At 37.3% G+C, this 288,358-nt stretch overlaps 7 protein-coding genes across 11 annotated transcripts; 2 read left to right on the plus strand and 5 right to left on the minus strand.

Moving 5' to 3' along the window:
- Positions 1–4,096: 4,096 nt before the first annotated feature.
- Positions 4,097–141,326, minus strand: LOC117412729 (transcription factor COE1-like). 4 transcript variants are annotated; one of them, XM_058996883.1, is made up of 17 exons: positions 140,710–141,326; positions 139,393–139,549; positions 138,235–138,298; positions 136,959–137,014; positions 130,026–130,099; positions 125,917–125,985; positions 52,125–52,206; positions 48,809–48,926; positions 40,151–40,281; positions 37,293–37,419; positions 23,670–23,758; positions 10,813–10,878; positions 10,250–10,418; positions 8,779–8,958; positions 7,349–7,543; positions 6,643–6,711; positions 4,097–4,292 (listed from the first exon to the last, which is right to left on the minus strand). In XM_058996883.1, exons 1-16 carry the CDS (start codon positions 140,841–140,843, stop codon positions 6,644–6,646), a joined length of 1,779 nt encoding a protein of 592 aa, XP_058852866.1. In that variant the 5' UTR covers positions 140,844–141,326; the 3' UTR covers positions 4,097–4,292; position 6,643. The 4 variants fall into 4 exon arrangements, with proteins under 4 accessions (XP_058852866.1, XP_058852865.1, XP_058852868.1 ...); XM_058996882.1 differs by having other exon boundaries at positions 48,785–48,926; XM_058996885.1 differs by lacking the exon at positions 6,643–6,711.
- Positions 141,327–150,336: 9,010 nt separating this feature from the next.
- On the minus strand, positions 150,337–166,647 carry rnf145a (ring finger protein 145a). Of its 2 annotated transcripts, none has more exons than XM_058996887.1 (11): positions 166,425–166,647; positions 162,984–163,195; positions 157,781–157,889; positions 157,602–157,693; positions 155,750–155,985; positions 155,419–155,594; positions 154,431–154,571; positions 153,840–154,022; positions 153,042–153,189; positions 152,426–152,782; positions 150,337–151,863 (listed from the first exon to the last, which is right to left on the minus strand). In XM_058996887.1, exons 2-11 carry the CDS (start codon positions 163,165–163,167, stop codon positions 151,489–151,491), a joined length of 2,001 nt encoding a protein of 666 aa, XP_058852870.1. In that variant the 5' UTR covers positions 163,168–163,195; positions 166,425–166,647; the 3' UTR covers positions 150,337–151,488. The 2 variants fall into 2 exon arrangements, with proteins under 2 accessions (XP_058852870.1, XP_058852869.1); XM_058996886.1 differs by having other exon boundaries at positions 166,440–166,646.
- Positions 166,648–168,938: 2,291 nt separating this feature from the next.
- Positions 168,939–175,172, plus strand: LOC117412993 (ubiquitin-like domain-containing CTD phosphatase 1). Its single transcript, XM_034051895.3, has 11 exons — positions 168,939–169,178; positions 170,052–170,228; positions 170,544–170,635; positions 171,174–171,259; positions 171,437–171,552; positions 171,832–171,930; positions 172,043–172,080; positions 172,450–172,548; positions 172,787–172,903; positions 173,319–173,446; positions 173,830–175,172. The coding sequence occupies exons 2-11, from the start codon at positions 170,075–170,077 to the stop codon at positions 173,855–173,857; spliced, it is 957 nt and encodes a 318-aa protein (XP_033907786.2). The 5' UTR covers positions 168,939–169,178; positions 170,052–170,074; the 3' UTR covers positions 173,858–175,172.
- Positions 175,173–178,152: 2,980 nt separating this feature from the next.
- On the minus strand, positions 178,153–193,035 carry LOC117412849 (matrix metalloproteinase-21-like). Its single transcript, XM_034908464.2, has 8 exons — positions 192,801–193,035; positions 186,236–186,623; positions 184,970–185,642; positions 183,483–183,622; positions 182,728–182,869; positions 181,468–181,725; positions 181,100–181,272; positions 178,153–180,385 (listed from the first exon to the last, which is right to left on the minus strand). Exons 2-8 carry the CDS (start codon positions 186,401–186,403, stop codon positions 180,077–180,079), a joined length of 1,863 nt encoding a protein of 620 aa, XP_034764355.2. The 5' UTR covers positions 186,404–186,623; positions 192,801–193,035; the 3' UTR covers positions 178,153–180,076.
- Positions 193,036–206,112: 13,077 nt separating this feature from the next.
- LOC117412916 (interleukin-12 subunit beta-like) lies at positions 206,113–211,401 on the minus strand. The gene is made up of 8 exons (XM_058996888.1): positions 211,364–211,401; positions 210,947–211,028; positions 209,355–209,636; positions 209,036–209,150; positions 208,319–208,488; positions 207,533–207,735; positions 206,917–207,041; positions 206,113–206,611 (listed from the first exon to the last, which is right to left on the minus strand). Exons 2-8 carry the CDS (start codon positions 211,026–211,028, stop codon positions 206,545–206,547), a joined length of 1,044 nt encoding a protein of 347 aa, XP_058852871.1. The 5' UTR covers positions 211,364–211,401; the 3' UTR covers positions 206,113–206,544.
- An 8,000-nt stretch (positions 211,402–219,401) lies between these two features.
- LOC131699605 (EF-hand calcium-binding domain-containing protein 9-like) lies at positions 219,402–221,816 on the plus strand. The gene is made up of 4 exons (XM_058996715.1): positions 219,402–219,537; positions 219,812–219,960; positions 220,798–220,974; positions 221,245–221,816. The coding sequence occupies exons 1-4, from the start codon at positions 219,402–219,404 to the stop codon at positions 221,347–221,349; spliced, it is 567 nt and encodes a 188-aa protein (XP_058852698.1). The 3' UTR covers positions 221,350–221,816.
- A 2,899-nt stretch (positions 221,817–224,715) lies between these two features.
- On the minus strand, positions 224,716–249,679 carry LOC117413483 (ubiquitin domain-containing protein 2). The gene is made up of 3 exons (XM_034022708.3): positions 249,432–249,679; positions 236,374–236,610; positions 224,716–227,715 (listed from the first exon to the last, which is right to left on the minus strand). Exons 1-3 carry the CDS (start codon positions 249,499–249,501, stop codon positions 227,318–227,320), a joined length of 705 nt encoding a protein of 234 aa, XP_033878599.1. The 5' UTR covers positions 249,502–249,679; the 3' UTR covers positions 224,716–227,317.
- Positions 249,680–288,358: the final 38,679 nt, after the last annotated feature.

Consider the following 288,358-nt stretch of genomic DNA (forward strand, 5'->3'; position numbering starts at 1 on the left):
GCATTGTACATGCATACATTTGCATCAACATATTACAATACTTGCTTAATTTAATACTGGCCTGAAATTAATAGGGAAGGTCAATATTCTGGTGCGATTGTAGCAATCTCCGATAATGCAGACAGGCGCATCACACAGGGCGAGGCAATCCACACACAGGCAGAGGGCACTAAAGTATAGCGCCGATACCGCTGTACAAAAGAGCCATCTCCCTTGCAAGGAGCGTATATCGGGCTTATGTTTGTGATTATATCACCTACCAGCCCTGCTGCTGCCTTCCCCCGTGCACGCCACAATATAAATGAGTATTCAAATTAGATTTCACTAACATATTAAACTGTAACAACATAACCCTACCAGCCTTGCTACTATATCTGGAGAATAAAGACCGGAATGTTTTACAGGCTAATCACACCAGAGTGTCTTGATTTCAATATGCAAAAAAGATCATTTTTTGCTGATGATCGTATATGCAAATGACGAGTCAATTACATGCAAAATGCATTTCAATTAATAACTTGGAAACCATCATTAATATCTTTAGGAAACTCAGTAGGCATATTCATTATGCCATTAAGTATAATACATTAATAAATTACCCTTATTAAAAAAATGTTTTTAGGGGATCTTCTTTGTTTATTATAAAGTGTGATGTTTAATTACAAAAGCAATGCAATGTTTTCTGTGACCTAACTGTTAATTTTATTGTGTTATCGATGTTAATTCCACTGCCTGTGATAGAGGAGGGACATTGTTACTGGATACAGTCAGGCAAGGGGAAGGCATGTGTTTGCACTTCCATACAAAGCTCAGTCAATCCACCCTCACCAGTCAGTGCTGGCTCTCCAACTGTGTTCAATTGTATTCCTTCTTGAAAATACATTACAGTACCATATATATATATATATATATATATATATATATATATATATATATATATATATATATATATATATATATATATATATCCTAGGTATCCATTAGAAAAGCAAAGTGTTTGTTCTAACTTGCGTCACTGGCTCAGCAGCAGATGCTAGATTTTGTAGCTGGTGGACTCTGTAAACAATGCCACACACACACACACACACACACACACACACATATGCAAACAAAATAAATAGATATTTACATACAAAAATAAATACATAAAAATAATACTAACATGACATCAGGATCACAGACAGGAAGTAACTTTAATTAAATATTGTGAAAGTTGAAAAGTTATTTTACAGCTCAAAGTTCTTCAAAAATGATAACAATCTATACAGTAGTTTGTATTTTTCTAACAATAGAACTGTTCAGTGTGTGTCTAAGAAAGATTCAGAAAGAAGATATGAGGATAACCAGCTTTTTTTTCTGTTTAGTTTTTTTTCCCTTTTTTTTAAACATAACATTTGATCTGCTGCCAATTATAATGATAAAGGTGAGACTTCACATACAATAAAGCAATTACAAGGTAACCTGATTTTATTTTCTAGTTTTGTTAAAAAAGTCTATGTATACTATATGCAAGAGCCCATTTACAAAGGACTGTATAGGCACCTCCCCCCCCCCCCCCCCCAAAAAAAAAGGTTTATAAATGATAATTTAGATTTAAAATAAGAAAGAGCCATATTCTGCTTTAGGGCACACACACATAGTATTGGTTAAATCACAGTCCCCAGATGAACGTAATTGAGTGTAAGGTGTTTAGTGAGTTGGACCTGGGCACTGCTCCAATTGGGATGATTCCCAAGGAGGAGGCTTTTGTGGTTTACTCAGTTGTCCTTCACTGAACCAAAAGTGGTGAAAAACAATTAACTGTGATCGCAAACATCCTCAGCACTTTCACTTGGGAAAGAGAAGAGAGGTCACCGTGAGCATGCTAACAAAATCACCAGTATCCCAAAAAAACATTTGAAGTCTAAATGTTTGGGGTACATTTAGAAACATTAAATGCACAGTAATCACTAGTTTAGTTACACAGTAACTACCATGTAACTACACGATAATCACATGTGTAATTACAAAAGTAAAAACATTCTAAAAGGGTGTAACTATTCCAATTCCCCCCCCCCCCCCCCCCACACACACACACACACCCTCCCCCTCCCCCTCCCATTCCTCTCGCCTTGATACCCCAAGTGGAGAATCACAGAACTAGAATCAAAACTGGGAGTATGCACAGTTGCAGCACTGTTGTGCATCAGCTCGAATCTTCATTCGAAAAAAAAAAAAAAAAACAGGTATTCTCAAGGTAACAGAACAGTTCATTTTGTGCTTTTTAAACAATTTTTAGTTTTTTTTTTAACAATATGCTGTGATGACAGACAGTTTTGGTGCAGATTACAATGTGCAGGTGATCTAATGAGTATGATTTGCATTGTTAAGGCATCCAATCTGCTGGTTCAGAATTCAGTGAAAGAGAAAAAAAGAGGAAATATACAAGCAGGCATTAAGAAAGAAAGTATTTTCATATATTTGTTCCACAATTGTCTTCCCATTTTCAATGCACATAATGCAACTGTCACCCCAACAGGAAGAGATCTCATGCATATTATTCATTTAAAACAGCATCAATTTCTTTAAGCCTCAAAAGCAAAACGAAAGATAGATATATATATATATATTTTTTAAAAACTCTACATAACTAAATACTATTGGAATAAGTTGCTACTTTTTGCCATACATTAAAAAAAAACATTTTCCATTAACTTACAAATAATACAAAAATAGACAATGGCTTTTTTGATGGAAATAATAAAAAAATGGAAGCATGGTTTTAAACAATACTAGAAAACTAAATACAAATGAAACATATTCAAATCACATTTAAAACAGAAAGATCAACTGTGGATGACAAAACGAGTCGGGCACTTTTTCACATAGCAAACGTACACAATAAAATAAAACTAGGGGGAAAAGCAATGTACAAACTCCAAAGATAAATACATTATTTATATGGATATTTTACACACTTTTTTCCAAACCAATTTCTATTTCTTTTACTTTAATATTTGCAGGTGTAAGCTAAAGGTAGTAAGCTCTTTCTGCAGACATATGCAATAGAAACATGTGTGATACTGTACTGAAAAGCTGCCTTAAGACATTTCAATGTATAAATACATTACAAACAATGACTTTGGCAAAAAAAAAACAAATCATATGCATTGTCCTATATTGGTTGGATCTTGACAAATACCTTTTTAAGAGCATTTCAATGCAGTGCTGGCAAAAAATTCCAAAGTCGATCTTAGGCCTCTGTCCATTCAGAAGTGCTGTGATCGTCCCTTTTTTTTAAAAAGAAAAATGCATCGATAAACTCTTGCAGATTTTCCGTTTTGTGTTTTCATTCATCCTTTAATATAAATTGTAGAAACTGCTCTAAAGTAGGGGCCAACCCAAGCTGTCAGCCACTGAGACAGAAAAGTAAGCAACCGCTACTCAAAACAATTGAATTTTCCGTTAAAAAATATAAAATGGTACCTTTCTATTATTGGAGGAAAAAACAAATGTTGCAACCACCAGCTCAATGCATGACTGATATTCTTGCATTGCATAGCAGCAAATGTTTTCTCAAAGGAAAATATTCTTTAAAATGAGTTTTCCATTTATGCTAGATTCTGTCTTAAAACTACTGGAGAGCTATCAGTAGACACAAATATATCCCTTTTAAGGTGATATTTTCAAACAGGTTAATGCAAATGGCAAACATGGTATTTATTTAACAGCGTTTACCAGTCACCTCTGGCTGGGAAAATTGTTACAGCTGACCCTTACTTTTCAATAAATAAAATTGATTTCGAGGCCCTAAGTTTTCTACCCTATGCTAATTCTTTCGCTACCCTTTCCTTCTATCGTAACTAATCAGTTGCCTTCTTCACACACGCAGTTTTGTAAACATTATAAATAAAAACACAAAACTCTGATATAGTGTCCCTTGTGTATATTACAATTTATAAAAGGCATATGATTGTTCGCTGAAATGAAAAACAAATTGGAAAAGCAGATATTTTCCACAACAAAAGAATAAATATTTCTTACAATATTCAAACAACACTTTGCCTGTTCCGTGCCTCAGCGGTGTTCACAAGTTTTAGCGATTTAAAAGCTGCTGTAATATTTTTTTTTCATTTTTTTTTTTTTTATGTGATTCCTTTTTAAAAAGGCCTGAGTTATAAGTTCTGCTCCTTGCTGGGACCTGTGGTCAACCTCCTTCTGGAGATAAAAAAAAGTAATCGTCTTCAAAGTTGTTTTCTATCCCCTTCGTTGCTTCATCTTCTACATTGGAGGAACAATCATTCCAGGTATAGCTGTTTAAAAGAGAAACAAGGAGACAATAGCGTTATTATAGTGGTAATCCATATGAAAGTGAGTTTAACTGAAGAAACAGGATAATGTACAGTTTTTAGTTGTCGTTTCTTTATTGGCTTGATTAAACCACATTTCAAGAAAACCAACTGCAAGCTTACACATTTACATATGCATACATGTGTGTACTTTAAACACTTTAGAGTATACCCTGATAAAAATCTACCCCAGTAAATTTGCACAGTATTTTTGCACTTTTCCCATGCTTTTCCCATAGTTTTCCATGGGCTTTACAATGCTTACCTATGCTTCACCATGCTTTCATTATGCTATGCTTTACTATAGCACACTTTTATAAGTTCACACTTATAGTTATGTTAAAATAAAATACCACATGAAGTCCATCTGTAGAGCTATAACATACTGTATATGGGAAAATACAGTAAACCCACAAAATAATAACCTCAGTGCAATATGAGAGGAACACCAGCTACTTTACTGGACTCCATGTGCATTTCGCTGTTGTTGTTTCAAATCTTTGAGCTATGAACCTCCTCCTTCTCTTTCATCTGTTTCTTTTGTGGCAAACAGCACAACATCTTTTAAAACTACACTTGCTGTTGCAAGCCAGATAAAGTGCTGCCAACCAGAAAACAGGTCTTCTCCTCCCTGTGTATCTGCAGGCATCATGTTTGATTATGCAAGCGAAAGCTACACCTCTGGCACTGGAGTCAACTTCTGCTATAAGAGATTCCAACTGAATACCAGTCTAGCTGTGGTTATTTCAATGGAATATATAGGACCCCCAGCTGTGCCTTCATTTAAAGTGTTAGCCATTGCGATACAGTGAGGAATTTTGTGAACGACAAGTAATAGAGTTTGTGAAGGCAACTGCCCTCCTGTATGTGTCGTATTCATAATTAAAATAGCTGAACATTTTAACCAGAAGGGTTAGGCTAATATGCACACATTTCAGGAGATTTTATTTAGGTTTTACCTGTATAAAATATTTATATGTATGGGGAGACTATATGTCGCTAACTTATTTATTTCAGACCTAAGGAAAACAAAAATAATTGAATGATGAAGTGGGAGTCCCTTTCAGCTTACAGTGTATATATCACATATATACAAATGATGCTAAACATATGGTTAGCAGTCCTACACCAGGCACACATTATATCAACAATTCATTTATTTTAATGTAATTGCTAGTAACACAGGGCTCGATGAGTATCCTTCCTGTCTATGATGTAATTGACAAGTATTTCCATTCAGCCTTGTTCTCATGCAGATCGTATTACTAACATTTGTCTGGAAGACACAATCAGTGATTCACTGTACTTCTTATTGCATACATTGGCAGCCTTTTTACTGGATTTCCAAGCTCGGATACAGAATTTTTTAATAGATACAGGATACAGGATTTTCTAGGCATATGTTGGACTGTGAACTTCAGTTGCCTCTTGGGTTTTAGGGTTTTCTAACATGAGACCTGCATAACATGTTAATTAAGGACAATGTTCTGTGGAGCAAAGTCTTCCAGTTACAAAACAACAGTCTTAAACAAGAACTATGACAATGACAGTTTATATGTGTCAATTACAAATCAGCAAGCACTAAACCTATGGGGACTAATTTTCCATTGTGCTGTAATGACAAGGCATGACCTAATATAATTCATTAAAGTATTGATGGTAAAAACAACTTAAATTACAGCTGTTTCATAGCATCCTTGTAATCTTAAATTCCCCACTGTGTTTTCATACTGCATGTCCAAGCACTGCAGCATATAAGCTAAATGAGGGACCATTTTCAACACAACTTAATAGTGGAATATGGAAAAGCCAAGCCATAGTTCCATTTCCATTCTATTGACAGAGGCCAGCATTTGTTTACTGAAGTAGAATGCCGCCAGTTTGACCAAAAACAGGATTTTCAACACCTGTTAACAACTAAATACTCCATGAAGCCGTCCAGTTAATTACAAACTGTTCTCCAAGTAGCGACAAGACACAAGAGATTTCATAAAACTTATTGGACTCTGATTGATTTTTTTCCTTCCCTTGCCATTTTTAGAAGAGCATTGTCTTAGTGGAATTAAAAGTTCCCTGCAGGTATCAGATTGATATGCTGCATGATTCCAAAACAAACCCAGTCCTTCCTCCTCTACAACACTGACAGCCTTGAATTTCCCCCATTATTTTTCACATTTCCTGCAATAGTAAAGTCTATAGTGACAGGCTCTTATCACTGTGAATGGGGATTCTCTGCATGTACTTCAAATGTGTTGCTACTGCACAGGAACACAGAAATATCACGATAAAGGAGAAAGGAAGGGAAATAACATACTTCAGGAGAAGGCCAGGCCCTGAAGTGAGCCTGCAGTGGAGTACTTGCTAGAGTCCACAAAAGACTGATCTGACAGGGGGAGAGAGAGAAGAGAGAAGAGGAGAAAAGAGAAGAAAGAACATGGTGTTATTTACCTACAGCAGGGTGGGTTAGGAACTGCACATGATGGGCTTGCTTCAATAAAACATAAGAATCTTTTGGTCTATTTTGGGGAGTCAGTTTCTCTTGAGCATATTTGTTTTATCATTAAAGGATTAAAGGATGCATAACAATAGGAAAAACAACATTGTAAAATGTTTTACACACCGTCTATGACCTTTACCTTCTTACAGTTTACTGAATATGGCCCAGTATCTTTAAGTGAGCTATATATTGGAAGGTATGGCATTTGGATCTATAGTATCTGCCCCTACTTGAAAAACAACTGTAGCTTAACTGCAATGAAACTGCATTACACTGAGTCAAAGCGTTGCAGTTTGTAGACAGTTTAACTGCGGGTTTTTATTTGATATAATTGCAGTTACCATGTGGTTCTGTAATACAATGCAATATAAAAGTACCTTTTATTACAGTTATATAGTAGCGCCCTGATAGTGTTCTAAATATATAGTCCTCAGTGTAGTGCCTAAGCAGTAGTTGTTTTTCAGTTTGGGTAACAGGGTGGTACAGCAGGTGAGGTTCTCTGCTCCTCGGTGTCGTGTCTCACCTTGCAGGCTGTTGCCGTTGGCACTGCTGCACGTGGGTGGCGGCGAGGTCTGCGGTCTCACCACTGGGGCGAAGGCGCTCTTCTGTTTCACGGCAGACACCATGTTGGCGGGTGAGAATGAGAAGATCCCGGAGGAGCTACTGCAGTTGGAGGGCAGGCTGGTTGAGGAGGCCATGGTAGGACTGGATGGCACAACTTTAGAGAAGACGAAAAAACAACCCACAACTTTAAAGCAGAGAGCCGGCTGGAATATGTCTCGTCACCTGGAGGAGAGTGTTTCTCTTCAGTAACGAATATACTGGTTGTGTCGTGTTAGTCTACTTTTCAGTTTCCAGGTTTTTTTTATTTATGTATGTATTTATTTTCTTGATCAGGTGACAAATGTCTTACTGCTGTACAGTAGAAGTTGTAAAGCTGTAAATATGAATAAGAGGGTACGGTATTTATAATCAAATATTGCTTAGTGTTAACCCAAAGATTGCTTTTCTCAGGGCTGAGGGCATTGCTTTATTGCTACTTCTTCAAGACAGCTAATATTCATGCCCTGCAGTGATATACGATGCACTATACGCCACGAGAAATCAACATTCATTGGACTCCCCCACCACTTTTAATACTCTCAGAGCATTTTCTCCTTGAATGATTTTACAATTACTGTGGCAATATATCAAGTGCCCTCTGATTTTGTCTCCTTTCTTTATTGTTGTTATTATTCTACGTTTAGATTTGCTAGCACTCTATTTTAGCACAAGATGTGTAATAATGTCATAATCCATTTATGAAGGCCTAACTAATCAATTAATGAAAATTGGAACTATAAAGCTTGGCCAGTTTGATTGAAAGTGTCTGTGTGGAGTCAGTCAGCCTCTTAAAGTACTTGTTAACATTGTGGAATCAAAGTGCTGAAATTGAATTGCTACTCCTGCAATTAGTTTATTGATTTAATTAAGAGTCTTTAATTTAGAGGCTGGGATTGAAACAGCGTGTGATGTGAGTGGTCAGGCATTACTGACGGGTATTAGAACAATGCTTTTAATTTGATACAGGGGATATGCAATGTTTTTGTTTTTTTAAAGAGAGGAGACCTCTTTCAGCTGGAAACCGAAAGGCTCACACAATAGGACAAATGCGCTATGCTTATACTTAAGCTGTGTCTCGCTTTTGTTCTCAAAGGAATACAAAAATGTTACAAAACTAGAAATAAAAACTAAGAATCTGAATTTAACACTTGTTTTTCCGTACATGTGCCATACAGGTTTAAATACACACAAGCATCTGAGGAAAAACACCATGTCCTGCAAATACAACACAGCATATTGACCTATAAAAGCTGCCACACTATACTTTTTGTATTTTATCTAGGTCCTCGATTGCAGTTTGCCCCTTGAGCAATCTTAGAAAGTGAAGAAAGGTAAAATGGCGGAACTCACTGGCATAGGGTGAGTTGGCAGCTGATCCATTGAGAAAGCTTGGCGATCCTCCCAGGTTTGACATACCAGTGTTGCCGTATCCATTCATACTTGTTGTCACTGAGTTATAGTTCGTCTGCTGAGGTGTGGGGCTTGGCACATACCCGTGAGGCGACACACTGCTCGTGTTCCGAGTGAAACCTGAGGAAGACATGTTACAGTTCAGCACACAATCAATGGAATGCATTTGTCTTTTTGTAATTATATGGTAACAACACAAGTAGTTGCAGTTTATTCATGTCTAATTATAGTTATGATAGTACTTTATATAACTGCAACGCTAGAGAGAACCATAAGCCAGTCCAGGGGTTGTAATGCAGCTGCTTCGATCAAAATGTCACTAATCTAACAGTCACAGGGCCCTGGTAAAAAGGACAGAGTGTTGCCCTTCCATCTTGGCAGCGGGAGTTCTTGAGTCTTGGAACAGAGAAATATAACAATGAAGAAGAGGATGAGGAGACAGACAGAAAGTCAATGACAAGAATCAGGCAAGAAACACACTCACTTATTGCTGACATCAATGTGATTTTTACTATAAGACCCATGGGGTGAATGCTGGAACTTCAGTTATTAATACATTTTCAGGAAGAACTGTGAGGTGGGGAGGCTGAATTTATGATATGCAATCATTCAGAGACTCCAGCCCAGACCGATACATTGGGTTATTTTAAAATTAAACACGTACAAAAAAAAAAAAAAGATTGCATAATATATACATATTACAAAATGATGCCAATATAACCAGTTTAAATGGCAGCAGAACTCAGTAGTGACCTTCTAGTGTGGTTACTCTCTGTGCCAAGATAACTTTTAATTCAGGGTTCAGTTACCCTGAAGGGGTAAAGGGGGTTGGGTTTCCATGAATGCTCTGCAACACTAACAAAACTCTTGGCTTGCATCTAAGTCTGCCAATGTTTATATATAGCATAAAAAGTGTCAATGTTATTACATGAAGATGCCTGGATGAAAAGAATGGTGTTATGATTGTGTGTTACAAATCGCTTATGCTGTCAACTACAAAAATTAGCACAGGGCCAATTTACCATATGGCATTCAAAGAAAAAAAACAAATCTGAAATCTATTAAAATAATCACTCTATTGCTCTATTGTTACTACTCTAAAAAAAGAGGCTGCTTTATTGCAATTTAAAGGGGACCAAACCCTGTGTTGTAAAAGTTTGAAATGCTTCAAACATACGGTGGGAAATAAATAATAGGTTTAGATAGAAAGCTACAGTTCTGCGTCAAAAGATAACAAAAGGAATGCCTGCTGGGATATTTCCTGCTTGTGCCTAAGAATACCATTTTGCTTACTATGTTATGCTTTTTATGACCAATAGAGCTGCCTTTATGCTAATCCGGGAGGTTAGGCGGTAGCCTGGACACTTTTGATAGATCATTGAAGATGTGATGTGCTGCTCGTTTCCCTTACCCTGGTTGGTAGACTCTGACACGTTGACGGCTAGCTGGCCGCTGAAGGAATTCACTCCCATCATTCCTGCGTGCACAGACGTGTTGCTGAGCGCTGGGAGCTGGTTGTGGTTCCGAGGGACATTGTAGAGGGCTTCTGCAATGTCTGCTGCCCGCTTCAGGATGATTTCCTGCGCCGAATAAAATACGAGCAAGTGTTGAGGGGTTTCTCCCAGGCATTAGACGTGCATTCCATGAAGCGGTTTTAGTTTTTAAAACAACAAAGAGGCAGTGTGAATTTGGCAGTTCAGCTTGCTGGTGGCATCTAAGCAGGGTCGTGCACACCTGGCTTGTTAGGACCTTTTTCTATAAGAGTATTTTTTTTTTTATTCAAATGACTATGAAGTACTTTAATATTGAAGCAGAAAGCAAGCTATACTATACCACATCTACTTCAAATGCCAAAATAATTTAGGACTTGCATTTCAGCCATTATTGGTCCAGAAAGAACATGTGTTCATTTCATATAATAATCCAGAATTTAAAACGTTTGATAAATTACAATTTAAAAAAAAAAAACCTTACCTGGTTGTTATGTGGCATGCCATACAGAGCTTCGACTAAATCTGCAGATCGTTTCAGTATAACCTCCTGTAGAAAGAAGAGCACATAATGAGTAAAGCCTCTGTCTCTGGAAGCATTGCTGATTCACACGATGGCTTTTAGAAATAAGGTTCTGTGTGTAACAAGCAGTCTTGTGTGATGCACTGCCGTTTCGGATTCTGACCCCTGTAGAAGAGATTAAAAAGGCTACAACTGCTTGTGCAAACAAACCGGACTACTTTGTATAGTGGTTAAGTCGCTCGCTTGGAGTCTTCATGCATAGCCTCTGCCTCCATACCCAGTTCTTGTTATTAGAAATGAATGACCATTCTGCCAGACCCAAGCAAAGGAAAATGCAGGAAGGAAATCCTTTTTCCAGACTCCTCAATTAGCTGTATATATTTTGTTGAAAAAAAGTTAAGCAGAGCTTTTAGACTAATTGAGGACAGTATAGTGTAAGTAAGTTCTGTCCTGTAGGCGGTAACTGTGTACTGTCAACCCTAGAACCCACTTACTATCTGTCGCATTTGGGTTTTATCCTGAAGAGTTAACAGTGTTCATAGATGAAGTGAATAATAAAAATAGTTGAAATTCATTTCAAGCAGCCTTTTAAGCTCACTTAAATTTATCAGAGAATGAACTAATACAACAGCACAACAAAACCTGTAAAGTTACTTCCCCAAAGTGCTTACAGCTATTCATACACTTACTACATATTAATTGTATTACAATGAAGAACTTCAGCAGTTATTTTCCATTTCAATGGGAAAATCAGGATATAATCACAACCATTTTGCTGTCATCATAATCTCTTCATAAATAACTCTTTTTTTTAAAACATATTTTCAAATGACAAGCTTTTAGATTCAGTATTAGCATTTTTCCAATCATAAGATCATTGCTATAGAATATAAAGCAGTTATCATACTTCAGACGGATTTGCATAAATGTATGCATTCCCAAAGTTCACAAATGTGTGCATCTGACCTCATACAAAATGTTTAGTTAGTTTATTAGCTGTGTCTTCTAACAGGCTATTAAATGGTTTCACAGAAGGTCATACACTGTATTAAAAGCATAAACAATTGCAACTTTGCATTTATATGTATTTAAAGCCCAAGCGAATACTCATTTCTATGTATTGGATTTCAATAATCGGCTTGGTCAAACTTTATAATGGCTATAACATCTTTTTCTGTTGCTGTGTCCAAGAAGTAACAAACCATATGAAAAACAATATACCACTGGTACAATATATGTATATATCACTGAAAAAGGAAAATGGATGTGTACCAAAAGGAACAAAATCCAAAAGAAAAACATAATGTAGTTACACAAAAATGTGAATATTTGATACAAAAATCTATTATATCAGGACGTTTCGGACTATCACATATGATTTTTTATTCATATAAGACAAGATTCTGGACAGAATAAATAAAACAATACATGTATACCTATACTATTATACAGTTTATCAGTAATCAGTAAACTTTTCAGAATCAGTCTCGTGTAAGCACAATTACTGTAGGTATATTTTCAGACTTGCGATTTAACTAGAGCATTTACTAGGCTACCACATACTGTGTTTACTTGATAAGGTGCATTGGTGAGGCGGCTGAAGGCTGTTCTGTCTTAGGATTCACATTCTGTTATGTTAATACACTAAGCAATAAAATGTCATTCTTCTCTTTATAGTGGGTTTACAGAGATTGTGGATGTATGATTTGATCCCGGAGCGAGATATTAAAAGAAGCTGTGAGAAGGGCTAGGAGCACCTCAAAAGGGCAGACTCTTTTAATAATGAATGAGGCTCTTCAACTAACACCCAATGCTATCGCTGCACTTTTCCTTTATTTCACTGTTAGATACTCCTAACAGAGACTGCTATGAAATCAGTGGCAACGCTGGGTGCATCTGTAACTCTATAGCTACAGTATACATTTTTATTGTATTAAAATAAATACAGAAACACATACAGTGCATCAATCAAATACATCTACTTGCATGAATAAATACCAGAACATACATACAGTACACACCTACATACATACTGCAAATACATAAAATACAATTACAATGTACTGTGATTCCAGTGGTGTGTTTCAAATGAAGAGGAAATTGCACAGCTGTTTAACATGTACCGGGCAATATATATACAGTATATATATATATATATATACAGTATATATATATATAAGCGCTTGAACAAAAAACAGGAGGGGGAAATGAGTTAAAATACAGCCGTAGTGATTCTTTTTTAAATTTTTTTATAAGCAGACACACTGAACCTATAAAGTCCTTTTTAAAAGTTAATGCACTGGGGCCTGGAAGTGTGCTTGCAGTGCGACAACCAGAAAATTGCTCTCACCTCCCTGCTGTAACCCTCGCTGTGAACAAGCCCTGGAGCGTGCGTGTGTGTTCAGCAGCGAACATATTGCCTTTCAATCAGCCCCGAGACCCACTGAACACACAGACAGAACATGACAAGAGGGTCAGGAAAGCAATAAAGATTTTACTGCGCTGTCCAAGGTGCTAAATTCACTCAATAATGGGACTGGTGCCACTGCGTTAACCTCTCATTACTCGCGGTTTGAGGGGAAAAATCAGCTATTCGGAATAGCACCAACTTCATTTTCAACTTTAAGTGTTTCATTTAGTGATACAGGAATTGCAGGAGAGGAAATGGTTTTCAGTATGTGCACAGAACACTTCTGACTTGGTGGTATCTTAACATTTTCTGAATGTATCTGTAGATTATGGTATATGTACCCATCAGAGATAAATTACTGAGGCAAATGTGACTTCCACGCACAACTGTAGCCCTGAGCCTGAACCTCCATCACTCAAACATGTTTATTTTTCTTTTATTGATTTATTTTTGTATAATAACATAGGCAATCCATTTGATGTATTTGAATTTCTAATAAACAACAAAGGTATAGAATATTCAATGGTATGGTTTGATTGAGAAATGTTTGTTTAGAGAGCAACACACACACTAACTTAATGGTATTAAAATAAATAATAATACACATACATAAAAAAAAAAAAAATTCTTTATCTATAATTCCACGTTTATCAACGTTACCACACTGCCTCCACACACCCACTGTACTGCTCAAACTACATTCACTATCAGGCAAATGATGGATAAGATAGACAGTACAGTCTAATATAACTATGAGGCCAACACTAGCTGCCCTGTACATTTTCAGGTGTGGATTTGAACACAGATGTTCCTTATTCTACATAAGATCAATGGAGATGCATGTTACCGTCTTTGAAAATAGTGCCACTATTGCACTTATTTCCCAAGCCCTATGAGCAATCCTGTTAATACCAGGATTACAGCATATACAGTGGATTCCAAGGCACCTGTGCTACCATTTTGATCAGAGTTGAGGGTGTGTATATGACTACTTCAGTCCCCTTTGACTTGTTTAATTAACTTTATTTTTTAATAATAATAATAAAATAATAATAATAATAATAATAATAATAATAATAATAATAATAATAATAATAATAATAATAATAATAATAAACATTTTAGTAAAAGCAAATTAAATCATGTTTTACAGCACTTATTTCCTTGTTTTCCTATAGTACAGAGATATCTTCTTCTAAATTGTAACAAAATATGCTGAGCAGATAAAAGCTACAGTGCACTGACAAATTGTTCATTTAAAACATGTCTCTCCCTGTCCTAAACAAGGCAGTATCCATTGTGATGAATCTCTGCAGGCACTAGAGACACCCAGAGGTCTACCTTGCCTATGGCCTAACAAGGCTTTAACTGTAGAGAGCTCTGTGGCAGTGTGGCAGAGTGGAAGCCCTGCCAGTGTGTGTTTGTGTGGGGAATATTGAGTTGGCAGGAAGGGGGGTAAATTTCTCCCTGTCAAAACACGTGGGAATGTAGCTGGAGCTGACAATTGAATACATGATTAAATGATTAATTAGGCTCCAGGTGTATAAAATAGGCGCTCACGGGTGTTAGGGGAGAGTTAGTAGGATTAATGCTGGTGATGGAGGTGAAGGCCCGAGTTGTGTGTTCGTGTTGTGGTGTCTGTTTGCTTACACTGCGTGAGTTTTTGTAAACCCTTTTGTTTTGGCCTTTGTGCCTTTTGTTTTGTCAAGGGTGTTTTTGTTCGTGTTTGTACCGTGTTATTTTTGTTTATTTGGATTAAAGAGCACATTAGCACATTTTAACTTGCAGCTTTCTGTGTCTGAGTCTGTGTTCCTGCCAATACCATCTGGGCTGTGACGCTACCGCGCCATAAGCTCATATAGACCTGATTAAACGGGGAAGGCTAAAACACCACTGATATTTCTCTATTCAAACAGCACTTCTTTTTCAAATCTTTGCAGTCTTCAAGTCATGATATTTTGAGGCCTGGTTATTTCTGAGACCCATTTATATTACTGTATAAATTATGATGCCTGGAAATAAGATATACCTTCATTAGTGAAGGAGATACTGAAAAATATAACATTTAGGTCACATCTGGATGTGAAGGCAACACACGAGACACATTTATAAGGAAGCCAAGCTAGTAAAACCCTGACAAATTTATCTCCTTGCTTGTTCATTTGCAATTTTATCATGCCCTAATGTTCTATTAGAGCTGTAATACAAGAGGGGTCAGAATCATTCATCTTACAGGAAGACAAAAATGATGATGTCATATTTCCTGGGCTGCCACCCTGACCCATGGACTCCATCTATTCCTGGGCTCTGATTTCATTAGCAAAGAGAACGTATCTTCACCACAGCAGGGCAGGTTTATAAAGGGTACATGGGTATGGTTCTTGGCTGATGGAAATTAAACACACGTGCGTTTTTTTTGCCGCCTTCTTACTGCTTTGTCTTACACAAAATATTAGACCACATAACTAACAGTTATGTTTGCTTTAAACAGTTTAGATCACACATTTAATTGACCTAATTCTTGTTCACTCTTTTTCTGTGCATGTTAACATAACCAGGCCTAACCCTCCCTTGAGAAAGTGCTGATTCATATCTCCTTGACTGAAGAACAGGATCTGAACGTCCTATACAAGCTATTTCCATTTTTTAAAATCTATGACTTAATAATCAGTGTAGTATAGTGACCAATTTACTGTGTCTGTCAATCAGTGAAAACTGGGTATTTATATTTGAATGTGCATATTTATAAAATGGCTTGGACATTTCCTGTATCCTGTATCTGCACATCTGTGTGCTATTTCTTATGTATCCTGATCTGTGTAATCAACATCTTCTTAAACAGTGCTCTACAGATATCCCTTTATCAGGGGAAGCCTGTGTATAATCTGTCTACACTGTTCTAGTCTGTTCTGTCTCTGGGCACCTGCTCAGTTTATAATGCTTTCACCTTTGGAAATCCTGAGAGCAAGATGGGTTGTGCATCATGTTTCTTTAGACACATTTCTGAAGCCAGTCATCTCTTTCTTGGGTTTCCTCTCCTGTTGATATACTGATATTCTTGTAACATTTCCACTACTCAGCCAAACATTAAAAAATATAAACTGAGCTGCAATATATTGAGATGTATCCGTTTAACACATAAGATAACTGGAGGTTCTGAAGTTTCAGCACTAAATTGACCATTGGATTAACCCATTTAAACTGCTATGAAGATATCAAATCAAAATAACAAAACCGGTTCTATACAGTGTATATAGGAAAAGGTTTCTTATTCCCTGGTTTAAAGGAGAAATGCTACTAATACAGTTTTAAAACATGCTTCCTCCCAACCTGCATAGAACAATGGCCTTGTGCATGCACGTGACTGGCACACTGATCAGCATTCCGATTACTGATTCCTACTTCCCAGCCTCCAAAGGTCAGGTGTCAGGGTAGCATATGGTGAACCACGAATGACATCATTAAAGCTATTATGAAAATGACATCATTCAAACATACCAACTGAGACAATCTTGTTATTTATTTTTCAGTGTGAGCAACACTCTGGAGAGCTGCCGTTTCCTCAATGACAGCTGTCCAGTTTAAAAGGTGTGAAGTCATATTTATTTTTGTTATACTGTATCTTATTTTACAGGTGTGTCTTGTATTCAGTACAGATCATTCTATCAGTTATTTGGAAAAATGAACACAGACAAACTGCTAGCAAAACTCTTTCTATCCACCCTAACCATGGCATATGTTCAGGCCTAATAAAGCCATATTGCAATGCCATTATGTGCATATGTTTCCCTCAACAACTCACGGAATCCTGTCTGGAGCTGGATTTCTTTGTTGGATTTTGCTTCATGGTTTTTTTTTTTTATCTAGGTACCTCTTTACTGTACACCTTCACAAGACCTTGAGCAAATGATTTAATTATGTTAACAGTAATGCAAGTGACTTCTTTTCCATTTAGTATTCAAGCAGGACAGACCCAGGTTTGGAACTAGCCAGGCGTGAATCTGCCAAGCCTGGATGAATTTTTCAAGGTGATCTCTTGACATCAGTGGCTCCCCTAGGAGCTACTGAAGGGCACAGTGGGACACCCACAAGCACAGGTAGACCTGACTTCAAAGTGCATGGGATTTTGAGAAGGTAAGTAAGCTTGGACATAAGGGACAAGTGGCACCCAAATAAGAATATTGCATTTATTCTGTGAACAGAATTCCTTATAGGGTGCAAGATGTATCAGCCTTTATAGATACCCATCATAGAATAATAATTCTTTTTCAGAATTCCTTCAAAATCTTAACAATATTGGCCATGATGTCAAATACCTCTCACTACGTTCAGCTGGAGTCACAGTTTCTGTATAGGGATTGTTTATCTTGACTTTAAATTGTAAACATAGCTCTTATCCTTCAATCAGGATACACGGTTTTAGATTCTAGGTTCACCAACATTTCACCTGCATGTTAGTCAATCACAAAACACAATCATTTCAATTTGAATGTTTCAGAACCAAAAAGAGTAATAATAATAATAATAATAATAAACAATTATTCCAGACATTTACTGAAGGATTTTTCATATAATATTCCAAAACATAATCGCTTTGACAGCGGGTATGGGAGTGTCAATTCAGCGTTATAAATAATGGTATTCCTGAGAGTAATTAGGTTACATGGTTTGATACAGGAGAGCTTGGGGAGGCTCTCAAAGCACTGGATTTTTGTACGGCTTGTAAATCCAGTCAGAGATGAAAGACTCCCGGTGAAGAAGGAACACATCTGATAAAGTCACGCGAGTGACCCAGCCATTTATCAGTGAAACCTCTCATTACTAAACAAGCAGCCTCACACACAAACCGAACACACTGGCGATCATAACAATCAGTCTGAGCGCTTTTTCACTAATGTTCTCTCCCTGCATAATTCATAAATCATCCCTGTGACTCAAAGGTTACTCTCTGCAAGTCAATATCCCTGGGCCTGCCTGCCTGTCTGCACTACCTACCAGAAACTGCCGACTTTATTAAACAACAGTGAGTCCTGTGCTCTTCTCATTAGTCTCAGTCCCTTCCTTATTCCAGGTTGTGAATCTGAGTCCCTTTTCCAAAGCCTAATTCATGATGATTTCGCTCTCATGCACTGGTGCTTAATCTAGGATGAGAAATCTAGGGCACTACCTTTTTTTTATGTGTTTTTTTTTTTTTTTTGGACCAGGTGGCTTTGAAACGCTAGGAATTTTTTTTCATAAAATCACTGACGAAAAGGCCACAGATTGAAACTGCCTAACCTGAATCAGGGCCAAGCAGATCAAGCTACTGTAAGGCAATCGGCAGTCTTCAGTGAATGCTCACTGAACAATTAGAAAATTCTGCTTTAAAATAATCTCTTCACATGCAAATTTAAAAACAGAAGCCACCTCGAACTAGAATACTTTTACAAAATATTGCTCTCTAATGAAAGCAAAGGATAGGTTTAAACCTCAAATCCACCCCACACACCCCTCTCCCCCTTCACCTGTCTATGACTGACTTCAGCAGTAGAAAGAAGTGCCTTCAACAAACTGTTATTACCTCAATAAAAAAGAAATCAATACTGCAGAAATGAACAAGAGAGGAGAGCTGTGCCTGAGACACAGCTAATATCACCAAAGAACAGCGGGTTTCTGGAACATCTGCTAATAAACAAACTCTGGAGTTATTAAAAGGGAAGATTTGGTTTAGCATTTTTATTGAGCAGAAATTGGTCTTGGCTTACCTTAAGAGGGGGGTGCGTGTGTGTTTTTTTTGTGTGACTCAATTACTGTTCCGTAAGCAATAATAAAGTGGTAGGAGCTGCACGTTTGATCGGCTGACCTCAGAGAACGCCGTCCTGGACAGCTGACTTTACTATGATGGATCACCTGGCCTGCTCTCAAAGTGGAGCCAAGTTCCTTCCTGCTGTGAGGAGAGTTTCACTAGTCTTCACTTAACCCCTTCAAGACAGTGCAAAGCTAAAACATCCTTTCCCTCATTCCAATTAACGCCACGGAGAAACACACAGATTCCTGCAATGTTTACAGCTTGTACAACTGGGGGTTGGAAGTTAGCCGATGAAGGAGGCAGATTCTCCCATATATATTTTGTCATAGATGTTTATTTGTTAAAAGATTGGATATTCATTGAGATATCTGCTCTTCGTTTTCAGTTTCTGCAATGGGAAAGGATTTCAATGTGGTACCTGTATTGGCAGTCACTGCTGAAGAGCCACGACCGCAGTTTGCAGTTCAGATTTCAAGAAACTTGGCTTCTAAAATATTGAGAGAGACACGAAATTGATTCTTCCTGTCAGCTACTTTTCTACAGTATGTTGTTTTAAACACGAGAGCTCCAATGTGCAGGTCATGTTAAAATAAGCACATTTATAAGTATCCTCAGTGGAAATCAGCAGCTTGGCCCCTTTATTGAGACAGCAGCCAAACCCTACATCATTACTCATCAATTCCAATAGCGATTACTCCTTGATATTATTCAGAGTAGTGCTGTTTATGAGAAGGAGTAGACTCAGCCCTGGTTTTCCCATTAAATATGTTTGTATAACCGAAGGCCGTTTCAAGAACTTAGTAGAAAAAGCATGACAACTTCAATTTAAATGATAACAACTAGCATCACATCTACTTCACAGCTTGATATAATCAAGCATGCTTTACTCTGAGTGACAGCATCAAGATACAGCATCCTGAATCACCATCATGAGCTAAGACATTTTTCAATTAAACTTATTCCCTGAACCGAACAAAAAACAAAACCAGCTGCGGTCCAACATATGCTTGTGATTACGGTTTTCATTGCATGTGTATATCTTCCACATGTTTCTCCTGTAAGGAAAGGTGCTGCTGATTGGCTCACTGTCAGTGGCGTTCAGTAATTGTCTGGTATGGCACAGTACAGTATGCAGTTAAATGGTTAATTGTCTGGTATGGCACAGTACAGTATGCAGTTAAATGGTTAATTGTCTGGTATGGCACAGTACAGTATGCAGTTAAATGGTTAATTGTCTGGTATGGCACAGTACAGTATGCAGTTAAATGGTTAATTGACTCCATGCTTGTTTGCCGAGCCCTCACTGTTCCAATTACAAAAGCAGCCTCGGCCCCCTGTCGCAGAGTGTTCTCGTTGTTGTAAATTTCAATTTTCAGCATGAGGCTAATGTGAACTAATGAACTGAAACCCTATCACATTCTCTTCAGATTAAGCCATTGAAACACAACTCGTTGATATTTCATGGACACTGACACTTAGCTCTGCTCACATCTCAAAAATGGCTGTCATATGGCTTGCTTTCCCACATGGCACCAGCTGGAAAATGATACTTAAATCAATTCGTGCAATTCTATAATACAGACAGTGAAGTTATTGTATAAAACATTCAACCTAATGCCTGACACTTTTATTTTCCACCCACCTATTGATTTTAAAAACAAATCTCAACAATCCTAACAAATATTAATACAGGAACTAACTTTTAAACAACATATAATACACCAGACATACTATTTTGGTTGCCTAGTGGTTTAATTGTAACTAGCAATGACTGATGATAATTAGATTATTACTTCATAACGCATGTGTTATAAATCTGACTGTTTGTCAATAACCATTTATGATATGAATCTTTGATGACATCTTATCCAAAAAGATGTGTTGCCATACCGCGTAGCAATGATTACAAACGCCTGAGCTGAACAAATCTATAAATACGTAGAAAGCGTTTATATTGTGTTATTTATTATTTAATGTAGAGTATTTCACCCAGACATTAAAAAGGTCATGATTGGTGACTAGCGATGTGTTGCCATAACAACAGTCAGCCAGCGATGATTTCTAATGATGTTGCATTGGAACAGGCTGCTCATCTGGTGGGGAACATGAATACAGGTCATGTTATGCGGCCTCAGATGGAGCCCAGGAATACAGTACTGGGGAGCCATATGGCGAGGAATGCAGGGCGAGGGAACCGTTCGGTTTCTGTGTGGCAGGACGAACTGAAAGAATGATGAGCTTATACTCCCTATTGTTCATTAACAAATGCTTCCCCCTGGCAACAACTTTTCAGGACATGAAGATTTTTTTGGAGAGAGAGGGAAAGAGAGGGAAAGAGAGAGAGAGAGAGAGAGAGAGAGAGAGAGAGAGAGAGAGAGAGAGAGAGAGAGAGAGAGAGAGAGAGAGAGAGAGAGAGAGAGAGAGAGAGAGAGAGAGGGAACACTAGACTATTCTATTCTTGTCTAGTTTATTCTTACCTAATATATATATATATATATATATATATATATATATATATATATATATATATATATATATATGTATACTTATGTGAAAAATATTAAGTACTTAATTTACTTAATTACACTGTGTTACAATAGAGTATACAGTAATTACCCTAATGCAGTAACTGGTTATAACTGGTTTATATGTGCAAAGAATCTTGCTTGCATTTGGTTAAAATTATTATTGAGTTATTCAGTTACGCATAATGTGTCACATTCTATTTGTGAAATATTTACAACCGTGCCCTTTCATTTCTATCACTAGGGTCAGTTGAAGTGGCTTGAATGATCAGTTTCCCAGGGTAATAGTTTTAGCCACAGAAACTACTTTCATTGTATTGATTAGGTGATGTCTGAAAATTGCATCAAAGTCCTTAGAACCTCTCAGAAAAACACTTCCATGAGATGAACTGCAGGGGTTGGTAATGGCTTGGGGAAGCTGTCTTTAAGACATGCCACCAGCAGAGACATTGCATATGATCAGCTGGATGTACTTCACAGGATCCTGCTTTTAACCACTTAACACTTAACCCCTAACTATTTTACACATAGCTGTCTGCTCAGAACCAGGCAAAAATACTGAATTGTCAATCTGATTGAAAACCTCCTTCATCTGCAATTTTGGTGCAAATTTATGGTGGTATGTTTTTGTCACTCCTAGGAACCACGTGCTTGTACACACATAAGTAATCCTACCATATTTTATCATATTTTTTATTATCGTATGCTGTCATAACTAAATAAAACATTTAAACAGTATTAACATTAAATAACAGCCAATGAAGAAACAAGCTGCAGTTGAAGATGCTGTTAAATAATTATAGTCATCTACAAGAATCCAGCTGTCATTTCTGATATGATTTACACTTCTCTATTTTCCAGATAGACTGGTAGCTCTCAGCAGATTGATAAGGCAATGCAGTGCAGTAACATGGCAACAACTGGTATTCTGTAGGGAATCATATGGACTATATGGTCCATATGGGTATTGCTATATACAAATAAAAATAAACAGGAGCACACATCCAGGTTCCCATTAAAAACACATCTATGTAATTAAGGAAAAAAAAAGCACATGCAAAAAATAAGAAAAACCTGTATCACCCGTAAAACAAAGGGTTACTCCACTTCTTTCAGGTTGTGAGCCAACCAGCTAAAGGTCACCCATGCTATAGTATAATACACATGATACATAAGGAATGAATAGAAATGTGTTAGTCAGGCAGGGTGAGTTAAATTAGAAGGTCAGACAGGACTGCAAGGGCTGAAAAATCACCCAGCAATGGCCGTAATTACTCTTTTTAGTCTATTAAGTGTTGTTGTTCTATCAGGGCTCTGGGGTATAGGGCATGAAGTACAAGATAAAATAATGTGTATTTATTACTCCCACAGGATCAATTTATACGGTGGTTTTCTGCTCAAGGAGCACATCGTGCACCAATAAGAAAGGGCTTTCCTTTATTCCGCTACTTTTTGATTATTTCACTTAAAAGCCGCGCTATTGCTTGTCATCGGTGTGGAATCACCCTCACAAATATAAGAGCAAAGGGGCCCTTCATACAAATGTGCTTTGCTGGTATATCACTTCAATTGTGACCATGATACAGGCCGTAGGAAACCTGACATTGACAATTTCCGTACATAAAATTCAAGGGATTTACAAGATGTCATAAAGTATGTATAAGGCCCCTGGTTATTTTTGCATTCACAACATTTACAAATTAACTTGAGTTAAACAGTGAAGCAGAGGAATGTTTTTGTGCTCAAATGTTTGCCGTCTCTCTCTTCTTTGTGTGTGTGTCTATATATATATATATATATATATGAATCCTCTTAATGAAAGCAAGATAAGTCCACTCTTTCCAGGAGTGATTAGTGAATTGAGAAAATTGAGAGCATTTATATGCCGCGTACACTGGGGACTAAATCAATTACACCCATACTTACACTTTTAACAGACAATTACAACATTAACTCTGCCATGGGTCCAATTTGAATGAAAGTGGGAAATAAAAAGAGGGCCAGTGGAGGAATTCCCTAGCCATTGCTTGCTCAGCCATTTCATAAATCTGTATTCGTGCAAATCTTTATTAGGGAAAAAATGATTGGTACTGACCTTTGGTAAACGCTCAGGGTCGCCCGGATGTCTAGGGATGACCTTTTGTAACCTCTGGAAGCCGTAGTCAATGGTTGGTTCATTCAAAGCTACAGAAAAACAAGAAGATTGAAGCACATGCTTAAAAGAAGGACGGTGTCAAACACCCCTAGTCTCGATTAGTGCAAGATCATTGATGCCCTCAGATAACCTTTCATGTGCAGGGCAGCGCCTCCTATAGCAAGGGCTGGGGAACCAGGAGCCCAACACGCCTTCACATGCTGCTGCATACCGTGATGTTCCTTAGCGGTCTCTCTTCCAAGTGCTGTCCAGGCCCAACTCTGCTTAGCCTCTAACATCTTATGAGAATCTAGAATGCTGAAGATTATACTGCACTCTTCTCCTATGCTGTCCACAGTCAGGGAAGAGGGGTACTAATGGTCTATTGGAAAAACCTATAAAGTACATGTAGAACCCACTAATAGCAGATTTTTTATGTCCATGTACTAATACAGTACAGCACAGTATGTATTTTTAACTAAGATACTGTAGAATTTTAATAGAAGTTTTATATTTTCTGCTATTGGTGTGTTTGTGTGTGCTGTTATATCTGGATGTGTGATTGAAGCAAAAAAGAGAACTAGGTAAAACAAAAATAGAAGCTGTAGTTTATTATTATTATTATTATTATTATTATTATTATTATTATTATTATTATTATTATTATTATTATTGAATGGCACCAGGCATGTCTATTTTCAAAGACAGTACTTTTTATAGATGAGATCAAACTTTTGATTAATTGTTTTTACATTGTTGAATACACATATACGTTTAATAACTGTACACCATTGTAAATTGAGCATATGTTCTTGGTGCATTGATGTCTAGCTGCATAGCTTGTAAACATCTTTGACAAACCTTTAATCCACTTAATTCACAGCACTTGTGAAAAACATATGGTAAACGGTTAGAAAAAGTATATATATATATATATATATATATATATATATATATATATATATATATATATATATATATTAACTATACATCTTAAAATGCAACTAAAGTTTTTGGATTTATATATACGGTCTTGCTAATGGAAGCCCTTCATATTCCTATGAAAGTAGATTGCCCTAATTTGCAAAGTAAGAGTAAAATAATAATAATAATAATAATAAAATGCAGATATGATAATCTGGGGATTTGAAAGGACATTTACTTTGAAACAGTAAATTTAGTGCTGCAATTACACCAATAAACTCTTTAACTTGTCAACTTTGTAAATCTAAAAGGCTGCCAGTCATTCATCAAATGAGAATCATGCTTAAAACCATTGAGTGACAGGTACCTACTTTTTAATGCAAGAAAAGTATAGTCAAATGGCCAAATATCCATTTACCAAAGTATATCGTTCAAAAGAGTTCTGTAAAAAGCCCTATTGACTCACTAGAACACTGATTTTTTTTTTTTTTTGGTCCCCATTAACGACTGTAGGTATTTTAAATAAATCCTCTTTTGGAACAGTTCTATGATTACAATAAAAAAAGTAGTCTAGTTTTAAAATAAATATATATAAAATAAATTCAATCGTGTGGAGTAAGTTGATTCCTATGCAGTTAATTCACTTATACTGCTTGTGCCATATTGCAGAAAACGTCCAGAAAAATAATATTGCTTGAATTACAATGATCTAGAATGTAGATCTTTTCCTGATGACAAAGCTGTGTGCAGGGAACACATTACAGTACAGGACATCAAAGTTGTATATGAGACAACACTAACATTCTTCAATGTACAGGTTCATTGCTTCTAAGATGTGCCCCAATTAAATCTCTGAACTTCTGCTTTATAATCAGTCCCATATGCCCTGGTACAATGCCGACGGAATTTTAAACAAAATAGATCTGAAATACTAACATCCATTTCCACTTTATTTACTTATATATTCGTATTTATTTTCCATTTGAGAAATAATTCAATGATTTCCAAAAGCTTTTTGTAAGAACACGTCTGTATGCATTAAGAGACTGAAAGTGTATTAGAAATGAATTAGCCATATATATAAGAAACTTGATAACAAAATGTAAGCAGCACATACAAAACATAATTAATACCAGGCTAGATATTTACATAAATCAAAATGGTGCATGGTTGTATTAACATTGCTTCATTGCAGTATATAAAATAACCAGAGCATGTGCCAGTTACTGGTTCTATGTGCACTGAAACTGTTTGATAAAAAATAAAAACCTACTGTTTCTTTTTTTTTTCTCTGCAAGTACATCTTTAATTAAAGATAATGAATCTATTTTGTGCCAACAATGCTTTGATTGTTAATCAAAAGATTGTCTGATGTGACTGTGAGAGGAATTTGTTTCCAAGAGTCTCACTGCCAAGTGTAGATGAATGATCGACAATTAAAAGAACTTGTTGAAGTCTCATATGGAGCTCACAGCTCAGGGCTGTTGTACAGCATGCAATACTGAAGGGAAGGCATTCAAGTGCTGCAAAAGTAATTGAATAAGGCACGTCTTAACATTATTATTTAAAGAAAAATAAACAAGCTGCAGATATGGGTGTCAGTGCTGAGACACTCGATGGGAACCGGGAAGGCAGTAATATTCATTCTCTCTTTCTTCGTTTTGTTTCCATAGTGGGTTCAGACTCATTTGCACCCAGTGTTTTAATAAATCAATCCAGCGCTTTTGACCATTTGTTTTTTTGTAAATGACATAAGTGGCTGGTAAGAATTACATCTTTTTTATGACCTATAAAAAAAATAAAAACAAAAAAAAAAAGCATTCTTCTACATTATGACTTTGCTAGTTTCAGGATTTTCCCCTTTTTAATCTGCAGACGTTAATGTTATCGTCCTAACAATTATTTAATATGATCACTATGAAGATAACAATTTGCTATGCAATTTCCATCCCTGGTTCTGTATTTCTAGAAAAAAAAAACATTCCTTCAGGAATGGATGGATGATTCCCTTACACGTGAGGCTCAAATGCTTTTAGTAATCTGAATGGTCCTAAATTGGCTGTCCTCTATGAGGTCTGGTAAATTGTTGCCAGTCAGGCTTCCCAAGGGAAGCAGTTTCTAAAAACAGATTGGTTCTGTATGTCCCCACCACATTAAAGTCACACTCAAGCACAGTATCCGCTTACAAATGAGCACATGTACCTGTACGCTATTGCGAAACCTGCCCTGGAATATTATCATACCTTCGGACAGGTTTAATAATATTTCACACCAGGAAAAAAAAAAAAAAATACCATTTTTTCCCCCCACTTTTTTCTCTCAAAATATAATAAACACACACACAAAATGTATTTCACAAAACTAATTAGAAGGAACTTTATGCTCATAGCATGACAGCTTTTACACGACCATTTAGAGTTGTTTACTTTATTGATCATTTTTGTTTCCCCTTTCAGAAATAAGTGGTATTCATTTTAAAATGCTGCAAAAGCAGGCAATCCGTGGGGCTTAGCAGCCAGCTACTCTAGAACCATCACTCTATTCACAGATAAGGATTCTAACCTGCACCTCGGCTCTGCTTACATGTTATTTGAGAATCTCCTGGAGCCAGTACCATGTTTCTACTAGTGTTGGTCAATTATGACAATAGCTTTGCTGTTCTGCAGTACAGCACCTGTAATAATGCCATCAACAATGATTCAACGTGCTGCCTGATAACTACATGACTCGCAGCCCTCACACCCCAGTGAGCACTGTGACACTGCACTTATATCATCTCGTTTGTCTGGGAATGAGCTTGTGCAGTGCTTGCCAGGAATAGGCAGGCGATAAACGGCATTGATTTAACACATCTTGTTTTCAATCATGCTCAGATTTTCCGAGCAAGCGTTTTCGCCTGTTCGCCAGCTTGTAGCTTATTTCTGTTGCGCCAACTCAGGAATGAAAAGGTCATGAAGTAAGACATGGTTTACTGGAAGACTCAAACGCAGGGGAGACAAATACTGTCAGCTGCAATCGTAACAGCACAATCTGCTCTTACCGTTGTATGTCTTGTGTTGGTTGTATTTAAATATGCATGTCGCTTGACTCCAGTAGCTCACAGTGATGCATTTTCTTGTTGTTTTAAGAACTTTTTATTTTGCTGTATTCCTTTATAAACTAAATTGTGGAGAGGACTGCAGTCCTTCAGTTTCCATATAGAAAGTTGTAATGCTGTTTTTACTTGAAAACAAATCTAGTTTCTGGACAAGCATCACGTAATAGTTTCTTCTAAATACTTTCTTGCCTATATGACTTATTAACCACATTTCTCTTCCAAATGTATCTGTTACACTTCACAAAGAACTTGGCGGAAAACAGACATGCTGCTGATTTATGCTGATTTTCTTAAAAACATCAAAATCAGATCGGATTTAGCTTTAGGCCAACAATATATCATATTCAAATGGGCTTCCTGTAATTATGGACACTACATAAACACCACTGGCCTATAATGCTTTGATGAGCTAGTGCCTGTGTAATAATGAGCCAGGTGATTGGCTGGCCCTGTACAAGCACACGTTAATGTAGTGATATGGAGATGGATTGCAGTGGTCAGTGTGTAAACGCAGGGCTGCAGTTTTAGATGTCAGGATCTGTTTACTCTCCTCATTGCTATCGATTTTTAGATTCTGCACAATCTTTTCACTAGCCGAGCAGATAATATATATTTACGAGAGCAGGAGCGGGAGAGGGGGGGAGGGAGACAGAGAGAGGTGGGAGAGAGAAGAGAGAGAGAGAGAGAGAGAGAGAGAGAGAGAGAGAGAGAGAGAGAGAGAGAGAGAGAGAGAACACCTCAGTTGAGGACGGTCTTTTGTTTTCTGAGATGATCTCAGTGCAAATAAAAGGTGACCACCTCCAGACAAAATAGAAACAGAATCCCCAAAGCTTTTTTTCCAAATCTGGTTGAGCAACAAATATTTTTTTTGTTGCATTTGGAAAGAAAGTGGTGAAAACTGCACTGGAGCATATGAGAAGTACATTTATGTTTCACTAGGTAGCAAAGCCAATCAAATTGCATGTACAGTAATGGGAAAATCCTACAGTACCACTCTGCCCGTTACACCCAAGCATGCAGTAGTACTGTATGTGGATGGACCTTGGTCCTTATTCTATCTGATGCATTAGCATAGGATTGGTAAACATATTGTGATGAGATGTACATCTAAGACCTGCTTTACTTTACAGAGATCCTACAGTACTTATCAAAGAAGAGGTACAAACTCCAGAGCCCTGGCCAAACTTCACTCAACACAGCTTGAGGGGATCGCTTTGAAAATAGGCATAAATATTCTGCAAACTGTGCTGTATAAATAACTTCAAATAAATAAGTAAACTGTGACCTGGGGTGTCATTCCTTAAGTACTGTAGTGGCCTCTTTTGAGAAAGAAAGGTCAGCTGTGCTAATCTGCACAGTATTGTGTGTGAGTTTGTGTGTGTGATGTGTGGATAGCAGTTCTGAAGCCAGCCTGAGCTGATTACTAAAACGACAGATTTTTTATGTGAAAGCTCAAATGGTAATGTATTGCACTCCTTTCAGAGACACTGGATAAGATATACCTTAAATACTATATCTTAAAGTTAAAGAAATGTTATGGACAGTAATATTGCATTATCTATAAGTTGTCTTTTTTCATATATATATATATATATATATATATATATATATATATATATATATATATATATATATATATATATATTACAAAATTTAAATACAGAATTTTGTTTTTTTTATTTTCTCAAAAGTTTTTAACAAAGTTAAATCACTAAAGCATTTTGTTTTTATTCTGTCAAGTTTATTTTTAATCTTTTTACTTTTTTCTTTTTTTATATATAACTGGCTCAAATAAAAGGGAAGTGAAACTGGTGATCTGGGCCTCGAACCTGTCGACTTCACTTTGACTCTTGTCAAATGTGGAACTGTAAACCACAGGGGGGTATTTATAGCCAACCAGATTTGTTTTTTTAACTGTTTTATTGTTGTCTTTTCTCATGAATTTCAAATCGGGGAAACTTAAGTGAAAATTGCGGTTTGTGGGCCTCTCTGGTCCTCCATTAATGGTTTTCAGATGAAAATAGCAGGAAAAAGAGGTTCTGAAGATTACGTCCTGCAGAGATTAGGACGCTGTGAAAAAGATACAATGCTGTGAAGGGATATGGAACTTCAGAGCTGCAGTATGTCCAGTTTAAGTCTACTAGCTTAATCAACACAAAGGACTTCAGAGCAATGTGGAGAGTATGTGACTGTTTACAATGTTTCCAATGTCTTTACATTCCTTTATGTGATGTGGTGGAAGTGCAGCATTGAAATATCTGGAAGGAATGATCAGTAAATGTAGTTCATTAGTAACCTTAAAAACGAAACACACACCATACAGTGTACATCTTTTATAAAGGACAATATAAGACCTGGGAAAACTGTTCACTCTAAATCAACAAAAACACCCTGCAGTCTTATTAACAGCAAACAACTGGTGCATTTCTTTTTTCTTTCAATTTGTTATTGGCAAAAGTCAATGTGTATGTAACTTACCAGCAATAATAAAGCAGATTTTTACAGAAATAACTATTTCAAGGATTCTGTGCAATCACACGGATCAATGCTCATAGAAATTTCATGAAGCAAAGATCCTCTGGGGCTCATAACTCAAAATAATGACCAAGAGGAGAAGCACAAGGCGGCAGGGCTTTTCACTATACAGTTTTTTGGAAGAACCTTATGCCAGGTCTAAGTGGATAGGATTACAGGCGTTTGTTTCTTAACACTAATAGGGTTTTTTGGCATTTCGATATTCTGAATTATGCCCTGACCTAATTGCGATTCAACCAGGAGTAAATCACAATTTTTATGGATCAGGGAATCAGAGTTTGAGAACAGAGCTGGGTCACTAGCCTTCCTTAAAGGAGGAGAGTGGAGGGACAGGGAAATATCTGTGGCAGTGGTTATGCAGCTTTAAGGACACTGCGCTAAACAGTGTGTTTTGTAATTGGTTTTGAGTCTCCTAGTTTAACAAGCACTGCTGGGCTTTGTAAAGAACCGATAGTATCAGTGAAATAATGAGCAGAGGAATGTTGTGTGAGCTTTTTTTTTTTTGTTGGTATAACCCAGGTGTGATCTCACTGTAGTGCTGAATCAATACCGGCAGCCATGGGCCGTTCAATACCCTTGAATTATTGCTTCATTTTTCTCCTTATTATAGATGAGTTGTGTTATTTTTTTTCCAACCCCCACCATCTGAGATCAATACCTTACAATCTTATTTTCATCAGATTTTCCATAAACTCCATGATTACTTTTATTTGGAAAATCTGACCGGCCAAATCGAGCACCATTTGTAAAGGAAAAATAAATGTCTCAAAATACATAAATATAACAAATTGGTTAAGTTAACCAGTGCGATTTTTCATTTTAATGTTCTTTTTAGCTTTGCATTTTTTTTCTTAAACACATTATAAGAAAAGCAAGCAAGTGAAATGAAAATGAAAGATCAATACCTTAAAAAAAGAATCCTAGAACAGATTTGAGATAAGGGTATAAAAAGGCATTATAATAATATTAGACTGCAACTAAGCCTCTCTTTTTTGGTTATATGTATGGTTGCTGCATACAGTATTTGGGCTGGCTTGATTGTGCTAGTTTTTGTTAAGAAGGATCCTATGTGAGAGGTTAATAGAAGCCTGAGGAAGCCTGGGAGGACTGTAACATTTTGCATCAAGACTTTGCTTAACAAGTGGGGAATTCCTACAATGCCAGGTACATTTCACACTGTTATTCAAGAGGAGCCATGAATAGTCTGCATTTTCTCTTATGTACGAACTTAGCATGAGCCTAGAGATGTGTCAAAATATGAACATCTTGGTTGAGTGGCAGGTTCTTAAAATTATGAAATCCCTTTTAATTGACTTTTGCTACAGTATCTTTTTTATGTACAATTTAGTTGCAGACCTTTGGTTTTTCCAATCTCTTTGCAACAGACACTTCAAGAGTAAACAATATTTCATAAATACTTAATCACCGTATGGACATAAGAAAAAAAAACAAAAAAACTATAATTTGATCCAACAGAGTATTTTAATATTGGCTGCCGACTGTATTGCTAAGAGGAGAAGGTTGAATTTAGAACAGGGGTAAATTGACTACTGAACACAGAAGCCCATTCATCATGGCCTCCAATCTATTAGAAGCACAAAGGTCTTTAAGGCTTTCATTGGCAGATTGCATTATAACTCTGGTTCATGTAAAACATGTCAGGACAGAGTGCCTAATAAATAATACGGATGGCAGTTCAGGAAGGGTAATACCAAACATCAAAATGAAGTCCCAGAATTAAAAAAAAAAATTGCAGTGAAGAATTGCAAACTAATTTATAAAGTATTGAATGTGCATTACCCATCACTGATAACTGTGTCCAAAGAGGGAAAAAAACAAACTCAACTTCCATATCAGCCTTTTCTTAACTCTCATCCTATTTTACAGAATGCATCTCTCCTTCACGTTGATTAGGGTTTAATATGACAACTGATTGATTTTCAATAGGAAATTATGTTCTAACCCCTGCATAATTATATTAGAATTACTGAACTGACACTTACTACAAAGTGTTATAGTTTCTCATATAAACTGCTGCCCCTCTCCATTACATTGTATGCTTTCCTTATGTGAGTGATGCATTTTTAAATATAGAGTATTATCCTCCCTATCTAATCAGTTGTGGCGCGCTCCTTTTAAAAGGAATCTGAATGAAATTCTCGTTTTGAGCTTGCTTTTAACATTTAGGGTCAATGTCAAATCTTGGATGTGACCTAGGACTTTCACACCACAAAAATTAATATGGGATCTACCATTTCTTCTGAACACAGACACACACGCACACACTCACACACGCACACACACACACACACACACACACACACACACGCACAGACACGCACACACAAGCTAAAGGGAAACAAAATATAATAGAACGCTACTATGTAGCATGTATAATTTCTATCTTTCATTTAAATCAGATACCAGGCAACAAACTGCAAGCTTTACGATCAATGTGCATCAATTCTATATTATTATGGGGTGAAAATGCATTTGATAAAAATGGGTCTGCGCACAGCACTTCAGCGATCCATTGCCACACATAGTTTGCATAGCTGCTAATTGGGTCTTGTTTTCGGCTGCTCTTCAGATCTAGTGGCTTTGTTCAAGGCTGCTCAGCACAAGGGTTTACAGACACTGCTACTCCCACAGGGAGGCAGACTGAAGGCTCCGCTGAGGCACCTCGATTCCTCCTGACAGCCTGCCTGTCTCTCGTCAACCACTTCCCTATTCTGAATTTATTTACAAACCCCAGACTGTGTACGTTTGATATTTTCTCTGTTGATCGTGTACTGCATCTATGTAATGTAAATAATTAATTGTGTATAAGCACTGTGCTGCGAGCAGGTTCGTTTGAAATGCAGATTTAATTGTGTACTGTGTGGAGGAAAAAAACAACAGCAGCGTAGTGTACTGTACTATGTGCTTGAACTGAAAAGAACAACAGTACAATATAATGCAGTACGACAAATGTTTAAAAATGTAACATATTAAAACTTCTTGTCAACCATTTTTTAGCACGTTGTTTACTGCACTAACATTCATTAAAAATGTACATATGCACTCTGACGTGCAGTGTCAATAAATATACATACTCTTTTTAATCCCAATCACCACAGCTGAATATAGATATCAGAGGATTTAAATTTGGTGACAAATTGAAATCACGTACTGGTAAAAACAACATTTTTAGCTTGATAACTGTATAGCAGAAACATGTATCTGAACTAGTTTGGCTTACTGTGAGTAAAAGATACAGGTATCCCATAGGCGAATCGATTGGTTTGGGACAGTGCAGCATTGGTAGCCCCTACTTGGTTTATTTAATTAGCTTTCATTGCTATTGTAGTTTCCAGTAGCAGCTGATTAGTTTCACCAGCTGTCAATGTCTAAATCCGTTGCCAGCTGCCACTGACTTATGCAAATTGTCTATGATTAGTACCCATTGGCAACTGGACCCTGGGAGATGCCAAATGGAACCTGGTTGGAAGACCAAGTAGGAAATCTCTCATCAGTTCAAATCTCAGCAGACCAATGGTCACTGTACCCAGCAGGGAGAAGCATTGCTATATTTTGCATTACAGTGCACAATCCTGCACTTTCTTCTGACTACCGAACCCACCAAGTGAGCTAACAAGATGAAACCACTCATTTCACAACCGGTTAGATCATCACAAAATACAATGCATAGTGGTACTGTTCATTATATGACGGGGCAGGAAGCTAATTTGGAAAAGGCCACCATCTGGCACCTGTTTATACCAGCACTGTGCAATTCATGGTCTCCTACTGGTCCATCTACACAGTCACCAAATGGCTGGAGGAACAAGCCAAATCTGCACAGTAAACCAGATGACCAGACTGCTTCTGCCAGCCACAGCGCTAGGGCTAGCGTGTCAAAAAATCCAAACCCAGCCCTTCATTTTATTTTTATATCATCCAGCAATACCAGGTGTGCTGCAATGAGAATTCCCTTAAACTGATACTATTTACTTTGTTGAGTTACTGTATATTGTCCAGTGTACTGCTGTTTTAAGGGGGGGGGGTACTAGTCTGGCTGATTTGAAATACGCAATATGAATATGCAATACCACCTTTCTCATGTCTCCCATAGCTATGGGAATGCCACATCAGAAGGCATTAATACTATGGTATACAGTATAATAGCATTAGAATAGAACAAGATTAGCTCTTGGTGGGGTTCGTACAGGTCAAGGGAAGAGACTCCCTGCACATACAGGACAGTCTCTTTACAATGCCTTCTGTTAATGGATCTGTTTTTTTAATACACACACTCTGATCATTTCTAATTGACAAAACATGAACTGCTCCTCTTTGCTTTAATAATATTTTTAATTAAAACATATGCAACTTTAATAAAAAAAAAAAATCATGTGTCGGATGTGGATATTTCATTATTCACGAAAAAAAAAAAAATATTGGCTGTTCAATCTCCTTTTATTTGGCAGTTAGTTTTATAAAAAGAGAGTACGTGACCTTGACTTGAATGAGGTAACTACGGCCAGGATTAAGTTTCGTAACTCACATGTTGAAGAAATTGCTAAATGAGCGTGTCAAAGGTCATCTCCCTCTGCTACAGAAAGCACTTAGCAGCCAGACAAGGCCGTTTACAGCCAGGTAGCCTGGAGGGATCTTTTGTTGAATGATGATTCAAAATAATTTCTTCTAAATGAGACCTGACCACCAAAACGTTGCCTAATTAGAGAGGGGGGCAGAAAAGGAAGCTATGCCTGACTGCTTTTAGCAGAACTGACCAACCGACCCCCCTTTCCTCCACCTCTTATACCCGCAAATAACTGCTCCAAACAATACATTGAAAAAAAGGTCTGTTTCCAACAGCAGAAGCATAAAAACACTTGCAACAAGTGATCCCTCACTGTTTCTAAGCCAACAGAATGAGACTTAATTCCTGTAAGAAAACGTTTTGGCCCTCTGTGGTTTTGTAATATGTTCCAGAACACCACATTTATCCAGTGCAGTACACAGTGAAAGTAGCCTCTTCCACACTGGAATGTTTCTGTGGAATGTAACTGTATCATAACATCTATCCGGGTCACTTCCTGCACTGGGTTGCCAGGAGCTGGTCTTGTGTTCTCTCTCCTAGAAAATTCTGGCAAAGGGTTAACATGCAAGGCTAGGCCAGCAAGTCTCACATCTACCAATACATAATATGTAAGAACCCCTCTCCACAACAGTTCACTCTGCACAATGGGAGTTCTATTTTCAGAAACAACATCTTCTAATTAGACAGGGGGACTGTTTCTACTCAAGGAAGGTGTAGAAACCAGTGTTGAATCAATAATGCATTTGGAAGGTAGACCGCACACCCAAGATCAATTCAGTAAAATAGCTTGAGTTAGACAGAAATGATTATGCTGTTTGTGTCCACTGTGTGATTTGTTTATCCACGTGAGGCTCAAAGAAAGTAAACCATCTTCACAGATGAAACTGTACGATTTTACCGGCTATCATTAAACATCTTTGTTCCTCAAGTCTAACACTGCCAGGTAAGATGTAGCAATTGCTAACACAGTAACAAGCAAAATCTCCTGGCTATTATTTCTCTGGTGTTCGCTCGCAAAAGGCTCTGGCTCATTATAGAGCTCCTTAAATTGGTCTGGGATTTCTTCCACTCAGTGTGAGACTTCTGCTAAATGGTTTGGAGCCACTTTCCTCTATTATGTAGAATCAAACTTATTACAAACAAATTTTTCCTCCAGGGCCATGCTTATAATTTTCAATTAGATGAAACAAAGTTAGTTGTAGGCGCAAAGAGGACTTGATCTTGAACTGGTATGTGGTTTGCGCTGTGTGGGAAAGGTGGGGGAGTCTTGACTAGAAGCAGAACATTTACTGAAGATTTAATGGTTTAAAATGGCTTCAAGATTGGAGGCCTGCAGGAGTTGGACTTGTTTTCCTGGTTTAAATGTGACCTACTCCTGCATTTGTAGTTAGGATACTCTAATTATGCACATGCTACAGTTATCCTGAAATAATATTTACTCCTATTTAGCTTTCTTTCTAACAGATGCTATTAAGACAATGTGGCTGAAATTACAGCACGGCTATGGCAACCTTGCATTTAACTGATTTGCATCCAGCACTTTATTTTTTAGATCACCGTTATCAGTTTTATGTACAGATATGCAGTTTAGCAATATTATTTTAAAAATAGGCCATTGCTTAATCGTGTATAACTTATGTTGCTGTTATATTTTACTATCCAACACTCTAGTGACCTGTTTGTATGCAATATTTTTACTACAGTCTACAGCTGCTTTCTTAAACATTGCAGTTACATTAACCAGCAGCACTGGTGTCCTGTTTGCGTCCTCTAAGCTGTAATGTATTATTGCTATTCTATACCAATCCTTCTGTTCACAAAGGCATATTATTCATCTTCCTTGTCCCTTCTGATAAAACCTAAATGGCACAAAAGCCCATGTCTCACAAATCTACAACCCCCCCCCCCCCACATAAAAAAGAGACATTTCGTATTACCCTTATCTTTGCAATACACAGGATGTTACTGCCTGTGAGAACCCTGTGCTTCATGTTAACCTCTGGTATAAAGGAAATGAGTGGAATTCCACAGTAGGAGCCTCAAGTACAGTGGTATATCTTTGAGTATATTATTCCTCCACTACCAGGCTTTTTCCTCTCCTGGTTTATAATTATGAGGTTACTCGCCATGAGCTCCACAGGACCCCAATGGAGACTAGATGACTTTATCTGAAGGGTATACAGGTTATATAAATAGATCAATAAATAAATAAATACATACACTTCAGTACTAACACTGCAGTACTTTGAACAGACTTGCAGGTCACCCATATTAGTCCACTTGTTTTGCATTGCACGGCAGAACCATAGCAGATTTTTTAAAAATCTTAATTGCAGTGACACAACAGCCAGCCTGGCATCTCTTCATTGGAATATAATGAAGTGTGTGTGTGTGTGTGTGCGTAGGTGCGTGCGTGCGTGCGCGTGTGTGTGTGTTTGCTCACCTGTGTAGATGAACCTCCCGGGGGTCCCCTTGCAGAACTGCTTGGACTTGTAGGACAGTGTGACTTCCACCACCCCGGGGATGTGCCTCGGTGGGGTTTGCACTCGAATTGCATGGGGAGTGATGAGCTGGAGGAGGAACAGAGAAGCCACAATAACAGCAGTCAGGAGCCTCGCAAACCTGCCAACACAGTCATCACAGCCGCTCTTCATCGGCAGGTCTCAGTAAACAAAAGCTTCATAAAGAAAACAGAATTAACTTGTCAAGTCACTAAAAAAAACAAAAAACAAAAAAAAAACACTTCTCTTGATATTATGCACTGCAGAACTCTTGACAATATTTACAAGAGCGTTCCAAGCGATTACATGTGTGTGTTCCCTCTAATAGGCTTCTTTTCCTTCTTTTTTCTCTGAATATTTGCTGGCGTGTATGTGCGAAATATCCCTGGGTTCAATTGTTGTACAGTATGTGTTATTCTTTTATTCTAACGTTATTCTGTATGCATGAGTGTTATAAGACTGCCTGCATTATATTTGAGAATGCTGTATTTCATGCATCTGCATGTTATTTGTAAACTTATACACAATGTGTGTGTCTGGATAACACTATTGTAGCAAGGTGATTTCATTCACTGCAACTAAAGGCAAATCAACATTAAAAGTACTACTTGGACTGTTTACAATGAACATTTTTATTGTATGAGACTCTACACTGCACACCCCTGCTTTACTATGATGGCTGAGAGAACACCTGTAGTCACACAGCAAATACAATACAGAATGACTCAGAAGAAAAATAACCGCACAGCAAAGTGAGCCATGCATGGATCTGTTCATTAGACTAACTGATTGTTATCTACACACCCAGTGATAAATATCAGAGCAGCCAAAACACTCCTTATCAGCGCCTCTACATCCTGTAATGCCAGATAAACATTCCTGCACCAAGAGCAACCTCCACCAGGACTGGGCTCTAATTGGAAACATGCTTTCCACTCTGTTATTTCATTCCAGCACCGTCTGCACAGAATAATGCTGTCAAATGCGTTGTTTGCTTGATTTCTTGATATTGCAATATCAAACTCTACTGCACATTTGGGAAGTGCATTTTAAATATATAAAAACAGCAACATTATTTTCTGTGGGTAAAAAATATATAGAATAGCAACAATTAACACATTTCAAAAGTCACCTGAGAGAGATTGGATTATTGAATGCCAAAGTGTTTAATTATTATTATTTTGAATATTTATTTTAAGGACATAAACTCTTATATTGCAGGAGATATATATCCTGGCATATATAGTATTATTGTTAAGGTGTTTGAAATATACATATATGGTTAACAAAGCCTTTCTCTCACATTATTAACAATGGGTATCAGGAAATCAGATCTAGTCCCTGTTGGCAATGAGGCTGGGGATATTGCCTCTGCCGGGTTCCCTTCTGTTAACACTCAGAGCTGGGTGGGCCCCTGGGAGGAACGAAGGGATGGAGGGTGAGGTGAGGCAAACTCCCCATTCAGGGGCCACAGGAACAGCTAAGGGTCCTGTTCAGATAGAAATTGTTGCCATATGTGTGGACTCCCTGTAGCCAAGTTAAAGGGATGCTGGACACAAACAATGAGGCATATATGTTTATTTTGAACAGACTTGAATTTGATTTCCAGATATTGGTTGTTAATAATCAGAGAGAAATGACAGGGTCAGCTATTGTACCAGTTTATTTCTTTCTTAAGAAAAATGTTATACCATATAGGCTTATGTATATCTCTCTGAGATCTGAGTTGCAATCAATTATACATTTCTATAGCCTACACTATGCACATAGAATTTTTCACTAAACTATTAGCTGCAGCCTGAATAGCTGAAAAAAAAAAAAATTCCCTCAAATGGTCACAAATAATTACACTGAGGTTTATATGGGAACAGTGCAAACAGTGCAAGTACTACAGAGTAGGGACCTTTGAAGTGGGAAGTGGTAGATTGAAAATACAATATTCAGCATGACGGGAAAGTCATAGTGCTGGATTTACAGTAAGAAGTGCCATGCTGTATGCTCAGATTGCAAAAATATACAGTAGTGGGATGACGATTCCCTGAGTTCCTGCTGAGCTTACTGCTATAAGTATAATATATTTAAAGAATGGAGGCCCCCGAGCAGACCTTTAACAGTATGGCTGTATCACATTAGACTGTGAGGCGCTAGCTTTTTCAAAGCACATTTGCTGTCAGTGCTTTATTTTCAGAAGAAAAACCCTTCTCTTTGTATACCATGGGTTTAGCTTTCAAGAGCAACTTGGTAGGGGCGTGAAACATCAGTTACCTTAACTTATGCATTCTTCTTGTCGTTTAGACTTTGTGTTATTTTCAGTTGTCAGAACCTCATAAGTAGAGCTTCCAAGTCCATCTAGTACAGCATCAGTGGTGTAGTCAAGCTGGAACGTGCCGGAACACTGTTCCGGGACTATTTTCTATCGGCAGCGGTGGTGCAGCCGAGCCGGAACTCGCATAACAGGCAAGCTAAGTCAATTGACACATCTCCCACACAACTCTCTGATTCAGTCAGTAGTCCTCTTCATGCAATGAAAAGAGCTTTAGGAACATTTTGGGTGCATTAGGAACTTCTTCTATTACAAACTCCTTCTTTAAGAAGAATGCTTAAGACGAAGACGACAGCAACAGTGTATCAACTACGACTGTGGGCACAAACAAAGCTGCATGACCTATTATATGTGTCACTAGAAGTTCAGTATACAAATCGAATGTGAATTTGTATAATAATTCTTGTTTAAGAAAATCTAGAGTTCTGGTACCGTCGGATTCAGGACTACACCACTGTACACCATAGTGTAACTCACCTCACTCCAGACCAGCATGGTACCGAATATGACTTGCAAGCCGTCAAAGAAATTATCTCCAATTATGATGACTGTAGCCCCTCCCGTAGTCCATCCCTCGCTGGGGCTGATGGCTTTGATGCATGGCGTGGCTGTGTCCAGCAAGAACAAGGGGAAACAGACAGACACAACATCTTTTGTCAGTACAGAGGCATAGATATTCTTAAACATATAAAAAAAAACAGAAACCTTCTATTGATACTGGGAGCTTGAGATCCCTGAAACCACTCAATTAGGTGACCTTTCCTGGTTTTTCATGCTCAGTCTGAATGAAGGAAGATATAAGAAAGCCACAGTGCTCTCTGTAAATAACCAAGGAACACAAGAGCTGGAGTTAATACCTGAAAAACTTGATCTTCTGTGAATCTCAGCCAACTGTATTTTATTGTATTTAGTAATGAAAAACACCAGCAGTGTTAATATAGAGTTTAAGTGGTGATATTAAGATCCGCCACTGTTTAGATTATTAAAATGAGCCCCTGTTTAGTTTAGGCCCCCTTACTGTGTCGCCCTTAAACCTGATTGAGGATCCCTTATAAAGTAAATAAAAAATGACTTTATTTTAAAAGACAAATACATCAAACTGGGTTCCACGTTGATTGAGCTTCACAAATGGCAGCTTATTTACATTGCAAAACCAAAAGAAAAATAACATAATTAAAAAGGTATTAAATTGTAATTATATACACACACTTTACATTACATGAACTGCAATGTAATTATATAGTAATTAGTTCAATTTTGCCCAATAACTATTTCAGTTATTAATATCCTATTCGTAAATGTTTTACTTAACGATGGAAATGGTGGTTATGGTGTTCCTGATAAAGAATACAGTTATCATTGTAGGGCAACTTAGTGTAACACACTACTACACATATTCACAGTGAAATATATGGCTGAATAATACTGCACATTTGAATATCACTGCTGAAAAACTGAAAGAGACATTTTAAAAATGAAACCTTTCTGTGCCAGATATAAAATATTAAGCAATTGTAAAAGGTGGTTGTAAACTGTTGGGCTGATCCGATTATCAATCTAACCACACAGATCAGCACTTACAATTATAATTGTTCAAAAATGAAAAGGGAAAAGTGTCAGTATTTATATCCGTGCTTTAAGTCTAACCCAGTATTCTCTGATGTGTATGTATAGTATAGAGGGTATATCTGTAGTGTACTATGTTGTACAACAAGCATTTGCCAGGAAAAAAGCATTGAGGGAAATGTTGCCTGACTTTAGTTTGCTATTAAAATGATGCTGCAAGTCAACAATAGATAGATAATAACTAAGATCAGAAAAAAGACGCACTATGTCTTTTAGGAGGCGTTCCGCTGGACCTTTGATTGTTAAGGGTAGAATTACCAGTGGCTTTGCTCGACACCTGGTATAATTAAGTAATCTGAGGGTTAAACTGAGAAACATCACTCAGCTCCCCTTTGTTATAACACTGATCACTTCACAATAAAACCCCTCTCTCCCAGGGGCCCTCTGAGGCACAGAATGCTAATGCGGGTGATTCTGCACACACTTTTATTCAATATTACGTTGCCCCGCTTGTTTGAGGGTCTCGCGGACCTGATTGTTTTACGAGAGCCGTGTAAATGTCATTCCCATCTCGCTCGCAGCAGGCAGACAATTTTGAGTCCTTACAAGAGTCGATCAAAGGGCAGGCGCTGGGGGAATTGCTGAGAAAACACGGACAAGCGATAAAAATCTAACACATTAATTGGTTTAAATTTCATTTCAGGATGTTGAACTTTGGCTCGAGATTCTAATGCCGCCTTGCAAGCTGGGGCGGACTAATTACTAGAATTCCAATTTGCTTCGGGTGAACAAAAAAAAAAAGACGAGAGTTATGAGGCAAAGCTTTCAGCTTAAATACACATTAAACAGGTAAAGTTGTCTGTTTAGTGGATGTCACAGGAGATGAGACTTAACTGCTCCATGTCTCTCCATGTCATTTACATATGTATGAGTTTGTATCTCACAAGGGGGGATAGAAAAGCTTGTACAGTGCTCTACCAGGTAAAGCCCATCGCGTATTAAAGCTAAATGAATCTGAGCTATTGACAAGCAGAGCAGCCCCAAAGCATGTCTACAGCAGATGGCACTATGGTAGTGGGTTTAGCATCTTATCATTGTTGCAATAGGTCAGGCCAGAACCTGAACCCGAAGTCTTGGTATATCATGTTTCTTTATATCAACAGCAGCAGGTATGGAGAGGACAAAGTGTCCTATTAAGGGGATTAAAGAAAAAGGCAGTCTGTATTTGAGCCTACTGACCCCAAGGGCTGCCAGTGAAAGGGACCAGCCAGGAGGAGATCACAGTCACTCCGGCCCCAGCATCACCCAGCATGACCCATGTAAAAGGACCAGGACGCCCCATGCTGGCTGATTCAAAGGAACAGAATTAAAATGTGCTTACATGCTTGCGGCAATGCCTCCATGCACAAGTGCTTTTTTTTCCATTGTCGCGCAATATATCACAGGCTTATTCACGGCAACATAAAGTAAGTTCTGTGTGCTGCAGCACAAAAACAAAAAATAAATCAATAAAGGAATGGCATCATTATCCTAAACTTTCTCTCAAAATGATGTGGAGAACTGGAAATAAATAATAAAAACGAAGTTTAAATTCAAATAAATGTAAACTCAGACTTAATTAATGTCGGTACTAGTGCTGGGAGCGCAAAGTAACCAAATAACTTTTCATACACAGTTCAAGGATAGAAGAACAATTGAGACGGCTCTCCTATGAGGGTACTGATCAATGCATGCCAGGCTTCCTTGAGGAGAAATGATTAGAATGTTTTAAATCTCTTTCTGTGTCTTCTCCTCGACACCACTACAGAAGGCAGTAATATGAAGTTAAGAAGACAAAGGCGTAAAGGTTCTCAACAGCTGCTGATCTATCTGGGGGGGGGGGCAACAAACAGAAAAATTTCAAAATCTGCTTTTAGAGCAAATCTTTTTCTGGGGCACTAACCCACAATGCTGAAGCTTACCTTTTCTAATTAAGGAACAACCAGAAGGTGGGTGGTGGATGTTTACAGTTTTTATACTCCCCTGAGAGGTCAACTGACCCACAAGGGCAAGGCCACACAAGAGTGAAATGGCTCTGTGATGAGAATGGCTTATTGGGGTTTGAGAGCTTAGAGGAAGTCTGTCTGAGCTCAGGTGCTCCAACTGCACCCTGAGAGGGGAGTGATTCTGCATATTTGAGAAACGAAGTGAAGGGATGGAAAAGGAAACAGCATAAAAAAAGCTACGCAGCTGGAATTAACTATAAATACCCCCAAATTGTTAGTGGTTTTAACAGTTTTTAAAATCCTGTGCCCCTTTACAGTAAAAGTGAATCTGTTGCTGCGTAACACTGAATACATAAACCTGCTTCACGGCTATTGAGCTCAGTATCCAACGGTGTGAATTTTACCACCGCTTCACAGTGGAGTGTGTTTGAAATTGAAAAATGAATCAACTAACAATACTTCAGTTTGTGTTTTTTTTTGGAAGTCTATAACTGTAATGTAAAATCCCCTTTAAATGGCAATGTGCTTTGATAAAATCAAAAAAGTAAATGTCTATTTTATTTCTCAAAAATGAAGTATGCTTGTCCAGTGGCTTACAAGGCTCTATAAATGGTCTGTATACAAAACAAATGCATCTCGCTGCGCCAATTTTGTTAGTCAAGCGATTGGCCAGTATTTCAGTTTTCTTATCAGCTTTCTGGGTCAGCTGGAAATGCAGGCCACCGCCATATTGGATCCTTTCTGGCGCCGCGGTTACATCATATCGTTGACAGCCCCCCACACCAGTGAACGCTGGCAGAGTGAATTATGTCAGAATGCAAAGCGTTCGGGTGCAAAAATAACAAAATGAAAAAGTATTTTTTGTGTGCTTAAGCCTTTAAACCAACAAAGGGCGGCCATAACAAAACAATGGCTACATAAGATAGGAATGGGGCATCCGCTCAATAGAATACTATGTGTGACTATAGAGCGAGTCAACGACAGGATGTCACACAAAGCGCGATCGAAGAGAGCTCAATACATTCAATGTTAATTTGTTTAAATAGTTTTTATACGATATACTGCTCAAGGAGAGGCTGAAAATGCGTCAAAAGCTTTAGTTAACATGTTTTCTATTGAAATGGTTATATATGCATTTGCATTACGTTCCCCTTTAAGTACCAGTATTATTTAAAATGCTATTGCATTAATAACCCTCTGTATCAGACAGTTTACATTATTACTAACAGAGGCATGGGATCGCAAGAAGCTGACAGTCATGATTCAGACCTACACAGTGTAGGACTGTCCAAGCTGTACTCGAGAAACTGTGACTTTAACCAAACTTGTAAAACTTGCCTATACTATGTAATGACCAGGGTATCAGTACGATATTGTGTTAATATAACTGTATTTGAATGTTTAGTGAAAAATACAGAACAGTGTGAAAAAAATAACAACTCAGAGGCCTTCATTTCTTTTCATATCTGAGAATTATTTTGTGCTTTATTTAAGCATTACAGACTTTAGCTTACTAGAAAGAAGATGAAAAAAGGACAACTGTCATTAAACAAATGAATACATACCAAATCTACTTCACTTGACATGTGACTACAGCAAGTTGAACATGCAGCAATGTGCTTAAGGGAAGCAATCCAGTCTCTCCAGGATAAATTAAGCAGTATTTATTTGTATTTTTTTTATATACCAAATCGAAGGACAAGCTGTAATGCCATTTGGAAGGGCTTTGGAAATCATAAACTCCAAAGATGAACAAGTGTACTGGAACAATCTGTGATGCTAATCTTGGCCTAAGTCGATTTTTTTACAGGCGCTGAAATTGTGCGCGGATTAACCAGATGGTCGACCGAGAATCCATCTGATAGGATTAAACTTTGGTGCCTCCCTCTGCTCCATCTGCTCCACACATTGCTTAAACATACAGTTCGGTACAACTCTGCAGACGGTGTAAGGAAACAACAGAACGACCAAATGGGATCTTTTGCCATTCTCTTCCTAGGGGCAGCTGATGGTGCTGTTTGCCTACGGATACTTCTTTTGCCATGTTTGAAAATGATTTAAGCCCCAGACTGCTGACCACATGGTAATGCTAACAACTTTATACATTGATTTTGTTTCCAAAACTTTATTCTGATGTATGCTGTATTATGGTGTCATCCTAAACAGTTACATTACTGACTAGATTTGAAATATATGGGAAGATGCTACTGTCTAAAACCCTGTAACACATGCTTTTCAGATAAGAAATAATTGGGTGTGGTTATAGAAAAAAAATGTATGATCCTTAATCTAGAGTCTAGTATGGTAACTGACTTCAAGTCATCTTTCTCAGCTGTTTCTAGGCAAAGCCTTTTCATTGAAAAAAAGATATTTTTTTTTATCTCCTTAAATTCCTTTTTTTATTACTGTAACAAATACTGTAAAAGATGTATTTAAATCCCTGGAATACCAAAAAAGAAAGTTATTGGATTTGGATTTAACTCAGTTTAGCTCTGAACATTAGTTAATGAATAATCTGTACAAGTCATTAGAGATTATTAAAGCAATTTCATCTAACCCGAGTTCAGAAACAGATTTGGTCAATTGTAAAGACGGTGGCATAATGTTAAGGCGTTTTGTCTGAGGAAATGTGTGCTATTTAAAGGAGGCCTAGCCTCATGAAGCATACGTAGTTTGAAAGACAGTCTCACAGGGGAAATGTCTTGTCTGTTTGTGGTTTTTTATCCTTCGAGCATCTGAAATGCCCTTTTTCTGAATAACAAAAACAGAGAGAAGAGGACCTGTCTGACATATTTTCCCTCTGAAACTAAATGGTTTTAGTGTTTTTTTTTTATATTATTAACTTGGCAGACTAGACAATTAACACAAAATAGATCATGGTGCCGCATTGACATGAAACTTACAAGAGGACAGTCAATCCTCGTTAATACAAATTTTAAAGGACCAGCAACACATTTTGCACTATACCACTAATTTGTTTTATCATTAGTAGCCTATAAGCCAAATGTATACTGTCCAGTTATTCAGGGGTGCAGTGCTAAATTGTACAATTACAAACCACCTGCACATTAATAGAATAGGTGTGTTTCCTATTCCTATACAGATGGAGTGCACAGTCTATTGCTCCCAACACGTTGGGGAAACCAGAAATGCCATATACATTTGTTTTCAAGGCTGTAAGTACACCCTGCTTTTAGGGAAAATTAGGTATTTGGCTGTTCACCTCAAAAATGCATTGAGCACAACTGGCAATGCATGAGAAAAAGCAGACTGGGAAATTCCCTCAATAATTGCGACTGTTTAAAATATGCTTTCAAAAACGTTCTTAACAAACGGATGCAATTGTAAGTGTCACAATTGCTTGCAGCTTTCATACATCTTGTTATAATATTTGGGAACCCTCATTTGCACTATCCCCCTTTTTTGTGAATTTATGCAGGAACGCCCATGATTACATATTCATCTAAGGTTGAAACGCAAAGAAAAACTGCTGCCGCAAAGCATTCCCTAAAAAGTCGCAAATAGCATTGCGACTGTCTAGTAAATTTCATCCAAGACTTCCGACTTGTTTGCAACTGGTTTGCGACTATTGTGACAGGCGCAACACTTTAGTAAACCTGCCCCTAGGCCTAAGATATTCTATTTAAAAAAAAAAAGAAAAATGTGCTGATTTTATTTTAAAGTGTTACAGAATGCAAATGCATGTGTAAAACGCATTTGTGTAAAAGCTGTAATAAAAGCATTTCTCGGGAAAAAAAAGAAAAAACATAAATTGGTACTGAATTGTAATTCCAAAACTGTCACTCCCAGCCCTCATGTTAAAGTGTAGCAATAGTGTTTAAAATATATCCCACTCTCTTGAAACGATGCACTCTGTTACCCTAGAAATGTGGGTCTGTCAAGTTATGACTAAAAGGTGATTAAAGGTGGTATTGAAAGTCGATCACTGTGTTTCCTGCAACTGCAAAACGACCTTAAACCAGAGAATGCCCCATGTGTATGTGCAGATAGATTTTGAGTAGATTAATGACAATTTGAGTGTTTTTAATATAATTATTAATGCACATTTTTGCTCTTAGCCAACGGTGTATTTTACTATTGTACTTTGTATTAGCATAAGAAATATAATTTTTAAAAATCCTTATGAATTCCAATGGAATAGCTGTCATTCTTAAGTGTTTATTAAAGGTCTGTAAAGAACTGGAAAGAGACAACCTCACATTTTCAATGTCACACACAGCAACTGCATGGTCATTACAGGTCACTGCCTTGTAATGTCAGACATCCTCAGTAAGTGTTAAGTACTGGTTTGAAGCTTATTAATGAATGCATTTGTCACATCCCCTTTCAAGAGCTGTGTCTGAGGCAGTTTGACCAAACAGCCCCCTAATGAGGATGGAGTGAACACCCCAAACAGGAGGCCATACATCACGACCCCACCATGCCGTCTCCAGATGTGAAGGCAGGGCATTGCTTTTCCACGGCAGGAAGATTGGTTATTTGTTACACCTTAATTAGGGGAGTAGATACTGAGGAGCAGTTGTCATAAGCATGTCTTGCATCATTGAACAGATGGTTGCAGGATGTGGGATAAGTCTCAGCATATTCTGTTTATCAGGGCCCTTTCCCACTTCTTTTCCAACATTAACCTTCCACCATCTCCAGTCTACTGCCTGACAAGCACCTTCGCTGGTGAGCCTGCAACCTGCATAAGGGCAGTATCGCCATGCAATTGGTGTAGCTGTACTGCTAGCTAGCTGTAACGCTACACAAAGTGATTTAGTCACTTCTCCTAGGCAGCCTGTCAGATCGATGTGCCTTGCTTTGCCTGGCTGCATATTAAATCATTAGATAATAAAGTGTTAGAGCATGCAAACTGACAGGGTCTTTGCACTATCGTTTTTCTCAGAGCAGAGTGTTTTGCCACAGGGAACAAGTAGACATAATTGAAGTGGCGTTTGACTCCTGCTAGTGTTTTCAGAACCTATCCAGCCATTTAAAATGGCATTATCTGCAGTAGTCTTCTTTTTTGTGTGTCACAAACATTGCTCTCTTCTCTGTTCCTGAAGGCAAAGTTGTGACTGGTAAGCCAACAGGTACAGTAAGCAGGCAAAAGAGATGAACAGCAAATGGGTCTCTTCACTGGGTTCAAGTTCATGGCATTTTAGCTTTCTTAAATTATTTAGGATGGTTGTGTTTCTTTTTCAGGTCAGTTTTGTAAAATAAATCCTGGATATATACCTTACATTAAGGTGTATATCACTCCCTCCAAACTAAAGTCTTAACCCTTGAACCCCTGGATTCATCAATACCTCTTGAGTGTGTCACCATTCACTGCCACTGATGCTGTTATTAATCGGTACAAAAACATGGTGATTGATTGCTTGCTTCAGGATAAGCAGCTACGTTAAAAAACGGTTGGAGGTTATGTAAGGGGTTACAGGACAGACGACTTCCGTCTTCAGTAATACATTCCCTCACTCACTCCTGGTAACACACGAAACAAGGTCTCAACTCACAATCACCCGACAAGGCAATCCAATGAAAAAGATCTGCCTACCATGTTCCAGATAAGAGGGCGTACCTTCAGAGGGATCGAGCCTCCGAGCCCTCCGCCCATGCTTTGAGTTGTTGTGCACAAACATGTTGTCTGAGACCGCGAGGACATGGCCGTCCACGTTTACTGTTGTGGAAACAACAACCTGCAAAGAGATAGAAAAGCACAATTTAATACTGTGTAGAGTGGGACTCATTCAAAGGGGCACCCTGATGCCTTCCAGCAAAAACTAAAAATGATAAATAGTGAGCAACTTGAGTTTAATACACGACTGCACTATGTAGTTGCAAGAACAGAGCGACCAAATTAACTGGACAAAAAACTATTTGTGGGAAAAGATAAAAACTGCAAACACATTCATTCGAATAAACTGAGAAAATAAATATTTATATCATGGGGGCCATTGATGGCAAATATAGGCACGTTGCTGTAATCCCATTGGGGTACTACATAGCACAGTAATGAAATATAATCATAATGGTGCAATTATATCTATAGCTTAAAAAGTTTCTGATTGCTTGGAAAAAACGAGAAAGGTCTTAGTCAATTACCGCCACAACTAATTAAACACTTGAGTTTGCTATCTTTGTCAACATTTGCAAGCTAACTGTGCTCCGTCTTCCCATTCCCAGCTTGGGATTGACAGCTTTGGAAGTGTTCCAAGCAGAGACCTGCTCCAACCACCAACCCCCACACCCCCCCCCCCACCCCAAGAGGCAAGAGGATAAAAACATTATAATCCATAAAGTGATGTTCTTTCACACGACCTCTGATAAACAAATATCACAATCGTTTGTTAATTGCTGTTGTAGCTCCCTCCTCACGCGCTGACAGTCTGAGCTGCAATCCACCAACTCCTTTTTAATCCACCTATTATGTCGACTAATTAACTCTGTTCGTTTATTCCCTCTGTCATTATCAGGGCCTGTCAGCTACGTGAGCGCCGCTGTGCAGAAAGGCCCTGGCCCTTGTGATTGATCACCAATAGATTGACATGCAGATTAATTTAATTAAAAATCGCCTCACTTGAGGAGCCAAAGACAATGGCGAGGCGCTAATAGATTTGCTCTTGTAATAACGCAAGCCCCCGGCACCATTACAGAAGGGGTTTTGGACTTATTTTTCTGAATTCCCCAGCCGATTGCTAAGGCTCTTATTTAAATTGCTCTGAAGCTTTGAGAGGTCTCAGCCTCTCAAGAGGAGAAGTGCTTGACAAGACTTGGCAATCGTTGCTTCAGGTCTCAGAGGGAGCTGCCTTATTTTTTGAAGACAGCTTGAATGAAGGCATTGTCAAGGTTTGTGAAATGTTGTTTGTGATTTTCCTTTGGCAGTTGTCATGTCACCTAAGTTATGGTCTCAACAGAGGGTGGAGGACTAACGGATGCTTGTGCATGTCTATTGTGTTACTGCAAGAGCTTATGAGCGTTTATAGTGATATGAAGAAATGAGCATATATGTAGAGTATGTGTGGACAATGCTACCTCTTTATACCTGTATTGCCAATTCACAAGCACTTGCCTTTCAAAATATAGTTCTCATCTACAGTACTGAATAATGGGTTGCACTGTATGCACTTTTGTGTTTATAGAATTACAAGTAATTGTTTTGTTTGTGCTAATGCATGTTTATTTCAACTTTTTTTAAAAACTTTAATTTAAAATGTGAAATTAAGTAGCACTATGCCTATTAACAATTATAGAATTGTTTTATTTTTTATTTTTATTGCAAGTATTACTGTTCAGTACTGCACCTGGAATTCCAAAAATGTGAAAATAAAGTTACAGTATGTGTTACCTTTTGCAGATGATGTAGTTAATCAACGTCAATAAACATTATGAGGGGAAAGAAATCGCTTGACTGTTGTATATCTTTAAGACTCACAGATCTTTTTGGCTGTGCTAAAATATTCATTTCTTGTTATTTATTGGTATCACTCATCTTCCTCTTTTCTCTCTGCAGTGCTTCAAAATACAAGGATTTTTTCCATACATGTACTTTTAGAGCTTTTTTAAATAGCGCTGCCTATTCCATGCCTGATACAGAACTGTGTATGCACATTGGTACATTTCTTTATAACAAATGCTAAAAGAATCCTTGAAAAAACTCAGGCATGGTTAGATGGTGAGGTGCTTCATATTGAGTTCAGGGAGGGAAAAGAAAAGATAATTTATACTTGATCACAAGCCTGTGATGCACAGAGAAGAATCCTTTGTGGCCCAATTAAGATAAAACTAAGAGTGAAGGGAAGTGACTTAATACTCAAGTCCCTTCATACATGCCACTTGCAATGCAGATCATATCCATTGTTAGTAGAAAACAATTGCGATTTTTTTAAAGTATTTTTTTATTTTAGTTCAGATGTTTTTAATAATAATAAAAAATGTTGTTGATTTATTTATAAAAATATTGGTTTGCCAACAAACACGTGTTGAAATATAACATTCCATTTCCAACAAATTTCATTTTTTAATATGACTGAATACATTAATAAATGTAGAAACAGAAAGACAATGTTAAAACAATAACTCTATGCAAAACTGTTCTCTAGTAGCTCATGATAAACATACACAGACATGGCCTACTAGGCTTCAGACTGGCAACAGTTTATTTATTTATACCTGTGAGCAATTCCTGCTCCAGGGAAAATCATTTGCTTGTTGTGAATGCAAAGGTGCAACTAATTGACACAGCCTTTTGTAATTATGCAGCGACTGTTTACATGCTTTGAGCCCGACCGCTGTGAAGCCCAGCCTCTTTGACAGAACATCTTTAAGAAGTCAACTGATTGGTAACCTTTCCCGTGCCCTAACCGATCATTTGCACCAGATACTGACGGCTCCACGGAGATAACGTGGCAATAGATTACCATATGAAAATCAGCACCCGGTCCTGGAAGTATAAATTAGGCATGTCAATGTATAATCATGGAACAGAGACGTGAGTAGGACGTTTCTACCTGTCATGTACATGTACTGTATGCAGTCTTGTTAAAGAACAACAGCAATCCATGTGTTACAATACAATGTGTATGTACGTACCATTTTCAGAATACTTCTCTGTGGAGCAGAGGGAATGTCATTTTATTTTAATCTTTCTTAGGCCGTCATTTTTCAAACTAAACACTGCTTTGTTCAGTTAAAGATCTTGAAACCAAGATTGCCTAGTCAAACCGAAGCGAATATAGACATAAAAGATATCTGAGATTCTTCAGTTCTGTTGAGTGTTGACTTGGGATTGACCATCATGCAGTTAGGGATTTTGTTGTTGTTGTTGTTGTTGTTGTTGTGTTTTGGTCCTGTACAGAGTTTTAGGAATATGCTCTTTTATAAATCTCAGGACCTACCTGGAACCTGCGCATGTCCCGAGGATTCCCAGCATTCTTTAGGCAATTCTGGTTGCATTTCAAAAAGAACTTCAAGAAGAACCTGAAACAAAAGAGAAAACAGGAATATATCAACTGTGTTACTCGAATGTCCAGGCAGACAGGAGGCTGGGTACTAACAGGCTTACACAAAGCTCCCAAGCACCGCTGCTCTCCTTGTTCCCAGTGAAAGCACTTTTAAAAGCCTTCAATTCAATAAGTTGACTAGCACACTCTTGTTTCAGCTCTGCAAAAATGACTTCTAATATGAGTGATTCACTTTGGTTTAAGATCACTTGGGATCCTTTTAGCTTTTGGCTTTGCCAGAGGCCAAAATATACAGCCTCCAAGAGAGGCTGGTCATTATAGCTATTAAGTAAAACTGGCAACATTAGATTACAGAAATCTGAAAGGATAAACAGTCAATTTCATCAATTTCAACACATTAGACAGTGTATCCATTTTTTATTTAATTTCCATCTTTTTTTAAAAAATATTATTAATAAATAAATAAATAAAACGCATGACAATGATTTTAAAAATGACATGGAAAAAAATGTTGAATTGTTTAAATAATTGTGGTGGCTAAAAGTGGATAATACAGTTATTTCATATAGTGGTACTTTAAGTAACTATAAAATAGCTCCAATATCTTTTTATTCCAAACTGTAATTACGATCTATATGAAACAACATCGCGCCCGGCAGGCTACAATGTAGCTTAGGAAATACTAAATAACTGTTCATTCAAATGCATGCAGGCATTGTTTGCTGTGCAAGCTATTGATTCTGGCACAGCCTTTTTAAACTAAGCATGAGGAGTAGATGACATATGTTTCAGTTGTTTCTTTAGCTTTATGCCAGAATCAATACATTAGTTTAAGCATCAAAAAATGTGATGACTGTATTTGTGAATGTGTTACGTGGCAAAAAAGAAATACATCCTATGGGTGGCAAATCCTTGGACAGGTCACTAATAATAATCAGAACAATAACACTTCTGAGAAACTGCTGAGAGTTGATTAAACACTCTCCTGTAAAGAGCATGCTGCAAATAAAAATAAAGGGTTTGCAAAAAGGACATCAGAAATCACTCTGTGTGCTGCCCTGCAGAGATTTCCAGGGAAATGATATGAACAAAAATGATATTGCCCTTGTTGATAGGGTACAGCAATGCTATAGTACCATTAGATAACATTTAGGGCAAGATTGCAGAACAAAGAAAAACAAAAAACAGTTTCAAAACCAGAGATAACTCCAATATGTAATTTAAGAACTTGTATTGTAAGTTATTTCTTCGTACTTTTTTGATTGGTTTTTGATAATCTAGCCCTTGCTATAATTTAACAATGGTGTTGCTATAGTTTTTATTTAATATATGCCTTTGTGAGATTACCTCCATCATAAAAATGGTTTCTACAATTTTTTTAAAACATATGGAGAGGATCAGCTATGAAATATCCCCTGACAATCCATTATGGACTCACAGGAGTGATTAAAATGGACCTGTGTTTTGCAAAATGAGAATCCCATTCCGAATAGCCTACCCCTTGAGTGTATCAGATTAAATGCTTAGGCCATCCGAGAAGAAGTGCCCTTCTATTTGAATAGTATAGTTAAGAAGGATAGACCCACTGACATGCCGCATATCATTTTTCAGAAAGGTCCTGTTCCCAAATTTAGGGGTGAGGGGGTAGCCCCATTCTTAAGGTAGAGTAAACGCAGCTCGGAGAGAATACAAACAGAAGTGGCACTCAAGCGGCAAACGAGCCCCATAGCTGGAGCTTGATCAGTTGATGGTCCGGCCCTTGTCAGCAGCTCTTCAGTTAGCACGCGAGGTATGAAGGGCATGGACACTGGATCCCCCTGGTCCTGACCTGCCCTGTTGTGCGGAATGTTGGCAGAATCCAGACACCAGGTCCAGCAGCCCAGGGCCCTCCCCCCAGCAACCCACTTCTTGTTGAAATAAAAAGCCGGGCCATCTGTTGGGAGGCAAAGACGGCCCTGTCAACCCGCGCCTGGAGCCTCAAACAGGGCCTTATGAGGCAATGTCTCTCGGAGCATGGGAGCCACTGGGGAAAACAAAGGCTGCTCTACTCCAGAGGCTTCCAAACACAGTCCTGGGGAGTTGTTTTTTTTTTTTTTTTTTTACAGAGAATGGGAGCCAGCCACCTGGTCACTAGCCTAAAGGAATAGTTTCATAATGGAGTTTGAATGTCACTGTTAAAAATACATGCACTGAAAAGACCAGGGAAAAAGGAACGCGGGAGGAGATGGGGTAAGAAGGAAATGTCAGGCTAGATTAGACATTAGAGATTTTACGAAGCATCTGGGAACATTTTGACATGTGAGTTAGATACAGTATACCAGTGTCCAACCCTTTTTAAAGACACCCTGGTGAGTTAGACAAGAAGATCACAGGATCCAGCTCCCAAATCGTTTTTCGCCAGCCTAATTAAGACAGCCTATTTGACAGGTCTGACTGTACAGTCGCATTATCTCTAGTTTTCAAGCCAAAAAAAAAGAACTACTGTACTGCACTGTACCCAGAAAGTAAGCAGAAAGGGCACCTTTGTGAAACCTACACCCAATTTGAGGTTCTTCCTTCATAAAGGTAGATTGAGTAAAAATGCTGCCCTGTCTCTTATCTAATGTTTCACTGGAATTAATTTCTACCCCAAAGGTCCAAATCTGTTTTAAATCTACATGGAAAACATAGGCACCACTATGGGTTTTATTAATCAGTCTACAGTCCATTATAGTGCCACTAAAGTAAATAACATTAAACCCCAGATATGGTTATTCTGTGTTTGGCCTGTGGTTTACATAAGTAATAAAACCAGGGATCAAAATCTGATAACGGCAGGGCAGAGTTTAGTGCTTCTAATGCGTTCACAAAGAGCATATGGTACCAAATCAGGAGAAGCGTGCTACCTTTTCAGTAACACTGTGCAATGTTTGCTCCAAATCCATTGTGCCATCTACTCATTATAATTTAGGGTGCTGAGATTTAGAGCGCTTTTTAGAATAAAAGGCAAAAGCTTAACCCTTCAGAAGTCCTCCTGCCATTTTAAAGACCTGGTGTTCACCTCCAAGCTCCTGCCAACCTAATCAAGATTTAGCTGTGCCAGCTTTGTTTCCACATGACAGAGCTTATTGCTGTCATAATACATACTAAACCGTGAACCTTTTGAAGGGGTTTTTTAAATGCCATCTTAAAATGTAGCTACATTAGTGTTAGATGATGAAGTAAGATGTACAGCACTTCTTGCTTTGTCAAATCAAAAAAAAAATACAATAGAGTACTGTAAAACAAATATAAATTTGAGTCTTTCAGTGCCAAAAACACCACACAGTTATTTTACCTTGAAAAGCAAATTCATTTTCTTCAACTTTAATTAGCATGACTGCTGACCTAAGGGACAGTAGGCCATTGCCACTGACCTGGCTCCTCTCAGCTGCCTGTCTGCTGCTCCACAGCAATTACAAAGTGAAAACGCTGAGGTCACTAGTGTGACCAGCAGTGTGACAGACCTCATTAGAATCACCAACTCTATTATTGGATTAGAACTGGGGAAAGTCGCTTAATTAACAGAACTTTTCTTCATTTGCACTCTTAAAGTGCTAATATTCAGTCACCCTGCCTCTTTTTAATGATTTTCTGTGAAGACATTTCTGTTTCTTTTTGACCTAGCATAGACCATGCATATGAAAATGTAACGCACAAAGAAGGGTTTTGATAAAATCAAGTTTCAAACACTTTTTCACCTCTTTAGATTTTAAAGTCAGCCTACATGAAACTGCACTGCTTTCCTGCATAATTTATAAGCAGAATGCATGGCATTCTTACAATTATGAATACAAAAAATAAATAAAATCTTGTTCCAATTAAAACACCTGGTGAATAATGTTAACCCCAGAACCATTAGGACCAGATGTCACATTAGTGTGGTAAAATAGCATCTGTATTTGAACATAGCTAGTAGACTGCAGGACAAGTCTGCATCATTTGACTGAGACATAGGCTACAGCTTTTCTGCACAACTAGCTGTTTGCATTAATAAAATAAGGAGTTAGCTGAAAAGTGGCTGCACTTTGTGACATCTGTCATATGACCTGGTGCATTTCACACGGTGCTTTGTCATTAACACATATGCAAGTGACACAGTCTTAGATTTCTAAAGTTAGTACTGTTGTGGTCAAGTGATGACAGATATATGTATTATGATACTAGCTAAAAGAAGACATTAAATAATAGAAAGCATAATTCATTGAGTATCCCTTTTAGAACCCTGAAAGAAAACATGTGTTGCAGTGCCATCCGTTTCTTATGGGCAATGGAACTAAATTCACATTTTTCTTTTTGTTTTAAAGCCTGTTTGGTTGCATTTAAATGTGGTATTCATTAAACTTTTCTTGACTGCATCGAAAGCAGTTTATCTAACCTTACAAAGGTTACAAACCGTCTAAAAATAAAGTGTGCGTTTATCTAAGCTCAATGGCAGTAATTAACTGGTTTACTGTAGCACCTGTTCATGCAATTTGGGTATTATAAACACAGTGCAAGTAACTGTAGGCCAAACATATCAGTGCATCTGTTAAAAAATAAATGTCAACACAAAAGAACCACTCAGTTGGTTCAGACTCTTTGGTGAACTGTATAAGTAACCAACAGAGGGCTGCAACCAATCACAAAACACAGACTGTGTAGCTGCAAGAACCAGCAAGTCTACTTCACAAATGCTCTTTTTGATGCAATATTTGATTTCGATAAGGCCTTATAGTTCCTTTAAGCCAGTGGTATTCCCCTTCCCTCTCTGTCAGTCCATTCCAAACTAGGCCCTTGTTCCAACCAGGACCTTAATTGTTTAATTCAATACCTCGGTTCAATGAATCAATTCCAGACTTGGTTGGAACAAGGCTCTCGTCTGCTCAATTCAGTAATAAATGACATGATTGGAATAAGGTCCTGAAAGAGCTACAGGTGAGTACCACTGCTTTAAGGTATTAATCTGAATGCGTTTACGCACTATAGTAAATGGAATACTAGAACCTGCTGTTTAATAATGTTTATAGGAGTGTCCAGGGGGTGTGCCACCCTGCTGATTCCCCTGAACCCTGATATCATGGGACTGTATTTCAAAGAATAATGATGGGATGGTTCCTTTTTGGGGACAATAATTTTAGGATCACACTTGCAACTGCTTTTTACACTAATTGCTGAAGCATGTGTTGTTAGCAGACTTGTACGTCTCTGCTAACTCTGCCCCTCTCTATTCCCTGAAGCATTAATCCCTCATCTCCTGCACAGTCGTGGGTGAGAAGCAAGAGATCTCAGCTGTCTTAGTGTGTCACTAACACAGTGAATGTGAGACATTCCTCCAAGCACACAGTTTAACCTCTGGGATGACACCCAGTTTCGCTTTCAGCCTCACTAAATCCTCAATGAAAACTCTTGCAGCCACGCTTGATTTATAACCCAAACTGTAAATCTCATCCACACACTGGGCTGATGGAACTGGAATGTCAAGCTACTTTTGAAAAGATGCATATCCTACACTGGAGCTCTCTGTGGGGCTTAAGAAAACAACATGCTTATGTAAAAAAGAGAAGTCGATTCACCAGAATACACTGCATGCCTTTTTTTTTTTGTCAGGGACCAACGAGTAATAAATCCATAACAAAAATGAATTAGCCATGGAACGAATTTTACAACAGCCCATGGCTCCCCAAAAAAAGGAAAAATAAAAGGCATAACCAGAATATACAATGTGGCCAGGGAAAGCTTTATAAATTAAAAGTAAAATTGTAAGATGGCATGTTATTAACAGAGACCGATTTAGTTGTAATATTAAACTCTGTTATTATTATTATTATTATTATTATTATTATTATTATTATTATTATTATTATTATTATTATTATTATTATTCAGAAAACATGAGTGACTTTTACTTCAAAGCTTAAGAATCTGTTGCTGCATACATATCCCTAAAGGGGTGCATTTCAAGTCCCTAAAACTAAAGAGGGCCTTTCTTAGTAACCACAAGAGTTGCTTTTATTTTTTCCAATTGAAAGGATCAGAAAATCTAGTTCTGTCACCGTTCCCAGCCTGATCGACAGACAAGTTTCATTATTCCTGTGAAGAGCTCATTGATATGTGAAGTACAGCTGACTGATTGGCTCTTAAAGGTATAATGTATATTAAAGTACATACTGTCCCTTTTAGGAGTCACTCTAAGTCACTGTAGTGTAGACTGTGACCTGACGCGTTTAGAATTGATTAGAGAGCCCTGTCATGCTTTCCCGAGGGTCCTCGAATTAAAACAAAATTGTAATTGTTATATGCCATGTGGAGAAGGGGTCCCATTTTTCAATTTTGTCTAACGCATCTTTTTTTACGATAGCCTTTGAGGGTTTGATATCATAACTGAGGGCCCAACCTTCAATTTGCGGGTCACTTGAGGTGGCTGTGTAGATTACGAGGTGGTCCTAGAAAATCAATCATTAAAAAAAAAAAGCAGTATGACTGCAGTATGACTGCTGCCCGTTTGACAGCTAGCGAATAATCATAAGAATTTACATACCTTCCAACTGCCAGGATCTGAAGGAAAACAAACCATGAGACAGCCACAATCAGGCGCTGGCCAAACATTTAATAAAATTAAATTAAAAATAAAAATATTAAAATGATTAATACGGGCAATTCTAGCATTACCGTCACTAATACTGACTAATGGGGAGTGGAGCTGGGGGTTTGCAAATCAGGATCCCTTCCCTTTGCTCTGGCTAACCCTCCTCTGCTGGAGAACCCAGCACTGAGCCTTGTGTTTCCCTCATCACTTTTAATAAGTCACTCAATAGCTGTAAATTAATGTAACATGTCAGCGTTTTATGAGTGCCGCTTCGCCGCTGTTAACAAATAATGTGCCAGTTTGCGGCCTGCCCTGGCTGCTGTGTGACAAATCAATGAGAAGATGATTTCTCTGCAAATTGAAAAGCGGCCTGCCTCCACTGCTGGGACTGGGATCATTTTTCTGTGATCCGACTAAAGACTCATGTGAATGGCTCTGTGATGGTTTTATCTAGTGGAAAGATTGGTGCTTACCTTGCTGTCATCGCGTATGCATGCCGTGCTGTACGGTAGTTTTGTTTCTTGTTGTTTTTTTTGTTTTTGTTTGACATAACCAGTAAGCTATTTGAAAAATTGTATGTATTTATTTATTTCTGTTCATGCAGGCTGTGAAACTAATATGTGGGTGTATATGGGGGGGGTTCTTTAATAAAGAATTTGTGGAAGTTAAAATGCGTTTTCACTACCTAAAATATTTATTGAATTAGACTCAAAGATCACAATAACTGAGCTTGGCGATTTTATAATGAAGTAGTAAAAGGAGACTGAGGCATAAGGGCTGGGCTGTGTGCATCACTTGGGTTAATGTAATAGTCTAATGCATTAGCCTTTCACCTTTCTGTCTGGGGTCAACATCTGTCTCAGTCCCTGTGATAGACTGCAGTCTAATGGCTGAGTATGAGGAGGTCTTAGGATAGCGCCAAATAGGATTTAATATATATATATATATATATATATATATATATATATATATATATATATATATATATATATATATATATATATAGGCCTTTGCATTTTTTACTTAAAAAAGATCTTCATTAAAGGGACACCTAGTTCACCCACCCAGTTTCCCACAAGAATTAAAGTACTTTGTTGAAGTCAAAATCTTGCAAATGAATGAGTGAGTGTATCACGCATCTGCAGTTAGCATACGTTAAATCTCATAACTATTTGCCTAAGCAATTATTATACTTTAAAAAGCGACTATATAATTTTAATGACACACATAATTAATTGTGGCAAAAGATTAGCTATGCATGTACAGGCGCACGATTTAAATACATTAAATACATTGAACAGGAGTATAAAGCAATGTTATTAGTTTAGAGCAAAGACCCCCTTAAATATTCCAGGCAAACATGGCTTTACAGGAATTACAGAGCCTAACAGCACCTTGCCAATTAGCATATTATAAATAGGAAAATGATGGTGGCTATGGAGGGGGACAGAGAGGGCTGCTGGTGTTCTACTCCTTGGGTAATCGAATTCCACTACTTTATGCAAAATAGCGGCATTACAGCGTTTGGGATCTACTTGTATGGTGTTACCCGCGTTATCAGTAAATGAGACGAAGTGAACGGTACAACCTATAAATAATTCAAGGGCTGAGATGGCAATTATGGAGCTGAGCACAACCGACATGAATATTTTATGAAGGCTAAAACAGCCCTCCGAATGAATCACGGAGAGATGAACACACATGCACAGGCTCAGCTGCTGGACGTGCACGCTCTCCCTTTCTCCTCCGCTTGCTCTCCACCTTACCCGGCTCATTTTATTACGCTGTAATATTAACCCCTTCCAACTTAAAGGTGAATTCCCCTCCCGCCCCAGATCTCTATGTAAGACTCTCTAGCCTCTTTCGGTACTGACTCTATTCCCTAAGCCACTAATCACAATACAACTTTCACCCTTAAAGCTAAAAAGCATGTGTGTTCTACCACATCTTTGGTTTCATAGAACAGGGTTGATGGAGCACATACACAGTGGGCATTTCCAAATGTTCTGAAAGCCAATGACTGGATGAAGAAACCTATCCACTGAATCCCTGAATCAGCAGTATAAAAGCAAGTGAAGACCGGCAAAGTATATTGTCAGTGTTAAGCATGAGTCCTGGGTGCAGCACATGACTGAAAGGACAGCTGACTGAGAGCTACAGTAAAAAGGGAGCAAGATTAAAAAGCTAGAGACCCATGCCATGTTCATAAAGACTGTAATTAATACTAAACCATTTATTAATGTGCATGTACAGGTCTCATATAAGGACTAGTGGAGCTTTCAGACTAATCCCAAGCAAAACACACACACACAGACACACACACACACACACACGCACACACGCCAACGCACATACGCACACACGCACACACACACACACACACACACACTTGACTTGAAAAGAAACAGTAATCTGGAAGTCTTTTTACAAGGTGTTGGGATTTTAGCTGTCCAGTTAAAAATAACAAAACAAAACAATCTCTAATAATGTTCTGTACGTGCAGGCGAAGACAGACATCATAGTAAGTTAAGGAGGACACTTCTGTTGGAGTGTTTATGAGCTTTCTAGATGTCTAACATAACCCTTAAACATGACAGCGTTAATCCCTCAGGCTGTTGTAAAGTTGGGAGACTGAGGGAGGCTCCCGTGGAACCAAAAAGTAACCGAGGAGCACTGCATCTGTAAAGAGCTAACCACCAAGCATTAACACACAGACCTGTCTTTGAAGCTGCCAAAATTTCTCTCATACTTTTTGCTTGCAGCACAGCCAAAAACAACAGCAGAGGCTGTTTTTCCTGGTCGATAAATGACAGCTTATTTATCTGTAAGAACGAATGCCCGCTCTCTCCCACTCTCCAAGGCATCCTTTACAACACTGGGCAGATTTTGCTGACAGTTTGAAAATTGCTTACAATACAGATATCTAAAAATCTTTATGAGGCAATATCAGTCTCTTGCTTGGCTTTCTTTTCAAACATCTTTAAAACAAAAAAAGCCTTGTTTTTGCAAAAACTGCTACTTCTCTGTCAGCTGTAACAAAGGTTATTATTATTATTATTATTATTATTATTATTATTATTATTATTATTATTATTATTATTATTAATTTTCATTTTTCTTAGTGAGACCACATGTTCACACCCCTGATCGTAAAAGCAGCAAACAACACTCAACAGTCACTGTTATATTATGAAGTAGAATATAGATGTATGCTTGTTTATCCATGCTGCAACCAACCTAACAGCCACATTTCACATTTTCTTCTTAAAAAAAAAAAAAAAATTACGCAGTCACTGGATTATTTAATGCATACATTATAAAATCAAACACTAAGTGTCATCTTTTCTTTACAATCCAAATTTAGCAAGTGTTCTCATCTCATAAACACAGAAAGCAGATAGAGTATAAATGTAACCAACACATGCTTTTTAAAGAGATCTGCACTTGTAAACAGAACACAGGCCTAATTTCAGTTCACACTAGGGACAGTATTATATCCAGGCTCGTTCTTGGTCCAAGGGCTAACACAGTCTAGATTTTTAAATGACCACCATAGTAGTTGAGACCCAAACCTACATTGTTTGTTATGCTTCATTCCATAGCCCGCACTGAGCTGCTACTTTGAAAATGTACACTTGTTCTTCCAGCATGAGCAACGAGAATGTGACCCAGCTCCAACTGTTTGTTATCCAACAGTAATATTTTAAATGACTTGGAACTGGTGTTGCCATAACCGCATGTGCCAACTCTCACAATGTATCTCTTGAGCCCAAGTGAAGTGTAGTCCCAGTTCAATAATTCTGTTATTTATTTATTTGTTTTCCAACCTCAGGATGGGAAAGAGGAATGCTGTTTCTCAAGTTGACATAATAACCTTGTTTAAAATAAGAGAGGCATTTCCTGTTTAAAGGCTGACATTGAGCATGGCAAAACTGATGATGGCGTTACATAAGGCTTTGCAAGCTAAATTCAGTATTACTGTTTTCTAGTTTAAAAAAAGAATGAGATTCTAAAAGTTTGGACCTTGGAAAACTACAAGGGATGCTAGAAATGTTTAAACACATACAATTTCATTATTAACCACTTCAACTCCAAGAATTTTTGGCATTTGCTACTATGGGACTGTTCCAGAGGTGCTGGGGTTAATAACTTAAGAGACAACAGGCTATAAAAAACGAACTAAAATGATTTGGCCTGGATTTTAATAATGAGGATTAGACAGGGAAATGCAAACCTGAGGTAAATTACAAACCTAGATGTCTGTTTATGCCTTTTAAACATCTGTTCCCTGAAAGTGGCTAGGAAAATAAAACGCGTCATTCCTTAATGTGTTGCTTTCTGGAATGAAGTACTGTCCAGCTGTCTATTCCCCCCCTTTTGTATTCGCTATCGTTCAATCAGGCGCTGATGTCACCGGCCTAACAGCTTTATTGATTGAGCAGGAATGCATGCATGCATGAGCCCTGCGCTGCCACACAAAGAAAGAGAGACGGAGAGAAAGCTCAAGAGAACCGCATCAGATAGCGAGTCTTACAGGATGCTTTCAAGCCCTGGAGATATGCAGAGGCAGAGGGCAGCATTATTTTACATAAGAAACACTTCATATTCAAAATTGTAATTGATAGCTACAAAGGAGGGAGGGAGACGGTGTGCCACGTTTGGGCAGAATGGCCTGCCAATCAACCCAGCCTCTCTCTCTCTCTCTCTCTCTCTCTCTCTCTCTCTGAATGAATGAGAAGGAAAAAAGAAAAGCATCACTGACTGCCACCGTTCTACTGTATGACTTAAAACGCAGGCAATCGTAAAGTGGCCTATTTGTCAATCTTTGTGTCTGTGCCCCAAGCTATGGGATCATGGCTCACATTTTAAAAGTCTTAGCCAGAGCTGATCTACATGCTGGTAGTCGGTACTGTATTATTGCACTTAGCATTTCATACTATGGGATTAGTGTCAGTTTGAAAAATCCACAGAACTGACTTGCATGGCTTGTGTCTACCCAATTGTATTGTACTGTGCGTTCCGGTTGTTTAAACCATGCAATCGTAGATACATTGTAGCTGTCTGCAGAATAATCTATTATTACTAAAACCTAACTGTATTATTTTCTAATTATTGTGGGATTGCAACATGCTGCTGGCTTACTACGATTAAACTCAGGGTTTCTCTAGTGAGATGATAATTGAATGGCCCTTCATTGGGGTGTTTCTTTAAGGTACAGGGTGCATGCAGCTGAACTTAATCCTGACTTGTTTTCACATGTCTATGTTAAACCCCAAAACAAAAGCATCCTTTTTGATGTCAAACTGTATCGAGCCACTAAATGATGTCAAAGGACTCTGAAACATACAGTATTTATACAGCAACACAAAACATAACAAATGCATTCCCTGAGCAGTGCTGAATGCCTACAGTGCAACTGATTCTAAACTGCAGCCCAAGTCTTACATTGGTGCTCCATCACCTTACCATAGGAACGACTTGTCTTCCCTAGCTTCCGATGACACAGGATTAACCTTTTCCAAGTCTTAACCCCAACCTATCAGACCTATGCTTCCCGTATGTGAAAAACAGTTTATCCAGTCTATGCAAATGTGCTGGTTTTTTTTGCTGTCTTTTTGTTGGCAGACAAACATAACTTTGTAGCACCTGTGTAAAATAATAAGAATGAAACGGACGATTATTTTCAAAGAAACAAGTAAGATGGGGGAAGCGAGCTACTCCTATTGCTGCTGCTACGACTACAGCAACTCTCCTGTATATTTTAGAAGCTGAAGGCAAACATCTCAATAATGCATGAAGGAGAGATTGATTTTTTTGGCTGGAAGGTCTTTTTTTTTTTGGCTTGCAGCGAGAGAAATCGTTCAGCACAGAATGTTGTTGTGTGTACGCATCACGGAATGACTCCGTGGCTTCATTCTAATATCATTTGGAGCGCTTGGCTGATTAACTGCTCCGACAGTAAAGGTTTACAGTATAAAACAGAGAGCATTTCCTTTTTTTTAGGGGGGGTAGAGGTTGTAAAGGAATGCCCCCCCCCCCCAGCCGCTCTGAATACTAGTTGCTCCTAGGTGGTGTGGCTTATAAGGCAGATTCCACAATCTCACAAGCAGAAACACAGATCTGTTTCATTCGCTAACTGACAATTATTTGCCTTGGACTTCAGCTTGCTGTGTGGTTTTTGTAGTACAACTGGACACAAGGTGGTTTAATAATGTTGACATGAACGCTAACACATTACAGTGTTACTGAATACTAAACTCGAAATGATTCACACTGCTATAGGTAGAGTTTTTAGTTATTGCAGGGATGAGGTCAGAAATATCCAAGTAAAACATAAGTGAAACATATTTAGGGTAGAGTACTAAGGAGTGCTCATTATTATGAGGGCACGGATCTAATTATTTAAATGTTGTTTATTTACACTTTTTTTCCCCAAACAGAATCAATCCCACATGAGAATTGATGCAGCGTGGTCGCAGCATGCATGTTTTAACTCTCACTGAAGCTGGGATTACAGTATTACATTAGAAAACTAACCTTAAACAAAAGAATATCCTATCACTCTAAGTGACTCGTTGCATCAAAGGAATTAAGTCAAGCACTGAACTTTCTGAATGAGTTCCCCATTCAAATACAATTTGTAGATGTCAATTGATTAAGTCCACTACTGGAGTGGTGTATCCAGGGGCAACGATATAAGAAGAGAGATGGGGGGGGGGGGTGAATAGTGTGTATGTCTCTGGGGGGTGGGGGGTGCAACGTTATTCACCCGACCCCAGCCCTTTTAAATCGAACGGAAACATCAATCGTGACTGCAGGTGATAGCTGAGTGAGAGCTACATCCTTTTGTCATCAGAAGCCTCACTAATTATTTATTTGACTGTGAAGGAGAGTGCTGTGTGCGGCAACACGTATTGACAGGTACTGCTTCTAGTTACTTTCTGTCTCTTCAAGTCATAAAGATAAAAAAAAGACAAGAGACCTTTCAAGAGGTAGTGCTCCCTTTTTCTCTGACCTAATTAACGTTATCCTTGAGATTGAGTGAGGGGGTTTAAATAATACAGAACTTGACAGGGGGCTTCATCTGTACTGGTTAGAGACCAATACTAATCTGAGAGTGTTGGTTAAATATACTGTAAGTCGCTTGAAGTGTTCAGTAAATAAACCTCTTTGTACATTCTCTGGATCTGACAGGTTGACAGGGAACATATGTGTGTTTGTGCCCTTATTCTTATCCCTTTCCCCTCATTACTGCTAATCTGAGCTGATTATATTTTCTCACAATGCAAAATGAAAAGAATTATATTTCACCATCCGCTGAAATGGAAACATAGTACAACCTTCAGCAATAGAATCTAAAATAATCTGAAGCCGTTTTAGGGCACCGGGACCAGTCACTTTGTAAAGCTGTGACAGAGCCCTGCCGCTTAAAATATTCATGTGCAGTTTTAAACATTTAACACTAGGAGGTGCTATAATTACTTTGACAGCTGACAGATGACCATCAGAGTGTGAAGCAGTACTAGCACGTATTTTATTCAGTGTTTTATTCATCTGGCCTATTTTCAGTTTCTATCCTGTACCTCCAACCATAGATGCTTAATTAGCAGCAAAATATTAGCAGATAAAAGAATAGAAAAGGGCTGATTATTTATAGGATCCTGAGACGGACTCTGACAGGTTATCTTCTGGTGGAGCAGTCATCGTTTAATTTATGCCAGATCTAATTACCTGTTTTTAAACTGATTTGAATTGAAATTTGTAAAGCGCTTATATCTTTTTTTTTTCTGTTACATGTAGTCTGGCAAATACCGGTAAGCCGAAAACAAAACTGTAGGGGGCGGGCAATATATTGGCTAATTGGAATCAAACAGAATTAACGTGAAATAAATCAATTCAATCACTGAATCGCTGATACTCCAATCCAGTCAAACATATTTGCTTCATTTTATTATACTCTAAAGAATAGATAGCTGACACGTGCTAAGAAGGCAGAGATTAGGAAACAAACTAGTTTCAGTGAGTCAGTATAATCCTTATTACAGACTACTGGCACAGTAATGAGTGGCACTCTCCGCCAGGGACCCTTTCAATTAGGAGACATGTTTTCTTTTCGTAAGGCATCCTAATACAGCACTCTTGCTTTGATAATAAGACGTGTCCCTGGGTTTAAAGAAAGAGCAATCTAAAGACTCTTGTAAGTCGTTTAGCCCACGGCACTTCTGAAACCCAAAACGCCAGGGAAATCCCTCTTCATTCCTTGGAAATGTGCTTTTGGATTTATAGCTAAAACTGCTGCCTTAATCTCTTGTCAGGAGGCTGTAGTAATAAAGTTCTTACAAGAAAAATAAAATGAAACTCAGAAAAAAAAAGATAATGTACAAACACAACTGGCGGTAAATTAAAAAAAAAATCTAATGAGATTAAAAAAAGAGCATACAAAAAACTGTACATGAGAGCTGCTTTAAAATAGGGCTTCTGTATAAATCCGACAATCTGTCTCTGGATTGCTCACTTGGACAGAGAAGGCCCGGGCGGCCTAAAGAGGCTGAGGCTCACCAAGCCTTAAGGGACCAAATTATGATAGAGGAAGACAAGGCCAGGTACTCTGTGGAAATGACAGTTTTATCGGTTAGAAAAGGACCAAATAGAAACCAGCTGGAGCAAAGATCATCTGGTCTTAATTATCTTACTCTGTATTTTGGTTGTTATTTCATACCTGCAGTGGAATGTAAACTGATTTTACGTGTGCTCAATTGCACATGTGAAAATGTAATTCAGTAATATCGTTTACCAGCAGACCATACTGTATGGTACCACTAACCTCCCCGCCCCTCCAAAAAAACAGAAAAAGGTATTTCTTAAGGAAATTTAGCAGCAGGATTGACCGCTGATATCTCGTTTGTTGTTTTTGAGGACTGACAGAGGGGAGCAGTATGACAAAAGTTCTCAACAAGCACCTGTGTGTGACTGCATTAAGAAACTTTAAACACAGAGCTTTAAAAAATCTGTTAGTGATGAGTTCCATCTGCTATGATTCCACTACAGCTGCCAAAGATGAGAGAGAGAGAGAGAGAGAGAGAGAGAGAGAGAGAGAGAGAGAGAGAGAGAGAGCGAGAGCGAGAGAGAGAGAGAGAGAGAGAGAGAGAGAGAAGGCAGATTCACCCCAGTGGCCACAATCCTCCAAGATACTCCACAGCCAGACCACATTGGTAAAACCCTCTGGACTAAATCACTATTAGTCTATAGGATTTTTGGCAGAGCGGTCACACTTTATATATCTTATGGATTCATATGTGCTATGAACAAGAAATAACGGATTGCTGTACTTCATTCCTAATTAGTGATGAATTAATGACACATTATAAAGTGTATTCGTTTCGTATACAATAGTCTCTTGTTAAATTAGTGTTGATAACGCTGCACCGTATTTCAGTGCAGTAATGCAGCATAAGCAGCGTAGCTCTTTCATATTTGTAAACTTGAGAACAAAGGGTTAAGGTTAGAAGTACATTATTTTCAGTATCAAATACCCTTCAATTAAAGAGCAGAATATTGAAATGCTATTTGACACTAAGTGGCCCTCTGCTGCTCTATTAAATAAAGAAGATTAACTGAGCACTTTGTTATACAATTTGGTCCATAGTTCCTTTTTTTATTTTATTTGACGTGGTATATAAATGGCTAAGAATTAAGTCATTCCTCACCTTCCCCTGACAGAGTCTTTTATTATTTACAATATTTACTTCGGGGGAAGTCTCGGCTCGTGTCATATTTATCTTGCTGAAAAATGGGCCTGTGAATACATATCATCTTTGGAACAAAAGCAATGCGTTGTGATACTAATTTGGTTCATGAAGTGTGTAATTCAGTCCTCTCGCACGGGGCAACATTTGTCTGCTGCTTTATTAAACTAATATAAAACCATTTTTCTTACTTGTTACCACTATACGAGGGGCACTAGCTTTAAAGGAAATCTTTGAGGGGGCCGCTAGCAGGCATCAATTACACATGCTGGAGTTTTCTCTACCATATAACAAGGAAAATCAGGTATAAAAGAAAACAGCTTCTGGTATAGGTTGGCTGGCTTTAATTCTACTGGAAAAGACAGCAAATGTTGCTTTATAGGGCAGGGAGACAGAGGGCTGATTATTATTATTTTTTTATGAAGAAAATACAGTTTAATATTTATTAAAGGAATTGTTGTTAAAGAAGCTACAGCATTAACATCGTAAATATACAATCGTATTTAATTTTCATGAAGTTTTCAGACCCAGGATCCTATTTTAGGCGTAATAGTGAACAGAATCAGAACGCATTAGTGCAACAGTACATAGACGGGTACTCTAACACTTTATCAATATAGTTTAAATTTTAATTTTGAAAAAATAGAATGAATAATAGAAATAACGAGAATGAGTAATGTAAATACCAGAAATAAGTACTGTTAATATGAAGGACCATGGGTTTGACAGTAGTTGTTGTCAGTTTCAGTTTGGGGATTGTGATCCAATTATATATATATATATTTTTTTTTTTAGGAACCGTGGACCAAGTTGTATAACAGAGTGCTCAGTTAATCTTATTTAATGGAGAAGCATAGGGTCACTTAGCATCAAACAGCATTTCAATATTCTCCTTTTTAATGGAAGGGTATTTGATTTAGAAAAACAATGTTCTTTTAACTTTAAAATGAAACCTGTGTTTTATCCTTTTCTCTTTTGTTCAATAAAACAATGTAATTGAACTGCTATAGCCTTTTTTGAAAGCGATTTCCTGAGATCTCACTCTCTGCTCTTGAGCTGGGCCCTACCTGCTCTCAAGTCTCAGCTATGCATCACTGCCACTTCTGTTCAGACTGACTGGCTTGTTTCCGTGGTGACCCTTCCCTTGCCTGCCATATTATTTAAGGAGATTTATGGTCCGATGTCTTGTGCCAAGAAACGCTAGCGTTGACCCCCAGGGGTAGGGCGCCAGCAGGGAAAGCCATTAATATTACAGTGCTGGGACTGGGGGGGGGGGGGGGGGGGAGAAGACTGCCTGAAACCTCACAGTGACTGAAAACTGAGCAACAATAGGAGAAAAAGATACTCCATGTCATAAATAAGATACTCCATGTCTGAAATAAATAAAAAGCCAGTGAGCTATAGCATTGCAAAGCTTTAAAGAGAAGCCTCTTTTTTTAACAGCTATGCTACCTCAGTTTCATTTTATTTAACATTCTATAAGACCTAAAAAGATTAAAAATAGAATAGCTATCACAATAAATTATTATTATTATTATTATTATTATTACTTTGCAAGTAAACTGTGGGATTCATGTTTAAAGACGAAGGTTGTGTGTTCTTCATAAATCCTTAAGTAAAACATCAAGAGAAAAGACTATGAAAACAGTTCATATTTGCTATTAATATCATAATTCTAAAGAATGCAAAAATTAAAAAGAGAAAAAAACACACCTACTGCTGAAGGCTATAGCTGAGTAAAAGCTCCCTCAACCTTGGTTAACGTCTGTTTAAGGTGGTATATATTTTATTTAGTCACAGCGTCTCGTCTCACTAAAATATTTATTGATGTATGCTCTCTGCCTAATCTTAGCCATGTCCTTTAAATTTCTTCCTTCTTTAAATATTTCGTAGAACAAATGGTGCTAGCTGGTAGTGACCTGCTTAGCTTGTGGCCTCCTTTATACGCATAAGAGGGCAATGTTTTAGTGGAGAGGCTCTATGGGCCTTCAAGTTTATACCGCAGCGCTATGCCAGGCTGTATCATTGACAACAGGGGAGTACGGCTGGGCTAACAAATTAGGTGTCCATTTAATGCATTTAAATCTCAAGTATGGGGATCATTTAAAATTCAAATGAGCTTCCTAATTTTGCTAATTCAGCTTCATTCTGAGGTTGGGCAGCTCAGCTTTCCAGAGAAAGAATCATCTGAACTGAAGTAGCGATCGTGCACAACGCTTAATCAACTCCTACACGTAGAGCCACGCTCTGTTTAACGAGCAATAACGTCACTACTTACACTCTCATCACAGCAAGAGACAAATACTGTAAGGAGATGAAGCACCTGTGCGGAATTGCCATGCTTCATTATACATCTACAGCAGGCGAAAACATTAAAGGAGATATCCACGTTACGGTCTTAATAATAAAAAGATTGGGGTGGTGGGGTCCATTAAATAAATGTACTGTAGATAGACAAGGCTGGCAGTAGCAGCTGATTGAAGCCTTTCTCCTTCTCAACTGGAGTTCATTAATTTCATCGGGAGGAGCTGAGACAGTCACCAGCTCTGCCCAGCTGGAGTTCTTCCGAGTGTCACTAGAATCAGCACGGGGGCTAATCGTCAGGCTTGTACCGTCGCCGGGCTACCCCCCTCGGGCGGTGTGAACCTTTCCCCTTCCCGTGAAAAATGAACCTGTCGTCGTCCAACGCGCCAAGTGTGCATATGGGAGACGCCATCATTACTCAAAGCCTGCGCTCGGGCTGCATTTAGACATCATTAAAAAGCCTGATCTTCAACATCCCTAATTATGCGAAGGAACAGCTGCAGCAGGGTAGTTATGTGCAGGGACCTCCAAAAAACACTTGGATGGGGGGGGGGGGGGGAGGTGTTAGAGGGGTGGGTGATGCATAGTGTGGCCTCCAGAAGCATCTGAAGGGTTTGTAGAACCACCTGTAAAATCGGGGGGGTTCTATATTTGGTGATAATCTGTGGTAGTCAGGTTGAGTTTTTTATAAGAGCCATCAGAGCTCTGCAAACATGCTGTAAGTGACCAGTGATCAGTCTGGGCTCAAACTGATTCCAGCTCTGCATTAATCTACCTCCCTTTCTTTGTGTAGTGGTCTAGTACTGTACCACAAGACAGACATCATTTAAGATGGGAAGTAGCTTGAAATTATGTCTGAAAAGAGCCTAATTTAATACAAGAGCTTTGAAAACATATCCCTTGTGAAATGAACCCTCGCTGTCAGTTCAAGCAGCGTACTTAGTAATACACACTTCACCAAAAAAACTGCTCTCAAAATGGCATTGACTGTACAGCCCCTAATACAGAGAGAGTATTTTATTTGCGAAAATTATAATGCTGGGCCTGCAGGGGGTGCTGTGACAGTGGTAGATTGCTTGTATTGTGGTAGTGTCCCATTATCCATCAAACCCGACCTTGAGAAATCAGTTAGCAAGCCTGTAATTACAGGATTTCAAACAGCCTATTTTCAAATTCTGTCACACAATGATTTGATCACGTCTTTAAAAAACAAAACAAAAAAAAACCCAACAGAAATAAATACAATACCACTGTCTGCTTTGAAGCAGCATACCTGTCCTAATTTGAGTAGGGGAAACAGCTGCCTAGGCCACCAAAACACTCTGCTGTTATACTATTTTTGTTCCAAAAACGTGCCAGGGCTCTTTTTTCGAAAGAAGCAAACGATAAAGAATGCAGGCGGTCTGTGCCAAAGGACATGTTGTGGCCCCCTCCATGTTTGTCAAACAAATTAAACACATTCTAGATTCTTCACCTGCTGAAGTAGCAGCCGTGCATATGGCCCAGAAGTTAAAAATAAGGAAACATGCATACATTACCATACTTAATGGCCGACCCTCTCCATTTAATATGCAAATTTCTTGAAATATTACTGAATGCCGTCTGTTCTAAATGAATAAATTTGAATTGCAATTAGAATAATCCTTTATAATTAATGAAAACTGTCAATTTTGGTTCATAAGTAATTTGATTAACGGGATGATGGGACACTTATCAAGTTCACCGGACTGTTAGTATTGAGAGAGAGCTAACTGTGAATGTAGGACGTCCCTGGCACTCAGAATCTACAGAAAAATTACCCTAAATTATTGATAACGCTGGCTAATGAACTTGGGGAAGCAGGCACTGGGTTATGCTGGCTTTACTTAACTATACAGAGCGTGTGCTTGTGGGGACATACTATAAGGGAACCGGATAAAATAATGTGTATCCCTGATCCCTGCTAACTTGCTTTAGATGTAAAATCGCTGATAAAGCTAAAACCTGTGCCAGTTAAGAGATTTGTTGATTTGGTCAAATAAAATGTATTATAGGTCAGAGATTTATATTTATATTGAATTCACATACAAAAATGTAGTGGTATTTTTGCTTGCATCATACATATTCTTCAAAAACCCAAAACATGTGTACTTTTGCATGCATTGATGTGAATTCATACAGAAACCACTTGAACATAATATAGAACTGTATGGATGACGGGTTACAGAAGTAGGGTCCCATGACTATACCAGCTCAGTAAAGCTTTATGAAAAAACCATTAATTGATTTTGAATTACTGGTATCTACTGCTGGGAGCTTTCCTACCTCTCTGTGAAAACTGTATGCATTCATGCATGAATATATGTACTGTATGTATGTATCTATTTAAAAGTTTCAGTACAACTGGATTTAACATTTATTGTTAATGGATCAGTAGTCTATGCTACTTCACATAGAGGAGGTATGAAACAGTATATAATTAATTTAAGCAACCTGTCAGGAATGTTTTAAACTTGAGAGAATTTAAACTTGAGAGAATTTTTTTCTTCATTCCGTTTTTGTTTTTAATTTTTAGAAGTCACACCAGAGACTTTCAGCCCTGGGAATTCTGGCGTGTTGAAAAGATCTTGTAATAATATGTAAAACATCAAGCTGTTATGGCCCAAGGATCATGTTGCTAACATTATATCACGTTTCTTGATAATTGCAAAAATCTGACTGAAGTGGTAATTAAGGGTTCGGATGGGGGTTTGATCATGCTTGGGTCAAGTAAAGTATTTTAAACAGGTATTTTATCAGAGGCACAGATATGTTTTTACTGGCCAGTGCTAAAAAAGTATAGAAGTGGACCTTGGACCTGTTTGCTATTGGAGGACTGAGATAGAAGGAAAGGAAATGTAGAAAGTAAAGAATGGAAAAGTATGGCAAAGGATGGTAAACTGTGTGCAGCAGCAAGTGAAAACTACAAAATGACCATTTCATTGTGACCTGAACAATTCCAAGCTTTGGAAAGGCACAACTCAGCGAAATCTAAAGATCCATTTTATAGCATTTGGAGCAATGATTAAGTGACAGCCATAAAAAGAAATCAATTCCTTGGGCTTTAGATATCTTTTAAGCACTGCTGTGAGGAATGTCTGTTTTATACCTTCAAAAGTTGCAGTTTGTGTGTGCGTTTGCCTGTGTGTGTGTGTGCGGTGCGTGTGTGTGTTTTGTTGACCTTTTTTTCTGCGTGTGAAAAAATACAGTGCTAATGGAACATTTCTGCTTTTTCTAAAAAACAAGGAATAATTTGCTCAATTAAAAGTACTGGTGATTCCTACTTTATTCAGCTGAAAATGTCCTTTTCCGTCAAACGCCGTACTGTGTCTGTATCTATTGCAGCTCCTCAAATTGTGTGCCCAAGCTGTGTGATGAGCTGCTATTTTGCATCTCCAGCTGCTGGCTAGTCCTATGGTGGGCTTTGGTGACGCTTTTAATTGGACAGTTTATGGCATTTGGAGACAATAGCAAGGTGAGACAACCTTTCTGTAATATCTTTGGAGGTCGTTAGCTACTCCTGCTAAAGGTCATCTCTGCACTCTACAAACGAGGGGGCTCCGCACTGCCTAATGTGGGAATGCTCGCTGGGAGTGAGTGCAATTTGCAGCAGGATGTGCTGCCGTGCATTAATTAGTCTCTGAGATGAATGCTGTATTCATCATTAATACCCTTGCTTTTGCACAGACACATCTGGACCTGAGTGTTGTGCAGAAGGGGGAGGGGGGCTGGGGTAAGGGATGGGGAGGTGGCTAGCTGACATCATCTTGCAAGGCATGAACATAATCACCACTTTCCAATTAGGTTGTGACCATATGTTCAAAGACAGGTCCCCACATGTCTCCTCCATGTCACGCTTGCGAATATATATATATATATATTTTTTTTTCATCGACCTTGTTCAAGTGCATATTTCAGTGAAAAAAAAAAAAGGCAATTAAATTAAGGATGGAATCCCTGATTTGAAAAGCGTCATTACTGTCTTCATGCTAAGCCTGACTAGGCTACACCTGAACATGGCCATGACATCATCAGTGTACTTTCTATACTGTGTGTTCACTCCAGCTTTAAGTAAGAAAAAAAGTCTACTCTAAAACTACTCCCTTTTGCAAAAGACCTTCTTGTTTCCATGTGTTGAGGCCACACTAACAGCCCTGAAACAAAAGGGATGTTGAGACTTGATGCACCCTTGCTCTGATCGCTGCCCCAGGTCACTTTTAGGTCTTCAAACCTAGCAGCATCCCGACGGGATTATCAATGGGTGCTTTCAGAGCACAGGGATAAGGAAGACGGGACCTGCCAGCCCGTCCATCTGTGTGGCTGACACATCTGTATTCATACGGGCGTCCCATTATTTCCGGGCACGACAGGGGCATCAGGGTCACAATCAGATCTTCAGTTCTCCTATCGCATAAAACAGACCTTTACTTCAGTCACCACCAGTGCCCTTTCCCTTTGCTTTTGTTATGGTAAACTGATAATCTTATTTGGCTGGTGGTGGGGGGTGGTGGGTCGGGTTATTGTTGTTTTGATGCAGTTCAGAGTCCATAAGAAGGGAACCATCAGGCATAATGACCACACAGGTTACTGGTGGATTGCAGGGAGATTGATCCTTGTCAATCACCACAGGCTCTGAACTGTGCAGATAATGAATAACAGATCTGTTTTTAAAAGGAGGGACAGGGGTCCTCTCAGGACTGAGTGTCCGAAGACTAATGAACTGAAAGGGAACAAACTAAAAGTCTTTCATTTTACTAAAGACTGCATGAAAAACTTCAAACGTCATGCCAAGAGAAGTTCTTTGTTAGAAAAATGATAAAATGGCATTTTTTGTTCAATGCAGCTCCTTACTGATATCCACCCTATCGAAAAATGCAAAATGAAAAACTTCTACTAAAGTTAAACTATAACAAGGTTAAGATTGATATCCTTTATACGATATGTTGGAGGTAATTACAACGAGACACAACTGTCTGACATGAGAATTATAGGACACCAGCCTCAGAGAGCCTCAGGGAAGCTGCCAAAAACACAACCACCCCAGTCTGAAAGTGAGCTCCGAGTGAAGAATATATTTTTTTAAATATGTCCCTGTAAGTGTCAGAGGCCTGTTAATTGAGCTGTAACAGTGTCAGGCCCAGCAGCTGAAAGGCACTTCCACACTTGTGAGGACAGGTAGACCATTAATTCAGATCTGGGCAGCATGGTAACTGGAGCAGGACATCATATCCCTCAATGTGATTTAGTGGGTTTGAAGCTATTAAAGAGGAACTCCCGCTATAAGCTTTAACTATTCAGCTATACAGTGTGTGAAAAAAAATCAGTCTTTAGTTTGAACAGACTTGCACACTTTATTTTGCTTTATCTTGTGAATTAAGTTTTATTCCCCCCCCCCCCCCCCCCCGCCCCACCCTCCTCCCCCCGTGCTCCTGCCAGATGGTCACTTATCCTTTTCTGGTGATTCCTATTGACCAACTGCAAGTAACAGCCAATGGGGAATTGCGAAACTGAAATCAATTGCAATAGCCCAGAGATTGGGTGGCATTGGCAATCAATGGGAAAATCCAATAAGAATGGGGCACCAGTGTAAAGGATTGCATTAGCAATTGATTCCGGCACAGAATCAATAGAATCTGATTCAGTCAAATGCGAACCAGGATTAATGGCATGAGTTGGATATTCCCAGATGAGTCAATAACCAGGAGGGGACTTGGCTTGGGAATTTCAAATACAATACTGAGTGGTCCAGAATTGTTAAGGAAAAAGCGGTGACAACATAAAACACCACTGGGTTTATTATATAAAAAAAAACAGAGCGAAGTGGTTTTATAATTAGTTATTCTGTTGTCTGTAACGTGATCCAGGTCTACTTATGGAACATGGTTGAGATATTTAGATTGTACCACACTGTAGGACATCCCCCTCTATCAGCGAATCAAGTGATCTTCCTCTTGTGAGTGTTTCAGGCTGGCATTAGATGTATACTGGCATTGTGCAAATCTTATCATTACACAGCAGTCAAAGGTCAAATGAAGCTTTATTTACTGGACACTTGCTGTAAATGAAAGCACGCTCTCTTCTACTAATACTAAGGTGAAATGGCTCCCCTTTAATCATAACTGGATCAATCTTGATGTGTTGCTATTATAGGAGAAGAATATCTATTTAAAGTGAGTAACATTAGTATACAGGCTGATAAGTCTTTTTTTCTCTTCCATCATTTAGATTTTTCTTTATATGCTCACAGATAAGATGTCCTATTTTGAAAATGCTAATTTTCTGTGGGGCTTTGTGGTCTAAAGATAAGAAGGAATTAAAGACAGTCGGCCTAAATTTAAAAATAAAAATACCAAAGATACCTAGTTGACACAACTTCGTTATAAGAGCGTTATGAAAGGCACACAAGACAACAACAACAACAACAAAAAAACAGCACTACTGTAGAACAGCGGTTGCTTTTTCAAATGAACCATGTTGCAGCAAGGAAAAGCATGTGTGTAAAAGCAAGACTAAAAGCAGTAAGTGCCCTGGCAATAACAGGAAAAGCATGGTGAGGTAAAGAGATGCATAGTTAATGCATGCAAAAAAAAGCACACTAAAAGCTCTTCACAGTGTACCAGCAAATTTACCAGTCAGAAACTTTTATAACAGAAAACAAACCCCAGCATAGACCAAAAATCGCAGGTTAGTTAACTTGCATTTCTCTTGCAGTCTAACCTGAATCGTACAAACAGAATAAAGATTCTGAAACAAAAGGTTATTCCCTCGACGAACAAGCAAGGAGCAATTAACTGTTTCTGGCGGGTCTGTCATGCAAGTGGACCCTATAATGGTGTCATTTACACTCAAGTCACAAGTGTCTGCCGCTCCAACCCTCTAATAATTAGCTAGATACACCGCACCAACTCACCAACTAATTAGCAAATTATGTTGAAAATAGCAGCCCCCTAATTAACAGTTATTATGGCATTTCAGAAGTTGCTGCTTTAATTAGCAAAGACGGAATGCATCCATTTCAATGCCACCCTACCCCCTAACAAAGCAAACACATGATCAATAAGTGCACAAGGTTATTATCAGGCATAAGCACGGGCAGCTGATGCATGTGTTCTATGCAAAGTTGCTGTGTATTTAATAATATTTTATCAGAGTTGCAAGAAACAGGTATAATTTGGTTCCATTAGCGAACGCTGCAATCCATCACCACAAGTGCTTCTTTTCGTCTGTGTGTGTGTGTGTACGCGCTGTTTGTCCAATTGCCTCCCTATTTTTGCCTGCACCAGCATCAAAGTCAAGAGCTGCGAGTTTTAATTAAGTGACACTAATGAGGTCGTTGAAACTGATACTTCAGGAATTCACCATGCCGTTAAATGTGTTTATTCTATAGTGTCATCACAGGCAATCCACAGCCCCCCCCCCCCCCCCCCCCCCCGTTTCCCCTAAGAATAAATACAATTTATTGAGGTAAATGTTCTACCTTTTGTAAATTTCACAATAAGACTTTGTATGAGGGAGAAACCCAGCTATTCACAGGATTTAACAATTAGCACTGGGGCCTGGGGTCTGACCTGGTCTTCGAAAAGAAGTATCCAGTTAAGGAACTATATAAGCTTATAGTGCTATTGCATGGCATGCCTCTGTAAACAATAACAAGACAGTAGAATGTGTACAATGTCAAAAGCCATTACCCCCGAGACATATATAGAAAGGGTATACCACACTCATCAGAGTTAGCAGTTTTAAATATCAAATATTGGGGGTTCGAAACAGGCAAGGATGGAGTTAAAAGAAACAAAAAAGCAAACAAAGACCTAATGAAGTAAAATGAGAACAAGCACAACTAGAAGCAGAACAGCTCTTTTACAAAGGCAAGTAACACGGACAGGTCTACAGTATATATACAGTACCCCTAAGTTAGATGAAAAGGTGCGCACAATATCAATGAAAATCAAGCAACCTTGTGGTAGCACCTAATGAGAAACAGCTTGCAAGCTTACCTTCTCCACACATTTGCCTTCTTGGCTGTTACCCCATATGGGCCTGAAGAATAGGAGGAGCTTGGGGCTTGGGTGGTAAAGTGTGCCACCCTTCAAAGCAGACAGCGGGGGGAAGGCTAGGGTCTTGTGACCCTTAATCCCAGCTTTGTTTTCCCACCAGGCCCTTTGACATGTGCTCCTCCCAGCCCAGCAAGACCTGGCCCTATCCCTTTCCAAAATGGCAAAAATGTGAATAAATCTCGTTAAGAGCTCATGGGGGATTGAGAATGACCACTTTGAGTCTCTATTACTTGCCTGCTGTTTATGGTTTGAAAATAAGTTATGTTTTTTGTTTAACCCTCATGAGGACACATGACATATAATGCCAGTATACATCATTGGAAAGCTCCAAATCTGTACTTTCAAACAAGCTATTACGGTGCCTGAGATATTCATGCAAGAAGGTTGGGCCCGCCGATATACTATGCCTTGGGTCCATAAGGACCCCAAACCTAAAACAATTTGGGAAATTCAACCTGGACTAGAATTATCCCTTACATAGTGTAACAGGATGGGTGCCTGACAACTACTTAAAAGGAAACAAAAATCAAGTCACTAGATCCACATAATAACTGATACTAAAGCACCATGGGGTCCGAATGGACCCCAGGTTACCTTATGAGGGTTAAATTCTCCACTCTGTCATTTGACCAGTGGGAGATATACTTGAAATCTTTCTACCCCCTGCTCTCACACTGTCTGCACTCATTGTTTGATCCTTAACAAAGTTTCACGACTGATTGCAAATCCTTTGACTCTTCTTCCCAGGAGTCAAATTCAATTGATGCTGACAAAAGATCCTTGCCTTTTTCTCTTAAGAAATAAACTTTTAGTGTTGCACACTGTTGAGACTTGTGGTAATCACAGAGTCCTAATCTTAGTTCAGTTCAAACCACTTCAGATTATTTACTTTTCCATTTTAATGACAAGTTAAAGATTTTTTTTTTTTTAATTACAAAATGTGGCCATTCATTATGAAATAAGAGTAGCCATGTTCATACTATGATAACAAACTATTCTTAAATTATCTTTTTTTTGTTTTATTGTTTTGTTCTTCTCCAACAAGAAACAAGTGTCACACACATATTGATTTTACTGACTGTAAAATTACTACCTCCAATCAGGATCACCCCAGGACTAGGATCTTTTTTTTTTAACTGCTCAGGGCTATTTAAGATTACTCACATAACGTGAGCTGCTCTCTCAATACATCTGAGCGATTGTTTCTCAATGACTGTCTCAAGTGTAGCCCTCTACCTTTAGTGATTCTTCCTTAATCGCTTCATCTTCCAGAATTAGGTTACATGGATGCAGTGATACTTAGAAGCAAAAAGCAGTACATCCCTGTCATCTTTATATCACACAAGTGCGTACAACAAAGGTTGGTGTTTTAAAGGCAAGAGAGAGAAAAGGAGACAGGGACAAAAAAAAAGTCTTTAGATGTTTAGGATACTGCTTCCTCTCCTATGCATATTAATTCATAATTACAAAAAACAAAGAAACACGACATGCTGTAGAAACCGCCAAAATACACATTATATATACAAGGACCAAACCCTCCCTCCCCTTAGCATGCTGCTCTCTTTGTTGTTGGCTTAGTAATGGCACCCCAAGGACAATCAGAAACTGATTAAAACAAATCAACTTTAAACTGTCCAATTTTAAAGAAATCATTTACTGGGGATTGCCCGACTGGGATTCAGTGGTTTATAAGAAGAGAATTCCTTTGTGTGCTGAGCTTCACGGCTGAGTGGGAACGAGGCCCAACAAGGTGAGGTGACTAGCCCCAGGGGTCAAGCAGTTCGACAGCGGCTGAACTGAGATTCACAATGAGGACCTCTCTGTCTCCTACTGCTCATCTGCTAACAACACTGCCAATACATAAGGCATAATAAATAAGTAAGCAATAGCACACGCCTCAGGTGCATTGTGGGGTACAAGGTGCAGTCAAGTGCCTCCAACCCCATGCTTGTAGGAGGAGCAACCGTGCAGCTGTACTGAGACAATCACATGAATCCTTCTCAGTCATTTTATAAATAAATGAATCACAAATTTTGCCACAGAACATTTTAAATATACCACACATTTTTTATTTTATTTTCCTCAATTTCTTTTTACTGTTCGGGTCCGGCTTGTATGTTTTATTTTTGTCTTTTATTTTTTTTTTACCTTAATGGGGACTTAGTTGTTTGAATGATTGATTTCACTGCCGGTCCTGTTGTTGATAGTACCGCTCTGTGCTTTTCAGGACCCCCAGGGGAAAAGGCCCAGGAAATGGGGGAGTAGAAGCGAAGTTTTGAAAGAAAAGAGTTTCCTTTTTAATACAGTACCTGAAACCTCAAGTCTATTCAACTGACCAAATGCGGGAAGTAAGAAGAGAACGAAGTCAATGATTCTCTTGAATACCCAGCCCGGGCGGTTTCTCTTTGTTTCCTTCTTCATCTGCCATTAGTGTGCTTTCACCAGCTCTTGTGAGCTATACAGCTTTGACTGGCAGCTGACATTCTTGCCTTCATGGATGGGAAGATAGAGTTCTTGATGGTAATCAAAGCAGGAAAATGTCAATGTCCAGACAGAATCCCCTCCCGATTTTATACCTCCTCTTGTTTTATACAATGAAAACAGATATAGAGCCCGTTTAGAGTTAACCCAATGCTGAACATCTCAGGTTCATTACAACAAAACACAGTTAAATCATAAGAAGATTATTTCCATGCAGCCTGCTTGCTAGACAAAAAGAAATGAGACAAAAAAAGCAAACCAAAGGCTGAAGCTGTAAGTGTATTAGATTTTCACCTGAAAGGGGGCCAGGATCACATCACAAGCCTTAAAGCTCGTATCTCCTGACTGCGGTGAGGTTCCCAGCAACATGAGCTCGTTTGCGAGAGGCAGAGCACTCTGAAATCCCCTTACTGGAGGTGTCGCCGTTTAAACTATTCCATTTCAAAGGCTGTGCCGCTAACTCAAAAAAAAAGAGAATCTTTTGTTAACTCAAAGAGAGCTACAGTAGACGATAATTAACCCCTTTTTATGAGGAAAAAGTGTTTTGTACAAAAAGTCCAGGGATTACCACCAGTGTCTATTGTTAGCTCCAGATAAGGACGTTTTATTCGACTCTGTGATTCAGGGACTGAAAGTAGGTGATTAGAAAGCAGGCAAAGAGTTCTTTCTTATTTTATTGTTTATTTTGTTCTCCAGAGATCTCTGTCATTGTTCTTGCAAACCATGTGGGAGATGAGCGGGTCCTCAGCGGTTCTTTCCAGCCCCCTCCTATAATGTATGAATGGGTTTCTAATTTTGTTTTTGAATATTCATAATGTTGCTGCAGTGCATCTCTCTCTCTTCTTGTTTTTGCATTTTGTTAAATATTCAAAAGTGGAGATGCAATTAACATGTCGTTAATGAATAATTAATTACAACTAAAGCAGCCACCAAATTTATGCATTTTAATTATTGATGCCGCAAATATGAAAACACAACACTTCTTACTGCTTATGCGTTCCCCTTAAATGCAGTCTAAATATATGCATATAACCTATACAACAATTTGACATAACAATTATGACAATTATGACAAAGTAGTTCTCGATCCATATTGGTAAATATTTATTTTGAATCAATACTTGAAATCATTAACCTTTCAACGAATTTAGTTTTCTGTTTTCCGTGATTAAAATCAAGACAAAATACCAGCTTAATACAGAAAAAAAATGGTTTTAGCTACAATTTGCGCTTTATTTCATATTTTAGTTCTGAGTAAAAAGTGTGCAAAAAAGATTTGTGTTTGCTGTAGTTATAAGTGTGGTCACTATCACTGAAACCTAACCAGGAATTTGAGACTCCATGGCCTCGAATGAAACTACACTTTTGATTTTCAAATTACTACATGCCACCAGGAAGAGAACAGCCTTCCAGAAGGTGCATTGTGCAGCAGTCAGCACTCGTTCACCTGCTTGAGGAGGGGATGATTTGCAGCCTATTGATCAACTACAGCTGTTACCAAAGACCACCGACACCCATTCCCACACACTGTACACACACATACACATATTACAATCAAGATATTAAAAAATGTGAAGATAAAGTAACCCCCATTAATCAAATTGTTTGGTTACCCTTATACATTACCTGAAGTTAACCGAAATGTTCACCATTGTCACAGAGGTCATTGCAATTAGCAGTCTTGGTTCAATAATGTGAACACAGTGGTATCTGAGACACAAGTGTACAGCTTAAAACAAAACAATGAAAATCATGACACAAGCCCTGTTGTTGTCTTCCTTCTGAATGAGGGCAGGGAGAGGAGGAGGAGGAGCACAGATTACCAATCTGACCGGTAGATCTTGACATGCAAATTCAAGGGAGCCTTCTCATACCCTTCAGGCCACTTTGACCAGCTAGCTTATTACAGCAGGATTTATTTACAAACGCAAGTGCAAATAAGGGGCATCTCATCTAGGGTTGAAGGGTCCAGCAAAGTTGCCTGCTGTGTTTCTGTGTCTTAATTCTGTTCTCCAGGAAAAGCAATGGGGCCACGCAGCTAACCATTCATTTCTGTACTGTAGTGGTCTTTGCTAAACGAAATGGTCGCTGTATTATTGATGGTGGAAGTAAATGTAAATAGAGACAGATAGACAGACAGACAGACACAAAAAGATGTCCTGTGTATGCTCCTTTCTTTAAGGCCGAACAACATTCAAAAATGGATAAGACAATACTCAACAGAAAGATAAGTGGCCACACCTTAAGGTTTTGTTGTTTTTTTATGTTTTTTTTTTCAAATATAAATTTCCTACATGATGAGCAACATCCGTCCCACCCTGCCTGAGCCATGTCCCCAGTGCCCTCTGATCACCCACCATTATTGAACTGATTAACATCAAGGCAGGGTTACATATGTGCTTCTCATGCTCTAGTAAATAACTCAATTATAGGCCAATTGCCTTCATTACTGCACTGTTGGGCTGGAGGTCTCCGATTGGTAACAGAGGCCTTTGGTCTGGTTGGTTCATTAAGAAAGATCTAATTATTACTGTTGCATGCAGCAGCTTGCCGAGCTAGTTCAAAGGCAAGTTGTTATTTGTTGAAATTTTGGAGTCATCATGCAAAACTCCATTTTTAAAATTCAACGACACAGAATGGCACTATCTACAGGGACTAATTGAGTTGTATTTTTAGACAGGCTAAAAACACAGAGCGATTAGGGTTGGGCGAGTCAGCTGTGATAGGGATTTGATTTCTATCAAAGAATTTAGATGCCAACTGCCCCAAACGACCAACCCCCCCCCCCCCCCCCCACAGAAACAACATCAACTACAACATTCAGCAAGATAGCCCTCCAGTAATAGAATCAATAATACAAAACATAGCTGTAGACAAATATAATAATCACACACTTCAAGTGAAGCCATCAGTGAAGTGCATGACATCTCTAGTTCCTGCAGGTCTCAAAACAGCAGGCTCTCAAGTTTCAAACTCCTTATAGCAGATACCGAGACAGGTCAATAATCTCTTAACATATATTACAGAAACAGCCCATCAGAAACTACGGATGCATTTTTTTTCTTATTTCTTTACGCACTTTGTATTGGTTCTCGGGTTTCATTTCATCCAACTCTACTGATTAAACTGTTAGGATGATCTGATTCTTCCTAATAAATGCAGCTTGAAAAATTGTTTCAGAAGTGGGTTTTATTTTTACGTACATTCTTTTTATTTACATCTAATTCGCACTGTGCTGGGGAGCTTTGAAGATGATGCACATTCATGAATGTTTCCAGAGCTACTCTGTTCTAGCTTAAAGAGACAGCAGATCAAGCCACAGTGGGTTTGGAGAGACTATCTCTTCGACCACACACACATACGCATGCGCTTAACTTGTTTTTATGCATGAAACTCGACAGCATTAATGGACATGTGTTGTTGACAACGCTGTTTACCCGTTGGTTAATGGCTACGCCTCTCAAGCTGCCTGGAGCATTATTAAATCACCTCAACAAACTCCCCAGTCGCAGTCAACACAACACTGAATCTGTCACAACTGGCAGGCCTCGGCGTCACTGCGGTTTAAAAAATAATGAGATTAATGAAACACGCACAAACAATTACTGTATTGGATACATTCTCAAATCTGTTTACTCAAATTTTGTAGTATACACCTAAAAAAGCTACCGAATCAGAAACAAACAACTCTGATATTTATTTAGGGGCTTTGAGAGTCGTCTAAAGTTGTTTCATATATTTATTTTGTTATCAGTGTTTTACTTCTTTGCAGGCAACAATTGTGTTAATGACGATTTCGAGGAGATGGTATTTCATGTAATATTACATTTGTAAATGTCACAAGCTGTAAACCAACTAACCCTGCACACACTGTAGCTGTGAAGAGAATATTGTTATTTCAAACCTAGGCAGTCTTTTGTTTTTGCCTATGATGCAGCTGAATCGCTCCCATTTCTAATGAATGACATGAATGAACTTGTTGATGCAGAGAAGTCTAGCTGACCAGATCAGTCCTAATCCCAGGGAGTTGTTCTTTCAGCACCACTCTTTTGTAACTGCCACAGTATGGTTGGGTATTATCTCCTGGTGGAACACTGTTTGTTATATGGCTATTAAACTCCACTTCAATCTCTTTCTGAAAACAATACAGAATCGGAATGAATAGGGAACGTGTAAATGCTAAACGAAAGGATGTTTGCGTCTTAGAATGAAAATCTTATTATTGTGGTTTTGTTTTTGTTTTTTTTAGAGAAACAATAATGCACACACTTTATTTGGTTTCCTTCTCGCTGAAAATAAAGTTATTACAATGGACCGGTTTCCCATTAAAATAAAATACAAATAAAACTATAAGACAGTGCTAAATTGTTTTATGATTGTAGTTTGATTTCCAGATTTTATTGTATGAGTAATATTTTGCAAAGTCGACCCAGCGTCGCCCTTAAGAAGATCCATGTAGCAATTAGACTAGCCCATCGGCATTGTTCTAATGAGCAAATTAATCATTGCGATCAGTACAATGCTGTCATCACAGCTTTTTAAATATGATAATGTACATGGTGACGGCTCTGCTGGGCTCTATCGCACGCCAAATGGAATTAATATCATTCGCAATGGCCTTCTTTCTTTCTTTCTTTCTTTCTTTCTTTCTTTCTTTCTTTCAAAAAACACTTTCGGACAACTTTGTTCATGGCTAATAAAAAGAGCCCTTTGCTCAGCTTCATAATCCAGGTTTTATAATTTAAAGGTCCTGTGTGTCCCCACAGAACACAACAACATTAAAGCATCTCCCAGTCACATGTATTGTACCATATTTATCTTATTCACTTTGACAAAACACAACAAAAATCTATCCAAAAGGAGTTGGCACAAAAAAAGTGTAAATTATATCTCACAATGGCAACATAAGATACAATCATTTAGATATTATGTTAGATCTTGTTTTGATCATACTTTTACCATTTTAAAAGCACTGAGACTATATTATACACTGATGTTGTCTGCCTGCCCTGTTGTGTTATGAAAGGTGGTTTTCTGTACCTCTTTTTAAAGGAGGATGACTCTCTAGGGACAAATCTCGCTTTATCACAGTACTCAGATTAATAAACTCTGCTTGTTTCGCAATGAGATTTAACTTTTGTTTCTGAGAAACTAATTTATGAAGTTAGCATTAATAATGAATCTGTATTAGTTTTATTCTGATCTACAACCTCTGCGTAATGCATATGTAAACAGCTGAACTCATTTAAAAAAGATGAAGGCATGATTATTATAAATTATTTTACGTTTTACCAACAGCCCCATGTGACCACTGCTGCTGCTTTTTGGGAGCCCTCCAGCTTTTGAAGTGTTAATTAAGCGAGGTTGCCTCCTAATCAAACCGGTGAACTAAAGATCCTGTCTCTGAGCCATACCGCTGTCAGTTAAAGCTCTCAAAAGGTAGTTAACATCACTTTGGTGAAGCAGCATGACAAGCAAAAAGTTCTAACAGCAAGCCATGCATCACTCATGCCCCTCTCCCCCTGACAGTTTAATGTTATCTTGTTTGATTTTGCCTGCATGATTCTGCCACCTCTGGCAAATCAAACTATGAGCTTACAAAATGGGTGGCAATAAATACAAATTATAGGAGTTCAGGGGGGCGCTCCCCAGAGGGGCAGAGGCAGAGACAAAGATGAAAACTGTCACGAGGGCTGACAGATGGAACAGAACGGAAGGAAAAAAGGACATGCCAATACACACGGCAGTGAAGCTGCTTTAGAGGTGAGCTGCTGTAAAAAGACTTCAAAGTGCAAGGTACCGTACAGTAGGAAACGCAAGGCTGCACTCACCCATGACTGCAATGGAAAGCCCAAATGTTTCCACAGCGAGAAGGGTTTTGCTTCATAAAATCAAAACCTTGCACTTTTCAGAATGAGTAGGCGAGAGGTGAGTCCTGTACTTCACCTCAAAATAAAATTTAAAAAATAAGTGGCCTTCACAGCTTGAGGAAGGACCACAAAGTACTGACTAAGGGATTCAAATAGCTGAATGAGAATCAAGAAATAAGCCTTCATGAGAAGACACTACCCCAATGGAGCCTTGCTAACAGTCCAACAAACAGTGTTGTTGTTTAGGAGCACAACGTTACTGAGTTACAGAATGAGACTCCATCATTGGGGATGGAATAACTTCCAACTACATGCTGCCTGATCTTTGTAGAACAAAAGAACAGCGATGAAATAAAATGTGTACAAGTGTATTTACTGTTTTTTTTAAAGGGGCCAGTGTAGTGCAGTATAACAGGCTGCTGCTGGGGAACACATTAGAGGTATTTGTAACAGACAATTCCAAAGGGTAAAAGGGTTAATGCATGTATAATTTGTCTTTTCTTCTGAGCACCCACTGCAGTTTCTGAATACAAACAGCATATTTTATTCCTTTTACAGTATGGTACAGTTGTTGAGCGCTGTAGAGTCAACACACAGCTGATGGTTTCTTCAGTGATAGAGAGAACACCTAGCTCAGGTTGGCCTTGATTCAGTAATGAGGCTGATTAAATATTTTCTTCTCCTGCATCCACAAACTACTACTCACAAGGGACCTCAGCATGCATATTAAAATCTTCCAGAACTTTCACATGTAATAAAGCAACATGGTATAATTTTTTTTATCCCCTTCCACTCATAAGCTGGTTTCATGGGAGCCAATTAACATCACCTGTGTTAATTACCGCCGCAAACCAATCAACAGATTCACCACTAATTGGGTTTTTCTTCATTAAGGCCGGAAGTCACCATGGCGACACACGTCACCTGAGGGGAAAAAATTATGAAGCAAAAGAGTGCTTCTGCCAAATGAATCCACAATATATGAGGAAGGCTTGTTTACAGCGAAAGGAAAAACACAACTATTAAAGGTCAACAGCTTATGATTTATCATTGTTTATACTACATACATAACCTGCTCCTTATTGCACACTTTAGGGACAGACAATTTTTTTTTTCTTAATTCCTGGAGCAGCTGCATTCAGAGCTCTTCCCAGGCGGCCCTATCAGTGGTACAGGGGGGTATCCATCATTTTAATAATTTTAAACATTATGAACATTTTCACAAGAGTGGGGTTATATCCCCCAACTACACAAAACACAGCACAAAACTTAAAAAACAGGCAGAAACTGTTTTTCTTTTGTGTGTTACCAATCTGCAGACTAGTCCACTATATCTAAGACACACCGTAATTAAAATCTTGGTTCAGGAGGGTTGAAGATTGATGACGAGATTGTATTATTGCTTCTTAATTCTGCGCTACTGTATGTCAGAATGGTTGGAGGTGAAGGAGATAACACCAACAAGGTTCTCTTAAAATTGTTATCACACAGCAGGGTGCGTACATATAGGAAGCTTGACTGGAGATTTTTTAGAAAAAAAAAATATGCCTTTATAAAAACACATTCATCCTCATTAAACATTGAAGGGGAGAAAATGACGTTGTGGGCTTTCTGTAAATGCTACGTGAGAAAAGAAAAGAAAAGTCCAGCAAATTAAGTGAAAATGCTAACCCTGACATATGTACCAGTCGGGTGGTCAGAGGACATATATGCTCATATATGCTCATATATGCACGACACTCTTGCTTCTTTTCCTCTGCTGGGTTAAGTGTCACGGGGAACGCTGTTCAACCAGGTCGACTTGACACATGCCAAAGCTTCAGCTCTTGAGCAGAGACAGGCTGAGAGGGAGCCCAGTGCTGTAGGTGGGGAGGAACATTTTTGATGCTTCCCACTTATGACATGATTGATTTTCTTTCAGCGGCCCTTCGCTTTTAGACACAGCGATGGCTGCCTGACTGAACTCCAGCATGCCCTGACCTCGACATATGGCTGCTGTGAGGCTGAAAACTGATGACGGCAAGGGCCTCTGAAAATCAATAGGGCCTGTCAGTCAGCGGGGAGGCAGGCAGCTCTTAACAAACCAATCACGACACACCACAGAGCTGTACACTGGAGAAAGCACATAGCTTCCTGAAAAACATATATTCTTCTTCTTCTTCTTCTTCTTCTTCTTCTTCTTCTTCTTCTTCTTCTTCTTCTTCTTATTATTATTATTATTATGCTGCTATTCCTCTATTGTGATTTTTTTGGAGGACTATCATTAAGAGAAACTGACTCAATCAGTAGTCAAAATATTAAAAAATGAAAAATGACCAAGATAATTACAAAGATAACTTACAATGAAATTATGCAAACTTTACTAGATCACATAATCACGATGCAATGTTTGAAACTGCATCAGTAGAGCTTCCTTGTGCACTGTGAAAATAAAACAATGAAGGCTTCGCTATTATAGTGATTTTACTGAGTCTCCAATCCAGTGAGTTTTGGGCATACAGAAATATGAATTTATATTAATTAATAATGCCAGAGTGAAAACAACACTTAATAATGTATTTTGCTCGTTAATTATAATCTGTATTGGCCCCAGGACTGGATGACTATTCTAGGGAACAGTGATTTCAAACCTTGAGGCAAACAAAACCTTATAACTAATTAAGGTGTAAAAACACATAGAACTTAAGTCCAAGACATTCAAAGAAAAAACTAATAATGTAGTGTAAAAAAATCCTCAACAGTAAATTAGCATGACTTTTATGGTCCATAAATACAATTGGTATTTTTTAATTGTTTATTAAAATAGCACTTGTTGTTTTTTTCATACCCAAGGATATTTAGGCTCTGCATCAACCTGTAAATAGCAGCCAAATATTAGAATAAAATAAAATTAAGTATTAATATGCTTTCAACTAGCTCTGTAGACTACAAGAAGCTTGGTGCAAATCCACTTTTAAATACTATATCCATCACAGGCATAAAATAGTTAAATACATAACATTGAAACAGGTAACATGGTAAAAGAAATTAAAGTAGGCTGAACATCCCAGAAATCCTATTATTTATACCGTCACAACTAGTTAGCTAGTGGGATACCATAAACTATGAATTCACAACAACAACAAAAAACTCTTAAATAGAAATGTTTGTGTCACAAAATGAGTCTAGTGGCTTTTAGCAAGTTCAAAATTGTAATCGCCCACATAAGAAAGTAACCATTTTGAAATGCTATTTACCCAAAGCATGTGAGAAATTGTATTTGAGGTTTTGCTAAACATAAATGGCCTGACACAAAACCATTATAATTATCTCTGCCTCACTCCTGCATTGTTATACTGGCCCTTTAAAAGCAATGCCTGCTGGGAAAATGTCGATGGATCGTAATCTTCTATAGCTTGTTAGAAGGAGCTCATCTTTGTTTGTTTTTTTTATTGACGTTTCTGTTCTGTTAGAACACCAAACGAATATTGCTTGCTCCAGTAAAAGGGCTTGCTTTTTCTCTTTCTACTGTTTTTTCTTTTTTTTTTACATTTCTTTGCATTTTGCTTTTCTTTTATTACCTCCAACTGGTCACACTAGCCACCCCACACCCTCATTGTCCAATGTAGTGTGCTTCTTAATGCAATATTAATGAGTCTGGATGGAGGGTCATAAAAAGTGATAGGTTTTCGCGATTGTAAATTATAAATCACTATTGATTTTTCCTTGCACTAACTCAGGCGGCTTATTGTAAGACACCACAGGCAAAGTGCACTTTATCAGATTAGGCTGGAGCCTGGTATCAAATATACATGAGAAAAGGATGCATTTATAACATAAATAGGGGGTTTCACAGTACAAAAAAAAAAAAAGAAACAAGCACACAAACAGACAACGTTCTTTTGAGAAGAGATCGGGGACACTGCCGTGTCTTATTCATGATGCACTTTTCTAACAGAAGTACCAATATGTCTCCTAATTAGCATCATCTCTGTGGAGTCTTTGGAGCTGTAGTTATGTCCAGTCTGCTAGTCCAACACCAGGTTGTGCCAGGGGAAATTAAATATTACCTTGCCATTGGACAAGCTCCCTCAAATGGCAATGAAGCCATTCTGAAAAGGTTAAGGAAGCTACTTTTTTTTGTCAGAACATTTTTTTAAATGTCATATTGACTGTGGAATCTTTTTTTTTTTTGTCCTGCGCCGACACCATTCTCATTTTAGCACTTCTATAAAATTTCATTTGCGCAATTACACCTGCTACCCGTGATTACAATTGTGTTATTTTCCATGTTACTGTTCAACAAAGTAATGTAGCACTACGCTGTGTATGGTATGTACAGGAGGCAATACCGGTGCAGCACACAATCTAAAACTACTGCACGTGTGCCTTTCTTTCTTCTGCCATTCCAGTTCCTTTTTCCCCTTTACTTTTGTTTCAAGTCCTAACAGGCTTGTTTAAAAACACTTAATAGTGCCTTCCTAATGACTATTGGCACTCTTTATGTAAACACTATGCCACTTCCCCAACACCTCCCCATTGCTTCCAGCTTTAAGTCCCTCTCCATACAAATCTCAAGTGCCACTTAACACGGGGGAGGCTGGGGCCCGAGCTAAAGACATTGTTTTGTTTTTCCAGGAGCTTCTGATGTTAGTGGAAACATCAATTTAGAAAAGGGAACGTGACAGAAAGCACCAGCTCAAAGAAGTCTTTAAGTAGAGCTCAAAGTAACTATTCAGCAACATATTTCCTTAGCGCATCAGTCCATTGTTATTCAGTATTGCTTCCATACCGAGATCAAGCTGTAGCTACAGTAAGAATACAAATGTGTTGTTCCCCCTAGATCCAGATTTCCTGGTAAAATAATCGCTGTAGCTTTTCAAGCTTTGGAGGACTAAGTCCGCCCAGAAATTGTTCTGGACCTGTCACACCTCATAGGATAGAAGCTCCTATTTCCCTATTCCCAAGCAATCTGCAGCTTTTTGTAAGTGCAAAATGATTGAATTCATAAGCTAAATTCTGCATGATTAATTTTGCATCCTACATACAGTGGAGTTGCAGGCGTATTCCCCATTGCTGGCAGCTATCTTAACACTGCATCTTGTTTGATGAAGCAAACACATCCTGATACAAACTTGTCGTTAATAGAATTGTGTTAGGCTCGCCATGAGCATAATCAAGTCGGGAATTAAATCAAAATACCCCCCCCCCAAGTAAAATATTCAGAATGCGTCACATCTTCCATTTACCATGTGTTTATTGACGGTTCATTAACTAACATCAAACCCTTTGAGCTGTTTACTAGAGACTGCCGTGAAGGGGGGGGGTGGGGGGGGGGGGGGGGGCGATGTGTCAACGTAAACAACACGCAGCTGAAGGAAGTGGCAGACATGGTGTAAAGGCCCACATTTCTTTCAATCTCCTCCCTGGAGAAATCAGTTCCAGCACTGTCCTGACGCAAATATGACTGCTAAATGCAACAGCTGGATTTATATACACTATATGGTAGGTACACCATTCCCTTGTTTTAAATAAACATGCTGTTGAATCACTCGGTTAAAATTTGAAAAGGATTTACTCTTCTGAAATTCTGATGCTTGAAAATGTTCATAATAAGTTAATGAATGCAGTTCTTTTTGATGCTGTTCTATCACCACTTTACAATCAGGTCTAGAACCCTCCTTGAAGTTTCTTATTGGTAGAATTCTCTGGCAGCAGGACTAATAACGATTCCATAAGTGAACTGTTTCAGTGATGATGATGCAAGTCTACAGCTTGCTCTTTCCCCTTGAATGAAATGTTCATGAATAATACCCACTGAGCAAATAACTTCACAGCCCAGAGAGTTTATATAAATCCACATCGAGGTATTTCCTGGTAAAGTGTTACACATAATGTATCTGAAATTAACACTTTATGGAGTGGATAACAAAAAAAAAAGAATATCTCGTCATTTAACTAAGATTTATTTATTGTGTGTTTTTGAATGTTTTAATATGTCTCTAGAAATGCTAATGGCTGGGGACTTTCTGAATCACATTTTCATTGTGTCGGGGAGTCTTTTAATAGTGGGTCTTGACATGAACTCTTCTTTGTCCTTGCAGGGAATATTTTGGGAAAACCAGAAGAATGGGGTGTTACTTCATATTTCACTTGGATCACCTCCTTTACGTTTCAATTTCTCTCATGGTGTCGGTCAAAGGAAATTCATTTGATTGCTGTTTGTGTAAGAAATATTATAGTAGACCTAAATATTAGGATTCATACAATATAAAGGAATCGCATTAAAAGAACTGTCTTTAGAATTGTATTATACTATATTACATTATATTATATTATATTATATTTGTAATATATTTAAATAAGCAGTAACTTTAAAATGTGTTAGTTCTAAATAATAAATAAACAACCAATTAGCTTATAAAATAGAAAATAAAAACCTTGCCATGCATTTTACAAATCAACAAAATAAATACATCTATTATAAAGTTGTCTTTTCCAGTATGCGTGATGTACTGTGTTTGTAATTGTATTTCCACATCCTTAATGCTGCTCAATTTAAACGCACTCCTTTTTATTTCTTGAAGCAGTTCATGCACTAATTTACATTTTTTCATTTAAAAAGGAAAGTCTTTCTGCTTTAGGGTTAAAATAAGAAAGCAATAAACACACTTATACAAAATATTACATTCTCAATTGACTGTTCTTGGAGGCAATATTTTACTAATTGAACAAATGATCACAAATATTTGTTTTTATATGAAAACATAATAAAATAACTAAATTATGATTTCATTTTAAAATGAGACGAACTTCCAAAAGCAAATCCTTAACTTACACAATTATCTTAATGGGCTGCAAGATACATATCCTGTATATACACATACATACATTTTTAATTTGCTCTTTCTTCGTGTTTCATTATTTCTGCCTTTCCTCTATAAAAAAAACATTGTTGGTCCACGAAATTGAATTTAATTTAAGATTCTGAAAATAAAACAACTTATTTGTATATATAAATTTCCTGCAATTCCATTCTTGTGTTTAGCTTCTTTATTCCAAAGCCAGATGCACAGCAGGCTTCTTCAGAATCCCCACAAGCCCTCTCTCCACTTGACATGAAAACATCAAGTCTAATTGTGTTTTTCAATGCTTGATTCTGGCTCAAACAGCATGTGATGGACATTCAAAGAGAAAACGTCCCTTCAAAGTACATGGCCTAGCCACGGATCCAGTTTTAATACTTAACCAACTGGGAAAATAAATCAATTAAGAATTCTATAATCCAGTGTTACAGGGCCACTCCTTGCTAGCAGCACGTACTGTACGCATCAGGGACAATTCAAGCATCCGACGTATCCCATGTAACCACATACTGGTACATCTTTATTCACACTGTGGTCAAAGAAAACAAGGTCTTTCACTCACAGCACATATTTACAGCATCAAAGCCTTTATCAGGGATTCAAATCAGTATAATTAATTGTGTGTGTGTGGTTTTTTTTATGGAGACAATTTTCTACCCTAAACACCAACACTGTAGCCATAGCTGCAGGCTGCAGTATCTGTTTCCAATATTAGTGGAATGTTCTCTGGATTGCTATTGATTGTCCGGTGATGGGCTGCTACCAGAGACAAAGCTAAACTAATTAAGCAGTGAGCAGAAAGAATGCTACCTTCAATACTGTTGGAAAGCACGTTTAATTATTGTGTGGGTACAACAAGGCGCAGATGAACATACCGCTTGGGTAAATACACGGGAGCAAGTATTGAATGTAATATTAGGTAGTGGAAATCTTCAGAACGCTAGAAGTAAATGCACACTGAAGAAGAAATTATACATTCCTTTTTATATAAGGGCCATTGTACACAAAAGAGTATATTACATGTGTTTTAAGCTACAAGGAGGAGAAAAATAACACAATCGAATCAACTTAAACAAAATGTCTTCATTTATTTTTAACCCCATATTGTTGGTTTTGTTCAACAGGCAGATACAATGTTTAAAATGTTAAGGAAGGGGTTAAGCTAGAGTGGGTTTACTGCAAAAAAAAAAAAAAAAAAAACGCTTCTGATATTGCAGGCTTGTTATCCAAACTTAAGAAGAGAGCGTTTATATTGCTTAATCAAAACCACCTTTTGAATGGGAATCAGAACCTTTGACGATGGACTAACTTTCAGAGGTTTTACTTATTTATTTATTTTTGTTGACATGATTTATGAGCCTAGGACTGTCATACAGAGAGCCACTATGAGAACCTGTGCAAAAAAAAGCTATAGCTTTTGACAGTGAAGCTGAATACTAAAATCATTTCAATATGGTAAGAGAAAAAAAAAAGCTTTCTCCTGACAAATAAAGATCAGATTCAGACATCACAGCAAAAGGATATAACAGACTACCCCTAAACTCTCAAGACCGTCAATATTTTCTGCACCACATAGCACATAATTGCAATGCACAATATCAGGTAAAAGAAAATAACAGGCCAATACAATGTAGCATCACACACTCGATTATCACCTTGCTTTGTACAAAGGGTTGTGTTCCTGTGCAATGAAGCAATGTATGTGTGGTTCAGTTTACGTTTGTTGCTGTTGGTCTGTTACACTACATTGTGAACAATATCAAATGAAAAGCAACGTGACATAATGCGATCAAATGCAATGGGAACCTACTTATTTTTATTCAGACTTCATTATAACACTTTTTTTTTTTTTTTTAGTTTGTGAACCTGTTTTAAAGGGTTTGAAAACACCAACATAAACCTCATTATTAAAACACCCCAAAATAGTTTTATGAATTCCAAACCATATTATTTTAAAGCTATTCTACACCAGCAAAAATAAAACTTGTCTTCAAATAAAGTTTTATGACTATCCCCAGAAGTGAAGCTAATGGCTCTGGCAGTTTAATTACAAAACCTCTTACGTGATGTATTCTAAAACCAGCTGTATTTGATCCAAAGTAAACCAGAGTATTTGCTGAGTTTATACAATTGTCTATCAAAAGTACAATACTGTGAGATTGTTCTTCCCTTCATCAAGTTCTCACATGTGGGTGAGCGAGGCCTCTCACTGCCAAAAAACCATCCAGAAATAAGACCAAATTTGTATGGAAAAGAATGCAGCGTTACGCAAGCTTGTATTTTTCCATTCAACGTCCCCCTAAACAAAACCAAACAAACAAACAAATCATTTTTGTTGTTAAGAAAGTTGGTGCTCTGTCAAACAAAAGAAAGAGGCCAAGGGATATTAAGGCTTGGAAGGAGTTTGACATGTTTGTCATTTTTGCGAAACCAAGAAACTAAACAATTGTTCGCTGTAATTGAACTGCTCTCCCTTTGTACTGTTTGTAGAGAACTGGAAGGGGAAGACTATGGGGATGGTAAATAGAGTTAAACAAGTATGTGTAAATCTGACCACACTCTTTAATACAACTTTTTTGGAAGCAGAGGTCATTCATCTGAGGAGAAACTGGAAATGCAGCATACTACTCAACAGCACTGTGTTATCATACAGTTCAGCAAATTGGAGGCAAAGCGATTCTCACTGTACATCCTGCAAATCTAGGAGACTTCATGTCCATTAAGCACGTTGACAGCAAGAAAATAGCAAATGCAGCATATACCTGTCTATTGTAAGATTTGTATGCATATAGTAATATGATTCTATACAGCAAATATAAAACACACTTAATAATCATATTTTTGTTCTCTATTTAACATACCTAAAAAAAAAATGTCTTAAGCAAAAAAGTGCTGCAATAGTTTTCTTTGCTGACAATAAAGATTAACCAGTCATGACATTTTGGTTTTTGGTCTTTTTTCCTTTTACATTTTGTTGATCTGTTTTGCTCTGACTTGCCCTATAAAACCAGTCAATCATAGGCCTCGGCTAATGGGAACCAAATGTGTGCACTGGAATTGTATAATCATAACTCATTGCATTCCTGGCACTGGCAAGACAGAGGGGCACTGTCAGGCCAATTATACTGTATTTATTTAAAACACCAACGCTGGATGGGAGAGTTCATCCTCTTGCGCTGACGTTGGGAAATGTATACTCTAATCAAGCACTCAAATATAGTCTAGAAAGACAGATGGTTTCTTTTCCAGTTGTAGCACATTAGGTCTTCTTTTTTTTTTGGGGGGGGGGGGTAGGGGGGGGGGTGTTCAACTGCTGTTTAAATAATATCAAACAGCATTTTGTCAACTTATTTTGTTGATTTGTCAACACCTTTTTTTATTAAAAAGCTTCAAGAAATATAGAATCTGTCCCTATAATTCTAGAAGAAGCGGATATTTCTTCAGTCTTTTCTTCCAAACAGTATCTGAAATGGACTTCCTTGCGTCAACCAATACAATCCTTTATTGTTTACTCCTTTAAAAGGCTGTAATTGGAAATGTGCAAATGCGCTTTGATCAACAGTTTTGCTTGATTTTACTGTCCTTTATGGACACTTCCTTTCTTCCTTTCTTTCATTATTTACACTGCCACTGCCTTTGGCCAAACTTTCTTTTTGTTTATTTATTTCCCTTTTTTAATTAACATTACTGTTGTTTTAAGCTATGTATCATTAAAAGGAAATAAAGGAATGTCCTACATGCCCTATGCCTTGTGAATGTGAGGCTAATCACATTTTGGACTCTACTGGTTTAGTTTGGAATTGACACTCATTGATTTCAACTATAGTGGCATTTTACAAAAACACTTCACATGCATATCAGCAAGTGATGAGTTCTGTAGTTCTCGTTATCTCAGTCTCCTTTGAGACCCACATTGCCTCAGATTATTATTTTTTTAAAATATATTATATAATTGGTTACAATTTAAGGTTTGTCCCTTAATTCACTGGGAGCTGAAGTTACGTATATGTCAGTCATGGTTACTTGTTAGGCTGTAAAGGGGTTAGGCCCAAATTTGAATAGCATGAAAACTAATTCCAGATCACTAAAATATAGTAATAATGTAATCTTTAAAAGTTTGGTTAATTTTTGCATGATTATATTATTTAGTAATTTCTATATAGCATCCCCTCAAATTACTAAATTGAAATAAGCTAAGTTGAAAGATCAACTTAAAAAAAAAAAAAGTGGCCATAAATAATTGACACAGCATGCATGGGATTACCTTAAACGATACACAAGAAGCTGTAAGTGACTCTAACAGGCTAATAAATCTATGTTAGTTTTATCCCACAGTCTTGCAGTCACTCACTTTATGGAGAGCGGTCTAAAGCCCCCACATATGGCCGTCAGTCAGACTTCCAGGCACCAGAACCACAGAGTGCTGAGCAGTGTAAGAGTGTGAAAACTAGCAGAGTTCGAAAACACTGCCTTTCAGTTCGTGCCAATTAAAAAAATAAATAAATAAAAAAACACTGGAATTTAAATGGAATATCGCAGGAGTAACAGCTACAATAGAATTTAAGAATGTATATATGTAGCATTTTATAGTTATCCTGTTGGATTGTCATATGGATATCAGCTATTCCATTGGAATTTAGAAGGATTTGTAACCATTATTTTCAACAGTTCTCCAAATCCAAACTTTAGAGAGTACAGAAAATGTCACCATTCTGATTAAATCTCTTTTAAAAATCTGTGGTAGAATCGGACGTCAAAATAATTGGTACGTAGTTATATTTGAATTCCCGCTACTTATTGTACAGTGTTATTGTTAAAGTAAATAAAAGTTGCCATGTTCTCTTGCTATCTTTTACTGTTTAAAATAAACACAAGTTTTATTAGGCTGGCCGATAGGCAACATTCCCTCCCGCTTTCGCTTTGAAACTGAAAGGGCCTCGGCTTTGCCAGCTGCTTATGTCTACCTCTCCATACGAGTCCTTGGCCAGCGCCCGGGGAGCCCTGCCAAAAGAGTACAACGTGAAGGTCAAGCGCTTAACTGAGGGAAGCAGTGAGCCACCCGCCCGACATATACCATACGCTTTCCTCTTATTGTCATCCGAGTGATTGATAACGTCGTTCATTAACGTGGGACGATTGTCAGCTTTTCCTGAATAATTATAAAAAGAAACAAAGAAATCTACACACCCTATTTCATAAGCAGGACTACGCTGCACAGTTTAAAAAAGGAGGAAAAAACTAAACAAAAAAGCTTTCACGACATTCCTTTAGTCTTTTCTCTCTCTGATAAACTGCGTGCCATTTCTTTGATTGAGGTTTATATTTTTCCATTTCGGCCTTCTTTCTTTTTTTTTTTGCTGGTATGTTGTTTTTTTCCCCCCTTAAATCAAAACCGGAAAATGAAGCATTCACTGTTGCCAAAGCTGTATCCGTCAGACAGTGCACGTTTTTCATTTTATATGCTAGGTAGGAGGATGGTGTCATAATCTGACTCCCTTGTAAAAGGCCTGCTCACTCAGGTCATTTGGCACTAATGAAGCAATATATTTTTCCATTTGTCGTACTCCTTAATCCTAAAGCCTTTCAATACCTGAAACTGTTGAGTTATTACCAGAAGCAACTGATGCATTTTGCATTTGTGCACTGGGAAATAAACTTTGACTGGGATTGTATCCTTAAAACGCAACAAATGAAAACTGTGATAAAACAATTATCTTTATCGCAGGTTTTTGTTAGATACTACTTCTTTAAATCCTATAAGAAATATAAGGATATCTGTTCACTTATTAAAATATAATCCTAGACAGAAGATACATACAAAATGCTTAACTTTCGAAGGGATAGGTGGATAGACTGACCAATGAACAGAAAGACAGCTGGTTCAGTACTAGAGAGAGTACTGAACTACATACTATAGATAGATAGATAGATAAAAACCTGCTAAATCAGTTTTGATTATAAAATATAGTACTGTATGGTCTTATTACAGTACCCATAATAACATAATAATGCCTGCTTTGATTTATTATTCTTTAAAAGTTATGTTTATTAAATCAGGTCACTGCGTAGTTTCCAAACTCCCACAGAGCACAGGAAACCAAGAACTGCAGCAAAGTTGGCATGGCGCCACCAAAAAGATTCAATCTGACGGTAATAGAAGGTGATTATTGAGGACTAGCAGGCAGATGATGGATGTTTTCCTGTTAAAATGACAGCCGTGCTGAATATCAACTGCCTTCATATTGCACAAATCTAAAGGTTGGCTTTTGGGTGTTTTCTGCTGTTTTTTTCACGTTAAGAGAAGAAAAAAATCACTACCCAAAGAAAGACTATAGTAAGTTTAGGTTGGCACACTTCAAAAACTAAACTAAAAATATCTTTCTTGAACTTCCTCATAATTCAAGAAGCATGTGTAGTTTACTTAAGTCAGGTCTCATCTCTCAGGTTACTGAGTCAATGAATTGGGTGTTTTGGAAATGTTCATGAGTGCCAATATAATGCCATTGATTGTTTTAAGTGTTTCATCGCTCATTTGATAAGGATTAAAAAAAGAGTTTGTCTTGACTTTCTTTTCTGTGAACTATCCTGCCAAAATCATATCACAGATACACATGTAATACATTTACTTTCTGTGTATTAACCAAGCAGTTAAAAAAAAAAAAAATGTAGCTAAACAAAGACCAGGCCCGATTTGTAGCAGGGGCCTAAAGTGTCCCATAAGACACAGATTCCACTCAATTACCTCACAGTTAAATGATTTAAGAACACATCCTCTGGAATCTCTCAGGCCTACTCCTGACATTGAGCCAGGGTCCGCCTTCATAGGAAGTAATCCAGAAGAGCAGGGAATTTATCACTCGAATCCCACAAGTGTCTGTTTCTGATACAGTAACGATCTCTTCACCTCCAAGTCTCACAATGTCTTTAGCCTACTGGAGCTCGGGCTGCACTCTGAGGCTTTAGTCAGCAGTCGTTGTAATATCCTGGTGAATATTCTTACAATGGGCCTGGCCTTTTCACTATGCCAGGCAATAAAATATAAACATTAATGAAATTAATATGTGGAGGATGGATGCAATACAACAGCAAAACTGGTTGGAAGAAGCTCAAAAATGTATGTGTGTAAGTCCAACATTTTTATATTTTTGCAATGCACCTCTTATCGTCTGATGGGTATCGCACTCGCTTAGCAACCACAGTATCTCCAGTTCAAACCCTGTATCCCTCCCCACTTGGATGACGTGTTAATGGCGTTACTGAAGCTGTTTAGGACTTGACACTGCCTTATTACAGATACATTTTTCACTGATTTGGTTTTCATCCGCTATACCCTGACTGTTGATCAAATATGCAATATATGCAAAAGTAGCAATGAAAATACGTTTAAAAAAAAAAAAAAAAAACCCTTGAAAAACTTGCCTAATTTCTCTGTGTGAGACAGTGCTTGTCAGAATATCACACACAAGTGATGGAAATAGATTGTAGTAGCGAGTGAATGAAGCATGAAGTGGTGTAATACAGCCCTCACTTACACTTACAACCATTTTGTGTCACTTAACAGCAACTTTATGCCACTTCTACTTTTTATATTACCGATGTTAATTCCCAAATGGACTCCACTGTCGTGCATTGATGAGCAAAGTCTTAAGTGTCTTCCATCAGAAACCAACCTGAGTTTTAAGCAATTATTACAGCCCAACTTTAAAACACAGTTTAGTCTGTCAACGATAAGCATTCTTCAGGCAAAAATCATTGTAATTCGAGACTTGAGTTCAGGCAATAGCGTCAGTGTATATTTTCTTGCTTGTTTTTTGGCGGAATGTTATACTATGAACTTCAAATAAACAGTCGAAGTGGGATTCTTTATCGAAGAGTTCTATAAACCCCCTGAGGTTCGGGGGCTGGGATTTGAGACCCCCGCTGGTAAACACACACCCAGCGGAGACGCTCAGGTGTGAGAGGCGGGACACAAAAACACTGAGGGACAACAAAGTGAGGACAACAGGCAGGAGATTTCTTGACCTTTCAAGCCTTGGTATGCAGGTCATATATAACCTTGATCAGTGAATCCCTGGAGAATGGTTAGAAAATGAAACAAAATACTGCAAATTTCCATCTCAAGATGCAATTTGGGAGAGGAAGGTGTGCTTTGGGTTATGCTGCACCTACTAGTTCTTTAATCTCTTTCTGTAGCAGCACTGGTTTATCAGAAAATCCATGTTTTCCTTTGGTTACGGTTTTCTTCACTTTACTAATACCCAGCATCTGCTTGACTACTAAGGCTAACAAAGAATGCATTTTTAAAGGTGATTGTTCAGTATAAAGCCTAAGATCCTTTAACAAGGTATAACTATGACCTACAAAAAGATGTCCACTTATCAAACTCGGGTTCTCTGAGAGTTTCCCTAAGAGACAGAAATGGGAATCCCATTTTTACAAAGAAAATGGTCTCATTTTTATTTAAACTACAGATCTTGCTGATACAAAATACAGATGGGTGAATAGTTCTAGTCCATTTACTAAACATGTGAGTGCCACCTTTTCACTAAAACTACAAGCGCATTTGGCTCTATTAACTAATATGCAAGTGTGCCCATTATTAGCAACATCTCAAGACCTGGTACACAGTCCTATAGACAAAAAAACAATAAAGGCAGCCTTTCCTGAATCAAGGTTTACAAATGGTTTGTACAAATGGCTTGCCTGTTTTGTGTGTTTAAACACTTTATGACCACGCTAAAAATGAGCTTTGCAATAGCATGTGTTTTGTTAGGGAAATAGCAGGCGAATGGACTTCCTCCCACTCGAAGTATCTGATTTCTGAAACGGCCTGACCACAATTGTCATAGCTCCGGCAGATGTGGGGTGAAGCTCCCGAACGGAAGCCCAGGTTTGAGGCCTACTGCTGCGACAGCCCCCTTGCTCGCTGAGCTGCATCCTCTGATAGTATATTTTTGTTAGCTAGCTGCCTGGAAGCCCTCTGTCGCTCAATTTGTTTTCTGATCCTGCAGAAGCTTTCCTGGTCTTGATGACAGCATAGCTCCATCGTCTGTTTGTTTTTTGGGGGGTGGAGGGGGTTGAGGAGGAGGGGTGGTGGGTTCCTCTCATTAAATTTAGTGTGGTGCATGGGTCAGGCCTCGCCCAGAACAATTTCTATTTTAAGATTTTTTTTTTTTGTATGCATCTATTGTTGCCTGAGAAAATAAAACTAGCTCTTTTGTTACAACTTCTTTTTTTTTAATTGCAGCTTTTGTTAGTGACACTTTTCAAACACAATGTAGAAGTTGGACTTAGTCCATAGGTTCTACTCAAGCCTCAAGGAGCAGGGTCACCTGTATTTTCAGCTCCTTGTATGAAGCAAAACAAATTCAATTTCACAGTCTAATTAAAGTGTAACTTGCATTCAAAGTTTCTTCTGAGGGTCTAATTTGATTACGTATTGTGTCATGTGCAGCACTCAGACAGTGATATATATATATATATATATATATATATATATATATATATATATATATATATATATATATATATATATATATATGAAGCGAATGTCTAAATAAATCAAAGAAGTATGAAAACAAATACCATTTCTGTAGACTTGTAACTTCATGGGAACAAACACCAACACCAGAGAATCTTGATGTACAACAGGGCCCTCTCTTTTTTTCAAATGACTCCCTTATTCAAATATCAAGACTGTTAACACCAAAAGGGCACTAGTGGTTAATACTCAACAAGCCCAATATTAATATTAAAACACATGTTTTCTACTGCAGCAAGTATTTGTGCAAGATGCCAATGTATGATATTGTTTCCAGGAATCCAGGTCAGAAGCAATTTCTACATTTGTAACATATGCTTTTCTCTTAGAGCAGATCAGCACCATAATAAATCGATTCAGCATTTTTTTTTTTTTTTCCTGCTGTTTTAGGAAAATGAACATCCACACTAATGTAAGTTATTGGAACATAAATCCCATGTATTTTTTTTTTTTATTATTATTTTTTAGTAATTTAACTAATTAGCATCTCGGCATCTGTGTGTATCTAAATTATAGCACATTAAACATAACTGAAAAATAACCCTCATTTGCAATTCCAAATGCAAAAACCTGTAAATTCAAACTAACTAGCAGGGTGATGGATGAGGAAGGTTTCACTGGAAACCATTAAAGAAGGGCTGAATTACTTTATCTGCTGAAATTATATTTAAACCCCCAAATTATTTAATTATTTAACTACCCCTTCCCCACAGATAAACTCTTACTGACCAGCTAGACTCCAAACTTCAACACCAGGCATACGACGTGATGAGAGGCCTGGTGGCGAAAGCCCTATTGCAAGGCTAAGTGAGCAATCAATTACACATAACAGCCATACACCTTACGGCAACAATATTCCCACCATTACATGCCACCAGCCTTCCACTTTCTAGTGTTTCTACTGGCTATAAAAGAAGCCCAGTGGCGTGCATCTTTTTTATGGAAAGAGGTGTGAGGTTACAGTGTCCTAAAGCTGTATTTAAGAATGTAAAAACTTGTTAAAAAATCTACGCAAGAACAGCTAAGGTTTTCTTAAAATAAATAGTGACCCATTAAAATATGTGTCAGCAATTCCAACAATAGGAAAAGTGAGACCCAAAATAATTTCTATTTGGCAGCTGGAAGGCTATAGAAAACAATATAGAGGTTAACAGATAACATTTTAAATGTAATACAATGATTCACAATCCCTTTGTAATTTGATGATGCCATAACATTATAAATATCCGGAAATCACAGACTTCAAAACTATAGTGTAGCACAATGCCATTATGTATCCCTTTAATGATGAAGCTGGGTATTATAAAGACAATTATGGTTGACTGACACGTTTTGCTAATAGTGTAATCAGATATGTTTATGGAAATGTATATATTTTAAGCTGAGACATCCAAGTAGGCCTCTTTATTGATTATTCCACTATCAATGGTGCCTTTATGAACAACGTTAACTCGCTGTTGTTGCTTTTTTGTTTGTTTGGTTTTTCCCTTTTCTGTTTCTCAATATACAGTCTCTTTTTTATACTAGACACCCTCCATTGCCCCCTCACATTTACTGTAACTAGCGAAATGGAAATAACAGTGCCCGTAATAAAGGTAAACTCAGAGGTCACATCAAAATGACCTTGCTTGAGCAATTGGGTCAGAGCACTCATCTCCCAGGTAGGCTGCTGAAGCAGGCGTGGAGGCCTTTGACCCTGATAGCCACCATGGTGGCTGACAATAAATTATGGATAGGCACTCTGGACAAAATGCACAGTAATTACAAAGCAATCAGCAAGCACCTATATGTGTTTGATAGATGGCAATCATAATGAATATTTTAATGTTTTTTATAGCTGCCTCTCTTTGCTACACACCAATGACCACCTAGTATTGAGTTTAATGAGCACCACACTACTTTATTGCAGCAGCCTATAGGCTGACACTTGACACTGCTCTAACTGCAAAAATGACAGTAAACAGAGGCACTGGGAAATCTGGGACTTTTGACCAATTATAGCTGCTTTAATTCACACCCATTCATCACAGAACAAAAAAGGATCAATAGATGTGAAGCTAATCCTGACCACACTCCACAAAAGCAATGTGAAATCACACATTTTAAAAAACGCATCAATTCAATTAAAATTCTCCTTTTTAACTGAAGCCCCCCCCCCCCCCCCCCCATTATAAAAACATAAGCCTTGCTTTTTGGAAGTCCAACTAAATGTTTCACTTTAACAGTGTGACCAATCGTACTTTATAAAAAGTGTATGTACTAACTCTAAAAGAAGAGAAATTTTAAAAATAACATTTTTACTTTACAGTGCCTTGCGAAAGTATTCGGCCCCCTTGAACTTTGCGACCTTTTGCCACATTTCAGGCTTCAAACATAAAGATATGAAACTGTAATTTTTTGTGAAGAATCAACAACAAGTGGGACACAATCATGAAGTGGAACAAAATTTATTGGATATTTCAAACTTTTTTAACAAATAAAAAACTGAAAAATTGGGCGTGCAAAATTATTCAGCCCCTTTACTTTCAGTGCAGCAAACTCTCTCCAGAAGTTCAGTGAGGATCTCTGAATGATCCAATGTTGACCTAAATGACTAATGATGATAAATAGAATCCACCTGTGTGTAATCAAGTCTCCGTATAAATGCACCTGCACTGTGATAGTCTCAGAGGTCCGTTTAAAGCGCAGAGAGCATCATGAAGAACAAGGAACACACCAGGCAGGTCCGAGATACTGTTGTGGAGAAGTTTAAAGCCGGATTTGGATACAAAAAGATTTCCCAAGCTTTAAACATCCCAAGGAGCACTGTGCAAGCGATAATATTGAAATGGAAGGGGTATCAGACCACTGCAAATCTACCAAGACCTGGCCGTCCCTCTAAACTTTCAGTTCATACAAGGAGAAGACTGATCAGAGATGCAGCCAAGAGGCCCATGATCACTCTGGATGAACTGCAGAGATCTACAGCTGAGGTGGGAGACTCTGTCCATAGGACAACAATAAGTCGTATACTGCACAAATCTGGGCTTTATGGAAGAGTGGCAAGAAGAAAGCCATTTCTTAAAGATATCCATAAAAAGTGTCGTTTACAGTTTGCCACAAGCCACCTGGGAGACACACCAAACATGTGGAAGAAGGTGCTCTGGTCAGATGAAACCAAAATCGGACTTTTTGGCAACAATGCAAAACGTTATGTTTGGCGTAAAAGCAACACAGCTCATCACCCTGAACACACCATCCCCACTGTCAAACATGGTGGTGGCAGCATCATGGTTTGGGCCTGCTTTTCTTCAGCAGGGACAGGGAAGATGGTTAAAATTGATGGGAAGATGGATGGAGCCAAATACAGGACCATTCTGGAAGAAAACCTGATGGAGTCTGCAAAAGACCTGAGACTGGGACGGAGATTTGTCTTCCAACAAGACAATGATCCAAAACATAAAGCAAAATCTACAATGGAATGGTTCACAAATAAACATATCCAGGTGTTAGAATGGCCAAGTCAAAGTCCAGACCTGAATCCAATCGAGAATCTGTGGAAAGAACTGAAAACTGCTGTTCACAAATGCTCTCCATCCAACCTCACTGAGCTCGAGCTGTTTTGCAAGGAGGAATGGGCAAAAATTTCAGTCTCTCGATGTGCAAAACTGATAGAGACATACCCCAAGCGACTTAAAGCTGTAATCGCAGCAAAAGGTGGCGCTACAAAGTATTAACTTAAGGGGGCTGAATAATTTTGCACGCCCAATTTTTCAGTTTTTTATTTGTTAAAAAAGTTTGAAATATCCAATAAATTTCGTTCCACTTCATGATTGTGTCCCACTTGTTGTTGATTCTTCACAAAAAATTACAGTTTCATATCTTTATGTTTGAAGCCTGAAATGTGGCAAAAGGTCGCAAAGTTCAAGGGGGCCGAATACTTTCGCAAGGCACTGTATTTTATTTTTAAAAAAATAGCTGATATATTGATACATATGGTATTTTGCACTGGATCCTTCAACATTTGACCCTCTTAAAATAATCTAAGGATATACCTTAAGGCAGAAATTTCAAAAGCCAGTCTTCTGGGAGCTCTAGTAGTCTAGGTTATTGTTTTAACCACCGACATATTCCATTCCAATCTGCGCTACTTTTCAGTTCTCATAAAACAGCACTCTCCTTGATTTTAGTGTGGCAATGTAATTATTCCGTGTGTATCATCAGACTACAATAAAAAAGGCTAAGGATTTTTTATTTTTTAGCACCAAGTTGAAAGCACTGTTAGTGATCCCACAGGACAGTGCCTCAAGGAAACTGCTGTGCCCCTCTTACAATACCCCTCAAATGCAGGCACACTCCTCCTTTTTAGTTGACTAGCTGGGACCTCTAACCCCAGTTCCTGGATACGGTCAAACCAAACCATAAACAGACAAACTGTAACATGGTAAGATCACGCTTGTTTTTCCCTGAAACCGTAAGGCTTCCTCTCTCTGCAGGCCGCAACACTACTGACATCACTGAATCCAAAAAAAAAAAAAAAAAAAGTAGAACCTTTTATTTTATGTCGAAGCCAAAGGATAGCCTTGCAGATTTTTTTTGGTATACTGCCACGTTTCTGGTACGTAACCTCAAAGTTCAAATAATTTCGCAGGAGCTGTTAGAAGCTGTTTTATGGTTTAGTTGACTTTTTTAGATGCCGTTCCTAAGTGTTACACCATTTCTTCACTTGCAGCATGTATTATTACTTGTACTGTGATACTTGAAATGTATTTTTGTTTACGACTGCATGTCGTCCTGGATAAGGGTGTCTGCTAAGAAATAAATAATAATAATAATAATAATAATAATAATAATAATAATAATAATAATAATAATGCATTCTAGCTGATTTTTTTGGGGGGGATTTCTGACTATTTTAAAAAAGAATGCCTGTTAAGAATGTAATTGTACTTTTCTATTAGTTTAGATAAAGTGACTGGGTGTACTTACGTTAATTTCTGGACAATAATTCAAGTTTCTTTCATGCTTTAAATGAAATTGGAATTAATTCACAACCTAGTATAATTTATAAATCCTTTTTTGTTGTATTATTTAAAAAATACATTTGGCACTTACAATAACAACAATAATCAAAATATCTAAAAGATTTCTAATAAACTTTAATAAAGACTTGAGATAGGGGATGCCAATTGTGAGAGCTCAAACACTTTTCTTTTTATTTTTTAATCAAATTCTAAATCAATCACAGGCATTGACCTCAATTACAAAGAATAAATAACTTGTTTTGGGCCTTGCAGCAGATGGAGGATTTGTTTAACCTCAGAGGGTCACCTTATGAATTCTAACTAAATTATTCAGCACAATGGCTAATCAATACTATTTGGTGATATTTTTTTTATTATTATTATTATTTCATTTTATTTATTTATTTATTTACTTTTTATAAAAGGTTGTACACTAAAGGCAGCAAGCAATTATGGAAATTGGGCCCAGGCAGCACTCCATTCCTTTCCCCACTTGAGAGCCCGCTAGAACCTGGCAGCTAATCGATTAGTGCTCTCATGAAAGCAGCAACACGACCTCTGACCTTCCCTAAGCTCCCTGTCTGACAGCTGACAGAGAGAGTGCTTTATTTTACTGAATTATAAAATTGCAGTGTTCCCTTTCTTATAAAGAGTATCCGTTTCACAGGGAACAATTTGTCGTTTCTTAAAAAGGTCAATGCAATGCTTATCGAGACCTGGATAATACTGTAAATGTAAAGTTATGCTGTATCACCATGACTGGCATCAACTAGGAAATAAAGCACACTCATTGACTCTCTGAGTTTCTGGAAAGGTCGTTTTCACAACAAACACCAAATTAGAAAAAAGACTGATTTCAGTTTGGGTCACAAACCTTTGGATAAGACTCTAAGCAATTTACTATTAGTTCATGCACTATCTTGCAGTGTTAGAGAATTAAAAAAATAGTCAAAAAGCTGTGCAATTTGTCAAAGCCAAGAAGTAAAAAACAGCCTGATATACATAACATTCATTCAAGATCTATTTTATTACATTCCAGTAACTTTAACTTAAGGTAAAAATAGAAAATTACACAACAACCAATTGAGCAAATAGTTTCTTGATAAATTGTACCGCAATAGATTTGAAGGCCAATTTGGCTCTAAACACAGAAGGCATGAACTGAGGAGCGGTGTTCCTGTTGCAGTGTTTTTGTCGGCAGTGTTCGTGTCCAGAAACAGCACAGGGATCGCTCCCGAGGGGAGCTGGCAGGGAGCCACATTTACCTGATTTACAAACCTTCTTTAATCCAAAACAAATGGAACTGATGACAATAAAACTCAAGGCCATTAGAAAAGGTCCAAGGCCTGGCCTGCTGAAGCTGGGGAGGCTTTGTGCTAGAGCTCATAATTCCAGAGCAACCCATTCCCGGCACCCATGTGCTCCCCTATTAAACGTATTTGTCAGGATGTGTCTGCATAATAATGCTGTTGTAATCGCTATGCTATTGAAGCAGTCGCATTAGTGTGTGTCTTTTTAAAAAATTCATACAAATTAAAATACACAAAAATTTAAATTGTTAGAAACAAAAGGTTATTGTGTGTTTACATTTTTTTTAATTAAGCAATGCAATAAAAAAGAAAAGTAAAATATGATGATTACTTGTTGTAACTAAGCCATTATGAACTCCAGTCTTCTGCCATACAGCTGTCTGTAATGAGCTCTCAGCCTGTCACAAGTTCAAGACAGCAACCAATCTAATCACATGCACGGCAACTTAAAAAAAAGAAAGCACAAACCAAAGCTCATTTGTTTGGTTACATTATTTCTTTAATTTTTCATGGGGGTGGGTACGGGTGGACCTGACATGCACTGAAATGGAACAGCAGTGTTCTGATGTCACTTCTAACAGAGATAATTCTGTTTTCCACAATATCCTCTGCGTTTGTGTTTCGAGTCATGAATTTTCACCTTATTAAGCTGTGTGCATGATGTAATACTTTATCACCACAGGCAGAAATATACCCGAGTTGTAGAAGGGTAAAAGTTCAAACTGTTTACTAAATAACTCTGAACCCTAAATCTGAGCAAGAGGTTTATCTGTCTATCTATCTATCTATCTATCTATCTATCTATCTATCTATCTATCTATATATATATATATATATATATATATATATATATATATATATATATATATATATATATGGTTAAACAAAACATACATGTGGAACTAATTTATACAAACTGTAGAACCGGGAAAATATCTGCAATAAAGTATAAACATTAATAATATGCATTAGTCCTGAAATCCTGCTGCTTTCACAGACAGCCGCTTGCTATTACTGATCACACTGTTCACTGCCCCTGTACCAAGAGTAAGAGGTGAGGGACTCAAAATATATAATAAACTGTTACTTCATTATATAACTAGCACTTAAAATGAGAAAAAGCACAATGGTAGCAGTGAAGACTAAATCTTTGTTGCATGAACTGAAAAATGTCCCCTATTTAAGAATGTGTATGGAAATTTCTGTGGTCAGCTTAAACTTTAAACCAGGGTGGGCTGAAAATGGTTGTTTTTAGATAAGGCGGGTAATTATTCTTATACCCTTATTTTCTCTCTGTGGAGGTGACAAAAAAATGGCCCTGGTCCAGGATCCACAAGATTCTAGAAAGAACACACTATTCTGACAGCTATCTGGAAATCTGCTAAAGGGCTCAGACTTTTTCATTTGACCAGGCCACACAGAGTGCTCGCCCTGAAGAGCCCTGGGGAGGGCAGGCAGAATCTCAGACTTCTGAAGCGTCTAGAACAGGAAAACGATTACACTGAAATGAGGATACCTAGGGGAAAAGAAGTTACTGGGTATTGTAAAGCAGCAGCCTTGCCAACATTTACTGCGCTGGTCAGTAGAAGTGCTTAATACTCACACTCTGGGTGACAGTCAGGTTTTCTAAGCTTTTGCTTGAATGTAAAGGTTCTTTTTTTTTGCATGTATTTTAATTTCGTTTGTAAATGTTAAGAAAAGTTTTACAGTTGTTAACAGAACAAGCCCAGGAGTGCAGAAACCATATTACCTACGGAATGAAATACCAGAGAAAAAACATAAAGGAAAGGTGGGCTGAATCAGCACAAGAACAACACAATCAGTCTCTGCAGGAGGCGGAAATAACCTTCCTGGTGCAAGGAGTTTGGGAAATGGCTTGAGGGTCTAGTTTGTAGCATAAATCCCAAGCGCACCAGTTACTGTCGATCGCAAAGAACAAAACAAGCAAAAACAAACCTGTCAACACAGCACCAACAAAATGCGTCTTGAATTGAAATTGTGTTTTACAAAAACTAAATACCAAACTTTACCACTTCATACTGCTACATGGTATCTGTCCCTATAAAGCTTAAATAATGCTTTTCACAAAGCCCCTAATTCAAACAACAATGCGATTTGACACTAGAAGGCCTGATTTAGAGTTTCCTCCTTACTTTTCTTCTCGCAAACTAGGGAGCTCCTTTAGGATCCACAGCAATAACAAATGGTCCTGGTGATCAAGTGCATGCTCCTTGTTCAGTTTTAGCCAACAGTTACGTTCAGAATAACTACCTAACTAGTACTTACAAAGCCGAGAGACTTAAAGGAAGAACCCAAGTGGTGCTATTTATTTGGGTTCTTGTGGCTCTTGTGACCACAAACTGCAGTTCCATCCAAAAGTGAAATTACAGAGTAGAAGCCCGGGATTTATGAATGAGATATCTTTGGCTGCAAAACATTCCCATTATAGCACTCTGCCACCACAAAACTGCTGTGTAATTGGAAGTAAAACTTTTTCCCATGTACTGGAGGGCTGGCCTTACAGCCAAACAATTTCAAATGGAACTAGTCTAAATGTATAGGATGGCATACCCGCGCCCCCCCACCCCCCAGCACCAAAGTGTGGACTGTTACATTCTTTCTTTCTGTGGTAGCATGCAAACCACTTACTAAGCCTAATTAAGAAATGTTCAAGCAGTCAGATTGCTGGTTGCAGTATTCCAATTCCAATTATGCTGGGAACACTATTACTGAAGTCATTTGATTTTTAGTTTTCAAGCGTTACTCCACAATCTTGTTCTCACCAGAGAGGTGGGAGGAAAAACACTGAAGGAACGAATAAATAAGTGCTTACAAACCCTCAAAGGAGCTGACAGCCAGTTCAATGCTGGAGTGGAGCTTTTAAAATGGCACTTCACAGATCTGAAGAATCTTGCGCTACCCCAGAAATTAAATTATCATATTAAAACCACATTACGAACATTGTAAACAGGAGCGTAATTTAAAGTGGGACCTATATTATTATACTCATGAAGTAATAGCCGTGGAATATGTTTCATAATTAGAAATGATTAGACGGAAATTCATGTCGTTTGTGTATTTCTGAAAGACATTGCAAGAATATCGAGATCATCCCACAGCAATGTTATTAACACCAACATTTGTTTTTCTGTGACATGTGCTGTTCTAAGCATTCACATCTGAGACAGGACTTGTTAATTCAATGCTCAGTGGGACCTCCTGAGCCACAGTCTATGTCGTGGCGGTGAGAGGAGCATTGTCTCTGAGGCTCGAATAATTAGGGATGACCAGACCTCGCTGGAAGACCTGACAGCATCTTGGCTTGTAGTGACTGAATCATTTCTAATAGGAAACCAGACCTTGCGGGGGATACTAATTTATTTAACAAAATCTGTACTTTATGTGTGGCACACCAGATTTCCATATAATAATTTCTAATGCATCGACAGGAGGGGTTACTGCAGTGTAGCCCAGCAGCAGCACAGAGCCTTGACTCTCTAGAACTGCTTGGCAGTACTTGACAGTTTTTTCAGGGCTGTTTGAAAGAGTCAGTAACATATTCTCTGACCAACCAGGTTTGTTTGATCAATGCTGCTGTCTCCTGTAAGTTACCCAAGAATGCAATCTCATCAGTGTTAGTCTAAAGGTTATTTATTGGGACTGGTCTGGAAATCACAATCCTCACCGGCCTCATTTAAAATAAAATATTACAAAAAAAAATAATAATCTTAAGAATATAACTCAAGAGAGCTAGTCTTTGTGTGTGTGTGAAATTGGAAGCTTTTTTCCAGGCTTGGAATAGCAGTAGCGTTTCGAACAGAAGAAACCACTCTGTTTCAGCTTTAAGGTCACCTTTTACTGCTGGAGCCTCAAAACAGAACACTTCTCTGACTGAGCCTTACTGTGCAGGTCCACAGTTATTAGGCAGTTCCAGAAATATGGAGATATAGCTGATACTGACAAAAATGTTATCTTTAAAAATGAATACTCAAATATTTGAGGTCACGCAATTTACATAGGTACGTAAAAAGAGATTTCCGTGTATAAAGACATTTTAACAAGAAATGGTAATGGTTAGTGTTCTCTTAGACTGTAATACCTGTATAGCGAGAACACAGACATTCTAAGCTGAGCATTGAACCATTGAACTTTGAATCTGATTGGTTGAGATGTGAAAATCGTATTCTACTTTCCGTAGCATCACTTTTTCATCTCCTAATCTTCTTGACCACTGATTTGCTTCCAGTGCCTGCTTCAATGTCTGTCAACCACGTCTTACAAGTTCTCAGAAACTTCCACTGTGCTTTGGGGTCTGGTATTTAAAATTAATTTTAAATCTGGCACATTTTAAAGTTGTATTCTTTGACTTTTGTAACAAAATACTAAACGCACAATACCGAATGCACCTGAACATCCTAAAATACGTCTTCAAAAACCAAGTCTTAGGGTTGAAGAGCAGCCCAAATGCGACCATCCATTAAATTTGACAAGCTCTGCATTTTATTTAGACAGAGCTATTAATAATGAATATATTGTGTTTGAATGCATTGCCTGGTGTTAAGGCTTTCAGAATAGGGCCTAGTACAAAATAATACATATTGTATAAAAAGATGAACACTTCAGAAGGAATCTATTACCAGTAAATAAGCAATTAAAAAAACAGTATTCACTTTATATTCACATATATAACAGCTGAAGTACCCACTTTGACAAATACCTTATTGTATCTAGGGCATGTAACTTTTTTAAACAAAAAAAAAACTGAAAACACATTTTGTTAAAACGTGTTTTCTAAATAGGCTTAAAAAAAATTAAAACATTGGAGTGAAATGTAATTGCTTGGCATCTCGGCCAATTAAACAAGCCCTCTTCGAGGTATTCCTTGGAGCCATTTCTTCCCCTCCATTTCTCACCACTGCTCCTGAATCAGTGCCTAGCCGCTCAAGCCTCTACACACACAGCCTAAGCTCCCCCCCCCCACCCCCCTCTCTCAGCTCTCACCACATGTGCAAGAATGTCTCTGCTTTCACTGGCGACAATCTGGAGCCAGAGCCTTTCCGTTTCACGGGAAACTCTGCTATGTGTCGCTAACAACAACTCAAACAGTGCCTGCAAGCCCCCCCCCACCCTCCAGCTAACCAACACTCTAAGTACTCGCTTCACTGCCCACACATTGAACTGAGCTGGGCTAGACTTGTAGGAAACACTGATGCTTAATTCACTGCTACCTACAATGACACCACTGAGAAATAAACATCTCTGCACCACAAGCTACTCCGCTCCCTAACAGCCCCCTTCAATGGATTTTGAGTTTGGGACCCCTCCCTTCTTTAGTACTTTGCAGCCACAATAAATACTGTTGTTTTTGTTTCAAAAGGGCCTGTGAGGCCTGTCTCTGCTTGCTTACTTTTAATTCTCCTCTTAGTTCATGAGTGCCAGCTCCTTAGTTCTATACCCAGCAGCCACATCATTTAGGTCATGAGTCTGCTTTAGAAACTTTGTCAACGAGTCGCATTTTGTGTTGAATTTTGTTAGGATTTGGGAAGAAACACAATTACTTTCCCAATGAAAGAATTGGTGAGGAACAAAGAGGAGCTCAGGTCTATAAAATTTAATTTATAGCTATATAAACAGGAACGAAGCTGGTAGGGGGAGCTGGCAAACAGCCAATGTTTTTAAACAGATTCAACCTCCAAACATTGAGATTGTCAAACAGTGTTAAGGAAATCCCTTGGGTCACCTCCTTCTTGGTCTAGCTAGAGGTAAAAACAACACTGAGACTTAGCCCTCCTTTAAGAGCCACTCGGCAGCTTCTTACAGCCACTTGAGGGGGCAGAATAAAACAGGTAAAGGGGGAGGGAGGAGGCAGGGGAGTGGGAGGAGACCAGTTCTTAATGAATCACACATCTTTGCTGCCCTGATGTCATCAATTCCTATATTAAAACCAAGCTTGAATCTTTTAAACAAGCACAGCTACGTGCTTGGTTGTCAAAGATTGGAGCTTTGTCTAATCCTTGATAAGTTATGGAAATATGTCAGTCAGTTCCACTTTGTGTAAATATACTTTTTCATTAGCAATATGGAAGACAACTTTGTTTGGAAAATGGCAAAAAAAAACAAAAAATGTAAAAACCTCCCTTTGTATCCCAACAGTGACAGTCTGTTAAACCTACAATTGTGGCCTCTGTCACAAACTGTCCATTCTCTGCTATCACTATAATTCCCTAAGGCAGGTAGACCGCAGTCTAAGGCTGTCAATCAGCTACAGCATTACAGCTCTAGTCTAAGCATGAAATATAAACCATTAAAAAATATATGCTGAGACACTGGGTACTATGTACACATTAAACTCATGAGTCTCATTAAAACTTTATTGAGGTATATAACAAATAAGAAAACACATTACTAACATTCTTTGTTGCCAGGAATTGTATGAGTAAAAGCCTATTATATAAAAAAGCAATGTTCTGTACTTACATATATATATATTCAATTTTAACCGATCTGGTTTGTATTCTAATCCTCAATAAAGTTTAAAATATGGCATTCTACTCTGTAATGCATCTTTTTTATTATTATTATTATTATTATTATTATTATTATTATTATTATTATTATTATTTAAAACAGCTTTAAAAAAGCCAGTGGCAAATTTATTTTTAATGACAATTTTAATGAAACACATATTCTAATTCAGCGCAAACGATCCTAACTGTACAAAGTAGTCTATTCATATGTGTGTACTGACCTGGGTCACACTCTATGGGGGAGCGGTGTGCCTACAAGGCAGTAATGCTAGAATAAGCAAGAGTGCTTCTATACATTTATTTAGGCCAATGTAATCAGAAAACCACAACTGGATATTACAACTGGAACCAAACTACTTGCTTAATAAAAACAATATTTCATCAGCAGAGCCCTTAAAACGTTAACGGTAAGTGGGCATGCATTCTATAAACTGCAATTGCTATTTTAAATTGTATACTATTGCACCATTATGTAAGTTCAACAAATATCACTTCCACTAAGATTCAGTTTTAGTTATGGCACTCTATCCTTCTAGTCGATTTTAAAGAGTACAGAAACTTTAAACACAGTACGAGTCAGTAATTGAGTCCAGTTATTTGGGTAATGGGAGTGACATCATACAGAAATGCATCCCATAAAAACAAAGGTGATTGGCTGTCGCCATGGAGAGCTGGTAATAAATACCTACACCACTACTAAGAGGGCTTGCACTTCACTCTTACCACCAAAGATGGAACATCTGGTGAAAACCTGAAATCAATGGTGACTATAATCTGATAATAGGGGCTCATTTGTCTGAAGCAATAAAACAGGCCCCTTATGTTTGAATAATTGCTCAAGAATCCTTGCCCAACTAAGGACACAATTTATTATTATTATTATTATTATTATTATTATTATTATTATTATTATTATTATTATTACACATAGTAGTAGTAGTAGTATAGGTCTCATACTTCTTGATTTTTATATGAACCATTTTTTCTAATAATTGCATTTAAAATTGTGGCCAAAGGGAATTTAGATAATTATTTTCAATCGTATAAGTTAACTAATAAATTTAATTTACTACCAGTGTACCAAAATAGTTTATATATCTCTGTCTCTGGCCCCCAGTAAAGGTGATCCTGTGAAGGACAGAGCTAAGTTACAAATGATTTGAGAAGGCGCTTGTGCACATCTGTGCACTACATGCCCTGGGGCTTCAGTCAAAAGAGGGGGCCTTGCATCATTTGTATATGCGTTAACGGGGAAAAGAGGGGGCAGTCCGTCTGTTCTAGAAAATAAAGAGAGGTCGGGTTCTAATCGAAAGATGCTGGAGTCAGAATTAAACACTACCTGACTTTATAATCGGTGGGAAAATAAGACCTTCAGTAATGAAAACCCACTATGAAAATGAAATTAACAGGAAGAGACCAGGCCGCCAGTAAACTAAATTAGCATCAAATGCAAATCACTGGGTGCCTAATGGTAGAACAGGTGCAGAGAGGCACCCTAAATGAGATAAATGAATAAAACATCCTCCTGCACAAATGTGGAGACTGACACAAAGTCAATGACATGAATAATTCACAAACCCGGGGTCACACTGCCCTGACCTTTCCAAACAGGAAGTAATATAAAGCAAAGAGCTCACATATGAACGACTCGATACTCTATATTTTGAATTTTATCAAGTTACTGTATAGCGCATCAGGTGCTGTCTGCGTTGGTATAGCCTAGCGGATGGATTTCTCGAGGGGTTCTGCAGATCCTAAATGAGGGATTCGTTCAGACTCTCTGTTTTTCACTTTGCTGCGCCCAGTACATGCCAAGCTGTTCCACAGTAAAACTACAAAACAGAAACATTTGGTGACAGGCCTGTGATGCAAGACAGGAAAATATTTTTCCCTCCTCAAACATGAACCATTGTATTAAAGCTGGAAATCTGTCAGCTCCATTCCTAACTGAAATAACCAGCCACTGTAGAACTCCATCTTATTGTTTTTTGTTTGATTTACAGCGCTAGTATTTCGAAGCTCAGTGAAATCACAGCAGCGTCCAGTGGTTTTGAATAACTGAATATGTAACACAGTAAGCCCTGTTTACATTACTGTCAGAAAGACCTATTTTGCTTGACCCTACGCCCATTATAATTGATCTCGTTATTAAAATAAATCACCTAATTAAAAAATCCATTATGAAAGTTCAGAGTTCCAAAACAGTATTATTATTATTATTATTATTATTATTATTATTATTATTATTATTATTATTATTATTAATTAAATGGCTGTGTTTGCTTAAAAATACCAAAAGCAGCAAATAAATAAACTATTCTCCTGAAGTTACAAACCAGAAAGAGGGAACAGTGTCCAAATCTCTCTCCTCCTGTTTGGTCTATTTAGAGAAAACAGGGTTTTTGGAACCCAAAGGTGTTTTCTAAACAATGACACAAAGACAATAGCTTACTACAAAGATTACTGGAATGCCACATCATCACAAAGGTATAACTGATACATAATGACCATGCCAGTCAGATCTAATTATTGCAGTGTATTTATGCAAGCTAATTACAATGTGGTACAATTGGACTAACATACAAAATGATTTAAGTGGTTTATGAGACATGAAGCACTCAAGATAAAACCAGAATATATGCCTATTGCTCGTGGATTGTGACGTTGTGGTTTATTTTATTTTATTATTATTTTGTTTTTTAATGAAACGCAACTCCCTGTTGTACATCCACTTCAATAACGCGGTAGACCAAACACTATTAATTTGTTTAGAGCTGACTTGGGATATTGGGTTTGTGTGTAAACTCTTATTCCCCCAGTGGAATCTGTATGGAAGTCCAGCTGGTTTGAATTTGCAGACTAACAGTTGTCCCCAGTCTCAGAGTGCTAAAGAAAATAATCTCACCAATCCATGACTAGATGCTTTTTTTTTTCTTTTTTTAGTTTTTTACCAGTGAGAACTTGATCGCCTGGTAATTAAAGCAATTCCTTGAGCAGGGAAATCTTGTTTAAATTAAAGCAAACAACGGAATGGATTTGTGGGAAAATGACCCGGTTGTAAAGAACTTACCTCTCCAAACAGTTTTGCATACACCAAGCCCTAATGCAGCAGCAAATCTGGTGATGGCTTAAGAAGTAAATCTATATCCTTTTTCCATTCTAGGACCTGGGAAGCCAGTTCTATGATTATTATTATGATTTGTTTATTTAGCAGACGCCTTTATCCAAGGCGACTTACGGAGACTAAGGTGTGTGAACTATGCATCAGCTGCAGATTCACTGACAATTACATCTCACCCGAAAGACGGAGCACAAGGAGGTTAAGTGACTTGCTCAGGGTCACACAATGAGTCAGTGGCTGAGGTGGGATTTGATCAGGGGACCTTCTAGTTATAAGCCCCTTTCTTTAACCACTGGACCACACAGCCTCCTCAAATGCATTGAAACGATGTCATCATACATTATTGAGTGTTTATGTATGTCATTGTTAGGCTGGCAAGATTACCTACATATCTTTGTTTATATACACGTTTCAGCATTCATAAATTTGCACTATGGGGATGGTGTTATAAAAAGCAGTAATTTAGTTCATTGTGTGTTGTATTTCATTGTCTGCACCTAATAAAACAGGAGAGGTTGTTTAAAAAAATATCACATATTATTAAGATATACTCAAGACCTTGGTGATATGGCTGTTACCCCAGAGATTGAAGAGCACAGTTTTCAAACTGAACAATTAGCACCACTGGTACTACTTGACACCGAGCTGGAGGCAAAAGAGCGAGGATTTTGAGCCAGGGGCTTGTTGGGAGGAGTACTTCCATTTTGACATTCTCAGCTCAGATACAAATAAACAATCGCATACAGACAAACAAAGCCTACCCAAATGAAGCAAATACTAAACCATAAACCTGAAGAACTCAAATGTTTTCTTTTTCTGATGTACTTTGCATAGATTCTATAGATGTGTCACAAACAGACTAAATGGACCCTTGATGTTAAAGTGAAATCGAGAAAGATTAAAAGCATGAAATACACTTTAAAGACAACGAACACGCAAATAAAACATCTGCTTGTCCAAAACAACCCCCCCCCCCAGCCTCCTGTTGAAATGAAATATCACACAGCCTGTTAACTGCAGCATTATCTGGGTATTTAACAGGAAGAGGGGATCAGCTCATTCAACTCCTGCCTGGGCCTCTCAATTGACCTGATTAGTTCAACACCCAGCTCTTATGAATGACATCTTATCTTGAGAAAGAAGGAAAAACTTCCTTCCTTAAGGAGACAGCAGCGGTGTGTGCCCGCCCCAGAGGCAGAGGGGAGCAGCCAATTGGTAGCCAGGTCTGGGAGACCCAAACAAGCGATACGTGATTGGATTTCCCAGGGACACAGAATGATCATTGTGTGATCTGATCGGTCTTGGTGGGCCAGAGGCGATTGGGGGGGGAGAACAGCACACAGCCGAATGCGTGCACCTCTTTTGGAGTCAACCAGCCAGATGATGGGATTGCTGACAGTGAGCTGCATATCATTAGCCCTTTATTAACTTAAAGAAAGGTGCAAGGCAAAGGTTGAAGCATCCCGTTTATTTTTTCTTTGGTTTGAAATTAAATACATGTATTCTCTGGAGGTCGATGTTATCTGCAAGAAATGCAATTCTAAGCAGTTGTTAAATAGCTTTTCTTGAAGGAGTCCAAGGACCATATGAAATATAACTGAACCAGAGTGGTATGTCCTTCTCGTCCTCTTCCTGTTCTTTAATGTCATTTCTAACATACAGTACACATTAAGTTCCCCTGCTTTTAGCATTTGCAGATCACACAGCATTCAACATAACGCTATGAGACACTGTTAGTATCAATGTAATCAATCTTATGATTTTCAACATTATGGAGCCAAAAACCTTTAATTCAGAAACACCATATGCCAACCTAAACTTAAATTAAAAAAAAAAAAAAACATTTACATATTAAATAAGAAACAAATCTACATTTTTTGATGTACTGGGATGTGCATTTTTATTAAAATGAGCCAGAGAATTTGCCAAAGATTAGCCACAAAATACTCATGACCTAATTAGCATTGCATTTATTAAGTTTCATCAGTTTGTTTTTAGATTGAACCCCAGATGTTCACAGAGCTATGGGAAAAAAAAGGCTTGCCAACAATTATCAGTGCCAAGCTGCAGCACAAAGGACCCTGATACCTTTGGGAAGTCCCACGGTACCCCACAGCAACAGAGAGAGAATCACGTGGCTATTGATGTATAATGCTAATGGAGAAAACATATATACCTTGCATTAAAAGAAATCTCCTTTGTATGAAAAACAGCTTTGCCTTATACAAAAGTGCTCACCGCCAAAACCAAGGGAAGCTTTTAAAATCTGATTTACTGCCAAAAACGTATCACAGTTTGGGTGGGTGGGTTTAGCTTCACTGAAGCTCATTCCAGACGCCAGCCTACGATTTTCCCAAAGATCACATAGTCCCTTACATATAAACAAACTCAGAAAATTTACCGGGAAGAAGAGCACTCGGAAAATCAGTGTAATCTGACTCACAAACAAACAGCTTTATTCCTTTATTGCTCTGTGGTTCACCAGAAGGGGGGCAGGGTACAAAGCCTCAATAAATGACCAGCCTTTTGACACAATACACATAGATATTGTATATACATGATATATTTGTTAAAACCCAAGAGCAACAGAAAGGAAGGAAGCATACAAAGTAAAAAAGGGAAGCCTCCAGCCAAAAGGACTTAATGGAGATGTAATCTGTTGAGGTCTGTACTGTGCAGCACATCACAGCCCTTGTTGCAACCCCATTCCAACGTCACGCGTGAGCCCTCCACCATGCAGGGTTGTGTTGATGGAATTGGAAGGAAGGGGTAAGAAAGAAACACAAATAGCAACAACAAAGTGTCAATAAAAACAACCCGAAACTGAAATAACAAGAGGAAAAAAGGGAAAGCGGAGAGGCATCTATTCAATTTCACTAGCCTTTTGTGTCCACATCAATGAGTCGGGATTAAGGTATTTGAAATAATCTTATTGAGAGCGCGTTAAAGAGAGTGAGAGGCTGCTCCGTGGCATATGGCAGAGCAGCAGAAGCTATCCTTTTAACACCTCTGCTTTTATTCTCAAAGAGCATTGCTTCACTTAGTTGCACAGCACACTTATCCTGGACATATCTGTGTGGAGTCAAAAGTTTCATTTGTTTTCCTTGCAAAAATGAACCAATATCAGCTTTTTTAACCAATATTTACTTTTTGTTACAGAAAGAAACAACTTAAGAGTCCCAAAATTCATTTTTATAACCAGGTCTTGTGTATGGTACTGTTTCTCATGCCGTGTATCTACCGACAGTGTATGTACTTGAAGTACGCTCGGTATTTGCTGTGTTCTTTGGTACTCAGTACAGATTTAGATATCACAAACAATTTAAATAAACTAGTTTGCCATTAATTGCTAGAGGATACTTTGTAAGGATGTCTGGATCCCATGATATGAGTTAAAAGGCTGCAAACCTGTAGAGAACCGGAATATAATTTCTATTTGTTGTTTTACTGAAGTAAAAGCTGTAATTATAACTGCAAGGGGTTCAAGGCATCTTGAGCAAAAGTCACAATGCTTCAAGACAACAACAAATATTGGATTTGTCCTTTTAACTATATAATAAGAGAACATTAGTTACCTTTATCATTCTACAATGTCTATGTTTTGCTAGTGTTACCTATCCTGCTGCTTAATCTAATTAGGAAATCACTCTCATTAGTCATCTGGAAGAATTAGTGCTATCCATGCTAATTACTCCTGTAAAATCTAATAATGTCTTTGAAACAAGAACAGCCTAATGAGGTTTTATTTATTGAACTAAATTATGTCAAGAGAAGAAAAGGGTTGGAAATTTTATTTTTTAATCTTTCCTGGGATCATTTAATTTATAATTGAGTCAGTTTCTGTGGGCAAGTTGTTTGTTTGTCGCAAAATTAGTATCTGTAGGAAATTAACTATTTCTTTCAGAATGGAAAATTATCCTTTAGATTGTAAACCTACAAAATGAGGCAGATTGTTTGACCCTGTTCTTTTCTTTTTCTTTTTTTACCATGGGTATCTGTAGAAATGTGCATGGTAACCGAGAAAATAAAGAATGAAAAACTAGCCAGGCATCCTTTATTAATCCAGCATTTATTTTACATGGACTTCTGTTATACGGCTACAGCTGTTTGATAGAGCACTTTAACAATTTTGTGTCACGGAACTAGAAGTTGATCTAACACATGGATACACAAAGCCAGGTAGCGTGACCCAATTTTAGGACACAGCCCAAGGTCCACAGTCCACAGGACAGCTGATCCACAGGGCTGCACATTTATTAGGCATTCAAGCATAAGCACAGGTCAAATCTAAATCAACAGATCCACTTTCAAATTAACTGAAAAGTTAAAAAAAAAATCATTTAGTTTAGGAAATGCTTAGAATTGTTGGAAAAACCAGAAGAAGAGGGAGGCTATGAAGAGAGAGAAGAGAGAGAGAGAGAGAGAGAGAGAGAGAGAGAGAGAGAGAGAGAGAGAGAGAGAGAGAGAGAGAGAGAGAGAGAGACTAATAATACATATTGAGAGACATGTTTTCACAGTCATTGATCTAAGAATGATTGGTCCTTACTGTGTACTGTTCAGTATGCAAGATTTTAATTTCAACAATTATTTTTAATATTTAAAAACAAAAACAACAACAAAAAACAAGCCAAATGGTCAAAGCAACCCAATAACTCTTATAAACAAACTCATGTACATGCCACACAAATACAAATAAAAAATAAGTTTTGGTTGCTCATAAATTCTTTGAACCACAAGACTTTGATTTTTTTTTTTTGTTATTATTCTGCCTGACACAGCATGTACTGTAGCACTAGCCACAGAAAGCCCAGAAAGGCACAATTAGAGAGAATGCAAGCTAAACCATTCTTTAAGTATGATGAGTCGACAACAAAGGAGAGGAGGAAACTAGCTCCATTACTTTCCCTGCAATCCTGGAAGGCTTGTCTCACTATTAACTGGCTTTGGATTTGCTGGTGTCTATGTGACCCTGGTTTTTACTTGGTCATTGTGGTGATGCCTCAGAAAAAACAGTGTGGCACCCCTGGAGATGCCCTTTTGGTGCCATTTCACTGCCAATTTCTGATTAAACTGATCCCTGTAGGTGAATTGAGATAAAGAGCTTCCCATGGAACCCGCTTGCCCATACGCCATACCAGCTGGGAATGAACCAGATAACTTCTGCATTAAGTAAGCTTGAGCTCAAGAAACAGTCGTTTATTGTTAGTCTTCCTACATTCACTCTGCTGTACGATCTTCACAGTTGTGTCTAAAATAATGGCAAATAATTTGTTTTTTAAAAAAAACAATTTTTATTTCTTTAACTGCCTATAGTATATGCTAACAAGTAGGCCTGAAAAACAAGTGAGGGTGGCCCCAGGGCTATCGCCTGTTGTTGTTCAACAGACCATTAGCCATGTGGGTTTTATTAACTAGAGCTGCGTAAACAGCTTCCTCTCCTCGTTATAATGCTTGGAGTACTGCCGCATGTATATACACTACTAATTTAGCAGTGAAACAAACTCCCAGCTTCCACTGTTAAATTGTGATTGTACAGAACGCACACAAAGTGCATACGCACAGCACCTCCATACGTAACTACAGAAAAACACAGAGAGAGAGAGAAAGAAAGGAGTAAAATGCCTTCTTCTTTACAGTTCGATAAGACACCTGTTTAACAGTCATATTGTTATCATATCAAATTACACCGTGAGGAAGTCGTTAAAGCAGTGACGCTCATAACTACTACCGAAAATAAAAATAAAAAGCGTGCCTAGTGAAAGTGTGTTGACTTTATAGTGCACTTTGAGCAAATCACCAGTGCTGAACCCAGCATGACGTGAAAGCAGTCAATGTATACACATTAAACATACCTGTCACACTTTACAATAAATGCCAGATGATATGAAACAGTCATGGGGTGTTCATATGAATACGTGTGTAAATTACCATTCATTGGAATTCAATGGAATTTCTTAGGAATGAATAGCTCAGATGTAATTACATGTTACTGAACTGATATTCTGTCACTTGTTTCCTGACAAGCATCTCAAAGCTCTTCTTGAATTATAGCCCAGCCTCAAGGACTATCTAAACTGTTGTTGAACAAAGACACTACTTGGCTTCCTGGAGCTCCACGGGTTTCACTCTATTGTCAACCTCCATAGAACAGCACATCCACCAACTGGTAGTGAACGGTAATTCTTACAGGCCTTGTAAATCATTATAAGCCGCCACCAAGGCACATCCGACAACAACAAGAAACTCCACCCAGGAGCTGCAGCAGCCCAGGAGCAGGTGCTGCATCCGAAAGCACTAGTAATAATGAAGGCCCTTACCTGTCAATTATCACAGGGTCCGAGGGCGTCTCGTTCCGGTTGCCACAGCTCTTCTTGTCGCAGCAGCGGCTGGGAAGAGGGAAGGAGGGAAAGGGGGCAGATTAGTACAGCAGCGCATATGGCACAAATTATCTCAGTCAGAAGGAACAGGTACCAATTAAAGGGACGGCTGTTTCTGCTTATTGTGAATTCACAGCCTTCACCTGTAAATGGGTCTGAGGATAAGCAGCTACTCTCAACCCCTTATTATTGTCAGATGTGGGTTAATTACCAGATTACAAAGGTGTTTCTTCCTTGGAACAGCTTGTTCTTAATGAGAGGTAAAACAGGGGTGAGGGGTGAGAGGGGAGTGGGGGGGCTGGAAAGATCGCAAGGGTCTGACTTTAACCTGAGGCAGGTACCCCCCCCCAACACACAGGTACACCTACCTCCACCCTCCCCACCTTACACAAAGAACAGAATGGAGCGCTCTTGAACAGCAGGGAGTACCCTACTTCTCACATTACGCCAGCACAGATGGTATGAATGAGACCAGAACAGAAGCTGACATCTAAAACCACCAGCATTGTCGCATTCTGTATACGTGTGTGCTATCTAGGCTGGACTCATTTTATATTGGGCGCATTTTACATTAATGTTTATGTTGCATCAGTAAAGCATTATTTTCTTAAAAAAAAAAAAAACATTGAAAATGATTTGTTTCATTTAGAATTCCATTTCTTTTTTGAATCTATAAAATATAACATATGTATAATTTTCTTTCCACATGTTGTGCTAAAAACATTCAAACATAGCTTTTTACAACACACACACACACACGTTATTAATAACTTTTATCACATACCACGTTTGTTAACAGTGATCCTTTACTGGGAGTATTTTAATCATTGATTATAGATGAAAAAGACGCATACATTGTGCCAATAAACATACGAAGAGCTTCAGGTTGTAGATTGAAAGGACTACTTGAAAAATGGGTTGCTTTTAAAGATGTCTAAATGTGTGTGTTTGCGGTGGGGGATAAGAAAAAACTATGCCAGCATTTAAAAAAAAAAAGCCTAACCAAACCCTGTAAACTGTGCCTTTCTAAAGTTGCACAGTGAAGTGTCTTGGCACACACACACCAGGAAAGGCACTCCTGTATTGAAGTGGTGCTGATCATCTCTGCCAATTGTGGTACTGATACAGCCAGCTCCTGCATGCATGCAGCCAGCCACGTACTACGAGGGTTTGTAATTTACTGACACAATGGCTCGCAAAACATTGTTCCCATTGGTTAGTATGTCCTGTGAGTAAGTAGGGGAGGACTACTCTCATTTAGCATATCCAATCTGCTCCATTCAGAAACATGATGGAAAAGTATTTGATGAGGACATGTTCAATTTTAAATAACCCTGGGAAAAAAGATATCTATTATTTATCAGCAGAGAAATGCTATGCTTGTCAGTATTTCCTTCCTTCCTTTTGGATTATTACTCATCCCAGTCCATCAGCAAAAGCAGAAGAGGGACTGTTTTAAGTTTCAGTCATTTTAACAGTGGAGGTGAATTTGTGAAGCTCTTTGAAATTAATTGTTTTTGGTGACATTGACATGAAATGATAAATTTAAACTGAGGAAGATTTAAAAAAAAAAAAAAAAAAAGTGTTATTTGAAAACGTTTGCTATTCACATTTTTTTATTCTTTTTTCCCCAGTGTTTGACAATCAGGAGTTTTGTCCTATGGAGGCAAGCTGGCTTGGCACCATATGGCTAATGGTAGCAAGCAGCAATTAGCAGCACTGATTAATGGGGAACAGACTCTAATTTTATGCTTATAATTGAGACTGCATTTTCACCCTCAGTGCAGAATCAGCACATCCAAACTTGGAGCTGCAGGAATAGAGAGAACTAGAAGAGAGAGAGAGAGAGAGAGAGAGAGAGAGAGAGAGAGAGAGAGAGAGAGAGAGAGAGAGAGAAAGAGAAAGAGAGAGAGAGAGAGAGAGAGAGAGAGAGAGAGAGAGAGAGAGAGAGAGAGAGAGAGAGAGTGTGTGTGTGTGTGTGTGTGTGTGTGTGTGTGTGTGTCTGGCAATTGGGTAAACATTACTGTATAAGCTTGGAAAAAAACACCATGTACTGTACAGCATGGTAGCACTTTGTAAAAATCAAAAAAAAAATCCAACCCTGTTTTAGTGTGATATGTAGCTAAAGCGCATATCTATTCATGCAACTGTACTATTCTCTTTATTATATTTTATCCCTGTCCTGTTTAAACATGGAGGGATGAGTACTCGCTCCAAGTCTGTTCATTTAAATATTAAGTGCCGTACCTGCTTTCAATTTGCAATTTCAAATACTGCACTGTTTTATAATGCTAGTTTTAGATCCATAACTGAATTTTTATACCAGCTTTAGTGCAAGGTCATTTTGTGAAATGCCACTGCTGTGTAAAATCCGTACTGGCATCGCTGTGTATTCCAATACTGCAAAACAAGGATTTTTTTAAAGAACAATAAGGCAAATCTTGATTCTGTATAGGATCATAAGCCTTTTTCTGCATTTCTGAAGTCTGACAATGTATAGCAATGCATATCGAATGTGTAGTGCCTACAGTATAACACGCCAGCTTGCTGAGCTCAGTTCATTTATTACATGAAAAATAACACGAAAATCAAAACTGACTTGAAAGTTCTTCCTTGTCCTAATTAGGCATGGATCAGTTGGATATTTTTAGGAGAGAACTGTTCAACTGTTCCCTAGCATGCTTAAAATAGATAAGAGTCTATCTTCACAACCCAGTTTTTAAGAGAGAAATTCATCTTTTGGTTTTAATTATAGGTGCAACATTTTATAGCAACTCATCTTCCTCTCCTCTCCTTTGAAAAAGATATGGGGGTGACCTGGGTAGTGATTCTGGGAACACTGCGTACCGTACATTAATTACAGGGGACACTTCGCCACAGAAGACAGTCCTCACTTTGAAACTAGAGGCTGCCATCATTAAACACGAAAGGCACTACTGTTGGAAATATGGGGGTTCTCAGTCCCTCCCTTCTTGTAAAACCATCACACTAGATACTGTAGCTCTGTAATAAGTGTATACGCCTGGAGTCTAGGGAATAAAACAATCATTAAAAAACTGAAACATGTGGAACCAGAGGTCTTATGAAACTCATCCCACAGATGGTGAGATTAAAAGAAAATCTGGCTGAAGTACAAATAGGAGTGGAGAAAGTTCAGTAAGTTAATCTATTGCCATATTTTTTTATGTGCTCATTAAGTGATTGCAATATGAGGGATGCAAAGCTGAGAAGACTCTCAAGGTTGGCCCAAATAAATTCAGTATTAATATTCAGATTCATATTTTGGAACACCTGGTTAACATGAGACAAAGGTTCTGGAATAATTATTCCGAAAATGCTCAATACAGGCTTCCTGTAAACACGCACTTGAAATGATTTCTAAAACACTTAATTGAAGTCTATCAGTAATTCCACTCAAAACCTCCTCAATAGGAAATCATCTTTACACTTTACTGGATCTCACTGTGGAATGAAACACGTGATAAATGTAGCTGTTAATGACTGAAAAGGCAGTTTCCTGATTGTCGGCGATGGTGAAATTTTCCAAGCTAATTTCGATTGTTATAACTAAAAACACATTGTAAAAATACACAGGCCAGTTTACAGCAGGGGGTTCTGTTGTCTATAAATTGAAACCCGAAGAGTCTGCAATGGGTTATTGCACAATTTGCATTGATCCAACTTGTGTCCAGTGGTGGTATTCTTTACTGTATAAACTTGATATCCCACAAATGGTTTCATATCTGGAGCCGCTGAGACCCAAAGCTACAGATAATATATGATTGAATATATGTTGAATATATGATTTCAGGGCTTGTAGGGTTTTCAAATCTCTGTATGTTTTTCAAATGAAATACATACAGAGTGCATTTATAATTTACAAATAGTACCAAAAAAAATAAATAACCTTTTTGTATTTTTTTAAGTTGTACATTGTTTTTTTTTAATAGCAGACAAAGAAACTTTTTTTTTTTTTGCGCCAAAAGGCATTATTTGTTTTCCTTTGTCATGAAAAAAAAGCTTCATTAAAAACCAATATAACGTCTTACCTGCACATTATTTCGTGTGTGAGTAAAACACGGCACATTTCAGGATTTTTGTCTTGTCCTTCATAAATAATAGCCTGGAAAAAAAAGAACATTTTTATTAAAGTCAACTTTGCTGCAGCTCCACCACTGTAAATACAGGGAAACCTGGTTCCAGACAATTATTTGTGGGTACAATTTCATTTTTAATATACTTTTTTCTATCAGGGAGGAGTGTATTTGGTAAATAAACTGTAAAGAACTGCCTCAGAACTTGTGATATGGTTTTAGGGTTACTAACTTACAACAACAAAAGCTATTGTTGAAGCATCTTTCATTTAATGAAACAAAGTGCTTTATAGTACAAACAAATAGTTTACGAGAACCCTTGAGACTGTTTTAGAATGATACAGGGCATCCAAATATTAAGAAACATTAGTGAAAGGAGAAAAAAAAGAGCAAGCCACAGGATTACCAATAACGACAGCACAATGGATTTAGGACAAATTTGTATCGAGAATACAGAAAGACACATTACTGATATGGTACCAAGGCACAAGAATAATGTTTATTGATCCATGCCATTGTAATGTGGATGTCAAAATCGACACAGTTATCCCTGTGGTACTATTCTATCTGTGCTGCTGTTATTGCCCCAGAGTACCGAACCATTACATAGCTACCATGATACCACTGCATGGCCATTGATTGGGTAAGAACCTATTTGTGGATAAAGGTTTGTGCACCCCTGCTTTCAAAGAAAGCCAGGCTTTTTCCTTAACTATTTTGGTACAGTTGCATGTTCAAAACTCATTCATTTGTAAAGCCCCTTGCACCTATGTTCTGTACTTGTTGTCTTTGCAAGCCCCATCTCCACTGGAGCATGTTTGGATTGTAAATTTGAAAGAAGGTGAGAAGTTTATCACTTGTTTGTCACGGTAACTATACTTCCTCCACCCCCTCCCCTTCCCCTTTTCGTAGTTTCAAGCTAGCAACCAGCTCTGCTGAGAAAAACAGACTTGATGCTAACCTAAGAGATTAAAATGAAATTTATTACTTCTGGCAGAAAATGGTCCATAACTGACCACATGTGTCATGGGAATCATGCGAGCTGTCCCAGCATTTCTGGCAGCGAGGGATCCGTTCACATGCTCTTTTTAACATACTGTATGGAGAGCATTAAATAAGTAGAAAAAAAAGCAATAGCAGCCTTTCTATTCAACACATTTTACAAACATATTTACATTTTAATAAGATCTTACTAATTCTAGTGACACAAGGATATTCGACGTGGGAGAACTAAGAAAACAGACAACATCAACACAAGGGTGATGTTGTAGTTCTGAATAGTGCAGGTAACTTGGCTTGTTTGTTTGGTATCAGTTGAATTGGTTTAAAAGCACAGGGGAAATAACTCACATTAAATGTGCTAAGTACACTGCATTACAAGATGCACACTAGGTAGCAATCAACAGGAATGCATTGACATCACTGATAATTTATACAGTGTTTTAATTAGAGAGGGGTTACAAAAGGATGCAAGACTGTATTAACAGATGCAATGACTGTGATGTTTATGTGTTTTCACAGCACTCAGTGGCAATAAAATGAGATTATGTAAAAGTAAAAAAGTGGTGGTGCCATACAAATAGTAAGAAACATTCTTTTGGAACTTTTTTCTAGTTTTCAAATGTTATCTTTTTTTTATTGCTTGTCAGTTGCAAAATGAAGTGAACTTAGTATTGGAGTAAAAAAAACGAGCCTGTCTCTAAATCACGTACTTAGCAGTATGAGTATTTGTAAATATAGATATGAACAGCACGCTTAAGCCTGTATCAATATGTAATAGTATATATACTGTGTATATATGAATGTTCTTACAATGCTGCTGTTATGTTTCCAGCTTTTATTGAACACTTGAATATTTATACCACTCTGTATGTTTCAGTCAAACGAAACAACTATTTACTAAGCGGGTGCTGTGGAGCTGTTTGCTGTGTCTGCTTTGAGCAGTGCAATCGTATTTATGTGCATTCACACTGTAACTACTCTAGCGTATAAAGCCCCAAACAAACGAGTGTATGTTGTACTGGAGGGAGCAGTTGGGCTGCCAGACTGGGCTCATACTGAGCCATCTGGCCTGGGCAGGGAGCTCTTCCAAAAAGCTCAGCTTTGTTTTCACCCCCAGACTCCAAACAGCACATTTTCTAATGCCGCGAATTTACATGTTCCCAAACACACAGCCCTGAGCAGCCACACGGTAGCAGCATCCAGTGTTGATTCAGATCATTTTGTACAATATTATCCTTTGCTAGTATTAGTTTATTATTGGTATGTACACATTTAATTTTTGCAACAAGCAACAAAAAAATCCTTTTTTTTTATGTCAGACACGGTGGGATTGTCTAAAGATGAAAAAAAAAATCAAGAGATTCCATTTTATATTTTATATTTTATCATTGCATGCATACCAAAATGTATGTTTATGGAAATCTATGATATAAAATTTCATTATTATTAATTATACTATTTTGTTTACATATTTTATTGTTTTACTATAATTTATTTATATTATTTTCTATTAATATTCTTTTTTTTTTGGTTTAAAGCCTTATTTAAAGAGAAAAGTGTATTCCGTAATCTAGTTCTACCATTTTATTCTGAATCAGAGCAGATCTATTTATCAATACTGGCTTTTCCTGCTGTTGCTTACCATTTGCAGTAGCAGTTCTGACAGATATTATAGTCTCCTTTATTTGTATGTTATTTTTTTAACTCTTTAAAACTTAAAACTTACTGCAACTTATTGCACCTTTTTCAAATACACTTCACTAAAAAAAAAACGTGCTTTTGCATAGAAATGCTTAAAATAACATGCATGCTTAGATTTATATGTGATCATGTCTTGAGGAAGTATGGTAGACATTCTAGCCCAGATGGGGCATTACGAGAAAAAAAACTGTCTAATTTAGTGTTTTGCATTTTGCATTTTGTTTTTGAAAGGTTCTGAAAAATAAACTTGATTTCTTTTTAACGAGAGCTTTGGAAGGTCTGATAATAATGGGAGGTGAGAAGATCAAAAGTCTGGCCTTGGAAACAAGATCTGGAAGATGCAGGAAAATAACCGAGCTGCACACGCAATCCTCTTACTCCTTGTCTCTGTCGAGAAATCCAGGGAGCTTTTAAAAGATGGAATGTCACAATCCTGACATACTGTACTTGCAAAATACATTCCTGTCTAGTGTTAATGCAGTACAGTTAGGAAAAACACAGTTAAAATGGCTATTAATCACAACAATTATTACTACTACTACTACTACTACTACTAATAATAATAATAATAATAATAATAATAATAATAATAATAATAATAATAATAATAATAATAATAAGCTGTGTGGAGTAGTGGTTAGGGCTCTTGACCGGAGGGTCGTGGGTTCAATCCCAGGTGGGGGACACTGCTGCTGTACCCTTGAGCAAGGTACTTTACCTAGATTGCTCCAGTAAAAACCCAACTGTATAAATGGGTAATTGTATGTAAAAATAATGTGATATCTTGTAACAATTGTAAGTTGCCCTGGATAAGGGTGTCTGCTAAGAAATAAATAATAATAATAATAATAATAATAATAATAATAATAATAATAATAATAACAATACGTTTAAAACTAAGCCACCCAAAGTGTTCAAAGAAAGTATTTTCTTTTCAGTATATTTCTTGTTTTCTTATAATACAAGCACACCAAACATTCAAAAGTTTACCACAGCAAATTAGCAAGGTCTTAGCAGTTTTCCCATGGCACACTATGCATTTACCATAGTATACCATGTTCATTTACATACTTTACTATAGCCTACCTCTCTGGGATTTACAATGCTTACCTATGCGTTATTACACTTTGCTTTTACTTTGGTAAACTTTGTATAACTGTTTCTTTGTCTTTTAATCTTTACACTAAAGCTGTAAGACCCCTCATTCAACATTATATCAGCAGAACATGTTCCACTGTCAGAGCAGGAGTCAGTAAAAAAACTTCTTCTAGAAGCACTAAACTAATCAACCTGTTTTTAATTAGTGGTCTGTGTTTGTATGGCAGCGAATATTTATTTTGAACTTTAAAACTGAGTTTGACGAATGGACGCATCATTCTTTATTGTATGGTTTTGTTTAGCAACAGAATGCCGTTGGAAATATACAGCAGAGAATGCCAAACTGCATATTGTGAAATATGAAATGGTAAGAGATCTTTTAAAGAAAAAGTTTACAGAAAGCTGTGAAGGTCCCGAAAACTAGAAATCTTGTTTTATTTATTATTGTGTGTTGCTACATCATCATAGTCTGTAATCAGGCTCTGGTTTGAGGAAATATCCAGCTACGATGATTTATTTCATCTGTACACATTTTGTTTAAGTAAACTAAGTGCTTATTGAACTGCTGTATAAGTGTTATATAAATAGATTTGACAGTCTAATAAATGATGGTATGAAGAGCATTAAAATAGCCTGCTGTCTCTTTTTCATAACTGCAGAAGATAAGGAATAAACACAGAGATCTATCTCTTTCTCTCGGGCAAAATATCAATGCACTTGTACAAGGTTGTACTATAAAAGATTCTGGAAATAGTTTCAAATACTCAGCCCAATGTGTACCAAAAGTTTCTTAAATTATTAAGGACACATTTTCCAATATAGGGCTACAAAATAGTGACCAAATGTCTGTCCAAAGTACAGCGCGAACAGGTGTTTATTTAGATAAACAACTATAAATGAACAACTAAAAGCTGGAATATAAATATACCACGAATGAACAGCAAGAAAACAAAGGATGTTGCCGATTAAACAAAAGTTCAAATTGCTCCACTTTTAAACACTCCCTTTTTATCTATGGACGTGTCACACTAGACATGTAGACTTGAAAGGAAAGAGAACAGCCTCTTTCACAATTTAAAAGATATCAGTTTAACAATGTGTTTCTAAATCTGCATGTTGTGATTTATCTCTCTGTTTTAAACAAAATGTAATCTAACAGAAAATGTTTAGACTAGGTGTGTCTATTACTTTGGAAACCTTTATTTGTACCCCAATGGTTGAGAATAGCCTCTAAGTACCAATGTACCAATAAATGCAGGTTAATTACAGGTGCACACAATACCCTCTGCCATTATACCCTGCATCTGTCATAGACTACTCAATTTGCTCAGCAGTGTTCTAATAACAGATACCCTTGCTCTCCTATTAAGCAGGGAGAGACAGCAGACTGATGTCACCATGACGTACTGTAGGTGTTTGCCGTTTGTGAAGAAGGCGCAACGCAGTGACTGTACAAACATGCTTAAGCTTTGAACTACACTTACGCTGCTAATGTCATACTCTGACAAGCAGATTAGTTTGAATACGATATCCAGCTTAATAACTGACACGTCACAAATGCACTTGCATTCTGCTAGAAGATTGCCCCAAACGTGTTTGATATTTGCTTTGTGCATATTGTCTCTCTGATTACAATGAACTATCGATATTGTTCACTATTGTTATTATTCTATAACTAGTTAACTTGTATTCAGCCAGCTGCCTTACACTTTGAAACAAACACAGCACATCAACAGCACATTGTTAACTGTAAGGCAGCTTCCCTACCCACCTTGAATAAATTTTATTTCACAAAAGTAACTGTTCTTCATTTGCAGTCTCTTCTCAACCCTAGATCTGACAACTGCAGCTAAAGCGTGTAAACAAGTTCTATAAATACATCAAAACACACTTCTCTTTTTGATACTGTTATCTGAACCATGAGGGTGCTCTCTATCATTGCAGTAATAAGCCACAGGCACCGTGATTGTATTGTTGTTTTTTTCAGTAGCCATTTAGGTAGTAGGGTAAGCGAAACATATACTTTGATTGACTAGTTGAAAGTAAAGGTTTTATTTGACCAAAAATATGTGATTTAGTCATATTTTCAAAACATATAAGAAGCATAATGTATGGAAACTAGTTACAAAAGGTGGTAGAGCAAGAAAATATAATTGCACCCCCAGACTGCCACACTATGGTGAATATTGAGATATGAAAACCATTGAAAACTATTATTATTATTATTATTATTATTATTATTATTATTATTATTATTATTATTATTATTATTATTATTATTTTAGTTAAAAACTAAAAGATTTAAATATGAATGCTGAGAAAATGTCTCAACCTGCACTAAAAAGAGATTTAAATTGTTTTGTTCTGTAAAATAAATACTGTTTATGCATACAGAATGTTTTTACACCAGCTGCAGGGAAATAGCAGGAAACTCCAGAACCTAAAGAGTTAACAGCATTGGTAATGGGCCACTGCAGGTCAAAAGTTTGCTATGTTGCAAACCTAGGAATAATATGGTGGTATGAACACAATAATAATAATAATATCTGAATCAACCCAAACACTTTGCTGGGGGCACACGGCAGTTAACATACAGTTACAAGGCTTCCTGTTTTTGATAGAAATGCTGTATTTTACAGGTATTTTCATAAAACACAGCGTTGGCACGTTGATATGAAGCACAACATCGACAATCTCCACCAGCTTTGTCTAAATTCTTCCTCTTACTGGTGGAATTCTAACTAGCTCTCCATGCTGTCGGAAAGCACTATATAGTCCCTTTGACTGTAACTAATCCCCCTGGTTATTATTGCGAACAATAAAAGTGTGTTCTTGAGACACCCAAAAGTGACAGCTCCACTTTACAACCTCACAGCCTAACACAGTCTCCACAGAGCCACAGCAGCGGCAGAGCAAGCCTCTTCGGAGTGGAGGGCTGTCTTTGTGAAGTGCATGCTGTGTGGATCACTACAGGATAGCACTGCTCTACGGAGAGCAGACCTGTCTGAGTGTGACTCTATTCACGTGTCCTCAGGGCTGAACACATCCCCTTTGTAAATCACATGCACAGAGAAAGAGAAGTCATACCTGTTTGGTCATGGAATCAATCAGCCTCACGTAGAAGTCCTGCTCTGTTCTAATACCTGAGGAAACAGCAAGACTGGGTTTACTGCAATTATTTACACAGCAGTGTGCCCCTTTTTCTTTGTTGCGGTGTAAACAGTCATGTCTCAAAAAATGTGTTGGATTCATTTATTTAGTGGTGATCTGTTAACTGGCTAATGTATCCATGACTGTCTCTAAGAAACTCATGTTATGTTATTAAAATATGCTGCAGCTTAAATATTTGGGAAATCCCTGACATTGAAAAAAGGGATTTATAATATATATATATATATATATATATATATATATATATATATATATATATATATATATATAAAGCAGTACAAAAGTACCATTTTTGGTATCTAGCCTTTAATTTTCCTGATGAGTACATTCATATTGGTGGTTATAGAACTACATTATTATTATTATTATTATTATTATTATTATTATTATTATTATTATTATGAGCCAGTAAACTACGTGTTTTAAGGCTTTGGCTAGGAAACGTTGTCCCTAGGCTTTTACGAATATACTGCTGCGCAACAATGATCTCCTATGATAAATTATTCATAAACATGAAGTCATACTGTAGTCTGAAGTTACAAAGCCGCAGAGACTTAGCAGGGTAGGCTAACTAACACAAGCTATAAGCCTGGGTCGGACAATGTTGGGGAATTAAAATATTATACAAATAACCGGGTAAAACGGACGTGTTTCTTACGCTTTGGCTATGCCTTGTACTCAGCCGATAACACTAAACAGCTGACATATAGTCTACACCGGGACGGCATTTTAAATTCACGTGAAATGGATCATGCATGCACGACAGAAGACGCAGTCATGAAAGGTGACCACGGTAACTCAGGTTGCGAGGGGCACGTATACAACACCCTATTTATAACATGTTAATAACACGTATATATATGAGTAAAACTTGAGAAAACTAAATAAATTAAAAAAGAAAAAAAAAGTAAACCAAAGTTAGCTCGTTATTTATGACTAAATTGAAAATGGGTTACTGAGAACTGATTTTTATTCGATCATACTAAGCTACGTATTATTATTATTATTATTATTATTATTATTATTATTATTATTATTATTATTATTTGGTAACTTGATTAAAGGAGATATTGAGGCCAGCTATCAAGCGGTTCTACTCAGGATAACATTTGAAGTGAAATTGCAGAATAGGCGTTAGGTCTGTAAACAAAACTGTCAATGCTGATATCAAAATGCAACCACAGAGTCTTACCATTGCTGTAGAGGAGCTGTAGTCTATAATGTATTCCATTATTAGTTTTTTCACCACTAGATTCCTAAGAAAAATCAAATAATAAAAAAGTTAACATTTGTTTGTAAAAAAAAAAAAAAAAATACATAAAAAAATAAAATACACAAAAATAGACAGGCCATTGCATATACATGATTTTAAAAAAAAGAATGAAAAAAGTTTTATTTCATGACAAGAAGGAGTTGGTAATGTTATGTTTTGCCAGCACGATAGCCGTGTTTGTAAAACTTGACAGTAAATGAATGTTAGAAGGTTCGCATGCAGGGATAGTGAACACAATGTGTGAAATATAAATACGTTGAGTGAAAATAAAACTCAAAATCGACAGCATGTTTATAAAATGTGCCTTATCGTAGTAAATACAGAAGGTGACACCTTTAGAGACAGTATAGCGAAGCATCTGACATCACCGTCTCAGTGATCAAAGAAAAAAAAATCTATTTTAATACTTCCTTTACGTTATCAAAACAAGTTTATTTTGCACTGGACCGTGCAATTGTGTAACTACAATGAACTCACTCATAGTGTAGTGTTCAGCGCACTAAAACATGCAAAACAGATTATATATAAAGCCTATATCATTCGAATGTGCATTAAATACATTGTCAAAAATAAAACGACGTATAGAATTGTATCTAAACCTATTACCAGTGTTCCCACTATTAGGTGTGCAGGCTCGGTAACAAAGGTGCAATATATTTAAACCCATATAACATGTTACTATCCAAGGAAGCTAAAATAAATATGTACAAGTCTTTAAGTAATAATAATAATAATAATAATAATAATAATAATAATAATAATAATAATAATGTAAGCCATTATTTTTATTTTATCTTTTAACTGTACATTGTTATTTGTTTAGGTTATATTTACCTACATTCATCTTATTTCATTGTATTAATGCAAACAGTATTACTACTATTATGATTATTAAGATTAAGAAATATAAGCCTAAACTCTGTTTATTAAATCATTTGCCATCAGTTCTGGAGCAGCCTACAGCAAACGGTCTATTACAAATATGCCTCTATATATATATATATATATATATATATATATATATATATATATATATATATATATATATATATATATATATAGTAAAACAAGACTTACTTTTTCCTTTTCTATAAATCCCAAGAAAGTAGTCCTTTCAATCTCCACTGGCTGTCCTTGTCTGTCGTATAGGGCCAGCACGAAGTGGAAAAAGTTGGATTTCCTCAGGTTGGAAGGCGGATGTTTCTCGAAGTGAGCCCGGGCTAGACCCACTCCACTGCGGATACACGGGCAATGAGGAGTCGGTATTAGTAAAATAGCAGGGTGAAAGGGAACTGCATGCGAGTATTATTATTATTATTAGGCCTATCGTTATTATGTTTATTGTATCTATTCAATGTCACTATTTATGCTCAGTCTCTCTTTTTTTAGCTTTTTATTGCTTTACCCTTATCATTTTGACATTTCACTTTAATTTTCCTTTTTTTAACTTTAAATTTCCTTTTATAATTAATTTGTAACATTGTGTTTATTAATTTAATATGAACTGTGTTTCCTTTTCCAGTCGTCTTAATTTAAATGTATGTTCTTTCTATTTTCATATTACACCGCTGAGTTGCGTATTCACGCACACTATACGTTTAAAAAAATCATACTTCCTCCTCAATTTATTTTTCTTTTAACTTCGTCACAATTTAAACACACAACGTTTTTATCACCCGAGAATGAAAAAACAAACACAACATTCCCTATCAAACACAGTAATATCTTAAATAGTCGGTTTGCAATAGTCTATATAAGGCGTGTAAAATCATAACAGTACTGTATCACACATGTGTTTGTATACGAAAGTGGATAATAGTATCCGAATATAATTGAATAACAAATTGCTTATTGCCAGCGTTTAAGGACAATTCTTTAAACCTTGTATTATTAATATTGTTGTTCTGTGAGCCAGCCTGTGCGTTTGTAATAAGAAATGCTTTAGTTTCAAATTAACTTTCAAAGTAGAAACTAATGCAAGACAACCATGGGTACTTTGGTTTTTACCACTAGTACCAGTACAATGTTTTAAATATAGATACACAATGTAGATCGATATTAAATATATATATTACATATACTTTATAATTCCTTGTTTTGGCTTTTAAAAAGAAAAAAACGTGCATGCTTAACGTTCAACATGTTTGCCACAAATCCACATTTGAAACTCTTTATCAAGAAGAGATGCCGAGGGTTGAAATGCTACAGACTCGACACGGTACCAGTAAGCAGATGCTGTTTTGTAACTTACATTCTGAACAATTAGAAATGTGAAAGAATGCATTCTATCAGTGTGTTTGTTATATTCCTGTTGAAATTGCTAAGGCTGTTCGCCTGACGTTCTCGAGATTCACGAATTCACGGCGGCGGATGCTGCTACTGCATCAGGCTTACCTTTGAGCGGCTGTATTTGCATCCAGTACCCCGGCTCCCTGCATCCATGTTCGGACTGCATTCATCCCCGTCCCGATGGGTTCTTCTTTCATGCTGCTCCCACTCCTTTGAATGTTTTCCTGAATCCCAAACATGAAAACAACCTTTTCTTTTCCCGACCTTGTTTCCTTCAAATCACCAGTGAATGATGTAACGTGTATATAAGAAAAGATATCAGGAGAGGGGGACCACGCTGTCAGAATCCAGGTTTGTAGATAGGCACAATCACCAGGAAAAAAAAAAGAAATGACTGCAAGTCAGAAAAAAACAATACTTGAGGGTTGGTTGCTGTCCCTTCTGTATTAAGAAAAGCCTTAATAAACAGATCTGATGTCAGTTTCAGAAACAATAGGATCAACTACAGCTTTCAGACTGCTAGATCAACTGTCATCATCATCCAGTGACAAGTTTTTTTTTTCTTTTTTTTCAACAGAGATCTTTCTCTCCTTAAAGGAAATGAATGAGAAACAGGATGCGAGAAAGAAAGGTGGACCCTTGTGGATGAGGATCCCGTGTTTTCCCCCCTGTTAAAATGGGAGTGATTTGTGCGCTTTCCCCTAAGGAATCCGGTTTGACTGTCCCTGGGAGCAAAACACAAGAACACTAACCCCAATGGGAGGGGGCGGGGTCGAGACACAGAGACCCGCCCCCAAAAAAGAAATGTACCGCCCCCCTTGAGCACGACTTCCAATCGGCGTTCGCTGGCGTCTAATTATATATTGGAGTCCTGCACAGTCTGTTTAGCATACAGCATCATCACAAACGCAAGCACCCGAAAGAGGCGTCTTACCTTCTTCACGATATCAGAGAGATAACAGTATACTCGGCCCTTAGCCATCGCGCAGTATTGAGCAGAACCATAATTCATGATTACTGAATAATTATAGTTCACGCACATGATGTTAGCAAATGCACTTGTACACTCGGTTAAATCCTCGATCAAGCAGCATGCATATGAATCTGTCTTTTGCTATTGATGTGTTTAAATCTTATTGTACCCTAACAAGTTCAAGCGTATTAAGACGCGTGTTATCTGTCTTAAATGATGCTACGTGGTACTGGCAAGCTAATATCGAGACGTGTGTTGAACTGTAAAATGATTGTGCAGTGGACTGAGGCTTCTACAGTGTAACTGGCACTTAACAAATGTTGCAGTGCTGTTTTCTCCTGCCTGTGATGAAACACAACACATTCAGGCTTAATAAAGAGTGGGCATATACCGACTGGATGAACAAAACTTCGAGTAGTACCGATTACGCATTCAGTCTATGCTTTGTTCTCCGATGAACAATACACAGGGGTGGATTAAATCATTTGTTTAGTTAGTTTTATATGTATGTTTTCCATTATTAGTTTTTGGGATGCATCTATTTTATAATTCATCAAAAAGAAAAGAAAAAGAAAAAAAAACGGAATATATTTGAGTCTGGAACGAAACAACCTATACATAATCTGAGCGGATGAACCGAACTTGGAAACTCTATGAATTAATACAATAAACAGTACATCTACACTTTAAAATTACTGCCCATTAACTAAGTCAGCAAAACCCGTTTGACAATGAACTTGGTTATGATGCGTAACCTAGTTTTTAATATGAATAAGCATACTGGCAAAACCACCGCTTTCATCCAGACGAGACAACATAATAGATACTCGATGTAACTAACGCCTGTTAGATTACACAAAGGGCTTGAAGAGTGCTGTATTCATTGCTCTGAATGAGAGTGGGATTCCCCTTTTAAACACGACCACGAAACCTCTCACTGCTAAGCAAATATCATTAATCACACAGTATGCTCTTGTAGTTGTTCTTTCTTTCACTCTCATTTAAATCAGATCTTTCATTGATTTCTTTCATTGCATCAGTAACGTTTTCATTTCTCAGTTCGTTGTGGACATCATTTCAATGGATTTATTGAACAGGCTTCCATATTACCTTATTACCGAAAGTGTCTAGCGATAGCTATAATTTGGGTACACCGGCGTTTTTAAAGCTCGTTAATGTCAGATGAGGTACCTTTCAGAAGCTGAAGAAAGTAGGTAGTTATTAGCATTTTCCCCCCCTCTTTGCAATAAATAAATACATGAATAAATAACTTACTAAAATGAATTTTGTTTGGAGAAAACTGTTGTTGTGTCAATACTATGGTGACAATTAAAATGCATTTTAACATCAAAACGTTCAGTCGTTTAATGTGGCTCCGTTATTGGTGACTTGGTTTTTGGAAGCAATCCCTATACTTGGAAATCCTTCAATTCATTCCGCCGCTTCGTTTGATTTAATATATTGTTTACGCTAATGTATGAATGCCTGACGTTTGAACTCCGTGTAGAGAGCCATGCATAATTTAGCCTTTGATTTTAACGGCTGGATTTGTCATACTTAAATTAAAAGATCAAAAAGACCTTAAAATTCCTTTCCCCCATTCCCCAAAGTGTTTTTGAAACGTATATATTATATAAATAGTTTCACTTGTATTGTATTCCGACTAATATATTTATTAGTATCACATTTGTTTGTTTGTGGTAAGTATTGGAATTAGTTGTAACTAATTCATCGATAGTTTCCGGGATACCCTTCATTTTCAATAAGATAATATAATGCTTCTGTCATCAGTGGACAATTTACACTATCTCTGTATTTTAAACTAGAAAACGATTGCACATCGTATAATACACTGAAATGCATTAGCCTACTGTAATAATAATAATAATAATAATAATAATAATAATAATAATAATAATAATAATAATAATAATAATAATAATCATAAAACATATTAACGCCATATGGTTATATAAAAAAAAATGATTCGGTTCCATTTAAGGATATAATGGATTTCTCTTAATACATTTAAAAGAGAAATACAGTATAAACGACTATATATATATATATATATATATATATATATATATATATATATATATATATATATATATATATATATATTCTGTCCATTCACTTACATAAAAATAATCTTCAATCTTTGCACAGTAAAAATGTTTTTTATTTTATTTTTATCATTATTAAATTGGTTTCTAAACTATTTCGTAAATGTACTTATTCGAAATTCTAATAGCCTACAAATAACAGATTTTCAAATGTCTGCCATTCCTTAAAAAATGTGAATATTAAATACACATTGAAATGAATGTCCTTGCAGCACAAAAGTGTGTGATTGGCAAGTTGTGTTTTGTTCATACAGAGATGGATACACTGTATCAGCAGACTTTCCGATGTGCCTTTCAGCTTTATCATTTGATTTCCCTCTGCCGTTCTACAGAGCCCTAGCAATCCCGACAAGCTCACTTCAGCCAGTCCCTATGGGCAGCTGGTATTTTTATCCTTTGGCCACACAAAACCCACAATAGAGATGAGGCAACTATAAAAGGAATCTTAAAATTCAATAACAAAGATATTTAGAGACAACGCTGCCTGATGATTTAATACAATAAGCGCGACTGCCTCGAATCCAAGGGAAGATGCAATCATTGTATCTCGCGACGCTTCAAGTGCTGCTTGTTTAACTGTAGGGAGTCTGGTTGGAAAAACTAACCTTTGGGGTACTAATACCTCGCACTTTGAAAAGTACACGTGTTCCATCAGGGAAACACACAGTTTGGGTGTTACAAATAAAATAAAATAAAAATGCTACACTTTTCAACACTGAATTTCCTTTTTTTAGTATAATAGAATGACTGACACTCTTAAAAAAGCATGAGAAGAATTTGAAATTCGGAATGCTTCAAAGTTAGAACCCACTTAGAGGTTCTCTAAACAGAGCATCTAATAAAGCACTTATGATCCTGAGGGTCAGGTATTGTGTATGACTGGTTCTAACAGGATTCCAGAGAAAGCCGAAATGTTCTATACAGAAACCTTTCAAAGAGAGAGGAACACACATCACCATTTCATCAAACACGCTTTGCTTAAGAGTTATGCATTCTACATGCGTGTCATAATATACAACACCAAACATGTCCATGTTTAATTTAAATAACATAAATGGTGCTGTCACAGATTTGAGTCACACACATGGTCAATCCTAATTTCCCGTTACTTTATTAGGTAATGATAGGAATTTTAAATACCCTGGAAACAGAAGGATAGAATGGGACAGTGTGGGGCAAAATATCTCAATATTTCATTTCAGACAAAATGTTATTACTCTACTTATTAACGAATGAGACTCTGTGCACAGACTCCCATAACCTTGCAGTGTTTGAATGCAAATCCTGCTTTCTTTTTAAAACCATCTATTTTGTATCACCCTTGAATGACTCAAACTACCGGCCACTTTCATGGGCATATAAAGTTTCTTAGCAAGGCATACTTATGTTTTTTGTATTAGTTGCATCCATCCTTGAACACCTAAGCATAAGGTTTTGATATATTATTTTATTTCTCTGAAATGCTTGCTCTTACTGAACATTACATGGCTTCAACCCATCAGAGAGTTCATCAGACCCCAGTTGAAGTGTATGTGATGAATTGCTATAGCTCACTGGTGATTCTCAGAAACTTAACAACTCACTGGCTACAGGACTGACTCTGAATTTACCTGCTAGCAACTAGCCCATTATTAACAATGTTAATGTTTTAACATTCCATGCTATATATATATATATATATATATATATATATATATATATATATATATATATATATATATATCATCATCATCATCATCTTCAGGCCTCCCCAAGATTCTTCCACAAAAGCCTGTCTGCTGCGTCCCTCATCCACGTTGCTCTGACGTGTTTCTTAATTTCATCTTGCCATCTTCTGGAGGTCTTCTTCTTGGTCGCTTTATATCTCTTGGGATCCAGTCTAGTATCTCTTTGGTCCAGCGATGGTTTGTTCTTCTTGCTACATGTCCGGCCCACACTGCCATTTCAGTTTTTTCGCTCTTACAATAACATTGCATGCTTTTGTTTGCGCTCTTATCCATTCCTTCCTTTTCCTGTCTCTTCTTGTTATTCCCAGCATGCAATCCTTCCATACTTCATTGAGTCGTTTGTAATTTTTGAGTCATTTTTGCACTGATATATATATATATATATATATATATATATATATATATATATATATATATATATATATATTATTTCAGAAGGCCTGATATCAAATAAAACCCAGATGGACAATGTGAATGAACACGCATTTCAAAGCCACATCAGTAAATGATGCTTGTTGTCTGAGGTTTGATGCGGAAGACAAAACTGTTGAAGGCTTTATTTGATTTGATTGGAATTGATTTTACTTAAAGACTGTCCAAAACGTATCAGTTTTACAAAAACAAACAAACAAACAAACAAACAAACAAATAAATAAATAAATAAATAAATAAATAAATAAATAATCATTTTAAAAACCTGTGTCTAACAGATGAAATATAACCCTGTGCTGCTGGGAGTAGCAGAAGCAGGGCTTCTTGTCTCGATGCAATTCATTTGTTAGAGAAATTAAACAAGACTGTCAGCAGGATAGTTTTCTTGCAGAGTGGGCAAGATGGGATAAACAGTGTCCCAGATTTGATTTCTTTTTTACTTATTTCTTTAATTATCTTTAATGATGCTCCTCCATTTGGTCTGGGTTATCTACTTGATTTCCTCTCAAAATGTATTAATTCCACTAAAAATAACTGTATGAAAGGACCTACAAGATTCGAACAGCATGCACCTTAATCCCTAGACCAAAGTATACACTGCAATGTATGTTAAAGGTTTTACCCAAGTTGTGTTAGAATATTAGCATTAACAGCAGTTTACCTTTAAAAAAAAAAAAAAAAAAAAAACTCCGCTGGAACTATGGCCTAGTAAATCTGTTACAACATCGTTGTGGTTTAAGTGGAAAGATAAACAAGGGCTTGAGTTTTAGATTTCATAGTTGTGGTAATAAAGCCATTTTTTCACATATGCCTCCTGAGCTCGATCTCAGTTTCAGTCCGACAAATGTCTAAAAGCTGCCAAAACCTATTTAACACTGAAAAAAAAAAAAAAAGATTGGCAGTGATAATATTTAGTTTTCACGTTGTGTTGTGCAAACTCATTGCCATTACTAAGTAATAACCAAGTTAATATTTTCAATGCACAGTGCAAACAGAAGTATTAGACTTCATATATGCATTAAATAAATCTAATGCGGCAAATGTTTTGCAGTAAATATTATTATTATTATTATTATTATTATTATTATTATTATTATTATTATTATTATTATTATTATTATTCACATTCACATTCATATTCACATACACATATACAAAACTGCGGTGTCGTTTGTTTGTATTGACTAAAATAAAATGTTGTACTTACGTTGATTTCATTAGCCAGCTGTGAAAATCACCTGGTTATACAAGAACGAAGGTGTTGGTCCAAAAATACATTTCTATTAAGTCTCCTTGAAGCTGTGTTCAACAAAAGTTAGAGAGAAAGAACGAAAGAAAAGAACAAGTGCGCCATCTTGTGATTTCTGGTGGTATGGCGTTTCGTATTACAGGTTAAATTATCTTGTTAAAAAACGCAGTCGATGATCGTAGACTAGTATTACACCATAATAGTGAAGTGTATGCTGTTCTACTGATGTCAGCTTCAGGAAAAGAATGGATAACCTGTAATAGACAACACGGTATTAGCAATGTAAGATTGATCCTTTAGTTTATGTGGAAATCATAGATCAAACGACCTATATGAAAATGGCCAGTTTGTAGCTCAGGAAATGTTATTTTTTTAAAAAATGTTTATCCCTAGGCCTACCTATGTGTTATTTATTGTTATTGGTTAGTAGAAATAGCATAACACAAATTAAAATAAATAATAATAATAATAATAAAAGTTTTCTAACACCATGCATCCATTGTAGACTGTGTCACATTGATGCTTTTATAATATTTGACGAATGCAATCTATAGTTCATTGTTTTCCCTTAAGCATATTTGACATCTAATGGTAAATAGTTTGAAAAAAAAAAAAAACCAACAACAACAACAACAACAACAAAAACGTACAATACCGGGAGCGGCCCAACACTCACTGACTGTTCTGCTGTGGAAAAAGGCGTTTGCTATTTTATTGTGTAGCAACAGTGACATCTTGTGGCATTTTAAAATTACTTTGCTGATGGACTTTTCATTGGATATACCAAAAACCTTTGGAATAAAATAAATTCTGAACAGCAGTGAATGTAAAACAGCCAAAAGGCAGTGGCCTCAAAGAAGTATTGGGACAATAAGGCAGTTCATATCAGGGACCAACACCAATACACCTATATAGCACCCTTTACTGCCAAATCCATCCCAAAGAGCTTTATGACAAGCCAGAACATGCACTGTGTACTACTGGTATATTATATTAATATTCATCTGAGCCGGGTGTGAAGTGTTTACAACTCAACCCAAAATATATACAAACAATCCACAAGCTTTTATGGAAATACCCAAGACCTACAGCCAACTTTGAAAACATCAAATACAATTAAAAAGCTATTAACTGGATACCCTTTGACATCATTTGAAAGTGTTATTGACCGAGTTTGTCAACATTGAAACGACTGACCCCTTGTTTAGAGATAGGAGGTAGTGGGTAGAAATGTTCCCCAGGCTGTCATAACGCTATAAAATGAGAACTTTCAGTTTCTCGGTTCAAATGTGTGTTTGAAGCTCGTTTTGTGACTTTGGTGCTGGGTGTGAATATAAATCTTCTGGGAAACAAGGTTTTCAGGAAAAGGGGGTTATTATCTAGTTCCTGCTCCGCTGGTGGACAAAGAAGAAATCAATCTTACTCTTTGCAACAAAGCTTTGGCTTGCGGAGGCCTGAATAAACTCTGTCTTTGAACTTCGCAAGGAGGAAGGCGCTCAAGAAGACCCTCTTCTACTCTTCCTCCTTGAAAGGGGCTTTTGTTTATTCTCGTCTTTTCCTGCTGCCGGTACTAAAGGGAATTAGGAGCACACAGGAAACAGACTGCGATTGCAGCACCTTTCTTCTCAACTTCTTCACACGTTGCCATATCAAGGGGTCGGGAAAGTGTAAAGGGCAGAACGTTACACTGTGACCCAGTTCATGGGAATGGGAATTAGGTTCGGAAGAAGGCTGTTCATATATGATCCATAACTTCAACTCAATCAGAATTCAAAGGTGAAACTATAAGAAACTAAGTCAAGACATTTCAGCCAACACCTGCTTCTTTGTACTTTAAGTTGTACCTGTCCATATAAGAACAAGCGACACCCGTGTCATAAATTTGGATTGTTTGAATGGAACTCAATATTTTCTTTCATTTTTAATTACTTGCTGTTTAAAATTCCATTAGCAGCAATGTATATACTTATGAACAAATGAATGAGTGTTTTTTTTTATATAAGGTCTTGATAACTTTAGGCAAACACCCTTCTAGTTTGAATCCTTTGATTTGGTTTTAAAAAAAGAACCTCAGTGAGGCACATTTCGTTAAACGGACCCGACAAGAGGATGAAAATTAAATCGGGAATGTTCCCACAGCATGAACTGGAAGTCTAGAGTACTACCAATATCTACACCACTTGGGTGACCATGAGACTGTGTTTTGAAGAGAAAATGGCTTTTAATGAAAAGAGGCTATTTGGGGTTGAATTGTGAGATCTGATACAGTATTTCGCTTGTGGTACCACCTCCGATCCCAACGAAACTTTATATGAAATCTATACTGTAGGTTATCAGGAAAGTTTCGATTGCATCAGTGTCAGCGATGGTCAGGCATTTGACAATTCAAGCAAATTAACTTTGAACTGTAATAATTAAAAAAAAAAAAAATGTTGCTGCTATATTTAGGGGCTACTCTTGCTCATAAACTTTGCTAACATTATGGAAACTAACATAGGAAGTGCAGCTCTTTAAATGAAGTTTATATTTACAGCTTCCAACATGATTTATAACTCCTCTATCACCAAGCCACTTTCATCAGCTGCTGTCGTCCATGTTTAAACACAAAACATCTTTGCAGAGGAAATTCCTTTGCTTTGAAAAACAAACTCATCCAAGAAATTGTTTTTGTAGAACTGAATCTTTCAAGGAAGTTTCCTCATAAAACCCTGGGAACAATAAGAGTCCAACAGAACTATAAATAAACACTGTATCCTCACAGTGCCTGTTCACATTCAACGCCGGAAGAAACAGACTCCCCATTCCTAAATGACCAGAAAACTACTTTCTATTAAAAACATCCTCAACTCATATAAATGCCAAATGCAGCCAATTGCCTCTTCTGAATATCCTCATGCATTAAGAAGTGGAAGCTTAAAGACAACCTAAAATCAGACAAGTTACTGAGTGTCTTCAAAAGAGATTCAAGCATTGTTGTTATCTGTGTCTTATTTGTGTTCCATTCATGGTTTATAAACCATATTACCATTATCAGCCAATCAGTGCTCTGAATTTCAAGCACAAGAGGAGGTATTGCAACGAGTTTGTTTCTGTGTGTGTTAAAACCTATAAATCTTTTTCTAATGAAACCGTTGCCAGGCAGTTTTATTCAGTATTGGGACTGCTTCCACCAAATGGGTAGCCCCAGTAAAATATACTTAAAATGTGTAAAACAGAACTCAAAAATGCAATTCATGATTTTAGTTTATTTAGACATTCAGTTTTGTAAAATAAAACAGGACTAAGTAAGTCAGCTCTCTTGATCACAAATAAAACTGACAGTATTCATTGACACAAAAAATGTCAAGTTTAAAAAAAAAATAAAAAAAGCAAGTCTCTTCATTCAAAAAAAATAAAAGAAATGTCTAAACAAATCTAGTTCATGATGAATGTAAAAATGTATACACTTCACAAGCTGCCTTTCCCTTCATAAGAAAGTACACAAAAGATTTCTAGATACAAAAATGGCATTTGCCAAGTTTAATCATACACAATGTATTCATTCTCACAAATGCAAATTAATGCCAAATAACACTTTTTTTTTTTGCTTGCACCAAGCCCTTATCCATGGTCAAAAGCTCATCCCACTTTTATCCTCAAGGGGTCACAAAAGTGTTCACATAAGCTTCAGTCCACTTCACTTTAGCTGGTACTGCACAATACTGTATATCAAAAAGTTACATTTTATTTATGTGTAACTATGTATTTTCTTCATATGCACCAAAAAAAGCATTTGGTACCTTACAAGACAACTTTGGAGCATTGCTATAAGTTACATCTGTGCAAATGCAGTGGCATAATATTAAAAAAAAAAAAAGAAAAAAAGAAATACAGCTTAAACAAGACAGTGGCAGCATGCTAGCCTAAGAGTGCTTAAAGCTTCTAGTAAAACACATTCTTCAGGTCTGTGCTGTTCACATTAGATTTGCACCTACGAAATGTTGACCTCGACCTTCCTTTTTAACAGTCACGGTGTTCAGATCTAGCAGACACAGAGGCATTTATATACCAAGGTTTACATTCAGTCTTTACTGTTGAGTTTCCTTTACTCTAATGGCTGCTGACGCCCATTTTAAAAACAAGAATTTTCATTTGAAAGTGTCCTCACAGATTCTGCAAGCCTGTCAACCTCCTCTTCTGGTATCCCTGGGGAATCCTGTAAACATCCAGCAATGTGATGACTGGGTACCTCAGAGTTTCACTGATGCTCCTTTAAAACCCCTACACTGGAATGTGTATTCATGCTTTCTGAATCATTCGATCCAGCAGAGCAGTGTGGAGATGAACTGTAAGCCTCCTGTCTACTGGCTTGGACACCTGGGACAGTTGTTAGTCCCTCTAGACTGCTGCTTCCAGTTTGGGCTGCCCCTGGGTATCTGGAGATTTCAGCACAGTGCTGCTTGAACCCCCAGATTGTCCCTCCCCTGGCGAGTCTCTGCTGCTGGAGCCAGATCCCTCTTGTAGGGGGGTCCCCCGGCTCCCCTGCTCTTCCAGAGGAGGGTTCTCCTGCTCGGCCCTCTCCTGGTTCTGGGGGACTTCCTGTGCTGGGGGTTGCACCTCCCCCTGAGGAGGTGCAGCTGCTGTCGCTTGCTGCGATTGGCTTTTTAGTTGGCTGTGACAAAGGGGGCAGGTCTCCTGGACGTACAGCCATTTCTTGAGGCAGCCAGCGTGGAAGAAGTGACTGCAGGGGGTGATTACCGCCGACTTCATATCCTGCAATACACAAAACACTAATATTTAAAAACATTTTAATACTTAAAGAATCCTTAAGGAAATCGCAGACATGTCAATTTGTTATAACAACAACACAGAAACAAAAAACCAAATCCGAACATGCATCCCTGAGTAGAGCAATCACTCAGCAAGAGGTTTGAATTCCAGATTTTTCAATACTGGTTGTGAAGCAGCCTGCAGATTCGGTAAAAATGTTTCCCATGCCATCATTTATAGGCATAAAAATGAATTACATAGTTGAAAATGCTTTGCATACAACAGCTTTGGATAAATAGCTACAATTCAGATGTTTTGGTGAGCAGAGTCCCAACCACAGTATCACTCCTGCTTTGAATCTTTGAACTACATATTTAGATATGAGATATTCTTCGGCTCACGTGACTTACCTTCCACTACATCTAAGATTAATGCTAAACTGGTCATTTTCATCGAAAGACTTCTTGCCTTCTTTGTTCATGTATGTGCCATTCCAACTCGAGTTTACTTAACTGCCTTATACAGAGGAGGAGTATGTATCACTCTGCAAGTTCATGTTATATACCTGGTAACAGATGGCACAGATATCGTTGTGTTTCTCGAGCTGCTCGTCGGTGGCCATGGGCAGGCATTTGATCTTGTTGACAGCGTCTCGGCGCAGCAGGAAGTTCTGCCAGCCCAGGTGAGCTCGCAACCACACATTGTAGTAGGAGTGGATGAAGATGATGGTGGACCCCATGACAGTCCACTCCCCAAAGATGGTCTCCGAGACTCCGTAGACCACCACGCAAAGGGCCACCAGGAACTCCAGCAGCCGGTAGGTGCCGTTGACGTAGTAGATGACGTCGTCCATGTTCTCCACTGGCTCTTTGCGGAACTCCTCCACCATAAACAGCACATAGATTAAGAGTGTGCCCAGCACCTGCCACACAAACACACAGGTCAAGAATGGCCACGTGTCTCTCAGCGTTTCAATTAAAAGAATAGCATCCAATAGAATTGTATGTGCAAGGATGCAATTTGGAGAAATGTAATATAATGCAAGGATGTCCGAGCTAAAACAACATTTACTATAACGAAGCGACCAACAGTACTATTTAAAATCAGTCATCTTGGGCAAAACATGGTGATAATATATACTGCCCGATCTAACCTGGAACAGCAGGTCACTTTGCTGTTACCTGCAGGGAGGTGAGAATACTGCTTGAGATGATGATGAGAAGCCAAAAGTCCATGTGGAAGAACTGGCAGATCATGTAGGCCATATAGGTTGGAAACACCAGGAGAAAGAGACAGAGGCTCACTGCACGGAAGTGCTTCCACAGGCTCCTGCAAACAAAACAACGGTAGCAAGGTTTATTAGTGTGGAATTATAACCCAGGAAAATAACCCAATCAATCGATCAGTCTGTATCACAGTCAACTGACTTGTTCAACAGTGACATCCTGCTCAAGTATCTCGGTTGCAAACGAGCTTGTAGCAGATGTGCTAAACAGTACAGATGTTTGTTTGGACACAGAATTGTGTAAACTTATGTGATACAGTTTACTTTCAATACAGGAAAGCATGAACTGTTACAGACGTTATAGTTAAGAAGTATGTATCATATAGATGTCTAACAATGACTGGCTTCTATCCCACTGGGCCCAAAGCTCTCTGATATAAAATAATCATGCGGTTTGAAAATTGTTGGAAACAGCTGCTGCTGTACATTTTATCCATCGTCTTTGTGTAGTCATACAGATTTTTCTTCCCCAGGGTATTTTGTATTGTCCTTCAGTGGAGAGAACTGTATTTGACGATATAGTCTGCACCAGCAAACCTTGTGTCTACTATAAGCCTTCCAGCAAAGTCTTGCGACTACAAATTACACAGGTTTTATTTTTGTCCAACCCCTGAATTAGATGTAGCTACACACGGTGTTTAACTTCCTCGGGGATCTGGCCAGTTTTCAAGAAGCTCCAGATGGCTGCACTTACTTGTCTCGAGAGGCTCCGAGTGCGAGGACGATGGGGTCAGCAATCTCCAGCATGGACTGCAGGATGGAGGCCACTACGATGAACAGAATGATGCTGAGGAGGAATGCTCGGTGAATCACCTGCAGCTCAATCAGCCCTGTCTGAACAGCCAGGATCAGCAATGTGATCCCCTCCGTCATCCCCCTGCAGAACAACATGGGCTTAATGCTGAGCAGACAGACCAACCAGAAAGGGCGTACCATGTATTAGCAACAAATTAGAGGTGTGAATCAACACACTTAAATCAAAGCTATTTCTCAATCCAGGGTGCAATTGGTACAATTTTTATGAAAGGAAAAGAAAACTGGCAATGCTGCACAGAAGCTAGTATAAAACAACCTATAGCACATTGTACTATAATACTACAGAAAAGATGCTTTGATAAATAGGGGCCATTGGTTGCTAGCCCATAATTTACACTATGAAAAAATTAAAGTTGTATCCACTAGATAGCACTGTTGTACCCAGAGTATAGACTTTGCGTACTTGCAGACACAGCCAACACCAATAATCCTAGTCTAGTAAATCCATTGAGTTTTAAGACCTTGTTACCTGTTCATTGTGTTGTCGTTCATGAAGGCACGGTATCCCTGCAGGTAAAACTTGCAGAGGGTGAGGACACCCAGAGCCACGAAGGAGACAGTGAACACCAAACCCAGCAGAGAGTAGGGGGTGCTGCAGCACTCTGCAATGCTACAGGGAGGGGTGGGGGGGCAAACTGTCTTAATCAACAAGCTATACTCAGTAGATTAATTGTACCATAGTCATTCCATCAAAATGGTAAGTCTGTTACACTGTTTCAAGTCCTGGATCAGAACTATGGATAATTACAATTGGAACTGTGCAATTCGTAAGTATTTGCAATTACAATGTAATTCTAATTGTAGTTGAACCCTGGCACACCACCATAATTGTAATTATACCACAGAATTGATTGATTACAGTTCAGTTACGCATTTGTTGTCATTCGGTCATTATTCTTGTATTTACAACCACTTTTGGTGACCTCATTTGTCGGGGGGGGGGGGGGGTTATATAGTATGTTTCTGTATTTCTACCTGTGATTATTGTTTGCTTATTTGAAATACGTAGAATTGCAAATACTGTAGCATAATTATAACTGAACAAATAAGCCTTATAATTGCACTTGCACTTTCAGCAAACAATTCTGCTGTGATTGTACATTTTAATTAAAATTGACCCCAGGTCTGACTTGGATATCAGCCTCATGGCAAGCCCAGATCAAAACTTCTTGGGTTTCCCAGTAGTATGATATTAATCACTTGACCAATGTAACACACATTTTCATGTCATGGCCCATTAGATATATACAAAGGCATCCTGACACGAAATATGCAATGCAAGAAGTATTTTACACTTTATGTTACATATGACAATGTACGCGCGTGCCCCCCCCCCCCCCCCAATATATATTAATATGCACACATTTTGTTTTATGCACCTATATTATACAATTCAAACAAATGCTAGCTTTGGCCACAAAGCAGAGAATGATATGGAGTTGTGAATGACTGTGCACCTTGTGAGAAAGAAGAAGAGTAGCCTCTCTCTGGAGGTGGGCTGGTCTCTGGTGCTGAAGTAGGAGTAGATCTGCAGAGCGAACAGAACCAGCCAGAAGACCATGAACAGGACCGGCACCACCAGCTGATTCCACAGGGACATGCCCAGAGCCAGGAGACCGTACACCTCCACCACCTGGCAGGACGGCAACAGCACCCACAGTATGAGCACCAAGACCGCTTCATATAGACACACACACACACACACACAGTCAAACAGCATAAATGATAACAGGATAAATGATTTAAACGGATATGCTCATCTGATGATCCGACGTTGCAGCGGCTCACCTGCGCCAGCTCCCTGTATGCAGTCTTGGCCAGGTTGAAGGGGACCAACAAGTTGGAGGCCAGGAAGTAGAGCACCTCGAGGCCAGTGAAGATCATGGCAAAGCGGTTGACGAAGACGATGGTTTCCAGGGGCACCAGACAGAGACGCGCCACCAGGGGCAGCAGGTGGGCGGAGAAGAGCCAGATCTGTTTGGTGCGCATGACGCAAGAGCAGAGAGTGCACACTACCAGCTGACCTGCAAGACACAGCCAAGCAGACACATGCGGATGAGAAACTCACCCGCCAGGGGAACGATACACGCACCACAGGGGGGTCTGCTTTGTAGCAGGTGTATACTAGAGGGTTTCTGAACATGACGTTATTGGTTTTTAACTGGAATGTTTAAAAGGTATCAATTAGATTTTAATTGATGGTGTTCTGCCTCAGTAAACCCACCTGTCTTAAATCTCCCACAAGGCCTCAGACTACACGTTCTTAACACTAAACCAGACAGCTGTGACAGGTGTCTTCATCTCCCTAACAGCTACTAACAATGTGCCCAAGGCAAGTTTCCAGGAACTAAACCCCCCTGTACCTTACAGTACAGATGTAAACTTGTAGTGTACGAAGGCCTACGAAACAAAATGCCATTTGTCAAAAGGCTTCTTTAAAACAGGTCACTATCAAAAACCTTGATAGTGCACCCAGCCCTAGCCTCAAATGAAGGAAAACTGCTTTGATACCCATCCATCAGGGCACAGCAGGAACTCAGATGGGCTGTTGACTGAAGTGCGACAAGCACTTGTATGTGGGTTACATCACAAGAGTCTGAATAAAAGAGAAGCATCTGAGTAGATCAAGAAAAAAAAACCAAAAAACAGCATGGACAGAAAACAGTGGTGAAACAAAGACCACAAAGGGTTTGAGATTTACAACAGGGCTGGTTAACCTCTACTGGATTTCAGTATCTTGTTTTGTTCATTGCGATGCCACTTATTGAGACAGGAATTTAGTTTTCCATGCAGGCTCTAGACAAGTTCTATGGAAAAATGCCCAGATGTTAGGAAATAAATAGATTTGTTTCTTTTGTGCAGAAATTGTGCATGGTTGGCAGACATCACTATGACAGATAAAATGAGGCACATGTCAGATCTCTGGTGTAACTCCTATAACCCTTTGATCATTCATTTCATATGTTCAGTTCTTGATGAATTCCAAAAACACAGACAGACACACTGGCAACCCTCCCTCAACTTGCAGTTTTTCGTATGCATGGTAGCAGCTAGAATAAAGCATTAAACAATATTTGTGTCCCTCAACTTAAACCCTAGACAAGCAAGCCGAACAAAAACTTCACGCAGAGAATATTTAACAAGGATGAAATAAAACTGACAAATTCAAATCAAATGACAAACAGCAAGTGATTCTTGGAAGCATGTCACTCGCATCAAAGTAATCAACTCCAAATTGTCAGTTCATCCAAAGTTCTGAAGAAAGGAGGTAGAGAAAGACATAGAAAAGTGCCTTGAACTATATAAAGTATTCTGATCAATTTGGTACAAATGCAGAACCAAAACATACTTCCTTTTGTGTAGGCGTGCAAATTTCAAAGTAAGGGTCAGCTAGTGAACCACAAGTGTTTGCTATTTCCTGATAACATGAGGCAATTCTGCAAGACATACTGTGATAAACAAAGTACACTGACATAATAATCACCAAGTGGTTATTCAAAACACGCTATACAATTAACAAACCCTACAAGTTTACTTTGGCTCTCTCATAAACCCGTATTTCTTTTTCATTGAATCAAAAAATTAGCAATTGAAAAACAGTCATACAGTACAAAGGTTTCAAAACGAGCTAACTCCTTACCAATGAGTGCAGTTGTGAAGCGATTCATTGTAAGAGGCTCTAGGTATATTGGACCATCATATTCAGATTCCAGTTCGTTCCGCACATAATCTCTGCAATCATAACATAAAAATTGGTTTATTATGTGGGAGATTCAAGATTCTAGATTTTTTTTTACCACAATCCCTTTCTGTTCTTACCTGGAGATCTGATGGCCAGCAAAAAGGAGCAATGCGGTGAGAACATACAGGTAGAGCTGGACCAGCTGTTGCCGAGGCAACGTCAGGAGAACGACGCTTAATATATATCCTGCAAGATAACATGGGGATACTTTAACAGTGTTTGCCTCTGCAGAAAATCAGAAGAAAACATCAAATCAGTAGCCAGTGTTTAAGCAAGGTTAACATGTTTGTGCTTTTGTACTTTTCACGGAAGAAACTGGAAATGTATGCAAAGGGTAACACCAAGAGAAAATGACCCAGTCAGCAGCAGCAGAAGCAGAAGATGTAGAAGCAGAAGCAGCAGCAGAAGGTGGTGGTGGTGGTCCTTTATGATATTAAAACACTTCCTCTTTCTAAAATGTATGCTCATTTATTGCCACTTGTTCACTTCACTCATCCCTAGCAGTGGCTTTTTACATTGTGAACAAAACGTTCCTGCATATTCCTATGTATGATGACGAGAAAGTAAAATAAAATACTAAAAATATAAATAGAATATTCCACATTTTACTAGACTAAAAAGCTTAAAATAAAGCAGATGTGTCATGAGAAATTAGTTAATTTGTTTACAGCCTAGCCCATGTTCTATGCAGTTTATAAAACTCAAATCATTTCACAACATTTCAGTTGTCTTTAAAGAAGCACAGTATATTATACAACTGCAGGTACAGTGTAACCCTGTTGTCTTTGGAAAGGTCAATTTGTAATAGCACCAGTGTAAGAATTCATCCATTGGCTGTACAGCACTGTTATCTATAAAACTGGAGAGCCACAGGGGTCGCTGCCCCACATGGTTACGGAGAAGAGATGTCTGGCTTTGTTCACTTCATCACGCTCCAGTGACCATCGCTGGTCAGGCATCCAATGAGTCCAGGGCTGGTCCCAGGCTGGTGCTGTACTCGCCTCCAGGGTGCAGTAGCTTAGGAACATTTGAGCACTGGCTTGATTGCTGGACCTTTAGTTCTCCAAGATTTCTTTTTTTTTTAAACTGCCCCTTGAATACCCTTAATGCCAATTGTAACACCTCTGTTTTTTTTTGGTGTAAAATAATTAACTCCAAATCCTGAGATGCTCTGGCAAAGAAAATCTAAATGAACCAGTCTGACTGAAGATTGTAATTAATTACATATCCAGGTGGAAGTGTAGCATTTCACAAGAAGTCATCCCAGGTTAATCAAGCCTCTGGCTACAAATCTTTGATTAAAGGAGAGCGAAAGGCCTTTGAATGTAGAAAGCGAAATGGCCTTTTAATATTAGGCCAACAACTCACAGAGGTACTGAATTGATGGTGCGGGGGTGATGTTACCTGATACTTTGATTGGAAACATATCAGTTCAGCGATGGTCAAACCTTTTTAAACAAAGCTATAGAACTTATGTAGTTGACCTTTGTGAAATTTCATCAATCAAGTCCACCATAAAATCTATTACATCTGAGCACTGCAATATCAATATCACTTAATTGTATGCACCTGTGCTGGCCGTTCCCTGAGTAAATGTCTAAGTAAATAATAGTAAATCTCTTCCTGTTTCTTTTTCCATATATAGATCTCTTAACCTGCTAGCCATACATTAACCAAAACAATCAAGATTAGATTATTTGAATAAAGTCAAGAGTGAGCACATCTAGTGCATCTTATTACACAACGTTGTGCTCTAATCATAGAATCAGCCTGTACCTTTGAAAACCCTACAATACGATTATTTGTTGGGTCGTCTTTATATTACTGTCTACTATTAGGCTCTACACTGACTGGTGTTGCATTACAAGGTCACTTACTCCAGAACATTGTAGAATTTAGATAAATTAGTGTTAAATAAATTAGTGTTAAATACGTGTGTGTTAAAGGGCCCACGTTTTGAAATAATTTATGTTTTCAGAAAGCCAATGAAATAAATAATAATAATAATCCAATACATCAAGACCCCAATAACAAGACAATCTATCACTGGTACATCTTAACATTTTTTTTTTCCTTCTTCCGCATCAGTCCACGTCTTGTAGGTTTATTATCAATAAATCATGTTTATGACTTCCTGCCAACACAAAAATGAAATGAAAATTACCATTTAAAATGTAACCTAATCTTTGCGATAACCAAGAAAGAATTCTGAAACGCACAAACGGCTGGGATTCCTCTGAAACAGCTTAATGAGAATTTCATACTGGTTTCAAGAAGGGAGACAGAAAACGTCTAGGATTGGTAAGCAAGGCAGCCCTTAGTTGGAAAGAATGCATACTTAGACATTTTGACATTAATAAAATAAAATAAAAACAAAACATGGCCATTTCACAAGCAGGCATTAACATGTATTGCAGCTATCTAGGCTACAAGCAATCAGCTGCATTTCTTCTTACTCTCATGTCTAATTTGCCACCTGTCAATATGGCACAGACACACCTAGTGAAATGGCCATCCTTTTAAATACTTGATTAGCCAGTGGAGTGTTGTGCAAGATAGAAGCAGCTCAGTACAATGCGTAACACACTGTGCTGCTGTGCTTGCTGACAATTCATTTTTCTGCTCCTGTCTCATAAAATGTACTTGGCGGTGTCTTGTTCTTTCTTGCCCTCTATCAGATTGCGTTGTTCTTTACAAAGCATTGTTCAGGCTACAACTAACCATTCACCTTTACAAACCTTAAGGAAACACACACCCTTTTTAAGGCAAGGAATACGGTTTAAATACTGTGTCTGAAAGTTAACATCACCCTTTAATTAGCAACATGAATCCACTATTTGAGACAACTTAAGATAACTGTAGAAGCAAAAGGAGGTTTGAAGGTTTCAAAAAAAAAAAAAAAAAAACACCCACTCACACTCAATTTTAACATCAGTAGTTCTGACACACACGACTTTCAGTTTGAGGTGCACTCATGCATAGCTGAAATATATGAGCACAGAACTGTAACTAAAGAGCTCCAGCGCACCACAGCAGGCTGAATCCGGAGTAATGCTGTCCCACTTTGTCTCACGAGAGCAGGGCTACAAGTGTCATGAAAACACACCTCTAAAAGAACCAAAACAGGCTAAAGGGTGAAATCCGTGCTGATGACATTGAATTGTATCTTGCTGAAATGAACTGCAACATGAAGGTTAAAACACCACACACAAAAAAAGATAAAAACCTCTTCTCAGACCACAGATCTCTGTTCAGGTTTTGTTTTCTGTGCAGCTGATGACATTTGTAACACACAATCATATCATCTGGGGCAGCTGTACTGTCTAAGGGTGGGGGGGGCTATCATTGTCCTCTGTTCTGGTTACCACAGCTGAGGTCTTTCTGAAACTTAAGCAAATTGTTGACATACCTCCTCCATCACATGATCAAGTGTCATGTACACCAAATGGCTGCATTTACCCACCACACTCCATCGAATCATTGTCATGTATAATATACTGCTAACACAAACAAACGAGGAAAAGCAGGGAATAAAATAATTTCACTTTTTAAAAATAGTAAGAAACCGATCCTTCTTGTTTCAACACCATTCTTAGCCGCAGCCACCTGACGTGTCCACAGCTTGTATCTGCTTGTGTTCAGGTAGCATCCCATTTTCAATATTAAATCTGACGAGGCACCTGGTAAACATGTTGACACCTGAAAGAGACTCAGTGATAGGGCCAGTTTCTTCCTGACACAGAGAAACCTGGCAAAGCAGAGTGAACTTCTAACTGCTGCTCTTAAACCAGAGAATTTCAAGAGCTGCCAAGAAAAAAAATGCTGTGCTGGATCAGTTACAGTACTTTCCACAGCTGCTGCAAACCCTAAGGCAGAACAACAGCACTAAGAAATCCAAATCCATTAATTAAACAGGATTGTATAAATGTATTTAATTAAGATTGTGCAACAGGCTCCAACAGCAGCAGCAGTATATTGTAAGGGAATAAACAGCTGCATTTGGACAAGAAACAGAACTCAGTTCTGAAGCCCAGGACTGGGTACTGGTTCAGTGCGAGTTTCGAGTTGCTTAACATATTTAATGAGCAACAGCCAATTCCCAATATGTACTGAAATGAGCAGTGCCAAGAATCTGAGTAATTGAGCCCAGGCTACATCACATCAGAAGTGATCACACTTAATCAGTATCACAGCATGAATAAGTTTCACCCAAGCCTGTACAGTAGGTTCGCATTTAGCAAACCACTGAAAATTTTACTTAATTACATAATTCATTGTATCTACACACTTGGCGAAATTTGTAATCAAGGTTACTTAAATAATGCTGTCTTTGTATTCTAACCTCCGCCCCCGCCCCCCCCCCCCAAAAAAAGTCTAATTTCTCTATTAAAATGATATCGAGCAGAAAGTAGGCTGTGACATAACTCCCTGTTGAAAGAAAGCAGGTTTGCCTCAGGGCTACATAAATTTGCGTCATGTCATATCCATAGCAAAAACAGAGTTTGGTCAATACTGCTGGAGGCAGGGACAAAGGATGAAAGCAAAGTTTTAAATGTCATAGTAGGTGTGACTGTCTGTGGTTAACATATTTAATAACTGAAGCTACTTTCCAAAGGACAAGCTTACACGTACATTCATATGTAACTGAGAAGCATGCTTTAGACTTTTTTATCATCAGGTATTGAAAGCAGTATATACAGTGAAAACTGAATGAACTCCCATTATGGTTTGCTTGTTTGTTTTTACATCGTGCAACAAAATGGCAGGCTATGTACAATATTTACAAGCAAAATCTATTAGAAAACATTTTGCAGCTATGCCTCTGGTTAAACTTATTTATTCAGAATGATTACGGAACCCTTTAAAATGTAAGCAGTCACTGCATTGCACAGAACAGATGTATGCAAAAAAACAGTGCCTGGAAAGAAAATATTGAAAATGGGAACTGTTCTGAATAGCCGGAAGGCTTGTATAAGACTGAAACTAGATAGTGACGATACCATCAAACGAAGACCATTTCGTACACCCATGCTAAAATTGTAGGTGAACTCTTACACGCATTGACCTTGGATCTACATTCCACTCCATGATCAGTGAACTTATCGTTGAAGTACTTGAAAAAGATACAGTTCAGACATTGCAAGCACACCTTGGAGAAAAAATGTTTAGTTTAATAAGATGTTACGTTTGAATGTGGGTTTGAATTTATGGATGATTTCTGTGTGGCTTCACTTGATTCCGTATTCATGAATTAGAACGAGAGCCTTGAACTGTACTTACCCACATAGTGCATGTTGAGCGCCAGGTATTTGTATTGGAAGAGGGGGTTGTTGTTGAGTGGGCTTTTCTGGATCTGCTGGAAGAAGGAACTCACGTCCCATCGGTAGAGAACATCCAAGAGCATGATGCTGGGCACCCGCAGACCCACGTTCAAGACAGCTTTGAGTTTATCCTTCACTGCCATGTTTCCTGTTCACAATTCCTGTGTTAGACTGCACAAAACAGCAGCAGCAGTATGGTTACTGGGATAGCACAAAAAAATTGATCATCATTTGCAATAACCATCACATGAATGGGTTTCGCAACACATCAAAATCACTTTGTCATTAAATACAGCTCGAATGGCTCAAAATAACCCCTGGAAACCAAGCTGGCTGAATGCTCCAAGTATATATTTTCTATTTTTTTTTTCTGTAAATACAGAGAGCTGAACAGAAAGGTTAACGAGCAGAAACATCTGATTGCACAGCACAAGAACAGAATGCAGGACCCTATGCCCAAAGCAAAAGCCTGAATAATTATTTTATCTTATTCCTCCCTGCTCTCTTCTGGTATCAGGCAGTAAGTATGTAGCCCCAGCTGGCAGCTCTCTGAATGGCTGTAGGCCTAATATCTGGGCTCATCAGATCAAAATCATTTCCAAACCTTGACACACAAGGGGACAGATTGGTGTAAGAATCCCACACTCCTAAGGAGTGTAGACCTAAATTGGGAATGGTTATTCTAAATTGAAATGTTCAATTGCTTCAGTGCTTGTCAAAGTCAAGATCAGATTTTAATATAGAAAGCTAGAGTAGGTGAATATTGGTCTTAGGAAACCAGATCTGGGAACAGAAACTGTCAAACGTATGTCAAAAAAGTACATAAACAGAAGCAGAGATGACACAGAAAGTTACAGCTAAGCTCTTGTGAAATGTCACGGTCTTCTGCTTTCCTTTTAATGCAGCTTAACTTGCAGTGCCTGAAAGATTTATTTCCACAAATTATGCGGGCTCAATTTCTGTTAACGCAGTTTAAAAAGCAGAGTTTGATTTATTTCAATAAGTCACCAATTCATGGTCATTTGTTTCCGGGAAAAAAAACAAAAAATTAAATAGTTTTAACGTAAATGTAAATATGAAAAGATTGTCTTGCTATAATAATTCTTGATTAGACTACACATTCCGAGCATGCAGTGGTTGAACAATCACACAAGAGTATCGATTGCACATCACTGTGATCCCAGAACTGCTATTAAGCACTCTGCAGATCCATTGACCAGGCTACACCACAGCTTGCATGGAAAGCATACCTTTATAGAAAGGCTGGCCCTAGCCCACGCCCCACACAGAGACACACACACACACACACACACACACACACACACACACACACAACAGCCTAGTTCTTCATTTACTTATTACGATGCTTATAATTCCCATAGAGCACTTACGTATGTGACAGATTAGCACATTTCTATTAATCATAGCTCAAAATGACAGCATTTCAATATTGTACGTTATTGCAGTAGATGATTTTCAGTATTACCTATTTGTGATGCGATCGTTATTATAATTTTAAAATCATTTTTTCAAAATCAATTTCAACAAAAGAAACACGGTTTTATACTAGACACCAGTTGTACTGCAGGAAGGAAATGAGCGTGTCCCTTACATACATTCATTAGCTCAGGAGTTATTTTGAGATAAAGAGGTTTTTAGTTAAGTAACTTAAGGTTAAGTTCTGTACAGAATCTTTCAAAAAAAAAAAAAAAGTTCCTTCTAAATTGTATTTCCTAAACTTTCTATATTAGAAGTGAAGGTCATATCTGTTTAATTGCCTTTCTTCGCTGCTTTAACGAAAACATTTCCTGCCACTTTAAGCTTGGCGCACACTTTCTCCAAATGTTTATTTGAGAGCTCTGCTACAGGACTTTCAGTTCCGCATCACACACAGTACAGTGGGCGCCGCCTAAATCGGGGTTTACGCTTAAATGGCATACTCTGGGAGACGGTTCTTCTCAATGGTATTTATGTCGCTTAATTGGGATAGAGTGTTTTCAAATGATGAACGGAGATCGCTTAGGTGAGCAAGTCAGGTTTGCGTAGCACAGTGCACTGAGTAAGTGATTACGCTTGGACTTGCGTAAACCACGTTTAACTCGTAGGAGCTGGAGTTTCCATGATCTCCCTGTGGTTTCTCGGGCTGCTCCTGCAAACAAAGTTGTTGTGTCAACATCGCAGATGCCTCGCCTTGTGATAAGATGGGATTTAATATTTTTTTTTATTTTTATTTCACGTAAAAATAAACAGCGATTAACTTGGTTTAGGAATTTTAAAAAATGATTCATGTTTTAAATTACGTATTTAACATTTAATCATAATATGAGTTCATTATTTTCATTTAAAAACAAAAAACGTGTTATGGTCGTCGTCGTTTAATTGGGACAGTCCCCATAAAGCGGCGCCGACTGCATTCAGTATTTGTGCCACAGTAACACTAGGTACGTTTCATAAACCACCATGTTGCCGAGTAGTTTCGATGGGCACCAAACTATTTTCATTTATCCATAAGGAGGTATGGTAAATAAGTACAACTATTTGTTCTCTCTTAAATAAATAAATACCGGTAACTAATTTAAACATTCACAGTCACAGGACCAACCACAAATGTAGTACTAGGCCACGAAAACTGTATTATTAGGACATCTTATTTTTGACATTTATTTCATAAAAACAAAATGCACGTCAGGCTTAAATAAAGCAGGCAATTAAAGCATGCAGTAGTGTGTTCAAACGTGTTAAATGGCTGTGTATGTACAGTGGTACTGTATTATAAAATCAATAATCATGACGGGTCTCAACCTTACCTCCCCTGGCAACAAACGCGCCATACAAAGTGTGCTAGGTCTGCTGTAATTATTTTGTTTGCATGTGATGATGGTGATGCACTCGGCAGGCAGCGGTCAACATGCTCAGACTAGGCGATGAACTGCAGTAACCTCAACCTCATTTAAAAACGCATTGATGCTTGCAAACATCTCCCTACTTCACATAGGCCATTTTACATTACAAAGCCCGACCACGGGGCACAAGAGATATACACAGTACATGAATTAACTACTGCAACATTTTAATCGGGCAAAAAAAAAAAAAAAAGCCTGCCTGACTCCAGTGAGTAATAAATAAATAAATACAAAATAATAAAAAAAAAAACAATTCCCGTGCCAGTAACAACCTACTCTGCACTGCCATAAAACACGATTTAGTTGATCACATTTACACCCAGAAACTAATTATATTAAACAAACACGGTTAAAACACATCTTTAATCTCGCATTCACGATTGTGAGCAAGCCAAACCCGTTAAGACTGAGCGGAAATACATGCATCAGCGCTGCCACACAATAAAACAGCTAGTGCTGGAACTCACTGAAAAGAGAAACAGAAATAAACCACCTACAATGTACGCACTCACTTTAATGCGTTTCTTTCTAATTCATGAAGCTTCTCCGGTCGAAAATCAACCATTTTAGCTTGGGTCAGCCCAGGCTAGCGGTTTCAATTTTGTCAATAATTCCACGGAGGTAGAAATGCAGGAACTGAACCATTTTAACCAACAGCCATTACTGAGAGTGTAACACTCACGTCCTTACTGCGCATGTGCAGTGCTCCGAAAGGATTACCGCGCTCTCACGTTTACATGCCACGAGTATTCTGAATATTAAGTATTTGGAATAGTAGAATATACCGAATGCTCTGTATACATGCAGGCGGTATTCTCTCATTCCTTTCATATTCTGCGTTTCCATGGTAAACAGAATATTCCTTTTATGCCATTAACGCATGCGTGCCTTGCTTCCCAATGCAAACCAAGCGTGCTGTTTGTTCATTGTAATACTGTTTAGCTTCCTTTGAAGCTAGTGCCTCACAATCACCTCCAGTCTGCAGTGAAATATAATAACCTGGTGACCACTGTTGTGTTTACATTATTGTAATGCACAGCTTTTTGACAGCAGTTCATTTACATTTGTTTCAGCTTTAGGAGAGCAACCATCCTCTTTAAACCAGCCACTAGGTGGCTTTTTAATTTATTTTCTAATCATAAGTGTCTTTAAACCCTCGGTTTATTTGGAATCTTGTAGAAATTAATTTTATTTCCACGACACTTCTTTACTATGTCTGTTCGTTTTGGTCCACTCCACACTGGCACCAGACTAAATGCACAGAATTATAAATGTCTGTTATCATTTGGTGCTGTATTGTGACAATGCCTAGGAATCTTATTAAGTTACCATGAAACTTCCTGACAGAATATTTCTTGATTGACGTGTTAGGGTTTATAGTTTGCAGAAGATGAACGTGTATATCCTTACTTATCGCTGGATATTTCTCAAGGAATGCAGAATCCCTGAAATGTAGGTATAAAATGCTGCAGGTATAAACACTGTCCCAGATCCTTTTTTTTTTGTTTGTTTTGTTTTTAATGTTTTCTTTGAAAATGTGGATAGATGGTGACATGCATTTCGTTTTTCAACTGGCTTTCTAATTCGCAAGTTTAGTTTTTGCTATCTATGGGGAAGTTTGCATTTTAATTGAATGATAAATGCACCATTTGATTGTGATTACTTTATGCAACGTGAGTCTTTATAGCAGGGTGTTTAAAAATGAAGGGAGGATGGATATTGCTGTAAAATGACGTGAATGAAATTGCCCAAACAGTTGCACTTGCACACACTGGGGTCTGTGCAGACTGGCTGGGTGTTTGAATGTTCTACTGCAGTGGCAGGCACGAAGAAGCTGCCCACTGCTGCACTCACTTTGCAATATTCTTGCTGCATAATGCTGCCAATAGAATTGGGCTTGCAGGAGCCTGCCTGATTCTCCAGTGGTTACATTTCATTGACATTCTGGCACGTGTACAGGACAACCACACCTCGGTTTACTCATCAGCATCGCAGAGATGCATTTCACTCCACAATCCAGATGTTCATTTATTCACTACATCTATATCCAAGTATATATATATATATATATATATATATATATATATATATATATATATATATATATATATATATATATAGTTGTTTTTCACTACATAAAAAAAAAAAGATTTTGTATTTATTTATTGAAGGAAACACAAATCTAGAAAGCTTAAAAAGGTACTATATATAGATATATTGAAACACAATATATCTATTACTACAGTGACTAAAATACCCTATATCTCCTAACATTCAGTGGACTGGTCTGATGAGTTCCTAGCCGCTCCCCTGGCGGGTTGTCAATGTGATGTGGCCTGGTTGCTCACTGAGCAGTGCACTGTGGGCAGAGAAATCGAGCCTGACAAAGCAGGCCTGGGTGAATCACCATAAAGACAGAATAGCTTTTTGTTTCTGAATTTCCATTTCATACGAGGTGGTTGACAGGAGCACTGTATATACTGTAGCCTTGACATCTACATCAATATAAGTACATTGTGTTGTCACTTTCTTGGCATATGGGCCTCCATGACATTAATCACCATGACTAAGGAGTGGACCATCACCCAATTAATCCAAAGAAAAGCAGCAGCTTTGTGTCAGACTTTCTCTCTTTCAAAGGCTGATGTGCTCATTTTTCCGAGCCCCTTATTTGATATGTATCTCTTTGAAGTGCCACTTATCGAGATTAGGATTACATCCACAGTGAAAGCTTCTTTAATTCTGACTAAATCAAAGGTCTGGAGAGCTGAAAAAACGGATGTCTGTCAAGGTCAAGTATTGATAGCCTTGTTATTGATTTTATAAAGAACCTTTGATGACAGAGTTTAGTGTAATGAAAAACAAATAATGTCTAGGTGAGTTTAGTTTAGTGTGATGAAAAACAAATAATGTCTAGATTATATCAAATATATTTACAAATGTATATCTGTAATATATCATAGCATGTCTAATAAAGATTGGCGCGCCATGCTGTGTGTCAGTGGTAGATTCTATGGGGGGGAGACAGCTCCCTCAGGTGGTCAGAAGTGTCAGTGCACCCACAGGAAGTTGAAACCTAAGGGCGCTTGGTAACACAAGAGAGCATCACTGGGAGACAGGAAGAAACTGCTGAGTAGCACGAAGTGTCTTTAAGCTGAAATAATTCATTAATTAGGCGTTAAATTACCAACACGGTGCACCATACACCCGGGAGGGGCTTGGTAAAATTCGCTGGTCGTTGCTATCGATAGGTATGCATGCACAACTGTTTGAATCGTATTTACTAAATAGAGGCCCTGTCTGTAGCAATGGTACTAGTCGCTGCTCAGTCAGTCTCAAAATCAATCTGGCTGAATTATACAGCTTTTGTTTATTTACACATGTTCATTCTTTGTTTAATACTTGGATGTGGGCTGGATGCTGCCCAAATAAGAAGTCAAAATGAATGTCCATTGCAGATCTGTGTATTTTTAGAGAAAGCTTTCCGGGTACCGGTAAACACGTAGAAAAAAACAGCTCTGACTATGTATGGTTGATGCTGATGCTGAACATATCGTTATGTTGCATGTGACATGATGTCGATCAAATAATAATATCGCCACCGGATAACGTGCTTTTATTTAAACCCAGTCTCACACAGATTTTAAATGGGGCAGTGAAAAAAATACAGTGTGGTGTGGCTTCCATTGTTGTTTACAACAACCGCAGTACCAGACTGCCCATGTCAAGGTTTGAATTTAAACATTATGAAAAAATAGATAGATATTTGCATAACAGGCAGTGTTTCATCGAATCGTGGCTTAGGCTACTTCAGACAGGGTTACAGGTTGTGAAAATTACATGTTGCAGGAACACATTTTAAACTGCCTTAATAACTAACCAAAAAAAAAAAAAAAAAAAAAAAATAGACATAATCCACTTCGTGACAGCAAGCGTAAATGTACAAAACATAGACATTTCCACATCTGGACTGTAATTTGTTCAACTCAAAAGAGGACTAAAGAAACCGATATATATATATATATATATATATACACACACACACACACACATTATTTTTTAGTTTTAACGATCTATTGTCAGGTTTAAAAATGTCTCCGTTTTTGTTTTATTTCTTTCACGAGACCTAACATTTTCTATCAAGAGGATGTCTGTATCTGTGATAATAAAATGGGGCGGACAAGAATACTCAATAACTACACTGTCGGATGAAGACACAGTGCTTGACCTTAAGCAGTCTATCAAATCCCTAACGGGGGTTCTTCCTGTCAGACAAAAACTGTTGGGGCTGAAAGTAAAAGGTAAGCAGCATATAATTAAACTGCTTTACAGGTGCTGAGGAATATAGACACTAACAGATAGGTATGAAAACGTGTCTGTTTAATTACTGGCATTACTACTAAAAGATAACTGATGCCTGTATTTTGTGAAAATCTATTTTACTCCATATTCCTGCATCCTATGATAAGGATAATTTTGTATCCAGATATGTGCACATTCTTACAGTATCAGCCTCTTTGACTTGAACGTAGGCACAGCATACATGTATACAAATAATACTGATGCAGTAATAATAATAGTGTGCTTGTCTGTGTTGAATATTTCTGCTGTTTCAGGTAAACCTGCAGAAGATGATCTTAAACTGGGCACACTTAAGTTGAAACCGAATACAAAGATCATGATGATGGGGAGCAGAGAGGAGAGCTTGGTAATTCTGTTTGTATACCTTTTATTTGACATTTTAAATTACATTGGCATTTGGTGATGTCTAGGCTAGATCTCAGAATTACATGTATTATTCTGTACTTTAGGCTTGGCACTTGTGTGATTTTGTAAAGCACAAAACAAGTCATTGTTGTTTTGTAAATAGCATGTTAGCAACCAAGTTGCATAGCTGAATGCAACTGAAACAGTGACATCCAACAGTAAAAACAGGTTTCATATGTGTGAACAGTTTGGTTGTTAGCAACTGACTAAGCAAAGTTTGTAAGGTGTATAATAGAAAGACTAAAGGCTGCTTTGTGGCCACTGTCTGCTGTGAGCTGAATATTGTTGAAGACCTTGGGCATGAAGCTGCTTCTTTGTTAGCATGTATTGAGAGAAAAGGCTGAAACATGGTGGGTTTTTAAGGGACTCTTGGATACAGTTGTGCAGATGCTCGCTGTTGAGTCTGCTTTAAAACTACTTCATGCATTAAAACATCATTGTTATTTCAAGTTTTGCCTTTTTTTTTTGTAATCCTTAAGGAAGATGTTCTGGCTCCTCCTCCTGAAAATGAGGATGTCGTCAATGATTTTGATATAGAAGAGGAAGTTATAGAAGTAGAAAACAGGTTTGTATTAAATTCGGATTTCTCCAGTGGACTGGAAAATGACTTTCTACAAACACAGATTCAGTAATGTAGGCTATTTATTTTCTCAATCATGCTATTAACAAAATGTATCTGCAAATGATACCCCTTTGTTATTCTTTACAAATGCGTACTTGCTTCATGTTGTTTGTTTTTTAGGGAAGAAAACCTGGCAAAAATAGCCCGCAGAGTCAAAGAATATAAGGTAGAGGTTTTAAACCCACCTCGCGAGGGCAAAAGTCTGCTTGTATTAGATGTGGACTACACCCTGTTTGGTACGTATTCCTATAGCCCTGCACAGCTATATTTACAGCAAGGTTATTTTTATAAATATGAACGTTATTAATCCCCAAACACTCTTTCTGTAAACTTACCGTTTAAATGGAACAAATTTTAAATAATTTACTGCTCACATGTTACACAATGCAGTTTGCAGAGTACAAGTAACTGGAGTCCCGGCTTAATTATCAGTGCTCTGGTGCATATTAAATTGAAAGACTTCAAGACTACTTCAAGAAATGACTTTTGTTGAGTTTTTCTCCTCATTTTTCCAGACCACAAATCTTGTGCGGAGACGGGGTTAGAGTTAATGAGACCGTATCTTCAAGAGTTTCTCACGTCCGCGTATGAAGACTATGATATTGTTATCTGGTGTAAGTCAGTTTAAAAGTATTTAAAAAAAACACACACTTCTTAAGTGTTCTACTGTACACTACACTTGTTAATAAAATAATGTGACCTGATGTATATTGTTTTATTTTATAGCTGCTACCAGCATGAAGTGGATTGAAGCTAAAATGAAAGTAAGTTTTCAATCATTGGATTTACTTATCTAATTGAATAAGAACCTTTTATTGTTTTGTTAATACCCACATAAAAGGACCCACACTCTTCTAGAAGGCTTTAATTTATAGAAATACTAGTTTTTAGAGTTATTATTATCTAACTTGCCAACATTTCAATCTTTCTAGTAATGATACTTCAGAATGAGTATAATATTGTATTTCCATGTCATACAAAATAGTGCTTGGTTTATTTATTGCAAGTACACATTTGCTGTGTTGGATGCATGCAGCAGATGGCGCTGCTGTGCCTGTCTCGGTTGTTTTGTCAGCAGTAAATTGAGATCAGTTTAAATATACATGTTCTAAAATGCATGTATTGTCTTTCAGGAGCTTGGAGTGACAAACAACCCAAACTACAAGATAACCTTCATGCTAGACAGTGCTGCTATGATCACTGTGCATACCCCTAAAAGAGGTGTAGTGGAGGTGAGCACCATTTACAGGACACTGTTTAAAACACAAGCTATTGCCTTCACATTTACATCAGGTATCCCAATCTGTATACATCGAGTTTGTCCACACCTAGCAATAAATTACAATTTACTGTATTGTTTGAAACATTTCACAACATTTTCACTTCTTCTAAGTTGCTGCCGACTCTACATTACCAATTGCTGTAAAACAAGTAGATGAATAGATTGCTAAATGTTGCATTATTCTTCAGGTTAAGCCTCTGGGTGTAATATGGGGCAAGTATGCAGAGTTCTATAACAAGAAAAATACTATCATGTTTGATGATATTGGAAGGAACTTTCTGATGAATCCACAGAATGGACTAAAGGTAACAGATCTAGCAGTCAAACCAACCGCATGTATATTACCCTTTTTATATCAGTATATCTTTTATAAGAAGCCATGAACTAGAAAGTAAGGGAAGTATTTAAGTGCTATTATTTATGTTCTCTGTTTCATAACTATCAACATATTTTGCTCTGAAGCTGTCATTTAATTTGATTAAAAATCTATTCAATTCTATTCCTTACATTTATTTAATAAGTATGCAACTGAAAACGAATTTAGTATTTAGTTTGCTGTCATTTATTTTTGTAGAATTGGACATTCGGAGGACTGCTCTTTTATTTAATGCGCAACGAAATATATGACCATGATTTTAAAAATGCTGATTTTCTCCTTTTTTAATTGCAGTAAAAGTGATCCGCGCTCAGAGATTTAAGTGTGTTCTTTTTCCCTTTTAGATTAAACCCTTTATGAAAGCACATTTAAACCGTGAAAAAGACAAGGAGCTTCTCAAGCTGTCCCAGTATCTCAAAGAAATTGCAAAGCTTGAGGACTTCTCAGAGCTCAACCACAAGCACTGGGACAGGTGAGGAGGCATTCCATCTATTGTAACACTAGTCTAGCTAACTAAAGATTTTCTCTTGTGATACAGCTGCGATGCAAGGGTTAGTCGGTGCCAGTAATTCAAATGCTTTTGCACCAGAAACACAGGGTCAGAGTGGGAGTTTTTGTTTACAACATAACTGATCTAGTGATGGCAGGATCGTTTTAACTGGAAAATCGATTTCAATATCACTTTGTGTTTTAGCATGCTGAAGTGTGTCAATAAATGCTGGAAGGATGATGCATTGTCAATCTATACTATATAGTCAAATCTACTTGAGGGAACATCCAAATCGTTCTCATAGGTTTAAAACTATGTACACTTTAATACAAGTGTACCTGAATTGTTATTGATTTTATTCACAGGTATCTTTCGAAGAAGCAGAGCCAATAGAACGTATCAGAGATGACCCTCTTGTGGACCATTCTTTACAGGGAGTAGTGCTGGACACTGAAGAAAATGCCCAAGCTACTGCTGTTTCATTATTCCACATTCAGGATTCCCTGCATTCTCTTCTGCTGTACATAAATACAAGCAGGAAAACATGTTTTTATCACAGATCCTGAAGGATTTTCTGCCTATACGGTTTTCATTAATCTGGACAATATCATCAATGTGACACAAACCTGCCTGTATATTAAGGTTACAGGTATATTTGCATCCTAATACATTGATGCTGTTCACAAGTGTAAAGACATCATTATGTGCCCAAAGGAAATCCCCCCGCCAGAGAGTCACACACATGCGCTGAAGTACTTAAAATACAGTAAGATGGTATCAAGTTATCAATTCTACAGACTTTATATATAAAATCAATGGCTTTATTGGTAATCTAAAAATGCGTTACCTTGACAGGTCTGCAAAGATTTTCTACTAGTAATTGTTGCCAGCTGATAATACAATTTGAATTGCCAGTACTTTTTTAAAAAAGGTAAACATTTACTATTGCTGGTACATTTTGATTTTGTTTTATTATTGTTGTTATACTGTTTGCATTTTGCAAGTGGTGTTCACCCAGTAAGTTCATTTGAAAGCCAATTTTACTCGTACTTTGGGTAAATACATTTCTCAGTAAAAAATTGAAGCAATAAACTTTAAAGGGTTTGTAATCCTGACTGAGTTTAGAATATGGAGTTCTGTTAAAATACACTTTTGAATCGGTCAGATGGCGGATCAGGGTTGTGTAATTTAAAGATGAGAGATGTATCAAGCCGCAATGTAATGAGATGGTTTATTTCAACGTGTAGCACTGTCTGGTTCAGATTTCATTTGTTATTGGTTTACAAATGTTAAAGATTTCTAAAATCTCTTTTTGTGTTTTTTGTTTTGTTTGTTTGTTTTTAATGTCACCAAAGCTGCAATTTCCCTTATAAATAAATCTTTCATGCTGTAAGTTTTTGTGGTTCATGTATGTACGTCTGTGTGTGTGTGCGTATGTGTATGTGTGTGTGTGTGTTTATATATATATATATTAGTGTTTAGCATATGTCTAACATGAAAGATTTCCAAGAGATGCTAATCTTGGATATGCCATATGCTTACATGAAGAATTGGTAACTTGCAGCGCACTGTGGCTGACTTTTGCCCAGGCGCGTCTCCATGTTGTTTTGCGTTAACTGCTGTCTGATGGAATAGAAACATGTATGTGTTCAGATTCTTAAAGGGAACAGATGGCAAGTGTAAATAATAAATGAGCTTTTTAAAGTAATATGTCTTGTGTTACTTTATTGAATAACAACGCTCACAATTGTGAGGTGCAGCTCTCTCACAACCAAACGATGTAGAAATAGTTTGAAAGCAGAAATCTTTTTTTTTTAACAATAGTAGATAAAAGAACAAACATGCCAGTACAGTGTTATTGTACCGGGCAGGTAAGGTTACGTTTATTAGTTCTCTAGTAGTTCTTTATCCGCTCATGATTTCTAGTGACTGATATGGTGAAAATACATCATTTTCTAAATTTGTAACTCTTCATTTCAATCTGCAGACTGATTGATTTGATATGTTGACATTATTTGAAATAGTTTTGTTATTCCGTTATTAGTTTTTTACTCTCTTGCGGCACCTTAAATGCCCTAGATTTCTCGAGAACTTTTATAAAACAGTTGTAAGTTGACGTTCAGGCATTCAAGAAGTTTGTTTTGTGCATCATCTTGTCTGTCAGCACACCATACAGATTTTTAACACCAAACATGTTGCTTACATTTTTCCAACATAAAACTGTTGTGGAAATCATGACTACACTGGAGTTTGCTGTTTTCTAACTCAAAATTTCATCAGTACACTTTTCACTGCCCACCTTTGTGTTCAGTTCAACCTTTCATTTCTTAACTGTAAGACAACTGTGACCCACTGTCTTATCCCAGCTGCTCTGCAGTGCTACTGAAGCTAAAAAATTATGAAAACTACAAGATATTGTTCTGGCATGCTGAGTTAATATTTCCCATACTTGTATTATTGCAGAAATCTTGTCAATTAAACCATAGCTATTGTGTTTGTATCCCACATGTATTTATTTTGGCAGGCAAAATGTAATGTAATGTGCACCGTGTCTAAATGATGGCTACCGGCGAAACTGACCACAAACGCCCTTTTACAGTGATGCTATTAATCACACAAGGGGAGTTATTGTTGGAACCACAGCAAGGTATTTTGTTTTGACAGAGGAGACATACGTTGCCATTGATTTACAAAGGTAAGGTTACCCATGTAGTATAGAATCAGAAGTACTGCTGCCATCAAAGCTATTGAGCGCAGACATCTGTTTATACAGCATGGATTCTTCCATCTCTTTCATAGATGAGGGCTTTTTGAAATTGTGAAGGAAATCGCTCCACATTGGGGTTGTACAATGCTCAAGAGATGCAATAACATGCTTTTAATTGGCAGTAGCATATTGCAGTTAAAGGTTGTGAAGATGTTTCACAATACTGATTGCTTCATGACAGGATGCTGGCGTGACTGAAGGCCGTTCACTTTAAAACATTGGGCTGTCCATTATACAGCATTTTACACACTCAATAAAAGAAATTGCTTAGTGTGCCACGTTGCTACAGGGAAAATAGATCTCTGAATTATGGCTTCAGCATTTCAGTTAAGGGACCCTGGTTTGCAGATGGTATGCAGCTGCCACTTAATAATCTAAATCATGATTAGCTCAAACGAATGGCATGCCGCTGTGTACAGTAAAAAGGAACACTTTGATTCCACTCCAGCAGAATGAAACCTGTTTATGACTAAATAAGATTCCACTGTAATTCATTGCTGTGTGTTATATTTTATTTATAATGAGTAGCAACATGTAGTCTTGTTATTTTGTTATATGAGCTTTTGATTCTATACGCTGAGTACAAAAAATATCAGATGCCTTGGAACGTAATAATTGCCCCCATAGGTCTCTCGTTGGTTAAGAAATCCAATGATACTCATTGAGTTGGGCCGCCTTTAGGAACTGCATAAGATGCTACATAATGCTATAGTACCCAACCCCACACTACATCATGAGCACGCAATATGAATTGAAACCAAAAGATTGACATTCCCTTCATTCACAATCACGTTTTCAAAATGCATCATTTAAGTAAAGGAGATACAGGCACGGGGGAACGCTGTAATTGGAAATTGACTTTTCAAAGTTAAGGGGTAGTTTATAGAAAATATTCCCAGATTTTGCCTGTTTCCCGAGACTGGGTGTGGCCTGGTCTCTGGTGGGAGAGTAGTGTTTTAATGTCTGTTTATGGTTTAAGAAACACTGTTGCTAAAGGAGGTACAGTTTGTTTTGTTTTGTAGCCTATACAGAATCACCTAAATACCCTTCGCTCTCACGAAAGCCTTTGGTATCATGGCAACAGGTACCGCCTCTTAAGTGTTCTCAGGCATACAGCCACATAAGTAAGTCATGGAAACTCTTGGCAGACTCTCGCTGTATCAAACCTAGGTATGTGGATTGTTTTGCACACTTTGTACAGCATACCAGCCTGTGGTATGCACTTCACTATGCACATATGGCAATTAGTGTCATCTGCTGCAATACCTATTTTTCATCTTAACATCTTTTTTTTCATAAATGCTTCAACTTAAATGTTAACCATAAAGATTAAGAAAGTAAAAGCTGCCTCTGAGTTTTGTACTAGGGCTAAGCCATTTAACATCATATTGGCTCCACCTCTCACCATTTGCATCACACTGTTGTATAGGTACCCCTCAATTAAATGAATACAGAAGGGCGCAGGCCAACAAGTTTAAGCCAATGAGAAGCGAAACACCAAAAACAAGTTTAAGGTCCTTCGTGATAGAAGAGTCAGATTGATATACTAGGTAGTTTTGGAGGGTATAAAAGTGCAGGCAGATATTCTACAAAGCTTCACTTCAGTAGACAACTGTGACTATTTGAACAAAATTAACAAGCCTTTCAAGTACGCCCAAGACAGCAGATGTAATGCCACCCAGCTCTCCATCAAGGATAACCTTTGACAGAGGGTGCTTCAGGGAAGACAGGCTGTGCCACCAGCCAAGATGGATTCAGAAAACTCACCAGGATTCTAAATGCAACACGCTGTTCCATAACCTGTGAGTCAATGGAATGAGCAGATTCTGAATCTGAGCTTTTCCTCTACTGCACACTTCAAATAACCTTTCGTACAGGGGTAATAGAAACAATGCTTTAAAACCCATTTTATTTGCAGACTTAATTTACGCTTTGACTGGCTTTTGGACAATGACATGAATGACATGATCTTGTGCCTAGGGAATAGCACCTTTTGAAACGTCATCTTTCGTTAATTAACTGCGGTCTGTCAAAAAGTAACCTTTATTAAGCATTTTTACTGCAAGCTGTGTATTTTACCTAGATCATCCATCATGTCTGTTCAACATTCAATCTATATTTGTAGAAACTAAACGATTAGACAAGAATTTTGATGGATTACACTGATTTAGTCATTTTTAATATTTTTAATACCCTCTGTCTGAAAGACTCTTTTACACACACAGCAGTTCGAAGCCACGTGTAAGTTACAACTGAAGCTCTTGTTGTAAGGCCTTGTCATCTTTAGTTATCAAAATTTTGCAAGTACAGTGGCACACATGAAATATCATTCAACTGAAGTCACAAAAACCTGTTCAGTTATATTACAATTACAGCAGTCAAACTTTAAAAATTATAGTTTCGCTGAAGGTATCAGTTGTCAAACTGTAACTAGCAAAAATAAAAATGATAAATGTAAAAAGCATTCAGATATCAAGGTAATTATACAATGTTATATACAGTCTTTAAAATAAATGATATAACCAAGTTAAAATATATGCAACAAACAAATTCTACATATTAAACAGCACCTGCATTGCAGATCAGCTGATAAGTGGATATAATTAGTAGTAAGCAAATAATTACATTATTGCATTTTGCTGAAGTTACTTCTAAACACATCGATATTTTATTCCGCTACAGCAGCAATACTGCAATTAATGTGTGCACTAAACAGTAATTCACAATTAACTGACAGCTAACTTTCAGTACTATTTATTGCAATAGCTAATCCTTCATTTAACCTCAGATGCATAATATAATAAAGGTGGCTTTGCACACAGTTTGAAGCATTACCAGCACAACAAACACAAGGAATGCTGTGTTTAAACTGGCACTTGTCAAATTGATAAATTACATCTTTGTCAATATGTCCTTAGCATGATCGTCATGTTAGGAGTCACAATTTCTATACAGATACAGTATTAACTGCAATGGGCACGATTCAATAAAATGAGAACATGCATGTTTCTTATATCACGGAAGTTGATTTCTCTCAGTTACAAATACTAAAAATGAAATTCCTAGTTGGCATTTTTATAGGAATAATAATAATAATAATAATAATAATAATAATAATAATGCAATAGAAAGTATTTTATTTGTATCCTGGACTTCCGTGATCTTATGTCATACTGAATAGGGCCCAATGCTTTTTACCAACATTTATTTAAAACCAATACACTACAAATGTAACAAAACCTATGAAACATCCCAAACCTGTTTTATACATATAAAGGACTGTTAATGAATCTATACAAGACCTAAATACATTAACAATAAAAATAAATACCATTCTACTATAAACAATTTTACAGACTGCAAACCCATTGACTCTTACAACTACTTGGCTAAAGCCTAAAGTCCTTCTTTATACCAGGGGTACACTGCAAAACCAGTTTCACTTATCCAGCAGATTTTAAACACATTTGAGCAACTATTTTAATTGTTTGACAATGTATATATTGTCAGGAGGCTGTGTGGTCCAGTGGTTAAAGAAAAGGGCTTGTAACCAGTTCAAATCCCACCTCATTGTGTGACCCTGAGCAACTCACTTAATCTCCTTGTGCTCTGAGACTTAATTGTAAGTGACTCTGCAGCTGATGCATAGTTCACACACCCTAGTCTCTGTAAGTCGCCCTGGATAAAGGCGTCTGCTAAATAAACAAATAATAATAAAAAAAAAAAATATATATATATATATATATATATATACACCCAGGCAAAAAATAAAAAAACACAACATATTGACATTGTACCGTAAAACATATGCATAAAAACAAAGGCATATTAAGCGCTCAGTCCTTTTACTTGCTACCCATTAATAGGACTGAATTATGCACGTCGCAGATGTCAAACCAGCTGTTTGAGACTTTATTTTGTTGGAGAAGTCCGTTGTAGGGATAGGAGGGATTGCGTATCCTATCGTTGTCAGTTACTACCTTCCAGTACAACGTGTCCTTGATAAAATAGATGGAATTGGTTGTATAAGAGTAATAGACAGAGTCTATATTCCCAATTGGATGATCTCCAGGAGTCGTGGCAGGGAACACATCAACAATCTGCTTGGGGTATCCACTGACCTTCTGTTTCAGGTCAACACTGAATGCTGTCACCTTAACAGGAGAGGAGACAAAAGCTGGATCATTTAGTGGCAGTCTTGACTATACAATACTTATCAAAATGCTTATAGAAATATAAGCTTCTTATGTTGTTATTTGTTAGGGGCATGATAAGAACACAACACGATTTCACCCTATTCTGTGATAATGCAAGGTTTCAGGCTATTATTAAATCCTATTTTTATTTAATTTGTTTATTAAAAATGTTACCAGACTTTAGGGGTCTCAGTGATTGGGATCATGTCACAAACCTTTGACAAGAAGTAACTAAAATTGAGGTGAAAACAGTGAAGGCAAGGTAGAAAAGAATTGTGGCTGAAGTCACTTCTGCTTTCAGGTATTACTAACGTTTTCCTTTTGATCCTGATGGGATTCTTAGCATCACACGGTGGTCGACTTTGGTAACTGCACTATGTATTGAGAAGGTCACAGTTTCTCCAAATGGGAAACATTTTGCACTGCTCTGCTATATGGATTTATGATCAGGTTGACGATAGCCCTCAGTTGATTTGTCCTAATTCCCACTGCCAGTCTCAAAAAGAGAAGGGATGAGCATGGAGACTGAACTGCTCTCTCTATCCCTGAGCAGGTCACTCCAGGATTGAGGCATGTTTGTGGGGCAATGTAGGAAAGCTATCCCTGCCAATCCAGACCTATCCATCAACACAAACATTCATTGCCTAGATAAATTAAGGAGATCCTACTTACTTGGGATCCCCTGAAGAAGTAAATGTTGCGATCCCTTTTATCGAAGAACGCAGTGTCTATTGGGCTGGGAGCTCCTGGGAAGCCCTCAGAAATCAGCTTGGGATATCTGACTCCTTCAGGATCTTCAGTGAAGATCATGTCATTGTCAGGGTCATAGCGCCAATACTGAGTACCTGCAGGACACCAAAGCAGCAACACATTCATTTCCACATTCCCTTCACACGTTTCCATTCCTTTGGGTTTAAAATGCCTTTTATGCAATAAACAATCAATATGATGCAGCATTTACATATTGTAGCTTAATACTTCATAAAGATGGAATTTAGATCATCTTAGAATGTAGCTTCTGTTTTGTTATTTGGCTGTACCTTTGAAAAAGTACTGGGCATTTATGTTCCAGGTCCAGACATGAATAAAAGCATCAATGTCGGAGCTGGGGATACCCCTCCAGCCAATGTTGACAGGGAATGGGTCTCCGTAGCGTGTCCTGTTACTTCTGTTTTCATACATCCAGTACCAGCTGGACCTGAAGAAGTAGGTGTTAAACCGGTAGATCCAATCTCCAGTCGCACTCTTCTCTCTTCGAACCCAGTCGAAGACTGCGTTAAAGGGACCTTGGCAAATACCTGGAGAATGAATTCAGTTGTTAATGAAGTTCTTAACTAAAGTTCGGGAGGAGGGTCAGACACCAATCTCCTCGTCACCAAACTGAATCATTCAATTTACAGATTAGCTAATTAAGATTGTTAGCACTATAAATACCCTCTTCACTTACCTCTCAGTTGCGTTTCGATTTCATCGTAACCCACCACCTCCCCATCTCCAACTTTCTGAAATTTTAGGTTTTATCAATGGGGGTCTACGCCTCGTCCAGTTGGCCAGGCAGCGAGCCCTCAAACCAAGTCAGGTTTGATGCCAAATGAATGTGTATATACAACATACTTCTCTGTAAAATGCAATACAACGTGTCCATCATTAAAATACGAATCTGAATCACATGATGCGATGAAAGGATTAAGGATGTTCTTTTCCAAGCTGACATGAAACAAACTGTTGCTGCTGAGGTGGATTTTCATAGGTCACAGTGTTAGTTCATTTTTCAGCTAAGGATGATGATGTAGCGTGTTATCAAAATAACTTATTAATCAACCCTATAATGTTTTGTATGGGTGAGAATGACTGTGTATCACATGTGTCTGAAAAAAAAGGGAAACCCCGCCATTCTCAAGAACAGTGAAAATAAAGTCTTTGTTCTCTGTTTCTTTCAGAAAGGTGTCATTATAATAAAGAGTATTCTTTGTGTCTCCAAGAGAGGGTGAGACGTGGTGGGGGACGTTTAATATGATTCAGATATTTTCATTGTGACGTCAGAAATGTATTCTTTGAGAGTCTGGGGACAGTAAATATATATATGTTTTGAGGACAAGCACAGAAGTCAGAAATGTTGAGCATGCTAAGCAATGTTAAGAGTGTTTTTGACTGTTTCAAAATGTGAATCAAGCTGGGATTTACTTTCTGGTTTTATTTTTTAAAAAAATATTCCAGTCAAGAACCGCTGAGGAAAGATATTTGTTGTAGCCTAGTGTCACACCTGCCTCTTTTACATACATTTCTACAGGATAACTTACCATACAGGGCCTGCATCTCCTTTCTGTCTAACCAGTCTATTTCCACGTTATTGTCTTGTGGAATATAATTCGGCTGCATTACCGATCCAGTACGGTACTTGTGTGGCAAACCCAGCGCGTGTCCGATTTCATGTACCGCCACCTGACAGGGAAGGGAAAAGGTTGTGTCACTGCAAAAGAGCAAACTGCCGTTCTTCCTAAATGGTTTCCTGTTTTATAATCAGAAATAGTTCTCAAAACCGCTGTGTACAGTCCCAGTTCATAATAAGGATCTGGTAGTTCACATTTAGTATACCTATCACAATTTGTGGATACACTTCAATAATACAGGGTCATTCACGTAGCTACACTTTACTATATGCACTTAGCACACCGTTCTGTGATTGAGAGGATGGAACTGTATACAATAACATGTTTAAAGAGGAGATTTAACCGAGCATATCATTTTGCAGTAAGTACAAGGACTAAATAAGGAAACACAAGTGGAAGCTAAAGTAAGGTAAAGTACCAGTATTTTGAAGTGTAGCCCAATTTGTAAAAAAAAAACAAACAAAAAAAAAACATTCTCATTAAGTTAAAGGTTATTACTGTACAAAATGTGATAAAAAAAGTTTTTTCTTTAAAGAAATTACTTAAATGGATAGTAAAGTAGGGAAGTGAAAATCAAGAAACTGACCTAAAGTGGGAGGCTTGTCGGAGCCATTGACCTTTTTTCTGTTCCTAAAAATCACTTATGTTCTTATCAAGTGAATTACCTTTAGCAGACTGATGCCCTGGTCACTGTTTGTTCCGACAAAATGTTCGTCATCGTCAAAGTGAATGTCACCAAGGTACCAGGCATGAGCAAACTCCTGCCCGACTCCATCGAAGACTTGGGAGCATCCCAGGTGTCGTGCTGCAAAACAAGGAATGGGAGCACAGTTAGCATCTGTGTCAACTGGGGGCACTACCAGAAGAACAATAGTGGATTATCAGGGGCCCTGTTGACCCCCATGCCAGTGTTTCAATGTATTCTCCATGACCTGAGAGGGGAAAATCTTTGTAATATTTACTATGTTTCATATAACAGTGTAACTCAGTAGATAGACGGTCAAGACAGGAAAAACGGGATCATGCATTAAAAATTAAACTGCAGTTAAAAGCTACAACACACTTGTATTTTTACACAGAACTGAATGTACATTTATGTAGCATAATTTATGGCAAAGTATAAAACTAAATTAATCTGTGCACAGCTGCTCAGTCAATCATTTTCCATATTGGCTCCATATTGGAGAGAGAGAGGAGTACTGTCGTCTTTTTAAAAAAAAAACTGCTACAGTTTTTCTTAAACTGAAATACAGTCAAAGTAGATCCAGCAAAGGAGCAAGAACGAGCATAATATCATTTTTTGCTATGATGCGCATAAGAAATGTTATATTTTTGCTATGACTCGCTTCAGTTATGCAGGCATATTTATGCCAAGCACAAATAACATGATTTATCTATAAAAAATGTATTCTCCCTCAAAATTTAGGTTTTTCACTAGGTCTTTATATAAAAGCACCTTAAGCTGTTTGGAAAATTTATTCTTATCCAAGAATTTAACAGTTCTGTAAATTATAATTAGGAACCCAGCTCTAATTTCAGTTCTGTTTTGGAAATCAGTGAAAAAGTTCAGTGTAACTTCTACACCTCCTTCCCAGCCAATGTGTTAAGTCAGGACTTTCCATGTCACAGAAACAAGGACATAAATGAGTCTTGCATCATACAGGTTCCTCTGTTTGTACCCCTGGGTGTTGGTAACCTGATGCCAGTTGGCTCTGTGCTCTTGTTTAGTTGTAACAGTGCTTTGTTTTCCTTGGATCAGCTGGACACAACATGTTATAGCAATTACATTGGAATCTGTTACCAAATGATTTCATCTGTTAGGACACCTTGCTCAATTAGTTATACATAAAATAGTTTCTGTGTGTGTGTGTGTGTGTGTGTGTGTGTTTGTGTGTGTGTGTGTGTGTCCTGAACGTAGCAGGTACACACAGTAATACTACCAACTGGCTACGTGAATCTTTTGTCTATATTTTGTAATACAATAAATAATTTGTCATTTTTTAATCATTTTTTAATTATAGTAATGGAAATAATCTGGTTCCTCCATAATATTTCTCAGTGGTTTATGTTAAACCACATCCTTAAGATACACTATACTAATAAGTCCCTTTCCTAACATCTTAGTGATTGGCTTGCTAATTCTTTTACTCACCTGTGCCGAAGCCAAGCTTGATGTCGATTTCGGAAGAGGAAGAGGTCAGATCCTCTACAAACTGCACAGGTATGACCTCGCTCCACATCCGGAAAGCCAGCCTTATCACACTCTTCTGCTGTTCAATGGACAGGTGCATGCTATAGCCCTCCTCCATTAGGCGCCACTTCAGCGTGGACTTGCTGAAAGCCTGGCTGGTTCTGCTATCTCCAGCCAGGGTGTACACGTCTGCCCGTTTCCTCCTGACATGCTCCACCAGCCGGGACAGGAACCTCTTCTCCCGTATGGGTGCTGTCTCTGTGTCGTTGGAAGTGATCTCTCCAGTCGAATTGGTCTGGGAGATGGTGAAAGTCTCATTTGAAGCTGTTTCGTTGGAGCTTGCTTTGTGGTCTGGGACACCGCAGCGGGGTCGGTTCATGACCTCTTTGGTTTGCTCGTCCAGGACGCCGGTGACCGGAATCCCGTTGTCCCTCTGGAAGCTCTTCAGGGATTCAATGTAGGCTGGGCTTTCAGTCGGTTTCTGTTCTATATCTTCTCCAAACCTAGATGGTGGTTCTCCCTCAGAAATCAGCTCTTTGGGAGCCTGATTCTCATCTATAGGCATGAGGACATTCTCGGAATCAAAATCCTCCCAACCGACAGGGTCGACATAACCATATTTTGTTAGGAATTCCTATAAAAACAAAAGCCAGATTATTAGAAAATTACGTGGCAGATTATATCCAATTTGCCAAAAATCTGAGCATGCTAGATATCTCATAACAATGCACTAATTATACAGTATTGTGCTATTTTAGATGACGTGACGTGAAACAGTTTGACAGCTGATAAGCGCCTGATTCATGTGTTGTTATATTGTATTTCACCACATTTGCCAGTTTCACAGGCAGTTATCATTTTTGATGATTTATGCTTGGAAATTCTATATGTAATGACTCTTTTATTCTCATTGATCCTCACTGGATCTAAGAGTTCATCTTTACAAGGGCATGAAGGCTTACGAAGTGGTTTGCATTATTATGTAATCAGAATTACAACTGGTGTTATATGAATAAGACTGAGAACCACTGAACCACTGTTAGAGCACAACACTATAATCTTTGCAAAATATCCCGCAGTAGAGACCAGACAGTGTGAAAATAAACTTAAGAGTGGATGGGATTTTGAGTTCTTTACTTCTAGTTGAAACATCAACAGGTTTTTATTCATTTAAAAAGTGGTGCAGTCTTTGCACTCCAGAATGAAATTGAAATGACAAAGACTTACCTGCGCAGCCTCAGGTGACTGAATAAGCTGTGCTTGCCTTGAGGGCAGATCCTGGATGTCGGAGTGATCGCGGCTGTGAAAGAGCTTTTCAGCCCCTGCATGTCTCACTGTCAGATAGAGGACCAGGGCTAGGAAGGCTCCGGTGTTTCTGTAGGTGAAGGGCTCCATCCTCACTCAGGTGACTGGGGCTGAACTCGTCAAGAGGAACGCTCAGGCGTGACGCTGATCAATCCAAAAGCCCTCAAGTCCTTCAGCAGGGCTTTTGCTTTCTGAGATATCTGGCTGTCAGGCTGCTATGTTTAATACTGCAGAGGAATTCTTTTCTCCTCCCTTTATCTTGTGACGTGTTGAGAGAGAACACCCACCTGGACAGGTTCTAGCTGGTGTCCTAATGACAATAAAAAATAAATTAATTAATTAATTAAAACTATACCATACCATGCCCACAACATCAATTTATCATGGTTTTACAGTGCAATCCATTTGGCATGCTTTATCCACCTTATGTTTTATTATTCATTAATGGTATACCACAGTAAAAAGAATAAAGTTATCTAACCCCTGAGTGGATAAATAATTGCTGTATGCAACCAGATAAATTTCACCTGCACAGGAACAGAGAGTCCTGCATTGATAATATATCACACGCCAAACAAGATACAGCTATCCCTGATACAATGCTTTACATATGAACACTAATCCAATCTGTTCAGTTGTTCAGCATACCTATATTATATTTTTTATGTCAAGGGATTATAGTGAAGGAAGTCTAAGGAGTTAATGTCCATGTTTTCTGGGTGGGTGCACTGGTGCTTTGGAAGTGTAATGGTTTCATTCACTTCACAATAGCAAGTGAATGTGATAGCCTTGCCTTTGTCCTTAGTGTGAATTAGTTGAACACATATTACTGAACAGCCCTAGGTAAACCCTGGCTAGGTTTGTGACTGCTTGCTCTATAAAGGCGCAGGTAATTAAATACATAATATGTGCGACTTGTTGTTTAATCACACAGAATCGCTCCTAGCTTTGGAAAGTTTATGCAATTACCTCTGTCAAGTAACAAATCGGAAGTCTCCTAAGAACAGTGCACAGCACCTTGTTCCATTAGATTTGCGTCAAACAAACAGGATAGATGTTTCAATACAAAACACGTGCCTGTATCGAAGACTGTGTGGACATTTAAGATGTTACTGCTATCAAACTCCACTTTAAGTCATATTTGCAGGCATTATTGTAAAGCATTACCGTATCTCCTATCACTGTAATGGCAAATACTACTAGTAAAGCTGCAGACAATTGATGTCCAGGTCTTGTTTGGCTGTATTAGTTGAGGCTGTGGGTAGGGAAGCAGTAACGTATTCATTCTGTGGTTACCTGATCCCCATCTTATTCATTTGGAAGAAGGGCTCTAGTTGCTCCTGTATTCGAATTGCATATCAAAGCACAGTGAGCAGTTAAACAAATGTGTGCTTCGTATGCATTATGTGTGATATTTCCTAAACAGATACTAGAGAACAGATTAATACAGAATAGTTCTCGATGGACTAAAACTAAGGAATAACCCCTTCTGGAAACTTATTTTAGAGGGCATTGATTATTTATAATAAACCTCCCGGTCAATCAGGTTCTAAGCCAATGAGCTTCTCTCTTTTGAAACATGACAGAATGTTCATTCTAATGTCGCTGCTCTCATTGTTAATTAAGATGGCACTTCTAGATGGCATAGAGGCCTAGTGAATTACAAGGAGGCTGTGCTGCTAGCTATTATCCTTTTTAATAAGAATACCCTTTTCAGCATGTGACGATACAACTTTAAACATAGGGATAGCCGGTATAAGTGATTATTAAACAATCATCTGTAAACATTTTTTTTACAGACACAAATGCTTTTCATTCCGATTATGTTACATAATTACAGCCTTTCACGCATACATTTTACTGGATGCTAAATTGGCACTGTATTTTAGAAGAATGGCAGCAACAAATAGTTGTGAAATTGACTTAAAGCCACGTGGAAAATGTGAGGTAAGTCTAATTTAGTTAGTTAAGCAATTATTGCTAGTTCCTATTTTCCCTACAGGAGATGACATTCATATAACGTCAGAATTGCGGTCAATATGTGACCCATGCTGTGGGTGCTGCAACCTAGCAGTGTGCCACCAGAGGGCATGTGAAGAATGAATATGTAAAAGCAGCACTCGGCTGGATTTTAGAGCAAAACTAATATATCTTGTGTTAACATTATGTTATTAGTATACACAGTGATTTCAAGAAGCAGGTAAATAAGTGTTGATATTACAAAATCGTATGTTGTCCTTTTAAAAAGATAAATATCTGCTACCACACTAGGTTAAAATAATTGTAGCTAACAAAATATGCAAAAAATGCACATCCATTCATTAAAAGGCACACACGTTTTAGCTCACATGTATTTTCATTATAAAACATGCTATCTTGTACTCAACTTTATTAAATAAATCTCTGTTTGTCAGCCATGCTTTTATACCTGGGGAGTGAAATTGTCCCACCACTTCACCGGCTTCTTTCCTGCTAATAACCAATCAGCTGCTTCCCATATTGACTGAAATGCTTTCGACTAGTAACATGCTGTGACCCAGAAGACACTGCTGCGGTGAAATGACCCAGGAAGTAAAGATTTCTGGATTTCTTTTGTTAGCAACAATTCCTTTAAAGAAAGCTTTCAGTTCACATGCCTGCCTTTCAGGTCGTCTATGCTAGTTTGCCTCCTAGGTAAGTTCACCTCAGCAGTGTTTTTAACTTCAAAACATGTCAGTCAGAAGCATCTACATGGTTAGTAAAAAGAACGTATGACAGCGAGGCTGGGGGAAATGACCAAGGAAGTGCAAGACTACCTGAAAGTAAGACACAGAGGAAGAGCTTTTTTTAATCTGCGATAGTGGCAGGTGAATGTTTTTGAAATTTAAATACGTGTCAGATGTGACCACATAGCAAATGAAAGTGCACTGGTATTATTTTGTTAGTTTTAACTACGTTAAGCACGTAATGTAGTGCGTCTCTCATCACCTCTAGGAACATGAGATTCCTGTTTGACGTGCTCAGATCCCGTTCCTCTCGTTACAAGTTATTTTCTGCCAGGCACGCAAAGGCTATAAAAGTAATTGGCAGTTCCTCATCCCCACCCTCTCCATCAACAACATAAATGTATTTCTGAAAGAGTGTTTTAAGCAAACTCCCCATGATAATAGTGCAATCCACCACATCTAAACACTCTTGACTTGAGCTACTGTGTAAAAATAGCTTGAAAACACTTCTTTATGCAAGTTGCTTGAAAAACAGGGTGCGCGAGTGCCATAAATATGTATTTAATTAATATGCAATTAACCATTTGCTGAAGTTTAGTTACATGTTCATATCAATAGATATACCATGCATGTGTGTATCTATCACTTGACTGACATTTTAGCTCATATGTTGGGTATGTTTTTTGAGACTTGGTATTACAAAGACTGGGTGTGTAGCATTACTAATAGTATTCCATAAGTTATCCACTCTACCTAAATAACGCACATTTAAACCACATGACTGCTATTCACAATCACATTTTCAAATCGTGGTGCTCCCATGAATAGGGTATTACAAGCTTTACATACCAGTCATTGTATGTGTTATATATTTTTTTTTTTACTGGAGCAGGAAATACACAAATGCACATCTTACAGGGCAGCAGTGTGGAGTAGTGGTTAGGGCTCTGGACTCTTGACCAGAGGGTCGTGGGTTCAATCCCAGCTGGGGGACACTGCTGCTGTACCCTTGAGCAAGGTACTTTAACCTAGATTGCTCCAGTAAAAACCCAACTGTATAAATGGGTAATTGTATGTAAAAATAATGTGATATCTTGTAACAGTTGTAAGTCGCCCTGGATAAGGTTGTCGGCTAAGAAATAAATAATAATAATAATAATACTGGCTGTTTATTAACATGTAACTAAACTTCAGCAAATGGTTAATTGCATATGAATGAAATACTTGCTTATGACACTTAGAATAAAGTGCTACTGGAAGAGTGTGCACATGAACGGGCAAAACCGTGAATCTCTCACCGTCAGTCGTTTGTTATTTCTAGTAAAAGGGGAGCACAAAAAGACATTTCCACATGAGATTTAAGTCTTTCTGCGTTTGCAGCCTCTTCAGTATTGCAAACTAATTTGAACCAGTTATGCAGAAGAAGTGTTAAGGCTAAAAAATGATCATTTGATTTAAACAGTACTCTACACCACTGTTTTAGAGTGAAGTCATTCTGCTGCTGCTGTGAAATGCATTTATATAAGAAAAAAAAGACCTTCCATTGATTAAACAATTAAAATGTATGAATGAGCCTCTCTGGCATTTACCAATGTCCCAGAGCTGTTCTTGTTTGGCCACATTCCTACTCCACTTGTAAGCCTCAGATCTTAAGAAAAGCTTTTTATACATTTTATATTAGGGGGATTTGTATTTCTGTGTGTGAGTGTGTGTGTGTGTGTGCGTGCGTGCGTGCGTGCGTGTGTGTGTTGGAAATAAATTAAGTGAAGATTAAATATTTCCACAGAAGCAGTTGTGTTATTTATCCTATTTATGTTCATTTGATTTTTCTAAAATGATAACCTCTTTGACTGATGATACATCATTACTCGGGTAATAATAACGCTAAAAGCTGTTTTTTCTAGTTTCAAACACCAGAACTGGAGTATGCTGTATAATGAATGTGGGTGATTGAAAAGAGCTGTTAGTGTCCAGTGAATTTCCATGAACTGGAATAACAGAGTGTGGGTGGCACAGCTCCAGATTAAACACACACAGGAATGATTTATTTGAGGTTTACATGATTTCCATCTACTAGAGCAACACTAAACTCCAGATAACATTAGCACCCGATAAATCAAACAAACAAAGCAGTAACCTTTAAAATAAAACCCGTTTCAAAGAGTTATTTTAATGATGTATGTTGTGTATGGAAGCCGTACAGGGATAGACTACAGCATATCACAGCTCACTTTGAACTGACAGAGTCCGTTCTGTGCTTTGGAAACACTTTCTTTTTCATGACACAAGCAGTGTATCAGATAAGAAACTGTTTTACTTGGTGTAAACCATAACGCCCTGTGTGTGTGTTAAGTGGGTGTGTTATATATACTGTAAAACCAGTGAATTTAAACTGAGAGGGCATTGATTCTACCCCACCTATGATCAAGAAATCAAACTGCTACTGTACCTACATTGTGAACCCTTATGTCCACCGAACTGTATATACATTTGGAAACACAGACTCATGTGAGGGTAATGATATGGCCAGACCTTGTGGAACATAGCAGGAGTGTGATGAAACACGACTGTGACTTCCTAATTGGAAGAGGCAAGAGCAATAGTATTTCAGCATATATGACTTGTATTAGCTCCAAGGGGAGATTTTCTGACCCCATTATTAACAATAAAAATAAGGTGGGAAGTTTACAGGGTTTAATTATATCCCGCTGTTATTTGGATCAGGATAGAGATGTCTTCGGGAAGACATTTCCTATACTTATCAAGCTACTGCAGTGCATTTACCCTGCTGTTATGTATTACTTGTATACACTGATGTTGTATTCTGGGTCAGCTTCAGCTGATCGTCATCATTGCTCACTCCAGCTCCACTCTTGCAGACCGCAGCAGAGACATGAGATTGCACTGCTCCACAGTGTTCAAACCGGGGGAGCCTCTTTCCCATGCATTCAACTGTCTGGAGGAGGCACTCCACTCTCTACACACTGGTGCTGCTGCTGTTTTAAAAATGCAGAGCTGTATTGGAGTACATGGAGAATGTGCATTTTCAGAGAAGCCTAAAACAGTGTCTTTAGTTCGTTCATTCAGGTTTGTGTAAAAATCTGTATTCAAATTTAATTTAACATAGCTGAACCACATCTATCTTTCACATTGGAATCGGGTCAAAACAATTGTCTGCTTGACTTGTTTTTTACCACACAGACTTTTTCCCCCCAAAAAATCACATGGGTCAGCAATATAGACACACAGGCCATTCTTCCTAGTGGGACGATTACACAGTATTGATTTACTTCCTCTCTGTGGCTATTTTAACCCAGCATCAAGCATGGGCCAGTTGTTTGAATGGAATTATTCACATCGTTTTTAACTCATGAACTGGAACATTTTCATGAATATCAAACTATTAATTAAAACAGGCATAGCTTTATGAATAATGTCCCATATGATAAACCATCTCATCCACCATTGCCTAACCTGAATTTTGTTACAAAGAACAAAATAAATTAAAAAAGTGAAAAGTCTGTTCAGCCTGTGAAGGCTCGTCCCAACCTATTTATAAACCCACCATCTTTGACCATATCATAACCTTGAAATGACTGTGCAAGATTTGTTTCCCACTGCTACAATTATTCAGACAATAAGATGGCTGTAACAGTGCTATAATTGGGATTTGACAAGGCCAGTGTCTCCTTAAAGTCTATGCACTGAAACTGAAATGCACATCCATGTTGCAGCTGAAGACAAGTTCCTTATGGCTTTATTTTAATATTCAGAAATCTTACCTGCAGGTTCTGCAGCGTCTCCGTTATTTAAGTTGTAGTTTCCCAGTTTGTGCACGAATCAAGAGAACTTGAGCTGGAACCGCTGGAGAACTGCTGGCCCTGTTGTCGTTGAGAGCTCTGTTATGAAGACAGCATTCTCCACACTCCACCAGCTGACACCATTCAGAGCAAGGGGTCACTCCCTCAAGCATTCTGCTCCAGCAGCTAAGGATGACTTTTTCACACCGGCTGCTCCAAAACTCTTTACACTTTAATGACGCTTTTATAATCTTTTTGTGTTTAATGTTAATTAAGGCAAGGGGCATTCAATCTGATAGATGTATAACAGTAGATTATATGATATTATAGTATAGAATGTCATATATAGATCTGTGTTGAATCTTGTGCGTTTTGTATCTCACTCAAACTCCAAAAGAGGAAGTACAGCTCTCTGAATCTTCCTTGAAAGAACACCAGACTTGCTCAGTGTAGACATGCCAATCCGATCGCATGCAGCCCATTCATAAACTGTGTCCTTCCTGCAATTCAAAGGAAAGATTTAATTAGTATTATTTGTTTTCAATGGATTAAAGACTGAAGCAATGCCACTGACGAGGAAAGTTGGATGCCAAAGTTAACTTGAGTTTATTATTTTGTGTAATAATGTTCTGAAGTGATACCAAAGAAAACAACGAGATGCTCTCAAAACAGAACGATTTCAAACTGTGAGCGCTGTCACAAAGCATCCCTTCACAAAGTTCTTATACACAAAACTCGGTCAAGTTCTATCAAGTTCTATACAAGGGCATCTCTGGTTTTAACCCCCAGTTATAGCCTCTATTAATCCAGATTTCACAGAGAAATGCTGTCAAAAAAACAAGTTCTTGTCTGACAGATACCTTATAACCCAGTTTCACACAATTTGCCTGGTTAAGCCAATTTTAATCCTAATTAAAAAATCCTAATTAATATAAGTTAACACCACTTGACTACTTTACGATTGCATTTCTTCTGCCTGAATCTGCACATGGAGCTGTGGGATTATGTCTCACAATCGTTTGGCATCCAAATGTTATTTGGGCATCCTTCATGCCAGTCTGTCATAATCTTTAAAACTGGCTAAAGAAAACATTCTGTATCCTCGTCAGTGGATAGTTCTAGTTTGATCTGCTTTAATAAGAAGTGATTGCTGTCTTCTATTTACAAAGCCGTGACTACCCACAAGCCAATGTTAATGAATTATTAACATTGACAATTCCTCCTTTATACTCCATTATAGGCAGCCCCTGTAGCACAATCCTGATCCGGTACCACCTAAATACTGTGAAAAGAGCTCCACAGTAGAACAAGCTTATGAGTTTCAGTGCATCTGTATCAGGATCTGACATTGTTTCCATTATTACAATGGACCCTATTTACAAACAGCCATCCATGCTGGGCATTTCATACAGCCTTTAAGCTTGAGGTTAGTGGAAGATACAGGGCTGTGTCAAGTCAGCATCACTGAAAGGCCAGCATGATCGTGACAAAGCAGGCATCCTTGATTGCCTCGGGATATAGGTGTCAATGGATATCAATTTAACAAGGAAAGACGGCTTCCTTTTCATGACACTAAATAAATGAAAGTGTTGCTTTAATTGAAACTGTCAGTTAACCAAAGGTTGTGAATTACTTTCTGTTTTTTTTTTTAAATCTAGTGTACATACCCGTATGTACTGAAGACAAGTGAAATGTTCCAGTGAATGAAATAACACAGAAAGCTTCCTACAGTATTGTTTTTTTTTTACATTCTTTAATTTATTACATTTCACAGAGTATTTTGGCTGTGACCTGCTGCAGGCATAAGGATGGCTGATTTTCGCAAGCCTGCCAACACTGACTGACTAAAACCAAGGCTGGCAGTACATACCTCCTGTAAAGTATCTCTGACTAAATCCACTCCATCTCTGTACAGGTGCAAACATAATTAAAACCTGGGCTTGGACTCATTATTGTGGCATGCATTCACTGTTGTCATTGCACTAATATATTGAAATGTACGGTAATGTTTTAATGTGCTTCAAGAAATATACCAGAAAAGGTAGTTAATTGATAAAAAAAATGTTGGCATCTTTGAGTGTGCAAACAGTAACTGACAGTAAGATTAGTAAAAAGCTGTACATAAAACAAACCACCCATTTGCTATGGTTAATTGAAGCGTGCTTTCATTCATTCAATGCACCTATATTATTTTTTTTTTTTTTTCAATGACTACGAGGAAGTCATGTTTGCAGATTGTTTCATTTAGTAGCTCTTTGCGTGAGCATCTTCAGCTCACCGTGATTGATTGATGTCATGGCCCCAGGCTCTGCTGTCTATGTTTGGGATGTTTGCTCAGTATTAATGACATGACTTTTTTTTCTGGAAGTATTGCATGAAACTGTCATCTAACCATGTCATGTGTTATCTGGAACCCTTAAAGTTCTGTGCCTGTTTAGAATACACACACATTTAAGCAAAGGGAGAGAGACATAATAGTAGTTTGTTCTGCAAAGTCATACAAAATGTAAAAATGATATAAAACATGATCTCATTTAACAAACAAAACTACAGTAACCTCTTTAAAAGTGTCTTGATAATCCCTAAGTCAGCCAAGGTGTCAAGGATGAGCATTTATGGCTTATATGTTTATAAATAGGTTAATACATATTAACTATAAATAGTAAAATGAACAGTTTGTAAGCCTGTTGTTAACAGTTAATGCAAAAGACAAAATGATAAGCGATAGCCTTGCAACATGTATACAGATATATAAGATGCATGTAGTTGATAGCACTATTACATCGATATAGACTGTATATTGGTAGTGGTATATATATTTTTATTTCTTTATTATTTGGTTTTAAAGATGGGATTTGAACTGAGCACAGTTAGTATACAGTGTGCAATGCTGTATCACAAGAATCCTTTGTATGCTTTTAAGTTTTAGGTAATGCACACAGCTAAGGAGAGGACCAGTCTTATTTGCAATTAATCTCTTCTTTGGCAAGCAGTATTTTTACAGCTAGCTGTTTAAAACGTTTAACTTACACTGTGCCACAGACAGTTCGGTAATATTGCTCAAATAAATTATCTGGCAATGCAAACACAAATCAGTTAATGGCTAATGTGATAATGATCAAACTTCCTTAATGTTCTTGGTTCAATAAGCAGAACAGATGGCTCCTCTTGATATCTATTCCAACATTTTAAACACAGCTCAAGGGGGCAAAGCTGCAACCGACATATAAAAAGCCTTGTCCTTGTTGGGGTGGACTGTTTTTAACACATCAGAATATATATTTCACCATCGAGTTGCTTGAATAAGAGGGACAGCATGCAAGAGCCTCTGTCTGGATATTTTTAAAGAGGTAAATCCAGAAGTGTGGTTTTATGAAGAAATATCGGTTTACCTAGCAGTCTTAAGATGACATTTGTGTTTATATTGCATAGAGCCATTGAAAGGGGTTAGTGAAGGCAGTTTGGCATGTGTTGTGGGTGCTGTTTGCACTGGATAAGTGTCAATGCAGCTCTGTGAACAGGTGCAGTGCTTTTCACCAGGTGATTGAGAGCACCAGCCCTCCTGCTGAAGAAGGAGGATGCAATCCCCGAGCTGTGCGTGCTATCAGAGATGGGAACTGCAGCAAGGAAGCCTGGGAAAAGGCTGACCTCAAAGGATTGCGTGACAGGCACAGCTCGTAACATTTTGTTTTTAGAAACTGAAATAACCCTGTTGCAGATACAAAGGCTGCATGGCTGTTTTTTTCATATATAGAAATACAGATTCAACATACATATCTTCACATATACAATGGTATAGAAAAATACATTATATACCAGTGTTCAACATGCAATGGCTAATATATTTTTCAGATGCATTTTATAAACACAATTAATTAAAATCTCTTATAATTTGCCTCCTCCAAAATGTATCTTACAGACTAAGGCACATATTGTTTCTGCTTTATTCAAATACAGTTCCAGTCCCTACTCTCGCTAAACTATTACATTATTTGGACTTGAACTTTGTAATAGCTGTTGGCACATAATAAAAAAAGCTGTACTATCTACTAGCCAATGTCTTGAGCCACTCTATATTTAAAATACAACTTAGACAGGATTTATATACCTGTACTGTCATGACAACACTTACTGGAGAGTTGACCCCACAGTAAAAGTTGCCTTGTTGGTAACCCTAATTTTCTGGAAGCACATTCTACTGTACATGTTTTTGTATTGCAATCATGTAATCAATGCAATATGATCCTTAGAAATATACACACTTCTAATATTTCATCTTTGTGGTTTACCTCATTTATAGTTTGTGTCGCCACATACTAAATCATTATATTACTTTCGGTAGGTTTCACATCCCCCTAAGTTGAGCCTCATTTTAACTGTTCTATATGAACTCAGTTTGTTGCGTGCATCACCGTTGATGGATTAGTTGCTGCCTAGAATATTTATTGTAGCCAGGGATAAGTACTTTCCTTTGAAGAACAATGAAATCCGCACAACGCACCTATAATCTTTTATACAAGGTCCTATAATTTCAGTCTCTAACCAATAATTAGTGGCTAATGTGACTTACAGTGCAAAGTCTGTATTACAATAAATATATGTATTTAACTGGAATATTAGACTCATCAGAGAACTCCGCAAAGTTATAATTAAAATAACCAGGTGCATTTTCAGCAATACGATTAGTGCTGAGAATGTTGAATGTTTCGATAATAAAAGAAAATTTCCTGTTGCATTGTCAAAAAAGGTTTCAAAAGAAAGCAGGTTCATTTAAAATAATATGAATCTGCACCCCTGTTTTTCTGTCAGATTTGTCCTTTTCTGTTCCCTCAGCGCACAACAGCTCAGGAGAAGGGAAGGTCAATAGGAGTCACCGTCAAGCCAATCACCTCTTCTAGGAGCTCAGCGGCGGATGTTGGTGAGCTGTCAGCCTCTAGAGGACAAAGGCCAGCCTTGAAGGGGTCCTCTTGGCAAGCCAGGGCACCCATACTGTGATAAGGAGACTCCCTACCAATGTGACCATCCTAACCCACGAGAACACCAAAGCCAATGCAATGCTTCCCATGGAAAATGTTTGTGCAAAATTAAATGATACTTTTATTACCTGCCAAGCTTAACATTAATTGCACTGAGTAATCGGTGAGTTATTTTTGAAAGAAAAAAAGCTGATATACCAATAATGTTTTTTTTTATTATTATTATTTAAATATTTAAATATTATTCATGTGTGTTTTAATGACATGCTAATATTTTTAAATAAAGTCCTTACTGCGCCTTAAAAGCGAAGTTCAAACAAACAAACAAACAAAACCAGGTGCGCAGATAAAAAACCACTACAAAATCAAAACTATTTGTAGGACAGGCAAAAAAGTGATATAGTGCAAAAAAAAGTGCTCAGTGCTATTTTTAACACTTTTTAAAATATTTTGCAACTGTGGGGCTGATTTTGCTAAGCAAATTGCTAAACTTGCTATTGTGTTCTATTAAACATCTACGGGCCTGTGAAGATACTAGCTATGAAACAGGTGAATTTCACTTATGAAAAGGATAACCACATGTTGAAAACAAACATACAAACACACACAGTAGAAATGACACCATCAGCTTGGGGTGAATTGGCTTAACCTTATCCTTAACCCTCACCCTCACTTTAACCACAGCTCAAATCCTAAGGGATCTTATTTGAATTATCCACAAGGCATTTTTCAGGAGACTTTATTGGAAATCACTCAATGCTGTAGCAACGGAAGTTGCCCAATACCCATTTATCGCAGGTTAATCACATATTGACATTTTCTTATTATACGTTACCTAATATTGAGGTTTACTAATTTGCACCATTACACATATTTTTTCTTAATATTAGAATAATAACATCTAATTATTATACAACCAGGAGCATGTAGTGCTCTGCTCAAGTCATGCCATGAGTACTGCATCCGGATTACATACAGCCATGCACATTGCCAGCGGGAGTCATTTTTTATTATTCTTTTTTTTTGGCTTACAATGCACTATAAAACCTCAAATTATATAGTCTGAGCTGGTTAACACAATTGATTACCTGGGGAGGGAGGGAGTGGGGGGGGGGGTCAATCCTATACATTATATCCGAGTACATTCCTCCAAATGCTAATCCAACATGGGGTCCCTGAGTAGCTCATGTGGTTGAAATTGCTGATCTTCACTGGGCATTCCTCAGTGAGCATTGCAGTGGCTCTGTCACAATCGCCAGCGGCTGTTACTGGCAAGGCACATGGGGAGCAGCAGTGCTGGCCTCTGTCTTTCAGGGGTCAGGAACTCACCAGCATCAGCTGTCAAACTCTCAGGTGTAAAGAGATCAATTGGCTTTGCAGGCGGATCTACCATGCAAGTAGCTGTTTGATTTGTTCTAGCTTTTGATATTTATTCTTTTTTAGAAAATCCACCCAAAATGTATAGTCCATGGGGCTCCCGAGTGGCGCATCCAGTAAAAGCGCTCGCTAGAGTGCAGGATGCGCTCTATAGACTGGATGTCGCGAGTTCGTATCCAAGCTATTCCACAGCCGACCGTGGACGGGAGCTCCCAGGGGGCGGCGCTCAATTGGCCGAGCGTCGCCCAGGGGGAGGGAGGGTTAGGTCGGCCAGAGTGTCCTCAGCTCACCGTGCACCAGCGACCCCTGTAGTCTGGCCGGGCGCCTGCGGGCTTGCCTGTAAGCTGCCCAGAGCTGCGTTGTCCTCCGACGCTGTAGCTCTGAGGTGACTGCACGGTGAGTCTGCTTAGTGTAAAGAAGGGGGCGGCTGATGGCACACGCTTCGGAGGACAGCGTGTGTTCATCTTCACCCCTCCCGAGTCAGCGCAGAGGTGGTAGCGGTGAGCTGAGCCTAAAAATAATTGGGTATTTCAAATTGGGGAGAAAAAAAAAAAAAAAAATGTATAGTCCATTTACCAATATATTATAAATCAAATATGGGACAATTTTGCAAACCAATTCTGTTTGATGGCAGGTAAGTAAGCCCTGTCTAGTTGGACAGCTGTGAAACCAGCTAGACATGGAATCTTTTCTAAGGGTTGTAAATTAAGAAGTGATATGATGTTTTGAGCCAGATCCTCCTTTCCATCTCTTGCTGCTGCCAAACACAGCGATGCTAGAACTCACAAACTGGAGGTGGCACCGGGGCTTTCCAAAACCATTGTCTCTTACACGGACTGATGGGAAATCCTCTCAAGTGCCAGGTGTAAAGTGGAATTCATGCGCAAGTTATTTTTAAATTATTGCATTTTTATTTGTCATTGTTTGAAATGTGTTTTGTTACCTTGGTGTTTCTGAAAGGTTTCGACAGCAGGACGTTAAAATAAATATAGGCCAAAATAAATATTGACGATATTGTTATAAATATAAATGGGATTTGTTACTGCTTTTTAGCATTGTTATAAACAGACTTTTTGAGTAAATTAACTCATTTTTTAGTTTAATTTTCAAAAAATGTTTACAGCATTTGTATTTCAATCTAAATGCAAGGTTCTGTTTTGAAAGTAACGATGAACAACATGTAATAATTAACCCTTTTCCATCATTAACATAATTAACCAAGCATGGCTGACTAATGAATTCATTAAAAATGATTAAATCATGATTAAAAACAAAACAAAAGCAAAAACCATTTTGCAACCTAGTTCTATCACATTTGAAAGTGTTATAAAAACGAATGCTACCATAAATAAACCTTGCATTTGAAACAGTTTCTGTCCACCAGGAGGTTGGAGCTGTGCCACACCGCTGCTCAATGAAAACATGTAGTTAGAAGGGAATGGGATTGCGTTTTAGCTGCAGTCACGCAAGGTAACACCTTCTAAGTGCTGCATGGCTTCAGGCCAAAAACCAGTTCCTAAAGTAATCCTTTAATAGTTAGTGGTATATCACTGTCAAAGTGTTTCTTTTCAGCTGAGGAAACTGAAAAGAAAACAGACCCACTTCGCTGCATTACTGCAATGTGTTAACAAATTGAACATTTTCCAATGAAATACACAACTTGAAACATTTTAGATTTTTAAATTATTCATTTTGCTTGAATGCTTTTTTTTTTCTTTACGAATAAACAAAGACATTTGCCTTTTTGAAAGATCAGAGTTATTGATTAGCTATAGAATGCGGATTCACATGGGTTGTTGTATTTGCTTATCGTCTCTTAGAAAAAGAGTACTATTCACTGCAAAGTACTTAAAAGGTTCGGTTTTATGTTAAATGATTCTTCTCTGTCCCCTCAATACCATTTTGTGCACTCTGCTTCACCTGCTGCATATCTTTAAGGTAGTTTAAGCTGCAGACATAATTTCCTCCCCATGTGAAGCCTTCTTTCCACTCTATCACAATGTGAACTACACATGCTACAATCTGCTTATGAAGTGGCAAATGACAACAAACTGTCATATAAAGTCCTCCAAATATGTTTTATTTGGATTACCTGATGTTCATTGTTTATGTAACTTTCTTTATTTGTAATTTAGTATCAGCTGAACAGGGGATGTAGCTGTTATTTGCGACTCTGGTGGCCTCAAAACAGTACAAGGAAGGTATTTACAAAATCTAACACGATTCATGCCTTGAATCACGGAACTATATTGCATTTTTCCATTGTGGCCATTTCATTTAGTCAAAGGTGAAAACACCCCCACACAGAACAGTTTGAAATACATCACATGAATAATTGGTGCACAGTTTCATCATTCGAAGCACTACACCAGCGCCTACTCTCCGCTGGTATACGATAAAATAAATGAAACTGAAGAAAATACAGTTAATAACATCCATGAAAAATAGTGCGTTATAAATACCAGCAGGCATGACTAGCCTAGTAGTGCAGCTGCTACCTTCCCCCTTTATGAGAAGGCTGCAGGATGAGGCAGGGGAGCTGGACGGCTGACTTTTGTGAAGACTTTTAAGTAATTTGTCATTCAGAAAATCAACCTTCGTTTCCAATAAACAGTGGGGCCTGACTGCTGTTTGAAGCGGATCTGGTCATAGGGATTTTCGAAAGCGTTGTAGTTTCACAGGGAAAAAAATAAAACCGCTTGGTAAATCCCTTGACATTATAATGACCTTTTAGTGGTATATACTTTTCTAATAATAAAAAAAAGTTATACAAAATAATGACATGCTTTGACTGTCCCTTAAAGTAAACAAATTAATATAAAGCTTGCGAGGTTTTCAGGCAGGAAATCTATAGTATCATTAATGCAGTTTAGTACATCACATTTATTTATTGGTCAAACTACAAGCCAAGTTCCCATCAACCTATTAGGTATATAAACCTACTTAGCATGTCTAGGTATATAAGCCCTGCCATGCTTTCGAATTACCAACTCCTCCCCAACCACCACCACCACCAGCACCAGCACCACCTCCCCCCCAGCCTCGTCCGGAGTGGGGGAGTATACGATGCTCCTCTGTCTAATGTTTTTGGTTCACCAGGTTGAACACGTCCCATAGATTTATTATTTTATTCCTTGTTTTTTAGCAGGCTGCAGCGTAATGCTCTGAAAAGGCTGTGCTCCAGCTATTTTTTATTCTACTTTTATTTTTCTTTAACCATTGTTTGGGTTCAATGTTTTTGGAAATCTGTAAGATTTTGTATTATAATAAAGGTGGTTATTTAACACAAGATTGTCCCGACTGAAATGACACCAAATGATTTTGCAATTTTGTATGTTTTTTTTTGTTTTTGTTAATTGTTGTATTTGCTTCAAGCTGCTGCTGTTGCTGCTGGGTCTTGGTTGTTGATAGATTTTGTCAATGCGTTCAACTGTCAGTCCGCCTGATAACTATCAGTTTAATGAAACAGTATTAAGTAACAGATTTACATGTTTTGCTGTATGTCAGAAAAAGACAATCTGTTTCCTTTGCAGCTAAAAATAGGCTGGTGTTCGTGACAAAACGAGTGCTGCCGTGCAGCTGGGAGGAGACTGACAGTTCTGTGGCCAAAGGTAGCAGCTCATCCTTGATCTGATAAAAAAAAAAATAAGAAAGTTCACCCTTTGGGGCAGGTAACTAACTAGACAGGAAAACTCAAGAGCTGGTGATAACACGTCATTAGCACAAATAATAGCTGGGCCATCATCTTCAGAAATGAAGATCTAGACAGGCCATTATGATTATAATTAATACAGGTATGCAAACTGAAGGAGTACAGTGTATGTCTCAATATCTTCCAAAGGTATCCGCTTTGGTGGGCATACTATCCCAAATATGAACTGACTTTAAGCATACATTAAAAATAACATGGAGACACACATCAATGAAAAACTGTTACTGATAGCAACAATACCTACCCAGCATTACCTGATAATCAAAGCATGTCTTTTGCACGGCTTGGTGTTCTCATTTTTTATTATTTAAGAGATACAGCCCTGATTAGAGAACATTGCTGTCTGACAGCTGACCACGCCGGGAAGACAAGAGACAAAGTCAGCAAGCAAAGTAATGCCAGATAATCAAGGTTTTATTGTGGTTAGAAATCGGTAAAGAGTCTTTAAATTATACATTTATCTTCATTTTCAATGCTTGGCTTTCCTTCCAGTTTGTTTGTTTTTTTAAGCTAGATATTTCAATGTCATTCACCAGGTGGCAGTGCCTTTTAAAAGAGCTTTCTGAGGAGAGTAGATGTCAGTTCTAAGGTATCATTGCTTAATTCCAAGATAAGAGCTATTGTTACAAAGAGCTAACAGTGCAGTTTGATATCCTGATATCTGAATATCTAACGAATGCTAAGCAAGCCCCTTTATTTTAATGACAACGAGGAGAGATCTACAAAGTGGACAGAAGGATTATGTCTGGCATTTGTAACTTTTTAAAAGCAATTGTACTGAAAAGGGCATTGCAGCACTGTGTTTTTGTAATGAATTCAACACTGTGACGCAGAGGTAGAAAACCCAGTTGAAAAAATAAAACGCCTTGCCCAACTGTTGATTTGGGTTTCGTATGAATGGAGGTTCACTTCCCAAAGGCACAACCGTGGGTGTGTCACTATACTGGATCTGACAAGATAAGTGCATGAGTGAATGATAGAAAACAAGTCCTCAGTAATTATGCAGCAGAGTCATTCAGTGACTGCACAAATATACAGCTGTTTCTGTATGTAATACTGCCCTGGAATAATGGTCATTGAAACCTGAATTCTCCAGCACACTGCTACAATTTCAAACAGGATGGTATAGTAGTAATATTATTAATAATAATGGACAAAAATGTTCATGACTTGCTATTGAACAGCTGTTGTGAAACTCCATAGACCTGAAGTTTATTGTTTGTCAGCACAACCAGGTTTCATTAATGCAAGACAAATATTTTCAAATGCAACAGCATATTTTCAAATGCAACAGCATTTAGCATTTAATTTATATTGTAATATAAAAATACAAATACATTTTATGGATTATAAAATGCACAACAATATCACATATTTAATATATATATATATATATATATATATATATATATATATATGCATATTTTTTGTGCAAAAAATGTAATACATAAACCAGAATTAATAAGAAGAATCCACACTTCCAAAGTATGTGTGTTTGCAAAAGCATGTGTCCATAATGTGTGTGCAATGCGCATTTGCTGACTGCATATAAAGTTATGCAAGCAGTACTCAGTGTGTGCTTATGGAGGCTGAGGCCAGCGTCTTTGTGGTCTCAAGGTCCCACAAAGACAAAGTCCCAAGTGCCACATGTGACACAAGGAGTAACGGTGCTTCAGAAAACACAAAGAATAATAATAATCCTTCAACCAGCACTGCTGCCCAGGATCACGAAGGACTCTAAAAGCAAAAGAGAAAACAAATTCACATGAAACACATAAAGGAAATCGAAGAGACTTTTACTTCCAGCAGTCAAGCAATGTGTTCAGAAGAGATTAACCCATTCAGTGCCATTGTCCTCATTTGAGTAAAGGCTATTTTGCCATTTGAACGTTCTCTTTTACTGTAGTGTTATGATAACTTGCTCTAATTTTGTTAACCACAAAAGTAGAAATGCAATGTATCAAATTACATAAATACAGCTTGTGTTTTAATGTTGATTTGGTACTTAATGGGCCTCATGCAAGAGACTTGGGAGAGTACCACGGTATGGTTTATAGTATAACATGGACATTAATAACAGTATAGAGATGAGGTGAGGAAAGTTTCAGGAAATACTAATTGCTTATTTTCACAGTCTGTATGCATTCTTGCGTCAAACAAAGACAAACACATTTACCATAGTATGTGCAATATCAGCTAGTGTGTCCAGTATTAGTGCATGAGGTATGATGTGTGGGAGAGTCGCGCAAATACAAACAAGCAAAAACAAAATCTTGAAAGAAACATTTTCTTTGTACGTAGGTGGATGCATTTCTTTTGCCAGTAATACTATAGCACTCAGTCGTTGCAAGCCGTAATACAAACAGGCTTTGGTGTATAAGGGACATTGACAGCAGAATTCAAAGATGGCACGCATGTTACAGTATGTTTCCAGCAAATATTTCAAAGAAGCCACACTTTTGAATAAGATAGACTGGCAAAAAACAGAAGCCGTGTAAAACAGCAAAAAATAGATATTCCAGAAATATAAGACAATCCAATGTGACTGTGCAGAGTATACAGTACAGGATATGACATCACAAAACATGGTCTTTCAGGTTATTACTGGAGTGTGTACACAGGAGAGACCCAGTGGAATGAAGCAGCAAACAAAGTAACTTATTTGAAAGTAAAAAGACTTGCAAGGAAAGCAGACAGACGCTACACATGGTATTCATAAACCATCCGTCTCTCTATAAGACATCAAATGCGTGGGTAGCATTTAATGCATGTTCACCTTCGCTTTAATCAGTAAAGGGAATCTATTGTCTACAATGATTACTGGGGAAACTATTACAAAATACAATGACATTAAATTGTAATTACATTTAGTCTTTTATAAAATAATAATATGATGGCAGTGCACCCAAAGTGTAATGGGATATTATTGAAAAGGCACAGAAGAGAAATATGATTGGTGTAAATTATACTGTGGGAAGTATGATAGCTTTTTTAGTTTCATCAGGTGAAACTTCAACACAACATGAAAATCATTTTTACTAAACATAATATCCATTTAAGTTATTTTTCTTCTATTCGGAGAATAAATGCAATATACAGTATATTTAAAAAAAAAACTTGAATTGACTCATATTTTCATGATTGCAAATAAATTTTATTACAAGAAAAAATAAATAGATAAATAGCATAGTTGACTTCATCAAATACATTAAAACAGCATAGTTCCTAATATAAATTAATTTGAGCATCATCAAACATTACATTGAAATGATGTAACAGTATATTTCAGTAAAAAGTAATAATAATAATAATAATAATAATAATAATAATAATAATAATAATAGTAATAATAATAATAATAATAATAATAGCTTATGATCATTTTTAAGCTTACCCTTTTACAGTGTGTACAACAACAGTATTTCCTGTGCTATATACTGTATGCTGAATAATTATGGGATGTTTTTTTTTTTTTTTTTCCTGTTTGAAAGGTTACATTGAAAACCGCAAGGTCAAGATAAAACAGTACTGTCAAATATGTCAGGTACACATTGTTAATGAGAACCGAATGGAGTTATCCTGTTTGAAGTGGCTGAGAGCTGAGCTTTAAAATCCGTGGTGGATTCTCTTACAGTGAAGGCATACACAGCACATCACTGTGTTAGCTGTTCTTTTTTCTGTCACGGTTTTCATTTCTTTGTTTCTTAATTCTTAGTTTTTTGGAGCAGCTACAAAAAAAAAAAAAAAAGTCTGTTCTAAGTTAAATTGGTTTTTGGGTACGCAATATATATGAGATGTTTATGAGACACATCCTCTGAGTTCAATAGCTTGTTGCCAATTGGCTCAGAGCTCAGAGGACAGCAGCGTTCTGATAATAAATCGACACACTGTAGAATTATCCGTACAGTAAACTAGTACCGGACAGTGAATATGAAAAACTAAAGTATCTATCACACACCATAATCATCCCGCAAGTGCATATTTTACAGCACATATAGTGCAAATGCTATATCAAAGCCTGGATTATACATACATTGCGCTCCATTCACTCCAGGGAGAGTTGCAGTACATGTCTTTTGCTCTTACACAGAAAACATACTTCTTGGTGCTATGGTTGAGCTGCAGGCTGGTCTCTTCAGTGAAGAAATGATAGGAGCCCTGTTTTTAAAAGGAACATGCATTTCAGTCATAAAATACCACTCTGAAATATGTTTAAACATTCATATATCATTGTAATATCATTTTAGTCACTGGTACAGTATGCACATTATTTATGATGGGAAATCCCATATGAAAATAATAATAATAATAATAATAATAATAATAATAATAATAATAATAATAATAATAATAATAATAATAATAAATGTGGTCTTGAAATGGTACCCCTTCTTAAAGCTGTAATAATAAAGGGAGGTGCAGAGATTTTCCATTTCCACAGTCGTGCATTCCTTGTGGTCTAACAACAATCTCACTTCATAAATTCAGCTTTTAGAAGTAGCAAAGGGTTAAACAGGTAAGTATTGACTGTGGGTGAGAGCCCCTGATTTTACCCTTGGGGTTTCTCTGCAACAAAACAAAACATTGAGAAATACAGCATATGAGTAGACTTGTTATCCTGTGTTTTAAACTTTGTTTAACCACCGTACCTTGTGTGGCAGCTTGTGATTAGGTGTGCGCGGGTCCGAACACACTTCATGGTCGCAGTTATGTTTGTTTTTCAGGGCTTTAACTTCAAACGTCAAAGGGAAGTAGGAATGCGGGTGATCCCAGGACTGGGGGTATTCCCAGGACACGACAACCTTTTTGTCTCCCTCATCTTTCTTGTGAATTTGTACCTTCTCTGGTTTCACTGAGCACAAAAAGAAACACACATGTGAACACCTCACAGATACTCTCAATTTGCATTTTAGTTCTCTATATTTTAACTGCGTTATATGAAGAAATGCCGTTTTTAGAAAGTCTGTTCTGTTTGCTCCTTTTTTTCCCACTAGAGGGCAGTATACGATTTTCTAAAACAGGTGTGGACTTTTTACTGCAGTATGGAGATTTCTACTAACCACCGACCACTGTGTTGCCATATAATACGTATGACATCACAATCCTCTTGTGTGTCTGCACTGAACTTTAAATTTACAGGTTCACACAGCTTTTAGAACTTCAGAATTAGAATTCAGAATTTAGAACTCATTTGTGATGAAAAATCTGATATACAGTTTATTATATTTATTTTAGTATTTCTAGTTTAGGACTATTGAGTGCTTTAATGCTATAGATCAAAATAGTTATTAGTTTAGAGATTGTTATTATTACTGCAAACTACTAGACAGAGTAAATTGACATAGTATAATGAAATACAAATGTTTTTAATAATTGTGAATATCTACGCAGTAATGTTTGGCAATCATAATCTTTCAATAACTATTATAACTTACCAATGTCTGCAAGGAAGAACTCACTGGAGTAGTTTTCAAAGCGCGGCCCATCGATTGCATGCAAATTAAATCCCACTTTCTCCAGCTCTTCTTGGAATGGGCAATATGTCAATTCATGACAGACAGCCCTGGATTTGTCCTGATCATGAACAGTGCAGGAGATGCTGGAGCTACAATAGAGAAAGCATCCACACTGTCCACTTAAATGTTCTTTTGTTTAGCTTGTTCAATTTACATTAGACTCTCGATATTCCAGACCATGCTATTGGGACGTAATGCCTTGTGATCCTGGGATTTGAAACCACATTTCTATGATAAGTGTAGAAAGCACTTATTGCTTCTGATTTCTCAAAGGGTTATTATTTGATTTGAATGAAATCTAAATATCCCAAACAAAGACTAGACAAGGTGTTTTTAGTACAGATTACAATCAATACTGTGACTAAGCTGAACAGTGCCCAGTTCCACTGAGTCTACTGTCTAATGGACAGAAAAATATGAATGTGGAAAACCGTTTTTTTATTTTTTATTTTTTTTTATTTCACTGTTTAACTGAATCTGACTGTAAAAAAATTATTGTGGTATTTTTACAGTACTACTGAAACAGGTCATTCAAAATACTGCAGTAAAAGTATTATAAAGTGCAGTTTATTTTAAACAAGAGTGGGCTGTTTTAAGAATTGATTTACAAATGATTGAGAAGCAAATGAAACTTACTTTGACCGATGAGCTTCAACTAAAATCTGGACGGTGTTGCGATTCATATTTAGATTCCACGAGCACTCAAATACACCAGAATGGTTTTTTGTTTCACATTTAACATATATTTGATCTGAAAAAAAAAATAATAATAATAATAAAATAAAATTATATATATGTGTGTATATATGAGTAAATTACATTCTTAACGTTATTAACAGTCTCACAGGGCTTGCACAAAAAGCATCTTGACTTGGGTAGAATAAACACAGAATAAGTAGACTAAGCTTGTATTGTTTATTTCAATCAACTGTTACTGAATTATGCAGTAACTTACCAGAGATTTCTTGAAGTATTTGTTTGGGATACTCTCCTCTGTCGTTTTTTGTCACTTGAATTAACACGAGGGTGTGGTTGAGAATATCCCCATTGTCATTGTGACAGGTGAAATTACCCGCATCTGGGAAATCATCCACGTGAATGGTTAGCTCACTCCCCTTTCCTATCTTCTGTTTCTCCTTCTGCCAGTACACACTGGGGCCATGTTCCCCACACTGGAGCATCACGTTTCTGCATGGGCTGGGTGTGCTGAGTGTCATGTCAACATCCACAACGACAGCTAACAAGAGACAGAAACAAAACATTGTATTCTCAATACTGCTCCAAAGCAGCTCAAGGAACTTCCATCCTGGGTGTCTGTGTTCTAGCTACAATATAACTGCACATAAACTGAGGTCAACTTTTGCTATAAAGATGCAGCACTAAAAGGCTTTCAATTTCTATTGGACATTTGTATCTACTTGGGTAATAACGGCTGGGGTTTTCAAGGGAGGCCCAGACAGGAGAGTAGCAAGCACTGCAATGTAAGTTCCAGCAATCACAACCAGGCTTTACAGCTGTCAGTTTCTATCCTTGCATGACAAGTGTGACATTTTGAACTCGTTACCAATAAGCAAATTCAATGGTTCCTGGATCTATTTGCGCAATGTCAGAATGCTTCGATATACAGCTAAGCATGTCACATGTTCATAACTTCTGAAACCATGTAAAGTCTGGCTACTCTTTTGCCTCTTAGCTGCTTTTTTACCAACTCATCTATTTTTGTTCATCATCTTTGTGTTTGCTTCTTAAAAATCTCTTAACTTTTTTATGTTATCCAGCACCTAATGTTTCATATTAGTTATGCATTTAAAAGTCAACACAATCATGGAATGAAAGTAGGCTTTGTAGGAGATGACATTCTGCATAAAGAGTTAATTATGTATTTGATTATAATTTTCATTACTTGTATGTTAAAATTTTATTTTCATATTTATATTTCATTTTTTTTGATAAAAAAAAAATCATTTGTCAGATTTATTTCCCTACAGCATCATGCTTTGCAGGGTTTCTACAGAAGTAGCTTGAATAGGTCCATTGTTTTATATTTGAATCTAAACCGCCATTCATCCCTACATTATTTAACACCACGTTCTTCCTGGTTATGGGTGACTATGACCGACAGCACATTCTGTAGATTCTATTCAAACAGTACTATACGGTATTAGTTCTTAGTTAGGGTTAACTGTGTAAAAAAAAAACAAAGTTAACAATAATTCTAAGTACCTAACTTTAATTTCTCAAACAAAACAAAAACAAACATATTTTGTCGACAATAATAAATAAAATACATAATTAATTAATTAAATACAATTGACACATGTCTGGGAGAAAATAACAAAAGTGTATAAATAGTGTGAATGGAATAATCTGGTATCTATTAGGCAAATTACAGGGGTTTATAAGGAATACACAAGACACATATTTAATTGAGAGAGGAAACAATTGAACCTAATTCTGTAATGTGATCAACTGTAGATAGTACAAGTTAAAGTAACTGTGTGAATAAGTATTAGTGTCATTATGTAGTACAAAAACAAAGGGACGTACTGTTAGGTTTGATCACCCTGGTGCATCCTTCAAGTTGTAGGAATAAACATGTAATAGAAAGCAAACTCCACAGCAGATCCATCTGTTAAAAAAAAAAAAAAAGTCAAGAAAAACTGTATTTCATTTCAATAAAATACCAATCAGTACTTTTTAAAAAAAATTCCACAGATTTTTTACATTGACAAATTGACAATTGGCTCCTGTTAAACCTGTTAATTTGTTATTTTGGTGAAATTGAACCATCTTGTATTTGAAGAAATCTTGCCAAGTGGTGATAATATGTCTTGATAAGATAGATCACTGAAGATGTGTTCGCTGAAGATACACATTTCTGGGACCCACTCTGTAAACAAGATGTGATATCTCGGAGTGGCCATCCCAGGCAATAAAACATTAAAAAATAAAACAAAAGATTACCTTAATGATCTGAGTTTCTTGTCCGGTTTACCTTGATGCTGAAATGTCTGAAAGCAAATGGCAGTTCCCTTTATTTATACATGTACAGACAAACAGAAATGAGAGTGGGAGGGGAGCTGGGATCTTCCATCTTCATATTTTTGTTTACATCACAAGGTTTATATTAAAATATGGAACATGATTTACTGTATTTATATGTGAATTCTCTCATTTTATATTGCTGTTACTATTATTTCTACAAAAATCTAATTTGTTCTGAGTGAAATTGCCAAAACAACACAATCTACATTGCAACTGTATCTTGTATTTGATTTTACTCTTATAGGTAACCGTACTCATGTTTTTTGTATTTGATCTTATTCTCATCCATTTATCATATTTACTACATGTTCTTACTGGACTTTACTCATATAAGCAAATATTTACTATAAGTTATAACTGCTCTCAGTCAAACTTGCTCTTACTTATACCTCACTGTATGCTTTATTTTGCTCTCACTTAAATGTGATCTTATTGTACTTTTATAACTGCTCTTACCTGTATTATGATATTCTGTAATGTGATATTTTATAATGTGATATTATAACATGTGATAACTTGTAATGTGATATTATATAATGTGATAACTTGTAATTATGTTATTATAACATGTGATTACTTGTAATGTGATATTATATAATGCGATAACTTGTAATGTGATATTTTATAATGCGATACTTTGTACTGTGATATTTTGTAACAGTTGTAAGTCACCCTGGATAAGGGCGTCTGCTAAGAAATAAATAATAATACTAATCTAGAAGCTTGCTAAGATGCTGCTGTAGGTGCAATCTGGTGTCCTCTTGGACTGCAGGTTGTTGATGATATATATATGGTACAACTCATGGCGCACTTGGGGTGCGCACTGTTATCACCCTGCCCCCCTGAAAAAAAATGAAAGATGTGCAATAGAATATATCAACTCCTTGTTGCAGGGAGGGCAGATGTTACTGTTGCACACCTCCTCTATGCCCATGTAAAGGTATGCGTGTGAAACACAGCTATAGCAATACACAGCACAAGGCCGATGAAAACGGGCAGCTGTGGATTGCTTACAATATTTTAGGTTTCAAATGACACTTTTAAGCAAAATCTTGGAAAACTATGCAGGATTTCAACTGGAATAAAAAAAAAACTATGTGCTTTTATTTCAAATGGTGTGATTTATAAGACACTCTGTACGTTACAGAAAGTATTGTTTCTGGTTTAAAGAAAGGGATTATCGACACCTGTTTATATTGGCAGTAAAATGGAATGTCTTCAGTGTGTTGTATTTGTTCGGGAGTGATATAAGACCCTTCAGCGTTCATAACGTAAATCCCATTTGCAGTGGGTTTCATTGAGGAGATGATTGTGTTTTTAATTCCTGGATAAAGTCAGAAGCACTGGCCACTGTTACCTTCATCTCTCTATTAAAGACCAGCACTGTGTGTTTTCACAAAAACAGAAGAATTAAAAGTTATAAAACTAGTAACAAACACCTTAGACATACCTTTGGGTCTTCAAATGAAACTCCTGAGCTCTAACTAGTTTTGCAACATTAACAGTTTAATTTTCTTTTTATAAAACATGATTCCAAATGTATTTGAGTGTCATGGTCTTGATAAACCAGGCCCTATGTACTTAACCTATTAGTTTTAGGTTTGGAAATTTTTATACTACAACTGAAAGCCAAAAATGAGGCATCCACCTTGAAATGACTGGGATGTTTTCAGGAACCTTCAACTACCTTCTGTTAAACTTTGTAACCAATTAACCACAGCTACCTGACCTTTAGGAACATGACAGTGAAAAACCCAATCAAGGTAATTTTCATTGTAATCAGATGAAAGTGAAATAATTCAAGTAAAGCTTTAATAATAGACTGAAAGAAAAAAAAATCTATATGGAGCACCAAATTAAATAGCCAGCATGCTAGAAACAATGCATTATAGGGTTAATATGTCTTTGTGATCTTGACTTTATATTTAATACTAAGTAGCTCATTGGCAATACCTTTTATTTAAACAAACTTTATTGTAATGATTTTATATTGCCAATAGAATCCCTTGATGGAATTACAGCCTTGTTGTGCACACTTAAATAATAATAATAATAATAATAATAATAATAATAATAATAATAATAATAATAATAATAATAATTACTTATAAAGAAAGTGGCCTTTAATATTTTTATACCAGCATGTTTTATACTGCATAACTAATATTTCCTAGCTCCTATCCTGTTTATTTTGAAATACAATGATACACTATGAGCTATTTTATTGCATTAATTATGTGGTGAGATTTGAAAACTAAAAATGACATGATGTATGAAAATCAAAAAGGTAGGCTGTAAATGAACTCAATGCATTTGCAATAACCTGTTCACAGGATCCATTTCAAATACCTGCTGGAATGTGGAATTTCTAGGCTTCTGCTAGAATGTGGAATTTCTAGGCTCCTGGGGTTTTGTTTCAAGGGGAAATACCGATATGGCACTTCCACATCTTTGTGTGTGAAGGAAGGAAGTCAGGTAAACGTACCTGCTTTGTACCTCACTACATGTTAAAACACACCAAAAAACACCGTTTTTAATCACCTCTATTTCACAATGTGCAAGTTCCCACTTTAAAGTCATACTGTAAGTACAGGAATGAGCCCGACTTCTTGATGATGTCAATTATGTCAATTAGAAAAACTATTTGCATTAAATTGTTTGTGTTGCTATGTACTGAGTTTGTGGAAGTTTGTGGAAGTACAGTAAATGTACAGGTACTGCATGTAGCTTTCCATGGTAATAGTCAAATGACAAAATAAAGTAATCACTTTGTGATTTATCTGGTTGTTCCTGTTTTTTTTTTTTTTTTTTTTTTTTTGTTTTCAAAGGGCAATAAAAACAAAGATAAGTAGTTTGTAAATGCTCCAATCATACTTGGGCGCATGGGTCCTGATGTCATGTCATTTCAGGTTCCTGGTTGGAATATTAATTTACATTGTGTCCATGTTATATTTTGTACAGTAACAGCTGGATTGTGAAATAATATACAAACTGCAGAGCATTTTTTTTTTTTTACCTATTAAACTCTTCAGCCAGTGATTTCATACTGTTAGTCGAATTGTACTGACAGGTTTATTATATGCCCTGAAGGTTATTTTGATATGAAGTTTTTTATAAAACATGCCACACTTTCAGCATATGTGTCAGACGCAGTAATACTGAATGGTTTTGACTGTGACATGCTGTGTACATTCCCAAAAATGTTCTGAATTTTTTTTTTGTTTTGTTTTTTTTTGTTTTACATATTGCTGTATGTGATAACTGTATGTTTAGAACACACCAGCAAAATCTACAGGGAAAGGGAGTCGAGTGTCTCCAACTACATTGGATCCCACTTGCCAGCTCCCACTTTCACTCACAATGGGCAAGGCAGCAGATCTCAGAGGTTATTATGAGGATTGGGGAAGTTCAAATAGCAGAGGCAATGTAGCATAATAACTCAGCTTGCACAGTCTGCAAAACGTATGGTTTCAAATCCGGATACAGCTGTGAACTTGTCAACAATGTTATTCACTCCTGGGATCCCTAATCTAATTGAGCTGGTCTGCGAGCCTGGTTTGAAGTGTTTAGACTGAAGTCAGTTTGCATAAAAATGATGCAGCATGCATTTAGAATTTTAAATATGTTTATCAAATTTCCCAAATAAATCATTGTAAATTCAGAATCTTTTATCCGATGGGGGATTAATTTATTCCGGGGATGACAACTGAAAGTGCAGTCCCAGGGATAAAAAAAAAAAAGCAGTGCCAGGGAAATCCCCCCCAACAAATTACACCCTGGTGGAGAGCGATTGTAAAGAGGTGGGCATGAACTGTACTTTCTGTAAAATGTCAAGGATTTCTTTGTGATACTACAATACCATATTCAAAGTGTGGATGCAGCCAGAGCATACATCCCATAAATTTTGTTTCAGAAATGTAAAACAAAACTGTAAGTAAACCTCCCTGTATGCAGTTTAAGAAGGGATTCGCATTGGGACCTCCCAATATCTTTTAATGAAAGGAATACAATGACTCCTTAAGTTTTTGTCATACGCAAAACAAAACAAAACAAAGTGTTATAAGGGGATGTTCCATTTTATAGCAGCCCCTTTGTCCTGTCTGGAATTCGGCATGACCGTGTATTTTATTGTGTTGTAAGTGGATGAACATTCAGGTATGTTATCGTGCTGGAGTTTCAGGGCACGGGTCAGTTCAGGTTGGGTATATTGCCAGTGTAAAAGCACCCAACCGGTGAGGGTCCCAGGCCCTCACGGGTCGTGTGTGCCAGTGTAAAAGGGGTATCCGTTGATGTAGTAACACTACCATGGTTACTGGTGGGTATTACGTACTAGCTTCCTGAAGGTTACTTAAGGTTACTGGTTAAATGACATTATTCCTTAATCTATCAGTCTCATAAATTTGAAATGCCATTCTCACTTCCTTGACGTTCAGCTTGTGACCAGTAATCACACTCTGATGATCACACCCCACTGTATGTGTCCAGCATATTCTGGCTGTTAAAAAAAAAAAAAAAAAAAAACCCTTAGGTTTTACCTTAAACATATTTAACTTCGGGAAAATCTGTGTTAATGTGACTTAAGCCACACTGAAATTGTATAACAGACAGTGTATTTATAGGCATTGTAAAATAACTTGTACACTATTTTTATAAAATAGATACAAAAATAAAATACTGACGTACTGGTAAATATGTTGGATAGTAGAATAATTGTAAAATTGTATAATACTAAAATAAACTAAAATCCAATAACAAACGTTTTGACTGGAGGTCTTTATCAATGTCTTCAAAACATTCGTAAAATCAGCACTATTGAGTGTTTAATTGTTATGAATGATGACTTTTATAAAAATGTAACAATGAGAAACATTTGGTAAAATATTGTGAAAATGATGTTAGGCAGCTGGCCTGTTGGATTCTCATCTAATGGTTTGTATTGATTATTTCTTTAGTTCAATTAGTTAACAGATAATAATACAATTGACTAGGTGGGACTAAAGAGCACCCCTTACGTGCTCTGGGGACAGTGGCAGGGGGAAATCTGACAGGACAGAACACCTTTCAAACAGTAACACAGGTGTCCTGATTTCAGGGACAACAGGTGTCCTGAATTTAAAAAAAAAATGAATAGGTTTTATCTACCCATTAGACCCTGTATCAAATCTACTGCTCTCTGAGATCTTGAAAGCTGGTGATTAATTAGTGTTAGTTAGTCCAATAAAAGGTATCACCTTTCCTTCTCTTTATCTACGGCTCCTGTATAACTCGTTTGTTTTATAACTGGTGGATACGTTTTCATTTAGAAGACTTTGGTTCCTTTTTGAAAGGTCTCTGGTGATGTGTTGTGCCATTCACCTGTCCCATTGTTTAATTTTGGAGGTGGAAGAATGAAGGATGGAGAGAACTACTGTGACTAACTATACAAGACCAAACTTTATGAGAAATCTTGGGTATTGTCTCAGCTATTTTCTGGACTGTGTCAAACACTGTAACATATATATATATATATATATATATATATATATATATATATATATATATATATATATATATATATATATACAAGTAGAGCTGTTTTCCTTGTTCTCCTTTTTGAAGACGCTAAAGTAAATGAAGACAGATCTTCATGAAACCTGGCACACTTGTGGGAAGCGATATGAATTAGGAAATGCTTAGAGACCAAGACACTAAGAAAGGGGTCAGCCCTGTACAGATGTAGTCCTGTAAAAGACAATTTAGACAAGAACAGGCTGCTCTATACTTGTCTGCTTTTTAGTATGAGGAAATCATGTTAGAAAGGCAAATTTCAATATCATATTGATAGAGGGCAAAAGTGAAAAGGGCACTTTAGCAAATGGAAAGTTTATTAGGTTATATATTCTGTTGACACACAGTTTGGCAGAAACTGTGTGAGAAGCCCGGAAAAGGGGATGTAGTGAAAATGACAAATTGAAATGTCACAAGGTGTAAAGTAAGCGTAGGCGAAACTTTTATATACTCTAGATACAAGTCTCAAACAGGTTACTTGATAAAGCCACTGTCTCTCATTTGACACCACAAAGGAGAACAAAGGGTTAGATAACCTCACTGGGTCTCGTCTTGCTTAATACCACATGTGCTGTAGAATTCCGCTATCCAAGCAATGCTTTCAGAATAAAGGAACTAGCTGATTCAATTACCTCATTTACCCCATTGATAATATGTTTGACACAAGCAGTTCAACAATGAATATATACAGTATAGGTGTTTGATTCTACCTGCTGTCCTCAGATAAGCAGTAACAGAAGAATCGGCTGGTATTGAAAACATGTATTTTCATTTTAAAACCTTATATCTGGTACGACACTAGATTAAAGAAATCTGTTTGCAAGCCATGCTCTCACGGAGTAGTGACCTCCTTGGTTAGTTTAAAAGCATGGTCAATGGAAAGTAAAAGCGTTGGTTTGCAGCGTGAATTCTTCTGAACAATATACTTCATGCAGAGCATTTTGATGTGCTTTCTTTTCTGTTCTTTGCATTATTATATAAAAAAAAAAAAACTATTTTAATTACAAAGAGAGTGAATTGCATCCTTTTGTTAATTGGGTTTTGTTATCCCTTTTACAATGTATGCAAATATACAATAGTAGTACAAATTAATAGAAAGTTCTTGCAATGATTATGTTTCTAAATCAATTGCGATGTCATGAAATATGAGCTTCCAGAGGTTATGTTTTATGGCTGTACTTTATTATTTTTTTTCTCGTAACCACTTTCCAGTCATACTGTGTTTCTAAGTGATAGCGGTCCCCCCTGGCCAAGTGTAATATCCCTTAGATTGACTTTTTGAAGGGGCAGAGTGAGGCTACAGGTATGAACAAGAAAGCAAGTTCCCAACCTTATCTCGACCCTCCTAACCTATTCTGAGTTTTGTTTCTCTCTTCTTGTTTTAGAAATTATTATTAGTAGTAGTAGTAGTAGTATTATTGACTAATAATGAAGTTGGTGGTAATTCCCTGCCACAGAACAGCAGCACACCTTGTAGAGCTATGAAAACTGTATAGTCATCTTTTAGGAAACAGGGAAAGTACCTGTGGTTATTTTTCCACCCACAATTAATTAATAATCAATTTGGTCTCCTGTATGAATGGGGTGCTTACTTTGTAGAACCCTAGTAGAGTTCTCTTAGAAGCCTGTGGTGTTTCTAAGAAATGAATATTAACATTGAATGGAGTGTGAAGTAGTCAGAAAGTGGAACTCAACATAATCATTGTGGCCCTGTGTAAATCATCATCACAGTGGCTTTACCCTGCAGTACCCCGCTGGCACTCCTCCAGTTAGGGGGAGCATTTCTTCTTTAGCAGAAAGCAGACCTTGTTTAAGTTCCCTAAACTGTTGGCCTGCACGTCATTCTGTACTACCTGAGGTAATACTGTAATACACACCTTCACAGCCAGGAAGGAAAACAGGAAATAAAAAAAAGGAATTTTCAGAATGCATTTTTGTTGAACACCTCACTGATATTAGGGCATACTATATTTTTTAGTCACGTCTAATTACAGATGTGGACTCCATTATAACAGCTTGTTTAGATGACCATGTGATATATAGTAATAGTATAAAAAAAACACAATGTCAAATCTATACAGGATATGGTTACTTCATATGTGTTGTCTGGCTTGCTGACCATTTAATTCAGCCATTAGGAAAGAGCTTGATATTATTATACATAGATAACTCTAAAATAATGTATTTTTCACCATCTTGAAGCATGATGCAACATACATTTACTTTGTATTGCTGCTGACTATTGTTTTTGAAGAACATTCAGTATGGTGCTGCTGCCCTCTAATGGGCATAAGTCTTAGCCATTTTATAAGAAGAGTTGACCATTCCATTGTAGAATGTTCTCATTATGAGGTCATTACACTGCTTTATTTTTCAAAGGTATACACATTCTGTGTGTTTTTGGTTGAAAATGAAGCTGAAAGCAGGAGTGGTTCTTCATTATTTGTTCCTGGATAATGCTTACTGTCTGATGTCAATAAAAAATGCCAAGATTTTAGTGGAGTATTTCAAGATGCTGGATGTCCACAACAAGAGCTCCCTTAATGGTAAACATTTAGAAGTGTTTATTGCTAAGATTATGCATCTGATTCTGATAGACTGCATTGAATACTGAGATCGTCTCAGTAGCTGCGAGAATGCAGGCTGAATGACAGACAGATGTGTAGATGGCTAAATGACTTCAAACATTAATTCATCATGGAAATGCGCTTATTTGAAAGTGGGACCGATTTGTTTCTTTACTAAGTTTAATGGAAAGCAGACAATCCAATTTGAATTGCAACAAACAGCTGACTCTTTGTCAATACGTTCTGATTGCAGATATCCAGTTTTATCATTTTCTCCACTATACAACGGATCTGTCAGACAAGGACATCATGTTGATCTTTGACATGCTGGACTGGAATGCCAGTGGAGAGACGGGATTTGAGGAGTTTTACATGCTAGTCTGCATCCTGCTTGCTAATCAGGTATGAAAAAGGATACTGTGAAAGATTGACTTTTCCACCTTACCACTGAATATTCATAAGTAGAAATGATATAAGAAAATGCACCCAGACAAGGCAGTATCAATTGAACATTATATTTCCCTTGCAGGAATATTTTTAAAGATACCTTAGGGATACCATTATTGTTTCCCTGAAGAAACCCTAATAGAACCATTAGGAGATCAGCAGCATTACTAACCATGGCAATCCATATGCTAGTTCTGATATTATACTATGGTAGGGGAATGGAGATACCACTGGCATGTCAACATATACAAAGTCACCACTCAAGCAATGGCTCATACAATGGCCTTAACCTGCCCTGTGCCCCCTTGTGGCTCTCGATAGTTTAGGCATCTGGTTTATGCTTTAGGAAACTGATAGAAAACCACCTAATACAGTACATACAGCATGACATACACAAAGTAAAACAAGAATGGATACCATGATGTTGTTTTTCCACATCCAGTTACATGCGTTGAATGGCCTCTTCTCACTCTCATCATTTATTTTGTTTGCTATCGGTTTGGCGAACTGGGACTAGTTTCACAAAGCAGTTCCAGGTAGCATTTAGTCTGCTATATCTAATTCACTTACATAAAAATATTTTTAAAAAAATAGTAATAATAATAATATTTAAAGAAAATAACACATCCTTTAATCATATAGACTTGCTGAGTGGATTTCTGCTATCATTCCGTCTTATAATATCATTTTTTGAAAAAGTTAACAAGTTAGACAGCTTGCTAGCTCGCAGCCTAAGTGGTAGCAGTGCTTTGTGAAACCGGACCCTTTTCTCTATGTCTCCCCAATGTTTAGAACAACGTTGAGAAGCAGTTCATCTCGCGCCACTCCCGTCCAGTGTTTGAGCTCATCGACATGGACGGGGGACACACCATCAGCCCTGCCGAGTTCCAGGCCTCAGGATTCCTCTTCAACCTCAAAGGACACGCTCTCAACCAGATCTCCTATGACTTTGACGTCTCGGGGGACGAGGTAGGATCACAGTAACTGTTTGAAAAGCCATTGTTATATTGAAAATTGCACAGAGATGATAAATTCACATGGCTCATGTTCTCCAATAGTGTTCTTGACAAACACCAATGACACACAGAAAGAGGACAAGGAATAATGCTCATAAAACGGTAACACTAAGGTGAAAAATACAACAATCTGCTGTTTACTGTACTTCTTCTATGCAGTAATTGCTCCCTGTGTAGATATGACCAGATGCCAACGTAGCATGTCTTATTTTCTTCTACCTAGAACCTGAGCTACAAGGAGTTTAAGATGTTCGCCATGGCTTGCATTGACAAGCAAGAGCAGACAAAGAGGGAGAAAAAGAAAAAAAGAAAGAGAAAAGCACACTGAGGAGCCTGGGAGCACATCTAGTGAACAGGGCTAACACATAAGAGACAAGCCACAAACCTGCCCCCGCCAGAACAAAGAGTTTGGAGGAGGATACATTAGCCCAACCAGTCTGGTTAATGAAATACAGATTACAAATGACATCTCGGTAGATTTTATATAAGCACATGCAGAGCTTTAATAAACAACCAGATGTTTCTGATATTTCTGATAAAAGATCTTATATTTTACTTTTTTGTGCTTCAAAATATCTCCAGTGAGTCTGTGTGTGTGTGTGTGTGTGTGTTTAAACACACTTATGCTACTTAATACAATGAATACCTATGACAGGGGTGCATTTGGAAAAAACAAAAACAAACAAAAGAAAAACCTTTGGGTAAGGAAACCTGCTAATCTTTAAGGTATCAGTCTCAACACAATTGCCTGTCTGATAGATAATTATTATTACTATTATTTTTTAAAAGAAAACACTCTCACACTCAAAAAAACACTCAAACATGATAACTTTTATAACTTTTAGACTTTTAAAAGTTATATTTAATGTTTGTAAGCAAACCCAACTTAGTAAACTAAGTTGTCCCTTTAAAAAATCAACTAAATACTTGGTAATGTGCTTAGTGCAAGAGTGTTGTGTTTTCTTCATATTACAATGAACAGATGTAACATTACTAAAATAAAGTATTTGACATAGAACTGGGCAAAAACAAAACTAGGAAGAAAAGTGGGTCACGTTTAATCAGACACATTTCTTTCAAATGCACAGCAAAAAGCAAAAGCACTTATATTTTTGGTTTAAAAAAAAATATAATTTCTAAATTGTACTGGTATAATATTGATGGAACAAATTGCATCCCACTTTCTATTATTAAAAAGAACATTACCACCTGTATTAGTGTTTGAAAAAAAAAATAAAAAAAAAGAATATCAATGTCTGGCAAACTTCAAATGTCAATTGCTTTTCTTTTCTCACTTTTCCCTTACTACTGTATGGTGTTTTCAATCACCTGGCTTTGAAATGACACTAAGCTTTTTTGGAGAATCCTGTGTGCCGACTGAACTGCTTTCATATCATGAGACTGTGTGACTTCTGCTGGCATGTGAATGGAATGAGGAAGGCTGTCCCCATCCCTTCAAGGGCTGCTTCCCCTATTAAATGACATGCTTCGACCCAGAATACACTGCTGAGGTTAAAACAACCCTGGGTGTACGAGTGTAAACAGCTAACCCAGGAACAAGGCATAGAAACAGAGTTGTCTTTCACCAGAAGTGGCACAGTACCAGATAACATGTTTTCAATACACGTGCTGCTTTTAAACCTGCACACGTGAGACTTACTTAGCTAATGGAACTGTAAAATGGCCAAGATTGATGTAATTATTTCGATAGCTCCAATGACTTTAATGATATAGAGAGGGTACTGCATGGACGCTTATAAAGCTCTGGTGCTATTTCTTTAATGAGGCCCTACTGTATAGTATGAATTACAACGGGTCTTTCCAATAACATGAAGGTCAGTAGATAGCGAATGGAGCTTGCAGATTTAGCTTACAGTTTAACAAGCAAAATCAGTGTGCAGCACATAGGTCACCCTTAGTACTGCATGAAGTGGCAACGGGTCTCATATGGACACAAGAAGCATTTTAGTCAAACTTCCAATACAAATCCGTATTGTGACTTTATATAAAGTCATGGAATCCGTTTTCATGTTTATTTAAAAAAAAAAAAAAAAAAAAAAAATCACACAAAAGTTTGAGCACCCAAATGTTCTTCAATCATCCATTTTGAAACATGCTGTTTTTGAACAATTTTAAGAACGTTTTAGGGCAATGACATTTTTAGAGAACACATCAGGGACGACATTTGACAGTAAACAGTAGAAAAAAGGCATTCCTTTAGGTATAAAAGAGTGTGTAGAAAGGGTGTACAGTTCATACTCTTTAAAAAAAAAAAAAAAAAGTATTACTCAGCCCACTAGGAATATGAAGGATCACATTACATATATTTCTGTTTATATTTCTGAATTTTTGTAACCAGTATATTTTTGTGTTTGATGTAGCGAGTCAAACTGCCGCCACAAGTACTGGCCAAAACTTGCAAAACTAACATAGAATACAGGTAGAAGAATTATTAGAAGAATGACTAGGTATAAACTGGAGTTCAAAATTAAATGAAAGATGGACACGTATAGTATAGTATAGTAAACAGGTGAGATTTTTCATCTTCCCAATTTGACGATGCATTCAAAACTAGTAGGTATGGTCACGTTTCATACAATTGCAAATTAGGGAGTACAAATAACATTAAAAACTATCATGGTTATAACTGCACAGCACCCTATTGATTTAAGATCTATGCAATGCTAATTTAAAAAAATCTTGTGTTTGTAGAGTTCTTAAAATTATTTTCTAAATGATGTTTGAATTTTTCTTTTAGTACATTTTTGCATTGACAGCCACTACAATACAGTATGAATCTATAATGAATATATAAACTATTTTTTACTGAGGTCAGTATCTTAGCTATATAATAAACACAAGGAAATCAGGCACACTTAAGATGGTGCTTTTTAAAGAGTTGTGTAATTCTTTGAGGAAAAAATCTACCGGGCATACACTACAGCTAAATACAATTATATTCTGCTGTCTAAGGCGGTTGTCCTCAGTGGCAAATTATAATTGAACAGGTAGGGAGATGGGTCTGCGCTGAGTGCCAATTACCTGTTATATTTAAACTTATATCTGAAAAGGTGAAAGGCTTGCAACATTACAGTACAAGCCCACACCATCCAATCCACTCAACACACAGAGGCCTATTTTAATTCTCAAAGCAGTGGCAGATATAAATACCACTGCTCAAAGAGTAAGTAGCAGGTTCTGAAAAATACAGTGGTACACGTCCCCATGTGTTGCTACAACTGTTTAAATAACAGACCTGTACATTTTATTTTCCTTGTTAAAATCCTGACAACTTCTTACACTTAAAACTTTAATGTCGGTTTCAAAGCTGTCCACTGGTGGTGTCCCACGCAAGCAGGCAAATGATTTATTTACCCACATTATTAATGTACAGCAAGAAGAGTATAAAATGGAGTCTGCAAATAAATGCCAGCAGTATTATGATCTGCCATGGTTTAGGATCTAAATGAGCTAATTAAACTTGAGCACACTAACTGTTATCCTGCCACCCTCTCTAGTGTTCTAGTGAGACTATTCTCTTTCTAGGTGCAGACCGGCACAAATTCAGGGACTTTTAAAACTAAAGATCAGTGGCTGATTCGGCTGAAGTCAGACTTGGAGCAGAAATGGCACTTGAGAAAGTTTTAGTTTGTATTAAAAAACAGCTCCATCAAGCAAGGACAAACTAAAGCACTTTTCATATAATAGTTATAATTAGAGGATTCATGGAGCATACAAGGAGACAACATCCTTGACTCCCATCTCAGATTTTATACTCCTAGATATCTCCTTGTACACTTGATGTGCCATTTAGTTATCAATTAATAAACTGTGCGGCATGGTAAGAGAACACCAGTTTCAAAATAATGCACAGCACTCTACTTTCTTATCTTTACTTTGTATGCCTGAAAAGAAGTTACATTATTTTGCAGGAAAGTTAACCTACATTGGACATTATGTTTATCAAGAAGGGCATTATGATATTCCTGGACTATAAAATAAAAATGTATCAGTTCTTACCTGCATAAAGGAAAAACAAAACAAAAAGCAGAAATCAATAACTGGTTCAGTCTTATTGCAATGATGTAGTAGAAGTTAAAAAAAAAATGTAACAGACACTAAAACACACAAATAGCAAATACTGTACTGAGATAGAAGGTTTACATTTTAGGATGCAATTTAAAAGTATTACAAAAACAGCTTTGTATTTGTATGGCTGTTTTTTTGCTTTTAAAAAAACATAAAAGCATGAACAGAAATAACTAGTAACCCTCGTGTCTCAGAATCTGTCTTTATTAAGACTAAACCCTGGCACCCAAGAAAGCACACTGGACCATGTTGAAAACTGCTGTCATAAAATCACAAAAGCAAGGCACAATTTTTTGGTGCTAATTTCTAATTGACCAAACAGATCATACAATGGGAAATAAATAAGAATAAGAATTTAAAAAAAAAAAACCAGATTGTTCTATAATCCAACATTACGATTATTAATACTCCAGTTCCTTATTACCAAGGGTATACCATGTTAGAGAGATCCTGAAACACAAGGGTTACATGGGTACAAAGTCTAGGTTAGTAATGGGCAATTTCTTTAGAGGAGGTTGGGGAATCACGGCTCATCTGCAGGGCTAACATTGGTCACAGGTCTGCCTCTTGCTGGCTTGTTAATGCACCTGAACACAAAGCATATTCCAGTCCTAAAGAACTCTCTTGTTTCTCTGGAGCATTATTAACGTGCGACTGCCATCAACAAAGCCTTTGCAAAACGCTCTTGTTTGTAGAGATACTGTTATTCGGTTAGTAAACCTATTCATTTCTCTAGGAAATTTGGCATGTTAACAATACTGTATCAGATGATCACAAGCATTTAGACAGCTCAAGGCACATTCACCTTTTTCTTATTTCATTTTAAAATAACCCTGTTATATTTAATAGTAATTTGTACACTACTTGAGATTCTACACTACACCTTGCCCATGACTAAATCAGACCACAAACATAGAACAGAATATAGAACTCTTGTCTATTTGTTTAAAAAAAAGGGGTTTACTTTCATATTTGTAGCTCATTGTGGCTGAAATTCATGGCTTTTTTTTCTTTTCTTTTAAAAAACAGACATTTTGTCTTATTAACACACATACAAAACAGAATAGTTATAAACGTTGTCTTTACATCCAATCTTATTTATTGTCCAGGTGTTCTTTATAGAATGGGACGTGCTGGTTTGAATGCAGCCTGCCCTGATTTGTATAGTATCTAGTGGACCTCAGAAAATAGCTTGCATTTCTATGTATATGTGTGTGAGCTTGGGCAGTTGTTTCTGTTTGTGCGCCTGTGTATGTGAGATGGGGGGGAGGGTACTAGTTCCACTGTGGTTGTTGCAGAATTTCCCCGATTTGATCTTACCTATATCAGAGTTCCTGTACTGTGTGCTTGGTACTGCTGGTGGTGGTGGTGATAGTGGTGGTGGTGGGAGGGACCTTCCTACATGTGAGCTATAGGTCCATGGGCAGATCAAGTCACTGTGGTGTTTCTGAATTCATATTCTTATAAAACATTTATGCCACGGTCTTTGACAGACAGCAACCCACCTGTGCCAAAACAGCAAACCCAATGTACAAATTTGACCATCATCATCATCATCATCAATCATCCGACAAATAATTTGACGTGGTTATCTAGACTCATCTAGTCTTGACTGCTGATTTAACTTGCATGCAATCCAAAAGGCACCTATTGTTGACTGTCAGGCCATGGGTTTGCATTTTCTGTACACACATTGTCCATTACATAAACAGTAAGCTTCTACTTTTTATATACTTAGTACTACTACTACAAAAAAAAAAAAAAATCAGGTATATACTGTACATGGTTACCCCACTAAATATTACTCTTTTAGCTCCAAAAAGAAATTAATCAGCCAAGGAGCTACACAACAGTTATAAAAGCATGTGTCATTTTTACATACATTAACTACTTCACTCCTACACATTTTCTTTTTGGTAGATCTGTAGACAAAAAATAAAAACAACAAAATAAAAAATATCTGCCTTCTGCAGACTACAGCATTGCTTACTATCACCAAGACAAACAGCTCTTCAGTGCGTCCGTTTTTCTCGTTCTCTTGACATGGGCCAGCACCAATTTGCCTTTTATTTCCATCACAGACGGAGGATGATTTATATATTTGTACAAATTAGTGTGCAGAAAAAAAGAGAGAAACCAAAGTAGAAAAAAAGAAATAAGACAAGAAAAAAGGCTCAAAATATTAAGAGTTAGTTACTATTTTTTTTTCAGTTTTCCACAGGTGTTGGGCTCTGCAGAGGCTGGCTGACGATCACCTGCACTACATAGTCCTTGGAGATTTTCAGTTCCTCGAGTTTCATTTTATCTGTCAGAGGCCGGCCAGAAAAGAACCACCGCTGGCTGCCAGGCTCCACCCCCTCCTCGGAGTGCAGTCGTCGCTTCATGTGGTGGACAGAGTCCGTGCTGCGAACGGGCAGTTTGAGGTCCTTGCCCGTGGACAGACGCAGACGGAGCTGGCACTCGTGGCCGGAGTTGGGGGGTGGGTCAGGGATGTCCAGAATCTCAAGGTCGCTCTTCTCTTCAATCATGTTGATGGGAGGAGCCAGGCAGTAGACTGGCAGCTGGTATCTGTTGCCCAGTTCATCATAGCATTCAGTAAGGGCACCTAATCAGACAAAGTAAAAATAGAATTAATTTAAAGTAACCAGCTATTGAGTAGGGCTGGATAATGATCATATTTTGGTACAATAAATAATCAAGATTATAAACAAAAAAAAATCGTTATCACAGTAAATTGATTATTGTTCCAACCCTCCTATTAATTTACCCCTGAACTCGCACAAAATAAATATTTTGCATATATTTTAACCATACAATACATTCTAGAATTCTACATTGGTGGAAAGGAATACCATTCTTGTAATACAGTCAGCAACACTTATTCTTCATTCCTTTTCATTTCATATAGAAATAAACATCAATTCACTTTGTTTAGGAATAAAAAACAAAACATACAATTGACTCATTTTAAATGATCTATTTAACATTTAAATCAGAATGCAATTCCATTCTTTTTCATTTATAAAGCAATAAAGTGTGACGGGTCGTCTCAAATGCCTCTCGTTGAATTAGGACAGCCACTTATTTCGGGGTATTTTCACTTCTCCCGAGCTGCCCCGATAAAGTGGTGCCGACTGTAATGTGAACTATACAGAGAGCTAGAGGAGCATTGATTTTCTGTTGTGTAGAAACAGATCTGCCACTAGGTGGAATAAAAGTATGTTAAAACACATCCCGCAAAATGAGAGCAGCCAGGGACTGGAACAATACTGGAGTCCTGCTTTTCAGTTATCAGTCAGTGTGTTACTGCAAGATTCAAAAACAGAAAGCTTGATCAAGCTTGCTGACTGCTTAACGGTAGCACCACACAGCCCTACCTACACAGCTATCATACAGATATATGTTTATCTGAAAACATTTTCAGGATTACTTATCCGCATGATGCATTCTTACCTTTGTAAAACTATTTGAAAAACACTTGAGGATTACCTGCATTTTAGACACCTAACATTTTTTATGAAATGAAGAAGAAAAATATATATGGCAATGGTTAGAATTAAATTATAGTGCACATGTTTTAGACAAAATTAATTGCTACATATGTATTCTCCCCCCCCCCCCCCCCCCATATATGCAGATTTTTGGTATGCCACAGTATGTGTAGTCCAGCTCTATTTTGTTCTTTGTTCATTAGCCCAACCCTTTTTTTGGCAGTTCAAGTGAAGCCAGACGGTCTGGTCTTGGCTCAAGCTTCTACAATTCGCCCACCTTAACTCCCACAACATGGCACGTTCATCGACTGCCAACTGGTGTGAGAAGCAATTCATCCTTTCCAAGAAATGCAATTGGTAAAATGTTTGAATTTGGTCTACTGTAAAAACAGTTGTCAGATTTATATACATGGAGTTGAATAGCATATAAATGTGTTAAAATGTTTCATCTTTATGTGAGAATAGTAATTAAAAGAAGGAAACAGCAATTATTTAATATAAGAAGTACTGCAAAATGACAAAATTAGCGTTGGTTTTCCAGTTTCATTGCATTTTGTGATACAGTATGTTCAGAGTAACCAGGCATCCACAATCCTGCCCCTTTAAATATCAGATACATTTTTGCTTCTAAAAAATTATGGCATGATCATGACACATAAAGGTATCTCATGATTCAACACACAGTACAATTTGGAGGTATTCCTAATACAGTGGCCATATCTTGCCCAAGGCTTCATCACAGATAATTAACTCAGTCAGCTGAGAGAATAGTTGTGAAATCAGAATAAAACAATAACACAGGACTGGAACACATGTGCTTTAACCATCTCCATGAGAAAACGGACCCTTGTACATCAGTACATTTAAACAATATACACTGCATCAGCATTTATGTGCACTGTTTGCTAATACCCAGGATATACAGCTGAATGTAAAGCAAATGTTTTAAGCGATTATTAAGATGGCTATTCTAATTCCAGTTTACCAATACGGTGGAGGGGGGGGGGCGGGGCGGAACGGCCTCAGACACCTGAGAAGAGTATTATTAAAATACTGGGGAACTTTATCCTTCTCATTTGTATGTTTTTATTATCTATTTCCTCCACTAATTTTTCTGTGAAACAAAATTCTGTCAGTACATAAAAGTTTAAAAAACAGTAATTCAGCCATTGTCTTAAATTCTAAAGGATCGCATTACACATAGCATTTGACAGCTGACGGCATCTTACAGTTATCTAAGGAGTTTGTTCAAGAAGGTTACCAAGTATTTACCAACAGTATTTGTCTAAATTCAGATTTGTCAATATTTAGAACTGTGCCAAATGCATGCATGCACGCTTATTAAGAACAAAGGAGCTCTTTGATGGACTGCCAATGGGGAAGCTTAAAAATCGCAGTATATGGGGAAGTTATAGAGACTTCACAACACAACTCTCAGGGCTCGAAATTAGAACCGGTCTGCCAGCCTACTCTTGGGCAGGGACACAATACTGCATGTCACACGCCAATATGCTGTTCTGGTTCATTTAATTTTTTGCCGCCTGACATACACAGCAAGTACCCTAGTATTTTAAAAGGTAACCAAGAAATAAACAACCCACCATTTACTTTACACTCTGACCCTTCAAGCAGCTTTTATAGAAAAAAAGAGTAAACATAATTGTTTTGAAAACACACCTAAGGAATACCAGCAGCAGAACTAGAAGAGTTGGTCAGGAAATTGTTGTTGTAAGAAATGACAGAGGAAAGACAGATACATGTTGCACCAGGTACTGCAAGCTGGTGCAAGGTCAAGTTCGGCAAATATTTACAGTGATAATGTGTTGATGCATAATAACTTGTTTACTTGTGTATTCCGCAGACCAGCTGCATTACATGACGGGTCCACAAAAACAATCAATGTGTGAAAACATAACAGAACTGCTCATGGCTTTCCACACACTAACTTTGGTACCCACGCAAGACTGTCACTTTTCTGTCAATCCTACTCAATACCTGCACTTTTAAAAGTGAGATTATTCTGCTTAAAGTGCAGCAGGTTGATCTGAAAGGCATTTGCTTTAAAAGTACAAAACTTAATCTACTTAATTTTTTTAACATTTTATCTAAAATGACAATGTAGTACATACTGGACCAGTAGAAATAGTATTCCCATTATGTTTCTTGTCCAAAGAACAGGTAAGGGACTGTATCATTACTGTACCACAATGAAATAATCGCTAGACAAATAAAAGGTAGTAAAATCTAATGGGAACAGTTACAGGGCAACAGTTACCAAGGTTCGTTAAGCAACGTTGCAAAGAAAAGCACAGCAATGGAGTCTAAAACATTACAGGAATGGTACAGCAAAAGTTTTTGTCCTTTTTGCTATGTAAAAGTAAGTCAAAGAAACAACCAGTACCTACAGTACATGCTGCCTCCTGTGAATCTGGATATGCTGCATGGTTGGTCAAGAGGACTCTTTAGAAAGTTCTGTCCAACCCACCAGCAAAAAATGACTCTGGGTCATTATTAATTGACAGGTAAGGAAACTTGATGCATGTCTGCCTAACTGGGAGCAGTGGTTTGAATCCTCTTGTTGCAGCAGGTACTTAAGGCTTTTGCAGGACACTGCACACATACTGCCCTGTCAAGTCAGACAGGCAACCGACAAACCAACCAGCCAGTCACTTGGACAGCCTGTGACCGGGTCTGTCGTCTACCTACAACAGGGAGTCAGCCACTAGACAGTCTGTAACCCTGTCACTAATATCTATTCTACAGTCTTCTTGTCAGTCACTCTGTAGGATGGGTCAACTGGCCACAAAAGCTGCCACGCTCGAGTGGCATATATCTGGAATGCACAAAAATGTGTCTCAATGCCCTGTTTATTTATTGTTATCTCCAAGGGCAAGTTACAGTACAGACTCTCAATTCTGGTTTTAGTTCACAATTCTGGACTTCAAAAGACACCGAGGAAACACTAGCAGGCATTCCAAAGCGAGTCAGTATGCATGCATTTATGTTCCTCTTTTTATATAAAAAGGACAACCATTCTATACAAACTGTAACTGTATATAGGAACACAATAAATAAATAAATAAATAAAACAAATGTAATAAAATATCACACACACACACATGCCTGAATCCATGCAAACTATACTGAATCGTGGATTATCTGCTAACCACATGCTAGAAACTATTTTGAAAAATCCATACAATAAATCAAGTGGTGGAGACTTAATTATTAACCAAAGCTTCACACCCCTCCTGACAAAAAGCAGCTGTGCAGTTTGTCACCACCGCAGGATGTTCTCACAGAAAAGTTGGCTGCATCATCCACTTTCCCCTCGTGGATTTCATCCAGTATCATTCAGGGTTCCCACTCTCAAGACAAAAGCAGATATAAGAACACATTCAATGCAATGGCTTTCTTGCTACTACCTAGACAATCAATACGCTGGATGTTTCAGGGACAGGAGTCTGTTTTAAAAGCCAGGCAGCACCACTGGAGCTGCCTCTTATTGATCAAGTCTATACCTCTTCCTTTTGTACCGAAGTGCTGACATGTACTTGCTCACCTGGAGTGCTGAACCCCCTCCATTGAAGCCATAAAAGCCAGTCACTGGGACTCATAACTTACACATTCTGTAATGAAATCTATTAAACAAAAGACTGCACAAAAATGAGAACAGATGCGATTAAAACAACTGCTGATCAAAGTACTACATCATGGTCATTTCTGCCCAATTTGAGAACAACTAAACCGTTGTTATCCATAGACTCCTTAATGCATGTCTTAGCATTTTTAGTTTGAATTAAGACATGCATAACATCTGATTTTCAAGTGTCAGTTTAAGGCTTGCTTTCATACTCTCTGTGCAGTATAGCACAGTTAGCATGGGCAAAGTAAAACGCCAATGTGAAACTCTAAACCACTATCTTCCAAAAGTGATCATTTATTGATATTACAATGTTCTGGATGCTGCGTGGTGTTGGGCAGTAGTTGTAAAGATCAGCCAGTTAGGAACATACAGTTAAACTAACCTCTTGGAGACCGACATGAGAGCACTGCAGAACTTCACACAGGCCCAGACTTGTGGCTGGTCCTGTCACAGCCAGGGACGGAGCTTTGGTTAATGGGAAGAAGGAATAGTGCTTCTGTATCAGCTGGTGTTGGAATCACCAACAGTCCATTCATTTAATATTAAAGCAGCCAATGCTGGGACGATATAACCTAAATGTAGGGGCATTTTCAACACAACTTCATAAGGGAGAGTGTAACATTAGATACTGGACCATTCCATGAAAATTGCATGTTTGGTAAACTGATATATCAGAGTAATGGCAAACCAAAGATGTTTGCGGTGATTGGCCTATCCTAAAGATGAACTCTATACATAAAATAAATAAAACTAAATTGTTGTTTTTTTTATTACAGTAGAAATGTTATTTTCATAGAATTATCTTAAACTACATAATATGATGGTGGAACCCTCGTTCACTTCTGTAATTCCTAAAAATCTTTTAGTGTCATCTATGCATTTATATTTGTATGTTCACTACCACTATGTATGTTTTAATTACCTTGGGTGTCAAACCATTCGTTTTTAAATGAGGTAGCGTATGGAAGCAATACTGTCTAACCCAGTTTTACTTCATGCAGTACGAGACAGTGCGAGTGCTCGATGATATACACTTATCATACATTATGCATCCCTCAGACTCTGAAAACAGGTTAAATATGCAGTATTTACCTGGACTCTAACTGCCTGTTTTCCTGTATTTCTGTTACACACTGAAGGCTCTGGTTACTTTGTATTCATCTTTAATGGGCCTGGTTTAGGTTTGTCTTGTGATGTGCAACACAGACACTGCAGGAAAGATTATTCTGCATTATGTCAGTTTTACTGCATTTTCAATTTGGACTGAAAACTACAAATATTTAATCCTAAAAACTCTCGGGAGATTAAATGTATCCACAAATATAACACACTCAACTAATTAACGATTAAATAAAGACAAATCTTATCCAGTGCCAAGTACACAATTCCTTGCCTAAAAAAACAACAATATGACACCCAGTTCTAAATGCAGGTAAAACTGTAAGAGAGTGACGTTTGTATGTAAAGACAGACTTCAGGCATCACCTTATGATCATTATTTTCATTGTAACTAACGTGTGCTAAATAACCAAATTTAATCACAACTGAAAAGGAGTTTCTCTAGATACTGCATGTGTAAAACTCTAAAGTGTAACATAAAGCAAATACCGTTGCCTCAACTATATCTCCTTCACTGGGGACATGTATGCCTAATAGAGATAAAGAGAGACACCCTGAGAAATCCAGGATACTAAATGCAATACAGTATATGGCTGAACCTGGGTCACAGGTTGGTATCCATTAATGAATCCACTTTTCACAATAGCTCACCTTCTGATTTGCTCCTCTGTTTACTACATTGCAGTACAGTAGCTTCTCTTCTGTAATAAAGATGGATTTTTCAATTTGAACTTGCAAGTTGCCGACTGTCTTTTATTGATCCTAGCCAGTGCCCAAAAAGCTTTTTCAATATCTATTTTAAAGTCTTGTGGTTATTTTATATTGATGTGGCAGTATGGGTTTCAGTCAGGGTTTTAGTTGCTTTACAAATGCATTTTCTTCCCTGAAGTACAGTAGACTATAAAAATCCAATCACATGAAGACTTGGGAAACATACAGCATTTAGAAACCAAGCTTTTGCAACACTTTGTTAAGAGATGGTGTTACATCCTTTCAAAACTAGGCATGTTAGCACATGTACTGTACCTTATTAGATTTAGAAAAGAAATCAAAACGGTAAAAAACAAAAAAAAACAAAGAAAGAGCCCGGTTGTTTAGTGGTGGGACTGCCTCAACTGTCAAAGGGCAAACAGGAAGCCTGCCCTTCAAACTTTAATCCACTTCTCCTTTTAAACTGTGAGCGTCAACTTATAAAAGACACATTGTATATGGTTGTCTACCCCGCAGAGGTCTGTGTGCATTACAACTCCAGTTTAGTCCCTGGAAAATAAATAGTTGTTTGACAGATTTTGAAATTTCCCTGTACAAATCACAATTGCAATTGCACAAAGATCTGCAAGAGCATTTTTTTTTTTTTTTTTAAAAGATTTTCAGGTAAACAGAAATAACATACATACACACACACAGACACACACACACATACTTTCCCCATGGTTAACAACCCTTTTCTTACTCAGTATTCTCGGAAAAAAAATCTGGATAGGAAGGTAAAAACAAGTGAATTGTTTTGTAATTTACAGCTTTTTCTGAGTTTAATCAGGAAACAGAAATCGGCTCAAAAGAAGTTTAAAAGGGATGTTGTGTGATCAAAAAAGAAACCAGAAAACTTAAAGCCCTAAGTTTAATGCCTGCAAGTACACAGCAAGTATAAAGCGACAAAGATGCGTCTAAGGAAACAGCAGGTTTCTGGCTTTGAGGATGATGTGTAGCATTATCAACGTCCTACTCATAAATCGACTATTTTTAAATAACAAGAACATGATGCACACCCAGCACAATCTGGTGCAGTACAATCTAATTGCTCTATATTAAACATGACTCAGAATCTCTACTGAATTGCTGCGGGTCTAATATTATGCAGTACATTTTAAAATCAGGTAGCTAAATTATAAAAAGGAATGAAGCACAGGCGAGACACAGCACCCATGAAAGTGGACCTGCATGCATTTGCATACCACTACAGCATTAACCAACAAAGAAGATGTTTACTTTAAACCCTAAGGAGGTTACAGTCCCTCCCCTCCTTGGATAACAAAAACACATTCAGAACAAACCCCCGAATCTCACTGCAAGCCAGATATGCATGTATCTAAACATGCACAGAAAATCTTGTTGGGCTTGATATAATGCGATTGAGAAAAATAGTTTGCATTGAGTAAATCAACTAATCCAGTAAACTGCATCCATGGTTGTACCAGGTTGTTAGGCTCACTGAAATGTTTGTGCACTGAAGACACGGACTCAAGATCATAGAGCCTGTTTTCTCTTTTCCTTTATAACTGTCAATCAAGATCTTTATTTATTTATGTTTTTAACATGGTCCGCTTTATAGTCTGGGTCTCATTGTGTTGTACAGTCCAATGTGCATTGCTTGTAATACATTCCTAATGGGGATCATTTTAAAAACAAACCACTCTGCTCAGAGAGGCAGGACCACAGCAACAAACAGAAACTTTTGTTGAACTACATCATATTATTAAGCACTGTCATTGCCAAATGGTTGAACCCCTATATAAGATACTGTACAGGGCAATACCGTCAACTTATCCATACATATAAAAGGTTCACGGTATGATTGAATAATTGCCCTGCTGAATACCTGTCATTTCAACGCAAAGGGACAACAGAAAGAAAAGTTAATTCACCAAGGCAGAACCCCATGTGACTGGAGCAAAACTGTCCTGCAGTAAAAAAAGTCTAAAATGTCATTAACCTGTCAGCTCAAAATCACATATACATTTATCAAGTCTTGACTTCAGGCATCTTTAAAATAAGTCTGTAAGTTTACTGACATTTTAAATTAACAGGGTTACAGGCTGTTGCACAAAATACACACAGCATAGAGATCAGCCATTTTTTGCCCAGAGGCTGAACACCAAAGTAATTATTATGCATTTTCCTGCAAGCCAGACTCCTCTCAGAATAAACCTGGATGTGTATCACTGAAAAACAGGATCAGAAGGCACCTCATCTATGGGCTTCACCTCTGAGAAAACAAACAACCTACCATGCGGTAAAGTTATATTCGCACCATCAATAATGGCCTGTGCCAGTTCTTGGTCATTGCTTTCAAAAGCATGGGCAGCAGCCTTGAGGGCATCCCAAATCTCTTTGCGTCCCTCAAAAGCAGGTGCAGTGTCCCAGAATTCATCCCGCTTGCTGCGAAGTTGTCCGTCTGTCATGGGGTAATCACTCTTCCATTTCGGCTTCTCTTTCTTAAGGGGCTGATTACGACCCAAAGCAACTAGAAGAAAAAAAACAAAGAAGACACAACACCATAAGATAAATGCACTATGCATGAAAGGCAAATCCATATGAAACAACCAAATGCCTTTGTAGTTTCCCAAACAGCAAGCAGGTATACATTTTGAAACTGCAATGGCAGGCACTCTACATTATGCAGACCATGGCAAGATTACACAGGTGGTTTGATATAAAACTGCAACAAGACACAGCAAAAACTTTGCAGCTGAAGTCTTAGCCCAGTACAAGAGCACTCTTAAACACTTTCACAAGCCACCCACCCACAATACACCCCTCTTTTGTGGTTGATGAGATATTGTCTCTAGAACAGGAAATGTTGCAGCAAAGATTTTCAGTAGATTCCTACAGGGCATGCACACCTCTGTCTCCACCTGCTGAGGTTCTCTGCAACACTACAGATTTGTGTGTTTGGTACATGAGAGTGCATTTCTAATAACAGATATAAATTATATATATATATATATATATATATATATATATATATATATATATATATATATATATATATATATATATATTAAAGAAACATATACAGATTTAATAGCGAGAATATGATTTACCATATACAATTATATATTATCAGACCACCTTAAGAGACAGTTTTGAATGCTTTGACCGTTTACAAAAAGGAATGGTTAATTTGGCAACATCTTGCTACAATTATTCCAAACTTTTGTCTAAAACACATGTTCTAACAAAAGAGGAATGACAAAAATTGTTTCCTTCTGCCGGATAAAGGCAGCTCTTCTCTGAAATGTGATTTTATTTTGCAGTGAGTCATACTGTTGGAGACTTGACACAGAAAGGACCTAGAGTTACTCTATGTTACATATTTTATTGTATTTTACTTGCTTTTGTATTCTATGGCTAAACATTTGACTTTCTTTCATACCACTCATGCAGTGCAGTAGTCTGTAACTGTACACTGCATGGGCCACTGAGCAGATTATTCTTGCAGGTCAAAATAGAGACACATATTTAATATGCAGAATTTAATTTGTTACGCCTACATGGGTGTCGTATAAAATATCAAATTGAGGCAGATTGAAATAACAATTACCACTACATTATACAGTATAGTCATCTTGTCATCCCACAGCAAACGTATACTGCTGTGCCACCAAAAGTTAAAAACTCTCCTACAATACGGTCATGGACAAATGAATACCCCGAACAACCCAACATGTACACTACAAATCGCCCTGTATGGAGTATTAATGTGAATTACTTAAGTGTATTAAAAAAAAAAGAAAACAAAGCACCACCACCCTCACGGGTTTGACAGTCTGTCTTTTAATGGGAAAAGCTGTCATATTGAGCATACTGCATGCCACTACCGAGTGCTGTAGGTCTGAAAAATCAGAGCCATGCTGCTTTCACAGATGTTTCTCAATCTGCGCTCCAATGCTCCAAGCCTCCCGGCTGCCGTACCAAAGAAAGGAGAAGCTCAGAACGTCTTGATGCATTCTGAGAAGGGCTGTGACTTCTTCACAATATGATATGATATGTCTTCACAATATGATATGTATCACGATATCAGAAATTAAGTGTGAAACACAAATTACTCAATTATTGCCCCAGTGCAAGTGTTTGGAATAAAACAGGTCCTGGGTTAAAAAATAAACAAACATTCATACAACTTGCTGCGCTTTTGTTTTCAGATTCATCTTTAAAATAAATTATTTAAAACAAAATGACACATTTAGTAAATAATAAACAACAACAATCCACTGAATTATAGTTTTTGGAATGTATTTTTTTTTTGTATCAGTTTTGCAAATGTAATATAAATGGAGATTCATTTTAAAATAAATAGGTGAACACTACCCTCTCTGCCTTGAAAAAGTTTAGTTTTACATGCCAGTATTATTCAGACATGGCTATTTCAGTAAAATAAGTTCCTTGGTTCCAAGCAAATCCACAGTATTGTAGGTATGCAAAACAAAATTTAAAAATCTAGTAAGGCCTGATTTTAAACATGCCAGCACACAGGTCAAAAGACTGTGTTGTCTTCCATCATTAAATTAACTGGGACTATTAACAATACCCAACTTCGCTTAGCTCTCCAGCTCAAGTCGGCAAAAACATGCTTTACACACAGTCGATACAGTACCGGGGTCACTGTATTGATAATCAAGAAAAATATCATGGGGGTCCCTAACACTGAGATAATAAATCAAACACACCGTTCACATCTGTTTTAACAATGTCTAAGGAAAAACAAACTATATTTAACTTTATAACAAATATACCCCTGCTTTAAGTATACTGTAAAATAAATGTACATACTATTTATTAACAAGACAAAATGATATTTTGTTATTTATTAAACAACCAGTTTTATTCATTACTGCACCAGTGTTTAGGATTTATCATTCCTTCACTATAACTGGATGTTGGAGCGTTGAGTGCAGACACCCCTACATTTACAGCCATCTTAACATCTCCTAAACAAATGTTTGCCAGGAGAGCTCAAAAGGAAATAGCTTACATTTCTGACAATTGCACTGGAGATGGAAGAAAAAAAAAAAAAAAGAAAGTCTTTCATGAGACACTGTTGAAGGCACCAGCTAATTGCTTTATGTATCCACAAAGATTAAACCACTTACACAATGGAATAAAGGATTGAAGCTTGCTCTTTTGGGTGGTTTGGTGCTGCTTTGAAGTCCTAATGACTGAAGAGATCTGGGGGGAAAAAAATAAAAATAGCCGCTTGCCAAACACCAGTCTGGTGCCAGCAATCGACCCAACTGCAATCGGGTCTGGTAATTTAGGGTGATCCAAGAATAATGTACTGTACAGTACAACAGTACGTCCTATCCTTGTATGCCTTGGCCACAGGAAAAAAAAAAAAAACCCAGGCAGTGTCCTCCCTCAGAATGTGCAGAGGATTGGAAAAGGGTTTAGACAAACGTTTTTGAAAATGAAAAAAAAAAAAAAAAAAAATTGCTGGCACTTCGCATTTGAGAATTGCCCTATTATTTTTATCTGCACCCCTGAGACTTTTTCCTCGCTGGCATGGGAAACCGTGTTAATATAAAGCCGGGGCAGTGGTGCTTTCATTTTGATACTGAAGTTGATCCTGGTGAAAAACATGTTTAGACTTAGATAATTATATACATATAAAAACGTATTTTAATTGAACAGTGTTTGTTTTGCTTTAAGGTATGTGGGGTAAGTATTGTCTTATTCACGATAAAATCAAACTTAAGTTTTTTCCTAAAAACATTCAGCTTTTACATAAAGTAAATTGTACTAAACTGGTTTTTACATTAGTGAATTTACAAAAGAAAAAAAAAAACAGCAAATACCTGAAAAACAATTATATTTCCAGTAGAAACATCATAAATCCATTTTCAATGCATGAAATACACAATTACTGTACGGTGCAATAAGCCATCACTGACTTATTCATGTGTTCTTTTATGTATCAGCATAAACATTTTAAGAAATGTTTTGGATCTACCTACCCAATTTCCACACTGTTATTGTCCCAAATATAGGTTTAAAATGTTGCTTTGATAGCAATGCCACAGTCACGGAAGCCGATTAAAAGGACATTGTACCAAACTGTGTACAGCATCCTTAAAACATCTCCATCAACAGCGTGTCCAGTATCATCATTAAAAACCAGCATTATGTGACAAACAGAAAAAAAGCATACATCACACCTGCTATAAATCCAGCTGAGAGAGACAGTAAGAAGCAATACACAAATTGTCTACCATTTACAGTAAACTGATTTACATTGTTTGCCATTTCCTGTCACATTTATGAATCCCTTTGCCCTACATTTGAAATAAAAGCCATTGATCTTATGAATAAATGGGAGTACTGTCACACTCAGCACTGCAGTCACTCACTGTTCAGACAGCTTGTCACTGCGTCGGCTGGTGTGCATGTACAATAAATGAAATCAGTTTTCAACATCTTGTTTTGTATGAAAATAGGACAAGAAAGTCAATCTGATGTGAATTTCTGTAGCCAAGTTGAAATGATTGTTTACCGTTCAGTTAAAGAAAAGTTTGAAAGATTAGTAGGCCTAAAACATCATTTTCTGACTTAATCTTTGAGTCAAATCACCGCTTACAGAGTAACATTCTTGTTTTGTTCTTCCTCCCGCAAGGAAAATGAATTCGTCATGTCTGGTACCTGATTTGCACGAACACAGCACTGCTCAACAGTTATCGACAGTCCTAGAGCATTGTAGTAACAGCTAATGTAATGTGTTACAAGGTTTACCGACTGTAGTTATAATTGGAAAAAAAGATAAAGGGACACTGTACAGTGTTGCAGCATTGTAGTATCCACTTACTTAGCAGATAAGTGCAAGTACTGTACTTGTATTTTGACATGTATCTCGTTATACTTGAAATGTATTTGCTTACGATTGTAAGCTGGATAAGGGCATCTGCTAAGAAATAAATAATAATAATAATAATATCACCTTCAGCATTTTAAACATCCTGATAAGATACTGTCAACAATTCTGTCCATGTTTTTCTTGTTTAGATTCTCACTGTTGCCTAAACAAATCAATAATGAAACTTAACTCAAGTTGTCTTCAATTTGAATTGGTTTGGTATTCCCTCAGAAGCCACTGCGATATAAATCTAGTGTACACAGTACCATCTCGTTCTCTATGGCATGCAAAAAACTGGCTTCAAAACTTACTTTGTGAACAGTACAGTAGTGATCAGATGTAGTCTCTGTTTCTGTGCCACTCTAGGTCAGGAATAATCCTTTTCTGATAATGAACACTTTGGTCACTTTGAAACTAGTACCATCCCAACATAATGAATCCATACTAAGGCACTGCAGATTGTAATGCTGTTGACTGTTTCTTAATGGTTGGCGCTTAAGTGGTGTAATGCTCAGACCACAGCACATGGATCGTTTTTTTCTGACATACTGTAGCTTTATTTTCACTGAGGGGAGCCCCATTCTGTCACAACAACCGGTAAGTTTCCAAGCAGAATAAGCACAAGAAGTATTGAACAGAGACTGACTTTGATGCTGAAGATGATGACAGTTCCTGTAGAATATCCAAAAGGATCTTTTTTTTTTTTTGTAGATTTGATTTTTCTCTTTGACTTAAATACGTAAATAAAAAATAAAAAATAATTTACACACATTCATTTTTCCACTTCTCACTTGTAACTCCAATGTAACTTGAATTACATTTGCCTGCCATCATTGTATACAATCTTGCCTTGGTATCATCTGATAGCACGTAGTTATTTTCATAGCCAACTATACATTCCTTCCCATCTCTAGACTTGCAAAGGGATTTTTTATTTATAGGTCTTTTGAAAATCATCACATCACCTACAAACACGCTGCAGACAATGCTACAGTAGCATTAAAATGGTAAATTATTTAACAGAGTGGGATAACTTCGCTTGGAAGAGCCAGCAATATAAATCTCTACCGGTTTTGAACAGCAGTTCAATAATTATGTTTTAATTGCTGTAGCAGAACCACAAAAAATCAACTATACTATACCACTGAACAATTGCAGCTAGACTGAGATACAAATTCAAATGACTAATACTTTTACTGAAACGTTATAATCTCAAGTTTCTTTGATTAATTATGATTTTAGGTGCAAGTGTACTGTAATAGTCCAAACCAAAACTACAGTAGCAATAATCAGCCCAATACAAGTATTGTTCTCCTTATATTTTCATAAAACACATTAACAACAAACTGAACTGAAACTTATGTTGATATATAACCACCACAATAGTAGACATCAGGGTTCATAACATTCTTAAGAAAACTGAAGCATATTTATTTTGCTTTAATGTAGGTTAATTTCACAACATTTACACATGCTGACAAACCTGAGTGCAGTTAAAATGTGCAATATCTGGTTAAAAATAAACCAACACATATAACATGTGTAGCATAATATGTAGGACAGTTTTCAAAAATGAATGTTGATCAGACACTCATTACTCCATTATATATCTTACTGACACTAATCAGATATTTAAACTGTGCCCTTGAGAATTAGAGTACTAAACATGCTCAGTACTGTAATGTACATGCTGGGAAATTTGGTCAGAGTGCACCATGCATACGTACATTATTACAGGAGGAAGCTCAGGTCACCTGTGTATCAACACAAGGCTTGGGTGAAAGCTGTACGAGAGAGAATGTGTTAATGTCACCTGAAAAGAGGACGCACTGCTGACGGCTGGATCTGACAGGATCACTAGTGCTGTCTTTCAGGTGCCAACGACCAATCGTTGACCTATCCTGGGCACTGTAATCAGCCAGCGCCACCCTGCCATGATGCCAGATCGCATCAACATGCTTTTGTGCAACTTCGACTAATTTCCTCAGATGAACGTGAATTGTTGGCCGAGAGCGTCCAACTGTGCAATACTCGATGCATGCAGCAATTAGAGGCTTGGTTTTTTCCTGCTAATTACTAACACACAACATAGCAACCGAAATAGCATGCATTATTCACCTTATTCAAGCAATAAAAAAAGGAAAAGGAAGCACAGCTGTGCTAGACATCTACTGTTACAGAATCTTTCCACTGTACGGTATACTGTACAGTACCTGGCACATTAGACCTCAATGACAAGCAAAAAACAAACAAAAGATCAAGAGATCTAGCAGATATTTTATAGAAGATATTTTTTGCTTCCATCTTGGATAAATCAGTAAATATAAACCTAATATTCAATTCCTCTTTGCTCTTGGCCTAAAGTATATTTGCATCATCACTAAACACACTTTATTTACAGCAGAGGAACAGTAATGTACAGTAAATTACATTTTATTTAAAAATATGTATTATGACTTCCTCTTTAAATAATCCAAAAATCCCCAAATCAGGTCCACGTGGGGAATAAAATATACACATGTTTATAAATATTATTTCTGTCTCTAAACCTTTTAGATAACACTATGTCTTTTCATGTCTTTGGTCTAAAAAGCTCCCTGAATGCTGAGGTGCCAAGCAATGGGCTGATAACTCTCTGAGCACGAATGGCAGAACCATCCTTCAGGACCAGAAATGTCCGGAGATAGGAAGAGAGAAAAAAAAAAAAAAAAATCTTTTTTGCATCCCAAAGGACTTGCACAGCCTCTTTGAGCACGCATAGAGCAAACAAAGAAGGGTACAAAAAGAATATGCAAGATTGTACTGTACATCTGTTAATGTCTTATTCATATCTATAGTTTACATTACAACTTGACTGCTTAATCCATATCAATGATACACTACCCTCTCACCATTAAAATAAATCACTTAAAAATGTGCACATTTAATATATGCTGGGTCTGTACAAGTACTGTACAAAGTGATTTGGGGAGACATTCTTTAAAACAAATCGACTTAGAAATCCAAAGTTACTTATATTATCTAATGAAATGTACAGTATTAAGACCCAGTAATGAACCCAGCAAGACACTGCCAGTGACTTGGTAAATTATAATAGACAATGAAGTCAAAAACAGCCTGACATCCCCCCTACCGTGTGTAACACAATAGGAGCTTTACCCGGCTGACACTACAGTGTTTAGGGGCCAATACAGTGAAGTTAGCTTTTCAGAAATGTGCAGATTTGTGAAGGAGCTGCATTATCCTTCCCAGCCTGCCCTTCATCCCACAGCTCTCTATGTGACAATGACCCAACAGCAGCCTACACAACGCGGGCCACCATGCAGCCTACACAATGCGGGCCACCATGCAGCCTACACAACGCGGGCCACCATGCAGCCTACACAACGCGGGCCACCATGCAGCCTACACAACGCAGGCCACCATGTGCTGGCGATGTGAAAAGCAGCTTTACACACATGGCTGTCATTTAGTATTGGGTTTTTAAATACATTTCTTTAGTTCAAGCCTGCACAAGATTGTTAACCAATCACTAATGTCTTTAGGGCATTTAAACAGAAGGTCAACCCAGATGTAACTTTATGCATCCCTAAAGACAATACTATTATCTGTGGAAAGCGTATTGGCTCACCTCAGGTGAAAGAACAATCGTATTAGTTATTAATTCCTGTGCAGGGACACAAACTCCACTTGCACCAATTTACCTGTAACCCCCATGCCGCAAGAAGAAAGCAAGCATATTTTATTTAACAGTAACCAAACACTTAATACGTTTACTATCAACATTTCTGTGGCAACTGCTGAATGCTACTGTACATAAAGGTGTTACATGTACAGTCCCTGGTGTGTTCGTGACACCCACTACTACGTCTCCATTTCACCAGTTATTTTTCTTGTTCATGGTTTTGGTTTATGATGAACCCTGAGCATCACTGTTACAATTAACATTGTATTTATTGCAAATCTAAAGCAGTATTGTCTAAAGTTACAATGTATGGGTACAACTGTCTGAAGTACAGAATTTGCTGTATGGTTTCTGTTTAAGGAAATTCTGCTTGCTGGACATGGATTCACATTAATAACAATGTGAATTGGGTATACACTGTGAATAAAACATTTATCAAAAAAGATAAATGTGCATCACAGCTGGCTATGCTGCATGGGATAAAACATTTTTTCTTTTAACAGATTGTTAAGTTATGCTAGCTTTCACAAACAACTCAAAGTATTCATGAGGGTAAGGCATGCGTTTAATTAAAAATCACTTGTTACTAATCCAAATAACTTCATTCGAATGCCAAATATGGTGCTGGATCAATATGCATACTACAGGGAAAGCAGTGAAAAAAGTGATATTCACAAAAATGCAAAAAGCTTTATAATGAAACGGCCATAAAAGGGGCTCCTAATAAACAGTTTGTCTCTTTTTTTTTTCAAAATCCTAACCTATAGACAGTGTTATGGCAAACACAAATCTAAATCTGTCACTGAAATCCACCACTTTAAAATAACTAGAAGAGCTAGCACATTTTTCTACACACTTCTTTTTTATTATTATTTTAAAATAACAGAAAATGTACTGTCAAAGCTGCACCAGTACATATCCTGTTTGACTGTCATTCTCAAGCATGACCTGAGTTTTCTGGACTTGGGGCATTGAATATCTAGGGACCTGGTTTTATAAAAACCCTGGCAAGAAAATACAAGTGGGAAGCCTATTTACTATTTAGCACTGGTCAGGAACTCCATCCCACACCCTAATAAATGAACACAGTACACCCTTACAAAAGAAAAGTGTACAACCCTGAAGCAACGCTATTCATATTTCAATGTAATTACTTAAACCACAGCTGGCCAATGCATTGTGCAAGGGGCAAGGGACAGTGTGATACAGTAATGCAAAGTGACTACCAGAAGATACAGCAGCCCATTATGGAAATTACTGAGTATGGTAGAAAGGACTAGCTTTTACACCATTGTTTTGCCTTATCCTTTAAAATAATTGCTATTCATGTTTCTCCATTAGAAAATGCATCCTGTATTTACACTGAAACAACAGTTCCTATTTAACTGGGGGGGGGGGGGGGATGACCTTTGTTATTCATAGAGTATTTAATGAGTAATTTCACATGTTCATAAAGGTTTCATCTGGTTAGGAAACAGCATGTGCATGGTGATGTCACATGCAGCTGTTATCCCAGACTTTGTTCAATAACCTGACCACACTGTCAGTTCAGGAATGCACTGCTAGTTTGAACACTCAGCTGGTTTAAGCGTAATTTGTAGGTTTCAGAATGAGTAAGTTTTACCTAAAACAAAACAAAAAATGTATAAATGGGCTAGTAACAGTATCACACTCTTAATCTTAAATACTTGCCGCAGCCAAGATATTCTAAGAATTTTTAAAAGGATTTGCTATGAATGCTTCTGAAGCCAAAGAAACAAAGGCTTCCTTTGGCACTTGGAATCCAACCTCTCTCCAGACAAAGCACTCCTATTCCAGCCACAATTTCCACAGGAGCACTCATAATAATAATATTTTGCAGTCAAGCAGAAAGTTACAGGACCAGTTCTGTGGAGATGAATTCCATATTTTTCATGTGTCAAAAAATTGATGGTGGGATTAACGCATTAGTATGAAAACAGCAGAGAATTTAATTCATAAAAAAAAAAATTGTAATATTACTGGCCCTTATATGTGTCATTTTAATGAAAGACTATTTCTCATAGTAACTGCAACATTTAATGTTGCATTACAATTTATTGCAGTAAAACGTAGGACGGCAACTCAAATCACATTGTAGCACACGACTCGTAATTTACATAACAGTAAAATACTATCAAAAGTTTGGCTGACTTGAGTGCAGCACTTAACAGTGAATTTTCAGTTAACACATTATACAGTACAATGTAAAGTGGGCAAACTTTTCACATTTTAAGCTAATCCATTATTACAACTAAACAATTAGGACTGTGATGCTGTATTATATGTTCACCAAAGAGGTTGACCTGTGTGCTTACAGAAAGAGAACGTGAAAGAACGCCATATTTTAAATATCCGATAGTCGACTCCCGCTAATACAAACCGGTTGTGACTGGGCAGAATCAGACAATATTTTTTGTAAATCATTTGTGCAGTTTGGGTCACACCACTACAAAAAAAAATAAAAACATCATTGCACTCGATAAGGTACAGAGAAGGGCAACTAGGCTGATCCCAGGGCTTCATGACAGGAGCTTTGAGGCAAGGTTAAAAGAAGATCTCTTCAGCCAAGAAAAAGAGAAGGGAAAGAGGGGACTCGATTGAAGTCTATAAAATCAGACATGGTATAGATAAAGTGAACGCAAGACACTACTTCAAATTTAGCACAGTGAGTGGAACGAGAGGGCATAAAGGCAAGCTGAGTAAAAGGAAGTTTAGAAAGCAATTTTTTACACCGAGAGTTACAAATGCATGGAATAGCCTACCAGGTGAAGCAATAGGATGAAAAACACTGGGAACATTTCAGAAAGATTTGGTGCTTTTAAATTAGATCTCCCTAGTATGGGAGAATGGGACGAGTCCTGATGGGCCGAATGGCCTTTTCAAGTTCTCATGCATAACTAATATCATCTTAGACAGTATACCGCAATATTACATTTCACCGGTGAGACCATTCAGTTGCCACAGCTGCTTTCAGCATTCATTTCACCATGATAATGTGTTTTTGATTATAAGATGGTTCAGATTAGCAAGAGTCTACGGAACCTTTCAACCCTTACAGTACTACAGCACCAATAAAGGCACATCACTGATTGTTTACTTGATAAAAAGCAAGATTTCTGTACTTCTCGTTACCTTCTCAGGGCCTGATTAAACGATTCTGCTATAGCGAGGCAATGACACACTGACAAAGCTGCCCTATTTCTCTAATGACAGCTAACAGATTGCACCCCTCTGTGTATCTGTCAAGTTGCAAGATTTACCTGCATTGCTAATTTGCATCAGCATGCCTTTATCTTCAGGCAGTGTCACCGCTTTATTTGCTGTTTTAAACAGCCTTGATATCCTGTACAGGGTGACCACAGGAAGCTGCAGTTGTTTTGAGTAGTGGGTGTCCAATGCTGGTTCTTTTCAAATGAATGAACCAGACTGCCACAAATGCACATGCTTCACTTAACCAGCAAGCTGTTGTCTTTAGCTGTGCCCAGCTGTCATAAAGCTTTCATTTTTCAGATGTTCTGGGACATTTTCAGTAATTACCTCGATTTGCTAAGTCAGAAAAGCTGTTACAAATATTTAAGAACCATCCAACACAACCCCTCACTGTCATGTGTTGCACTGGGAAACTAAAAGGCCTAAGGTTACTAAACTTTGGCACTAGTGTATAGTTTGCACCATCTTCTTCTCAAGATGGAAAAAACTTTCAAACCAAAAAAAAAAAAAAAAAAAAAAAAACTGAAATACATAAACTGATATGTTAGCCATCAACAAAGGAAAATATAACCCTCACGCTCTCTAAAATAAAACAGACAACTGAGCATAGCTCTTTGTTTTGATTCTCAATCCCCTCCCGCATCGCTTCGGGGACAATAGCAACACTAAATAAATGAATACCATCTTAGCAACAGTGAAACCAATACGTGTCCCAAAATAAAAAATAAAAAGGAAAAAGAAAAACACAACATCATAGCTTACATAAACATTTACATAACAAAACATGTTAGTGTAGTCATTATTTATAAACTAAAGAGCAATAATAATAATAATAATAATAATAATAATAATAATAATAATAATACGACTAACTTCTTCTCTTTACTCCTCCCGGATGTTGCGTTCAACAATTATCATTGTTGTGTTACTTTGATGATCAATTGCTGTTTTAATACACGTATAGTTGTGACCATTTGAACGTCTTTGCTTATATATATATATATATATATATATATATATATATATATATATATATATATATACACACATATACATATATACATATATATATAAGGAACGGTTATACATATGCGAGGTTGCTCGTATTGCGAGCCACTAAAGTCTTATATAAGTATCATTACATATACATTACATTATTATCTAAATCTTTCCGTTGTTTTTGTCATGTTGGAGATTCACTCTTCCTGGCTGTAGCTGCTCTGCAAAGCCAGTTAAGTGACCCAGATACACAGAAGGTGTAAACTCATATATTACCAGCGAACACGATTTAATAAGTAAACACGACGAGGGATGCAACGGCTTTCATGTTTTATTTAATTTGCGTAGTGCACGAATTGAAATAATGCTATTTACATACAGGCCCTGCTGTCTGGTAGTGTACTCTCACATACTGACTGTAAATTGTAAAGGCAAAAGAAAATGTTGACACGGCGCCGACCTAAGATAACAATAACGGCACAGATTTTTAGTTGTATTTATTTATTTATTTTAGGTTGCTTACCTCCAGTTCCGTCTGAATTTTCGTTTAAACTGCCCGAAGAGTCATGGTGAGAGCCCACACACCCTCCCATGGGTTTACTAACGGTGCAGCCCCACGGTCTCCGTTTTTTCCCCCAGCCCCAGCACTGAAGTCTCTTCTTGTTTCACAGACAAGGAATTGACACACAGCGAGCATCAGCTGGGAGGAGGCGGGCTGTGCACACATCATCACAGGGTGACTGAGGGGTAACTGAGGAAGAGTGAGCGCACTGACTGCACTTAACAGCGACCAAAATACCATTACAATGGTGCTGTTTCAAAACAGTCTCTAATGTTAAAGTGCATTGTCACCAAGATACGAGGAGAAATAAAATCAGTATTATCAGGGATCCCTTTTTAAATCCACAATGTTAAGGCATGTTGATAAATTGCCTCGCATACAGGCTGACAATGCAGTTGCAAGACATCGGAATTACAAAGTCAAATGCTTATTTATGTTTTCATTTTCCCTTGAGTGGGATTTATAAACATACTGCGATTAACGTACACTTGAAAGAGGTTTTCCACAAGGTAAAGGTTATCCATAGTTATCACGAAGTGTTCAGTGGGCAGAGACGCGGGAACGAATTTCAAACCGGGGGTGCTGAAAATGAAAGAGGGGGAGCCACCTTCGGGCACTATTTAAATATCTACAAAATCGTCATTTTGTGTGCATTTCACCATCAAAATATGCATAGACCACAGTGAGTTTCGTAAGGAATAAGCCACAAATTTGCAATCAGATGTACTGTTCTTAGATATCTTTTTAAAATAAATACAAATAAAATACAAAACACAACATCATTCATGTTGGCTTCACTAACTGTAGTATTTCTAACACTAACTAAGTGTTTCAAGACCTCTTAGTATGAGTAAGGGAAAGACGCACTGTGCAGCTGGCAAAGTTTTGGATAAACTCAAAGGAATGCAGCCTCAAAATAAGGGAGGCGGTTTTGATGACGCCTGTCATTTTCTAAATGTAATCTTCTCTGGTTCAAGGTTCATTGTAACACAATGTAAATTGAGATGGGAAGTCCAGGAACGGTAGTTTGTGAGGGCCTAATTGCCACAATCATTTTTTTTTGTTTGTTTTAACATAAATACAGACAGTGTGCAGGTTATTTTAAATACAATAGATTTGAATATTGATATTTGTCTTATCACTGTTCTCCCTTTCCTTCTTCTGAAGATCTTTTGATTCTTTGCTTACCTATTGACTTCATGTGTTGTACATTTCAAACTTACTCCAATATTTGTGTATCCTAAAAAAAGAGGTTAAGAACCAAAAGATTCTCAGCACAAAAAAGGGGGGCATGTAACGATATTTTAAAAAGCCAACAAATGGAAAATTGACTGTAAAACATTTGTTAGCTCATCTTGAAATGAATAAACTGCTGCTGTGCTGTAAGGAAGTTTTGTTTTGTAGTCTGACATCAGATAATGTGACCAAAGCACAGGAAACAGTGATATACTGTACCTGGCACAGCATCTGCAGAGTGGTCTTTGAAGAATCTGCATATCTTCAATATAATGATAAAAAATATTTGTTAAAGTCTTGATTATTACTTCTTTAGCTAACAAACACAGTATATATGGGATTATTTTCTGTACTATTTGTATTTGTTTCCGACAAAGCTTACCCACAATGCTCGGCAATGTTTTTTTTTCTGACTGTCAGAGTTTATCTTGTCAACCTTTCAAACTGTTGAATTATGTAGTGATTTTGTGATGCAGATTGTTGTTCATTGAAGCCTTTATGATTCAAGAAGTCTGAAACTACAGGTAGTCAGAAAAAAATACATGAATAAAATATTGTGCAGGTACAGCACTGTCAAAAAGAAAACAATCAGCATCCATCACAGAACATGCATATTTAAATTATAGCACAAAATAAAAACGAGAAGTTTATTTTTTATTCTATTACAAAAATGACCTATTTCCTATTTCTACAGTCAAGTCTAAACCAAAGATGGCCCAGTTCCAAACAGTCCTGAAACTAAACACTTTCAAATTGTGCAAAATACACAAGGAATTTCTGTCACAGTCCTCTATCAAACCAAAATACTAACCTCTTTAAACTTGATTCAGTCGACTGTTAGATAAAATGTAATACCGGCAAGACATATTTATGTACTGTGTACTGTAGGTTATTAACAGACAGAGTAGATTGCCACACACCAGACGCGATGTGATTTTTTAATTGGGCGACAAGATACTTTCGCAGCGACATGACCATACGCACCAGAAGCGACACAGGCGATGCGACAGGTTTGAAAACTGCCAGATCTATACAACTGTTAAAAATTGCTATTGACATGATCAAGACTGGTACATATCCGTCAACATGATGTGGAAATTGTGAGGGTCTTCTCGGATGATATTTCAACATATATGGCAATAAATCGTACATACCTGGAATATCCAGTTCCTAAGAAATTGACTCCCATATATTATCTTCATCTCGGACACACCATTAAAATATCTTGGCTTTAACCCAGGATTTGCATATCACAGGAGAGTAGAAGTGAGTAAGCTCTGTATCCCTTATATGAGAAGTGGGTAAACGCTATATTGCCGAAATTAAAAGTGGCTAAACGCCGTTTACCTGCTTATACCCTCGACTACACCACTGATGTAAAACAGCTGGAACTCCCAAAAGGAAATCATCTAGTTTTGATGTGCTTGGTTGCATGAAACATATTCCCACAATACAGCTTCCAGCTAAAAGCTTGTCAACTTCATCCAAAAAAAATAAAGGTGAAAATGAAACCCACTTATAACTATTAACTTCCAGCTTTTATATAAGTTTATTGTTTGTTTTCCAGTAGCATTTCCTTAATGTCCTTAATGTCATGTTTAATTTAATGCCATTTACAGCAGATGACATTACAGATGTAAGCTCACAGGTAAATGAATTGATTGTGGGATTGTGGGACACCTTTACCTCAAGGTGAAGCTGATGGAATACTATTTAATTCTGGGCTTTCAGTGTTCTCACAACACAGTAGAATGGATGATCCAAATGGATCAACTTCAGTACAGCTGCAGGGTTTAAACTGAAGTAGTCCATGGCAGCCATCAAAAATTGACTCTAGTATTTTCACCATTCTCCCCAGTGATATGATTTGCATACCATCCAGCACAGAGCAGGTCAATTTTATTGATTTTCAAGGAAATGCATTAAACATAGGCAGGTCATGCACACCATCTTTTATAAGTGCACAGCACAGACCTATATGATCATGTTGTCTATATAAGGTGATGGCTACAAGTACAGAGATACATTGCTTCAATTGCACATGTTTTGAATTGACCAGCAGGTTCCAGGTTCAATCGCAGCTCTGCCTCTGACTCACTGTGTGACCCTGAGCAAGACACTTAACCTCCTTGTGCTCTGTCTTTCGGACTGCAGCAGCAGTTGTGATGCATAGTTCACCCCCATCTCTGTAAGTCACTTTGGATAAAAGCGTCTGCTAAAATGACTAAATAAGACTGTACACTGTAATTAGCTGTCATGCACTGTACATACAACACTATAGATTTACAGGCAGGCTGATTATGTCAGATTGCCTTCAGCCCCAGATTTTCCTTTCTGCAGATTATAGTTCTAATTTGCTATGCCACATCTTGTACATATTAGTGTAACCATTAACTTGTCTTCTCCCTGCAAAACAGTCCCTAGTGGCTGTGAGAAATGCTGCACTTGCTCTATAAGTGTAAGAAAATGCCACGTATGTGGAACTGTATTTCTTGTATGAAGCATAGACAGTGTTGTAGGGGGGCATGTTAATGGTTACACTATGAATGTTACTAATAAACATAGTTTTCTATAATAGAGACTGCCAAGACTAGTGCAAAATTCTCATACTGCTTTTCACAACAGGCTGGATGTTATCCTCATTTCATTGTTTTATGAGAGACACAGGAGTCTTAAGACTTATTGTATGTAGAAAGTTTATAAAAAGAGTTTTGCTGTTTCTGCTGCCCTCTTGTTGTAAATCACACACACTGCAGGATTTAATATATAGTAAAATTCTGCCTTAAACTTCAGAACATATTAATATATTAATGGCATTGCCCTCAGAAAAGTATGACACAGCAAAAATACCTCATGCAAATAAATATATTATAATAACAAATAACTTTCTAACTCACACACACACACACATACACGTGCACACACATACACACACACACACACACACACACACACACATACACACACACACACACACACACACACATACACACACACACACACATACAAACTCTGCACCCATTTCAAGTAACTGCTTAGTTGGGGAAAGGTTTTGTGGGAACTTCTAGATTTTGACTTAAATAAATAACAGACCTTGTGCCTTTTCTGTTCCTTTTTGTTTTTCCAGTGCTCTGAGAATGAATGAATTACTTCTGTGTTGGTAGATCAGTTAGTACCTGCAGCAGCTATTGCTATTTGCAGCTGGTTACAACAGGAGGAATGGGTACAATATGTCTCTTTTACTCTCCTATAGATCTGCTTTTAGCTGCACCACCTGTGCAATGGTAGTTAATATAGCAAATTAAATGTCAGTTTCCATTTTCATGTGTGTAATTACTTATGTGTCATTGCATCTTTGTCTGTGGATGGAATACCTTGAAAGAACAAACCAATTCGTCTATGGGTCTAAGAAGGGGGTTCTGTATACACACACTACGATATAGAAGTTGAAGTAGAAGACAGCAGGCATGTTGCACCAGCTTCAGTGTTTGGCCTAAATTGTTAATGCTGGTGAATTGTTTATGGAAAAAGTTCATTAGCAGGCCACCACAGAGACCATCAATTCTAATTTCACAATGGCATTCCAAAGCAGGACAGACTGGATTATAATACCCCACTGCTAGACCTATAATACACACATAGCAAAGTCAAGTAAAGCACAGTAAAAGAAAAAGGATACACTTCAAAATACAGGTGCATTAACTACATGGAGCTACAATGTAATAACCTTCTACTAAGATTTGCAACGTGCACATATTAGTTTGTTGTTAATACATGCATTAAATAAGTGTATCTAAGAATAGTGCAGTGAATCACATACAGAAATGAACATGATTAACTAGGGTATTAAACAGTAAATGCACAGTTAAACATGGGACAAACAAGGTTACATGCAAATATACCATAGGTTTCAAAAGGACAACTGTATTGAGTCATCTGCAAAATATATATATATATTTTGAAAACAAACCTGAAAAAACATTTCTTTGCTATCATCAGCTATTTTTTTTTTTTACAATACATCAAATCCCTTGCTTGCCTCAGGCTAATCATATCCATTGTTCAATAAATCACACCTTAGAAAGTTGCTTCCGGAAAATTGCAGTATGTGGATGTTGCACATTCATTCCTTCATAATGAAGAATGCAGAAAGATAGGCTATTATCCTGTGCTGTATAGCACTTACAGATAAGAATGAAGAATGGTAAAGCTGGAACATGTAGCAGTTTAAAATGAGTGTGCTGTAACAATCTACGTAGTACATTTTTCTCCCAGCAGGACACCTCTTTGGAATTTGTTTTTAACATCACAAAACAGTACAGCAGTGGTTCCAAAACTGTGGGCTGGTGGTAAATGGATAAAAGGTAACAAAGTCTAATGTAAAGTATCCTGTCCCCAGTGCAGTATGCTATATACTTTACATTAGACTTGAAGTGGTAATGTTTTTACACGTTTAAAACCTTTTGTGGTTCAAGGCTAACACACAAAAAAAGCTTAGTGGTTTGATATGGAGTTGTACAGTATAGTGGGCCTGTGTGTCTAATGGAAATTAAAAATCAGGTACAAAAAATGGAGAATTCCTACTGTATTGTACAGTATATTCTCGGCCTACAGTGCTAGAAAACTACACAAAACATGCTGGTAATATTTCTATTTGTTTTTCATCATGTTCAAAACTTTCTACACTCTATGATTCAAACTATTTGAAAAACAATAGCATATAACAGCTTATTTCACATGGAATGAGATCCAGTACACTCCCTAATAAAACTCACAATGTGCTGTGTCCACTAGATGGCGCTATGGTGTTGTCGCTGAGGACACTCAATGTACAGCAGGCATTATTAAGATGGTAGGCATTGTAGGGTTTATTGATTTAAAAAAAAACACATAAAAAATCACAATACAAAACAGCATAGTCAGTTGTCTGTCTAAAACAGGATTTCTTACATTATATATATATATATATCAGTACAGTCAAACTTGTATTAATAGTCACTTCCTTAGAAAAACACCTCTCTGTGGTAACTGAGAGGTCCAGTCATTCTGTTAAATCAGGCATTACAAAATAACTAGAGCTTTTAGTCTGTTGTCACGATAAGGCCAATGTGCCAAGCTTTGCTAGGGGACAGGATTACAGTTAAATGTGCAGCCCTGTAATCAGTAAATCAATGGGGGTGTCTCTTTATTGATGGGTCTCGGTATGTTCTCCAGGTTAAAACACTTGTATTAACTCAGCTGTATATAAGGATCACTTTCAGATGGCCTCTTGCACCTGTATTACCAGGTTTGACTGGAATTTGGTTTTACAAAAAATACATTACTGTTTTAAAAATGCAATGTAAAAATAATAATGCGAAAACGAAAAAATAATGTCTCAACTTTTATCCGTTATACTTTTAGTAACACCTGAATGAGAAGAAATAAATGAAAAAGCTTGCTTTGGTTCCAGTCTATAAACTGCTTTTACAATAAGTCAGAGAAATAGCTTTTTCATTGGAATAATAGTTACTGATAAAGTCACGTGCTCTTATCAAGTTTACACTGTATCAATTTCAGTAACATGCAACAAAACCCCAAGAGCAGGAGAAATAAAGCATCGGTATTGATTTCAATTTCTAAAGCCTGGTTTTCATGACCTGTATGCCAAGTAACATTGAATGCCTTCCTGGTATAATAGTTTGGTTAATGTACAGGCCGAAGAGAAAAAGGTATTCGATGTCAACAGATACTATATTTCTTAATGACTGCGAGTTCCTTCAATGTGTTTAATGTCTTGCAGAATGAAATACATGCCTGATGACTAACACCAGCAAAACAATACAAAATAAAAAGGCATCTTTAACAACAAAAAGGCAGTACACAATTCTACCAGTAGATGTAGCTGTTTCACCTGTTTACTAATCTTTGAATAGCCATTTGTTTCTTAAATTAGTTTATCTACTGAATGGTAGAATAATAACAGGTTTCAAGAATGAGTAAGGAGAAAAATAAAATGACTTTATCCATCTTACATTTTTCATGTCTTTATGCCATCGCCTCATGTGCCAGCATTATTTCCTAATGTAATCACTCCTTGTAAACTTGAAAATATACTGCTCAGAAAAGGCTATAACGCCTATATAAAGAAGTACTGTGAATCACAAATGAAAAAAAAAAAACTTATTTTATGAAATGTTAAAACTCAGCTAGCACCAGTCTTGAGAAATGAGACATTCACACCTCCCTTCTGAATAATCCACCCCCTTATAATAACTCAAACCGCTCAAGGGTATTACAGAGGATAATGAAGATGGAGAGCATGCTGACACAACTCCATATCACAGGCCTACATACCTGGAGAGGCCCTTTTTACTCAGCTGTTCCAGCAACTCTAAGAGGGCTTTAGGGAAGCAACTTTTACTCTCAATGATGAGAAGTGTCAATATGATAGTGCTTTCTACTAAATAAACCTCCTGTTGCTTCCATGTGCTGTCCGTGTATATTACTTTTCTCTTGCTATAGCCAGGCTGCTGGGAGACACAGAATACTACTTGTTTTATTTTACCCCTGTTTTTCTCCCAGATTTAGTCCCCCCTCCTATAAAAGTTTACTACAGTAAAATCATAGCAAAGTTTAATAAAGCACAGTGAAAGCATGATAAAGCCTACAGTAGGGATAACAGTGGGAAAAGCAGAGGAAAACTGCAAAGTTACTGTATAAATGTACCATGGTAAACTTTTCAAAAGGTCCCCACAACAGCTCTGGATAATTGAAGCTCAGTGGGCATCATCTGATTCCTCTGCCAACCCAATTACTTTCCCAGCCAAGACTAGCAACGTATTGTTCATGACTGCATGAGCAACCCTGCAATCATGTCTAACCAGTTGAGCCAGTCGGAGAGCAATAGCATGCACTTTTAATAACTACATTCCGTTCGGTATCAGATTGTGATTCATGAAAGTACACATTTAATTCCATTGTGTGGTTTTCTTTTTCTTTTTTTTTTTCCTGCGGTTACAGTGCCCTTAAACCCTAATTGTTCAAACCAATTTTATGCATCTAAAAAAATCAAATAAAAAAATACATTATAAGTTGCTATGCATTCTGGTATACATTTAAAAAGTTTGCTATTGTGTCTGGTTTGCTGCATCCCTTAAAACATAAAATAATATGTTTTTTTTATTTTTTTTTATGGATAACCGAATATCATATTGTAGGAACATTGGTACCAAATTGGTGACATTTTAGGAAACTGATTATTTATCCAGATTAATCACATATTTATAATGGAGGAAAATACTTGTATGTAGGGTATGTAGTAAGCTGATCTGAAATGAGCCTTTTTGATGAGCCGGATGGAAAGCCTGTATCTAAGAGAGGAGTACGTGCAGGTTAGCACTGAGGAGTCCACAGATTGCCCTTGTTTACTGTACTTAGCAAGTCATATCCAGGGACGATGTGCTTAAGACAAATCCCCAATTGTTATTTTGTGCAGGTGATGAAATATTTACTTGCTCGTCCATATGATCAGTAGAAACAACTGTACCGTTTTAAATCTGTGCTTTATCTGGGTTTTGAATGACCAACCAGCAGGATTAAAACAACTGGATGTGTGTAATTGGAGATCTGTTTTTCAAAGAATACTATCCACTGACAAATTGATTTTCCCCATCCAAAAAGTAAATGTAATTATCGCCTTAGTCATTTGGTTAATACAATTTACATACAAGTATTGTATCTACTTATACAGCTGGATAAAGGAATGCATGAAGTTGTATACAGTGTTTTTAAATATACACCATATGTAGTATTACACCTCCTGCTACATTAACGGGCAGTTTTTGATGTATACAGTGGCCGATATTTTTGGTTTATCTACTGGAGGCCATTCAAGGTCAGTTTAGGGCTGTTGATCCCATGCTTTGTGCACACAACATTGTGTACTTATAGGTACTGCAAGCTAACTCCCTCCTCGTGTCGAATATCAAAGTGCATCACCAGAGTGTAACCATTAGCCCTGCCTGTAAAATATACCTATAAGAAATACTACACAGAGCAATGTAACAGGCCAATAGTAACACTCTGCCCTACATTTTAAATACATTTCACACCCATTCCAAGTTATTCTTTAATGTTTTATACTGTGCACTAAGAAAATGCCCTGGTTTTGCATATTTCACTGTTTTCGTCTCTCTTTTTGCTATTGATGTTCTACATTATGTTGGCTTTTGTTGTGTGTTCTTTCCCTGAACTGTAATAAGCTTCTGTCTCTTAGAAGCTGCTGTTGCCATGGCATTTTGAACATACTGTTTAGACACCTGATTTTGGACTAACACAATTTAAAGAACATCAATAACAGTTGTGTGTACTAGACATTTACAGAGAGGAAGGTTGGAGACTTTCATGGATCGATAAAGAAAGTGTAATCTTAACCCTGGGAAATAGAAGCCTTTTCTTATTATAATTAGGAAACACCTCTTGTTTTCTGTTTCTTTAGGTTTTACGCTGTAGATGGTTAATGATCAGTGTTTATTCTGGTGTTGTTCTTTTCTGGAGTTTTGACATGGTGAGACATCCTGAGAACTGCTCACATGCAATAGCAGCACAAATGTTAATAATTCTCTTGTAAAACAGTAAACTGCACCATGAACAGGTGAATATACTGAGATTCAAACTATTTCTATGAAACTGAAATATAGGGCGTATCTATATATATATATATATAATTGCTGGAGTGAACAATTAGTGTCAATCTGTCCTGTAACCGGGGCCACAAATCTCTCTTATGCTGTTAGTCCATTAATTCATTCATAAAGCAGTTTTGAAACTGTAAGCGGAAAATTATCTTGCCCTATATTTTCCACTCTGTTTGAAATGCTCACACCGTTGTAAATGCATGACATGAATGTGCCCAAGATCAAATGCTTACACATGTATCACAAAGCAATAAGCTACAGTTCAGATACATATGTACTGTACCATGACAATAATGAAGTGCTTTAACGCAGTTCCAGTCATATTGTGGACACTTACGGCTGGCCCTGATCACCTCTCATTTCAGACTGCTTTACCTTATCTAAGGTAACTGCACATTATTATTATTATTATTATTATTTATTAGTAGACACCCTTATCCAGGCTACTTACAGTTGTTACAAAATATCACATTAGAAAATATCACAAGTCGTGTTAATCAAAGTCTGTGTAACCAGCCATTAAAGCTAAATCAAGCCGGTAAATAGCTTTGAATTATTAGCTTTTTACACACATGTTATTGAAAAACAATGATAAGCATGGCACAGTAAGTTTACATATATTAACACTGTTATAACTGTCTTGTAAATCATGAAGCCCGTCATCCTAACACTCGCTTTCCAAATATTATAGTACATCTTGTTAATCCACATATATGAAGTTATTATGCATATTTAGAATTGTACTCTATACCATTATAAACAGGGTTAGCATTATTATTTGCATGATTTTTATAAACACTTAGGACAAAGGTTCACTCTAGTTTATATATTTTATTTTTGCAGATGCACTAAAACCAGTTAAATTGTTTTGCAAAGACCGTTGGCTGACAAATGTTAAAAGCCATAAATTGCTAATATGTTATCATAAAACTGCACCTGTAAAAATATTTTGCAGCTGAGGGGATTTTAGACTTCAGTGCCAAATAGCCCATTTAAGTTGAATTTTATAAGAACATGCTGCAGGGTGACATAAAGGGCACCAAATCAGTACATTTCATTAATGCTGTTCTTTTCTGCATTTTGCAGACATACTAAGTTGTATAAAACTGTGCTATTGAGTTGTTAGTGTAATATCTATATCTGTAGATGAGTGTGGGTGGGTCATGTGAGTAGTCCTAACCAGTGGCATAGCTAGGGGGCTGGTTTTAGGAGTTTGAACCCCCCCCCCCCCCCCCCAACCCCCCGAAATGAATTATTCAACTACATGGGACAATAAAAAATATCATCCAGCATCCCCCCCACCCTGGAATGAAAGCCTTGCTATGCCATCCATCCCCAAAACAAAATCCTGACTACACCAGGAGTTGAGGAAAAAAAAAATGTAAATATGTTTACTGGCGCAAGAATGTAATGTTGTTGGCACTATATGAGGTACCCTGGTTTTTTAAGGATATTTGTTCAGTTTACCTCCCCATTTAAAAATGTTTGTACGCACCTCAAATTGCAGTTAGACTGTAGTTGCAGCATAGTAAGAAATCTGTACTGTTTACTACATGCACGCAGCACTCACTTGGGGTTGGGAGGATGGAAGTCATTTTTTACTGTGCTGTAAGTACGTGATACAACATGTAACAGAGGCTTAAGTACAGTGTAGCTAGAGTGCAGGTAATATACCTTTATTTATATCCAAATGTTTAAATACTATACCCTCACATACCCTCCTTGACCTTCACATATGAACAAAAAAACTTGAGATAAATTATATAAAAGGAAACACCGTTTCAGTAAAAATTTGCAAGCACACCCTTAATAGTGTTAATTAGTTACATTTGGTTGGATGCAGTGGGTAAGCAGCCACTAATAATACTTTGGGTAGGAAGCATTTTAAAAAGCTGACTAGCCTACCATTGTTAACATTTCCAGTGATAAATGATTGGGTGCTCCCAAGCTAGGAGTAGAGTGTAGGTCCAGACTACTGATACTTTTGACCTTTAAACACCTGTCAAGCTTCATTAAGTAAACCAATGAAAACAAATAAAATGAACTGCATCATCAACAAAGAAAGTCTGTGAATGGGGACTGGAAAAATAACACACAGGAAAGAAATGGTTCCTCTGGTTAATTCTGAAATTATTCGTGTGTCTGCAATGCAGAACGTAATGGAGAAGTTTAGAGTAAAATTGTCAAATGGATGGTAAGATGCAAAGCAGGGGACTCAGCACTTAAGAAACCTCTTATGGGTACATCCTGTACAGATACAGACAGCACAGACTAAGCCAGGATAATCACTGGAAAAATAAAGAATGCACTTGAATGCTAGCAACGGTAGATCAGGGGACGTGCAGCATTGCTCATGAAGCACCCCTTCCGTGACAGCTTGCTAAAGACAAACAAGTGATGGATTTCACGGACATTAGTCAGACAGCTGCAGAATCTTCACAAAAAAAGCAATGGAAATGCACACAAATAATTGACTTTAAATGCACAGAAATAGTGTCTTGTCCATATTAATTTAATGTATCATATTCCTAATAACCTAATGTACTGTGCTTAACTATAATCAGTTAAGTACAGTAACTGAGTTTGTGTAAATGGTGCAGTTTTTTTCTAAAACTACACCAGTATACTGCTTTCTGAAAACTGTGGGATGAAACCTCATTTACTGATCCAGATACACATGGGAATGATTTCACATCAGACATCCAGCAGTGCCTTCCACAGCATGACTCAAGAAGCACACTATTGGATTTGCCAAAGATAATGATGATCTAATGCATTTACTGCTAAATAATACAATCCAACACCTTTTGGACACCCTGCTCTAAGTTAATTTTAAGCATCTGGCGAGGAACCAGGGCTTGCTTTCATAGGCTGTAGCTGTCTAGCACATTGTGAATGGTTTGTTAGGACCCCTTGTGGGACGGCTGAGTTTTGTTCATGGTTATCACGGGTGTCACGATTCCCGTGAAATGTACCCATTGCCATGTAATATGTAGTTCTCTGTGGAAGTTCCCATTTCTGAGTAGTGTAAATATACGATTTAAAAATAAATACAGCACATGTTTGCCTTATTGACACACTACCTGCTGCACTGGGACCTGGCATCAGGTAAATGATTGAACACACTGCATAGAGCTGCACGGTTTCTTTAAAATGCCTTCAGCGAAAAAGCCGCATCAGAGATCAGAAATATTTCTGCAAAAGATTGCTGTGTCCAGTACAAGAAGGGGACATGTCACGTCTGTTGTTATTTTTATTTACATTTACAGTTTATGTTTTTATTTTGTTTGATAATTCAGTGATGATGAAAATAGAATATCTTTAAAAGATGAACATTTACTGTTTTCCAAGTAAGCATTTAAATACTTAGGAACATTTGTTGTATATTGAATACAACTCACTTCAAATAAGGGTCCTTGTTAGAATCAGGAGAACAGATAACTTGGTATTTTCCATTTGCCACTAAATCATACAGAGGGTTTACAAATCGCTAAAGCCAGCATTTTTTAAGTACACGCGTACTTGTGCATTTTTACAATGCATTGTGAAATCAATAAATAAAAGAAAATGTATCCTTGCATGTCATACAATATTTCTCCTAACCATTTAATTCAAACTTTTAAAAGGACTGAATGGATAAGTAAAGTTTAGTTTAAAGAGTACTGAGAAGAAAAAAATCAATAAATCACTCAGACAAGCCAAAATTGTTTGCAGAATAAAGTCTACTTCATTTGCTCATTCATTACCCACGAAAAGAAGTGCTCCTTATCAGCACAGTACCTGGTGTCTGTCATATCAAAACTAGCCTTACTCCATATGGGGAACAGATGTTTCTGAAATGCAAAATGCTGTTGAACACTGTCACCATGTCAAGTACAGTGAAAATAGCATCTGGAAGGTTTCTGTTCACATAGCAAAAGAAAAATATATATATATAGTGGGTAAAAAAATGTTTTTTATAAAAGCTTATCTTTTTTCAAGTAAAGGCGTTGGTGCCACTCTGTAATATATGAGTGTTTACACTTGCCCTTATCTTTATGTGAAAATCGGACATGATTATCAAAATGTTTTATTTTCTACTGTCAATCACAATATTATTGGAGCACATATATACATATATTTCTTACTTTATGAGTAAACAACCATTACATGCATTTCAATCAGGCACTAAGCTTTGTTTGTTCCGTGATCCTGGCTGGATCACTCAGACACGTGGGAGGCAATTAATTCTGACGTACAAACATCTGCAGCTTCGAATTAAAGCCCCTCAAGATGGAAACAGAAAGTTTTAAGACAAAAAGCACAGATAGCACAGAATACTTTGAATGCCCTTATCTAATTTCTTTATATTATCATTATAACCATACCTGTAATCTATAATATGCATGAATGGGTTAAAGAATAGGGAGACATGTATTTTATAACATGCCCATGGATGAACCCAATTATCTTCATCTGCAGTACCTACACTCAGCCATTATTTGCGTCTGTTTTTTTTACATTTTATTTTACGATCTGCTATGTTTTACACGTCCAGCAGAGGGCGGTGGTGAAAACACTAATACCATTGACTAACATTCTATATCATTTTTTACATTCCGTGACCTTGACTAGAAGGATCTGATAAGACTCTCTAAAGGTGCACAGCAAGGAATGGAATGTCAACCCTCTATTTCTACAAGCTATGAACTTTTGAAGAGCAAAGATGTCATCCGGAACACATGGAGACACTGCAATAATAAACATTATTCTGACAGTGGGATGATTCATGTATCGTCTTTGGTGTGTGCTGGAAACATTAGATGTGTAGATCTATTCATCATAAGCAAATGTGGGCTGCAGATCCTTCGGAAAATATTTGAGCATTATTTTTCATGGAGATCAAGGGAAATACCAAACAGGGTCACCACCCTTTACAGAAGCCTAGCATATCTCAATATAATCTAAATAAACATTCTAATTGTAATCCACTGTGTAGTTTATTCAGTTAAGAAGTTGTTCCCGGACAAACCCCTGGAGATGTAACATATTTTAGGGGGGCTGGGGGGCTGCTGCATTACACATCCAATCCAATCAGAAGTTCACTGGACAGGAGCAATGGCTGTGCGTGGTCAGATTGGTTTGTGCTTGTATACTGTAGTCTTATGTTTTTGTCTGGGCCCACTCCCCCTGTGTCTCACAGAGAGATGTCCTCGTGGAGATGGGACCTGGCGTGGCCAAGCCTCCAAAGCATAGCAGCGAGCTTTGATCAGCAGCTGAGAGACTATATATATATTTATTTTTATTGCTTATTACTTTTCACACATTGTTTAGCTTATTTATCAGGGAAAAAGTTACAAAAAAAGTTAAATTAACAGTACACCATGTACAGCACATGACAACATGAAATAACTCTAACAAAATAATTCGGTGGAGACAATCCAGACTTACAGCTCTCATTTCACCTCATAATTACTACTCAGGATTAGTCCTGCATTACAGGAGAGACTCCACTGGGAAGCTCACCAACTTCCCACAGCAACAGTAAGTTATTCATGTGGATGAGAGACTTAACTGATAAAACCATTATGCTCTGAACTGTGACAATAAAGAAAAAAATACAGCCTTAATCATAGGTTTGACAATGACTATATATAAAATCACATTTCTCACCTGCAGCGGAATGCGTAAGAGTGCTCTGCATGTGCAGACATTACCAGGTTGACTGACACCATGAGATATTTGGCAATGACCGAAAGCATGGAGTTGTACAGAAGGCTTTAAAAGAATAACAGACTGAGGTACAATGGGGATTTGGTTCAATGAAACATTGGCCTTTTTATGTTGCTACAAAGAAGGAATAAGGAATACTCACTCCCTCAGTTAAAGTGCATGTTTATTATATATTTTTTTTAGGAAATGCAGTTACCGTAATTAATCCTATACAATGCACATGACTTGCTCTTAATTGTATTATTACTTGTACTGTGATACTTGAAATGTATTTGCTAACGATTGTAAGTCGCCCTGGATAAGGGCGTCTACTAAGAAATAAATAATAATAATAATAATGACTTAGCATTCTTGCATTACATCCCGTGTATAACAAGCACTTCTTGTAAGACATGCACTTCTTGTATTGTACCCTATCAATACCCGCTACATACAATACTTGAACCCTACTATACCACACACTTTGTATATACAGTTACAGTATATACAGCATATAGCACATGGAAGTTTACTTAAAATTGTAAAGTATGCAAGTTATAGATTAAAAATTACAGTAGCTGAAAAACATCTGGTCAGCTTGAGATGGTTTTATTATGATACCGGTAATGTAACACAAACCTAGCCAAATGTGTTTTAACTGTATTGTATAAGTTATTCCCAAATATACACAAGGTCCATCTGACCAAATACTTTTGACTCTTGTGTTATTTTGTCTGCTTAACAAGAGGTATCACATGCCTTTGGTGGGAAGGTTCCTTAAAAAACACTGACATGTCATTTCTGTAAAGCGATCATCCAGTTTGTGTAAGCACTTTCTCCCTAAGGTCAGAATCTATGTTTTTTTTTTATCTAAGTTTTTTTTTTATCTTTTAATCTAAGTTGTGTTTTTTTGGATGTAGTAAGCAAGGAAAGTGCTTATCTGACATCTGTGGCATTGTATTTATTGGCTTACATATCCACGATTTATCTTTTGCACTGGTAAAAAATAATAAGAAAAACACAGCCTTAAATAGGCTTCTGTTGATGGGATACATCTGATTCAACTAGAGTTTCCACTGTGCTTTTTAGATCACAATATTGTGTGTTGTTGTTGGACACATCTTAAACAGAAGAGGCGTACATCTTGAGGGGTGCAGTTCATTTAGTAAGGGATTGGGAACTGCAGCAAATTACCGTATTCCTTTGAATTTAAGACTCGCTTTTTAATAATATGTTTGCTTCTCAAAAATAGCCTGCATCTTAAATTCGAGTACAGTATAGTGATGCGTGTATTAAAATCGCCAACAAAAGATGTGACTACCCGAGTACACAAACAGCAACGTGACTGACTGCCGAGAAAAGACGACAAAGGCGTCTGCCCAAATACAGAAGCAGCAAAATGACACTGCTGAGAAAAAACAAACCAAGCTTCCTGAGGAATTCCAAGAGAAACGTTTACAATTTCAGCATTTGTAACAAACAGTACCAGCTTGGACAGCAGCGACAGCTGGAGAACACGTTACTTCATGTGAATTTGCTTTTGTTCCCTGTTGTCATCAGCTGCTGTACTCTATATTGTAGTGGCAGCATGCTGTGCATTCACAACACGTCTGTGTGCTGCTGTTTACAAGCAGAGCAGTCACCAGTCTGAATTCTGACAAAAAAGTGTGTATTGAGGATATGTTTTGGCTTAGTTGGGTTCGTTAGCACTAAATAGCTATACATGTCAGTGTAAAACTGAACATGAATGTGGGTTTCTGCAAATTTAAGAAAAATGTAATGTAGGTTAACAAGCTATTGATATTGCATAAATCCATTCATCCTATTCAAGTACACTGGAGAACATAAAAAATATGCTTTTAATTGTTTAAGAAATGGGTTTTGCAAATGGCTTTTGCATGTGTTTGTGCTGTGACTGATCCAAAGTCATGTGACACCCCAGCTCTGGTTCATTTGTGTTGATTAGAGTCTTAATAAGAGCAACAGAGTCTTGCTATATTCGGATCAGCAGTCAGCTGGGGACTGTGGTGATGGTACACCCAGCTTCTTGCATTGATGCATTTAGCTTCCGCAGACCTAATGAAAATCTCATTATACAAAGTTTTCCATCAAGCATTTAATTGACAGGCGAACCTGATTGAGCACAGACTGTGGCTGAATTGGTACGTCACTAAGCCTGGTTGATTTCCTGGTCTCAGTGGAGTCTTTTTATCATGTATTATTGGCATGGCTTATTTATTAAAAGTACAAGTCACTTAATAAATGTCTTTGTTGTTTATTTCAACCCTATTGTGTGCAGTTTTTTGGACACATTTAAAGCTAGTACAGTAGTAACTTTGCAGTTACTATTTACAAATATTAACTACATACACTTAGCACGCAATACTATGGTTGTGGAGAAATTTCCAGAACATGTCATTATGTTGCAAGTACATGCATTAAATAACATGTAAGTTCAGTGTAGCTGAAAAAAAAATAAACAAGGGAAACATTTTTTTGTTGTATTTAAATATACATTCATTTTATGAAATGCATGCATACAATATTAATTACTTCAGAACGCAGAGGAAGTGCATACAATATTCAGGTGTTATTCCTGTGGTATTCAGTCAGGATTTATTATGAATTAGTGTCCATTATTTTAAAGTGTTACTGTCACATGGATGACGACAAACCAGGAAGAGAATGGACACGTAGGCAAGTACTGTGGGACGAGACAAAAATGTGCTTGTTTCTTTTATTCAATAAAATATTTAGACAAAACAAAACACTTCAAAACAAAAGGCACGATGGCCAAAACAAACAGACAGACACAAAACATGGACGCAAACAAGTGTCACATTCACATTTCTACAGCGTCTTTCATCAGAAGGATTTCAAAGTGCTGCACGGACAATCAAAAAAAAAAAAATAGAATTAAACTATTACATTGAAAAAGTTAGATGTAATGAAACAGAAATTTACAAAAAAAAAGAGATAAAAAATGTTGTTTTAAGTGTCAAATTAGAAAAACTAAGATAAAAGCTAGTTTGGCATATATGTAATAAATTAATATACTTACCTATCACACGCGGTTTCCGACTCCGTCACCAGCTTTTTGATCCAAAGCCCGTCTCTTCAATGTTAAATGTATTTGATTAGCCCATTTTTTTTTCTTTTTTTTTCGCATGCACAGATCGGTCCATGTGTGTAAGGACAGTGTGTCAGCGCCATGCTCTAGGGCTGCACAGATACTCTGTTGGTTACACGGAGCTTCAGCGAGTTTTACCTGACAAAAATGCAGCAACAAATAAACAAACAAGAAGAGCGATTCCAGCTACGGTAATGTGAAACTGTTAATCGTTAAACGGTTTTAGATAATCTGTAAAGTATTTTTTTTTTTTTAAATCTGTGATTTTGCTTTTGTGCATTTTCATTTTTTTTTTCAAGTTTTCTGAGCCGCAAATGCAATTTTGAATACCGTTTCAATTCTGGATAATGTTGTTTTTTTTGTTTTTTTTGATAAACTCCATTGCCTTTTACGTTGTATGCAATTCTGTGCATGGGTAACATTTTGATTTTTAATTTTGCTATTGGGTTGAATGTGGATACAGAGAGGATGCTAATAACCTACACTAGAGGAGCACAGTGAGACAGAGAGGATGATACAAGGAAACATCTGGAATAAAGAACAGAGGAGATTCCAACACAGGGAGGGTTACTCCTAATGCCCATTATCCTTCCCTTTTAGTTTGGAGAATGGCCAGCTGCACAATTCTCATGTACTGACCATACTCCTAATGCTCCCTATCCTTCCCTTTTAGTTTGGAGAATGGCCAGCTGCACAATTCTCATGTACACTGACTGTTAGTGAAGTGTTTATAACAATTGGTGTGTATCTGCCTCGCGTGAACTTCTGAACTGCAAAAAAATGTTTGAACAGAAATGTTTGCAGAGTGGTTATGGCGCTTGCTTGCTGACCCTGAGGTTGATCCTTGGAGTCCAGCCTCAGCCGTTTAAATAAGATAACAGCAGAGATGAGTCTAACGCTTCCGCTGGTTCAAACAGCACAGCGCACATTTTGCTTTCTGAAATAAGCCAGCACATTACCTTTCCACTGGCTTACAGGATTAATACTGCACTTTAAAGAGACTGAGAGAGCTGCTGTATGAAAAAAAGACTGTACAGTGAAATGAAAGCCATCTACTGCCAGGTAGAATCTTGGCAACATATTTAAAATGCTCTGTGTGTGAATCCAGCATGATAGAGTCCCTGGATTCAATAGCACTGTCATTTACTCACCTCAAGCCTCACAGTATTTGCAGAAGCTTGTCTCCAAAGATTACTGAATCGAATCCTGCTGAGCCGGCTTTCACAGATATGAGATGTACGGTGTGGAATGATGGCACAGCCTAGTTGGATTGAAAACATTAACATGACTTTTTCTTAGCAGTAAATTGCTTTTTTTTTTTTTCATTCTGCTTGTAGTCCTAAGGGACGCTTGCTAGTGAAAGGGGCTGTGCAAGTTCACATTCTAGTGCCTTCTATTTTTCTTCATTTCTCTTCTATTTCTTTTAGTGTTTTTACTATGTCATTTGCATTGTAAATGTTACCCATAGTGCCGATGGAGGCAATATTCGGTCATATTCAGTACTTGGTATCTAATGCAGGTGGCTTCATCAAGCCCATGTGTTGCTGATTGTAGTCCTAGGGCTAGATTATCAAAGCAGTTTACTCCAAATTGTCTTTAGCACTTTTTTCTGAATGGAAAAAACATCAATTAAACATATAAAATGAATAAGAAACTACGTAATACTTCATTCAAGCCCCTGAATTCAAAGTCTTAGTCATTTATTTTTGGTTTGTTAATCTTACTCATTTGTTTTTCTCTTGCTAAAATTATATATATTCTACAGCAGAAGTGCAAAGTCACACTTCAGTCACATTTTCTTTAAACACAGAGAATAAAGCAGAGTGTTGTGATAATGGGATCATAATTGAAGCCTTCACTGCAAGTACCTGTCATCTTGAGCTGTCTTGTAAGAAAGTGATAAACGGTAGAAGGTTTACAGAAAGCTTTTGTAAAATGTAACGTGGCCCTGCTTTTATACATTTCCATTACTATTGCATGGTCTTTCCAATCATTCTGTTCCATTCAAATCGTTACATACATGCAAGATCAACATTTATGTAAAAACACTCTCTTCTCTTCTTTTTGTGCAGTTATATTCTAATAGTTTTTCAGGTTTCCGCCTCTTTCTTCTGATTCATTTTGGTGTAATGATTGACACTCTTCTTCTCATAGTAATTGTGCATTTCATCATGGAGACAACGTTGTCAGCATTTGCCACACCATTTCCTAGTTAGATTTGAAGTGTTTTTTTTTTTTTTCTCACATTTCTCTGCTTCTTACTACAGAAAAATACTCCTGTAATGTATTAAAGGTAAAACATAAAGGATTGAGGGAAAGCATCCCTATTAGTAACCTTTTAATAACCTATTAATAACCAAATTTGCACAGTAATTGTGCAGGTTCCCCATAGTTATACTATGCATTTACAATATTCAAAATTCTAAAAGGTATAGACAATGTCGACCCAGGGGACTTTTTTGACCTGAAAAAAGAAACAAGGACCAGGGGTCACAATGGAGATTAGATAAAGGGGCATTCAGAACAGAAAATAGGAGGCACTTTTTTACACAGAAAATTGTGAGGGTATGGAACCAACTCCCCAGTAATGTTGTTGAAGCCCAAACCCTGGGATCCTTCAAGAAGCTGCTTGATGAGATTCTGGGCTCAATAAACTACTAACAACCAATCGAGCAAGATGGGCTGAATGGCCTCCTCTCGTTTGTAAACTTTCTTATGTTCTTATGTTCTAATAGTTTACTATGGTTTGCATGTGATGGGGGAAACCCCTCACTTGTAAATAGTGTTTATTTCTGTGATTTATTTGGTGTTAGCCTATTTTTGTACTGGTACTAATTGTTTTCATGAATGTCCTTATTCTACAGTATAAATGTGCTTAATTATTTGACCAACAGCATCAATAAGAGTATTATCTTTATTTCCATATTGAAAGGTGTTTATTTTATACATGTTTAATAGTGTTTGTTTTTAAATGTGTATATTAATTGGACATGGCAAAGGGTTAAGTTTGGGGTTTATTTTGAAATACTTACATTTCCAAGTGAGAATGTGGATGGAATGGAGTAAAATGTGGGCCTTTAACCACAGCCTTCTATTATTATTATTATTATTATTATTATTATTATTATTATTATTATTATTATTATTATTATTTTTATTTATTTATTTATTTATTTATTTATTTGGCAGACGCCTTTATCCAAGGCAACTTACAGGTGTTACAGGGCAGTGCAAGGTTACAATGCAAGAGTAATATTTAAATACAGTATAGTTTACAATAAGTGCTATAAAGCAATATGAAATTTGAATCAACATGTATATTTACAATGACATAGTAGTGGAACAGTGTATAGCTGAGGATCCAGTAACGTGGTGGTCAGGCAGTCCAGAGCATAGCAAGAGAAATACAGATGATCCATAAATTTAAATACCAACTCCAGAGAACGGCAGTACAACTGTCCCCATATAGACTTTAATTATGAAACAGCTTTTAGGTTTGAGTGGGAGCAGAGTTTTTGAACCAGAAAAAGTAGCCATAGCCAATAGTTTTGCATCACCTTGAATTTTAGGGTAAAGAGTTACTGTTTATTAAAAAAATAAACTGTATGAACATGATTTAATCTAAGAAACTTCAAAATGATATTGCAAAAGTCTACCGGAAGCCATAATAGTGGTACAGTGTTTCGTGTTAGATTTTCAAAATGTCGATTTTTTGTCAGTTTTTCATTAAGTATGTGGGAAACCAGAAAGCGGTAAGTATTCAGCAGGTTTCATCTGGTTTTTTTTTTTAAAGCACAATTAGTTAATTCTATAGGGTGATGCAAAACGTTTGGCCATAGCTGTACAGAGGGGAATATAAAATAAAATAAGAAAACATGATCACATACTGTAGTCAACCCACGCAAACCTGTGTCTGGCACAAACTAAATCTCAGGTACAGTAGCTTAAAGCCAAAACATTACTTTAATTTATTGCATTGCCAGTTCAAACTATAAGTGCTAAGGGATAAATACTTTATAAATATTTAAAGTTTCTTTATATATATATATAAAGTGAATATAGCCTAAACGTAGTGCTTTAGTGGTGATACAGGCAGATTACTGACTAAAATGTACCTTTAAGGACTTTTGTGTCACCGTATCTTGAAACTAGTCACCCCAAGTCATCAGAGAGAAGAACAGTACATTCATTAAGTTGCCTGTGGCTTAGCTGGAACATTGGGATGAAAAGATTAATATCTCTGAGTCATGCTTTGGTTGAAAAATGTATTCTGAGTACATGCAGAAGCACTTCAGTTATATCTTCAAATACCAGTATGAAATCAGGTTTAGTTTGTGTTGCTACTGTTACACTGTTTCTTCCTGGTATCTAACCACTTCCTTTGAAATATATGTATATACATTTACAATAGTATAAAATACAAGCAACTAAATATCTTTAGCACAAAAGGAAGGGACAATGATGAGGTTGCTAGTACTAATAAGAGCTAATAGCATTTATTTTAACATCTTGGTTTGCACTCATTTAATTTCACTAGAGTTTATTCTAAGTATCAAACAGCAATGTTGGATCAGTTCATTCAATTCACATCTAATCCAGATCAGCTATTGTGGCCTCCTGCTGTGTCACGGCAGCGTCAATTAAAATGCAGCTTAAGTGTACGGTAAATTGTGTACTCAAAATAAACCAATCAACTTACTACTCATTCTAATATAGAAACTAATATTCCCTTGGAGACTGCTTTAGGCAGGCTGTAGAAAGGTGTCCAAGCAAAACAAACAAACAAACAAACAAAAAAGTTACCAGGATACAATGATTTGGACAGCTTCATGTACAGTGGGCCTGCCTACTGAATGATACTAACATTGGCAATTTTATGAGTCACTCTCTCTGCTAGCTGGATTCAAACACTGGTCATGAATCTCTGTACATAGGATGTTAGGCCAGTTGCCCAGGCATTCTGTAACCATGGTGACACCTCAATCTGAATGAACTGAATACGGTTTAGCTGTGGCAAGCATAGACTGGAATAAAGGTGGTTAACCATTACACTACATTAGGGTTCACTGTGTCAATAGTTTAAGGCCAGTAAAAACATGCGGCAACACAGTTTATACAAAACACAAATACCACAAGGCCTCAATAGACTTCTTGAGGAAGGGTGACCCTTAAGACATAAGTGATAACTCTTGTGGTTAACCAGTAAATTATTAAAGTATGCATTCGCTCTACTGTATCCAATGTGTTGTTATACATGAATATATCTGAAATATACTGGAAATATATTTGACTCAATTTCAGATATTCTGAATGAGCTGCAATTCATCCTTCAACAAGATGGGATTCAATGGACGTGCCTTTTGATGTTACATTGGTAGAATGTGATTCTGTTATGACACATTATGCTGGCCATTGAACAGCTTCATTTATTAAGAAAAACTGTGCTTTAAAAAGCTGTACTTTGAAACACCATCGCTGAAGCTTTTTCTAACCTTTTGGGTACTTCTGTACATTATGTAAAACCCATTTCTATTAAATGCATACTATACCTTTAAGGATTTAAGTGCCAATTGAGAACACAGGCTGTTTGTTAAGTGTTCTAATTGTTTTCTCTTTGTAGGCAAAAAGTATTTAAACTGAGAAATTTTTGTGAATGGAGTGTGGTGGCATGTGATTATTGTCTCTTTCCTATACTGCACACTGGACTCTTCAAAACCTGCTGGAAATAATGTATACCATCATTTATCCATTGATGCGGCAGGCTTTGATTGATGCTACAACTATGCAAAATAAATAAATAATACTGTTAACCACGTCAGTACGGTACTGTTTTCTTTTTTTCTACTGCAGGAAGTTGGTTCAATACATTTTTGTCTGTTTTGTTTGGGTATAATGGGCTTAATCCATGATACAGTATGTTCTTCTAGATAATAATCTGCCTCTTTGTGGTGTCTGTTTGTCTCCTGCATTTCATTAAAGCCTTCAGCTTGGGTGTTGGTCAATTATGTTTTAGATTAACGGTACTTACGACAATCCATTTTCTTTGCTGAGGATGTTTTTTAAATAATCCTTTGAAAAATGAACTGTATTCAAGGACAGGCAATGTGCTTTGTGACATTTACTAATTATTAGAGGCAAGGGGAGATAGGTCATTGAAAAATGTCTTTCCGTCTTCAACAAACATGCAAAGATGCATAGGCATGCAGCACACACTGTCAGGATGTTTACTGAGAATAAACTCTACATGAAGATGAATTGATTGCCTTATCACCCAAAGGCCTGGGCACCATCAAATCACAGCTACATCAAAGGGCCACATTTTTTGTAACCTCTCGTGATAAAGGATAGTTTGAGAAAACCTTATTTGGTCATATTTCACATTCAACTGGCTTTTTTTTTTTTTTTTAATGTATGAAGCATTCGGACAAAGAACCATATACATGCACTCCAAGCTTGAAACCATTTATCTGATTTATTATACAAATCACATTTATCCTTCTGTAGGTGTTAAAATATGAAAATACTAACAAGACAAGTAGCAAATATGTATATGTGTTTCATCAAGGATAACCTAGTATTTAAATATCAAATGATTGTTTGGAAAAAAAACTAAAACAACAAGCATTGATCCTAGTATGAATGTAAGGCAATACACTGTGTAAGAGATATAAGAGATGTCATATCATGCAGTTTGACCTTTGCAAAATGAGACCTCTCTCATTAGAAATCGAGGAGGCTGTGTGGTCCAGTTGTATAGGAGGCTGTGTGGTCCAGTTGTTAAAGAAACTGGCTTGTAACCAAGAGGTCCCCGGTTCAAATCCCACCTCAGCCACTGACTCATTGTGTGATCCTGAGCAAGTCACTTAACCTCCCTGTGCTCTGTCTTTCGGGTGAGACGTAATTGTAAGTGACTCTGCTGATGCATAGTTCACACACCCTAGTCTCTGTAAGTCACCTTGGATAAAGGCGCCTGCTAAATAAACAAATAATAATAATAATAATAATAATAGAAATCACAAGAACTATAATTGTACTCGTGACTGGTTGGTTTCTCAAACATGATTTAGGATGTACAGTACATCTCTGTTGGGGTGAAATAAGTAATGTCTTTATGAGGTATTAATCATGATTATACTCAAATTTGTTTTTTTATAAGCAGGTAAACAGTCTTACAATTTCAGTACAGCACCAATATCAAACAGCACACTTCGATATATTCGGAGGCCCATGGTGAAATTTCAAGGCTAATACCTGGGATCCAATCATACATAAAGATGAATGATGTGATATGCTAGCCTCAGGTTTTCAAAAAGAAATCTATTGTGCACCCAGGTAGCAAATCACCTTGGAGCTGTTTATATTTAATCACTGGGCTCTTCTTGACTCAATTTATCATAAATCTCTGACATTAAATGGTAATAAATTACACTTTAAAAAAACAGCATTGAAAAAAAAGGTTAAGTTACGGTCAGACCTGGTTATTATCGTATTGAACTCATATCTGGAATTGACTGGAAATATTTAGTTCCTGGTTGAAACAAAACCTAGATTGGTCCCTGATGGCTGGAGTGGAGAACCACTGTGGTTTATGTGACAGTTCCTCAATGATAACTGCCTTTAGCAAAAACAGTTCTCCAGAATATACAGTGAGTAGTAGATTATCACCATTGCCAACCAAGGATCTTCTTCAGTCCTCTGTGAAAATCCATCACATATCTGAAGCTGATATGTGCCAGGGTGATGCATCTGTATCTCATTATATTATACCAAGAACTTAAACAAGGGTACACTGTTTGCTGTTACCATACCAGGCTTTATTTATTGACAATGTTTAGGTTAAGTGTAGTGATTTTAATTATTCATTTATTTATTTATTTTATTTGAAAGGCCACTTAAGACCTCTGATCGAACACATAATAGCCTCATTAAAAGTTTTAAACCAAAAGCACTTTTTAAAATAGAAGAATCAATGTCTCAGTTAGTCACAAATGTTTTATTCTCGATACAATGGCTTTGCGTCTGTTTATTTGCTAGTTTTACTAAGGCCTTAGAGAAGAATGCATGAAAAATAAATATATTTGCAAAAAACTGATCCAAATGCCTTTGATTTGTATAGTAGCGTGCACGGGGGAAGGCAGCAGCAGGCTGGTAGGTGACGTAATCACACACGAAGACATAAGCCCGATATACGCTCCTTGCAAAGGGGGCTGGCTCTTTTGTGCAGCGGTATCGGCGCTATGCTTTAGTGCGAGAGGTCCTGGGTTCGCGCCCGCCCTCCGCTTGTGTGTGGATTGCCTCGCCCTGTGCGATGCGCCTGCCTGCATTAACCGAGATTGCTACAGTATTTTCAGATGCAGTTATAAATATTTATTTTACTTATGGGAATGTAATGATAAAAGCTCAATTAGTTGATTAGAAAAAATGCAGGTGCTGGTAATGAGAACTGCAGTGCAATGTTAATGCATCTTTTATTGTATGACGATTACATGAAATGATGGCTGAACTTGACCAGATTATACGCAGTTGCTGAACACAGTAAACACACATACCACAGTTTGGGCTGATATTTGCATCTGTGTTAAAAAAGTATGTCTTAATACCAAACATAAAATGATTCATTATAATATTTGCTTTATATACATTACATCAACCACAGTATTATGCATCTCTTGGCTATAACACCTGGTACTTGCTGCACGTGGCTCTGCATATACACTGCATTTGCCATATTTTCTTTACCCATATTTACCATACTTCTCTGTGCTTTGTGCTTGCCTATGGTTAACTTCACTGTGAGACTTTGCTCCCAGACACTGTCTATTAGTAAATCTGGTCACGTCTTCCTTAACCCCATTTAGGTATTAACAGTTTGACTTGACTGATCCATGTATTTCCAGTCTAATTGAGTTGTACTGGTTCACATTGAGGTCAAAGCGTCATTTTCTTCTGCAAAAGGTTTATAGACACCAGAGGGGCTGCGTACAACAGGTGTCACCTGGGAAAGATAATGCAAAGAAAAAATGGGATGTTTCACAGTAGCTGCTTTCTTTGTGGGAAGAGGGGGCTGAGAGGTTACACAGACGGGTATTCAGTTAACTGAAAATACAGATTTTGAGACATATGCATTTTCTTTCTCTAGCAAAACTAAAAGTGTCTGGGATGATTTATAATGTAATCCATGAAAGGCATGTCCTACAGACAGGACCCATCATCTCCTCTAAATCCTGCATCCCCTTGCTGACCAGCCTGGGGGCTTGTTTTAAGCACAGACAAGAGTTTGAATTGCTCTGCACTGTCCACACTGACACATATCAGATAGGCTTAAGAGAGAGGGATATAATATTACATTTAAACACATGAACTAAACAGTACAAGTGTGTATTTTCAGCCATGTTCCGGTAGTACTATTAAAATTTTGCAATTATGAAGCACCTGTAATCACTGAGGTGATAAAGTGCACATTTTGGCAATTGCTAATGCATAAACACACTTTTGCACTGTAATAGTTTAGGAGTGAAATCTTTGAATATGTTTTTATGCAACAAAAAATATAAATAAATACATAACTGTTGAAATGGAATCCCATGTGTCAAAATTACTGTTCAAGATACTGTTAAATGTTTCCCTTGGAATATTACAAATGAATGTAGATAATGTCTTTTATGACAGGAAAATATATATTTGTTCTTCCTCTCAGAAACTGTTTAGTTCCTGTTATCATTCTGAATCTTGTTTCAAAGTCAACGGACTACATTCTCAAAGCTAGCTACTCAATCGTCATTAGGGCAATTTTTTTATCTCAAAGGAAGAAACACCATTACAATTCTAAAACGATTAAGAAACCACTTACGACTTCCTAATTAAAAGTCTAAGGGCTAAATTCTCAAAGCAATGCATTCCAAACCATCACAAGCGCATTATTTATCTGAAAGAAAACATAATTTGCATTACTTAATCAAATAAGAAACACATTTAGACACATCACAAGCCCTTTAATTAAATGTCTGAGTTGGTAACTATAACGAATGTGTTTCTACTATCTGAAAAAAAAACACGCTAATGAGAATTTAGAGTAAATAGCTGTAGGAATCTAGCTCTTAGTTTTTCATGTCTGGTTTGGTAACTTTATTCAACGTGTTTCTCCTTTCTAAAAAAAAAAATGTGCTAATGACAATTTGGAGTAAATGGCTTTGTTTAATTTGAATATTGTTGATGTTAATGTCTCTCTGTTTTTACTTGTAGTTATTTTCTCATTTTGTACCTGCTGTGAAATGGTGGCCTTTTGTGTACAAGTAAACCAGAGGTGGGGAAAGAATCACAACAACATGTTTGTTGCTCATAGCTATGCATGACAGGACTCTGGCCTTCTGTCTGTATTACTTCAATATAAGCAGGCTCATTTCCCTTCAGATGTTTTCGTTTTATTTGCTAACAAGTGCTTCCCTGAACTGTGTCCATGCCATCTGATGTCTATTTGCTGTGCTGGCCTGCAGAATATGCATATACATATTCCGTACCTGGAAACACATGGGCCTAAAACCTTCTAATTAACACAGTTAGATTACCTTCTACAGTAGTTGCCACCCTTGTACATAGTTACATGTCAGTTAGGAACTACTAAATAAACTGGGTCATGCCTATTAACTATTAACAACCAGCTAATAAACATATTAATATACATTATTTATGTTTCTGTTAATTTTTAGTTAATATTTAATCATCCAGCTAAAACTGCAAACATCAGAGTCCTTTGGATTATCAATTCCCAGTCGATCATATATTTGAAATCGGTTCAAATTGTTACTGTAGTAATGTTTAGCAAATTAAATTAGGTTTTTATTAACAATGCAGATTTTAATGTATAACCCTTAGCTCAACATGAACAGCATTTGTGAACAGTTAATAAACAAAAACATTGGCCTTTAAAATAAAGCGGTACTGTAAATAGGATTAAAACGTGTCCACAATCAGAAACACATTCAATATTGTAAAATGGCTTTTCTGCTTACCACTACTGATTTTCCTGTAACTAACTGTTAATGCATACTGCAGCTGAAAATAAAAGCCATTCTGCTTGCACACATAGAAAAAAAGGTTGTGTGTGGTGCTCAGGAAAACAAAATGTTCCAAAAGTATATAAAAAGTACAGTCTAATGACCTTTTAAAGGCTTGTATTTATTATACACATTCAGAGAAGGAGAGTTCCACTCGAATGGCACTGTTGAAGCACAAGTCTGACTAATTGGAACTAAATGGCTTTTCTTCAGAGCCACGACAATGTTGTTTCTAATTAAATATGACAATTACCCTTACATTTTCACAGAAGTCAAGCAAAATGTCACGTTGCGGTTCTAAATGAATTAAATTGCAAGGCTTAATGTTTTCCAAAATGGCACCTGTAATCCTAGGGGCAGCAGATCAAAGATAAATGATGAGGTAAATGATGATTGAACAGGCATGTAGAAGCATTTAGAAGGGTTTATAAACTCTCTCTCTCTCTCTCTCTCTCTCTCTCTCTCACTCTCTCTCTCTCTCTCTCTCTCTCTCTATATATATATATATATATATATATATATATATATATATATATGCTTTCTTTTTTTACATCTTCAATACTATTTTATGGTGTTTGCATTAATTCAGAGAGGTTATGGTTCCGCTGCTTCATCAATATTGAGTTACTATTGATTTTATTTACATTTGCCTTGATGTTGCTTTGAGCTGCTTTGAGTCTGTCTAGAGAAGGCGTAACCATTCATCTCTGCAAGCCCTAACTACACTGTTGTTTTCTTTTTTTTTTCCAGAAATGTAAAGTGGGCGGTGCTGCCAGATTTGAAAGATCACATTACTCATTATTGTAGCAACAGAACCCAGGGCCACTCAGAATGCGAAGGGACATGTTAAAGAAATAATTAAAATTATATTTGAAGTTGCTTACTATTTAAAATATTCAATGAGGTTATCCCAGTCAGTAGAATTAAATTATCATGTGTTTATGACAGGCAATATGTTTATATTAATCTTGATGACCCCATCTGTTCAGCAGTTTGTTTTTCTCTTCATCACTCTATCCTCCATCACAGCAGTTTAAATGAGCTTTACCTGTTTTGAATACCACTAACTGCGAAACAGTGAGCCAAAAGTCAAATTACCCTACTCACTGCAAGTAGCTGTATTGAATTTAACAAATGCATCTTCATTCAGGTAGCCTGCACGGTAGTATAGATGAAATCAATACTCCATCCAGATGTTAACAGAATCAGAAAAACAGCTTGAGAAGTTAAGTGGATTAATCCCTAGCTGTTTTTTGTTTTTTTAAATTCTGCATAGCATCGCTGTTCTGTTGTGTAGGAAATTATGTCAGTTCTACCAAGTCCTTTAAACTTGCTGGCAAACTGCAACACTTACAGACATCTGTTCTCCTTAACCAGTTCTCAGTTATTCTGTCACTCAGTATAATGTCTTTCAGGAATGCATATCGCAATGCCGAACTGCTGGGAGGAATTTTTCATTCTTTTGACTAGGAACCAAAGGCTATTACAAGCCATTCCAAAACATGTTTATAAAGAACCACACATATACAATTAGCATTTACAGTGGGTACCATAATGGCAACACACCATATAAAGATTCACTTATAATTTCAAGCACTTCACACAGTGAATAGTGGCATGTATAACCTCTGTTTGCTACTGTTGTTCACAACATCTAAACTAGCACCTGGTAAAAGGTCCTGGGACCTGGTTTGGGAATTCCCATTCTAACTCTTTGAAATGAAACCTTGTCATGTCATTTAAGCAAGCCTAAGTTATGGTAATAGAGTGAATAACTGCAGCTAGCTACTACTTACTGAATAAGCAACCAGATGATCTTCATTAATGAATATGGAGTAGTGCATAGTCAGGGGCAGCAACTGATGCCCAAACTGTGCAGCTATATAAATCCCTAGCTAGAATTACATCTGTGTTCTCTGCATAACTACCAAGGAATGTTCTCTATGTTTCAATACTCAGCCAAGTTTATCAGGTGTCTGCAGCTGAGGCAGACTGGCATATAAATCTTTTACTATGACGATCATACTGTAACATTTACAGTACCCCAAAACAACACGAAGGAATAAACCGAGAACACTGCGTCTTTATGTAATATTTTAATCAATGTCAATACCGGTATATAACATTGTTTTGTAATGTGTTAAGCAGGGGTTGAACACTTGAAAGCGCTATTGCTGAACTGTTGCCTCATTATTTTGGAGGGGGTTAGTGTATGTATGATGGCAGATTGAGTAAACACATGGAATAACTCAAGTTCATGTCCTCATTTCTATGCCAGGGCATAAAAACAAATGAAGGCACGATGTTGTGGTTCTGAAACTGAATATTTTTTGCAGGTACTTTTAGGATTGTGGGATCATAATCTGAATTTCCTTCTTAAAATAAAACAAATAATTCAATACTAAAAAACATATCCATCTTTTTAATGTGCTTTTTAATAATGGTATAGCTGAACAGAGTATATACTGTTCTTATTAAAGATGATGGTGTCAAAGATTTGCTGTGAAAGAAAGAGACTGATACTGAATAGACTTTTGTAGTAAGAAATTACCATAATCCACTCAAAAATAGAAAAATACCAGAAATAGAATCTAAAATCGTTTTTGTTATAATGACAAAAATAAATACCTTTTCAAAGTGATACACACTATTTAAAGAAATTGAGTTTTTTAATGTATATAAAGCTTGTACATTAATCACAGATGTGCAGTATTCTATACAGTATACTATATTAGCTTTGTAGTACAGTATATTAGAGTTATACAAGAGATAGAGTAAAAGCAACAATTAAACAGTATAAAAGTGATTGAATTACATTTCATCATACATGGGATGTACATTTTATTTGATGAGAGTTTAGTTATGTCAGTTTTGAGTCATGTTGAACGTGGTATGCATCCAGATTCTCTTCAAAACTTTCTACTGCTGAATGAACATGATGACAGATACATTAAGGTGCTCCACTGAAGATCAAGTCCTGTGTTTTGATGTTCTTTTTTTGCTTTTATTTTAAGCTTAATTTAATTATGCCAGTATAACTTGTGAACAGTTTACTGACCAGTAAGTAATTTGTAACATTTGTGTAACATGTCATACAGTTTAAAACAGTGTGTGGAAACTCTATGGAGTTTGAGAAGCTGCCAAAACCTTGACAATATGCATTATACAATAAATACATAGATAGGAAGCTTACTGTGGTACAGTTACACATGTAGTGACGAAGTGGATATCATTTACAGTTCATCAATTTCTAATGAAATTCGGGTTTATATGCAAATTAATTTACTCCAAAGGTACACAGGTAGAAAATCAAAACATAAAAATGCAAACTGCAGCCTTGACAACTCAACACATCTTCATATGAGTTCTGTGAATGATTTTGTATTACCGTTCAAACAACCAGAGCAATTTCAATTCCATTTAAAAGCACTTTTCATTTCAATAGCAGTGAAGTTCCACACAGCAGACCATTTAGATTTAAGTACGATTGCTCTACACACAACCTCAATACTTCATGTTCTAATAAATGATAGGCCTGCGGTGTATTGATTGAAATTAAAAAGGGATTTAAGACACCTTAAGACCATGGTGACCTTTTGTGTTTTAATAGTTTTACACAATATACAATAATCACAATGTACATGTACTTGTTAGAACAACAAATGACCTACAACTAATATGAAACCTAAAAATGTACTGCAAGCTCCTGTCTGCAGACCCTCATTTATTATTGAACTATGATTAAATGTGTATATGATTGTATGTCCTTGTGTCGAAACTAAAATGGATTGATTAACAGAGAATACTGTTTCTAGTTCGTGTTCAGAAGTAAGATGTGCCCTCTATTTGCCCCGATGTTTTTTTTTTACTGTTTTAATAGAAGACAATTTCTGAGTATGTAACCAAGCAGAACAATAACACCACAGTTGGAATCCTAATTATCACATAAACATTTTATATTTACTTGAGCTCAGTTGGTTGGCCCTGCTACAAACGTTGTAAAGGAACAGCTAATCCAGTGTGGCTACATCGAACCTGACAAACCCAAGCCAGGTTACATTTAACAGCATTTATTTCTCACACTTTATGGCTAGAAAAGTGGTCTGAATGTATTTTTTCTTCTATAGTTTACAAAAGCTGCAATATCATTAAAACGTACAATACAATTGTTTCCATATGAAACTGACATGCCAGGGACTTTACAGCACTTAATTTCCCTTTGATGTTTTTAAAAAACAAAACAATACCATGCTAAATCAGCTATTATGAAATGAACTGTATCTATGTGTTGAACAGTGTGTTCTTGAACTCCCAGGTATTGTTATGTACAGTACTGTATATAATTTGTATCTCTTTTCAGTTGCCTGTTGGCATGGACAAATCTTTGAGTCCCTTCCTGGTCCCACACAACTCAGGGAGGGACGACATCATTTCCTGTCAGAAACTGTTTTATTTACAGCTGTCAAATTCAAATTGCCATTACAAAATATCTTTTGTGCAGTTCAGTTTGCATGTTCATCAGATCAGACTGTAGAGATTGTGTTTCACTCAGCCCCAGTACATACAGTACAGTACCACCATTGTTGAGGATATTCCGAATTATTATCTGCTAATCAGAACTGCTCTTGAATTTCAATGGTTGATACAATATATTTATGGATGCAATTACCGGTAAAGACTGGTGCATAGATGTGCAGGTGCTTTGATCCTGTTAAGGTAATTTAAATGGAATGCATACACTGAACTGCAAACACATGTTTATTAATAAGACCAGAAAAAACTTTAGAAAACAGATTTTTTGTTTTAAGTATGTCTGATTTGTATTATTAATTGCAGCCAAAAAAAAATTAATAAATATTTTGTATATTTTGTATAAATATGCAAAACACCTGAGTCCGCTGAACAGTCGGAATGGGTCGATACATTTAAAATATGGGTATTTAATTAGTCCTCACAAATGACCCGATACACTTATTTAATCTAAAATCTTCTACTTTTTTCTTTTTGGCAGCTATCCCACAGGTTCACAATTCTCTTTCTGGAAATACCTAGTTGTTCATTGGTCTGTTCGGAACTAGAAATCCCATTCAACACACAGAGTTCTCCTTCCCTCTGCAATTAGGACAGGCCTCCCATTTAAACCAATACATTTTTATGTTGGGCCGTCCAACTGGAGGGAACCCTTAAAAAGTTTACAACGGTAATTCCACACAGTAAGTTTTCCCATGCTTTTCCTATGGGTATTTACCATATTATACCCTTTTTTCCGCATGCTTTACCATATCTATCAAGGTAAAAAATGGCTTATTTAACAGTCTAAAAATAGGTATTCCAAGATATTTGACGATTAAACATAATATCTATTAAAGCAGAAATAAATGATAATTGTCTCTAAAGTTATTGTACAACAAATGTTCCTAAATTTCTTTTTTAACTCAACATTATCCCTGCTCTGGACACACAATACATACAATATTAATAATTCTAAATAGTTATCATTGATCTAGTTCAACTATATTTCTAAAGCAGTAGTGTTGCAACAAAGGGATTAGGTTCAAAACCGAGACAGGACTTTAACTCCATCATAACAGCTATCAGAGTTTGGATCAGGATATAAACATTCACAGGGGTTGATCTTTATATAACTAGTATATTTACTTTCCTTTGCTTCACAACCCAGTGCAAATGGAGCTGGACCAAGAGCTAAACTAAGACCCTTAGAATAAAAGGTAAATGGTAAAGTTCATTCGTACGTGATGCATGCGCACTGGATCATCTAGTTTATATAAATAATTCTTAATGAATGTACATGGAGTGACCTAAACAACACACTCACTCTCTTTGGGGAATTATTATTATTATTATTATTATTATTATTATTATTATTATTTATTTCTTAGCAGATGCCCTTACCACACATATCCACGAATGTTCATGCAGTTTCCTCTATAGACAATGTCTTACTCATACAATAGTTATTTCAAACCGTTAAAATGTATGTGGGAAAGAGGCAGGGGTGGCAGAGGGCACACATTTTGGCAGGAATCATAAATTAGCATGTGGACTTCTTGGATAGATTACAGTTATAATTTTTAGTCTTTCGTTTTCAAACAAAGGGGTATTAATCATCTCTGGTGACATTAACATTGTGACACAAATGGTAAACATATAAGAGATTAATTCTATTTTCTAGCTGACCGGTGATGTTCGCTAATTGGGAAAGCACAGAACCAATTATTATGCTATATTTCCATCTGTTGAAAGGCCATATGTTACTGTTTTTCTCTGAGTAGCTGCCAGTTCATGTCCGGTCTTTGTGTCACTGCTTGCCAGATTTTATGCCGGTAACAAAAATAAAAGATTAAATTACCAAATGGAGGGTACAGAACTGGAGCAGGCCTCAGCGCTGTTAGTGACTAGGCAGTGTGAGAAAACCTTTTTAAAAAATCAAAAAAATGCTTGGTTAAATAGCTTTAATTCACTGGTGACACCACACTAATACTGCACATACTGCATTTAATTCTGGTCCCCGCACTACAAAAAGTCACCGTGCTGTTAATAAACCCTACCAGCTTAAAACTTCACCCCCGCCACCCACCCCACCCCCTCTCCAACTGTAAGAGCCACCTTTGATAAGCTGAGTCAATGACTCGCTGTAAAGTTGGGCGCAAACTTTGCTCTCGGGTGCAAATGAATAGATTTAAGCAGGAGAATGGAAAATGAAAATGTAGTCAGATGGAGGAAACTGAAAAGCAGGACAAGAATTAGGGAGCTGGCTACAGTTTAAATAGGGTGACTGACCGGTCCTGTAGCGGGATGACACAAGGTTCTGCTAAAAAAAAAAAAGAAAAAAAAAAAGCTTGTTTTGTTGTTTTTGTTTTTATTCTCCTCAGGGAAGATTAGCCCTGGCAATAGGGATATATTACTTTATACAGCAAGCGTTTATAGCTTGAATATTTATTTATTTATTTATTTATTTGTTTGTGTATTCAGCACTAAAGAGTGAATTTCTTTTTTATGATCTCATTTTAAAATGTATCTTTGATTTCATTCAAATCAACAACAGAATGACAAAAACATACCTTCAAGTGTGTTATTTTCACTTATAAAATGGCTGGTACTGCATCTAGATAATGGAAGTGTGATTAACCTGACTGAAGTGCAATTAAATCTGAACCATTAATTTAGCCATTTGGTACTGGAATGCCAGCAGCCTATCAAGATGCAGGACATTTCCAAGCCATTTTATAAAATGAGCTGTACAAACATTTTGTCAATATTGAAACCTGATTTGATGAGCTATTGAATGATTTTGGTAGCAATGCCCCAGTTAATTGATTAATGATATATATATATTAATACAAAATATCCCATACAAATTGCACAATGAAAAAAATGCAACAAAGCATCTAGTAGTACAAATGAGTCTGTTTCTGTGTTTCATTTTAAATGGCCCAATATAATGTACAAATGTTCCAGTGTAATCTGCATGGCAGCTTCCTTTGTTTTTATCTTGGTTGTCTTGCTGGGTTACATTTCAGAACATTCAAATACAAACATTATGGTAGAAGTAATTCCCAAAACACAGAACAGAACAATAAGCTACCAAGAACCTGTGGAATGCAATAACAAAGGACTGATTAAATACTTAATGTGCTGGGATTAGATGGAAAGAACTGGACTGTGCCTTATGTTTGTAACAGATACTGGACATCACTTAGAGCTTAACTTTGTTATGTTACAGTTTAACAAGAATTAACGTCTTGATTTAACATGTAAGTGCAACACTTTTGAAAACACTTCCACTTTCCTTATTAGTATAAAAGGTTTACAAAAATAAAAACAGTCAATGCAATACCCCATACCTGTTTTTAAAATAGCTCCAGATTATTTTTACCTCAGGAACCCAGTTCCAGCTCTATATAGTTTTGGTCCTTGTAAAATGTCATCAGTAATCAATTAAAGATGTGTGTATTGCTATATACAGAGTTTCAAGATGTAAACCAGCTTAACATACAGCATACATTGCACTGTAGATAGTCACAATGTATTGTAGTGCAACTCCAAAATGACAACCATAATATGTACTGCATCGATTCTAATGGGTTAAGAGCTTATGATGCACATGGCTCTTGCACCAGACTATCTCTGCTCTTTTAATGGTCCTTATTATGCTTTGGCCATGAAGTGATGATTGTCCATGTGAAAACATAAATACAAAAAAACAAAAAAAAACAACTGATAAGAGATAACACGGTTTACTTAGAAGCTGTAAAGCTCAGAACACAACTCCTGGAACATGCTGTATAATATATATCCAATTCTGGAAAACAGCAACACATTTGCAAGTTGTGGTACAAATAAAAATAATGACTCTGATTGGCTTTGATCGTAATAGCAAAAAGCTGCTGATTTGAAGTGGCCTGTAATTGGGCAGGCATATGACTGTATAAATGTATAAATACAACAAAGAAACACACATAGAGGTAGCAGACAAAGTGAACCAAATAAGGAACACAACAAGCAAACCAACAAAACCAAGTCATTGTGAATAAAGATATGTGGATCGTAAACCAGCAAATACTAGGGTTAATCACAAGATGTTAGCTAAGAGTTATAGGCCTAAGTAAGCTCTTTTGTCTTATTTAATAATTTAATTTAATATCATGCTATTATTATTCACGGGTGTCTTTTGGCTGCACTGTGAAAGTTTCAACGGACAAATTCTATTTTTGGTAGGCCATGTCTAAAAACGCTAGGAGTGTCTTCACCTCATACCTCTAGAGGTTATGCTTAACACATTCATTCTGATTACTGGAAGCAACTGCTCTGTGAACTGTGAACTGTTCTAAGTCGTTCTGGAAGAAAACATTGAAATATGGGATTGCATTTATTGAAGATCGTGTTGCCTGGTAATTATCTCTATGCCGGCACCAGTAAAGACAGCCCTCCCCAAGCATGCGCAAAATAATCTTTGATTTAATACACAGCAGCCTGTATTAGGGGTTAAACAACAAAGGTTTAGGTTTCACATTTCTGACTTGTTGTGACCCCTTCACACATACAGTATATATAGGCTGCTCTAGTTTATCTAGCCAT

The sequence above is a fragment of the Acipenser ruthenus genome, chromosome 23, assembly GCF_902713425.1.
Source record: "Acipenser ruthenus chromosome 23, fAciRut3.2 maternal haplotype, whole genome shotgun sequence".
Taxonomy (NCBI): Eukaryota; Metazoa; Chordata; class Actinopteri; order Acipenseriformes; family Acipenseridae; genus Acipenser; species Acipenser ruthenus.

Bases quoted from the DNA above. Each gene is read 5' to 3' on its own strand.
- LOC117412729 (XM_058996882.1), bottom strand. From the start codon at position 140,843: ATGTTTGGGATTCAGGAAAACATTCAAAGGAGTGGGAGCAGCATGAAA. The intron at 52,207-125,916 runs GTAAGGGCCTTC...CTTTTGTTTCAG, and splicing joins GACCCTGTGATAATTGACAG to GTTCTTCTTGAAGTTCTTTT. The intron at 10,879-23,669 runs GTCAGTACCAAT...TTCTTTCTACAG, and splicing joins ACCCTGAGCGTTTACCAAAG to GAGGTTATACTGAAACGATC.
- rnf145a (XM_058996887.1), bottom strand. From the start codon at position 163,167: ATGGCAGTGAAGGATAAACTCAAAGCTGTCTTGAACGTGGGTCTGCGG. The intron at 155,986-157,601 runs GTAAGGAGTTAG...TGTGTCTTGCAG, and splicing joins CTTCACAACTGCACTCATTG to GTCAGCTGGTAGTGTGCACT. The intron at 155,595-155,749 runs GTGAGCCGCTGC...CCGTCCTGCCAG, and splicing joins CATACAGGGAGCTGGCGCAG to GTGGTGGAGGTGTACGGTCT.
- LOC117412993 (XM_034051895.3), top strand. From the start codon at position 170,075: ATGTCTGTATCTGTGATAATAAAATGGGGCGGACAAGAATACTCAATA. The intron at 171,260-171,436 runs GTTTGTATTAAA...TTTGTTTTTTAG, and splicing joins GTTATAGAAGTAGAAAACAG to GGAAGAAAACCTGGCAAAAA. The intron at 172,081-172,449 runs GTAAGTTTTCAA...ATTGTCTTTCAG, and splicing joins GGATTGAAGCTAAAATGAAA to GAGCTTGGAGTGACAAACAA.
- LOC117412849 (XM_034908464.2), bottom strand. From the start codon at position 186,403: ATGGAGCCCTTCACCTACAGAAACACCGGAGCCTTCCTAGCCCTGGTC. The intron at 182,870-183,482 runs GTAATTCACTTG...CTTCCCTGTCAG, and splicing joins AGGGCATCAGTCTGCTAAAG to GTGGCGGTACATGAAATCGG. The intron at 181,726-182,727 runs GTAAGTTATCCT...TTCATTCTCCAG, and splicing joins GGAGATGCAGGCCCTGTATG to GTATTTGCCAAGGTCCCTTT.
- LOC117412916 (XM_058996888.1), bottom strand. From the start codon at position 211,028: ATGGATCTGCTGTGGAGTTTGCTTTCTATTACATGTTTATTCCTACAA. The intron at 207,042-207,532 runs GTACGGTGGTTA...TTTTAAAAACAG, and splicing joins ATCACAAGCTGCCACACAAG to GGCTCCTATCATTTCTTCAC. The intron at 206,612-206,916 runs GTATGTATAATC...TTTTTTTTGTAG, and splicing joins TGGAGTGAATGGAGCGCAAT to CTGCTCCAAAAAACTAAGAA.
- LOC131699605 (XM_058996715.1), top strand. From the start codon at position 219,402: ATGAAGCTGAAAGCAGGAGTGGTTCTTCATTATTTGTTCCTGGATAAT. The intron at 219,961-220,797 runs GTATGAAAAAGG...CCCAATGTTTAG, and splicing joins GCATCCTGCTTGCTAATCAG to AACAACGTTGAGAAGCAGTT. The intron at 220,975-221,244 runs GTAGGATCACAG...TCTTCTACCTAG, and splicing joins TTGACGTCTCGGGGGACGAG to AACCTGAGCTACAAGGAGTT.
- LOC117413483 (XM_034022708.3), bottom strand. From the start codon at position 249,501: ATGGGAGGGTGTGTGGGCTCTCACCATGACTCTTCGGGCAGTTTAAAC. The intron at 236,611-249,431 runs GTAAGCAACCTA...TTTTTCTTCTAG, and splicing joins AAATTCAGACGGAACTGGAG to TTGCTTTGGGTCGTAATCAG. The intron at 227,716-236,373 runs GTAGGTTGTTTG...TTGTCTGATTAG, and splicing joins GAATATAACTTTACCGCATG to GTGCCCTTACTGAATGCTAT.